The 238,687-nt window shown below is 44.5% G+C and overlaps 1 protein-coding gene and 1 long non-coding RNA gene across 8 annotated transcripts; one reads left to right on the top strand and one right to left on the bottom strand.

The window, feature by feature from the left end:
• The first annotated feature begins 18,060 nt into the window (after positions 1-18,060).
• On the top strand, positions 18,061-178,189 carry RNF144A (ring finger protein 144A). Of its 6 annotated transcripts, XM_077958722.1 has the most exons (10): positions 18,061-18,241; positions 40,508-40,707; positions 96,912-97,057; positions 112,904-113,008; positions 113,162-113,222; positions 118,894-119,101; positions 122,789-122,936; positions 128,544-128,633; positions 175,012-175,255; positions 176,903-178,189. In XM_077958722.1, exons 3-9 carry the CDS (start codon positions 96,923-96,925, stop codon positions 175,240-175,242), a joined length of 978 nt encoding a protein of 325 aa, XP_077814848.1. In that variant the 5' UTR covers positions 18,061-18,241; positions 40,508-40,707; positions 96,912-96,922; the 3' UTR covers positions 175,243-175,255; positions 176,903-178,189. The 6 variants fall into 6 exon arrangements, with proteins under 6 accessions (XP_077814848.1, XP_028687836.1, XP_077814849.1 ...); XM_028832003.2 differs by lacking the exons at positions 175,012-175,255; positions 176,903-178,189 and adding an exon at positions 138,646-143,240; XM_077958723.1 differs by lacking the exons at positions 40,508-40,707; positions 175,012-175,255; positions 176,903-178,189 and adding an exon at positions 138,646-143,240.
• Positions 141,443-175,149, bottom strand: LOC144333625 (uncharacterized). Of its 2 annotated transcripts, XR_013402543.1 has the most exons (3): positions 174,992-175,149; positions 144,764-144,970; positions 141,443-144,615 (listed from the first exon to the last, which is right to left on the bottom strand). It is a non-coding gene; the product is annotated as an uncharacterized LOC144333625 (long non-coding RNA). The 2 variants fall into 2 exon arrangements; XR_013402542.1 differs by having other exon boundaries at positions 141,443-144,970.
• Positions 178,190-238,687: the final 60,498 nt, after the last annotated feature.

The following is a 238,687-nucleotide window of genomic DNA, read 5'->3' as shown; positions in this document are numbered from 1 at the left end:
AAGACATTAACCCATCCTTTTTTATGGCTGAATAGTATTCCATGGCATATACGTGCCACATTTTCTTTATCCAGTCTATCATTGATGGGCATTTTGGTTGGTTCTAGGTCTTTGCTATTTGTGAACAGCACTGCAATAAACCTAGGTGTGCATGTGTGTTTATAGTAGAATGATTTATAATCCTTTGGGTATATACCCAGTAATGGGATTGCTGGGTCAAATGGTATTTCTGGTTCTAGATCCTTGAGGAATCACCACAATGGTTGAACTAATTTACACTCCCACCAACAATGTAAAAGTGTTTCTATTTCTCCACATCCTCTCCAGCATCTGACTTTTTAATGATTGCCATTCTAACTGGCGTGAGATGGTATCTCTCATTGTCATTTTGATTTGCATTTCTCTAATGACCAGTGATGTTGAGCTTTTTTTCATACATTTGTTGGCCACATAAATGTCTTCTTCTGAGAAGTGTCTGTTCATATCTTTTGCCCACTTTTTGATGGGTTTGTTTATTGTAAATTTGTTTAAGTTCCTTATAGATTCTGCATATTAGCCCTTTGTCAGGTGGCTAGAATGCAAAAATTTTCTCCCATTCTGTAGGTTGCTTGTTCACTCTGATGATAATTTCTTTTGCTGTGCAGAAGCTCTTTAATTTAATTAGATTCCATTTGTCAATTTTGGCTTGTGTTGCCATTGCTTTTGGTGTTTTAGTCATGAAGTGTTTGCCCATGCCTGTGTCCCGAGTGGTATTGCCTGGGTTTTGTTCTAGGGCTTTTATGATTTTAGGTCTTACGTTTAAGTCATTAATCCATCTTGAGTAAATTTTTGTTTAAGGTGTAAGGAAGGGGTCCAGTTTCAGTTTTCTGCATATGGCTAGTTAGTTTTCCCAACACAATTTATTAAATAGGAAATCCTTTCCCCATTGCTTGTTTTTGTCAGGTTTGTCAAAGATCAGATGGTTGTAGATGTGTGGTGTTATTTCTGAGGCCTCTGTTCTATTTGATTGGTCTATATATCTGTTTTGGTACCAGTACCATGCTGTTTTGGTTACTGTAGCCTTGTAGTCTAGTTTGAAGTCAGATCACGTGATGCCTCCAGCTTTGTTCTTTTTGCTTAGGATTGTCTTGGTTATACAGGCTATTTTTTTGGTTCCAAATAAAATTTAAAGTAGTTTTTTTCTAATTCTGTGAAGAAAGTCAATGGTAGCTTGATGGGGATAGCATTGAATCTATGAGTTACTTTGGGCAGTATGGCCATTTTCACAATATCGATTCTTCCTATCCATGAGCATGGAATGCTTTTCCCATTTGTTTGTGTCCTCTCTTGTTTCCTTGAGCAGTGGTTTGTAGTTCTCCTTGAAGAGGTCTTTCACATCCCTTGTAAGTTGTATTCCTAGGTATTTCATTCTCTTTGTAGCAGTTGTGAATGGGAGTTCACTCATAATTTGGCTGTTTGTCTGTTGGTATAGAGGAATGCTTGTGATTTTTGCCCATTGATTTTGTATCCTGAGACTTTTCTGAAGTTGCTTATCAGCTTAAAAAGATTTTGGGCTGAGATGATGGGGTTTTCTAAACATACAATCATGTCATCTGCCAACAGAGACAATTTGACCTCCTCTCTTCCTATTTCAATACACTTTATTTCTTTCTCTTGCCTGATTGCCCTGGCCAGAACTTCCAATACTATGTTGAATAGAAGTGGTGAGAAAGGGCATCCTTTTCTTGTGCCGGTTTTCAAAGGGAATGCTTCTGGTTTTTGCCCATTCAGTAAGATATTGGCTGTAGTTTTGTCACAAATAGCTCTGATTATTTTGAGATATGTTCCATCAATACCTAGTTCACTGAGAGTTTTTAGCATGAAGGGTGTTGAATTTTATCGAAGACCTTCTCTGCATCTATTGAGATAATCATGTGGTTTTTGTCATTGGTTGTGTTTATGTGAAGGATTACGTTGATTGATTTGTGTATGTTGAACCAGCTTTGCATCTCAGGGATGAAGCTGACTTGATCATGGTAGATAAGCTTTTTAATGTGCTGCTGGATTTGGTTTGCCAGTATTTTATTGAGGATTTTCACATCAATGTTCATCAGGGAATATTGGCCTGAAATTTTCTTTTTTTGTGGTGTCTCTGCCAGCTTTTAGTATCAGGATGATGCCGGCCTTATAAAATGAGTTAGGGAGGAGTCCTTCTTTTTCTATTGTTTGGAATCATTTCAGAAGGAATTTGTACCTTCTTTGTACCGCTTTGTACACTTTGTACACTTTGTACCACAAAGTGTACAGCTCCTCTTTGTACCACTAGTAGAACTTGGCTGTGAATCCATCTGGTCCAGGGCGTTTTTTGGTTGGTAGGCTATTAATTACTGCCTCCATTTCAGAACTTGTTATTGGTCTATTCTGGGATTCGACTTCTTCCTGGTTTAGTGTCGGGAGGGTGTATGTGTCCAGGAATTTATCCATTTCTTCTAGATTTTCTAGTTTATTTGCATAGAGGTGTTTATAGTATTCTCTGATGGTAGTTTGTATTTCTGTGGGATCAGTGGTGATATCCCTTTTATCATTTTTTATTGTGCCTATTTGATTCTTCTCTCTTTTCTTCTTTGTTAGTCTGGCTAGTGGTCTATTTTGTTGATCTTTTCAAAAAACCAGCTCCTGCATTCATTGCTTTTTTTGAAGGGTTTTTCATGTTTTTATCTCCTTCAGTTCTGCTCTAATCTTAGTTATTTCTTGTCTTCTGCTAGCTTTTGAATTTGTTTGCTCTTGCTTCTCCAGTTCTTTTAATTGTGATGTTAGGGTGTCGATTTTAGATCCTTCCCACTTTCTCCTGTGGGCATTTAGTGCTATAAATTTCCCTCTAAACACTACTTTAACTGTGTCCCAGAGATTCTGGTACGTTGCGTCTCTGTTCTCATTGGTTTCAAAGAACTTACTTATTTCTACCTTCATTTTGTTATTTACCCAGTAGTAATGCAGGAGCAGGTTGTTCAGTTTTCATGTAGTTATGTGGTTTTGAGCGAATTTCTTAATCCTGAGTTCTAATTTGATTGCACTGTGGTCTGAGAGACTGTTTGTTATGATTTCTGTTGTTTTGCATTTGCTAAGGAGTGTTTTGCTTCCAATTATGTGGTCAACTTTAGAATAAGTGTGATGTGGTACTGAGAAGAATGTATATTCTGTTGATGTGGGGTGGAGAGTTTTGTAGATGACTGTTAGTTCTGCTCAGTCCAGAGCTGAGTTCAAGTCCTGAATATCCTTGTTAATTTTCTGTCTTATTGATCTGTCTAATATGGACAGCAAGGTGTTAAAGTCTCCCACTATTATTGTGTGAGAGTCTAAGTCTCTGTAGGTCTCTAAAAACTTGCTTTATGTATCAGGGTGCTCCTCCTGTATTGGGTGCATATATATTTAGCACAGTTAGCTCTTCTTGTTGCATCAGTCCTGTTACCATTATGTAATGCCCTTCTTTGTCTTTTTTGATCTTTGTTGGTTTAAAGTCGGTTTTATCAGAAACTAGGATTGCAATCCCTGCTTTTTTTTTCATTCCATTTGGTTGTTAAATATTCCTCCATCCCTTTATTTTGAGCCTATGTGTGTCTTTACACATGAGATGGGTCTCCTGAATACAGCACACTGATGGCTCTTGACTCTTCATGCAATTTGCCAGTCTGTGCCTTTTAATTGGAGCATTTAGCCCATTTACATTTAAGGTTAATACTGTTATGTGTAAATTTGATGCTGTCATTATGATGCTAGCTGGTTATTTTGCCCGTTAGTTGACGCAGTTTCTTCATAGTGTCAATGGCCTTTACAATTTGGTATGTTTTTGCAGTGGCTGGTACCGGTTTTTCCTTTCAATATTTAGTGCTTCCTTCTTGTAAGCCAGGCCTGGTAGTGACAAAATCCCTGAATATTTATTTGTCTGTAAAGGATTTTATTTCTCTTTTGTTAATGAAGCTTTGTTTGGCTGGATATGAAATTCTGTGTTGAAAATTCTTTTTTTTTAAAAAAGGTTCAGTATTGGCCCCCACTCTCTTCTGGCTTGTACAGTTTCTGTAGAGAGATCTGCTGTTAGTCTGATGGGCTTCCCTTTGTGGGTAACCTAACCTTTCTCTCTGGCTGCTCTTAACATTTTTTACTTCATTTTAACCTTGGTAAATTTGACAATTATGTGTCTTGGGGTTGTTGTTCTCTAGGAGTATCTTTGTGGTGTTCTCTGTATTTCCTGAATTTGAATGTTGCCCTGTCTTGCTAGGTTGAGGAAGTTCTCCTGGATGATATCCTGAAGTGTGTTTTCCAACTTGGTTCCATTATCCTCGTCTCTTTCAGGTACACCAATTAAACATAGGTTTGGCCTTTTCACATAATCCCATATTTCTTGGAGGCTTTGTTTGTTCCTTTGCATTCTTTTTTCTCTAATCTTGTCTTCACGCTTTATTTCATTAAGTTGATCTTCAATTTTTGATATCCTTTCTTTCACTTGATCGATTTGGCTATTGATACTTGTGTATGCTTCATGAAGTTCTTGTGCTGTGTTTTTCAGCTCTATCAGGTCATTTATGTTCTTCTCTAAACTGGTTATTCTAGTTAGCAGTTCCTGTAACCTTTTATCAAGGTTCTTGTTACCCAACTTCTACTTCTGTCAATTCATCAAACTCATTCTGCATCCAGTTTTGTTTCCTTGCTGGTGGGGAGTTGTGATCCTTTGGAGAAGAGGCCCTGTGGTTTTTGGGATTTTCAGCATTTTTGTGCTGGTTTTTCCTCATCTTTGTGGATTTATCTACCTTTTGTCCTTGATGTTGGTGACCTTTGGATGGGGTTTTTCCATGGGCATCCTTTCTGTTGATGTTGATGTTACTGATTTCTGTTTGTTAGTTTGCCTGCTAACAGGCCCCTCTTCTGCAGGTCTGCTGGAGTTTGCTGGGGGTCCACTCCAGACCTTGTTTCCCTGATTATCACCAGCAGAGGCTGCAGAACAGCAAAGATTGCTGCCTGCTCCTTCCTCTGGAAGCTTCGTTCCAGAGGGGCACCTGCCAGAGGCCAGCTGGAACTCTCCTGTATGAGGTGTCTGTCGACCGCTGCTGGGAGGTGTCTCCCAGTCAGGAGGCATGAGGGTCAGGGACCCACTTGAGAAGGCAATCTGTCCCTTAGGAGGGCTTGAGCACTGTGCTGGGAGATCCACTACTCTCTTCAGAGCCAGCAGGCAGGAACATTTAAGTCTGCTGAAGTTGCACCCACAGCCACTCCTTCCCCCAGGTGCTCAGTCCCAGTGAGATGGGAGTTTTATCTATAAGCCCCTGACTGGGGCTGGGGCTACTGCATTTCTTTCTTTCCTTTCTTTCTGATGGAGTCTGGCTCTGTTGCCCAGGCTGGAGTACAGTGGCCTGATCTTAGCTCACTGCAGCCTCTGCCTCCTGGATTCAAGTGATTCTACTCCCTTGGCCTCCTGAGTAGCTGGGATTACAGGTGTGCACCACCATGCCCATCTAATTTTTATATTTTTAATAGAGATGGGGTTTCACCGTGTTGGTCAGGTTGGTCTCGAACACCTGACCTTGTGATCCACCCGCCTTGGCCTCCCAAAGTGCTGGAATTACAGGTGTGAGCCCGGCCGGGCTGCTGCCTTTCTTTCAGAGATGCCCTGCCCAGAGAGGAGGAATCTAGAGAATTCATCTGGCTACAGCCACTTTGCTCTGTTATGGTGGGCTCCCCATCAGTTCGAATTTCCCGGCAACTTTGTTTGAACTGTGAGGAGAAAAGAGCCTACTCAAGCCTCAGTAATGACAGACGCCCCTCCCCCCACCAAGCTCAAGTGTCTTAGGTCGACTTCAGACTGCGGTGCTGGCAGCAAGAATTTCAAGCCAGTGGATCTTATCTTGCTGGGCTCTGTGGGGGTGGGATCCGCTGAACAAGAGCACTCGGGTCCCTGGCTTCAACCCCGTTTCCAGGGGAGTGAATGGTTCTGTCTCACTGGTGTTCCAGGGGCCACTGGGGTATGAAGAAAAACTCCTGCAGCTAGCTCAGCATCTGCCCAAATGGCCGCCCAATTTTGTGCTTGAAACCCAGGGCCCTGGTGGTGTAGCCACCCAAGGGAATCTCCTGGTCTGTGGTTTGTGAAGACCGTGGGAAAAGCATAGTATCTGGGCTAGATAGCACCATTCCTCACAGCACAGTCCCTCACAGCTTCCTTTAGCTAGGGGAGGGAGTTCCCTGACCCCTTGTGCTTCCTGGGTGAGGCGATGCCCCACCCTGCTTTGGCTCACCCTCCATGGGCTGCACTCGCTGTCCAACCAGTCCCAATGAGATGAACCAGGTACCTCAGTTGGAAATGCAGAAATCACCCACCTTCTTTGTTGGTCTCACTGGGAGCTGCAGACCAGAGCTGTTCCTATTTGGCCATCTTGCCAGTCCTCCAAGTCAAGTTTAATTATATAAAAACCCCATATATGCTTAGGAGAACTATAGCAAGTCCACCTCAGATACTACTAAAATAGACTTAAAAGATCAGAACGATTGTAACAATATTTATTTTTATTATTAAAAAATACACATTTGGAGGATTTTGAAAACAGTAAAACAAAATGAAGAAAATTAAAATTACCCATAATTGTGTCACATAGGGGTAACTGGTAATTTAGCTTACATCTTTCCAGTCATATATATTGCTTAGTAGAATTGCATTCATACTCAATAATTTTATTTTTCACATGTCTTCTGAAGTTTTTTAAAGTAAATTAGCATTTTATACTTTAATGAGAACAGCCAGTTCTCAGCAATTCACACTAATAGATGAGAAAACATTCAATGGCATTAAAAAGTCAAGAGTTAACTTGAGAAAAACCACTGGATTTGGTTTTTGAGTTGTTTACATGTTTGTTTATGGATGTGAGTGGTATCCTGTTAATTTTGGTAATATTCTCTACACACACACACACACACACACACACACAAATAAAAACAAAGCTTCTCTGTGAAAGTTCATTCTTGGGGAATCTGGAAAACTGCCCAAACATTGTTTATTTTTTCATTCAGGGCCGCCTCAACTTGTTTCTAAACCCCTCTCAGCAACACGTCTGAATAGACTGACCTTTGTCAGTTCTCTTCCTGGGTTATACTCAGCTTTATCTTTTACGTTTTCTGACATCTACTCTTGTGAATAACCAGAAAACCTTTGTATATGTGTAGCTGGTGCCATCTGCTTTTGCGAAGAATACCTCATTTTTCATTAAATCGTAACTCAGATATCACTGTTTCCTGGAAGCCTAGTAGACAGCAGGCATTCAAATGCTGGTTGAGTCAAACTGACCTGAATTAGTCAGCTCAGGCTGCCATAACAAAATACCATATACCATGTGGCAGAAACAACACACACGTATTTCTCTGGAGGCTGGAAGTCCAAGATCGGTGCCAACTGTTTCAGTTCCTGGTGAGGCTTCTCTCCCTGGCTTGCAGATGGCTGCCTTGTCCCTGTTCTCATATGGAAGAGAGAGAGAGATCGCTCTCCTCTTACAAGGCCACCATCCTTTTGCATAAGGACTTCATTTGAACTTAACTACCTGCTAAAGACCCTGTGTCCAGATATAGTCACACTGGGGATCAGAGCTTTGACATGTGAATTTTGGAAGGAGACAATTCAGTCCATAGCATGACCCATCATTGAAATAGTAAGATGTAGTATACCTAATAGATTTGACCTGACTTTGTTGCCATTTAATAGATTTGACCTGACTTTGATGGCAATTAATAAAGCCACTTCTATTGAAATAGGCAGTGCTGTGAGTAGTATGACTTGGTGACACCTGGAAGTTTCCTATTGCCTCCATCAGCTGTGACAGAGCCTGCAATATCTTCGTCGTGATTACGCTTGCAATTTCTCCACTGATTTTCTGTAAAACTGAGGGAGTTTGGGGAAGTAGCAAACATTAATCTTGTTCTTCCAGTTGTCGTGGGGATGAGTCAGCACCACCTTTCTCTCAGGTATTGGCCAGGAGAGGGAAAAGAAGGGAACAGAGAGCAAACTGAAGCTATGTCCTACCTATTTGCCTACCATAACCTGGTGATGCATGGCAAGATCCTTGTAGTTGAAAGGTTTAATTCAGGAACAGCTGGGTGCATATCTACCATGTGGTGAGACCTGTGCCAGACGCTATGGGAAATATCCAAGAAGAAGAGTTAGGCTTTTCAACTTTGAGAAATTTGCAAATGTTAGGACAAGAGTTAGACACACGAGGGAGTTAAACAACTGAGTAAGAGAGGCAAAGCAGTGATAGAAAAGGCACAGGCCATGGAGGCAGCCCGGCTTGAGCTGCAGTACTGTGTTTGATTAAGGGTGAGATACTTAGGTTCACAAAGGCCCAGTTTCTTCATCAGCAAAATGAGGGATCAATGCAAAGATTAGAGTAAGGACTTCAGTTAATTACACAAACAGCTCCTGGTAGCCTCTGGTAGCTACTAACAGTCTCTTTTGTCATGAGCAAAAAGAGAGGACATTTGGGTTTGGGGAGGAACACCTTAGAGAACAGGAGGCTTAAGACGGCTGCCCATTAGTTCACTTACTCATTTAGTATGCACCTATGATATATCAGGTTTTATAGCAAGTGCTAAAAACGCAAAAATGAGCATGAGATTGTTTTGTTGCTAAGGTGCTCAAAGTTTAGTGGAGAAGGCAGTCTTGTAAACAAATAGGTAAAATAAGTGTTGAAGGATGGTAGAAGTAGCAACAAAGTTTTCACACACACAAAAAAAATACATGGCTGACTCTGATCTCTCATTCTATATCTTAATAGGAATATTGAGATGAGTGCTTCCCCAGAGCTCAGGTCTGAAAAATTCAGTAGAACATAAACTTCTAAAAATGTTCTGACTACTCATCCATAAAAAAGAATGAATTAATGGCATTTGCAGCAACTTAAATGAGATTGGAGACCATTATTCTAAGTGAAGTAATTCAGAAATAGAAAACCAAACGTTGTATGTTATCACACTTAAGTGGGAGCTAAGCTATGAGGATGCAACGGCATAAGAATGACACAGTGGGCTTTGGGGACTCAGTGGGAAAGGGTGGGATGTGGGTGAGGGATAAAAGACTACAAATTGGGTGCAGTGTGTACTGCTCAGGTGATGGGTGCACCAAAGTTTCACAAATCACCACTACAGAATTTACTCATGTAGCCAAACACCACCTGTTCCCCCAGTAACCTACAGAAAGAAAAAACAAAACAAAAAAATGCTCTGCTCTGTTTTGTGAAGGGTCCAATGTCGGCCTTCAAGTGGCCTCAAAAATCAGAGACACAGAAATGTGCAAAGCAACTGGATATAAGACAGCACAGGGTGGTGGGAGCCAGGGTGAGGTAGAAAACATACTCCTCTTAGAGGCATTCAAGTTTTATAAAACATGACACTCCCCAAGTGAAATACCTCTGAAGATCTGACTTGTCTTATCAGATGCCTGTCTTCAAATTCAAGTCTCAGTGCCACCATGACTATCCCCTAATTTATTCGATGGTATGTCAGGCATTAGCTGTTCACTGAAAACTGCTAACCTTAATCATTGTTCCTTGAAGGAAATATTTTTACTCCCTATTGTAAAGACGTTGAGTAGTCTTTCATACCCCTTTCTGTGAACATGAGAAAATTATACTTTCTCACCTTTCAGTTAAGCAAAGCTACTCGTTCTGGCCAATGATGAGTGCGTTTAACTACTGGTACAAGGCTTTACAACATTTGCTTTTGGGGCCACAGTGATTACAGAGGAGGCCTAATGTTGAGATGGCTGAGTCTAAAAACAGGCAACCTTGATCTTGTGTGCTTATTGGGAGGATAGTATTGAAGAGACAAACATGGTCATAGCAAACTGCATGCATGGGACAGTTCACCTTTTGAGATTACTTGTTACTGTAACACAGATTAGCCAGTCCTAACCAAAATGATCCCATAACAAATAACATTCAGATTGTCTAAGGCTAATGATGGAGATACAATTTCAGGAGGGGTTAAGGCATTTGGACTTCATAGTCCCATTTCACAATATTGACCAAGATTTACATTCTCCGTGGGGGTGGCTCTACAACTGATAGAATCACAATAATCTCGGTTTGGGGGGAATGTGCCTATGCCTCCTACCAGTGGACACACGATTCTTCTCTTAAACTATATGGCCCTTGAGGGTAGAGAGCATATTTTAGCAGCTAACAATTTTTGAGCCCTGAAGCAGGCATGGCAAGTATGGTGTTAAGTGCTTTGACTAATTTTTATTTTAAATGCTCAGAGAAACCATATAAGAGAAGTGTAATCATCCCTTATTTTATAGCTGGAGCGGAGGGAGTCTAACTGACATGACCGCGCGCATAGCTAGATCTTGATGAAACATACTGACTTTGGCGGCCAAGCCCAAACCAAGCTCAGGGAGATGGTTTGTCCTTCTTCCTTCCAAACTGCCTGGGACTCAGCTTCTGAGTTTCTGGGTTTTATTTGTTGTTGTTATTTGTTTGTTTCAATCCATGAAGCCTGCTCCCCTCTTGATGATGAGAAACTGTGAGTGCATGTCTTCTTTGGAGGAAGTGGCTTGTGGCCTTGCCCTGTGATCCTCTGATAAGAATATGTTCTCAGAAATACAACCCAATAGACCAAACTTTCACACAAAGATATGAAATGAGAGAAGGAAGGAGAAGACAGATGAATAGAGATCTTCATACACGTGCAAGATGGGGAAAGGAGAAAGAGGAATTTGCATTCTTTCATTGGAATATTACATTCTTTCACGTCTAATGCCAAACATACAAATAATATAATAAGAGAGTAATAAAAGTGGTGTGAGCACAACTCAGCAGAAAGATTGGCTAACCCAGCGGGGTGACAGAAATGTTACTAGAGGTGTCAGTGGTGCACTGAAGTTTAAAAGAGTATGAGAAATCTTCCAGGCTGTCAAGGCATGGGGATTTGATGAGAGTGTTTGCGTTTGTTATTGTTGTTGATGGGGGTGGCGATGGTGTGTGTGTGTGTGTGTTTGTGTGTGTGTGTGTGTAGAAAGAGAAAGAGAGAGAGAGAAGTTTTTAAGTACTGTATGTATTTTAAGAAGATTGAATTATCTAAGGTTAGGAGCATTTAAAATAATAGCAGAATAAAAGTCAAATACTTAGAAACACACAGCAATGAGACAAAATGATCTCTAAAGGGGCTTTTAAGTATGTTTCAGTCCACAAAGGGTCTCTATAGCCCCTATTCTTATTTTTATTCCCACCATCCCCCAGAACTTTCCATTCTTAGGTGACATCCAAGGCTCTGTCCATTCCTGCTCCAGCCCACCTGCCACCTTTATCCATAAAACCTGCTGGTCCTACCAAGTCAGACAATCTATTGTCAGGAAAATGTTTTATGATTCTCTTCTTCTGCAGTCTTGCTGGAGCTCACTTTCCCCATCTTACTGTCTCAGGTCAGGTTCCCTGGGAAATAGGCTCTTGAGATGAAGGTTGGCCGTTAAGAGATGCTTAGGAAGGGTTCCTGTAGAAGAATGAGGAAGCAGGGGAGCTGGGATGCCTTTGCTGGGGAACTCTAGGACCAGAGAGCCCTTCAGTGTGGTCCCAAGGTATGCCAAGTGGGGCAGGCATGAGCCTTGCCTGGATCAGGCAAGCTGTTTTGGAAGCAGTTTTACAAGAGGCAGCTACCTTTGGCCAAGGTTGATTCCTGGGATGCGAGCCTTCCACATCCAACAGTCCCAGCTCATGGGATCATGACTGCCTTGGTTCTGTAGGGAATCTGCATGAAGCACTCAAGCATCCACCTTGCGATGTATCACCTGAGCCCTGTTCAGTAGGTGGAGCAGCAAGTCCTGTTTCTCCCCCGTGGCTCTTTATTTTAAACCTCATGTGTTACCATGTGGCAGCGTTCACTAGGAATGAGCGGTGGGCACCTGAGTTGTTGTCCAGGACACAGACCTGGATTCTGTACTGTGTTCCCCTTCCACCTATCTGCTACCTGAATTTCTTACAGGTTCCCATCTTTTCCTAGCTCTTGGCTATCTGCCTCAAATGTGCTCTCATGTCTAAGACTGAATGACTTACTCTGCCTACCTAGCACTGTACTTGGGCTCTCCTTCAAGACTCAAGTACCTATGAATTACTGCTACTCAAAACCAGTTTACAGTGAATGTGTTAGCTTTAGTTGTTAGTTTAGGCAAGACCATGCTGCACTAACAAATAAACCCTAAAATTTCAATAGCTTAATGCATGCAGGTTCAGATTCTCCTGAGAATCATCTTACCAGTGGGCAAGCCACAGATCCAGCGGACTCCATTTGGTGGTCCCACCACCTCCATATGTGGTTCTATCACTGGGATGGGGACGGGCAAGTTCAGTGTCATGAAGGTCTTCTCTTTGCCTTGGCCCAGAAGTGAGGCTTGTGTCTACAGTCTATGGAACAAAATGAGTCACATGCCCTGGCCTGACTGTAAGGAGGCCAGAAAATCTAGGAAAGTGCGCGGCTATTTAGTGAGCATTAAATGTTTGCCCACGTGAAGTCTGTCTGCTGTTAAATATAATCATTCTTGGAGACTTGAGAAAGCCTTTAAAAATTTTGTCAAGCCCCAGGGGCCATATTCAATTGATTACTGTAGAAAGGCAGTGTAATAAAAAGTTAAAAGACCTCTGAATCAGCCTTCTGTAATAGTACCATATGTGCCATGAGCAAGCAGGGATCCCGGATCTGGCACAGCCTCGGTAAACCTCCGTGTTTCCATAAGTGAAGTGAAAAGATCAGACAAAACTTTCTCTCGGGTCCTTTTCAGTTCTAAGTAGACTCTATGGAGCTTGCATTTGAGCCATGCATAGAAGATCTGGTTAATAGAGAACCATGGAATGTTCTTTCTTACATCCAACAAATGTAATTTCTTACATTCAACACATTTTTATTAAGTGTCTAGAACTTATCTTGCCATTGCTGGATATGATGGCAAACAAGAGAGACACATCTCTACTTTCTAGGAGAATGCTAGGAAAAATATCTTTACTTTTAATTCACATGTTAATGTTTTCATTTATTGTCATTTATCTTGCCACCTCTGTGTAACACTTTTATTTTTATTATAACGCTTGTTCTCTGAGTTGTAGTCATGAGTAGACACTTTCCATGTGCTTGTATTAGTTTGCTAGGCCTGGTGAAATAAAGTACCACCTTCCAGGTGGCTTAAACCACAGAAATTTATTGTCTCACAGTTCTGGAGGTGTATTAGGGTTCTTCAGAGACACGGAATCAATAGGAGAGAGAGAGAGAGAGAGAAAGAGAGAAAGATAGATGGATAGATAGATAGATAGATAGATAGATAGATAGATAGATAGATTATGGGAATTGGCTCACATAATTATGGAGGCCAAGAAGTCCCATGATCTGCTGTCTGCAAGCTGGAGACTCTGAAATACTGGTGGTGGAATTCAGTCAGAGGCCAAAGGGCTGAGACCCTAGGGGTGGAGTGGGGAGGGGGAAGCATGCTGTCATGTAAGTGCTGGAATCCTGAGGAATCCTGAGGCCCAAGAACCAGGAGCTCTGAAGTCAGGGGGCAGGAGAAGATGGATGTGCCAGCTGGAACAGAGGGAGCATCTGTGCCCTTCCTCCTCTTTGTTTGGGCTCTCTAGAGACTGGGTGATGCACGTGGGTGGGGGCAGATCTTCTTTAAGGATTCAAATGCTGATCTTATCCAGAAACACTCTGAGAGATGCACACAGACATACTGTCTTACCAGCTATCTGGGCGTCCCTTAACCCACTCAAGTTGACACTTAACATCAACAATCACAGGGGGCTAGAAATCTAAGTCAAAGCTCTAGCAAGATTGGTTCCTTTTGAGGGCTGTGAGGAAGAATCTGGTCCAGGCTCCTCTTCCAGCTGCTGATGCTTTGCTGGTCATCTTTGGTGTTTCTTGGCTTGTAGAAGCATCACCCAAATCTTTGACTTCAGTTCACCTGGTGTTCTCCTTGTGTGTGTGTGTGTCTGCGTCCAAATTTCCCCCTTACATAACACCAGTCATATTGGATTACAGCCCACTCCAGTATGATCTCCTCTTAACTAATCATATCTGCAATGACCCTATTTCCAAAGAAGGTCACATTCTGGGGTACTGGGGCTTAGAACTTCAGCGTATGAATTTTAAGGGGACACAAGATGTCCGTGACAGTGCTGTGTTAAGTGACGGGACGGATGAATTTCCTTCTTCACTTGCACTTTCTTTCTTGAAGTTTTGTTTGAAGCTGCTTGGAGACATGTCTGCATCCTGTCTTATGTGGATGCCACACCCACTGCAGAGATTACTTGAGATGTCAAGGTTGGAAAAGAAAGAGAGGGTGCTTTTGAAGGGAGGAAGGTAAGAGTACAGACAAGGGAAGCTGTCAATAAAGCTTGTCATTGTCACAATGTCACATGTGTCACAATTGTCACACTGCCAATAAAGATATGCCTAAGACTAGGTCATTTAGAAAGAAAAAGAGGTTTAATGGACTCACAGTTCCACATGACTGGGAAGGCCTCACAATCATGGTAGAAGCCAAGGAGGAGCAAAGGCACAGCAGGCAAGACCATTTGCAGGGGAACTCCCCTTTAAAAACCATCAGATCTCATAAGACTTACTCGCTATCACGAGAATGGCACAGGAAAGACCCACCCCTGTGATTCAGTTACCTCTCACCGCATCCCTCCCACAACATATGAGAATTATGGGAGCTACAATTCCAGATGAGACTCAGGTGGAGGCACAGCCAAACTGTATCAGAAGCTTTGCCAAGAAGACCCTGAGAGTAGCGGGAACTGTCCTCTGTTCCTTGGCATTACCCTGGGAGGGCTGTGTGGCTCACCTGGGGACTGTGCCTTGTGCAGTCTGCTCCTGAGCGAAGGCGTGGCTTCCTGAATGAGACGGTCAGTAGCACAGACGGGCTGAAGATGAGAGGTTACGTTCCACATTCCCAGAACCATAATATCCCCCAGATTCCTGTGTGTCCCTAAAGAGAGAGAGTCAGAATAAGAACTGGCATTTAATTTCCTGCTACCCTAGAGAAACAAGAAATGGAATTAGTTAATTTTTAAAATTAAAAAATGTGAATTTTCTATATTTATGGAATGTGTGATTACAAATTCACACAAACTCCCCTGTCTAATTTTTTTTCCTTTTTTTTTTTGTTTGAGACTGAGTTTTGCTCTTGTTGCCCAGGTTGGAGTGCAATGGCACAATCTTGGCTTACTGTAACCTCTGCCTCCCGGATTCAAGTGATTCTCCTTGCCTTAGCCTCCCGAGTAGCTGGGATTACAGGCATATGCCACCACGCCTGACTAATTTTGTATTTTTAATAGAGACGGGTTTCTCCATGTTGGTCAGGCTGGTCTCGAACTCCCGACCTCAGTTGATCTGCCTGCCATGGCCTCCCAAAGTGCTGGGATTACAGGCATGAGCCACCAAGCCCAGCCCATTGTCTAATTTTTTTAAAAAAATTCAAGTGTGAGTCTGAGCTTCCCTTGATTTTGTGTCTAGAAGAGGTGTCAGAATGGCTGGCTGCTTTCCCAGCCTCTGGGCCTTTTGCTGCAGCACTGAGTTGCCAGCCTGCTTCCCATGAGCAGAAATTTTACCCATCTAGGTAATCAGGAAGAGCTTGTTCAATGAGTGAATGGTGAGTCACACTGCATTGGCACAAACACTTGGCAACAATGAGTGTCCTTTACAATGGGCTCTATGGGACAGCCCTTTGGGGGAGATGGGCCAGCCAGACCTGAATAGAGGGCTGGATTGAAAACTGACAGTGACAGCTGGAAGTGAACTTGAGAGACCCAACAAACTTACTGTTGGAGAGAACTAGGGCAGCTGCTCAGAGGCATAGCTCAGAGGAGAGGATTTCACTCAGTATTTATTGAGTGCTTATTATGTTCAGGGCCCTAAGAGGGAATATGTAGAAAAATGCTGTTGTCTAGAATCTTAAGATCTAAGCATCAGAGAGTGAATGCCACAAACAATAAGTGTGGCAGATGCCATGACCAACATAGGCAAAGACTAAGTATTACACCAGCTCAGAGATCAGAGATCTGGGGATGGGGAACGCCACGATAGGCCAGGAAGTCTTTGCAGAGAAAACTGCATCTGAGTGCCTTTTGAGGCCTGCTGCAAACTGTACTTTCAATGCCAGTGGCCCCTCTCACTATCTCCCCAACAATGATTGCATTCACAAAGACAGAGCAGGGGAATGAAGTCACATGTGTTACCATATGAGCAATTACAAGTCTCAGTTGGGTTAGGGCGGTTTTGCACCTTAACTCTCTTCCTGCAGCCCCAGATGCTCCTATGCAGTCCCCCAGCTTGGCTCTTATACCTCTGTATGCCATGAGAACGCCTGCATCTTTATACAGACCACTTTATTGTGGGGAACACAGTACAACGTCCACTTCTTGTGCATTTGCAGTCACCCACCCATGCATTCCCTGAATCCTTCATTCATAAGTAGTACTCAACCAAGAACTTCTCTGGTATCCCAACTCGGACATGGGAGGTGTGAATATATTTTTCATAAAGCTCAGGCCTTTATGCAGAACTATTTTCATCTTCTAGTGAGAGGCTGGAGTAACAAAGTGCTGTTGTTAAGATTCTTCCCATTGTGCATTTTTCTTGAATAATGACATTTCTAAAAAGAATCTGAAACTGAGGCATTAGAAGGCAAGTGCTCGTTCATATCTTTGAAGAGGTCAAATATTTACCAGAATAACTTCTCAATACAGAGGAGGCAGATTTATTTTATTTTATTTTATTTTACTATAAAAATGTATGGGTAGCAGAAGACAAATTATGCAGAGCTTTGAGTTAGTTAATAATCATCTCATTTAATTCTTTGGAGAAATGAGACAAACTGTAGCTCAGGACTATGGAGTTGTTTTAGTTTGCCAGTTATATTTAATTTGACTATCTATTTATTGAGAGACAAAGTCTTACTCTGTTGCGCAGGCTGGAGTGTAGTGATGCAAACACAGCTCACTTCAGCCTTGACCTCCTGGGCTCAAGCAATCCTCCTGCCTTGGCCTCCCAAAGTGTTGGGCTTACAGGTGTAAGCCATGGTGCTCGGCCTATTTGACTTGTGTAATCCCTCCCAAGAATTCATACATACTATTGCCACCTCATTTTCCACATAAGAAAATGGAAGCACGAAAACGTTAAGTAACTTGCTTAATGGCTAGTAGGTGGTAAAGCTTGCATTTAGACCACACAGTGTGGAGGGTCTGCTATTAAGGAAAAACGATGTTCTAGTGGGGTTTCCGTTTAATATTGCAGAAAAAAGAATCTTTATATTGAAGAGGTATAATTTCATGCATACTCGTAGGTTTTGTTCATATATGCACATCTCACATACAATTTAACATTTGTGTAACTTGAAGCTCCTATGGGGAGTGGCAGAAGATACAGGAATTCTATTAATACCTTCGCAGATCTTAGATTCCAACAAGCTAGATACCTTAAGAAAAAGAAAGAAAGTGCTATGCTTGGATCCCAGATGTCCATTCCACCTTTTGGGACCACCCGGGGGGGGGGCCCTCTCTTCTCCATCCTTCTAGACAAGCAGGTAGTCGGATGAACAGACAGACTTTCCTTGCGAGGGTTGGCTCAGGAAGGCTCTGGGCTCATCTCACAGCCCCCCCAGCAAGGGTCTGGGAGGCAGGTGCTGGCTCCGGTGGGGTCTGCAGCAGAGCAGGACCGGAGCCCAGGGCGCAGCTGCGCAGCTTAACGCCTGTTCGCGCCCTGGTTTAGAGCGCTGGGCTGGGTCACCTCTTCTTTCCTAGCTTGCTGATATGTGTTCCCTCGGTGTGGGAATCAGGGGAGTGTCTTCTGGAGGCCACTAAAGCAGGAGTAGCATTTTCATGTTAGCGTGCGCAGGCGGTCTCCGCAGTCCCTCGTGGTCCCGGAGCCTGTCCTGGGGGCCTGCGGGGCGGCTCCCGACCTCGGGCGGGCGCACGCGGGCGGCAGGGGGCGCTGTGCGGCTCGGGGCGGGGGCGGGGCCGAGCCTCCCGCGTGCCCGGCCTCTGTGCGCGCTCGCGCCCCGCCCGCGCCGCCGCCTCTCCCCGCGCGGGCTCTCGGCAGGCGGGAGGCAGCAGGGCCGGCGTTGCAGAGCGGGCCGTGCGGGCTGCGCGGGCGCGGGGAGGCGCGGGCGGCAAACGGCGGGCACCCGGCACCCCGCAGCCGGTACCGGGCGGAGCCGTCGGAGCCGCGCACCGCGGAAGAGCAGGCCCAGGTAGGGTGACGCGCGTCCCCTTTGTGTCGGCATCGCCCGGGCCGGCCGCGGAGCGGGGAGGGCGGGACGCGGCGCTGCGGTGCCGGCCTTGGTGCTCGGGGCTTGCGGCCGCGCCTGCCCCGCTGGGTCCTGCCCGGGCGCCGGGTGGCAGCGGGCGGGGGGCAGCGTCCCTGGCGGGGACTCGCGGGCTTGGTGCAGAGGACGCCCGCCCAGCCCTGGCCATATCCCTGCCCTCGTCCCTGCTCTGCTCCTGCCCCTGCCCTGCCCAACCTCTCGCTGGTGGCGCCCGCGCCTCAGCGCAGTGGGTCGCGGTCTGCGGGTCTGCGCTGCGGCGCGGGATCAGGGCGCCTCGGGCCAGGGTCCCGCGGGCGATCTGGCGGCGGGGCTTTCACGGTTCGGGGCCCCGCCCGCAGACCCTGGGGCTGGAGCCTCGGTCCCAAGAGCAGGTCTGGGAAAGGACTACGCGCCCGGGGCACCGCCACCGGCGGGGAAGGTCGGAACTGGCCAAGAGGACGCCCCGCACATCCCCTGCGCGCGGGGTCCGCGGCCACTACTGCCCGCAGTACCCACCGCGAGCCCTTTCCCGGGGAATGAGCCGCCGCCCAAGCCCCGGAGTTCCCTGCGGGTCTTACCCACCCCAGCCTCCGGCCGCCGCCCCCAAGCCGCCTGCACTGTGCTTGGCTCCCAGCTGTTTGGTCGCTTATGCCATCCTGGAGGCTTCCTGGTTCTGGGGTGAAGGGGTGACTTCTTTACCCTAATGGTCTTCGTAGGCAGGTCTCAGGATGTCCACTCCAAAGTTCGTGGTCTTTTTTCTAGCTAATAATAATTTTTAAAATCCTTTGAACAAATATCCTGCGCTGCCTCCTGCAGGGTCAAGGCTGGGGTAACAGAGGAGTGAGACAAGGCCCCAAGAAACTATCCCCGGTGGATCCCTGCTGCCCTGCGGTGAGAGGGGGTCTGGCTCCTGCACTGGGAGACTGGGAAGAAAGCACTTCCCGTAGTGGGGCCTGGGAGATGGAAGGAGGACATGCCCCAGTGAATGGGGCTGGGGTTGGGGGTTGAGAGTTGATCCTGGCACCTAAGATGCATTTGTAAATGGAATGCCAGGCAGAAAGTAAGTTGGTGTAGGCGCCTGTGGAGCTGTGGGAGTCCCTAGGAGTCAGGGTGGCTTTGCAAGGGAGCGGGGGTCTGAGTCAAAGCTTGTAGGTGGGGCAGGTCCAAGGTGGCAGGAAGGGCCTCTGTCCAGAGAGAGCTGCTCCAGCCAAGGAAGGGGGAGGGACACCGTGAACTTTCCCAGGGGGTTCACCCAGTGGTTCCAAAGGAGACAACAGCCTTTTTGATTGTATTCTCTTCTCCAGTACTGAGATTAGGGAACCTCGTTTTTTTTACTTTTCTAATGCCTTTTACATTTTTTGTTTTTATTTTTAAAGTGTGCAAAGGAAATGTGTCAAATGAGGATATATCGTGAAATCTTTGAATTCTAGGCCAAGACTTTGGGTTTGACTCTGTGTCAGTGGGAGCCATGGATGGTTTTGGAGGAGGAGAGTGATCTGAGCCCTGCTCCAGAGTAATTGCCACAGTGTTGAGTGGAAGGGAAGGCATGGTGCCGTGTGCCTACTGTGGCTTCAGAGTCAGACCCCCACTGGCTGTGGACTTCCACCTGCATCAGGCATCGAAGGTTGTGGATGGATTGAGGACCTCATGAGAAAATGGGTGCAAATAACCCAATTTTAATGGGATGGAAATTTTCCAGACCCAGTGCAATTTGATTTTTGCAGTTTGTGTTTTTAAAGAGGCCCTGATTCTAATGTCAGGAACTCTGGAAGAGGAACTAATGAAGGGCAAACTCAATTGCATGATGCAGGCACCCCCTGGTCATCTGTGCCATGAGGATTTGGGAAACTCAAAGAGCATTGTAAAATGTATATATTTTATAAATAGATTCCAGTGCCCTTAGCTTGCTAGTTGGTAATCCCTGTATCCAGACTGTTACTAGAGTAAGTCACGTCTCCTGGGGATTCAGTGTGGTTTGGGACTTTGAAGGGACCTCACACTGTTTGGCTGAAGCTGCTGAAGTTCAGGGGTAGACGTGCCACTCTGGCAGGCAGCAGCAGGGCCGGGAGCTACAAGCCACGTTGCCTGCCTCTGAGAACATTTTTTTCCCCTGTGGTCCACCATGTGGCCCCACTGCCTACTTTTGTTCACATTTCTCCCTCCTAGAAGCCTTTCCCTCTGGGGGTAGCGATGGAAAGGAAGCCTGCCCTTGGAGACTGACAGTCACAGAACCAGGTGGGCCAGCACCCATCTGCCCTACGAACCCTCATTGTAACCATGGGAACCTTGTAGCTTGGAGAGGAGGGGTCAGGTAGCCCAGGCCACACGAAAAGCTGTGGCTGGTCCAGCCCTGGCATCAGCTTTTCTGGTTCTGTGTGCTGTCCCTTTTTTCCCCACACCTCACTTGCAATAGTGGATGAAGCTGTGCTCGCTGCCCTGCGTGTTGGGTGGTCTGGAAGCACTCAGGATGGTACTGAGCCCTCAGACTCTCCCAGGGAACTGCCAAGCAAGGAACCCCTGGCTTCCCAGGATGTGGGATCTCAGAGGCAGCCCAGAGGCGGGGAATGGAATGCAATGCTTCTAAGGAAGAGGGACTCTCCGTATTTTCTCTGGGGAATGTTCTAACTTTGAGATCCAAGAATGAAGTTGAAGGTGCCTTTCTTTTCTTTAAGAAGTAATCTTTTCCAAGACCAGCCTCCTTTCTCCGTTGCTTCTGCATTACTGAAATATATGAATACCCTTTCTTAATTAGATGAAGAAATTAAATTGAAGCCACTGCTCACATACCTGCTGGGTAGTGGAGCTGAAGAATAGAGCTTATTACAATTTCCTGACCCAGCTGTCTGGCCCTGGGCCAGCGTCTTAACCTCCCTGGATGGCTCCAGTGTTTTGAGGATAAAACTGAGGTGTTGGTCTAAATATTTTCCAAGATCCAGAAATAAAAATGTACTGTTGGATCATATTTTTTTTTCCAGGAGAATAAATATTACAGGACGACTCACCAGGTAGAACCATTCGTAAGGGTCTGTTTGTTTGTTTCCCAAGAGAAAATATTTTTTAACTTTCAGAAGAGTGGCTTTTTTCCGGAGTGAATTGGTGAGAAATGAAGCTTTGAGGAAGGTGCCTCATTGCCTTCACCTTGCTCCACTCCACACATAACCCAAGACCTGAATTTAAAGGTGCTTACTTCCTGGATGTTCTGTAGAACTGGACGATGGCCTTTCTCTAAGGAGCAGGCTTATAAGCTGGATGCAGTGTTCCAGACAAAAGCAAGCTCCTTGATGACATGAAGTGTGTCAACCAGTATTTTATCATCTCAGGTGTGTTTGGCACTCGAGGTGGAGGAGGTGGTGGTTAATATTCATTATGCGTTTGCCTGACTTTCAGGGTTTTGCTTGGATTGTGGATGTAGTTCTCACACAGCCCCATAGCACAGGCATATGTGGCTGTCCCTAGCTGACAGAGGAGCAGAGTGAAGCAGAGAGCGGGGATGTTATCCAAGGTCGCACACACTTCGTCAATTTTGAATCCTGACTTTGAACCCAGAGGCCTGCAGATAAGGACAGATCCCATGACCTTGAGGAGGCTGTCGTCTAGGGAGCGGGAAGCTCAAACATTAACAGATGGTTTGAACGGTGGTGTCAGGGCAGCATGGGAGGTCAGGGCAGAGTGCAGTGGGACTCATAGGAGGATGCCTGGGTCAGCCCCGGGTGGCAGGGAGGCTGCTTGCTGGGGCGATGCTGCTGGTCTGGGATGGGAGGGACGGGTCAGAGTTAGCTAGGCAAATTAGAGGGTCAAGGTCACATTCTGGGCCTGGGAACAGCAAGAAACGGCCTGGGGTGGACAGGGAACTTAGGACCAGCACAGAGGGCCAAGCTTCCCAGCTGCCTGCCTTACCACTAGCCTTTTAGGGTGTCTGGCGGTCTCTGAGCTGTTTGGACCTAGATTTCCATGTGTGACACAGCCGCTTCCATTACTGGCATCTCCTGGAAGCTCCCATCACTGCATTTTCATTTTCACTGTTTTGTTTTGGAGCCTCTTTCTCTGTGTTCCCTCCATTCCCTTTCTTCCTCCTCCAGTTCTACCTGGTGGGAGAGTGAGTTCGGGGAAAGATCCGGGAAACCACCCATAGCGACCATTGTTTTTACAGTCAGTCACTTTGCTCCCATGTCTTCCGAGTGACCCACAGTCGCCTGGGGCCAGCGACTGGGAACCTCTGAACTAGACATTAGCCCAGCGCAGGTGCTGGATATGGCAGTGCAGGCTCTGGGGGCTTCTGCCTGTGGGAGCCTGTGGGAGCAAAAGGGAAGGGTTCCAAGTCCTAAAAGTGGATGTTGTCAGAGTCTTTTACTGATTAAACGGGCTTTTGTATCTGTCCTAGACTGTGCACATCTCTTACAACATTGTGTTCCTGGGAATACTATTTAGGTTTCCCAAGAACGGCTTTCAGGTAATTGTTCGCAGCAGGGCATGTTTATTGTTGATGTGTAGTGTGTGAAGGTCCTCTGGAGGGTAGGGGGGTGCCGAATGCAGCAAGCTCGACTGCCTCCTGCGAGCCATGCAGAGGGGACCTGCCCGCTTTTTTTTCTTTTTCTTTTTCTTTCTTTCTTTCTTTCTTTTTTTTTTTTTTGAGAAGGAGTCTCGCTCTGTCTCCCAGGCTGGAGTGCAGTGGCGCCATCTTGGCTCCCTGCAAGCTCCACCTCCCGGGTTCACGCCATTCTCCTGCCTCAGCCTCCTGAGTAGCTGGGACTACAGGCGCCTGTCACCACCATGCCTGGCTAATTTTTGTTGTATTTTTAGTGGAGACGGGGTTTCACCGTGTTAGCCAGGATGGTGTGGATCTCCTGACCTCATGATCCGCCTGCCTCAGCCTCCCAAAGTGCTAGGATTACAGGCATGAGCCACCGCGCCTGGCCGACCCGCTTTTTCATAGTGTGTCTCAGACTCCAGGGTGTGCCACCTGGCTGGTGATCTGGTGGGTTGCAGGAGTCCCCTCTGTGCACCCTCCATGATTGACTGGTCTGCACCCACTTCTGCAAGTTTCCAGATTCGAGAGTGAACTCTCCGATGTCTGCACCACCTGTTTGATCCCTGCTACAGCCTCTTCAGTGAGGCCTATCCCTATCCTCTGAACAAAAGGAGGCCTGACAGGGAGGCAGCAGCACTTCCCCATGTCCCCATTTGGCTCCTGGGTGTACGGAGTGTTCCCCTTCACAGAAATACTCAGATGTCTGCATGAGGGGACTTTCTCCTCAAGTTCAAACATTCACTGAAATGGAAATGCACTGTAGCTGGAATCACCGCACGCCTTTTTTAACTTTCTTGGGCAGGTTGCGTGCTAAGCCTGTCGGTGTCTGTTAACACTTCTCTATTCAGACACCTCCAGCAACCCTCATTGCCCAAGTTACCTGTGAGCCCGCAGTTGAGTGTTCAAGCCTCTTCCTGCCTTGGCTCCAGCCTGTCTTTCCAGGGCTGATCTCGGCAGCTGCTGACATGTGCCTGGGATGCTCTCCCACCATACATGTGCCAGCTTCCTAATGATTCTTGAAGGCTCATCACAAATGCTGCCTTTCCTTCCAGCTGTAAAATTACCCACATGGGTGGCTGTGGAGATGCTCTCCTCTGACACTGGCATTGCGCAGATGAGAAGATGGAGCCACAGGGAGCAGGAGGGGAGTGGAGTTAAAGCCCCAGGGTCCAAACCAGGTCCTGCATGCCCAGGTGCCTGCATTCTCTCTTTTCTCTTCCCAGGCACAAATGTTTTCCCCACCAGGTGCTTCCATAGCAACTTTTTTTTTTTTTTTTTTTTTTTTTCCAGAACCTGTAGTTGCATTTAAAACTCTCTAATCTAATTTTAGTGATTTATGTAACCATCTTATTTCCTCTCCTAAATTATAATCTCTGCACAGGTAGGAACTTACTCACTTTTACATTCTCTCAGTGCCTATAGTGCTCTTTCTGAATGGATTTTTGTTAAGTGATTGACTACAAGATAGAGAAACCTGGTTTAAGAGGGAAGCCTGGAACAGATTATGAATGAAAACATGGAATTCGAGTTTAAATTCTGTACTCCACCATGATCCGAGCAAATCACATGCTCTCTTTAGGTCAGGTCACAGAACAACACACCGCAAGACTGTGAGAAGTCGGGTGGGAATCTTTGCTTGGGTTTAAGAGTGAGGGTGGTAGAATGTAGCCCAGTGGCCCGGAATGCAGAGAGAGAATCCTGGTACCGTGGTTGTGTAGACACCATGTGAGTGAGATCCAGTGTAATAGCTGGCGAGGCTTCCATGGTTATGTTGCTGGGGGGCCCTGGGGCCCGAGGCACTCTGTGATGCACAGGAGGCATGTGACGTGGCCTTTGCCCGTGATGTACCTCATCCAGCAAAGGGAGACGCATAATGCAGAATGGTTAGGACCAAGCGCCAGAATGTGCCCATCCGAGCGCATGTCCTGGGCGTCTGGTGAGGAAGCGATTGTGGAAACGGGAGTCAGCATAGGTGGGCTTTGGAGAGCTGGGAAGAGTAGAGAAGGGGGTGCTCTGAGCTGTCAGAGAGCGGGGCAAAGACCCAGGCCAGGGAGGGTTTGTTCTGGAGGATACTGAGGAGACAGCGTTGTTGGATGAACCCTCAGGAGCAGCAGAGGAGGGGCCTCTGTCTCTCCTCCGAGCGTGGGACTCATGAAACACTGGGAAGCTTTCGCCAGTGCCTTGGAACAGCTTGCCAGGTAAGGCCCCAGGGCCGGAGATTCCTGTGGTTCTTCCTGTATCGGAGTTGAAGAGCTGCAGCTGCTAAGTGTGCTGTGAAGTGTGTGAGGAGCCGTCCTTCGTGTTCACTGTGTTCTCTGTCTCTGAGGAATCCGTTTTCTGAGTAACTTACGTGCCCTTGGTCTAGGGTGCCAGTTGTGCACTCACAGGCATAACGCAGGCTGTGTGCTCTGAGGGAGCCTTTGCTTTGGGAAGGGTGCGGGCTTGTAGAGACCCTGGGGCTGACTCTTTGACGGATGGAGAATGTCAGGAAGCACCCGGGTCCTTCTGTGAGTTTTCTGGCGACCCCGATTGCCACGCGGCGAATCTTGGTAGCGTATGCACTGGAGCGATGTAGTCTAGGGCAGTGGCATCCAAAATGCTTCCAGGAGACTTTCTGAGTTGGCACCGTAGATCTGAACTCTCTTGACTAAAACACGCGCATTTCCTTCTAATCACTTGGCAGAAGTAGGAGGATTGTAATCCCTAGTGTGGACGGGATGGGGCTGGCTCTGTGCCACAGATCTCACTCACAGGTCGCAGGTCTTTCTTCTTTTTGTCTCAATGAAGCAGTAGCCAAGGCCCTGAAAACTGAGCCAGTCTGGTCGTTGGTGGCCGGCAGAGTGGTGGATAGGGCCAGGTGTATTAGGAAAAAGAAAAAAAAAATCTCTTCAATCCATCGTGAGACCCTAAGAAACCAGCTGTGTTTCAGCTTCTGTCCTCCTCCTCCCTCCCCAGTTGCTCTCTTTACTTCCCTCATTATCATGTGTAGGGGTAAAAATGGCCAGATATGAGAGTAAGATTTCCCATTTATCCAAGGACAGAAGCAGGCAGGAACCTCAGGATCTGATGTGGGCAAGCCACAGGTAAAGGGCAGGTTCAAGGCCCAGAATACAGGTAGATGATTCTCTCTAATATCTGCCTGCATCTTCACGTGGCTGTCTTCTCTCTCTGTCTCTGCGCTGGGAGTGCGTCTCTTCTCACAAGGACATCAGTCATGTTGGATTAGGGCCAACCCTGTTGATCTCATCTTCGCTTGATTGCATCTGCAAACACCCTAATAAGGTCACATTCATAAGCATCAGGGGTTAGGAGTTCAATATATCCTTTGTGGGAGACATGATTCAACACACACACATGTGTGCACACACACACATAAGCACACACATACACATGCATCGATACACACAACACATATATAGGTACCAGTATCAGGTGTGGTGTGTGTTTGTGTTTGGATATGTTAGCATATGTTTGGCCAGCAGCATAGCACTTATTAACAAGGACTTAAACAGCTTTCTGTTTCCTTGATAGCAAGGCACTGAAGGTAGGTGCTTGCTTCCAGGCGCTGGTGCAGTGGCTTGGGATGTTACTGAGAGCCCAGGTTCTCTCTTCTTTCTGCTCTGCCATCCTCAGCATGTTTTCCTTTGCTCCATGATGCAAAAGGGCTGGCCACCGCTGTGGCACATCTGTGTTTCAGGCAGTGAGAGAGGTGGGGGATTTGGTGTCAGCTGCATCTGTCCATTTTTGTCAGGAAGCGACAAGCTTTTCCAAAAGTTTGGTGGCTGACTCTATTCAGGGCCCAGTGCCAGAGCTGGGCTACGTGACTGGCTCCTGGAGAACGAGAAGGTGAGAAAATGAGGGTCTGCCTGGGAGAAGGTCCTGGAGGAATGGACAGGATAACACATGCGAGAGAACTGCCCCATGCAGGGGTTGGCCGTGCTAGGCCTTGATAACTGCCTTTCCCTCTCCTACCTGCTCTTCCTGGCAAAGCAGGAGCCCATATGGATTAGGCCCAGAGCCATGTGCATGCAGCTTCAAGGCTGCAGGTGTGGTGCTACGCACACCTGTGCGTTCCATCAGTAGGTTCGGTGTGGGTGCATTGTGGGCCGGGAATCCCGGTCCTGTCCTGGTCATCTTTGTACCCCTCTAGCACCCGACACACAGTCGTCTCATAGGAGGCGCTCAATAAATATTTGTTGAGCTGAATTTGCATCTTTTCCCTTCAAAGACTTTTGAGTCCAGAAACAACCACACCCATTCACTATAATATTCATGAATATCTTACTCTTTATTTCTATTGTTGTTGTTCTTTATTTACTTTTGTTCTTTTATCCATCATTTGGCAAAAACTACTTGGTACCAGGGATTCAACGACACATTGAGGACTATATAGTGAAGGTGAGGACTTGCAGAGAGGAAGGGATGGGGCGGAGTTGGGGGTGCCCTTTCTGAAACAAGGGAGAGTTTACCGTTCTGGAGTCCACATGGCAGGGATTCGTCTCTTAAACTTGAGGAATTTTATTGAGTCCAGTTTCACTTTAGTAAAAACAAACAGAACACGTAGGAAGCCCTATTGGTCCCGTCAGGTTGCCTGCTCTTCACTTCTGTTTGTGAAATAGCACAGGATTTTAGGTGCAGGGTTTTTCACATGCTGAATAAATATTTGTGTAGCCTTCGTTCTAGGCCAGGTACTGTGCTGTCAACTGTGAAAACCTGAGTAAGACTCAGAAGGACGTGTTGCAGCTCCTCCTGAAAGGAATGCACAATTTCTGCCTGCTGATTGGCCGAGGGAAGCATTTCTTATCTGTTAATACTTTAATCACTCCTGGGACTCTCTCCCTTTGGCCTACAGCTCTGCTTCCTTGACAGTGACCTTGTTATTTTTTCTGTCCCTGGCCATGTGCAGTGGATCCAGCCTTTCCTCGGGAGGACCAGCATGACTGTGCCTGCCTGGGCGACTGATCAGGGCCTTGAGCTGTGTCCTGCTAGCCTGGCAGATAAGGGCTGCTTTCCGGAGGCAGGCAGGACTTGTTCCTTGTGCAGCAGGGAAAACAGAATGCAGACAGGCGGAGGCGAAGCGAGGACCTGGAGCCAGGCTGTCCTCTGTGGTAGCCACTGGCCCTGTGGGGCCCCGGAGCGCGTAAACTCTGGCCAGTTCCAGTTGAGCTGTGCTGTCAGTGGGTTTGGGGTGTGAAAAACAGAATGTAAAGTACCCACTCATAATTGTTATATGGATTATATGTTGAGATGATTATATTTGGGCTATATTGGGTTAAATAAAATATATTACTAAAACTAATTTCCCATGCTTTTTAATAAAATGTGGCTATCAGAAAATTTACAATGATGTGTGTGGCTTACATCAGACTGAATTTCTGATCTGGAGGCCTTGGAGAACTGTGCTTCTTTCCAGGTTACCAGCCTTTTGACCAGCTCTTCTAGAGTGCTTACCTGCCCTGGATTCTGGGATCCCAGCATGGACAGGGTCCCTTGCCTGCATCTGGGGGCCTGGTTTGTGCCATTTCACTGTCACTAGGCACATCGTACATGCCTTGAGGTTAGTTGTGGATGGTTCAGACTCTTGTCCCACTTGTCCAATTGGGGCATGTCCGTCTCTGTAGCCTGTATTATTCAGACTCAGCTCTTCAACCAGCTCAACTCTGTTCAGTCTCAATTCAGATTCCAACGTGTTTGGGTCTTTTAAAAAAATGTGTAAAATGGAGGGTTTGGGTTCGATGAATTTAATATTTTTCCTTAAAACACTCTACTGTCAGAATCTACCCTGCTGTCCATCATCTTTGCATCAAGTTCATTGCCGCAGGCCCCCTTCATTTCTCCTCTGGGTCCACCACCTGCCTGTGTGTTTGCCTGTGGCATTCTCCTGGCCTTCAGCTGTCAGGGCAGACGGCACCCAATGGATCTTGCACATATGTTTGATTCCCAGTGAAGACTGGTTGAGAGAAACCTCTCCCATACCTGTCTCTTCTCTGCACACCCTACATCTGCACCACAGACCAAGTACGCACGTCTAGAATACCAGACACGCCCCCAAGCCACCAGCTCCTAGCCCAGGTACTGCTCTCCTTCGCTGGCCTTCTGCATGCCCTGGCCTCCGTGCTCCTCCCTTCCTTTCTGGCGACTGCACATTCCTCATTTGAGCCCTTGTCTTCAGAGTTGCCCCAGATTTTTTTCCACATCTTTGAAACCTGTGGCTTTTGCTGACCTTTTCTCCATGGTTGGCTCCAAGGCCTCCTATCACCTGACACCCTCTGTGGTCAAGGGCTTCCCTGTGAACTTCCTCCTCACCTGCTTTTTCCTGCATCCCCAGTGTCTCCTGCTGTGGCACCCTGCCTTCGGTGATGGTCAGAAACTGGCCCATCCTCTTCCTGCCACTTCTGGGGATTCTGCGTGCCCCCTTCAGGCCTCTTCAGTTCCCTGAGCAGCTCTGGCATTTTGGGGGTGACATGGAATGAAGTCAGCATCCATTTGCTCCCTAGACACAGCAGACTTGGTGCCGAGGGCCTATGAGCTTTGCCAAATGAAATATTTTAAAAAATTGGAAACAAGTATTAGCTCTAGAGTATTAAAAAAAAAAAACACCAGAATTGGTGTTACCACGTATAACATGTCAACAAAAGTTAACTGTTATTGACTTGATTGAAACTCCATGCATAGTTACATAGAAATTGTATTTAACCTGATGTGAGGGTACTTTTCAGTTTTTGGCATAAAGAGAGATGAGACCTGTGGAAGTCACGTGCCCCTGAGTTAAATACCGCCCTTGCCACCATATTTTATCTCTACCCAACTCTCCTTGACAGTGGAATTGAGACTGAGTTTGACATTTATTTGTTGCGCTTCCATAGGGTGAATGTACAGTGAGCTGGGCTCCTGGAACTAAGCCGTGGGTGTTACTCATTTTGAATTTCCAGTGCAGGACGTGGTATGCTGAACTTCACTTGGGAACTTTTCACTGAACTCTCTCTCTCTCTCTCTATATATATATATATATTTATTTTAAATAAGGAACATTGGAATCCTGCCTGAAGGTCTGTGTTTTCTTTTTACTGAAACACCACAATGTGGTGGTTTTCGAAACCACGCATGTCTATAAACTGACCTCAAATGGCAAAAACCCTTAGCTGAGGTGCTAATAAAAATAATTATTGTGAAGCTTATACAATTGTAGTTTGGAAGACTTTGAATTATATTTGAATATTTCCTGGTATTGACTTATATGTTATCCACACCTACTGTTTATGTAGAAATCAATTTATTTAAAATATGACTACCATTATGTGATAATAAATAGCTTTGGAGATAGAATAAAGTTTTTCTTGTTAAGCAAGGAACTGTTATTTTTTTTTTTTTAAATTCTATAACTACCATTATGTGATAATAAATAGCTTTGGAGATAGGATAAAGTTTTTCTTGTTAAGCATGGAACTGTTATTTAAAAAAAAAAAAAATTCTATGACTACCATTATGTGATAATAAATAGCTTTGGAAATAGGATAAAGTTTTTCTTGTTAGCATGGAACTGTTATTTAAAAAAAAAAAAAATTCTAAGAGAAAGTAGCTAAAGTGCATTTCCTAATATGATGAAGTGGGCCCTGGTGTAGGAAGGAAACAAATATAAATCATGTTGGCTCGGCAGAAAGAATGAATTTCTAGACCTAAACTGGTGAAAGGATGGCTTAAGGAAGGACACAGTATTTTTATTTGCAATGGTGTGATTACTTTGCACGGTTGCACTTTGGGGAATCCAGCTCCAAGAAATACTAAATGTGGAGAAAAATAAATGCTTGATGCGCAAATGTATTTCTTCATGTTTTTTAAAGAATAATAGCCCCAAATGGAAAACATCTAAATATAGTTAAGTAAATATCATGCTCTAATTAGATAAGATTTTTGGAGATAGTGGGCATGAGAAATGTTTATATTATTAAGTGAAAGCAGTGGTGAGGCAGAATAGTACAGTTTGATGTACAAACTTGAAAAATGTGCAGAGGAGAGAGAGGAATCAGAACTCTTAAGGACTGTGACATTTTTTCTATTTTTTATTTTTCAATTATGGTTATATTTCATTTTTAGTGAAGTAAATTATTTTAGTTTTGTAAAAAAATAGTTGTAAATTCAGTCACTCGCTCAGTCCACACAAATTTTATTACTTCATATACCAAAAATACATGTATACAGACACATGCCCACCACACACACACACGTATATCTATGTGTATGTGTCTATAGACACACACACACACACATACATGTGTATATATACGTATAATTTTTTTTTTTGAGACAGGATCTTGCTCTGTCACTTCGGCTGGAGTGCAGTGGTAAAATCTCGGCTCACTACAGCTTTGATCTCTGGGACTCAAGCAATCCTCCCACCTCAGCCTCCTGAATAGCTGGGAGCACAGGTGTGTGCCACCACACCCAGCACGTTTTTATATTTTTTTGTAGAGGTGGGGATTTGCCAGGTTGCCCAGGCTGGTCTCGAATTCTTGAGCTCAAGCAGTCCTCCCACCTCAGCCTCCCAAAGTTCTCGGATTACAGGCTTGAGCCGCTGCACCTGGCTAACTATATATATTTCAACCAGTACATCCACATTATATTATAAGTGGACATTTTGCTGCCGTGGAGTTGAAGTGAAACAAGGAAGAAACCCTCCTATTGTTAATAAACTGGACAAAGCTATGCAGGCACGCACATTGCTCCTAAAGGGCTGCCCTCCCAGGCTGACCTGATACCGTACACCTGCAGGTCTGGCTGAGAGCACTGTTCATGTCAGCACTGGGACAGCGTGCCCGGCAGAGTCCAGAAGCATCTCCTAGTGCAGCGGTTGTGGTCAGTGTTTGAGCAGAGAAGGCAAGACTGTGGGGACAGAGACAGGATCCTGCTCAAGACTTCAGGCCCCACTGGATTTGTGAAAAGACCTGTGACCTCTCTGTAAATGTTCCTGTTTTATTCATCTCTAAAATGAGAATAGTACCAGGGTTACTTATTTTGTGGGAATCTTCTGAGGATTAAAGAAATCATGCCCATGAAACTTCAAAGGAAAACCTTGAAGTCCTATCCAAAATGCAGATCCACAAATTACCCTTGGAATTCCATAGGTGGGAAGCTGGGTTTTGGGAATGGGGAGGGACAGGCCTGCTGACAGTATTCAGAATCCACGGTGGAGAGCTTAATTGGCTTAATAAAAGACTGCCCTCTGGTCCACAAAAATGGAAGTATTTGACCCATGTAGTTTTTTCCCTAGGTTTCAGGTAAAGATAGCCTAGATGAAATAATGCCGTATTTCCATTTTTTCTCAATTTTCCGTTTTGGTGGTGGTTTGGTTTTAAAGTTATGGTGAAAATGCCAGTGGCTCTTGTGTTATCTAGAAGTGTGCTGTTTAATCTCCAGATATTTAGAGATTTTTCCATCTCTCTTTCTCTTACTAATTTCTAGTTTAATTCCATTGTAAAATGAGGGCATACTTTGTATGATTTTTGTTTTTTTCTTTATTTTTACATTGAAGGTGTGGTTTGTGGCCTGGACTCTTCCCTTTGAACTAAAGGAATGTGTATTCTACTGTTGCTGGATGGAATATTCTTTAACAAGTAGATCAAGTTGATTGTTAGTGCTCTTCAGTTCAACTGTGTTCTTATTGATTTTCTGCCTGCTGAATTTGCCCATTTCTGATAAAGGGGTGTTAAAGTCTACAGCTTTTAGTGGTGGATTTGTCTGTTTCTCCCTGCAGTTCTGTCAGTTTTGCCATATGTATTTTGATGCTCTGTGGTAAGGTATTACGTGTTTAGCATTGTTATGTCTTGGAAAATTGATCCTTTATTATTTTGTGATGGCCCTCTTTGTTGTGATGATTTTTTTCTTGCTTTGAATTCTGCTTTATCTGAAATTAAGATAGCCAGTCCAGTTTTCTTCTGATTAGTGTTAGCATGGTATATCTTTTTCCATCCCTTTACTTTTAACATGAATCTTCCTGTTCGAAGTGGGTTTCCTGTGGACAACACAACAGGTAGTTGACGCCTGCTATTTTAGCCACCCTGAATATCTGTACCTTTTTTTTGTTTGTTTTTGTTTTTGTTTTTTTTTTTTTTGAGACGGAGTCTCGCTGTGTCTCCCAGGCTGGAGTGCAGTGGCCTGATCTCGGCTCACTGCAAGCTCCGCCTCCCGGGTTCACGCCATTCTCCCGCCTCAGCCTCCCAAGTAGCTGAGACTACAGGCGCCCGCCACCACGCCCGGCTAGTTTTTTGTATTTTTAGTAGAGACGGGGTTTCACCATGTTAGCCAGGATAGTCTCGATCTCCTGACCTCGTGATCCACCCACCTCGGCCTCCCAAAGTGCTGGGATTACAATATCTGTACCTTTTAACTGGTATATGTAGACCACTCACAATTATACATACTTTTAAAATAGAAAATACTGTGTATTGCTATTCGGAGATTTTTTTTTCCTTAGTATATTAGGTTACCTTATTCCTTTACAAAGTTACATAGCCAAAGGAATTGCTTTCTAAGTTCTTTAAAATTGGTATGTGTTTTATCTCACCATTCTAAATAAACTATTTTTTCCTGTGGTAATGCCTCTACTATAACAAGCTTCTCATTTTGTGCCTAATTTGGTATCCGGTCGGGTAAATCAATTGGTTCTTTGTGAGCAGTTTAAGCCTAAGACTCAGCTTCATTTTTATGAGTGATATCTTAGAATGAGGAATGGTGGCAGAATTAGCCAAATGCCTTTTATCACAATAAGAGAATTTTAAACAATACTCAGTTAATTGATAACCAATGAACCAACGAGTTTGTTCCATAGCTATAATTTGACAAATGTCTCCACTGCTGAAGAGTGTATTTTATTTTACCCCAGAGAAGACGAGTGCAAAATAACTCACTGCAGGGCAACTCTAAAGGGATCCCTGTGTTTCCCAGTGTACAGACTATTAGTATACGATGCATGCAAACAGAGAGGTGCTTTATCGAAGCGGGACAAGACCTCTATTCATAGTAAAGTCAAACAAACCACACATGTAAAAACCTCCACTTATAGGGGCTGCATAAGCTTAACTGCACAGAGCTGTACTGCTTTTTGAAATATTAACTTGCCAGTTCAGCAACGGCTACGAAAACAATCCTAGACTTGGAAATTGAAAGACTGGAGGGATTCCTTTGGAACCCCGTTGTGTACATGTGTGTGAGGAATTGTAGGTAAGTGGGAGGGTCTGTCTTGAGCAGTATTTTGCTGTGATAACTGGTGGGCACAGAGTCTAAATGTTCCTTCATTATGGAGAAGAGGGAGAAAGGATATGGAGAAGGAAGAGCCTCCACTGACTTGGATTTCTGTGTGGATTTCAGAGCAGACCCTACTCTAAGGATTTGCTTCAGTGAGGCTGCAATGCAAAGAAACGCTGTCTTTTTGTGGGATTTTAATTTAGAGCTTGCAACATGTTATACTTACGAGATACAATCCTTGGTGAGGCAAAATAAAAATAGTTGTTTTCTCTCAGTGTATAGTGTCTCATGGGTACTGTATCGAAAGCCTCTAAAAATTTAAAGTTATGAATGCAGAGAGTAAAAAACAACTTTGAAAGGAAAAAAAAATGGAGAATAAAATTCCCTTTATTCTAAAGCAATTATCCACAGGTTTTTTTTTCAAATTTTAATTCTTCTAGAAAAATTGTATTGTGAGTATAGAACTTAAATGTGTGTTCACAAATGGGATCATGGTGTATAAATATTTTTGTACTGTGACTTTTTATTTGCTGATATATCTTAGACATCTTTTCGTGCCAAAACATGAAATATTAACTAAGGTTCAACTTATTCTTCACTCATATAGCTGCATTATTTATTCAGCTTTTCTTCTGTTGATGTAAAATAAGTTGTGTATGTAAGTAGATTTTCCGTTTTTGCTGTTGTGAAGATTGCTTCCAGGGTTTTTTGGTTTTTGTTTCATTTTGTTTTAACATACACATGATTTTTTTTTTTTTTTTTTTGCCAATGTTTCTCTAGAGTAAATACTTAGGACAGCACATGTGGGTCAGAGTTATGTGTGTTTTATATTTTCATCTGTTCCTAAGTCGTTTTCCAAAATGACATCTATTGTTGTACTGCTAAAAAATGAAGAGAGTTCCTCTTTCTCCACATTCCACAGTGTTGGGTTTTTATTCAACAGTATCGAGGTTTTTCATCATTGCTGATCTGACAAGTGAAATATGGTATCTTTTTACTTCACGTCTTTAATTAGGAGTAAGTTTCAGTGGGAGCTGAAAACAGCTTTTCAAATGTTTATCAGCTACTAGTATTTCTCTTTCTGTGAACCTGTTCACATTCTTTACCTGCTTTTCTATTGCAGTGTTTTCTATTGATATTTTTCTGTATAAATTAAAAGTATTAATTCTTCATTACATGTAATGAGAGTAATTATTCCCAGTTTTGTTATTTACTTTTTACTTGTCTTATGTTATTTTTTTCCAAATAGAAATATAATTTTTATGTAGTTAGAACTTTACCACTTCCTTATTTTTGAGGTTTGCTTTAAAGGCCTTTCTCCCTGCTGGGTTATACATATTTTAGTTATTTTTTTCCTCAGGTAAAATTGTAGTTTTACTTCTAGCATTGTTAGGAAACCAGCCTAATCTTTTTTTCCCAGCCTATTTTTTCCCCACCTATAGCTATTTGTCTGAAAACTGCTTAGTGAATAACCCATCTTTCTTCTATTGTTCTGAGACACTACTTAGAAGTATTTAAAGATATCTGCATAGAAGACTTTGTGGAGTCCTGGGTAACAGCAGAGCTCTGCATCTGGACGTGGGTTGCCACTCACAGCTATCTGACCTGGGCAGATATTTTAACCTGTTTCCTCTTCTGTAAGATGCAGCTCTTTTGCAGTAGCTGTACTTTTGCCAATATTGTGCATATCACAGCCAAGTTCAGTGACTGTCACATGGTCATCACTCAAGAAAAAGAAAAAAACCACATGGTCAGGGTGGAGTGGGCGCTATCTGTGCTTCTCATTGCCGCTTCCAGGCCATTGTGCCTTCTTCCTCCCTAAAACTTCCCCTGCTCCCTTGAGACATGTGCCATCAGGCTTTACTGTCCCTCTTCCTTCTTCTTTGAACCTTCTACAGATGCCCCCTCCTTTTGTCCTCCTCTGTATTCATAGATGAGTTTAGCAACGAATTCACCGTCTTCATCTTCCTTCCTGTTACTACTTTAGCCTTTTCAACATCTGCATAGCAGGCCATTTCAAAACTGGATCCCTCACTTTCTTCTTTGGCCTCCTTTTGGTCATCCTCTTTGTCTTACATGAACTGCCCATTCCTTCAGTAACATCCTGTTCTTCTAAAATCTGGACATCCAGCATCCTGTTCTGAGGTCGCCACCCTCTCCGTGCAGCTCCCTTTGCAGCTCCCCCTGCAGCTCCCTTTGCAGCTCCCTGTTCTTCTTCCCTCACTGGTCACTCTTCATTCCTGAACCGTGTCTCTTTGTTTGGACATCCGAGGGCCCCATGGCTCCATCCTCAGGCCTCTTTTGCTGTCTTTCCCTTCTATATCCCTGCCCAGATGAGCTCATTTATCCCCCAGTGTTAATGTTAACAGCATGTAGATAGGATGGCCTTTCACTTTGTGTCACCAGACCACCCCCAAGAGCCCGTGCTTGTCGTGGGCACAGCAATCTGCACACCTACCCTAGGGCTTCTGAGGGACACCCCTGTCATGGACAGGGCTGCTCACACGACCGTTCAGGACAAAAGTCTGGAAGCGTCTTTGACTTCTTTCTTTCCCTCCCTCCTTCCCTGCCACCCTTCCTTTCTCCCAGCAGATCTTTGGGAGGTACCTTCAGAATCTGTCGGGTGTCTGCTTCTCACTGCTTTCACTATTCCTTTAGGCCAAGCCACCTAAGGGAACAGTTCCCTTAGGATCTCTGGCGGCTCGGCCTACGGGAACAGTGAAGGCGGGGAGCGCTTCACTCTCAGTGCTTGTGAGGAGCAGTGAGCATGTTTGTGGAGCATGTTCTTCCTCTGTACATTCGCATGCCCTGCTTCCTCATTTCATCCAGGACTCACTTGAGATACCACGTCTTCAGAGAGGCCTTAAAGACTAAGAAAATAGCATATCCTTTCTTTACCTGGTTGTGTTTTATTGTAGCTCTTATCACTAGCTGATGGCATGTGTGTACACACACCCCCCACACACACATACATAGATGCATATATACACATGTATACACATACATGCGTCTTTAGATGCGTGTGTGTGCATATAGAGAAATACTCAGACTGCAAAATTCTAAAGGTTTTGAGTGGTTGTCACTGACTTTTTTTTCTCATAAGCCTTTTTATTGTAGTGATTTCAGCTGCTGCTATTTTGGTGCCTTTATTTAATAAGGAGTCATCTTATATAATCTTTAAAAATCACCAACGGGATCCTTTTCTGTATTGATATACACACACTTGGTGAAAGAAATAAATGAATAAAATAATTTCTTTAATATATGTTTTTTTGCATCAGGTTGACTTTCTCAGGTTATTCTGAACCATTGAGTCTTTTGTTCATAATTTGAAGTAGCATCTGTGTTCCCAGAAAGGTGTAAATTAATTAATTGTATTGAAATCACCAGAGAAGCACACTGTTAGGAAATGAGAAGCCTCATCCTGTCCTTCAGTATATCAGAGTTTTTTCAATGACACATGGTAGTGTGTGTGTGTGTGTGTGTGTGTGTGTGTGTGTGTGTGTGTGTGTCACCGAGGGCCAGGTGCGTTCTTACAGATTCCTGCATAGTCTGAGCTCCTTGAGAGCAGAAACCACATCTTATTCACCTTGATATCACGCCTACCTGCTGTCTCAGCACATGGTCGAGGTGCAAGAAAAGGCTGAGGAGTGCATGAACATTTACTACAGATGTTTCTGCTAAAACCCAATACATGCATTCCTGGTGTTCTGTAAAACCAGGTACTAAAAATGTGGGGGCTTCTTGAGTATTGAGGAACTGACCCCTCAATACCCGTGTGGCTTTGTAGCCAGAGTAGTATGAAGAACAATTCTTGATACCTGGGCACACATGCAGCTTGGCTGGAGGCTGTAAGTTAAAAATATGGATGACAAACAAGCAAGTGAAATGCATGGCACTTCATTAGCGCCTGTTTGCTGGTGCTGAGAAAATGCGGATGCCAGTTAGCTATGTGACCGTGGGCCACTGTCCAGTTGGGGGCAGGAGGCTTTGCAACCTGCCAACAGCCCAGGAGCCACACTGGGCTCCCAGCACACCCCTCTGGGCAGAGAGCTCTGTGGCCAGGCTCTCTTTATAAATCTTTTTATAACGCAGCTGGGAAAGGCTTCATTTGCCAGTGCACCAGCTGAGCAGAGAGCTTGTCTTCCTGCTGGAGGTTATAATTCTGTTTATAAGCTCTCTTACCTGGGAAAAATGGCAGAAGCTGTAGTAAAAGACATTATATTGTCTTTTATTTGAAGGCTCAGAATTTATTGCCAAGTAAAGGCAGAGAATAGATTTGCAACAAAGTGGATACCGTTTTCTGGAATGGGTATCTAGATGCTGCTCAGGACTGAGGAGGAACAGCTTTCTGGAGGTGAGAGGCTTGCTCTGTGCACCGCCGGTGACGTTCGGAGGCTGGGTCAGGGCTCTCAGCTGGCGGAGATATTAGCATTAAAGACTTTAGCTTGAGCAGCCTCGTCCTGAGTGCTGCAAAAAATTAGCATCCTCAGACTGCATGTGGGCAATGCTTGCTATTTTAGTAAAGGAGCAGTAACAAGGGAATATCTACCAAAAAGATACGTGGGCCTGTCCACCAGGCTGTGTCTTCTGGTCAGATGGAAACACCGCTCCTCTGATTCTCTGCTTTGAGAAAACTAGGATGGCCCTGCAGAGGCAGAGGGGGAGAGAGAAAGATGCAGTGGAATTTGTTCTTTGCTTCCCGAACAGAAATGCCTAAAGTTAAGCAGAATTTACATATAGTGTTACAGTCTTGATGAACAAAAGCTATACTGAGAAAGAGAACATTTGGGAAAACCTGAAGTAATCTTGCCTTCGTCTTTTACATTTTTTTCCACTTGGCATGTTTCTTTCCTCTCCTCTCCTCTCTCCTCTCTCCTCTCCTCTCCTCTCCTCTCCTCTCCTCTCCTCTCCTCTCCTCTCCTCTCCTCTCCTCTCCTCTCCTCTCCTCTCCTCTCCTCTCTGCTCCTCTCCTCTCTTCTCCTCCCCTTCCCCCTCCCCCTCCCCCTCCCCCTCCCCCTCCCCCTCCCCCTCTCCCTCCCCTCTCCCTCCCCTCTCCCTCCCCTCTCCCTCCCCTCTCCCTCCCCTCCTTCTCCTTTCCCCCTCCCCTCCCCTCTCCTCCCCTCTCCCTCCCCTCCCCTCTCCTCCCCTCTCCCTCCCCCTTACTTTCTCCTCCCCCTCCCCTCTCCTCCCTCCTCCCCCCTCCCCTCTCCTCTCTCCTGCCCCCTCCCCTCCCCTCCCCTGCCCTTTCTTTTCTTTTTCTTTTTTTGATAGAGTTTCACTCTTGTTGCCCAGGCTGGAGTGCAATAGCGCAATCTTGACTCACTGCGACCTCTGCCTCCTGGGTTCAAGCGATTCTCCTGCCTCAGCCTCCCATGCAGCTGGGATTACAGGTGCCTGCCACCATGCCCAGCTAATTTTTGTGTTTTTGGTAGAGATAGGGTTTCACCATGTTGGCCAGACTGGTCTCAAACTCCTTACCTCGTGATCCACCTGCCTCGGCCTCCCAAAGTGCTGGGATTACAGGTGTGAGCCACCATGCCAGGCGTCTTTCTTTCTTCTTAAATAGTAGTTTTATTAAAATAGAATTCGAACAGCATAAAAGTCATCATTTTAAAGTACACCATTCTGTGGTTTTTAATCAATCTGTTAATATATTAGTTTGGAAAGTGTTGCTATCTTAGCAATATTGTCTTCCATCCATGAGCATGGGATATCTACTTTTTTAGGGCTTAATTTCTTTTAATGATGTTTTGGTAGTTATTAATAGACAGATCTTACACATCTTTTGTTAAATTTGTTTCTAAGTATTCTTTCTGGTGCTATTCTAAATTATGTTTCTTGTAATAACATATAGCGTTACTCATTCAAACAATTCCTGCCATTTGAATGGAGTGTTTAAACCATTTAGTGTAATTACTGATAACATTGAATTTATGTCTGCCATTGTACTATTTGTTTTCCGTGGATCTTAATGTCATTTGTGTTCTTCTGTTCTTCCATTTTGCCTTCTTTTTCATTAGTTTATTTTATCCTCTTTTAATTCTATTTTTATTTTATTATATTCTTTTGAGTTATTTTTTTCATGGTTGCCCTGAAAAGCAAGCTTTTTTGTGGATTTGCACCTCTCTCTATAGGAGACTCACTGGGCAAAGCTGAATGGCTGTGATTGAAAAGGAGGGGACAGAATGAAGATCGAGGGGACAGTTTGTTATCTCAGAATTGTCTGTGTTGATGGATTTATTCATTAACTTCTTGGTGGATTTTTTTTAACATAGTAAACCTCAGTTTTTTCTCCGGTGTTCTATTATGCTTCACAACTGTCTGACTGGATAAGATTTCTAATGTCAGTAGCCTTTCCTCTGGGCTTGAAGAAAGGCTTTGTACCCTGCTCTTCTCCTCCCTGCTGCTCTAACTGCCTATGTTCTTCTCTTGTTTCCTAGGCATCCAGCACTCTGCTGACTCTGACATGCCCCCAGCATCCCCCAGCTCTGCAGGGAGCCCTGGTGCCGGAGACCTTCTCCCGCTTCTCCCTATGGGCGCCTGACCTGAGGGCAGAGCTGTCTGAGTGTGCATAAGCACAGTAGGACATCAGGACCTGGCCGGAAGACGTTTCCTCTCCTCCCCTCTGGACTTCTCAGAGGTAACTTTGAATTTGGAAAATGAAGGCTTGCCAACCTTCATTGATCTCTTCTTAGAGGAATCTCAGGCCATTGCTGGAAAAGATGGTAGGCCTGCCTGGGTGGATTTTTCTATACCTCTTAAGCCACACTGTATAGGCAGTTTTCTAGTAGGCTTCCCTGGAATGAATTTTAAGAGAGTGTTCAACACATTATTTTATGCCATTGTAGTTATTTATACTTTGGAAAGATTTCCAGGTTTGTTCATTTGCTACTTATAACAATCTTTTGAGACTCCTGTTTTAGATCTCCCTGATTCACTAGAGAACACGTGGATTGGGCTCCCGCGTGTGCCAGGCACAGCTCTAACTCAGAACACAGTGAGGCAGCACCAGTTCCTGCTCGCATGGAGATTCTGTGTTTGTGGGGAGTACAGGTGGAGGATGGGGGTTGGGATAGGCAGGAAGAGACAGATAATTTTCATTTGACAGTAGCAGAAGCAAATTACATGCTATGCAACAAGCCCTAGATATTGTAGAGAAAAGAAAAAGTAGACTATTTAGTCCTGTTGAGTAGGACGGGGCAGGTTGCAGTTTTAAGTGGAGTGGTCAGGGAGGTCTCTAAAGGAGAAATTGAATATGGACTTTAAGGAGGTGCAGGAACTAGCCACTTAGCATCTGGGCAAGAGCACTGCAGAGAGAAGGACTGGTGGCTGTAGCACACAGACAGCTGGAGGAGCACCCAGCCCAGCGTGGCTGGAAGGACGCAGCACAGAGCCGTGAGCTGGGACTGAGCGGGACATAGCAGGACCTGACTGTGCCTGCCATTGCAGGCTGTTGGGGAATTCTGGGTTCATGATGGGAAATCAGTGTAGGGTTTTAAGCAGAGAAGCAGGGTCTAATTCATTTTAATCAGCTTACTCTGGCCTCTACATTGAGAATAAACTGTAGAAGGTGAAGGAGAGGGTAGAATCCAGGAGACCATCTTGGAGGATATTGCAGATGGCAGAAGACAAGGCTAGAGTCCAGGAGACCATCTCAGAGGACTTTGGAGAGAGTGGAAGGCAAGGGTAGAGTTCAGGAGACCATCTCAGAGGCCATTGCAGAGGGTAGAGGACAAGACTGGAGTCCAGGAGACCATCTCAGAGAACTTTGGAGATGGTAGAGGACAAGGCTAGAGTCCAGGAGACCATTTCAGAGGTCATTGTAGAAGGCAGATGACAAGGCTAGAGTCCAGGAGACCATCTCAGGGGATATTGGAGAGGGTGGAGGACAAGGGTAGAGTTCAGGAGATGATCTCAGAGGACATTGTAGAAGGTGGAGGACAAGGGTAAAATCCAGGAGACCATCTCAGAGGACATTAGAGAGAGTGGAGGACAAGGGTAGAGTCCAGGAGACCATCTCAGAGGATGTTGGAGAGGGCGGTGGAAAAGAGTAAAATCCAGGAGGCCATCTCAGAGGTCGTTGGAGAATTCTACTTTAGTAATCCAGACAAGACACAGTGGGGCACACTCTGCAGATAGCAGCAGCAGCAGCAGGGAAAAGTGGCCACATTCTGGATACAGTTTGAAGAGAAAGCCCTTACCATGACCTTCCAGAGTGCTTGTGAGTATGAGGAAAAGGGGAAAGTCTGTAATGATTCCAGGGACTTTAGTTTGAGTAACTAGATGGAATTGTCACCAGTGGAGATGGAGTAGGTTGCAGCCAGAGAAGGCTTGGGTGCAAAAAGGGATTCAGAGGCTGGGCATGGTGGCTCACGCTTGTAATCCCAGCACTTTGAGAGGCCGAGATGGGTGGATCACCTGAGGTCAGGAGTTCGAGACCAGCCTGGCCAACATGGCAAAACCCCGTCTCTACTAAAAATATAAAAATTAGCTGAGAGTTGTGGCAGATGCCTGTAATTCCAGCTACTCAGGAGGCTGAGTCAGGAGAATCTCTTGAACCTGGGAGACGGAGGTTGCAATGAGCTGAGATCACGTCATTGCACTCCAGCCTGGGTGACAAAAGCGAGACTCCTTCTCAATTAAAAAAAGAGATTCAGAGTTCAGTTTTGAACTTGCTGAGTGTGAGAAGATTATAAACCACCCACATGGAGATGCCGAGTGGGTGATCCTATCCAGAGCTGGTCGTTTAAGAGGGCGGTCTGTGCCGGAGATGTGATGGGAGTCTTTGGCCTCTGGTTGTTATTTCAAGGAATAAGATCAGATGAGATCCCCAGTGAAAGAAGAGAGGAGTTGTACGGACAGGGCCCTGGGGCATTCCAGCTTCATGAGGAGCAGAAGAGGACAAGCCAGCAAAGGAGAACAAGAGGGAACAACCAGGGAGGAAGCGGGGAAACCAGGAGCATGGAGAGGACTGAGAATGGAGGCTCAGGTCAGTGCCGGGGCCAGTGGTCCGGTGGCTGTGGCCACACACGCTAGATTGGAGAGAAGAATGCAGGGGAGGTAGTGGATACAGGGATTGTAGACAACTCAGTTGAGCTTTGCTGCAAAAGGGAGCAGAGTTTGAGGTGGTATCTGGTGGGGTAAATAAGCTCAGGAGAATTGTTTTTCAGTTGGAAGCGTTATCAGCATGTTTAGATGCCGATGGGAGTGATTGAGTAGAGAGTGAAATATTGATTATGTGGGATGGAGGGTTGCTGAAAACACTTCCTGAGTAGGCGAGAGAGATGGGTTTGTGGACAAGTGGAGTTACTGGCTTTAGGAGGAACATGGATAGTTGCCAGTGGGGATGGACCAAATGATGGATACATGCATGGGTGGTGCTCAGAGGAGGAGGCTCTGCAGTTCTCTTCTGATTGCCGACCTTCCTTTGTGAAATGGGAGTCAAAGCTAGCATCTGAGCATGCCACATGGAGGAGGGATTGGAAGTCTGCAGAGACCAGGAGGCAGCAGAAAGCCCTCTAGAGAGGTGGAGGTGCAGAGCGGTCATCGGAAGCTTTCCCAGCCCTCTCGAAGCCCTGGCCGCAACTGAAGGAGCCACTCTGGTGACTGCACACTTCTCTAGATAGCCCTGCTGGGGAGCTGACGCGTGCAGATCAAGAATTGAGTGATCGTTTGGCCAAGCTGAGGGGGACACAGTGAAAGAGTGGCTGGACTTGGTAGTGTGTGCTGGGGAGAGAGGATCCTAATCTCAGAGGGCACTGAGACAGGGAAGTGAGGAGCGAGGACAGCAGGGCTGAGGGAGGAAGGAGCAGAGGAGGAGCCATTGGAGATGCGGGAGGAGGCCGAGCACTGTGGGGCCAGGGCGATGGAGAAGGGACCTGCAGTGGCACAGGCAGGGATCTGAGGTGGTGTGAGGAATCCAGAATGTGGGGTGTCTGCGAGTGCCGCGGGTTCCAGTGTTCCTCCCAAAAGCTCGGCTTCTTAGTCATCCTGCCTCACGTTTTCATTGTCCGTACTTTAAAAGGGCTGCTGGAGAGATCTGCCCCTCCACTTACCCGATTGTCTACTCACCCCTTTGGTGGGTAGTTGCTAAGGTGAAAAGGCATTGCTAAGGTGTCACTGTTGCATTTCCTGGCTGGTGCACTGTGGCCCCGATGTGGCCACCAAGAAAGCTGACATCTGAAGTTTCCCCTCCCACTTTCTCTTCCATTCCTTGGAAAATAAATGCATTCTAACTTTATGTTTATTTTTTAATCTTAACATTAACATATTAGGATTACTGCATCTTTCCCTGCAGTGCTTTTGCTGGTCCCGAGATAGGGCCTCCTCAGGTGTGAGGGAGACAGTAAAGAACCCTGGAGAAAACTCATCATGAGGCCAAGTGGAATTCTGTGTTCTCTCTGTTGGCCACGCCCACCTCCCGGGACGCTCTGTTTGGGAATCTGTCTCAAACAAATTCCAAGAACTGTGAAATGGCTTCATATTCACAAAAGAGTCATGGTGAAATGGCCAAAATACTAGAAAATGACACTCCAGCGTGAGCAAAGATGTTTTTAAATGTTCGGGATTTATAAAGAGAGATGATTTTCATGGACTGTAAAACAGCCTCAGTCCAGCCTTCTATGACTGATGTAGCTAAATCTGAAATACAGGTTTTTATTCTGTTTGGTTTTGTTGTTTTGTTTTTCCCAAGTGGGAAATATCAGTAGTTTAAAAAGAAAAGAAATCGTCGGTTAAAAACTTGGCCTTAGCCCTGGCCATCACTCAGCCTTGGGACCCGCCACGTTTGGGAACTGCAGCTTTATGTGGCCGGCTCATTGCTGGTCTGCCTTTGGCTAGTTGGCCTTTAGGGCAAAGGTCGTTTTTAAAGCATGAACTGGAAGCGAAAAGATCAATACCTTGCTCTAGTTCCTCCTGGATTCAGAGTTCCTGACGTGGAGAAATGAGCAGTATTTTTAGAAATGGAAACAGAGATGCTCTTCTGAGATGCAGCGGCTGATGGTACCATTAAAACCAATCGTAACCACATTTTCCACATTTAGCTCAGTTACAGTTTTCTGGGGTTTGTTTTGTTTTTCAGCACTTTGGGCCATTTTCCTCCGTGTTCTGTGCTCTAGGCTATGGTGTTAAGTCAGTCTGTTGCTGGGTCACTCTTCTCTGAGCCTTCCGGGTGTGTATACTTGCCAAATTGGAGGGGCCAGAGAACTGCTGGCAAGAGAACAGCAAGTGCCTGTTTTCTATGGCAGTATAGATTTCTCTAGAAAGATCAAGTCGGCGTTTAATGAGCACCCATGATGTGCAAGGTCCCATGCTTGAGGCCCCCAGGATAAATGAGGAGACACAGGCCGACTTCTGTTTGTAAGATTGTGGGTTTTTTTGTTGATTTTCTTTTTTTTTTTTTGGGTAATGTTGACAAGCTGAGGATGTGGACTCCAGTTCCCAAAACTTGGGCACAGGCCAGAGTAAAACTAAGACAATGGGAAATGGGTGCTGACTGTTAGAAGAATTCTCACAACCAAGGCAGTTCTGAGCCTGCTGTGAGGAAAGAGATGAGAACCTGGGCCCTGGAACAGCAGGGCTGGGGGCCGCTTGGAGCCTGGAGTCTGAAGATTTCCTGTCGGGAGGAGGTAGAATCTGTCTCCTGGGCAGGGAGAACCATTCAGATGTGTCAAGGGTAGTGATGTGATTCAAAACAAAAGGGTTCTGGATGGTTGATTGGGTGATATCTGCTTCTGGGATAAAGGGAAGAAGACCTAGCAGGAAATGTTGCGTCATGAGGCTTAACAAAAACAAATGTATTTTTGTCCTTATTTTAAACATATATTTCTTTTGATTATTCCCAAAAGCCTAACAACAGAGCTTCATAGACACATGCATATACATTCGTTAAAGAAATATCATGCCTGCTCTCAGACTTACAGCTTCATCAATAACGTCTAATTTTAGCTCAATTTAACACTACTTTATTAAGTATAAATGAGAACACCATTAGTATCTTGCCTTTATAATTTGTTATAAAATGGGTAACATAATTCAATCACCTCAATCTTGATTTAAACCTGACCTTACTGATTTTAATAATCTGTTTGATGAGTTATGTTTCATAATTTATCTCTCAGTGCTTTAAAAATTACTTTTCCTTTTTTCTTTCTCTCTCTAAATATATATGATATAAATAAATATAATACCTATAATTATATGTACATAAATATATAGTCAATGTAAAAACATTTATTTGAATTTAAAAATAAGGTGAAACCTCTTCTGATAGAACATAGGGTTGATCGATTTGACAGTGAGAACCTCCTTTGTTTCTTAGGTTATTAGAATGAGCTAAATATACAAATAATATTGACAAACATGTAACTGAAACATTTTTAATAATAAAATCGTGTATTAAGTTTTTTTTCAGGCTCGTTCTGAGTATATTGACTTAAACAAGGTGCCTCCAAGTGAAAAAGTAACGAGTACAATTATTTATAAAGTCTTAGTATAGTCTCTTGATGTATTTCCCAGAAACTGGGCTTGAATGACTAATATCTTGGTTGTTCATTATTTACATATCTGGTGGTTCCCCAAGGTTTACTTTTGTGGGAATATCTGCTGATTAAGTTGTCAGCTGATCACTTAGAGTTAGTTTTTCTTTGATTACTACGTGATTTTTGGCATACATGTAGAAGTTCAGGACTTGAGTTTCATTTTTACAGTGTATCTTCTAGTCCATCTGTGTATGTATGTGAACAACGTAGTGAAGTTATTATAGCTATAAAAGTGAAAAATTGGAACAAAATAGATCTTGAATTGAGTCTTTTTTTTTTTTTTTTTTTTTTTTTTTTGAGACGGAGTCTCGCTCTGCCGCCCGGGCTGGAGTGCAGTGGCCGGATCTCAGCTCACTGCAAGCTCCGCCTCCCGGGTTCCCGCCATTCTCCTGCCTCAGCCTCCCGAGTAGCTGGGACTACAGGCGCCGCCACCGCGCCCGGCTAGTTTTTTGTATTTTTAGTAGAGACGGGGTTTCACCGTGTTAGCCAGGATGGTCTCGATCTCCTGACCTCGTGATCCGCCCGTCTCGGCCTCCCAAAGTGCTGGGATTACAGGCTTGAGCCACCGCGCCTGGCCGAATTGAGTCTTATTATACACATAAGTAATATTTATCTGTAGATACACAAACTTAAAAAGAAAAAAATCCAAATTCTTCTATTTTCAATAGAAGTTTATTTTTTAGATTTAAGAAATATACATTAATTTCATATTTATCCTGTTTTTATTAATTATGTAATCATTACAATTGCAGTAATTTTTAATAGTTGGAACCTTATGGTAACAAGCTATTTCAAAAATTAATACTTTTCTTAATTTTTAAAATCAGTAAAATACTTACGCTGATAAAATATAGACAAAGAATCCTAGCTTACATTACATGAAGTGAAAATTATGTCAGGAGAATAACAATGCTAATATAGTTTCAGAGAGATAAAGGAATGCTATAAAATTTCTGCCCAAGAAGAAAGTTTCTGCATATATAAAACTTAGTGATAGGCCAAAATTAAATCGTTTTCAACTGAACTTGACTTATTTTTCAAAAGGCAATATGCCAGAAGTTATATCATTTTCAGTGATTTGTAGTTCTTATGAATTTTTTTGATGGCAACTGAGGGCACGTGCAAAGGGCCTGAGTAGTTTTTAAAAATTATTTTAAGCCGTATTTAAGCCAAAAAAAGGGACAGCCTCTGCTGCAGGCCACACAGTGCCGATGAGAGGGTCTGTGGGGAGAGGTGGAGCTGGAGAGTCGGTGAGGCCTGGCTCTGCCCCGTCCTGCCCACGTGATCTGGAGAAGCCACATCCCTCTTGGATTTGTTCACTGTACAATGGGAACGGCAGATGCTCTAACGATCAGATGTATTGAAGGATGGGGAAATTGTTCGTAACGTGTGATCAACGTTCAGATATTAGCCACTCACATGTTAACTATGGGCTAAGAACTAAAAGCACACAAAATGACCACCTGCAGCCCAGTCTAGGTCCCGAGGGAAGAGGGAAAGAGGTCAGTGTGTGCAGCTGGTGCAACCATGCTAAATGGTGGAAACTCAGCAGATACAAACAAGATACCAGCGAGCTCTGTTGCTCCCAGCTGCAAGGAATACTGGGTGTGGAGATGGTCTACATGTTTTATTGTCTTAGGGGAGAATACTCTGATGGTGCTGCAGGAATTTGGGAGATCCAGATCTGGCTGAGGGATATCTTCTGTCACAGCACAGAGAGAAGGGACAACCTTAGAGGAGGTTGATTTTGATTCTCAAGCTCTTGGAGCCACGCAAGTTTGGATCCTGCCCAGAGGTCTAGGGATGCATGAAATACCTCATGGTTGCTGCGGACAGCGATCATTTGTTTATCACTTTGATGTTTATAAATGCACTTCCATCTGCATGGTTATTTTGCCAGCTTACACAATGCCCCTGTGAGCTACGGTGTTTCCCGTCATCCAGCTGAGAAAACTGAGACTGAACAAGGCTTGCTCAAGATGAGGCAACGGGCCATTGGTGGAGTTGAAACAAGCCCAGGGTGCTCCATTTCCAAATCTCACATTACCTGTCTGCCTGGTAAAAATTTGGGAGGGACTCTTAGGAGGTGACTCTTAGCACCAGGAAAGCAGGGAAGATAAGAACATCTTGGCCGGGCGTGGTGGCTCACGCCTGTAATCCCAGCACTTTGGGAGGCCGAGGTGGGCGGATCACAAGGTCAGGAGATCGAGACCATGGTGAAACCCCGTCTCTACTAAAAATAGAAAAAATTAGCCGGGCGCAGGGGCGGGCGCCTGTAGTCACAGCTACTCGGGAGGCTGAGGCAGGAGAATGGCGTGAACCCGGGAGGCGGAGCTTGCAGTGAGCCGAGATTGCGCCACTGCACTCCAGCCTGGGCGACAGAGGGAGACTCCGTCTCAAAAAAAAAAAAAAAGAACATCTTGGAAAATATCTTGATTCCAAATGGAAGTGATTTAGGATTGCAAGACTCTCCAGGGTCCAGATGGGCATGGGCGTGGTGAGAGTGGAGTGGATCATTTCTGGACATTGGTGTTTTGGAGGAGCCATTTTAAGGGCTATCAGCTGGTGTTTCATGTGCTTCAGAAGAGATCTTGAGTACCAAAAATAATGGTGTCCAGCTGTGGGAAGAAGCACATATTGAAATCAGATGAATTATTTTGCAGAGACTAGGAACATGACTGTGAAGTCCATTAGTGGATGAGGTCATTGGGGACAGAGGAGAGGCACCAGTGGGCTCTGGGGTGCCTGTCCATCCCTGAAAGCGTAGGCCATGCGGGATGACCACATGGTGCTTTTGATTTTTCTTCTGGGTCCTCTTTGCCCAATTCAAGTTGAAAACTTCGGTGCCGGCTAAAGTCAGCCCCAGAGAGTGTCATATTATCACCAACACTTCCCAGAAAGAAAAAGTCAGATGCAATTTGAGGTTTTGAAGAATCAGAATGAAGAGCCTGCTGTTAAACATTTCTCCACTATGTGAATAAGTCAACTGAATGTGAGGATTAACTACAAGCAGGAGGTCTGTACATAAATGTTTCCAGAATGGGGGAAAAAATCACATTTCAGAATCTTTGAAGAAGGGGTTAACCTGGGGAAGGCATTTCACAGTCCCCTCCCCTCCCCTCCCCTTCCTTTCCTTTTTTTTTTTTTTTTTTTTTAAGGAAATCAAGAAACTTCTGGTAGAATAGAGAATAAATTGAAAGTGCATCGTCCGAGGAAGGTTCTTATATAGGACAGGAATTAAAGGACATCCTCTGTATTAAAAGGATCATGAAATCCACAGACTTTGCGAGCTGACCCCGGAGGCAGTCTAGGCCTCTTTAGCAGAGAGCTGAGTCTCTCCTCGAAGAGGCCACGGAGTGAGTAGGGTGTGGGCGTTACCCGGGACTTCCCTTTTAGAGACCTGCACTCAGCCGGACCGTTTCTGTGTTCTTTCAATTCATTGACGAATCAACATTGGATTTTCGAAATTCATTCAGGATCTGTCTTTGCTCTTAATCTTAACTTTTGTCTTTGAGTTCTAAAAGTTCTCTAAGGAATTACTTAGTTAAGTAATTGTGGATAATTTATTTTAAAATCAATATACATACACAGTAAAATTATTAAACTACAGAGAGTGTATTAAGTAAAAATTTAAATTTTCTACCTTCTTCCCCAGAGAAAACCACTATCATCATCACCATTATTATTTTTATTTTTATTTACCCTTCTAGAAAATTTAGGAGGCATAAAAAGATACCCGCCTTTTAATTAGAACAGGATTCTGCCATATTACTGTTTTAAGCCGTGCATTTAAAGAGCTGTATTCAGTAGAATTTGACACATGAAAAACTGCGTTATGTCAGTTTTGGAGCATCATTCGCAAATATCCGTGAACCTTCCTTTCAAACGAGAGCATTGTCGATGTGAATGGTGCCCCCATATAATGCTGCCCTGGCGTCCCACCTTTCCCCTGAGCTACCTCCTAATCTTCCCTTGCTATTTTAAGCATTCTTTATTGCTAAACCTCGTATCCTTTTACTCGTTAACAATGATATTGTGCTATAGGTAGACTTGCTTACGCAGTGTTCTCTAAGATTTAACCATGTTGTTTTGTGTAACTGTATTTATTCATTTCATGTTGTGTGATATTTGATAATCTTAGCATCAGTTTCTTCGTGCATTCTTCTGCCATTGGATGTTTGGATGATTTTCAATCTTTACTGTCAGAAAACAGTCTGCTATTAGTATTCTTGGTTCCTACATACCTGGTCCATGGGTGCAATTTTTTTCTTGATTATATACCAAGGAAGAGCACAGCTGGGCCTGAAAAATAAAAGCTAATTAACGATTAAGTTTGCAAGAAAATGCTATAATGATTTGTGAAGTGCGATCATGCCAATTCACATTGCCATCAGCAGTGAATAAGAGTTTCCTTTAAAATTTATGCCTTTCTTATCCCAACACTCAGCATTATTAGGTGTTTTTTTTTTTTGCCAAATTAATTTTTTGCCAAATTAATAGTAAGATGAATTTAAGGTACCAGTAATGTTGAGCTTCCTTTCCCATGTTTAATCACCATTAAACTGTAAAATGACTGCTCGTATTTTTGGTCTAGTTTTTTTATTGGAGTGTATTTTTCTTACTGGTTTGAACACATTTTTCCTGTATTCTGAAGACTATTGTTAGTTTCATGTGTTAAAAATATTACCTCCCAGTTTGTGCGATCCATTTTCACTTTCTGTAAGTTACCTTTTTAATGACTAAAAGTTCTTGATTTTAACATGCTGAGTGTATCAACCTTGCCCATTTATAGTTAGGGCCTTTTATTTAATACAGTCTTCTGTATTCTGAGGTCATAAGTCACTCTCTTATATTTAATAGTTTAAAAAGTATTTAGAATTAACTTTTGTGTGTAATGGAGGAATCCAATATGATTTTTATTCATAAGGAAAAACAATACCTAGTAACATTTATTGAATGGCCCTTTTTCTCTATTTATCTGAAATACACACTCTGTTATGTGTCGTATTTCCATGTATTCATGTTTTTTTTTTTTTTTTTCCTGTGTCTCTTTTATTAACTTGGTTAGATTGTCCACCTCTGTGTCAATGCAGCATGCTCTTAATGACTCCAGCTCTCTAGTAAGTTTTGGCACTTGGCTTTCAGCCTTTTCCCTGTTATTCGGTGGCGTTTGGCTAAACCTGGTCCTCTGCCCTCTGTAGAGATTTTAGAGTTAGTTTATGAACTAACAGCACCAATGACAACAGCAGCAAACCCTTGTTGGGAAGTTGCTTGGATTGCATTAAATGTGTAGGTCAGTTTAGAAAGAATTGGCATAATCTGTGATACTGACTTTTCTCATCCATGAGCATTGTATCACTATCCATGTATTTATGTCTTAAATGTCTATGTTTTGTACTTTTCTCTAGATCCATACACCTTACTTATCTTTTGTTGAATGTGCTCCTAGTACCTTAGTTTCTTTTATACCCTTGGAAATGGAATCTTTGCTGGAGTGTATAAATGTAATTACCTTTTCAATATTGATCTTGCATCTAGTCACTTTACCAAACCTTTGGTATTCTTAATATTTTGTCTATAGATTCTTGTACGTATACTGTGTTTTTTAAATAATGAAATTATTGTTTATTCATTTTCAATTCTTATAGTTTCTCTTTCTTTTTATTGTTTTCTTTTTTGCATTAGAGCCCAAGGTACAATATTGAATTGAAGTAATAGCATATATCTTTTCCTTCAGCCTGAGTTTTGTAGGGAATGTTCTAATTTAATTAAGAATATATTTGCCGCCATATATTTGTAAATGTCCTTTGTTAGGTTAAGGAAATTACCTTGTGTTTCTAATTTGTCGAGTTGTATTTTATGTTTTTAATCATAAATGCATGCTGAATTTTATCAAAGGCCTGTTCTGCATCTATTAAGAGGACCATATGGTTCTCACTGTTTTTTTTTAATGTTCTACTACACTTACAGTATATTCTATTGTTAAATTCTCTTATACTTCTAAGATAAATCTAGCTTGTTTAAATACACATCTGACACACATCTGGATTCCATTTGCTCATATTTTGTTTTAAATTTTTGCTTCTTTACTCATGAGAGAGTTTGGCCTATATTTTTTCTTTCCTTAACTGTTTTTGTCTGATTGAAGAGGGAAAGTTTTTTTTTTCCCCCGGTTTTTCCCAATTTACCAGAAGATTTTGTGTACGATTTATATTATCTGCTCTTGAAATTTTGGTAGTACTCAACTGAAAACGAGACCTGGTGATTTTATTGTAGGAAGATTTCTAGTCAATTTTTTTCAAAGTTCGTAAAATTATTTGCACTCGTTTCTTCTTGAGTCAGTTTTCTTAAGCTTTATGTATATATGTATATGTTATATATAAAAAAGTATGTTAACATATGTTTATATATATAACTTAAGAAAAAAATTTAAAAATGAGCAAATAGAATCCAGATGTGTATTTATATTTTATATATACATATATACACACATATATATGTTTTAGAGATGAAATCTTACCGTGCTACCCAGGTTAAATGGTATTCTTTTAGGCGTGTGTTCATAATTCCCTGCTTTTCAATTTAATTAGCATGAAATTATTCACAGATTTTAAAATCTCTTCTATTATTTATTACAATACAGTTGTTCTTTTTTCTTCCTCAACGAACCTGCCAGATTATGCATGTATTATGATTTTCAAAGGAAAACAGTCTTGGCTTTGTTGAGCCTCTGTACTGTAACTTTACCTTGTGTTTTGTTTATTTTTGTTTTTGTGTGTTATAGGTCTTCTTTTACTATCCTTGAGTTTAGGCTGTAGTTGCTTTTCTGACTTGTTCAGCTAAAAACAACTCAATAATTTTTAGCCCTATAAGCATTTAAGATTATGAATTTTCTTTTCGGGGCTGGACGCAATGGCTCACATCTGTAATCCCAGCACTTTGGGATGCCGAAGCTGGTGGATCACCTGAGGTCAGGAGTTTGAGACCAGCCTGGCCAACATGGCGAAACCCTGTCTCTGCTAAAAAATACAAAAATTAGCGAGGCATGGTGGCGGGTGCCTGTAATCCCAGCTACTCGGGAGGCTGAGGCAGGAGAATTGCTTGAGCCCAGGAGATGGAGGTTGCAGTGAGCCAAGATCGTGCCACTGCACTCCAGCCTGGGACAAAACGCAAAACTGCATCTCAAAAAAAAATTTTCTTCTCACTACTTTAATGGCGTCTCATACGTTTTCTTAAATAATATTCTCATTAATGTTCAGTTCTACATATTTTTTAAGTTACATATTTTTCTATAACCCATGAGTTACTGATAAGTCTTTCAAAATTTTCCAACATGGGGAATCTTTTCATTATCGACATCTATCTTAATTGCATTGAGGTCAAAACACATGAGTTGTTCTTTATGTCTCATGCTGAGTTGTTCTTTATGTCTCAGTATAATGTCAGCTTTTGTGAATGTTCTGTTTTTGTTTGTTTGTTTGTTTGTTTGAGAAAACTGTGAATTCCCAGTGTATTGGTTCTGGGTTTTACAATCTATTACATCAAGATTGTTTACGGTGCTTTTCATGTTTTCTACATTTTTACTAGTTTGCATGTTTCCCATTTTAAAGTCATATATAATGAGTTTTCTCAGTGCGATGGTGTACTTGGCATTTTTCTCAGTAAGTGTAATTTTTGCTTTGTATATTTTGAAGTTATTTGATGTATACAAACTTAAAATTTTATGCCTTTTTAATGAATTAAACCTTTTATAATTATTACCTTCTTTTTCTCTAGTTAGCTTTATTCTCTAAAGCCTATTTTGTCTGATAGCTTTCTTTTGATTGGCATTTTTCTTGATCACTTTTCTCCATCCTTTGACTTCTAATTTCTCCAGTTTCTTATAGTTTTAGGTATATTTATCTGTTTTTAAAATTTAATTTTGCCATTTCTTTCTTTTGGCTATCAAGCTTAATCCATTTATTTTTTATGATCTTTAACATATTTGGTTTTTTTTCCTCCACATGCTTTTATGCTGTTTCCTGTTTTTTAAGTATATATTTTTTCTTTATATTATTACTTCTTTTTTCTTTTATAATTTGGAAGTTATACATTCTGTTTCTCTTCTCTTAGTAGACACCACTGGTATTTTTCTGTGTGCACAGAAAATTAAAAAAAAAAAAAAGCCTTCAATTCTCAGTTTCTAAAAACCCTAAGAGCCTTAGAATTCTGTAGTCCACTTACAGGTTTATAAGCTTATTCATTTTTTAGTTCAATCTGTTTTAACTGGGCTTTAGTTATTTTCTGGTGGGAAGGATCTTGATAGAATCTAGTTCATCATAATGAGGGAAGTGGATGTCTGCAATTGTTGATTTTGTTGGAACTGAAGACGTAGGTGGCCCCTTGGTTCAAAGCCTGTTTAATCATTTGGATGGAGCATCAAAGAAGATGGGAACTCTTCACTGATAGGTTTTTCATGACACTTATGTAGATTTCCAATTAAGCAGGCACAGATTTTCAGTGTAGAAAAAATATTTTATGATCATGTGAACTAGATGAAGGACTGAGATCTTACGTACGTGTAAGTCCAGGGCCATGTGACACACTTTGCAAATGTGGAAAGAACATAGCACTGGTAACATCAAGTTGATATTCTAGGTTATTTTCATTCTATAATTTTTTAAACCTTATTTTCTGTAGTAAACATACGTCAACATTTATAAGGTGACCCACGCACTACCTTCTCCAAAAGATAGTGTTATTTTAAAAATAGATGCCTCTTTGCCCTATTTTTTCTGTGTGACTTGAAATTTGGGAACAAATCAGGATTTCATTATCAGACATGTTTATTAGGGTGTCCATAGCACAATGACAGAGTCTGTTAGGGTAAGATAAGAAACCTTTTTTTCTTTTGATTTTTTTACTGTAAGGCAACACTGTTGTGTGCAAATATGAACGCTTAAAGGAAATCATAGAGATCATGCAGTACAGAGTTTTCAAAATTTGGGGAGTAGTTTTGTGGTGATCCATTTTCCAAAGGAAGTCTTATGGAAGCCCAGTGTCTTAAAAATAAATGAAAATAAAATTCAGCTCAGGCTGAGACAGGAATAAGTTTAGGGCACCTGTGACCCCCATCAACTAAGGCTTCCCCTCCGTGGTTCCCCTCCATGAAACGCAAAAGAGCATCCTTTACATTTAAGGCCTTCATGTTACAGAGGCGGGATCGGAGACCTGCGGGGGTCCCAGGGCTGGCCAGTGGCTAGATCAAGTCTGTTCTTCTCAGCCCATTCCAGGCCCTCCTGCCCCTCCGCAGCTCATTTCCACAACCAAATAGAGTTGCTTCTTCATGCAAAACCAGTTAGGAAGTGTCTGGTGCAATTTCTTTCTTAATTATTTCCTTTACAATCATCACTGTGTCTAAATGTTTTGCTTGGATGACCCCCGAGTTTCCAGCCAGACTCGTCCTGTCTGTTGCACCCTAGCTCCGTGGCTGCTCCTGGCTTTGTTGGTGTCTCCTGGACTGGAAAAGCCTGTCCAGTGTCCCAAAACCGGGATTTGGTGACAAGAAGCCCCGTTTTAATGGCTGTCTTTTGTTTGCTACAGGCCCTTTGCTGGTCTTCTAGCTGTTGCCACAGAAGGATTGATTCTTTTCAGGCAGACAGACCACATGCTATTTCTGTGCTGTAAATTTCCAAAGCTTCTTCCCTGTCCACCTCTCCAACCACACACTGGAACAAGAAGTGTGTTTGCAGCTATAATCAGCACACTTAAGTACTAGTTAAATTCAGAGTGAGGACAAAATCCGTACAGCTCCTGACTCTGAAAGAGGCTATAAAAATATTACAACATGGCTTCAAGCCCTCTAGGACCTTTAAAAATAAGGTGATCCCTCCTAACCCATTGAAAGCTTATTGGGGGTTCTAAAATAGCCCAGATTACATGTTAAGGGAGTTGTCTGATTCATAGAGGATTGTGTCAGACACCAAGGAGTCCTGGCTGCCGACTAGCAAATTCTTTTCTTGTTTCTGTTTTTTTTTTAGGGGGCGGGGGATAATATGCACAGTTATAGCCACTTACTTTCCTGTAAACTCCTTGAGGCTAGTCACCTTCCTCTGTATCTACGGTGTGTACCTGAAATGGTCGTGAAATAGCCAAACTAGAGAGTCAGAGGTGCCTCTGGAAGACGCAGCTTTTAGCTCTCTAATCTCGTCTGTACACCACACATCTTTTTGGACGTCATTCCTGTAGGTTATTGCAGAGATCCCCATGACAGCCCTGTGAGAAGCAGGGCAGTTCTCAGTAACCCAAATCACAGATGAGGATACTGAGGCTTTATGGCACCATGGAATGGTCCAAGGTCTCATGAATTTAATTTGCAGTAGGGTCTTGAATGTGGGTCTCTTGGATCTTAGACTGAGATTTTTGTTTGCTTGGCCCACTGTTAATCTCAGGTCTGGCTTCGGGATACTCTGTTCTAATCTAGTGGCATCCTGGTACGCTGCTCAGCTTCAATGTAAAAACAACCCTGCATGCTTCCGGCAGGCTTGGTGGTCTGCTCATACGTTGTCTGATAAGCTTTCAGCACATACATATGCTACGAAAAATATGCAGGGCACTTGCAAATTATTACTTACCTGCAGCAAAGTTCTGACTGCTTTCCTTGTCTCAGACTGTAGAAAATCATGCGAAAATGACAAGCGTATTAAAATATTCTCTGTTGAAAACTCCATCAGTAGTTCTCAGGGCATCAGGAGCAGGAGCAAAGTTTGGACTCTTTTCCTGAACCTGTGAGGAAGCTCCTGGCCTGGCTGCAGACTCATTTACTCTTGGGCCACCAGCACACTCCAACTGGAATGTAAGGAATAATTGGTGGCCCTGGACAGCCCTTTGGTGCTCTGGTTTCTCACTGGCTCTTCCCTCCCCTTGGTCCAGTGTCTGCAACAGGCTCTTCGTGGGAGCTCTTCTGGTTGAGAAACCCCTTCTCTGTCCCACGTGCTTGCCTCTGTTAAATCCTGTATCCCTCTGCCCTGCATGTAGGGCTTTACCAGCTGCATCTGGGCTGAGCTCAGTGTAGAAGGCCTGGCACCTGCTCCGGTGTTAAGAGTGCTCAGAGGTCAGAAGGCACTTGGTAAATATTTGCTGAATGAAGGAACTGTATTTTAAAACAATTCCCTTTTGCATTATATTTGTGCAAAACTGTGTGCAAAATGTGACTGGAAGGATGTGATTGTGTGCGGGTAAGTGCCGGATGTTGTGCTTAGTAAGAGGGAAACTGGTCTACCTGATGCCCACCTTGGCGTTGACCACACCAGTCTCAGAGAACTCACTGCATAGAGGCTGCTGTGGGATTGGCAGGAAATGGGTACCCCGCATGGTTTATCTCTGTATTTCCTCCAAGCAACTCTGCACACTTTTGCATAGAACTGCCCCTCAACAAGTGCTTTTGGGATTGAATGGCGCTGTCATCTCTCTAAATACTTGGACTTTATGAGCCCTCTGGTTCTAGGCCGCTGCTGAGATCCCAGAGGACACTGAAAGGCATATTCTGAGAGCTACCTCTTTGCAAATGCTTTTATTTTTAAGTAAAAGAAAATGTCCTTGTTTCCTCCTACCCCTTTTCCAATCTTAGCACTCTATATTGCCTTGCAGGGACTGTGGGCCATCACTAGCTCCCCGCCTCTCACCACTCAATCTCAACATGTCTGTTTTTTAGCAGCTTGGTGTGAGGCTCTTAGCTTTCCTTCTGGGGGCTGCAGCTGAGACTGCCTAATCTTGGATGTGCCCAGTTAGGCGACGACAGAATGGGGTGGGGGAGTCGGGATGGAGCTCCAGGGAAGCAGATGGATCGCCGGAGGGCTGCTGTCACATTGCACTGGAAGGTGACAGATGGAAGCACACAGTAGTCTGCGACCAGGCTGTCATGCGCAGGCACCACGGGGCACCAGGCACGCTGTCTCTTCCTGGAAGGTGGAACCTGATCACCGCTCTGCCTGGCCTCAGCAGTGCCTTCTGCAGGGCTCTGCTCTGGGCTGGTGAAGGGACAGAAAGCAAAGTGAAGTGATTGAAGGGCACAGCCCAGTAACTCAGCTGCCTGCCATGCCAGAAGCGGAACAAACGCATGGACAAGGGCAAGCCTGCCTTGCTTTCCTCCCCCGCACCCAGGTGACCACCCAGTTTGGGAGAAAAAAGAATGTTGCAATTTAGGCAGAGCGGCTGGTTAAGGTTCTCGAGCCAGATGTCTTAGTGATTCATAGTGCTCTCAGCATAGACCTTGAACAATAACCCGTGTGGCCCACTTCGGTCGTTCTTGGTGGAGTGCTGGCTGCCTCTGGGAGTTACAAATGTTGGACTGTGACTAGCACCTTGAGCTAACGCAGTAGCCTCTCTCCTGTGTCATGGTGGGGAGTGTGTGGGACGCTGAGGGACAAAACTGAAGAAAGGTCAGTGTCCATGATTCTGGAGGACTGTCCATGTGGATTTTCTAGAGGGTCCCAGGCTGGCTGCCTTCCCAATCAGGCAGTTGCTTCTGTGGATCCCGCAGGAGGAGGCAGAGGAGGACATGGGTTTGGTATCTCACCTGCAAGGTGGCAGTGGGTGGGCTGCGCAGAGATCAAGGTTAACAGTGGGCCCTGCCGAAAGGAGCTTGGACACTCTTCCAAAGCTCCTCTTTTACCCAATGGCTCCCTAAAAGCTTCTCTCTTACCCGGTAGCTCCCTAAATGGTGCATTAGATCATCTTGTGGGTGCAGCATGGGGCTCCAGTTACTGCTCTCCAGTGCTTGCTCCCCTGAGCACTCTCTTACTGCCCTTGGAGCACAGAACACGTGATGCTCCTGGTGAGGCACCTCATTGATTCATTCCAAATAAACTCCCTCAGTGACAGGACAGGGCTTCCGCATCCCTGTGGCCAAGTCACAGCACTGGGTGTGAGGCTGGTGATCCGATACATGAGAAGCGCCCCGGCCTGTCTGCAACTCCAGGGAGTTCCCATCTCAGGGTCTCATGAAGCCTTGTAACTTTCACAGCTTGTTCTCTCAGTGGGACACTGGGGCATGGCCAGGAGTCAGAGACTATAAAAAGGAAGCAGAGAAACCAAACGGCGGGATGGAAGTGAAGGTGGAGTGTGGCTCATCGGCATGATTATTTAATAGATTATTAGGAAAACAGGGATCATGATGTACCGTTGTGTGTGCACATCCAGCTAGGAGAGCTGCTGTTGGATGTCTTTGTTCATTTTCTGTTGCTGTAATAGAGTATCTGAGACTGGGTAATATAGAGAAAAGAAGTTTATTTCTCACAGTCCTGGAGGCTGGAAATTCTGGGATCAGATGACCTCATGGGGTGGGCTCTTGGTGAGGGGCCTCACACTGCATCATAGCACAGCAGAAAGCATCACAGGCACACAAAAGAAAGCCAAAGTGGCTTCTATAACAGACCCACTCTCATGATAGCTATTCTGCTCCCGTGATAACCCGTTAATCTGTTCATCCATGACCAGTGAATGGATTCATCCAGTCATGAGGACAGATGCCTTATGACCCAGTCACTTCTTAAAAGATCACCACCACCCCCTATACTGTTTCATTGAGGATTAAGTTTCAGCATGAGTTCCAGAGGGAAAAAACATGGAAACCATCGCACTGGAGCAGCAAGTGAAGTTCCCAAGTCCCCTGGATTCCCCGGGACTAGCCTACTGCCAAATGGGCATGTGGATCGCAGTCAAGGGGCTACCTGTCCCTGCCCTCGTGTGGAGATCGCACAGCGCCGCTCCGTGTTGTCCCCTCCCTGCCCTCCTGTGGAGATCGCACAGCGCCGCTCCGTGTTGTCCCCTCCCTGCCCTCCTGTGGAGATCGCACAGCGCCGCTCCGTGTTGTTTCCTCTGGCTGGCCCGTGTTCCGGAGACCCTCCAGCCCTCACGCTCTGTGATTCTAACAGTTAGAAATGAATGTCTTGCCCCTGGTATCAGGAAGGATATTTCATGGCAATGGAGACTACGGGAGAACTAAAGGGAAACATGGGTGGAGGAAAAGTAAACTGTATTGTTCAGTGAAGCCCTAAAATCCTCTTTTTCCTTTTATTCCCTTGGAGTAGACTGGGGACCATGTACATCAAAGACCCTTGTGCCTTTGGCATGGAATCTTTGCAACAGAGTGAAAACCTTTGAAGTTCCCAGATCAACTCTGAGAATCTGCCTTACTCTCTTATTTTTTAAAAAATGAGCCCAGCCGATGGTGGCTCCCGACACTTGGAAGGCATACCATGAAGGGACTTTGACTTTTGTTAGAGAACTTGAGTCGGGGTGAGTCCACCTGGGCCCCTGGATGGTACTCTTTTATGAAGGCAATGAGAGTGGCCAAGATTGTGTTCTGGAAAGTGATGGTCACAACACACAACGGGGGAAGGATAATGCCATTTGGAATTGAAGGAGAAATTAGTCATGACTCGGGAGTGTTGGTGTGTAGAGAGAGGATTCTCAGACAGAACAGCACTGACCTGCTCTCTGCATAGATCAGGCATGTATTTCTTCTCACCGTGAAGGGAGGAGGTCATGCCAGGTAAATCTCAAGGAGCTTCCACACCTGAAATGTTCCTGGCAAATACGTGGGTTCCCCGGTGTGGAGGTATGAGAGTTCTTTTCTCCTTCACCGTGGACAGGCAGCTCTGTGGCAGTTTCAGGCTCTCCGCTGCATTCACACTCACAAGTGGTTTGTTTACTTCCTTCAGCATGAAGGAAGAACTGAAGAAAGTGCTGGCATGCGCTTAATTTTCAAATTGGCAGTGAAGTGATTGTATGAAGTCATTGGTCAGCATAATGCCAGTTTCAATTGTGTGTGTGTATGTGTGTGTGTGTGGGGGGGGTACTGAAGAAAGCTTTCAGAAAAATCTGCTTTGCTGTTTGAAATACAACTTGGTCCTCTGGATGTCTTTCTTGGACTTATGTGGGTTTTTTTCTTTATGGCTTTTAGTGTAATTTCTCTTTAAAACATGTAATAATTTAGCAATTAGAAAAGGAATAATGCATGCTTTTCTTTTTTTAAGTCTGATGTTAAATCAGTCTGTGGGTTTCCAGTTATCTCTTACTGTATCACAGAAAGGTCTGCTGCTTCATAGGCGTTTAACATGTTGCGATTATCTTTATGATAATAAATCTTTATGATGATAATGATTATGTGCAGCGACAATATGACCAGGAAAAAAAATTAATTTCTGAGGGGTGGAGGCATTTTATCTTCCAGATTGAATTCCTATAAAGGTACATTTTTTTTCTCTTAGAATGTGAACTACTCTTTTACGCACCTGCACTGAGTGCCTACTGTGCCCAGGGCACTGTTAGTGGAGTCCCTGCGATCCAGAGTATTTGATACAGACCCAGCCTCAGGAGACAGTAATGTATTTGGAGAGATAAGACATGCATGCATCCTAAGGACAAGAGGACACTAAGAGCCAGAGGACACTAAGAGAGGAAAGCTCCGATGCAGGGATCTTGCTGTGGATGACATCCTTGAGGCCATGCCTTCATGTCTGGCACATGACTTTGAATACCCATCCCCCTTTTGTCCTTCTGCCTAGAATTTCTTTCACACACATAACAACATCACTCCAGCTTTAAAGCCCAGCACGAATAGCCCTTCTTCCCTGAAGCATTCCTGACTTGGCCACCTGGAAATGCTGTGTTTTCTTGGAATTCCTAGGCAGTGTGTGGTATTGTGGAAGTAATATTAGCGACAGTGTTTGATTGGCATTTGAAAATCTCTCTCTCATTTACTAAATACATGTGAAATTGAAACAGCCTCGTTGTCTGGGGTAATACCTGAGGTCTGTTGTCTCATGGCCAGGAAGAACAAGGATACGAACACATGAAGAGTGAGGCTGAGAGTGGAAGTTTAACAGGTGAAAGAAAGAGAATAGCTCTCCGCTACAGAGAGGGGTCCTGAAAAAAATGGTTGTCGGATCCACAGTGAAATACAGGGAGTTTATAGATAAGCTGGTGGGGAAGTGGTACCTGAACTACACAGGGAGCTAAAGACTGGTTAGACCAGGTGTGCCATTTGCATAGGATGCAAATCTCTGGTAGCCCCCACCCTAATGTTTTATTATGCAGGGGGGTTCTCTGCCTGAGCTGTACCATGTTGCCCTTTTATTTATTACTGTACACGTGGTAACGGAAAAGGGAAGATGGAGTCTCCGTGTTGGACATGCCCGGCCCCCAGGTAACTCTTTTCTATTGGTGCAGCTGCTGGCATCCCTCATCCAAGCTTCTAGCTTCCTTATTTTTGTTTGTGGCTCCATTTTTCAGGCTGTTCTTTGTTATAAGAGAAATGATTTTGGGGGGCAGATTTTTGGTAGAAGGGAAGCTCTGCCAAACACTCTTTTGCCCTCACTGCCTGCCTAAATACTTTCTTTCTACCTCCTATATCAAAACTTTGTGCTATTTAGCCTTCTGACTGAACACTTGTTTCCTCATCTGTGAAGCCACGTATCTCATCAGATTATGGATAGTTAAATTCACTGAAATAGGGAAAACTTCTAACACTTAGACCAGATAGTTAATAAAACGTTAGTTCTTCCCCATTCTCTTTTACTTGAATATTTATGCACTTGTCTTATTAACTGCGGCATAAACTTCCCGAGGCAGGGCAATGCCTTTCCCATTACTGAGCATAGGCATTCATGCACTGAAGGTCTTCAGTTAATGACTGGTCCCACCTTGCTAGTCTCCATGGTTTATGCCATCATGATGCCAGTGTTGAATTTGTGGTGGTCTTTGAACTGTGATTGATCATTAAAGGGAGATGACAAGATTATTTCGATAATTTTAAAAGACGGTTGAAGAAGGGGACTGTCCTCAGCACTGAGAAGCAGAGGTCAAGGATGAAGTTGTACTTGGACTTGAATTAGGCTGAGTTATAAGTGGTGATTTGATGCATGAAATCCACCTTCTAGTTTTGAGACACTGGAGGACATCTTTTCTGAATCGTGCCTTGTTCCACAGACAGATACTGAGGCCTGAACAGACAGGATCGTAGGTAACATCAGGAGTCCTCAGGTAACATGAACACGAAATACCTGAAAAATGTATGTTTGATTTTTACCCTTACTGGCCAAGCAAGGAGTCTCTGGGTTGAAATGTTTGTGTGCGTTTAGAGATAAGTGAATCTCCAGTGATTTTGGGAGTATGAAAGTTAATATGCAACACATTCTGATCCGATATACCTTCTTTGTTGGCTCCATCCTGTTCCTTAATGGATTGATGAGCCTCTCGCGGTATCTTGTCACTTTCTGAGCTCATAGACATTCCTCATCACACAATTAAATTCTTCGTGATTTTTTTTCTAAGTTAAACCTTTTCTTGCCTCCTTCCTCTTCTCAGAATGAATCTGTGTAATTGGATGTGTAAGGTCTGCTTACTTGCCATTTACCTGAATCTGTTTCCAAAAATGACAGAACAAAAGGCTATTACAAGAGAAGACGCCCAAACAAACCCTGCAGTTTTAACAAATTTCCTTTCCCCTTCCTTTTTCCCTCTCTCCCTCTCTCTTTTCCTCTTTCTTCTTTCCTCTGTTTAATTGATGAGCAAAAGTCTTTAGCTAGTTAATTACATATCTAGAGTTAAAACTCAGGGTTTCTGAGTCATGTGTCCTTGGTGTGCAGTCATTGGGTGAGGAACTGGGGTTGTTAAAAATGAATTTAATATAGTCCCTCCGGTCAAGCAGCCGCAAACTAGAGGCAGGCATGGGACACACTGTGTGCCCCGGAGTGGCTTTGCATTTGAGAACCATCCTTCTGGAAGCTGTGCAGGGAATGGGTCAGCCTGGTCTTGCATTTTCCTTACTCCCCTCCTGGCCCACTCCAGCAGCTGGTAGGCAGAACTGTAAAGGAAGTAATGATGTGGCTCAAGAAAGAGGCATGAGGTTAAAGTAAAACTGTGGCAAGGGTAGCAGAGATGGAAAACAAAAACAAAACAAAACACAGCAAGAGAACACATTGGCTTCCAATATGAATTTTCATTCTTTGAAAGAGGGAGCGTGGTTTTGCACTCAACACAGCAGCAATGAGTTTAGGTATAAAATTAGGATTTCTGCACACAGAGGAATTCTGCCTGCGCGTGCGTGCTGGCTGCCCCGTTTGGAATTGTTCACAGACAGTTGTACTCAACAAGTGTCAAATGTTTGCCCTATCATAGCTGGCAGGCCTCTTATGAGGATATTTACAAGAAACGTGAAACAACCCTGCAGACACATGCACTGGGACGAGGCTCGGCTTTTCTGGGCCTGGAGGGAAAACAGGAAAATAGGACACGATCTCAGCTCAGGAGGAGGGCGTGTTGGAGGCCATCATAGGAGGCAGTGGTGTCCCTGCAAGGTGGGGAGCAGCCCCCACCACACATGCAAAGGCAGGTGGAAGCTGTTTGGTGAGTGGACCTACAGCACCAGACATGTACATGTATGGAGAGCAATTTTCTGTCAATTACTCAATTATAGAAATGTCTGTATATTCAGGGCCTTTATGGAGTTTAAGGGACCAGTGCCTTCTAGAGGGAGAAGCTTTTCTAAGCCTGAGGCATAACGCAAAACCTAAGCACAAATAGCGGGAAGGTAGGGCGGTGACTCTGTGGCAAGTGTAGAGCTGCAGGCCGGTGCGGTGGCGCAGAGCTTGGGGAAATGGGACAGGATTGCATCTTCAGGATGGCATCCCGAAGCTGTTTTCCCATCCTTTCCAGGTAATAAGGAAATAGGCACAAGATTTATAAAAGTTGCTTTTGATAATTATCATCTTAAAAGGAAATCTCTCTTTTACCTTCTAGATTGCTATGCTGTTTGTATTTGGTGAAGAGACAGAAAATTTGCCTAAGTTTATCGGGGTTTTCACTTATTAAGCTTTCAGTTTTTAAACAGGATGTGCGTTTTAGGTTTGAAGGAGTTAAATGTTTAGTATCATTAAAAAAGAAAGAAAAGGAAAAAACATACCCCCCCAACCCCCACAACACACACACTAATACCAAAATTGCACATTCAGCATTGGAGAAGTTGTTTACTCAGCAACAATTGTTATACCCTGACCTTTGCAGGCACTTCAAAGTCTTAGCCCATATATTTCACAGTAAGAAGAAATGGTGGTTTAAATGGACCGTGTGAAGATGATTATGACAATATTGGCCAGAGAAACACTGGAATATTTTAAAATTTGAGTTAGTCTCCAAATGTTGGATGTTTCTTCACCTTCTAGCTAGGATGCAGAAACAACAGCAACACGAAGACTAAACAGCCATGGTCAGCGTCACCCGCTTTGGTCTTCCCAGAACCTGAGAAGTCTGTGCTCTGAGGTTTGTTTGGGGAGAAGGATGAATTGCCCCTGGAGAAATCCCCAGTCACCAAATGTCTAAAGCAGCCCACTATAAAAAGAATATTTTAAGAGGTTAATAGTAGCCAAGTTCTTTTTCCATGACAACCTCCTGCCTTGCGTTTTGAAGTACAGTAAATATTGCCATGAGAAGGGGAGTGATTTAGGGGCTATTTTCAGGAGGCCTGAAGCATTTCAACTTTAATAGAATAATCACCGAGCAGAGTGTTCCGTGAACAGGTAATTAGGAAGTCCGTGGTGAGGGCAGTAGCACAAGCTTGTGCAGTGAAGGCGATTCTTGAGCTAGTGTTACTCCTGATGGGATTTTCTATGGCCAGGTCTCTGGTTATACATCCTGGCCACTTCCACCTGGAAGCCCTCCTGATCCTTGAAGATCCATGCTTCTCCCCTGTGCAGGCTTCTTTTCTCGACCGACCTTCCTCTCTTGGCTTTAGCTTTAGTTCTTTGGTTCATGGTGTCAGGAGTTTTTGCAGCCATCCACACAAGACATTTTGGAGACAAGTTTGTCTCCTCCTCCTCCCCACATACCATCCCCCATGCCTGTATGATGTTCTCCCTTTTCGTGACTCTCCCAGCAAGCCTTCGCTTCTCCAGTTTCCCATGGTCACCCGCTGAGTCAAGGTTCTTATCGGTTCGTACATGTGTGATAATGAATTTTACCCATCACTGTGCATATAGGTCGTTGTTCCTCCAATGAGAGTTTATTCTGACAAATTACTACAAATCAAGCTTTGAAAATGTTATGTGAAACATGTAATTCTTCATCTACAGAAGACACCGTTCGTTTGTCATCTGCGACAGAAAACTTCCCTTGGGGCGTGTGGGCACCAGTGGTTATGGGGGAAGGAGGATGAGTGTGAAGGGAACTTGCCCAGGGTCTTGTTAGTGCCCCATTGTGCCCCACCCTTGCCCCTTTTTGCATGGGGACTTTGAGGAGCCCCTCAGCCTTGTCCTGTGGCTTCCTGTCCTGGAGCAGCCCCCGGTCTTGGGAGTTAGAGTTGGTAGATCTCAGCCCCTGCTCTCTACTTCTGGGTAACTATGAGGCAGGGGTGTGACAGTGACTGTCTGAGTCCTCCATGGGACTAAGCATCCATTAACCTCAGTAGCGACCAGAGTGGTAAATCCTTCACTTGTACTTCATTCACTTCTTCACGTCTACAACTGTTTCCTTAGCTCAAGAAACTCACCGACCAAGTAAATCACTTGCATAGGAATCATTGTCTCAGGGTCTGCTCTAGGGGAAGCCAGATTAAGATACTTCCATAGACTTCTTTTTTTTTTCTTTTTATGTGCAAAATGAGGGAAAAGTCAAAAGCTCGCTGGAAATATCAAATGAATTAAAAGTTCATGAACATCTTTGCAAACCCAAAGCACTAAGCTACTTGATTTGGGAACTCATGTTTCAGTGGACCTGGACCTTCTCTTAGCATTTTAAGGAACAGTGTTTTTTTCAGAAACGGGTCACTGCGTGCGGTGAGTTGTTGATATCTGTAGAGTAGGGGAAGTGGTGTCCACTTCAAAGGATTCTTAATTCCATGGGATTTGGCATTAGTTGCTTTTGAATGGTATGTCTCTTCTGCTCATTACTCCCAGAATGGTATCATGTAAAACAGCCCGGTGTGGGCAGCCACCCTGTCCTTGCTGATCCTTCCTCAAGGGCCTTCTCTTCTCTGGGCAACCCTTGAGAAGGCTATAGGAGGTATGTTCTAAACTCTTCTGGCATTCCATATTTTCATTTGAAAATACAGAAAGAGAATATCCTGCAGGATGAGTTGCAAGTTAAAATACGTGGGCATAGTACTTTCTTATATTATTTTGGTTGAAGGAGGGGAACAGGAAAGCATAGTACTTTCTTATATTATTTTGGTTGAAGGAGGGGAACAGTGAACACTTCGGGCCCAGAGCAGGCAAGGTTAGAACAGACTCCTGGTGGGTGCAGCTGGCTTTGCCAGTGGCTCTTCACCTCCTCAGCTGGGACAAACCACTGATTTATTCTGGGAACATAGAACACAGCTCCAGTAATTGGAATGTGTTCTTGTGGCTGCAGCAGTCCTGCGGGTCCATGCTTGCTGGCCCATCACCTGGTCTTGAAGACAAGAGCTTTGCTCCCCCTACTGGGATCAGTCTATTCTCATCACAAGAAACAAACACGTTTGAGAAAACAAATCCTTTTCTCCTACCATACAAAATAACACCCAGAATTACCTGTCAATGTGTTTTTTACAAATTTAGCCACAGTGTCTGGAAAAACGCATCAACTCTTCTTCGGGGCAAAGCAGGCACTGTGAAGTTGGCGAGGGCATTGCCAGTGTCTCTTGGCATCATCCTCCTCAAGCATGACTGGTGGTCAGAGCCCACGGTGTTCCCAGGTATTATGTGTTCGGGCTGTCCCATTGAGTCCCTGCAGTGGTAGTGAGAGGCTGGTGAGATGTGGGGGTTCCTGCTGGTCAGATGAGGTCTTGGGCTCAGGGACACTGTGAGCGTAGCACAGAGCCGCCCCTCGAGAGTGTAGCATGTGGTCTCAGGGTGCACCCAGGTATACCGCCTCTTGGTCCAGGGCTGTAGCCAGTAGGTTAGGTAATACCCCATCCTTGGGGCTGAATGTCAGTAGTGATGACAATAATGATGGCCATTCCTGTAGTGCATCAGTGTCATTACTGGCCTTGTTAGTAGGGTGCCACATCTGTTAACTTATTTAATCCTCATTATTCTAAATGGTGTCGTGGGCTTAACCATGTCCCCTTAAAATTCATATGTTGGAATCCTAACTCCCAGTACATCAGAGTGTGTGACCTTATTTGGAGAGAGGGCCTTTACAGTGGTAATCAAGTTGAAATTAGGTCATTGGGGTAGGCCCTCACCCGGGATGACTGGTGTCCATATAAGACGGGGAAACTGGGAGACAGACATACACACAGAAGGAAGATGATATGAAGAGACACAGGGAGAAGATGGCACCGACAAGCCAGGGAGAGGGGCCTGGGACAGATCCTTCCTCTGAGCCTCAGAAGGAGCCGACCCTGCCCACACCCTGCTCATGCTCCTGCATCTTCCAGAAGTGTGAGAAAATACATTTCTGCTATTGGAGGCACTCAGTCTGTGGTGTTTGTCACTGCAGCCCCAAGTAACTAATAAAAGTACAGGCTGAGCATTCCTAATTCAAAAACTCCAAAATCTGAAATGCTGCAGAGCATGAAACTTTGAGTGCCAACCGTGCCACAGGTGGAAACGTTCATATTTGACCTCATGTGACGGATTGCGGGCAAAATGCAGTCAGTCTTCCTTTCATGCACAAAATTGTTACAAATCTTTTATAAAATTTTACCTTCAGGCTATGTGCGTATAAGGTGTATATGGAGCAAAAGTGAATTTCATGTTTAAACTTGGATCCTGATATTGTTTGACTTCGTGTCCTCACCCACATCTCATCTTGTAGCTCCCATAGTTCCCGTGTGTTGTGGGAAGGACCTGGTGGGAGATGATTGAACCATGGGGGCGAGTCTTTCCCATGCTGTTCTCGTGATAGTCAGTGGGTCTCCTGAGATCCGATGTTTTTAAAAACAGGAGTTTCCCTGCACAAGCTCTCGCTCTGCCTGCTGCCATCCACGTACGATGTGACTTGCTCCTCCTTGCCTTTCATCATGATTGTGAAGCCTCCCCAGCAATGTGGAGCTGTAAGTACAATAAGCCTCTTTCTTTTGTAAATTGCCCGGTCTCGGGTAAGTCTTTATCAGCAGCATGAAAACAGACGAATACACGTCCCAGCCCCAAGATATCTCATCAGGTATATGCAAATATTTCAAAATCCAAAACACTTCTGTTCCAAGCATTTCGGATGGCGGATATTCAACTGGTACATTTTCCTCATTTTATACAGGAGGAAACTGAGACCTGGAGAGGGAGGAACTTGCCCAGGTCCCCTCAGAGAGCAGAGGCTATGGTGGAGAATGAGCCCAGGGTCTGTCGTCCCAGTGTCCACACCCTCAGCCACCAGCTTCACCAAGTGGTGACTTGCACCTTCTTTCTGCACAAGCCACAGGACTGTGTTTTTCTCACCATGCGATGGCTTCTCCAGTGGCCTAGCCCTTCCTCCTGCAGCCCCCATTTCTGTTTGAAGTTTTGAACCAAATTTGTTGCCCCCAAAGCATGACCTGCACAAAATTGAGTGCATAGAGTCATGTGTAAAACTAAACTTTGAGAATATGAATTTTGTGCACTAAAATCACTCTTGTCTTTACCTTGCTTTCCTTATTTGACACATTTTTCTTACTCGTTTTTCTTTTTGCAAAGTATAACATACACTTCGTAAAATAACTGACAAGTATAGAAAAGCAGAAATACTTAGTGACCGTGTCATTTTACTTTGTGGTGTGTGGTCACTGGGTTTCCCATAGTTCTTTGGCCTTGTCCTTATTGCAGGAGTTCCAGCTGATTGGACAGTAACCTCTGGCTGGGAAGTCATGCCCAGTCCTCTTGGGACGGGTGTGCAGTTTTCCACGTTCTCCTGAGTCCCTTTCCGTTTCCACGTCTGTAAACTATTCCCTGCTTTAATATTCCTTCAGTTGTCTGGTTCCTTGAGTGGGCCTGCCTTCTTTCTACTGGGAGCCCCCGTAGGGATGGTAGGGATGGCCAGGGTGTGGGGTCCCAGTGATAGGGCTGTCTAGTATATGAGGTGATTCTAGTCTTCTTCAGCATATCTGCCAGAAGGATAATAAATGTTACAAAACTAAAATGTGGAGCAAACCAGGTCATGGGTGAGTTAAGACTGAATAACAAATTGCATTCTGAGGTGGGGTTTGGCAGCATGCTGCAGTTTCAGGATCTATGAGAGATTTTTCCTTAACCCTTCTCTTTTGCAGTCTTCAGCTGTGTGGAACTTGCTAACATGGGGCAGTCAGTTATTCTAGACACAGACAGCTCTGGCACCTGTGTGGGGAGTGGCAGCGCTGCTCACCTGGGCCTTGGAATTCTGTCCTCTGATTTGCCATGTATCTGAGTGATATCAGATGAAGTCTTGGACAGAGGCACTCCCTGGGCTCTCGCTAGTTCTGACCTTCACTTTGTTTTTTGCATGGATTCAGCTCCCAGTTTCCAGTTACCTAAGCCTGCTTCTCTACTTTTCAGTGGGACCTGGGATATTTCTCTGCTGTGGGATAAGAGAATGTACAATGTTTATTTCTAGATTCCTGATTTTGTTCTTTTGAACTGAATGCAGTCTCCTTCCTAGTCTTTTCTTAATGGTTTTCAAAAAGAGGGGATTGCAGTTTGGTTCATGAATGGAGAGCCTTGGAAGGGGAGTCTCATTTCTTCTCACACAGGCCCCTGGGGAGGAATTATTGTCTCCCCCAGGGTTCTGATCCAGCCCACAACCTTATACGAGTAACTTCAAATCAAGCTGAAGCCACCTAAACCCACCCATTTCCCTTGAAGCCAGAGCAACAGCAAACAGCAGAGTGGATTCTAATTTTAACTGGTCTGCCTCCTCTTCTTTCCCTCCTCCTCATTCCAGGCCTAAATTGTGGGCACACGCTCAGTCATCTGCCAGGCAGAGCTGCAGCAAGATTGAGTGACAGTCTGAAATGCTGCTGTACTTCTGTGTTCAACTGTCAAACTTTGGGAGATAACTTTCCTCCTAGCTACAAAAGGGAAATTATATAACTTCTTGTGCTAACCGCCACTTACCCTCTTTAACTGCACGTGGCTTCGTATGTTTATAACTTATTTTTTCCTTTTTAGAATAATTTTTCAGGTGGGTTGGGTGGAACGGAAATAGCCCTGGTGGGGGTCGTTCCTCGGGCTAATTGCTGATTCTTGGAGTGGGGCTGTGGGATTGAAGGTTCCCCTTGACAATCCTTTTCCTTTACTGGTTGCCTCCCTTCCTGGCCTCTCTAGCACATAAACCATCTTCCCTTAGACATTGACTGTTTGGTGCACATGTTGCGCAGGACTATGGCTAACAAGGCAGCCAGCTGTGTCTCAGGGTTGCGTTCCACCCCGGGGATGCAGTGTGTCCCAGCGAGGCCAAGGACTGCCATTCTGTTCCCGAGCCACATCCAGGCCCAAACTCCCACAGAAAAGGACCTACAGATGCTTGCATCTGGCAAAGCGGAAGATCCACAGGAAAGCGTTTAGTTCTTGACTAGAAAGGTGCACGCCCTCTAACAGTGGGGGATAATAGTTACAATAATGGTAGACACCAGCACCAGTGAAGCCCAAGAGGCGGTCACATTTGTGGTTTGAAGAGTAGGATTCTGAAGCCAGATTGCCTCTGTTTGAAGGTAGGCTCTTGACATTTACTAATTTTGTGACGTTGGACAAGTTGGGGAACTTTAAAGCCTCATTTTCTTACCTGTGAAATGGGGATGAACATGCCTACTTCATAGTTTACTGAAAGGATTAAAGGAGGCAATATACCACTAATGCAGGTTCGGATGGTGCCTTAGTTACTGGAGCTGGTGTTAAGTGTAGGCAATTTGCCACAGTCACGTGGTTGGGTGTCTGAGCTGGGGTTCAAACTCAGTGGCCTCTGATCCCAAAAGATTGCACACTTTTTAGTATAGGATGTTGTGTCTAATATTAGGATGTCGTGTCTAATATTAGGCTCACGTGGTGTCTTAGGATCTTTGGATAAAGAGACTTAGGCTCTTATCCTAAAATTGTCATTAACTGTTCAACCACAGACTAGTTGGATTAATTTTATTGTACTTCCTCCATTTCTTCTGTGTGTATCGGCATGTAAGGCTCTTGTATTGCCATCAAAAATGCAAATTAAATGCTGATGGAAGGTGGCCCGGGTAGAAGGTCCTCCTGGTCACCTCATAGTGCAGGGTGGGCATCTCCTCAGAAGACCAGCCCGACAGCACAGTGCACACTGTCTGCTGGAAGATAGGCCAGTGAGGATGAGGTTGGGAAAGGGTTTCACATCAGGCATAAGTCTTTGGAGTGGAAATGGAATTTTAGGAACATTAACTTTCTTCCAGTATTTACTAGAGAAAGGAGAAGATTGGAAGGGTGAGATGGATTTCCACCATCCCTAGAAAATTGTCAGTACGCACTGCAGGGGTCAGCATATGGTCCATGGGCCGAATCCGGCCCACTGCCTGTTTTCATAAATAAGGCTTCACAGGCACACAGCCGTGCCTGTTGGCTTACGTGCCGTCTCTGACTGCGTCGTGCTCCAGGATCAGAGTGGTCTTTTCTACAGAGACCCCATGGCCTACAAAGCCTGAAATGTTTTCCATCTTGCCCTTAGCAGGTAGACTTTACCAATCTCTGGTCTACAGTGTTACTGGACTTCAGGATAGCACGTTGTTCACCACATAAGGAAGGATGTGGAAATTAAGAGTAAGTGAGAATTCTGGAGGATCTAGTTTTTTAGGCTATGACTCATGCCCATTAATTGATCTTAGATTCGTCATTTACCAGCTCCACCTCATTCTCAGCCTGTAAAGTGGGAGGGTGGAAGTTACAGGCATATCTCTTCTCCAGGAGTGCTGAATAGTATAGGTGTCTCAAGAAGGGAGAATGGCGTTTGTAACATGGTTCTGCACATTGTCAAGATTATGGCTGCCTTATGACCATCAGTGTCACGTGCATTCTAATTTTCAGAAAATAATTAAATACAATATTGTGGTTCAGAGCATGGGGCTGGCTTCAGACTGCTGAGATCCATATGCTGTTTCCATGTCTGTGGTAGTGTGATAGTCAACAAACTTCTTAACCTCGCTGTGCCCTGGTCTCCTTGTACCAAATGGGAGGTAATAATACCACCTCACTAAGCTATTGTAAGATTAAGTGGCTTATGAGTTGGTACACCTAGTAAGATCTTAATACATGTCAGCTATTATTAGTGCATAATTCTTGTTTGAATTAACACTGTTTTTTTTTTTTCTTATGGGAAAAAGAAAAGCCTCCCTGAAAGGCTGGCACTATGAAAGTAGTCAGACTTTACTGATTGTGAAAGTAAGTCTTACATTCACAGTGCCGTGAGCTGACCAACCTTGTCTAACTCTTAGCTCTCGACAGGCAGATGCATCAAGGATGTTGAACCTTTTGACAATAAAATACATTTCAGATTTTAAATTAAGAAGAGACATGTAGGGGAGCCGACATAGGCTGACATTTTTGGAACTCCAAGTTAGAGACAAAAAATTAATTAAAATATTATTTGGAATTTTTGTGGTAATTTATACAATACTAAAATACATTTCCTAACTTTCTTTTTTTTTTTTTTTTTTTTTTTTTTTTTTTTTGAGACGGAGTCTCACTCTGTCACCCGGGCTGGAGTGCAGTGGCCGGATCTCAGCTCACTGCAAGCTCCGCCTCCCGGGTTCATGCCATTCTCCTGCCTCAGCCTCCTGAGCAGCTGGGACTACAGGCGCCCGCCACCTCGCCCGGCTAGCTTTTTGTATTTTTTAGTAGAGACGGGGTTTCACCGTGTTAGCCAGGATGGTCTCGATCTCCTGACCTTGTGATCCGCCCGTCTCAGCCTCCCAAAGTGCTGGGATTACAGGCTTGAGCCACCGCGCCCGGCTCCTAACTTTCTTTGAGTAGCCAAATAGATGTATAGAATGAGCAGGTATGATTGCTTGGTTGTGACCGGAAACGAAGTTAGAGACCGTCTGTTTATTCTGAATGATTATAATGGCTTTTATTTTTATTAAAATCTTTGCGATGTTTAAATATGCACGTGTATTAGTCCGTTTTCATGCTGCTGATAAAGACATACCCAAGACTGGGAAACTTACAAAAGAAAGGTTTAATTGGACTGACATTTCCATGTGGCTGGGGAGGCCTCACAATCATGGCAGAAGACGAAAGGCACGTCTCACATGGCAGCAGACAAGGCAAGAGAACTTGTGCAGGGAAATTTCCATTTGTAAAACCATCAGATGTCATGAGATCCATTCACTATCACAAGAACAGCACGGGAAAGACCTGCCCCCATGCTTCAGTCATCTCCCACTGGGTCCTTACCACAACTTGTGGGAATTATGGGAGCTACAAGATGAGATTTGGGTGGGGACACAGAGCCAAACCCTATCAGCATGTGATTCATAATCAAACTTCTTTAAAGCTATATATGGAGAATCCAGCTGGCACCTGTGCCTTCTCATGCTCTCCACTGTCCAGCCCTCCTTGCCATGTTAAGTAACTCTTTTAATTAGAATCTTGGATATTCGGCCAGATGCAGTGGCTGACTGACGCCTGTAATCCCAGGACTTTGGGAGGCTGAGGCAGGCACATTGCTTGAGCTCAGGAGTTTAAGACCAGCCTGGGCAACAAGTTGAAAGCCCATCTCTACAAAAAATACAAAAATTAGTCAGGTGTGGTTGTGGCACAGGCCTGTGGTCCCAGCTACTTGGGAGGCTGAGGTGGGAGGATCACCTGAGCCCAGGAGGGCAGTGCTGCAGTGAGCCAAGAGTGCACCACAGCACTCTAGCCTGGGTAACAGAGCGAGACCCTATCTCAAAAAATAAAAGAATCTTGGATATCCATGCAGTGTTTATTTATGTGAATACAAATAAATACACAAAGTTTATCATAGGATATATGCTGTTCTATGCTTTGCTCTTTTTACTGAACACATATTGCAGATCTTTCCATTTGAATGCATAGAAGGCTTTTTCATCCTTTCTTCAGCGGCACAGTATTCCATTGTGCAAACCTTCCATGGTTTAGTCCACAGCCTGCCACTTGGGTTGCTCTCAGTCTTCTGGTGTTACAAACAAGACCCCAGGGACTAACTTCCTCCACTGGGCACATGCCTGGAAGTGGGATTACTAGGTCAATGGGTACATGTAGTAAACCTTTGGTAGATATATTGACGTAGTCCCCATTTCATGTGTTCTATCATCATTTGGAACTCCAACCAGGAAGGTGTGTGAATGATGGTTGACCTACAGCCTCCCCAACAGGATTTGCCAAATATTTGAATTTTTGCTAACTTGATAGTTGGGGAATGGCATCTCGATATAGTAAGAGTGAATTTCTCTTCTTATAAATGTGTTTGAAGGCCATTTGAGTTGTATCTTGTTCCTTGATCATTTTTTATTCCGTTGTTGCTCTTTTACTTCTCAGTTTATAAAGTTGTGTATGTATTAAGGAGAATAACTCTTTGGGATACATTTTGCAATCTTTTTCATTTTGTTATTTAAGTTTCCTCGGTTTGCAGAAGTTTTTGAAATTTAACTTTCCTTGGTTTGCAGAAGTTTTTGAACTTTATGTGTATATAAATGTCATATATATAAAACTATATATAAATTTCATATATAACTATATATGTCCTATATATGTACATTTCATATATATAAATTTGTCATATATACATTTCATATATAACCTTTTATGTAATATGAATATTGCACAAAGAGAAACAGTTACTTCTCACTCTCATAAGAAATGATTTTGTGTGAGTATGTACTGTCCTTGTCTTTGTCTGTAGTACCATTGTAATTAACAGATGGGTTTTATGCTTACTTTTCACCTACCAAAATTATACCAAAAGGCTATTGGTTAATCCTACAAAATGTCATTCTATAACATATTCTTCCTTTTTTTAATTTATTTATTTTTTCTTCTTTTTTTTTTGAGACAGAGTCTTGCTCAGTTGCTCAGGCTGGAGTGCAGTGGCACGATCTCGGCTCACTGCAAGCTCCGCCTCCCGGGTTCACGCCATTCTCCTGCCTCAGCCTCCCAAGTAGCTGGGACTACAGGCGCCTGCCACTATACCCGGCTATTTTTTTTTTTTTTTGTATTTTTAGTAGAGACGGGGTTTCACCTTGTTAGCCAGGATGGTCTTGATCTCCTGACCTCGTGATCCGCCCATCTCGGCCTCCCAAAGTGCTGGGATTACAGGCGTGAGCTACCGCGCCCGGCCTCTTCTTTTTTTTTTTTTTTTTTTTTTTAACTGGTCTGATATGCCTTTGAAAATATTATATTCATGCACTTACAGCTTTTTAATATTATAGACAATGCTGTAATCCACATTTTCATGCCTGCAATTATTTGTTCAATGGATGAAATTCCCAGAAATTGGACTTCTTGATCAGGGATTTAAAAAATTTTAAGTTCCTTGGTAAATATCACATATTGCCTCTCAAAAGTGTTATTTCATTGTATGTTACCATTAGCCATGTTTATTGCTTTCTCTAAGACTATAACCAAGTTATTACAATGTTTTTAAATGTTCAGTTCATTTTATAGGTGGAAAATAAGCCCTATCATTCTCCACATGAGTAAAGAAGGATGCAGAGAGCTTAGGAGATGTGCCAGGATCCCAGGGCTGGCAGAAGGCAGACCCAGGGCTGGAAGCCAGGCCTCCTTGTTCCCAGGGAGGGAAAGCTGCATATGCCTTTTGAGTTAACCCCACGGAAGCACAGGCAACCGGACATGGTTCTTTTGAACATTTTAACATCAATTCACTGGGACCAAATCAACACTGAGCAGCTGTATTCAGTGTTTAATGCACATTTTAATTTCAGTGCAGAGAGGATCACACCTCATTAGTAGCCACTCAGTAAATATTTACTTTCTACATGTAGTACATTATACCAAATAGTTGATGTTACATGGGCCTGAAATGATCCCTGTTACTAGGAAGCTTCTGGTGCAGGAGAGGTGGTAAACCTTTTATTGCTGTTTCAAGAGCTTTCTCCAAGGCAGCAAGCTTTAGAGTGTCCATTAAACTTTACTGACCAATTTTTATGGAGCACCTCCTCTGTGTTTGCACTGTTGTAAATTCTTGGGATAGAATAGTGAACCAAGCAAATAAAAACTACTGCCCTCATGGGGTGTCTATTCTGGAATGACAAAAAGAACATAAACAAGAGAACTAAGTTATACAGTAGACAGTACTAAGCCTATTGTTGTAAGGAGGAAATGAAAGCATAGATGGTAGCGAGTGTCAGCGGGGAGCTGTTGGGGAGTTTGCATTGAAGATACATCACTCTGGAGTCACTGGAAGTTTCCGTCTGGGAGACATCTCTTGAAATAGTGTCCTTGGTGGGTATGTGGTCAGCTGGTGAACCCGTAGAACTGCATCACAGCCCCACTCCTCATCCTCAACAGGGGCGAGTAGACCAGGAGAGGAGAGGAGGTGTGGGCACCCTCATGAGGTAAGGGTGCCTGTGGTCCTGCGTAGTCCTGGAGGACTTGGACTGACTTCTTTCTGGAATGACAGGAAGCTCCTAACAGGACTTTATGTGTCAGAGGCATACGATAGCCTGTGAATGTGGAAAACATGGTTGCATATGGTGGGTTCTATTGTTTTTGGTACTGTAATTTTAGATTAATGATGCTCAAGTGACCAAGGACTTGTACTCTCTTAAGAGCACATAGTCCCATTAGGCCTATTGTCATTTCAACAAGATCCTTTCTGGGAACAGACTTCTAGACAGCCCATGTCTGTTGTTTGTGACTGGGGCCTCCAAGCTCAGGGACACCTTATAAAGGTTCCAAGGGTAAAAACCCAAGTTTGAACGTGGGGCTGGACATAATTACTCCATACAGACTTGTGTTATTATGGGTATTCCCAGCAGGAATGGTTCCCGCCTTGAAGACTGTTCCCAGGTTGCTGGGCTTTTCTTGGGAATAATTTCAAGTTGGCATCTCTGTTTCCCTCCAGGAGAGGTTGCATCAGTTTATGCGATGACGTTCAAGTCCCTCGAGGTTGGACTCAGAACCAAGCTGAATGCTCAGGAAACAAGTGGGCTGGTTCTGCAGTCTGAGCCTGGACCCTGTCTGTTTGGAGGCTTTCCTTCTCTCTTTGTGAATATTCTCTTTAGGAGAAAGCTCTCTTTCTGCACCTGTGGGGATCATCACCACCATGTCAGAACTAATTCTGAGTAAGTTCTGTGGTTTGTTTTTATAGCTAACAGTTTCCCATTGTTGTCCAGCAAAGGGATGGAGCATTGGATGGGTGAGGATTGGCTTCCAGGAGAAAGGGTGGCATGAAGGGTTCACAGTCCTGCAGTGACCACATATCTCTACCCAACTTCTGGGCTGCCTCTCTGTCTCATGAGCTCATCTGCACTTGGTGGTCTCTGCAGCCAGCGTCAGAAAGTAGAGAGATAGGGACAGCCTTGTGGGTTTCCTGAGTGCCTATTGGAGTCTGAGTTCTAGAATAGTGGGTGAGGGGCTGGGACAGAGGCTGCGCCTTGTGGATATGAGGGATGTTGGACAGAAATGTCTCTTCTGAATGAGTGGGAGGCGCTACTGTGGGTTGACCCTGAGCCTGTGGTCTTCAGTCTTGGCCGAGGCTGTAGGGATCACGCAGACTTCCTCACAGGGAGGGTAGGAGATGCAGATGAGATGAGATATTTTTTTCCTGGTTATTAGGACAGGCAGTCTCCAGCACTGACTGTGAAGGAGGCAGAGGTGCTTTCTGTGTAATTATGACTGGGGAAGTTGAGCACTGGATTTATCTCTGCATCCTAGCCAACTAAATGGTCTGTCATTGCCATTGTTAAACCAAAGGCCTATTTAATACCTAGAGGACTCTGTGATGAAACAGACATTCTTCTCAGGTGTGAAAAGTTAAAAGAAATCATTGGCTTTTTTTTTTTTTTTCCCTGAGGGTGGCTTCTTTAGTATTTCTAAAGGTGAAACAATCAGATTTGCAATTCCATCTTTGGTGGGGGACCAGAAGTTATTGTTTATGAATGAGCCTTCCAGGCTCCACAGAAGCCTCCAGGATGATGTGTACCTGAAAAGAATGTGGGGTTTGTAAGTCAAGAGACTTAGGTTTAAGTTCTGAATTTGCCACTTATTACCCAGGGACTTTGGACAAATTGTGCATCCCTCTTAAACCTCAGTTCTTAATTTGTTACATGAAGATAATTGAGTTAATGTGTTAGTTCATTTTCCCACTGCTGTAATGATACTACCTGAGACTGAGTAATTTGTAAACAAAAGAGGTTTAATTGAATCAGTTCCCCATGGCTGGGAAGGCCTCAGGAAACTTGCAATTATGGCTGAAGGTGAAGGGGAAGCAGGCACCTTCTTCACAAAGAGGCAGGAGAGAGAGCACACGCAAGGGAAACTGCCACTTTTAAACCATCAGATCTCATGAGAACTCCTCTCTATCAAGAGAACAGCCTGGGGGAAACTGCTGCCATGATCCAGTCACCTCCCACCAGGTCCGTTGTCCCTCAACATGTGACGATTACAATTTGACATGAGGATTTGGGTGGGGACACAGAGCTAACCCATGTCATTCTGCCCCAGCCTCTCCCAAATATCATGTCCTTTTCACATTTCAAAACCAATCATCCTTTCCAACAGTCCTCTGGAGTCTTAACTCATTCCAGCATTAACCCAAAAGTCCAAGTCCAAAGTCTCATCTGAGACAAGGTAAGTCCCTTCCACCTAAGAGCCTGTAAAATCACAAGCCAGTTAGTTACTTCTAAGATATAATGGGGGTACAGGGATTGAGTAAATGTTCCCATTCCAAATAGGAGAACTTGGCCAAAACAAGGGGGCCAGAGGCCCCATGCCAGTCTGAAATCTGGCCAGGCAGTCATTAAATCTTAAAGCTCCAAAATCACTTTTGATTCTATGTTTCAAATCCTGGGCATGGTGGTGCAAGGGGCGGGCTCTAACGGCCTTGGACAGCTCTGCCTCTGTGGCTCTGCAGGGTATAACCCCTGCAGCTGCTTTCACAGGCTGGCATTGAGCACCTGCAGCTTTTCCAGGTGCCCAGTGCAAGCTGTTGCTGGATCTACCTTTCTGTGATCTGGAGGACAGTGGCCCTCTTCTCATAGCTCCACTAGGCAGTGCCGCAGTGGGAACTCTGTGTGGGGGCTCCCATCCCACATTTCCCTTCCACACTGCCCATGGAGGTTCTCCATGAAGGCTCTGGCCTGCAGCAGACTTCTGCCTGGACGTCCAAGCAATTCCATACATCCTCTGAAATCGAGGTGGAGGCTTCCTAAGCTTACCTCTTGCCTTATGCTCACCCACAGGCCTAACACCACGTGGAAGCTGCCAAGGCTTAGGGCTTGCACCCTCTGAAGCAATGCCCTGAGCTGTACCTTGGCCTCTTTTAGCCACAGCTGTAGCAGCTGGAACCCAGGGTGCCATGTCCCAAGGCTGCACAGAGCAGCTGAGGCCTGGGCCTGGCCGCAAAACCAATTTTCCCTTCTATACCTCCAGGCCTGTGATGGGAGGGGTTGCCTTGAAGGTCTCTGAAATGCCCTGGAGACATTTTCTCCCATTGTCTTAGTGATTAACATTCTGCTCCTCGTTACTTATGCAAATTTCTGCAGCCAGCTTGAATTTCTCCCCAGAAAATGGGTTTTTCTTTTTTTCCACATGGTTGGGCTGCAAATTTTCTAAACTTTTGTCTCTGCTTTTTTTTTTTAAACATAAGTTCCAATTTCAAATCATCTCTTTGTGAATGCATATAACTGTGTGCTTTCAGGAAAAGCCAGGTCGCATCTCGATGCTTTGCTGCTTAGAAATTTCCTCTGCCAGATACGTTAATTATCTCTCAAAGTTCCACAGATCTCTAGGGCAGGGGGAAAATGCCGCCAGTCTCTTTACTAAAGCATAGTAAGTGTGACCTTTGGTCCAGTTCCCATTAAGTTCCTCGTCTCCATCTGAGACCATCTCAGCCTGGACTTCACTGTCCATATCACTATCAGCATGTTGGTCAAAGCCATTCAACAAGTATCTAGGAAGTTCCAAACTTTCCCACATCTTCCTGTCTTATTCTGATCCTTCCAAACTGTCCCAACTCTGCCTGTTACCCAGTTCTAAAATTGTTTCCACATTTCCAGGTTATCTTCATAGCAGTGTGCCACTCCTGGTACCAGTTTTCTGTATTAGTCTGTTTTCACACTGCTATAAAGATACTACCTGAGGTGGGGTAATTTATGAAGAAAAAAGGTTTAATTCATTCACAGTTCCCCATGAGGCTGGGGAGGTCTCAGGAAACTTACAACCATGGCAGAAGGCAAAAGGGAAGTAGACACCTTCTTCACAAGGCGTCAGGAGAGAGAGGGTGCACGAGGGAAACGGCCGCTTTTAAAACAATTGGATCTCATGAGAACCCTGTTATCACCACAACAGCATGGGGGAAACCACCCCCATGATCCAGTCACCTCCCACCAGGTCTGTTCATCGATGTGGGGATTACAATTCGAGATGAGATTTGGGTGGGGACACAGAGCCATATCTTATCATTGACTTCACATGAGTGGCAAAATATAAAGTAGAATACAGAATAGAGATATTAGTAAACCTTGTAGCTACTCGTAAGTGTGGTGTAATGTGCTATGTGTCATTATGTGATCAGAAGATGGACGCATTAGGTACATGGGGACTTCTTTATTTGATCAATGGAGGGAGAGCGCCTGTCACATTGACTTGGCTCCATGGTTGTTGAAGAGGAATTGCCCTCTTCACACCAAGGAAGGAGTCATTGCCTGATTCACGCTAGTATTTTCTTCTTCCTAGATAACTAGGCAGTAAAGAAAATAACAAACTATAGCAATTATTTGTATTTGAATAGATTTTTTTAAACACTTGGATGATAAAACTGAGTCCCTGATGCAGCTTAACTTTTTTCCTTCGGGGAAAAACAACAAATACATAAGCCTATGTCAAGTATGTCTGAGAATGGCTGTGGAGTGAAAGGAAGAGGCTCAAGGGAGAGAGTGGTGAGAGCCCTGGCTGTGCCTGTAGCAGTCAGACAATCAAGAAAGTGGCAACTTCATGGGTTCTGGGCCAGTGTGCGTTGGAGAACATCAAGCTTGGTGACATTATTATCACAGTCATCATCCTGCTGCAGTAACACTGGGATTCTTCAGGTTTTTGGGCTTGTTTTCTAAAAAGAGGGATCTTGTAATCATCCTCACACCTTTAGTGCACTGGAAAATAGCTGAGGCCCCGTGAAATGGAATGCCACAGCTTCTGCCTAGCGGCTTATGATTTACTTGTGATTCCCAGGGAGCTCTGGCTGTACCTAAAGGTAGAAATAAGAATGTGCAGAGAGCCTAGGAAAGGCTTTTGTCCTCGAGGTGCTACAGTTTCCAGGTCTGTGAATACCCCACGTGTTCTTCGGTGGCATTTGCTGGCCTCTCCCGTGCTTGTGCTGTGGGCTGTCAGATGTTAGTGCTTCCTTTGCTAAAGATACCACCTCCATTACCAGGAGGACACAGCGTTTGCAAATCTCCTTCCTAGTGTGAGCTGCTCGGCATGCTTTAAGTGGTAGAAGGGGAATTTAAAAGCTCCAGTTTTCTTTTCTATAAGAAGTCTTCTGGAAACTGTGTGTGCCCTGGGCCCTCTCCCTGGCTCCATGCTGTTGTCTTTCTAGAACAATCCCTGGGGGACTGTGGATCTCTGTGAGCTCAGGTTCTAAGAGGGGACAGTGCTGACTTGCCCTACAGCCTTTTTATCTGGTAGTGGGGTTTACAGACGGCATCACGCCTGTGGCCATCTTAACTCACTGGATGGAGCCCAAATCGCTAGTCCTGTCTCTTCTTTCTGATGGCAGAGGATGCTAGAGGGCTACTTATTCTTATGCAGATCTTAAGTGACACTTTCAGGATGCAGGTGGCTGCAGTCCATTGCTTTGGTCCTGACCTCTCTCGCACTCTCCTGGAGGATTTCTGGCAGGAGTTTCCTGACTGTTTGTGAGCCTCGTTCCGGAATCCTCCTGTGTGGACCCCCACTGTGTCTGTCTACCTTATAGCAAAGGAGAGGCTGAGGCTCAGGGGGCCTCGGTGTTCCCAAAGCCGTGCAAGCAAATGATGATGACCCTCCCAACGTCACCACAGAAGTGCTCCTCCCCAGACGTCACAGATGGCAGCTCCGTCCTGCTGCCTACGGTAGGGCAGAAGCCTCGGAGCCACCCTTGGCTCCTCTCTTTCTCCCACACCGATCTTGAAACTGCACATTCTGAGCAACTTCTTTTTCAAAGTATAGCTTGAATGTGACTACTTGCCATCAGCTCTGTTTGTCACTGGGCCACGTTGGACAATCCCCCATCTTGTCCCTGGATGGTTGCAGTCACCTCCCAATGAGCCACTGGGCTCTGCATTTTCCCTGGTGCATCGGGGTCTCAGTGCACAATGTCAGCCCCAGCTCCCTCTCCGTGCCTCATTGTTCCACTGAGCCTGCATAGTTAACAAGCTGTGTATCTTACTGATTTATCTATTTTCTGTATCCCCGCTAGAGTATAAGTTTCTCGAGGGTGGGAATGTCTGCCTGTTCTGTTCACTGTTCACGTTTCCAGCAAGGAGAGCACTGCCTGGAACCAAGTTTCTTTCTTCTTTCCTTTTTTTCCCCCAAGACGGAGTTTTGCTCTGCCACTCAGGATGGAGTGCAGTGGCGCCATCTCAGCTCATTGCAACCTCCGCCTCCTGGGTTCAGGCAATTCTTCTGCCTCAGCCTCCCGAGTAGCTGGGATTACAGGCTCCCACCACCACATCCGGCTAATTTTTGTATTTTTAGTAGAGACGGAGTTTCACCGTGTTGGCCAGGCTGGTCTCGAACACCTGACCTCATGATCCACCTGCCTCAGCCTCCCAAAGTGCTGGGATTACAGGCGTGAGCCACCGCGCCCTGCCCCAAGTTTCTTGAATGATTGGAAGGGTGTCTCTGCCTTTTGTTGTAGCGTGTGGGAATAACTGTTTACTTTTAGCTCGTGTTTTATTCATCTTAATAGCATTGCTATACATTGGGAAAATAGGAGTGCATTAAGTGTGTTTAGGTTTTCCTGATCATGCAGATCCTGAATATTCCCAACCTTTAGGACTTAATGTGGTCGTGACATGCTGCCTCTAGCACCCAAGGCCAGGATCATTTTCCTGTCTTTGTCATTTCATACCGTGCATGGGGTCCACTCGCGCACCCCGCTGGGTTTTGTCTCCAGAGTCTGCAGATATGTTTGCCTCCCTCGCTGGAAGTGTAAAGTAGCTGTTATCACCCCATGGAGTTCATTGTTTTAGTTTATTCCTCTCTTTCAGTGTTTCCCATGCTCTCTTCTGTTCACTGACCAGTTACTAGAAAGCAAAGACAAAATCAAAACAAACTTCACATAAGAAATACAGGACTTGGTGGAACAGGAAATCTTCTCTATGTATTTGAAATACATAATGTTCTGGGCAGACGGTCAAATAAAGCTGTGGCCTAATACTGATAAATGAAAGGTGATTCCATGGGACTCCTCCAGGTGTCTTTGAACAGATTTAGTGCCATTTGCATGTTTTCATTCATCTCCCTCCCCGCCCCCCTTTTTTTTTTTTTAAACAATGAGAAGATCATCAAAGGCAGCCGCTTTAGGGAAAAGGGGCTTTGATTATTATTATTATTAGACAGTGCTCCCTGGGTGGCCATTCTGCCCTGGTTGCTTTTGTAATCCCTTCTCTAGAATAGTATTTAGAACTTTCTAGGAACCTAATTCTGGTTTGCTCGATAACTGATAATGAGTAAGTGGAAGCATTAGGGGCTTGTAAATGTTAGAATAAGAGATGGAGGGACCTCTGGAGTTGGAATTGCAGGTGAGTTCCTAGGAAGGTGGACGTGGAAGGTTTAGATGATTTAGCAGACGGAACACAACTCGAGCCACAGGTGTAACATGCGCTCTGAAGTTGATCTGTATCAATGGGGTTTTCAAATCGGAAAGCATGTGTTATCTCTATCACCCTCTTACTTCGAGATCGGTTCTCCTCCCTGTGTGGAAGAGGCCTCTCACTGAGGAGCAGAGTCACAGGTTTTCACGTGGGAAGAAGGAGTGAAGGCTGCACAGGTTTAGAGAAAGGACGGCTTAGAGACTCCCGGAAGCCAGCTCTCCCAGCGAGCATCCTTGGGTTGTAGATGAAGCCACTGTTCCATGAAGGTACAGTGGCAGCCTCAGGGTCACATGGTCAGTCATTCCCAAAGCTCGCAATAAAACTCAGGTTTTTAAAAAAAAAGCTTACAGAGGCCCATTTCCACCCGATTTCCTCCTCCCTGCTCCGTTCCCTCCATTACGTCTTCTTCCATTAACTCAAGGGATTGGCAAGATCCAAACCCAGAAATTTCCCAGGCTTGTTGCTTAGCAACAAGGTTTTTGTTTGGGGCCTTGAAGGAGACCGCCATTGTGCCCGACCTGCCCCCGTGTCGAGCTGGCCAGAGGCCTGTTCCTAAGCCACCCTTGAGATCAGCAAGTACTGACCTGAAGGAACTGAAGAAACTGCAGATGACCAAGTAGACGAGTCTGCCACACCCCACAGTGGCTCTGGCTCGTTGTTTAATAGAGTATGATTAAGATCACTTCAGGGCAGGGAACTGGGTGGCCCACTGCTATTCAAGGTTTATCATAGATGTCCATATATATCTCTCCCACTGCTTTTTCTTTGTGTTCTGTCTGACAAAGAGAGAGAGAGAATGACTATGTCCCTAGCAAAAATTTTGCAATAAAACGTTAAGGGTAGTTCTTTATCTGACGGAAGGAAGTGGGGTTGGGGTGAGGGGCAGGGTTGCTGTGACTTCTTAGCAAATCCCTAAACAGCTCAGAAGGAGGGAATTGTCTCTAAAAAGAAGGAGGGATGATCCAAACATCCCCCCTTCAACTCTAAAATTTAATGAGTTGATGTTTGATTTTGACGGCATTGCTCTCTGGTAGCTGAAGTGTAATGTTTATCTGGGCAAATACATTAGTGTTGAAATAATAGGCCCTTTGTGTCTTCCTCTGCATCTCATTCCCAGATGGGGGTCAGAACGCGTGGCTGAGTCTGGGGCCCTCTGTGGGAAACCAGCCGTCATGTTGAAGCCACCGAGAAACGTTTAAGTTTGTGTGTGGAATGTTTTATCAGCGCTCTGGGGAATGGCTGAATCAATTGTTTTGGTCTTAGAAATAAAGAAGGAGCTTCCTGTCATGAATAGCAGTTGTTTTCCAAGCCAAGTGGCCTGCAAGAGAGGCTGCCTCCAGAAGCTGGTCTGCAGATCTGCGGGGGCCGGGAAGGAGGCGTCTTGGGGCCACACCCGGGGCAGTGTTGGGTGCTTCTCTAAGGTCGTTTTCAGCAGGGTTTCTAGGGGGGTGTGTTTGTGTGTGTGCGTGTGTGTGTGTGTGTGTGTGTGTGTGTGTCCCTGTCAGATCACAGTTCCGTCCTCTCTGTGGCCTGCTGTGGGACGTGCAGACTTAAGAACACTTTGATGGGTGGAGGGAGAAGCACAGGGCTCTGCATGGAGGTCACCTGGCCTACGGAAGAAAACAGTTCCGTGTAAGTAGACTTTCTGCTCACCTACCCTGTATGTTTTAGTGTCCAGTTATGGATGCTGTCCTCTGCAGTTGAGGTGCTCCCAGTGGCTGGCCCTTCACCGTCACTTGCAGGTGTAGGTAAAGGTAGAAGGCAGAAAGCACCCACGACCTCCACTTGGTGCCAGTCTGTGGCTGTTTCTCCAGTGAATCTATCTCCATCTGGCCCTGTGCTCAGAAGGTGGGCGCCCTTCCTCTGGTCCCTGGGTTCTTCCTTTTTGATTGTGTCTGTTCTTCTCTGTACTCCTGCAAAATCTTCATTTAGGGAAATCTGTTATATTGAAATGACTAAGAGCAGCTTTCTTTCTTTCTTTGTATTTCTTACAAAGCTTTAATGCTATGCAGTAGTGCTTGAGAAAGTGTTTTATGGGCTCCTTGGGCCCTTCTGTGTACCTTTCTTGGACTGTGATGGTCTTCATTAGCATACCAAAAACCATAAGAAGTTTAAAATGCTGAAAACTAAGCAAACTCATCTGTTTAACTGTACTTAATTTAGTGTTTCTCAGATTTTTACTGTCAAAGTGTTTCGTTTAAAAATAAACTTGTATTTTAGGGCAGTTTAGATTTAGATTTACGGATTTAGTTTTAGATTCAGATTTAGTTAGACCGTTACGGATTTAGATTTAGAAAATGACGCAGGTAGTACAGAGAGTTCCCATAAACCTCATGCCCAGCTTCTCCTGTTAACATCTTGCATTAGTTCAGTACATTTGTCACAATGTTAAACCAATACTCTTACGTGCTTATCAACTCAAGTACCCTCTTCATTTCAGTTTTTTGAGTTTTTACCCAGTGTCCTTCTTCTGTTCCAGGTTCTCTCATTGCATTTAGGGGTCTCATCTCCTTAGATTCCTCTCCACTGGGACAGTTTCTCAGGCTTCCATTGAAGACTTTGACAGTTTTTGGTTAGGAATTTTGTAGCGTATTCTTGAATTGGGATTTATTTGATGCTCTTCTCATAAGAAGACAGGGTTTATTGGTTTTGAGAGAAAGATCCCAGAGATGAAACCTTATTCTCATCACATCCTGGGAGGGTGAGGGGTGTGGTCACCGTCAACACCACCCATGTGCACAGTCACCCCTGATGCTGTCGGGGTCACCTCACAGAGGCAGCGTTTGTCCTCTTCACACGGGTGAACTCCTTTTTCCAGGCTTTTCTAAACTACACTCTTTGGAAGGAAGTCATTCTCTACGGCGCACTTCAGAATGAGGAGTTAGGCTCCACCTCCTTGAGTGTGTAGCATCTACGAAAATTATGTGGAGTTTTTCTGCCTGGGAGATGTGTCTTTTCCCCCATTTGTTTATGTGAGTATGGGCTCGTGGGTATATATTTTCTATTCTGGGCGATAATTCATGCTACTCTGTTGCTCTGGTTTTTTTCAGCTACAACCACTGGGAGCTTTTTCAGTTGCCTCCTATACTGTTTGGACATCCTTCAGCTCAACTTGAATGTCCTTCCCCAGTCCTATAATCAGCTGTTTGTCCAGGGAACCCTAGTTTCGGTAACTGGAACATTGTGTTAGAATCAAGATCTGGGCACTAGATGTGCTTGTTGCAAACTGGGATGTCATTCCTTCTGTGCCCTGTCAGCTGCTAGAACAAGGAAACATATGTGTGTACACTAACCGGTGTGTGCCCACAAATCTATATAGATTTCTTTTTGTAGCCACCTGAATCTATATGAAGCTAAACATGAGTTCCTACTGATGAGGCCAACTCTATTCCGTGACCACCCTTGTTCATCTGAGACCTTCCACTCCAACAGTGAGAAACCTGGATCCCACCGTCCACCATCCCTTTACTTATTTGTTCCATTCCAGTGGAAAGGGATAGTGGCTTCAGAATTGTTAACCCAGGCCCTGCAGCAGGCAGCTTCGTCATCTGGAGAGCAGTGCTCATGAACTTGGCCGTTATTATTACGGGTTCGGCCCATTGCTGAAATCATTCTGGTCAGCACCTTTCCCCCACCCGCTTTTAATACAGGTGGAAACTTTGTCACAGTCTGGATTCTGTCCCGCCATGCCTCTGACCTCCTCAATGATTGTTTTTTAAATTACATGCATTAAGGATCACCCTTTGTAAAGTTCTGTTTTATGGGTTTTGATCAGTGCAGAATGTCACATATCTATTATTACAGTATCATCCAGAATAGTTTTATTGCCCTGAAAATGCCCTGTACTCAGCCACTCAAGCCTCCTCTGCTCTCCCAGCCCTCCCCAAGCCACCAGTAACCACTGATCTGTTTGCTGACTAGGGTTTTGCCTTTTCTGGAATGTCATATAATTAGAATCATACAGTAGGTACCCTTTTCTTAAAAAAAAGAAAAAAAGACCTTATTTTTTTTTTTACAACAGTTTTAGGTTCAAACCAAATTGAACGGATAATAGAGTTTCCATACACCCATCCCCACATACACACAATTAGCTATTAACATCCCATACCACAGTGGCACATGTGTCACAATGAATGAATATACATTGATCAGCATTCTCTCCCAGGGTTCATAATTTCCTATGGTAGTCAGTTGGGGATGCTGTAACAGAATACCATTGACTGCGGGGCTGAAACAACAGAAATTTATTTTCTTGCAGTTCTGGAGGCTGAAAGTCTGAGAGGAGGGTGCCAGCATGCTTGAGTTCTGGTGAGGACATCCCCCTGGCTTACAGAGGCTGCCTTCTTGCTGTGTCCTCACATGGCCAAGAAAGCGCATAGGAGTTCTCTCGTCCTCTTTGTGTAACTCCAGTCCTATTGTATTGTGGTCCCACCCTTATGATCTCATTTAACCTTAATTTAACCTTAATCCCTTCCTAAAGACCATATATATAATTTTTTTATATATAGCAGTGTATATATATATAAAATGTAACATATATAATATAAATATATAACATGTATCATATATCATATAACATATATGGTATATAATATAACATATGATATAGAATATAACATGATATATTATATAACATATATATTGTAGTATATATAACATGTTATATATAATATAACATGATATATTGTATATAACATGTTATACATACTACTATATATGTAGAGAGAGATTGCTACACACACACACACACACACACACATATACAGATACACACACATAGATATAGATATATAGACTTCTAGATGGGCTAAATCTCCAGATGCAGTCCCAGTGGGGGTTAGGGCTTCCACATACAAATTTGCCAGGGGGGTAAAATTTAGTCCATAGTTCATGCTAGGTTTCACTCACCCTTAGTGTTGCACATTCTGTGGGCTTTGACAGATGGATAATGACATGTAATCACCATTACGCTTCATGCTGAATAGTTGCTCTCCCCTGAATACTCTTTGTGTTCTGCCCGATCATCTCTCCCTCTCCATGATCTCTGGTAACCCCCGATCTTTTGATCATCCTTACAGTTTTGTCTTTTCCAGCATGTCCTAGAGTTGGAATCAATTTGTGTGTAGCCTTTTCAAGTTAGCTTCTTGCATGTAGTAGTGTGCCTTTAAATTTCTTCCGTGTCTTTTCTTGGCTTGATGGCTTATTTTTTCAGTGCCGAATAATATTCCACTGCCTGGATATACCATAGTTTACCCATTCACCTGCTGAAAGACAGCTCGGTTGTTTCCAAATTTTGGCAGTTACGGCTGAGCGGCTATAAGCATGCGTGTGCACGTTTTCATGTGAACGTAAGTTTTTACATTAGCTGGGGACCTAGGAGTGTGATTGCTAGAAATAGCTAAGTTTTTATCATTGAGTGGGCACCATCTGCTTGGGAGGAGACGGCGTCCAAGTACTTTTCTAAAGCATCATGGAACCGTACACTTGAATCAGCCAGCTCTTTTACAGCCAGCTTTCTACTCAGCCACCGTTCTCCAATTTCTGCTGCTGATGACAGCTCCAAATTATGAAGATGTAGCTTTTCCCAGCCACTGCCAATCTGTACATGCTCAAGTTAAGCCCAGGAAGCTCAGAAGCAACACCGAAGTTGGTTTGTCTTATATCTCTACAAATCCAAAAGGCTCCATCTCATTCAGCTGAGGAGGATATACAGAGGAGGAGTAGCACGGTAAATGGCTGTGTCTTAGGGCCACACAGACTGTGAAGAGCCCTTTGTGTTTGTGCAGGTGACCCTAATCCTCTCCGAACCTTGGTTTACTCATTGGTAAAGTTTGAATAACAGCAAACTATCAAAGTCTCAAAGTCATTGTGCAGAGAAATGAAGTAGTATATGCAAATGATGATCACAATGTCTGATGCACATTTAACAGTCTCTCTCTCTCATACATATATATATATGTGTGTGTGTGTGTGTGTGTGTAATTGTTGTTATAATTATGGAATATCTGCAGTGATCGCTGTCCAGAAGGCTAGAACATAGTTCCTACCCTTGGATAATGTATCATCAAGTTGAGAGATAAATTCCCACATCTGTCAGACTTTGAAAGCCACACTTACCCAGAAAGACTGGTGAGCTGGTAGACTTCCAAAGCCACACTTACCCAGAAGAAATGAGAGTTACTATGAGAGTCTGGCCCAGGGCCTTGGAGACATGACAGCTGAGTGTTGGTATTGTTGAAGAACGGTGCACTTGGTGGGCTTCAGCCCACACAGACTTGAGTCAGACGGACTTGGGTGGAAATGCTGTTGAGTGGAAGGATACAGACCAGTGGTTCTGGGGCTTCATTGTGCATCACAGTCCCCGCCAGGCTCATGGAAACGGATCACTGTGCCGCCCCACCCACCTCCCCGGAGTTTCTGTTTTAATGAGTCTGGGTTGGAGCCCAACCAGTTACATTCCAGCAAGTTCTCAGGTGATGCTGATGCTGCTGTTCAGAGAGCACTGCTCAAGAAGCCTCATGGACCACACACAGCAGAGACCCAGAGAAAGGGGAGACAGCTGAGAGATGTGGGAAATCAGAGGGGATGTCACCCAGCACCAGGACTGATGCTGGCTGTGAAGGGTTTGCAGGATGTGGAGAAGGGGTAAGGAAGGAAAAGGGAGTTAGGCTGTGGAGGAAACACGAGAGTGTCCCAGGCTACTGGAGGAGAGCAGGGACTTGCTGGAGGAAGGCATGAAAGTAAGAGGTGGATGACGACTGGCTGGCAGCTGCCTACCTTTCCCAGTTTTGCTTTGAAGGAGTAAAGGTGGGAAGAATAGGGGCCTACAGAGGTCCATAGCCCTGGGGCTCAGAGATGGGATAGTTGTGGCCAAAGAACCACCTTGGACCTTACATGAATCTGCCGAATCTCTCCACAATGGACGATTTTCTCTTCCAGCTCTCTCTCATCCTTGTGTCCACGCCTCTTTCATCACAAGGCACAATCCTTTGCACAGCCTCAGTTATGCTTAATAAGTAAATTGCCTTATACAGATTTGAATTGCTTAAATTGAATAATACTTATAATTGACCAGATGTTCCTAAAACAGTTTGCCATTTCATATGACTTGACATTCCCATTAGGAAAACAAAGACTCTGCTTTCTTTTATTGTGCATTGTGATTCTCTTAGCACAATCTAATTGCAAGTTCGCAGCTGTTCACTGTTTGCAAAATCATATTAAGGCCATCCTGTGTGTAGGGAAGGTCCATGATGGGTTTAGACAATATAGACCTTTTTTTTTTTTTTTTTTTTTCCTGTGAAATATATCCTGTTGTTGTCACCATTTGAATCACGATTTTGAGCACAACTGAGAGACTGTGTATTCTGTTGGGGAAAGAATAGTGATGTGATTCCTGGAAATGGTGATGTGACCTGCTTCAAATCCAGCTCACAGGGCTGGTGGGGGAAATGGGAGGTGAGGGCCACGGGATGACCTGTGCCCAGGGCAGGGGAAGCCACTGGGGGCCAAATAGAAATCATGGTCCAGGCAGAAAGGAAATCAGACAGATGGAGCCCTGTACGCCGTGCCGGGGGGTCACAACAGAGAGGCTGTAAACAGGAAAAGGAGCCCAGATCTGAAGCTGGAAGGAAAGAGAATTGTCTTGGGACCAAGCACGATGGAGCAGGGCAGAGGTCCAGGACAGAGGCTGTAACTGGCTTGTGGGACAGGGAACTGTTGACGCAGGGTGGAGGCGGGGATTCAAGGGTACTCTGCGGAGCAGTTAAGCTCTGCCCTTGGGGACTGCGTTCTCGGTGATGTCCAGGCTGGGAGCATACTGCATGGCTGACAATAAGGGAGGAGGCTTTAGGAGGTTTTGAGGTTTGATTCTTCTAAACATTTTCTCCATTGGATTGAACTTCCTAAATGACTAATTTTACCATATGATATCTCTGCCCAACAACTTGTTTTATCCATTTCGTCTATGTAGGTTAAAGTCTAAGCTTGTTAACCTGACCTATTGTAATGACTTCCACTTACCAAGCTCCTAGTATCTCCCAGGAACTTGTAAATATATTACTTCTCACTCATTCTTCCAAAGTCTACATGGGTGGTGATGGTTATATAGGCTTTACCGAGGGAAAAAACAAAACGAAACAAAAACAAAAATTAAGTTCATAGAAGTTAAATTTAAGTTATGTAATTTCTTCAACGTCATATAACCAAGTGGCTAAAAAAAAAAAAAAAGGCCGGGCGCGGTGGCTCAAGCCTGTAATCCCAGCACTTTGGGAGGCCGAGACGGGCGGATCACGAGGTCAGGAGATTGAGACTATCCTGGCTAACACGGTGAAACCCCGTCTCTACTAAAAAAAAAATGCAGAAAACTAGCCGGGTGAGGTGGCGGGCGCCTGTAGTCCCAGCTACTCAGGAGGCTGAGGCAAGAGAATGGCGTAAACCCGGGAGGCAGAGCTTGCAGTGAGCTGAGATCCGGCCACTGCACTCCAGCCTGGGCGACAGAGCAAGACTCCGTCTCAAAAAAAAAAAGGAATTTGAGGCCAGGTCTGCTTGATTGAAAAGTGTGAACCCTGTATCCTACAACCTCCCCAACAGCCTGACAGAACTCGTACCCTGTGCTTTTTCAACATTGTCAAAAACAAGCTCTCCCCAAATCTCCAGGCCAGAGGAGCCAATTGCCAGCCACTGCCCCCTTGAAACTTTTCCAGCCCTGACAGATTTCTGCCACCTGCCCCAAGCCTCAGTGCCTGGGGTTAAGGTTTGTCGTCCAATTTAGGGCCAGCTGACATTTTAAAATATAATTATCACGTTGTCCAGTGAACTTTAAGAGATATTACTTAAAAAAATTATTAAGTATTAAAACAGAAAAAAAGATACAGAGAAATAAAAAGAAAAATGTCATGGCCCGTCAGCTTAGGACCCAGAAAAACCCATGAGAGTTTTAAAACGATGGCAATCATAAGCATAAGCATAGTCATAAAATTCAAGGTGTAGAGAAATGATCCAAATGAAAATGACCTTGGGGAGGACGCCTTGATGTCTGTACCCCCTGCAGCCGCAGAGAGCTGTGTGACGCTTCCAATTATCTCACTCCTCAGGACCCACCAGCTTGAGGTCAAATCATGATGCCTGTTTAAACTATCTTGGAAGTGCTCGCCAGTCCAGAGGAATTTGTGCCAAAGAGTCCTTTTGTAACGAGGGAGACACATGTGTTTTAGACTGAGTGACTCACAGGCATCAACTGCCCTTGGAAGAGGCCCCTCCGACTGCAGCCCACTCCTGCCCCAGATGCCGAAGGCCTGTGCAGATTCCCAGTGCAGATCCCGGGTGGCCTTCAGTCACCCCCTCAGTTGCTTGAGCTCTGATAGTCAGGGTCTCCTCCCCGGATCTGGCTCATTTCTGCCTCTCATGTCCTTCCTCCTGTCTCACTGGGTCCCATCTGCTGGGTGAGCTTTCAGGGTCCTGCAGGCGCTTCCTTCTGGGCCAGACGTGTCTTCTCCTCCTGGTAGAATTCTCCCTCCGTGTAGAATTCACCAGATGGGTGAATTCTCCCTTCTCCTTCCATGTAGAATTCACCAGGTGGGTTTTCCTAATGAAATATTCGCTCAGTGACACCCAGTGAGGTGTGAGTCACAAAACTTGAGAAAGGGATGATAAATTTTTTTTTTGTTTTAAGTTAGGACAGCTCCTTGACCCTGGGAATAAGCTCCTCGAATGACAGTAAGTCCCACCCCTCCCTGCGGCGTGCAGCGGCATCTTCACATTCTCTGACTGCTAAGCAATGGCTGAAGGAGACATCACAGGGAGGGGAGTGGATTTGTTGGGGTCCTCTAGAGGGGCAGAACTAATTAGATAGGTGTTTATGTAAAGGGGAGTTTATTAGGCAGTGTTGACTCACACGATCACAAGGTAAGGCCCCCCAATAGGCCATCTGCAAGCTGAGGAGCAAGGAAGCCAGTCCAAGTCCCAAAACCTCAAAAGTAGGGAACTGACAGTGCAGCCTTCAGTCTGTGGTCGAAGGTCCAGGAGTGCCAGAGCTGAAGAACTTGGAGTCCGATGTTCGAGGGCAGAAAGCCCCACACAGGAGAACAACGGAGGCCAGAAGATTCAGCCAGTCTAGTCTTTCCACGTTTTCCTGCCTGCTTTTTATTCTGGCTGCTCTGGCAGCTGATTAGCTGGTGCCCACCCTGGCTGAGGTGGGTCTGCCTCTCCCAGTCCACTGACTCAAATGTTCATCTCCTCTGGCAACACCCTCGCAGACACACCAGGAACAAGACTTTGCATCCTTCAGTCCAATCAAGTTGGCACTCAGTATTAACCATCACAGGGAGGAAGGGATTTTCCTGAGCACTTGCTGTGTGCAGCTGACCCCTTTTATGATCTCGCATCATCCTCAGAACACCTCTGTGAGAGGGGATTATCAGCCCCATCGTGTGGATGAGCCAGCCGAGGCTGAGAATGGTTAGGGAACCGTGCTGCTTGTGGGCAGAGGGAGTTTGGAAATAGAGTTCTCTCTGATCACAAAAGCACAGCATTGGTTCTGCCCCTCCAGGGGGCCCTTGTGCCCTGTCTTCTGGTGAAAGATGCTACGACATTTCTTCCTTCTGTTGGATGTCTATCTCCTTTCCAGCTGCCCTGAAAACTCAGACCTCACAACCCCAACCAAGCCCTCCTGCTCTGACCCTTCCACCCGGGCTTGTCCTGATATTCACAACGTCTTTAACAGTGGAGAACGTTAAATCCAAGCAATACGTATTTTAGCAAAAGCTTCTTTTCCAAGATGGCTGAGGTTTTGCCCTCCTGGGTTAGCAGCCTGGTTGGCAGGTGTCTTAATAAAATGCACATCAGTGGGAGGGAGAGAAGAATGGGTGTGTGGGTGAGTTCTTTGCCATTTTGAGGGCAGACATGAAAGTTACTATCAGAATGGTAAGGGAGCCACTCACAGACCCAAGGCAGGCACCCCTGGTTAAAATTTCTCAGAGCTTGGCAGGCAGACACAGGCGGATCAGGAGGTCAGGAGATTGAGACCATCCTGGCTAATATGGTGAAACCCCATCTCTACTAAAAAAACAAAAAATTAGCCTGGTGTGGTGGCACTTGCCACCCAGCTACTTGGGAGGCTGAGGCAAGAGAATCGCTTGAACCCAGGAGGCGGAGGTTGCAGTGAGCTGAGATCGCACCACTGTACTCCCACCTGGGCGACAGAGTGAGATTTCATCTCAAAAAAAAAAAAAAAAAATTCTCGGAGCATCCAAATGCTCTAGGCCCCACCAGCAGTCAGTTGGCCACCGCCCTGGGTCCCAGCTACAGCCAGGAGATGTGACCCCTGCCACGGAGCAGGTGGATGCCAGGGGTGGGGAGGTCTGACCTTCCATGCTTCTCTCGTTTCAGACTGTTCTGCGATGACCACAGCAAGGTACCGGCCCACCTGGGACCTGGCCCTCGACCCGCTGGTGTCTTGCAAGCTCTGTCTTGGGGAGTACCCAGTGGAGCAGATGACAACCATAGCCCAGTGCCAATGCATCTTCTGTACTCTGGTTGGTCTTTTTGGATAAAATACATGTTGCATTGATTTTAGGATGAGCTTTTTGCTTTCGTTTGCAGAGACACTAGGCAAACCTTTGGACTAAATTCTGCCTGACAGTGGCGTCTTCTTGTTGAGGCCTTCACACAGTTCTTGGAAGAATTATTCTGTTAGTCAGGCAGGCTCCCAGAGTGGAAGATTTCCATTACAGTTGCTTGTGGTGCAAAAGCAATCGGTTAAACAGAATTTTAGAAGCTCGTGATAACAATTCACAAAACTTATCATCGCGCATATTCTCCTTGCTACACAGCAAAAGCTTCCACACCTTATATCAAATGTATTTTGATAGTCACATGTCTGAAGTTACGGCAGTGCTAACCTAGTGATTGTGTGTAGTTAGAATATTCCATCCTCAGTGTCATCTTTCCCTGGCTTAGTGCTAAACTAGAATATAGATATTTTAAAATCACATTTAATATTTATTATGATGTAGCCAACATTCTTTTGGGGCCAGATGATCCTTCAGGGCTTAATGAATGTGGGGACTTCTAAGTCAAGAATTTGGGGTTTGGGTCAAACTCAAACCCCAGATTTTATCTATTACAGAAGATAAATGAGTGTGTGAGGTTTACTCATAGTTAATTTCATTGAATTTTGCATGTTTTTTCTGTCCGTTTGAGGAATGAAAAAAGAAAATGAGGCATAGAAACCGGAAGTAGGAGGGTAGTTGCCCGGGGTCTGCAGGGAATGGGGAGACATAGGTCAAAGGGTGTGAAGTTGCAGTTATATGGGTTGAATAAGTTCTAGAGACCTAACGTACAGCATGATAATTATAGTTAATCATGCTGTTTTGCATACTTGAAATCTTCTGTGAGGATAGATCTTAAGTATTCTCACTATACACACACAAATTGGTAACTATGTGAGATGATGGATATTTAATTAGCTTGATGGTTTTACAGTGTAGTATACAAAAAATGTATATCAAAACTTCACATTGTTCACTTTTAGTATAAAATGGCAGTCTTTATCAATTATAACTGAATAAAGCTGAAAAATAAAACACAATGTTTATCATTTTAAAAAGTACAGAAAAGAAAAATGAAAAACTGTCTTCAAAAAAAGAAGTTGCTTCTGAATTTAACTGCTGTTGTATGTGGATGGTGTAGACGGCTTCCCTGTGGGTTTTGCAAATGCCTGGATTATAATCTGTCACTCGAACAGTCACTGACGCGTTCATCTTTCTTGCATAGCTTTCAGACTTTATTTCATTTGTGCCTCATGATGTCCTTGGTATGTAGGCACAGCAAATATTTTTATCTTTGTTTTATAGATAAGGAGAGGGAGCTTTACAGACATTTATGTCTATGTCTTCTGTTTCTTGTTTATGCTAGATTCAGCCTTTCTTAAGGGCAGAAGAATTTCTGGCCCATTGTCTATCCACCTAGCACCTAGTTTAGTGCAGGACCCAGACGAGCTGATCAGTAAAAACTCACGGATTGAAATGAAGTGTATTGATCTCAGTACTGTAGTTGCCATCCAAGAAATGTGCCTCATTAAAGCGCCAGGAAGACAGCTCCAACCTGGAGGAAAGGAAGTTGCTTTTGACATGTTTCTGAGATGGAGAAGGATAGAAGGGAGATTGATCTCCGTCCTGTTAGCACCGTGAGTGGGGCTTATCGTCATTTCTAGATGCGTTAGGACGGTAGAACCCATCAAGATGAATTCAATAATCAGCTTTACACAAAATCACCTCCTCTTGCCTGAAAGGACATCTTCCCAGCTGATTGAATGGCTCCCCCTCTGCCACAACTGCCTGTTGGGTGGGGGTGGGGGGGTGCGTTTGCGGTCTCTGCAGTCACCTGCCTGCTGTCAGAGGCCACAGCTTGTGTTCTTACCCTTGAAATAGTTGCTTCTCCCTGGCTTTTTTGCTGAGGCCTTCATTTTTGTTATTGTTGTTTTAGTTTTCTATTTCTAGAGAATTGTAGTAAAAACAAATAAGCCACTCGAACTGAGACCAAAAGCCTTACTGAAGTCAGTGGATGTGAAGGAAGAAGCTGGCACTGTGTTCTCCGAAAGAGGCTGCTGGGGACACCAAAACACAGTGACGCTGCTGTGATTTTTTTTTCACAACTATTTACCAAAATTTAAAATGTTGAAACTAGTTCCACCTCTGCCCGCAGCTCGCTGTAGCGTGAAGAGGAGGAAGCACCTGTGTGTTGAAGATTGAGAAGGGAGGAGGTGTCGGGGTGTCCTGATCTTTTCGGTGGTGCCTTTGCCTTTGTGTGGGCTGCAGGTTGCCTCAAGCTGGGGGCAGGGCATGGGGAGAAGCCCCGAGTCTGTGGCCAGAGGAGTTGCAACTGTCCTTTTCTGAGGGGTGCAGACATGGGAAGGAAGAAAATTAAGACTAAAAAGAGGCACTCTTAAAAAAAAAAACAGTTACTACAAAATTACAGTTAAGTGCTGAAGTAACTTTATCTCAAGGAGTCCAGGGCTGGAGGGAAAAGCATGGTATTCGGAGTCAGGTGTCCTGGAGCTGAAATGCCAGCTCTATTTCTGCCCTGAGCAAGCCTCGTTTACCCCATCTGTATAATTGAGGTAAAAATAGTTTACCTCGAAGTTCAAGTGGAAGAACGTGTGAAGTCATGTGGTAGGCAGTCAGCAGCCCTAGTTCTTTCTCATTTTGCTTCTAAGTTTGGGGTTAGAACTGCAGGAGTAAAAACAGAGTTTGGGCAGCTCTCCCTAAATGTCTTCTGAAGAACATTTATCTCAAGATGCACTCAGAAATGATTTGTGTGGTTCAGTGGGTTTGCTAATGACGGATGCCACATCCCTGCCCACATCCTCCACCACCAAGGCTTCCTGGGTGCCCAAGAGCAGGGTGAATGTACCGAGACATCTGCAGTCAAAGACGTACTGTCCGCTTTCCTGTGTTCCTTAAATGTATTTCAGCACGAAAGGGACTTGCGTAGCAATTGCTAATACGGCACTCCCCTGAAGCAGGTTCTCCAGGGCTTTCCTTGCTTGCAGGGTACCTGGTGGCTTCTTTGTGATTCTCTGGAGGTCACAAGAGCCTGCGTGTGGGGCCTGTTCACACGTTCCAGGTGCTGTGCTAGGCCTTGGGAGCTTGGGGGTGATGAGCTACCAGATATCTTAAATTGTTCCATTTGGATTAGTGTGAAATCTAACTTTTGAAGGCCAAATGTAAACCTGAACATTTGTGTGCAAAATAGTGACATGTAAGTATCACCAACAAATTCCGTGCTGGAGCACTGGCCGGAGAGAAAGGATTGTGGACATGTATTTTGAAATCAGGCTGCTATTATCCCACCATGAGGTCAATCCCATGTTCGTTGTGTCAGTCAGAGACGCAACCTGTGTGTAGAGTGACCTGGGATGTTCCTCATGGGCTGAAATCTAAAATGTAGAAGATGTTTTAACTTAAAATGGGACATGTTAAAGCCATTAAGGGCTGACTTATACTTGTGCCTTTTGACAGTTACACTGAGAATGTGAATGTGGTGGTGATGCTGGCAGAGTTGTTTGCATTCAGACAGCTGCTAGAACTAGAGAAGATACTCTCATCCCAAAGGTGGGAACACGTGAAGCTGAAAAAGGGCAGTGCTGTGGTCCCATCCCAAGACCCAGGTCCCTAGTTATCTGGGAAGGTAGAAATGTCTACATTTCTGTTAGTTCTTAAAATAATAGTGTAGTGAAAGTTATTTTTTAACCATGACAAGGTTGAATAAGCCAAATAAAACATATATACACACACATATATTTTATATATGTTACTTATATATATAAAATATGTATATAAATTATATAATTTTTTTTTTGCTTTGAGCTAGATTTAAATCTATTCTGATACCAGCTATTTATTGGTGATTAGGAATTTTGCTATTAAAACCCGGATGACAGGATTTTGATATATAACCATGGAAAGTTGTTACTTAAAAATGTAACTTTTGGCCGGGCACAGTGGCTCACGCCTGTAATCTCAGCACTTTGGGAGGCTGAGGCAGGTGAATCATCTGAGGTCAGGAGTTCGAGAACAGCCTGGCCAACATGTTGAAACCCCGTCTCTACTAAAAATGCAAAAATTAGCCAGGCGTGGTGGCATGTGCCTGTAACCCTAGCTACCCGGGAGGCTGAGACAGGAGAATCACTTGAACCCGGGAGGTGGAGGTTGAAGAGAGAAGATCACACCATTGCACTCCAGCCTGGGCAACAAAAGTGAAACTCCATCTCATAATAAATAAATAAATAAAATAAAAATAAATAAAAAGATAAAAATGTAACTTTTTGCCCAGGCACAGTGGTTCATGCCTGTAATCCCAACACTTTGGGAGGTTGAGGTGGGAGGATTGTTTGAGCTCAGGAGCCTGAGAGCAACATAGTGAGACCTTGTCTCTACAAAATATAAAAAAATTAGCAGGGCATGGTGGCAGACACCTGTGGCCCCAGCTACTCAGGATGCTGAGGCAGGAAGATTGCTCAAGCCCAGGAGGTTGAGGCCGCAGTGAGCCATGATTACACCACTGCACTCCAGCCTGGGCAGCAGAGCAAGACCCTGTCTCAAAAACAAACCAACCAACAAAATGTAACATTTAGTAGACAGAATCTTTCCCACACAATGCATAACTATAATAAAAGCGACTCTTAGTTGTTTAAATAAAAAGTTGGGACCAGATGGTTGGTTGAGTTGTGTGGTTGAACATTGCAATGGAATATAGGTTCAGATCTCTGTTCTGCCTCTGCTACTTGCTGTGTGATTTGCAGCAAGCTTCCTAACTTCTCTCAGCCTTGGTTTATTCATCTCGAAAATATGATCGACCTCATGAATAAATTAAATGGGATAATGTGTATAAAGGATTGAGCAGTAGCATGCCTGGTGATAAATAATACAATATTGTTTCCTTTTTTTCCTATGTATTTGCAAGGTCATTCACCTGGTATACTGCAGAAAAGCTACATGTAAACCCTAAGCTTCTGATTAGGTAACTTATTGGGAAATAAGTGGCATTTCCTCACCTAGAAATTAAGCTGATTTGGGGGCTGGTCTTCCTTTGCACATCTTTATGTCCCTGTTAGCTTTGCATTATGTGTACTGCAACCTGGCTTGTGCTAGGTGCCCTGGATATGTAGGTAAGACGTAATCCTCGCCCCCTCTGATCCCTTGCGCAGCGGGAGATGCAGGTGTGGGCTGCGATCATTTGGGGCTTTAAGGGCTATATTTGCAGTGTGGATAGTGGGTGACAGCACAGAGAGAACAGTGAATTCTGCCAGAAGTACCCAGGAAGGCTTCAGGGGCTTTTGAACTATCTCCTTGAGAGAGCATGAACGGATAGAGCCACCATAGTGGGACCAGCGAAGGAAAGGGGGTGTTGGGGCACGATGGGTCCAGATTGAGAGGACTCTGCTGAGGTTTCTACTAGTCTAAAGCTCAGCAGAGACGTACGGTAATGCACCACATCACCATGTTTTGCTTAATGATAGACCACATATATAATGGTGGTCCCATACGATTACAGTGCAGCTGAAAAATTCATTCTGCCTTGTATTTACTATTCTGTACTTTTTTTAAATCATTATTTTAGAATGTACTACAACTTTTGAAAAAATAAGTGAGGTGTAAAAGAGCCTGAGACAGCTCCTTTAGGAGGCATCCAGAAGAAGGCATTGTTGTTAGTATCATATGAGATGACAGCTCCATGGTGTTACTGCCCCTGAAGAACTTCTAGTGGGAGAAGATGCGGAGGTGGAAGCCAGTGACATGGATGATCCTGATCCTGTGTAGGTCTAGGCTAATGTGTTTGTGTCTTAGTTTTTAACAAAAAAAGTTTAAATAAATAAAAAAAATTAAAAATAGAATAAAGCTTACAGAATAAGGATATTAAATATACATATACACATGCACATATATATACGTACAAATATATATGTGTGTATATGCGTATATATATGTGTTTTCAGTTTTCCACACTGAGCCATCCTAAACTACAGGGCTTCAATGTTTCTCAGCTCTTCAAACATCTGGGGCTTAAACTTACCGTAGCATTTCACATACTGTGTGGCGGTTGTGTTCCCTGATCTGTAACTTCCACTCAAGGAGCTTTTGAAGAGAAGGGGATTTCTTGTGTTCTGCTTTTTCATAAATGTGGGCACATAGTGGCCCTCCGAAAAAATGTTGATGCTCAGACATTACATACTTGAGTTCTTTTTTTTTTTTTTTTTTTTTTTTGAGGCGGAGTCTCGCTCTGTCGCCCGGGCTGGAGTGCAGTGGCCGGATCTCAGCTCACTGCAAGCTCCGCCTCCCGGGTTCACGCCATTCTCCTGCCTCAGCCTCCCGAGTAGCTGGGACTACAGGCGCCCACCACCGCGCCCGGCTAATTTTTTGTATTTTTTAGTAGAGACGGGGTTTCACCGTGTTAGCCAGGATGGTCTCGATCTCCTGACCTCGTGATCCACCCGTCTCGGCCTCCCAAAGTGCTGGGATTACAGGCTTGAGCCACCGCGCCCGGCCTACATACTTGAGTTCTAAGTGGCTTAAGGCAGGTGAGAGTGAGGTGGTTCTCTTTCTAGTCTTATTTTTACAATTGCAACTGCTGTTGCTATGGTTTTATCTCTGTGTTTTCTATGAGATGTATCTGAGAAATCATAGGGTCATCAGATTAAGAAGAAACTAAATATCTTACACTGTGGTATTGGCCTGCCCTGGTAAGAGTGAATGCTGGGAAATCGTTTTCAAACTGTCCTTCAGCTCAAGGTCCCTCTGTTCAAATGAACAGTCAAATGAAAGTCTACACGAAAGCCTAGTAGATGTAGAATGGTTGAAACCAGGCTTGCTCTTTCAGTATGGAGTTTAGGCACCAGGAGGCTGACTGATGATGTCTGCTCTGCAGGCTGGCTCCTAGGGGTTCCAAGGACTGTGGGTGGGCTTCCCAGGCCTCTCTTCTGGGGTCTGAGAGGTTCAGAGATGCATGAATCCAGCCATCAGAGTTGCCTCTCCTAAGCGGAGGGCATCCTTTTAGTCTTGGTTTTTCAGATGGGGAGAAGGCTGACTTGGAGGGTGGAGTGACTTTAGGGTGCAAAGGATGAGTTCCAGGGCTGTTGCAAAGAGCTTCAGCTTCCAGTTGCCGGATGCCTGCAAAGTAAAGAGCTGCCTCTGCAAGTCTGTTCCATGTTCCCAGAACACAGAACGGCTTCCCAACCTCCTTTGTCTTAAGACCAGCAACTGTACCCCTCAGATTCCCTGCTGACAACTCACAGGCTACAACCAGAGTCGTCTTCATTTTTCTCCGTGATTCTTAGAGTCCTTCTAAAACTGTAGCTTATTGCTTCATCTCACTTCTCATACAAACCTGTGAAATAGGCAGGATTCTCCATCTCATGGGAGGACGCTGCAGCTCGGAGACAAGGGGCCTGTCCTGGGGTGAGGTGCTTGCTGGAAAGCCTGACTCAGGTGCACCTGCTCCTTGCATATCTGCCACTCCTTTTTTTTTTTTTTTTTTTTAAACTTGTGGTATTGATGAACTGAAGTGCTGTTAGAGAATTTCACAGACCCTGATTTATACACACATACAAAGTGGTTTTCTCGGTGGCATCTTTCCTTTCATGAAAAGCATTTTTTCCTAGTGTTGCCCCTGAAATCATGACAGCTATGTTCTGTCCCAGTCTAAAGCCCAGATCCCAACAATCTCTGTTACCCAGATCTCTGTTAGCCCAGAACCTCCATGAAGCAGAACAGCTTGATGAGGGTCTGGAGTTGTCAGAGATCCTGCACATTAATCTTGGCAGAGGACTTCACTCAGAGCCCAGGGATGCTGTAGTTATAACTTTTTCTAACTTGATGTTTGTTTTTCCTAATCAAGAGTATGAAAAACTAAAATGTGGAGGGTGAGCAATTCTCTACACAATTAACAAGAAATGACACTTTGTAACCTGACGACACAGGATAAGTGGCAAGCCAGAAGATCGCAGCCTGTACTGCAAAATGCTCCCAGGACACTGACACGCGTGTCACCAGGACCTGTGTTTTGGGAAGGGACACCCGCCTCCTCAGTGTCAGAGGGCAGGAGAGGGTAAGGGCCCTGTGACTCCTGCCTCCGATGCCTGTACTGGCCTCAGAGGAGAGTTGTGGCCCTGCTACCCCAACCCTTGCTGGTCTTCACAGGTGGGTCCTGGTACCCTGTCCCCCAGCCCCTTCACTGCCTCCTTCACTCACTGGGACCTCTGGGACCAGGCTGGCAGCCTCTGTCCTCTCTCCATGGCTACATCCTGAAAGCCTCCCATCCTCGCTTCCCTGTCTGTGGCCTGCCAGTCCAACAATATTCTCTGAAATAGACACTAATGTAAGTGGGACTCCTTACCCTCTTCCACCCTCTGACATTGAGGAGGTGGGTGTCCCTTCTCAAAACACAGGTCCTGGTGACAAGCATGGGCCTATGCCATGAAGCAGGCTGTCTCTGCACTAGACGTTTGGTGTCTATTAAGGGTCCTTGAGAAAATGCTGATTCCTGTTATTGGCTTTGCTCAGAAAATGAGCCAAGGGATGAAGGGCCACTCTGGACACCTTTGCACACCCTGCCCCAGTTAAGGTCAGAGAGCGCCTTCCCTCCCTCTCAGAACACTGCCCCTTCTTCCTACCTGGGAAGGATCCTTGGGATCTGCTTTCTCTCCCCATTTTGTGGATTTGACTCTTCACCCCAAAACCCTCCTGAGTGCTTTCTTCCAGGAGGCCTGTCTAGGACCGACAGCAGGTAGCATCCTCAACCCTGCCCCAATATTGGCAGGATCCCTATCAGTCTCCCCAGCCCTTTCTTAGACAAGCGGTAAAGAGCAGACAAATAAAACTTCCGGTTTCACGATGGGCTGGAATGATCTTCAGTTGTCTGGAAAATTCAGATCTTCCCAACAGAGGCTGAATTAAGAAAGTGTCACACGATTACAACTTAACCCTCTGCTGTTACACATTCTGAGCAGTTGCACGCCTACTCACGTTGTCTCACACTCGCCTCTCAAGCCCTCTGTGCATGTGTCCCCTTCTGCGCAGGTCTTCTTAAATGCGCTCACACTCGATTTCACAGACACACTCGTTCCAGCTCCAGTAGGAGTCTGACCCGGGGATCATCCTGCCTCAGCTTTGAAGCACCCTCAACATAGTACACTTGCCAAGCCATGGTATGCCTTTCACCCAATGTCACAGCCTTGGTGCAGAGTACATAAATATTTGTTGAAGGGACAGAGAGGTCGAGTCTCTGCCTGTTCCTGCCTCATGTTGGTGCTGTTTGTGTGCACACCCTGCTACCACACTGCCTCTGTGCTGTTCCACTGGGAGGTCTTCGTGAGGAAGCCGTGGCTGGGTGAAATACGCATTTTTGCTCCTCTGTGAATCCGGGTTTCCATATTCAACAGATAGAACAAACGGGCCGCGCTGCCCACACCACCGCTTCTCTTGCAACTTGTTTGGAAGCTGAGGTTGCAGGAGCGAGCTCCTTGCTAAGGAGGGAACATGCGTTCTCTCCGAGGTCTTCCCTCTCCGCCAGCCCAGCACTGCCTCCAGAGGTGAGGGGAAGGCAGCTGGACAGTTCACTAGTCCCTGTGAGATAGTGGACAGCACAGCCTCCACGTCAGTGTCTTCCCCTTGTGGCTGACGAGGGGGAGGATACGCCCAGTGGCGTCCCTAGAGAGCCAGATCTTCCTGGCTGTCACCCCAGTCTTGCCCTGCCTCTGGCTCCCTGGTCTCAGTCTTCAGATCCTATCACTGCCTCTTTGGCTGCCACCCAGACCTCAAGACCGGCAACTGTGAGAACAAAGAGCGACCTTCCTCCTTTTTGGCAGCGGGTGCATGGTCACATGTGCAAGCCTCCTCGAGAACGTCCAGCTTCTGGTGGCTTTTGTAGATCGCAGCGTAGCTGCAGGTCCAGCTACAGGTTGTGCCCTGTCACTTTAGCCTCCAGCTGTCCCCTCACAAACACTTCCCCGAAGCCCTGCTGACACAGTGGCCTGATTGAGAACCGATGGCCTGACCTGTCGCACTGGCCTCCCTGCCCCGAGTGGGTTCTTATCAGGCAGCCGTGGATGACACAGGCCCCCTCCCGACACAGTGCGATTTCCACTGCCCGCAAGAGTAAGCCCTGCACTGCGCTCAGCACTGCTGCTGCCTCCCGGCCCACCGCACTCGTGCTTCCCTGTCCCCCCGGGCCAGGTGCTGTTCCTGAGCACACCCCTTCTGGTGGAGCCTGCTTCTCTTTCTCCTGACTGCTGCTTTTCTTGGACAAACTCAACACGAAGGGGCAGTCTCTTCCCTGTATAAGGAGATGGAATAAACAGCCTCCGCCTCCAGCCCTGCGGCCGTGCCTTGCTCCTGAGACCTCTGGATGGCCAGGGAGCCAGGGTTCTGGGCATCCTCCTGGCCTCCACGCCAGGTCCCTGCATGCCTTCCCACAAAAGCAGGTGCTCAGTGCTAACTGCTGAGTGGACTTGAGAATCCCAGATAAGTGACAGCCTTGCTACTGCTACCTTCCCACCTGGAGTTCTTGAAAGAGAGCATTTCACATGAAATCATTCCATCCACATCTTCACTGGGCATCTGCAGTCACCAGCCACCGTGTGAGGGCCTGTGAGGGCCGCACAGGACCACAGAGGCATTACCCCTGGCCTTATCTACACTGCAGGAGATGAGGTGTGCACTCACCCTCCACGTGAGTGACAGGGGACCCACACACAGCATGCATGCTGGAAGACTCTTTGACGATGGAAACTGTGCATGGGCAGAATGAGGTTAAGTAGGTGGAGGACACTGAAGGGGTAAGAAAAACTAGTATTTGCCGGGGCCCTACTTTATATAGGGCAAAATCCACGCTTCCAGCAAGGATGCCCCCTGCAAAGCAGGATCATCATCTTGTTCTGCAGCTGAAGGGCCTTAGTCTTAGATACCTTGGGAGAAAGGTAGCGCAGGGGAGCAGCACGCCCATCGCGACCTGAAGCAGCTGATCATGAGCGCCTGCCTCCTGCGCGCCACCCAAGGCTGTGGCGAGAGCATGGGAGACGGTGGGTCTAAAGGCTCGACAGAAGCGAGAACTCATGTAGATGAGAGCATTCATTTTATGCATAAAGTCTGGGTTTTGTTTTGTTTTTTTTTTTCCAAGAACTTTATAAAAGCAAACTTTATAATTTGAACTCTTCAGCTTGTGAGCGAAGTCACGTTCCCATATCCTTGAGGAAAGTGATCCTTGCCAGAACACGTACTGTGCAGCTTGCTGGGCAGTTCGCTCCAGGTTCCCAGGGCCACCCAGTGAGAGTTGCCAGGGGGATTCCCATGAGGCTGTCCTCAGAAGGGAAGGTGTGCAGGGGGTCATGCCTCCAGCCTGCTTAACTACAGCCAGGTGTTGCCAGGTGTCTGGCTACTCTGTGGGTGTTCTACTCATCTCTGTGTCCTTCCATCCACGCTGTATCTGCATGGCTTTGATTCATCCCTTGCTGTTTGCCAGCACTCTGTTAGGTATGGGAATAGAAAGATAAATAATTAATAGATCTTGCTTTCAAAGAATTCACCATCGACTAGAGGAGAAACATCAACAGACCATGGATTATTGATGGCTCTAGAAAGGCTGAGAGAAAGCCTTGCAGAGCGTGTGAGCAATATGCCAGAGCACCACTGTCTCCGGGGCACTGGAGCTGTGGAGTGATTGTCCTTCTGTCCGCCAAGCTTATCCCACAGTATTAGGAAGGGGAGGCACTGGGAGACGAAGGTCCATGCTAGACCCACATGTCTGCACAGTGGGTGAGCTGTAATTTCAAGGCAGCCTTGTGATTCCAGGGTCTGCTCCCAACCACTGTTCGTGGGACTCTTGCTGCTTCAGTTTGGACCTGCCTGCATGTAATGCTTGTGTTCATAAATCGTGGATCCCAGATAAGCACCTTTGAGCACAGTTTCTGGGCATTTTCTCCTGCTTGTAGGGTCATCAGTAGCCAACAGGCCTTCGTGTGAAAAAGCAGACAAAAATCAGACTTGCTGTAGTTTTAGGCGAGGCAGATATTTCTCCGTGGCCGCTTCTCCTTGGCAGGAAACTTGTGACGCACCGGAGGTATATTAGCAAATCAGCAGTGCTGTCTCCTCATCAGGTTTCAAAGAGTTGGAAACCAAAGTGGAAAATGAAATTCCTGGAACATTCTGTGGCTTACCCCCCTTTCTTCCCTCTGTGTGGCTGATCCCTTTTTTCCTGCAATGCCTTTGACCCTCTGGCCAAATTTTCATCTCTGGGAAGCCTTCCCTGATCCCCCCCAGGGGGGACCCCTCCTCTCTACCCATGTACTGGCCCGTTAGAGCCTCCCTGTCCCCTTGAAGTGGCCCCAGGAGAGCACGGAGCACAGTGCATTGTGATGATGATCTCTGCACGCCTCTTTCCTCCACACTGGGCTGTGTGGGTCTTGATCGCATTTGCAGCCTTGCAAATGAATCATTGTGTTTGCAGCAGCATGAGCATATAAAGGAGATGTTCTCGGGGTTGACTGACACTATGCCCCTTTAAAGTACGTACGATTCCTTGTCTATAAAAAAAGTTTATGAGGTAAACAGAAAATACATATTGAATGATTGCTTTTGAAAGAGTTCTTTTTTTAAAAAAATAAATTTTATTGTTTGTATTTGAGGTTTACAACATAGTATTATGGGATACATATAGATAATACAATGGTCATATAGCGAAGCAGCCCAGCATATTCACCATCTCACATAGCTGCTTTTTATGGTGATGAGCAGCTAAAATCTTCTCACTTAACAGCAATCCCTGATACAATACAATTGTATTAAAGTTAGTCCTCGTGTTGTATGTTAGATCTCTAAACTGGCTCATCTAAAAGTTTTCAATTGAGGAATAAGTATGCAAAAAATTTAAAACAGACATAAAATCTCACCAGCCTTGGAACCAGCCACACGTGGGTTTGAGCCCTAGTGCTTCTACTTGAGCTGTTGTTAATGTCTCTGAGCCTTGGTTTTCTCATCTGTCGTGTGAGCGTGGTAACACACCATATGACTTTTGTGCATGTTTAATGAGCTAACATAGGTAATGCGATTCACATAGAATCTAGGACTTAGAAAGCATTTGACTACTATAATGAGTGCAATAGTAGGAAAATGTGTCAGTGTCTGCTTTCAGGCTGTGTATTTTACAGAAGTTTCTCTGTTTACCTATTTTTGTGCTCATGTCAAGACATCTTTTTGCAATTAGAATGAAAACCATAGCTTGTGAGTCATGACCCACTTTATATCTGGAAGAAAGCTGGGCTTGTTTTTGATGGATGCAAGCTCAGACGCTTGGAACCTCATCTCTCTTTATATAGTGAACAAATTGATATTCCCAGAACATAATCCTTTTGCAAATTGCACAGATAGCTGCATCCTGATGACACATAATGCTCACTCTTGGGTAGCTTTGAAACCCAGACATGACTCACTACTTGTTGCATATGGGTGTACGCTTCATGCCGGTTTTAATTGTTGTATTTTGCTTCTTAGAAGAGTCACGTTCTATCATTATATGCTGATCTGCACAATATTCTGAGAGTCTCCAGCATCGTATATTGGTTTAAGGCATTCCAGTATCCTCCAGAGACCCAATTTAGACAAACTTCATAATAGAAAGTAAAATAATGATCTTGTTGCCAAGGTTTTGGGATTTTTAAATGCTTATAACTGTAAGAGACATATCACGTAAGTAGACAAAAAAGAAACAACAGCCACTATTTACGTAGCTGGTGCTGTCTACCAGGAATTATGCCAGGTGCTTTCATAGATTACTGTCACAAAAGTGCAGGGAGATGGGCATTCTGTTTTTATTGTCAAGGGAGCTGTTGCCCAAACTCTGACTTGAGGGACAAGGATTGATTGAGCCTGTCTGGCTCTGAAGCCTACAGTCTTTCTCCCTTGTCATGTGGCACCCAGTCATAAACAGAAAGTTCCACTGATCTGCCAACTGTCCAGCTCATTGTTACAATGGTTCACCACTCTAGTAGTCCACAGCGCCACTGGCACTTAACATGTCGGCGGATACTACCCAGGACCAGGCTGCAGCCCTGCTGGAGGCTGGGTGTGACTCCTCTCTTGCTCATCCTCTGCTTCTCCCTTGTTCTGAGAAAAGCCTTTGCATTGGTTTTAATGAATTCATCTCTGAAAATTCTGCCATCTGGAGTCTCACGTAGAACTCCAAGCCTGGAGTAGTGAGCCCATACTCACTACTCTGGGAACTGTCTTCCTAAACCTTAGGTTGGCAAAATGTGGATTATCTGTGTAAACCTCAGTTCAGAGCCACTGCAATCATCAGAGCCCAGGCAGATCAAAAGAACACAGGCTGGAACACAGGGTTCAGTGTGGAGCCACCAACGTTGTAATTTGCACTTGAAGTTGTAGCTCTTGAGAAAAGCTTTGGGAAGTGGCTCTTTCTGAGGATGACCTTGATTTTTATTTTTTAAAGAAATTGCAATCTGGAGTCTTCAGTGAATGAAATATTCTCTTTTGCTAGGATGGGGAGTATTACCAGTTTAGATCAAATTATTCTTTATATATCAAGCATATACTCCTTTCTGTTATTCTTCTAACCTTTTTCCCTTGCCTGAGATTCTTACAACTCCACTGTGAGGTAGGTTAAACCACCCTAAATTGCAGAGCAGGAAAATAAGTATGGTAGAGAGAGATTAACAGACTTGTTCTAAACATGGAGGTAGAAGGAATTGCAGTTGGATTTCCGTTTAGACCCATTCATTAGTAATGATCATGCGTTCTTGTAATAAAATGGATTATACATTTTTGCGGGGAGGTATCAGCAAACATAGCGTATGGATTTTTCTCGATTAATTGCTATTATATTTTAATAATGGTATTGTAATATTACATATTATTGCTAATATGAACTTTAATTATACTGGGACTGTGATTGAAGTTGATTTGGGGATGCCATTGTGGGATTTTACATCATTTTCTATGCTCTTTGAGTTCTTATATAAGCTCTACATTTAGTTTCTCTTGGTAGTGAGCCTAGCTGGCAAAGGCCATATTGTTTCTTCTCATTGCTGTTTATAATATGCTTTTCAGGGAACACTAGATTTCTAAGACTAGTAGACTTTGTAAAGCAGGAGTGAAGACCACAGAATCTTTTATGTTAACTCTACTTCGTTTCCTTCACTTCCTCTTGTTTGACTTACTTCAGGCTTTAAGCAGGGCCTCCAAGTAGGTAAGGTAGATAGTGAGTAATTGCCAGGTAAGTGAGGCACCCTGAGTGAGGAATGCCAAATACAGTTGGGTTCTCAGCAGGGAGAACGTGAGCATGTTGTCTGAGCAAACCTGGGTTCACATCGAGGCTCTGGGTACTATCTGTGGAAGTTGGCAACTTCCTTCTTTGCTGACTCAGTTTTCACATATGAAAAATGGAACAGTCATACCTTTCTTGTAAAAATGCTCTAAGGCTTCAGTGAAACAGTGGGAGATAAAATATTTAATGCAGTGGCTGCACCTCATAGGCACTTGAGAAATATTACCTCCCAGCCTCCCTTGCAGCCTTTCTTCTTGCTTTTAGAATTCTTGGCTCTTGTGTTTGCTGAGGTTTTGTGCGGGGATCTAACCCATAGCCTTAGCTTTGTGATTGAGCATACAGTCCCTGGCACAGAATGGGTACCCCATAAATAGTTATTGAATGAATAAAACCTCGAAACCTCGAATTTGTTGGTTGCTATGGGCTAGACAGTGAAAATATTAAACTATAATGCAACAATGTTCTTGGTCCTTTTTTTAATGCATCATGATTTCTTCAGCATTAAGGAGGTAAAGATGTTTATAGACCCTTCTCTGTTTTTCTTTCAGTGCCTGAAACAGTATGTTGAGCTCTTGATCAAAGAAGGATTAGAAACCGCAATTAGCTGCCCAGATGCTGCCTGCCCTAAACAGGGCCACCTACAGGAGAACGAGGCATGTGCAATTGAACAGACTGGGCTGTTTGATGTGCTCTAGTGTGCACAGCTGAACTTGTCAGAATAACGTGGGTTTTGTTTGGGTGTACATTGCATTATATTGTAGCCCTCAGCTTGTTATCTTTCTTGTTTGCATTTTTTTTTCCCTTAGATTGAGTGCATGGTTGCAGCTGAAATTATGCAAAGATATAAAAAGCTACAATTTGAAAGAGGTAGGTGCCTGATATGTCTGCCAGTTATGGTTCCTGTAATGTATGAATGTGGATAATTTTGTGGGGAGTTCTTTTGGTAGATATGGTTATACAGCATTTGATAGGAGTTAAAAAGTTGATGTAAACTAAACTTCTGAAATTAAACTGACATTCTGGATTCTCTGAACAGCTCACAGTTTGAAGACCTTGTCTAGTGATCTGTTTGGTAGCAGGAAGAATTTATGGAACACAATTTGTTTATAGGGATTTATAGGCTCCTGGGGGAGGTTTAAAGATGATGGCTCTCATGAGGTATTAGATTTCAGCCAGCTTAAGCCTAAGAGTTTGAGGGCTAAACTCTTGGGCTGGCCCAGAATTTAAAAAATGCAAAGTCACAGAGGGAAGTCATGAGGGTAGGCATAGCAGAAATTACAGTAACCCCCGTCCTAACAACAGTCCAATGGTAGCTGTCCTGTCTGCACTTACTCACCACTGGACACAGGCCTAGATAGTAGGTGCTAAATGAATAATCAAGTCCCTTATCCCAGTAAGTGACACAACAACTCTGCAAAGCTAATTTGTCATTATCTAATAAACGAATCCCCAGAGAGGCTAACTGATTTGCCCTGATTTCTAAATATAGTGGGTGCTTTGGGACCACATCCCATGACCCTTCGTCATGCGCTCTCCACTGGGCCCTGCATAGCCCTCCTGGCTGGAGCAGGCCTGATGCAGACCCAGGGGTCCTCTGGGAGAGCAGTGTGGCAGGTGCGCACAGAGCAGAGTATGATTCTCAGGATCATATTGCAAAGCATTAAGCCATGTGGAACGTCCAGGAGAGGTCTTTAGCTCTGCTCTCTGAAGTACTCCGGGCTCATGCAATGAAACCGTAAAGGGTCTGTGGACTCTATTTGGCTTTGTTTTCATATCTCTTCTGGGCCCCGGGCTCATCTGCTAAAGAGCCGAGTGACAGATGTGTGCAAGCGACACTCCTTATGCAGAACATCATCGTGAGGACCCTGCAGACAGATTCTGAGTTTGGATTGCTGGCATCTGCTCTCCCTCTCCCTGCACGGATTCTCGGGTTCTTGACCTGAACAGGGTCTCACTACTGAGACACAGCCCTGGAGGATGGGCTTACGTGAAAGCATGGCCAGATGGGGAGTGGACGGCAGAGGAGACGAGACCAGAGGACAATATCCAGAGACTCCCAGTTTAGCTGCATGCAGAGACCTGCTGTTTGTATATTTTTGCTGTGTAAAAGAAATGCTAGAGATAGCTGGGCCCAGTGGCATGTACCTGCAGTCTCAGCTACTCAGGAGTTCAAGTCCAGCTTGGGCAATGTATCGAGACCCTGTCTTTAAAAAAAATAAGAAAGAAAAAAAATATGTAGCCTACTTAAAAAAGACTCAAACAGGATTTTTCATGGCATTGCCATTTGTTTTCAAGAGTGTGTTTATTTAAGTGTCGTATATCATTTGCTTTGGGGCAGTTTATAGCTTTAATATAATGTCATTTGGTACAAAAGTCAGTATGTAGAGCAATAAAACGGATTAATTTGGATTTCTGAGACTTTCAGGCTCTTCTGAGAATATTTTCCAGAGAGAATCTTGACAGAAACTGGCTGTTGTTTGCGTTACAAGAATATGAACTTTCTATGACATTGAATTTAATTTTAAAATGCAGCTGGGTACATTTTCCAACCTAATAATTTTAACTGTTATTTCTTTAGTACTTTGGCTTAGTCAAAAAATCTTTTTTCCTTTTGCATAAACATGAAGCCAACTTGGCTTCCGTTAAAAAAAAAAATCTCTCAAACCTCTCACTTTAAAACATTGTACTAACATTATGTTAAAAGTATTTTTTTTAAGTATTCAGACTTAATACAATAAAAGACCTGTCTAGATAAAATGTTAGAATGTCAGAGCTAAAATATAGCTATGGATTATAGCCAGCACCTTGAAAGAGTTTGGAGACAAGATCAGAAAGCAAATTTTGATTTCTGTGTGCCTCTAAAATCTAGTCAAGTAGAGGATGCTCTGGAAGAAAACTGAGACAGTTCAATGATTTTCTGAAAACATTTAGTTACCAGAAAGTTCTATGGTTAGGTCATATTGCGCACACTGTCTGCATTTAGTCTTAGAGTGTCTCCTCTGATGTAACAGAGGAGACATTGGATTTAGTGTCCATGTCTCCCCTTCTGGAGCAAGCAGGAAGCCAGGGAAGGGGGCCAGGAAGCTGGGTTTTCATTCTGAGCACCTCCTCACAACTGGCTCACTCCAGAGTCTGGGGAGGGACAGATTTTTGAGTGAGGGGGTGTGGACCCCTCTCTCCATGCTACACTCGACGCCCGTGCCCCTCTGAGACCCAGCGGTGCTGTGCTAAGGGCGTTCCTGCACACGTTCCTCTGTCTGGAGGCTCAGCCGTCCCAGAGACAGGACTGTGGGTCCTCATGCCTACGTCCCACTGCCAGCCCAGTGCCTGGCCAAGTGAATGCTGACGTCAAATCTCACCATGTATTGTTTTGTTTTGTTTTTTTAAAACAAAGTAAAGCTCAGAGAGATTAAATAATACAACGGGTTATCCACCTGTAATCAGGCCCGACTAGAGCCAACACCTGAAAATGTTACCATCTCACAGTAGGATCAAACCCAGCATTCCAGCCCCACGCCAGGCAGCAGCCCGGCTGGGCAGGGTAGTAAGTGCAGGGATGAGAGGGGATGCTGGGTGCACTGTCATCTGTCATGTGCTTCTGAAAGGAAACTGTTTTAAAAGGAAAGTCACCTTTTTAAAAAGTCTTAGGCATTTTTAAGCAGGGAGTTCTTAGAGACCCGCTTCATTAATCTGCGATAAATACACCTCTGGGAGATAAGAATTAACATTAGTTTCCTCCAGTGTGCCAAAAATATATTATTTGCTCTGTTTGAAAATATGTCTCATACACTACACACGTATGTAGTACGTGTTGGGGAGGATAATGGGGAGGATAATGCAGAATGTTAATAGACATCTACACCTGAGCCTGGGGCCGTGTTCACAGGATGTGACGTGCCGTGGCAGCACAGGAAGCACGTTTGCAGTCAGCAGTCTGAGCAGCCATTTGTCCCTGACCTTTTCGATGAGGAATCTGTCCGTATGAGGACAGGCAGTGCCAAGTCACAGCTCTGTGAGGACAAAACTAATAAGATTTAAATCGTTCCCATGGAAACCTTAGCCAGGTCTCCCCTGCGTGCTGTCCTGGGGGGCCTTTCGTGATGGGGGCGCATAATAGCATCTCCCACTCTTGAGCCAGTAGGCTGGGCAGGAGGCGGTGCATGACCATCACGTGCATGAAGAGACCGAGACCCAGCTTTGGGACATCTGCTCCTTGCTGATGTCAGAAGCTCCTCACCGCACAGGAGGGGTAGGGACAACAGTGGGACGGAAGGGTCCCTGGCAGGCAGCACTGCCCTTCTGGGTCTAGCCCCAGAGCTATATGGGAGGAGAGCAAAGAGTGAGCGAGGATTTCTCTTCGCGCGCAGTGTATTGTTCAGTGCACAGAGCACTTGCATCCTCCTGCAGGGCTGGGCAGACACGGGCCTCCTATCTCATCAGGGACAACGCTGGGCTCACCCCACAGCATGCACAGACGGCAGGCAGCGAGGTGTTGGAGGCATCGCAGGTACGGGATGGGAGCGTGACCCAGGCCAGCTGCCTTGAGCCTTTGGCGTTTCCTCCTCACTGCTCAGTGTGGCGCTCGGTGCCCCAGGCCGGCACGTGCAGCCCCTCCTTGCTTTGCTGTGGACCCTCAGCTCAGGGGAGCGCCAGGCATCTGCCCCCACACAGGTGACCCACAGACAACAACTACATTTTCTCAAAAAGCCACTTGTCAGAACTGACAGCTAGGAACATTCTTAGGAAAGCAAATGCAGAAACTATCCACAAGTAAGAGAAGAGCTAAATGTGTCCATTCACTCAATGTGAGGAGCACCCTGGGGATTTTAGATTATTCTAATGAAGATAATTAAAGTAGAGCACCTGTTCCTGACCTCCAGTGTTCCTCATTATTATCAAGTTCTTCTTAATTTTCTACCACCCCTAACATTCGGACGGTTTTTGTGCTGTTGATTAATTCACGCTTTAAAAAAAAGGCAGGGGGCAGCCAGATGAGATCAAGGGTCAGCCTGCCATGGCCAGTGGGCCAGATCCAGTCCGGCCAGTGGCCTGCTGCTGTCAAGTTTTGCTAGAACATTCATTTCCAGGTCACTGTGTCTGCTTTTGTGCTGCAACAGCAAAAACCCAGTAGTTACTACAGAAACCCAGAAACAACTTGGTCCTCGACTTCTATGATGACTATCCGACCCTCTACAGAGGAAGTTTGCCAGCCCCGGGATTAGATGACTAGATTAGTTTAAAGCTAGACCCTACACAAGATGGTTTCTAGAGCGCTGAATCTGGCTTCCCCGTGTGCTGGGGGAACATGTAAACACACAGAGCCTTACACGTACATATGCGTGTGCACCGTCAGGACACCCAGCTGGTGATTTGTCATTCATTTGCTGCTGGTCCCGTGGCAATGCGTGTAGGTGAAGTCCTGGTCCACGCGTGGTGCCAGCCTGTTGTGGATTCCAGTGAGAGGAATCCCATGTGTGATGCAGGTGAGCGGGAGCTGCCCGGCTGCCAGTCACAGGGCCCGGACATTTGCAAGGACTTGTCATCGCCTTTCAAGTCGTCTCTGAAACTCAGTTGTCCCGACAGACGACGACTTCCCAAGAAGAGCCCCGCTGAAAACTTAGAAACCAGTGGCCCACCAGAACGCCTTTGGAAATAGCCCACATTGCACTGGCCTCGGAGAGCTTTCTGGCAGAGCCTGCCTTCTCCCCGGGGTGGCCCCTCATCGAGAATTCGGCGTCATGCCGGACAAGAGGGAAGATGAAATGAACAACCAGTCTCCTTACAAAGGGCAGCCAGTAATTTAAAGAAATGTAATTTTTGGACAAGGATGTGAAGAAATAGATGTGTCAAGGTGTCCTGTTTTTAGAAATAAGCTTCTTGGCCAATTCCATAAGATTGGGCTCTTAGAAATGTGCGCTGTGATTCGGAGAGAAAATCTGGCCCTTGAAGGGTTGGTTTCACTCCGTAGTTAACTCATGGCTTGGATTTGAGAAGGGGAGGCCATCTTAGGCAGGTGAACTATTTGGTTAGAAGAATAATCCAGCCATCTTCTTCCCTCTTCCTTTCCGTCTTCTAACAGCGTTTTCCTGGTGCTGGGTGTGTGCCCAACACGGGCCATCAGGGGCCCGGCTTCAGAAAGCTGTCCCCTACGGGAGGCAGATGAGCTAGCACGATGTGCGTTGCTCAGAGAAACCTGACAGGCAGGTGGGACAAGCTTTCCAGAATGTGGAGGCCTTTGAGCTGTGAGCTGAGTCCCGGAGGCAAGCAGGGCTGACCCAGGGCTCCAAGGGCATTCCAGGGACAGGAGCAGCATTCCTGAGGGATGCCTGGGGTGTCTGGAGGTCTGTTGCATGAAGGGAGAGGTTGGGAGGTGGAGGTGGAAGGGTGACTTGGGCAGTGCTTCGGTTGGGGCTGGTGGTGCTGGCTGTATTACCTGGATGTGTTTCTCTCTGTCCGTGCACTGAGGGGCTCCTTCCTCTGAAGCCCACATGACCCTCTGGCTTAAGTTTGATTTGCCCATTTTGTCTCCCTATACCAGAGGTGCTGTTTGATCCCTGTCGGACTTGGTGCCCAGCGTCCACCTGCCAGGCTGTGTGTCAGCTCCAGGACGTGGGGCTGCAGACCCCCCAGCCAGTGCAGTGCAAAGCCTGCCATATGGAATTCTGTTCCACCTGCAAAGCCAGCTGGCACCCTGGCCAGGGCTGCCCGGAGACCATGCCGATCACCTTCCTTCCCGGGGAGACCAGGTACCCTTTGTACACACTCTGCCACAAAGGCGTGGGCTGTGGGCCAGGAGAAGCAGGCAGGCATTTTTCTTCCTAAAAGTGCTGCTACAGTGTAAGTGGCTGTGGCTTAGTCAACCCTAACACACACTGTACCTCTTGAGCCTCACTCAAGCCTGTCATTATTTGTATGTCTATTTATTTTTGAGAACTGTGTACCAGGCACTGTGTGAGACCCTGGAAATCGAAAGGTGTGTGAGAACCACACTTAACACGGCTCGGCTAGAATGACAAATGCATGCATGGTTTGTGACTTCTAAGGGTTGCAAGTCCTGCAGTACCTGAAGTTTCTCCAAGACTTCACTGTGTTGAAGGTGATCTGAAATGGGGGTACAGGAACCAGAGCAAGAGTAGGGTGCACCAGTCATACATACTGTCCGGAAGGGGATGGGAAGACATTCGCTGGTGGCAGCCTCCCCTGCAGCCATAGTCGGGCTGTTTGCCCAGGAGGATGCTGCCTCACTGTGCTCTGTACCTTGACATTTCGTAGGTTGATGCATAGGAAGTTGATCATATCCAGGTCTTTTTGTCCTACACAAGGTCACATGGTTCCACTAGACACTTGACCCTGTTCCTGTTGAGTCCAGGATCCTCACAGAGGAGCTGCCACTCTGCCCACCACCCTCCCCAGGGTGTGCTCACCAGCTGCTCCCTGTGTGCCCCTCTTCGCATTCCACTGTCCGCAACTCCCGTTCCTTTCCACGTGACCCCTGTGCCCTGTTCTAGCCCCAGACCCTCTCAGGGGCCCTGCCACACACCCCTGGTCTCCTTCCGGGCGAACCTCTCTTCCTGTGTCTGGAGCGCCCTGCTCCGCCCTCCTCCTTTCCCTGGGGGCTCCTGCCACACTTCAGGTGGAGATCACATCCCTTTCTCAAGCTTCCCAGTTCCCAGGACAGGGTTGGGGCCTCCACCCTCTGTGTTCCCCCTGAGATTGTCTGCATTGTTACAACCCTGGACATAATTGGATTGGAGTTCTTCCATTGACAGGGCCGATTCTGCCATCAGGTTGAGCTCCTGACGCACAGGGCCTGTGCCTTTCTGAGCAGCCCACATCAGGCAGGCAGCTGCAAGCACAAACCACTTGTACTTATACTTCACTTGTACTTGGCATCTTAGAGGCTTCAAAACGTTAGATGGAGGCTGGTGAGTGTTTGGAGCCTGATGATTTAGTTTTCTTTATCTGTGACATTCTAGTCTCATTTAAATTATTCTCCAAAGGCGATCTAAATCAAAATTCAGAAATCTCATTTTGTGGAAATAATTAAAAATCAGAAGATGTCACATAAAAACTGGAATTTCTGGCTTCTCTGGGAAATCTGAATCCTGAGCCTCTCCGAGCCTGCCTCCCCCTGCTGACAGCCAGTGCAGCAGAGCAGCGGCCCTTGCCTGGGGCACCTCCTGGGCCAAAGCCCCATAGTCCTCACGCTCCTTCTTGTCCCCCTGGAACTGAGGCTGCCTATCAGCTGCCATTTATAAGTGAGAAGACACTCAGCTAGTTTTCGTATTGGAGGGTGTTTTTTTTTTTTTTTTTTTTTTTTGGTTAAATCTTCTCCTCACCCATGTTTTTATCCAGCCCCTTGACCACTTCACTCATTTAGCATCACCTGCCCGCCCCTTCAAGATGCTGGGCCACATGTGGATTGTGATTAAACTGTCAAAACTCTTGTCTGCATTTATAATGAGTTTACAGTAAATGTTATTAGTAATAATTTTAAATCCAACTCAGATACTAGGAAATATTTGAAAACCATTGTCTATATCGTGCAAAATTTTATGCATAGCGCAGTATACCAGAACTTGCATATTTTAACTGTTTTCATCTTGAAATGTCTCCCCAGGAGACACTGTACATGGTGTTCCTGCCGTTTCATTCAAAATCATCTTGTGAGTCACATGAGAAAACTGGTGCCTTAGCTTTAAGGCGACGCCTGGCTTTCAAACCAAAACAATGTTATCCAACCTGAAAACCAACCTCGATCACCAGATTCGGTGTCTCATGACTTCCAGCTTTTTGCAAAATCAAAGTCATTCTCAGAAGGAGGCCAGGGCTACGGTTTGCTCAGAGCTGGCTGTGTGCTGGATCCCTCTGGAAACATTTGCACATATGCTGTTTCATTTGCTCCTTGCAGCAACCTTAGTTCATTCTTCATCACATTCTGCGTGGCCAGGTTGGTCTGCAGTTTGCTTTTAAATTGGAAGCATTTGAGCTAGTGACCGTTGTGTTATCTTTCAGTAACAGTTCTTAATAATAGCTACTGTTTATTGAGTGCCTGGTACTTATGTGCTGGCTTCTGCGCTTAACATGTGCAACCTCTGTAATTCTCACGACAGCCTGTAGAGATGGATGCTATTAGCCTTATTCTGTTTTGCAGACGAGGAAACTGAGACACATAAGATATAAATAGCACAGCTAGGATCTGTCTGTCTCAAGACTCTGTGCTCCTAATTAGGAGGACATACTGCTTCTCTCATTATTTTTTACGCTGTTGCCTTCTACTAATGGACCAAACAGTCACGTTCAGTTGGAATGTGCACCCCAAGTGGAGGATTATTCACTGCCAATCATCAGACAGCTCATACTAAGGTGAAACTACATTTAATGCTCATATTGACTAGGAAGCTTGTGAGAGATCCTTCAGCCAGAATGCACTCAGAATGCCAGAATTTGCTCAACTTCAGTAAATATATACTCACAAATGTGTTAAATTCTGAAAAAGCTGCTCACTGCAAAGGAGGGATGCATTTTCTCCTGCTGATGTTGGTTTAACTTAGCGAGTTCAACAATACAGCAAATGCACCCCCATAATCAGTGATCACTTCTCTTAACAGTTTATCATTTATTCCTTCAGATGCTTTTATGAATGTTCTTACCTATCTTTTAAAACTTAACCGCATGAGGTGAGTCATACCTAATGTCTGTGTTATCTTTCTTAGCAACATTGAACTACTGCTGCCCCTTATCAAGCACTTCATAAAAGCTGCAGCCCTGCACTGTGCTCTTGTCACACGGAATCTTTTCTCACGGTCACACTGATGAGAAAACTAGGGCTTGGAGAGTTGCTTCACAGCTAGTTTGTAGCAGAGCCAACCCTGACCTCAGCTTAAAGCCCTTTGTGCTAACACTGCAGACCTAGCCAACTTCTGAGGAAAACAATTTTGTAAGAAGAGCCAGGTGGATCTATCCAAATGAACGGTGTGTGTTTATGTGTGTGCATTTGCAACATTTATTTATTTTTCTTTTAACAGCAAAGTACATACAATTTATATCAACCCTTTGGAAAGTAGACAGCTCTGTGACTAAGCAGACACTGTTTGACCTTAACATGATTATTCAGATACCTCCGTTATAATAAGCCTTTTGCTGTATTTTCTTTTGTCTATATACATAATATCTCTAAATTTAGATACGTGCTGATGTTGCTGGTTTTTTTTTTTTTTTTAATTTTTCCTAACTCAAATTGGCTGATTCACAGTGTTTTGGTTAATTTTTTTTTCTGGAGTTTCCGGTTCTTTGTTTTTTGTTTTTTGTTTTCATCTAATACCAAGAGAACTCAGTCTGTGAAGTGGAGCTGATGCTTCCAGCATAGCCGATGCTCCTGGGTCTCCTGTGGGATCTGTCTGTGCTGGGTCCTCATGGCGTTTCTCCCACAGTGCTGCGTTCAAAATGGAAGAGGACGATGCGCCCATCAAGCGCTGCCCCAAGTGCAGGGTCTACATCGAGCGAGACGAAGGCTGCGCCCAGATGATGTGCAAGAACTGCAAGCATGCCTTCTGCTGGTACTGCCTGGAGTCTCTGGACGTGAGTACGGCCTTCAATGTCACCTTGCGCATTTAGCTTTGAGGTTTAGATTTGGAATGAGAAAACTAGACCAGCTATTTCCTAAAGAGCTTGGTGCTTACTCCTGTGGAACAGCGAAGGAACACTGTTTGGTGTTTCTCCTGGGTTTGGGAAAACATTAACTCATGAGCGCCACGGTGACCGAAGCCTCTGTGACTCGTATGGTTCTGGGGCCTAAACACTTCATGGAGGTTCAGGATCCAGCCTGGGATTTAAAGGGGTTTTAGGATCATAGATTTTGTCTAAGCAGGGACTGCCATTGTCAGTTTGGGCTGCTGTTGACATAATATCATAGATGAGGCAGGTTAAATGACAGACGTTTGTTTCTCATGGTTCTGGGGGCTGGAAATCCAAAATCAGGGTACACCAGATTTGGCTCCTGGGTTCTTGATCAGGGTTTCTTCCTGGTGTTCAGGATAGTGAGGACAGACAGAAGCAGGGGCTGGGGAGCTATTGGGCTTGGGGCCAGTTTTAAGACTTCATTGACACTCATGTCATCTACAGGGCAGGAAAACATGCAAACCCTTTGCTCTCTGGCAGAATGGGAGTTCTAGCTTCATATGGCAGCCTTCTCCCACATGTGCTCTGCCTGAATGTGTCTCAGACACACCACTCTGTGTATGCCTGCAAGAGCCGTGTCCCTGACAGGAAGGCACAACCTCCCAGGCCCACGCTTTTCTGGAGCTTTGAGGCCTGATGCACAGGTTGCAGCTATTTCACTTCTCATTCTCCTTCCTTGCCCATATTAGGGCGTGGGCATCTTGCCAAAATGATGAAGCTATGATTTTAGTTTAGAAGAGTTTATTGGTGCATACTTTTAAAGGAACTATAATTAGGCAGGGCATGGTGGCTCATGCCTGCATTCCCAGCACTTTGGGAGGCCTAGGTGGTCAGATCACCTGAGGTCAGGAGTTCGAGACCAGCCTAGGCAACATAGTGAAACCCTATTTCTACTAAAAATACAATGGTGGCATGCACTGGTAGTCCTAGCTACATGGGAGACTGAGGCATAAGAATTGCTTGAACCTGGGAGGCTCAGGTTGCAGTGAGCTGAGATGGCACCACTGCACTCCAGCCTGGGCAACAGAGCAAGACTCCATCTCAAAAAATAAAAATAAATAAATAAAACTATAATTAAATAGCAGACCTACTTATCTATTGAAACCATTGTAGCTAGGACAGTCCAAGCAAATGAAGTCGTGTGTCACGAAGGGACATATTTATGTCTGTTCTGCACAGCAAGGATGAATGTATCCAGTCCATCCAATTATAGTATTATGCCATTCAGGTCTCATTCGAATAAAGTGGGTTATGGGAGTGTGTGGCAGTCAGAACAAGTCCATGCTTCCCATGTTAGCAGTTCTTCTGTCCAGAGACTGTTCTTTCTTACCAGTGTTTCTGGGCAAGCGTTCATACCATGGGGCTATCTCAGAGCCGTTCAACGTGGCACCCAATGGCTGAGATGGGTTACCTCTGGCTTCCAAGGTGAAGGAGAAGTGGTTCAGACCAATGGGCAAAGTGGAATGAAGCACAGGCTGAGAGGTTTATCTAGAAGAAAATGAGTGTCTCTTTGAGATGGAATATTACGTATGATAACAGGTCTGTAATATAAAGGCTACCTTAAAAAATTAGATTGCTGCTTTTGGAATTGTTCCTTTAAAGGCCTGTTGTCTCTTTATGAATTTTGAATTACTAAATTAATAGTAGAACCTGATGTGGCTGACCAAATCTGGGTAAAATATCACCATCTTCTATCCTGAGGCTTCATTTTTACTTCCTAGGCAAGCTTAATGAATCCGCGTGACAAGATGAGTTTTCTTTAGCTCACGTCCTCAAGGGGATTTGTGGAGTGACATCTGAAGCCTTACCAAATTTTTTAGGGCCTTCAAGGTCTTATTTATTTATCTATTTATTTTTGCATTTTACTGTATTCCAGTTTTTTTTGTTTTTGAAAACTGATCATTGAGTTATGATATAATATCTAATATCTGGCCCACAATTTATTATTCTTTGTAACTTAAAGAAGGAAGAAAGTGAAATGTCAGCTTTCCTGCCCCTTGTCACAGAGCCCCTTGCGGGTCATTTAGGAGCTGCGTTAGAAAGGGACTGACAGAAGTTTGGTTTCCTCAGGCTGCTTGGACCAAGTGACAGGGACGAGGAGGGAAGCTGCTGTTTTTCTCCTTCCAGCACAGGAGTGTGTCTTCTCTGCTCTAGTCGCTGAGGAAGGCCCTCCCTGTCCAGCTCCACCCTAAAGCAGGTTCCGCCTCTTGTGGATGGAGAGGAACCAGGCTGTGCTTTGCCTCCATCGGAGGCATCATCCTCATGGCCGTGCACGGTTTCCTATGTTTTCTTTGTACATGAAGAAAAATGACCCTGTGGCCAGAGGAAGCGGATGTGAAGGAAGGGGAGTCTGCTGTTGGAGCCCTTTACCGAAGACATTAACAGTGATTTAGGACAAGCACGGAAATGCACTGCCTGAAGCCAGCCAAGAGCACTCAGAGGAGGGAGGAGGGCTTTCCATGGAGCTTTTCTCTCCTGTTTCCCCCAAGCGTGCTCTCTGGCACATGCAGACATCCAGGAGTTAGGAATATTTCAGACCGCCTCCTCCCCATCGAGGTCCTTACTCCCTCTCCTCCCCTGCTTCCCTCTCCTCATCTGCCCCTGGCCGAGCCCATCTCCCCTTGAATCCTCACTGCTTCTCAGCGATCAGTGCTGGCCCAATGTTTGCTATTTACTGCAGAAAGGGACATGTGCCGTTTCTTTCTTTTATGTATTTTTTGGCAGTAGATAGTTGATGTTTATTGAGGTGATTGTTCCAGATCAGCATTCTATAATTTGCTCTGGATACCTGCTTCCCTTAACACGCACAGCATTTCAGTGAGTTGGAATGAGGAAGGCCAGAGAGGTTTATCTTTCTCAAACTAGTAAGGAAGGGAACCAGCCCTGATCTTTCAGACTCTAAAAACCACGTCTTTGCGTTAGATCAGGCTGTGTCAAGGCAGAGTTCCAGTGGACATTTTAAAGCTGAAGGGGCTAGCATTGCTCTGGGGCATTTGCGCTTTCACCAGCCCTCTCCCGGACTGCAGCTTCCCGGAGCATGCACCATTGTTTCGTCTCACCCTGGAGGTGAATGGAACTTCTCTCTGAACAATAGGAGGAAAGTATTCCCTGCCACAGAAATAGATCCCCGTTCCTGCTGCTCCTGGGATTGCTAAGCCCCAGGGCTTCATCAGGAAATTAAAAATCACAAGTCAATCATTTCTATATTGTAAAACCATATTTGAGTGCTTTTATCAGGGGATAAGAAAAGTGCTTTTTAAATAAGCATTCATTTTGTTCATGAAATCTGACTGTGTGTCAGCAACTCTGCTCCGTTAGACCCCATGTGGGTCTGGTGAGATGAGGGCGGGGATGGGGGTGGGGGGTGAAGTTCTTGACCTTGAGGAGCTCGTCATCGCCCAGAGGAGCCCCGTAAGGCATGATCAGAACACAAGGCTATGAAGGAGGCTGCGTGGCTAAGGGTATAAAGTCCCTGTCAGCCCCAAGGAGGAGTCAGGAGGTTACTGGGTCTCGAGGCCACGGGGTAGCTGAGGACCTGAAGGCTGAGTGAGTCTGTTCACCAGGGAGGACAGAATGTGCTGAGCCAGGTTACCACCAAAGACCTGGGCACGATGAAGGAGGATGTGAACTCATACGTGGCCTGGCCAGAGATGCTGGAAAGATAAGGTGAGGCCCAGACGACGGCCCCTGTGTACCAAGATCAGGGGCCTGGCTCCCGCACAGGCCTGTGCTTCCCAAGGATAGGATGGATCAGAATCACTTAGGGAGCTTGAGGACTGGGCCCTGCCTCAGACCTCGGAGTCAGCATCTTCAGCTTCCAAAAGCTGCCCAGGTGACTCGGATGTGCAGCCAGGCTTGTCCGTGTCTGCTGGAAGAGGTCAGTAACCACTTCTCAACTGGGTAGTACACAGGATTTGGTTTGAGTTTCAGAAATGTTTAAGTTGCGTTTCAGAAACGTTTAAATTCAAAACCGTTTAAAGAGCCCACAGTGCCAGACATTGCGCGAGGCAGTCTGGAAAATGGAGGCGTACAAATGGAGAATGAGCTCATCTCAGTGGTGTGTGAATTAACATCAGCACAAAGGAAATTTCGGTTAAGAGTTCAAGGAGGAGAAAGCTCACAGTGATGGAGGTGGACAGAAATAGCCTCGTAGAAGAGAAAGGTGTGGCCAGAGTGACTTTGTGTTTGCCTGTTCCTGCCCTTCCCCTCACAGATGAGGTGTCTAGGTACAGAAGCGAGGCGGACAGTGGTAGCTGGGACCCCAGGCCCCAGCCAAAGCCTCCTGCTACTGCACCTGTAACAGCCAGGATTTGATGGCCCTCCATTCACTGTACGTTCAGACACCAGGAGGCTTGACCCCAAAAATCAGCAAACTCAAAGCCGGTGTCCTCCCCACAAGGAGAGGAAGGTCGGATGCATCCCCCAAACTATCTTACCAGAGTTGATTGAAAGGAGCAGAAGGCCGTGACCCCTGTCCTGCTCCTCCTGTTTTTTGGAAGAGTGACTTCCTGTTCCCTGAGGCACACTGGGCCCTGTGTTTATTTGCTCTTTTCTGAAAAAGCAGCTGTCATTTACAGCCTCGGTAAATGAATCAGCAGGCTTGCGCCTCCCTGGTGCCATGTGCCTCACCATCTCCTTCACTGATCAGGATGGAAAACAGCGCCTCCCGGTCCTGGAGGCGCAGAGGGCTGGGTATAGACATGCCGTTCCCCTCATGCCCGTGGGTAGTCGTTGAGATCTGGGTGCCAAGCGCTGAGCTGGGGAACACGGAGAGAGCAACTTGTGTGAGGGTCCCAGCCCCAGGAGATGGAGGTGAGGTGGAGGACGCCTGGAGGGAGGCGTCCACGGGCGTGCCCGGAGTGCAGAGGGCCACTGCCCACTCAGGATGGTGTGAGAAGATGCAGATAGAAAGTGCTTCCCGGGCTGGATCTTGAATCATGAGAAAAATCGAGTGGCCTAAGTGGAGAGGAAGCACTTTCTAGGTGAGAAGCCTGACTGGACGGAGGGGGATGGGCCAGCAACAAAGAAAATCATCCAATCCCGGGCATAGCCCTGTCACTGCAGCAGGAAGCTGCCAGGGCAGAGGGACTCTGGTGGAATTACACACAGCCGGGGCCAGCAGGAGCTCTTTGGAGCAACCGTGACCTGCGTGTTCAGTAGCCCTGTGTTCCCACGAGATCCCTTCTTTCCCACAAGCTCAGAATCCAGCCACTGTGCGGGGAGGCCCTTCTTTGGGCTGGGCCTGAAGTGTGCTCCAAAGCTCCCTCTAGAGCCCGAAGCTGTGCTGTCCAGGGCTACTGGGTGATGAAGGGAGGCCCTGGGGAGGAGTAGCCTGGGCCTGCAGTGGCTGTGGCCAGGTGTTCCCGGGTGCGCGCCCTTCCCTGTGTCACCTCCCTCATGTCTCCACTTATCGTGAGCATAGGAGAAGAAGTACATCAATGGCCGTGATACACACCGAACTGAGCAGGGACCGCTCGTTCACGCTGTCTCTGTCTCTGCCCCTCACAGGATGATTTCCTTCTGATACACTATGATAAGGGACCCTGCCGGAACAAGCTGGGCCACTCCCGGGCATCTGTGATCTGGCATCGGACACAGGTAGGAGGTGATTCACCTAGAACTTTGATCTCAGACAGAGAGAGACTGTGTGTGTGTGTGTGTGTGTGTATCTTTAGTGTTTCCAGACTTGCCTATAGGACAAAGGTCTCCTGGATAGAAAGAGCTAGTAGATGTGCTTCCTGCTGGGTTTTTGCTGGTATAGGGTTATCCTGATGGAAGCCCTGGCCCAAAGTTAGTGTCAACGTGCATCACATTCGTTGTCTGATGGGCCTTCAGCATCAGACTTCAGATCGCTTGCATGGGACTCATGGCCTTGGTCATGATCTACTGACCATGTTTAGGTAATCCTTGCCTAGCACTTAACAAAGAGCTTTCTCTTGAGGCCCTGAGATAAGCAAGGGAGTAACAGGAATGGATAGCAAGGAAGGAGTGGAAAAATTCCTAGGTCAGTGGTCCCCAACCTTTTTGGCACCAGGGACTCACTTTGTGGAAGGCAGTTTTTCCACAGACTGGGCAGGGGGACGGATTTGGGATGATTCACCACATTGCATTTATTGTGCACTTTATGTGTGTCATGATTACATTGTAATATATGATGAAACAATTCTACAACTCACCATCATGTGGAATCAGTGGGAGCCCTGAGCTTGCTTTCCTGTAACTAGATGGTCCCATCTGGGGGTGATGGGAGACAGGGACAGATCATCAGGCATTAGATTCTCATATAAGAAACGTGCAACCTAGATCCCTAGCATCAGCAGTTCACAACAGGGTTTGTGCTTCTATGAGAAGCTAATGCTGCCGCTGATCTGACAGGAGGTGGGGCTCAGGCGGTAACGTGAGCGATGGGGAGCAGCTGTAAATACAGATGAAGCTTTGCTCATTTGCTCCACCCACCCCCCACTGCTCACTCCTGCTGTGCACCCTGGTTCCTAACAGGCCACAGACCACTGCCAGTCAGTCCATGGCCCACAGGTTGGGGACCCTGGCCCTAGGTAGTAATGCCTGTGCAGCCTTTGGAGTTGATAAAGGACCCTCGTGTTGCTTAATATTAACGTGTGCTTTCAACACATATTTATCACCTACTATGCACTGGGTACTGCTCTAGGAGCTGGAGATACAGTGGTGCGTGAGACAGTACGTCCTTCTACGGGGCCTACGTTCTGTTTAGGGACAGAGATGATAAACCAGCAAGCACACGGAACCTAATAAATCAGCTAGAGGTGATGTGATGGGGAGGTGGTCAGAGATGATGAGTAAATCAGTTAGAGGTGATGTGATGGGGAGGTGGTCAGAGATGATGAGTAAATCAGCTAGAGGTGATGCGATGGGGAGGTGGTCAGAGATGATGAGTAAATCAGCTAGAGGTGATGTGATGGGGAGGTCAGAGATGATGACTGAATCAGCTAGAGGTGATGCGATGGGGAGGTGGTCAGAGATGATGAGTAAATCAGCTAGAGGTGATGCGATGGGGAGGTGGTCAAAGATGATGACAGGGACAGACCCTTTTAGGGCTTGGCAGGCCACAGAGCAACCCTGGATCTTGTGCTGGGTTTGTGGGAAGCTGCTGAGGGATTAGCAGCAGGAGGCATGTTGGCTGCTGCTCCCTGCCTGCTTCTCGAGGCGTGAAGGGCTCAAGTCTGTGACTCATTCACGACATTTCTCAGGAGAGCCTCTGAGGCAGGTGTGTCAGCCTCATCTAAAAGATGGAGAAGCTCAGTCTCGAGGCAGTCGCCAGGATGAGGGAAAGGTCCACCTACAACGGCACTTCCTGCACAACCTCAAATGCCAACCATGTGGCAAAGCGTGTGGGCGTCCGCCGCGGGGGATAAGACACGCCTCCCATCAAAGAGCAGATGCTGAGCATGCTTGGCCTCGCAGGCCGTAGGTCTCTGCTGCAACCGTCAGCTCCACCTGGCAGCACAGAAGCAGCCGACGGGACGTCAGTGAGTTACCTTGGCTGTGTTCCAGTGAAACTGTTTACACAGGCAGGTGGAAGTGACTGTGGCGATGGTTGCGTAACTCTGTGAACACACTGGAAACCATTGAATGTGTACTTTAAATATCTGAATTGCGTGGTACGGGAATTATGTCTCAGTAAAGCTGTATGGATAAACAAAACAGAAACAGATGATGAAGCCGGATTTGACCCAAGGGCCATGGCGTGCTGCCCTCTGGTCTAGAAGGTTGGTTTGAGCTCCTCTGACTGTTTTCTCTGCCCTTGGCCTTGCATGGCTTGAATCCACACCCCTTCCAGATCTGCTCTGGCTGCTGTGACAAAGCACTACAGACTGGGTGGCTCAGAACAGCAGAAACACATTGGCTCAGTCCTGGAGGTCCGAATTCTGAAATCAAGGTGTCAGCAGGGCGCTGCCTGGTCTGAAACCTGCAGGAGAGCCCCTCCTGGCCGCCTCCAGCTTCTGTGGTTTGCCAGCCATCTATGGCATTCCTGGACAGATCAATGCATCGCTGCAATCCTCCGTCTTCCTCCGGCTGCCTCTTCCCTGTGCGTCTTCACCCCGTCTTCCGTCAGTGTCCAAATCCCCCCTTTGTATCAGGACATCAGCGGTACGGGATTGAGCCCCGTGCTAATCACCTCGTGGTAACTTGATTGCATCTGCAGATACCCTGTTTCCAAAGAAGGTCACATTCTGAGATACTAGGGGCTAGAACTTCAACATACTGTTTTGGGAGGACACGATTCAACCCATGACGACACCTATGCCCACCTCCCCACACAGCACAGAAACTGCCACGAGGCTGCGTTCCTCCCCTGCACTTGGTTTGCCCTGGGCTGTAGGTAGGGGTTGCCTGGGTGCTGACTCAGGGTGGCCGGCATTTGCCCAGCCACCGTGTGAGTGGATGCTGTTGTGTGTACGTTGGCAGAAACTGAGTCACAGCTTGGTGAGAACTTGGAAACCATTTCCCAACTCTGGCAGTTTCCCTGTAGAGAAGGTGAGTTCCGGGTGAGAGCGAGTGCTTTCCACAGGGACCCTGGCTGGCTGTTGCTGGGTGCTACGCCTTTCACATACTCAGGCTGACCATCCTCATATGTAGTTTGCTCTGGAATCTGCGGTGTGAACAGGGCTCAGCGAAGGCAGCCCACGTGCGGCCCAGGTGGCGTCAGCTGGGGCAGCTCTGAAGCCGGGCAGGAGCCCCTGCAGGCCCGCACCCCATGCTTCTGGTGCTTGATCTGGCTGCTGGCTGGGGCCTCAGCTGGGGCTGGCAGTCGGATATCCTCACGCCATCGTGCCCAGGAGCTGCCAAAGGCCCAGTGCTCTGACTACCTGGGACAGCCTGAGCACGGGTCTTGGCGGCCACATCTTCCCTGCTCCTCCAGGCTCACTCTGAACTTCTTTGACCTGCAGCGCCCGTGCTCTCCCTGCCTCTCTGCTTTGCCCCGGCTGTTGCTGCCACCTTGGTCTTCCTCACTGTCTTCCTCTGCTTCTCCTGTTCCTGCCCAGCTCTGCACATCCACACTCCAGCCCTCTCTGTGACCCAGTCCAGGTGTGACCTCCGCGAAGTCACTTGTGCCTGGTTGTCATGCAGGAAGCCCTCCCCCCACATGGCCCACCCTACTGCGGTCACAGCCCAGTGCTCATCTGTGTCTGATCTCTTAGGATACAAAAAAGTGCTCTTGAGAGCAGAGACCTGTTTTGCTCGTCTTTGTAACCTCTTTGGCACCAGTCCTGTGCCTGGGACACAATGATCTTTGGAAGTAGCGCACGGGCAAAATCGTGAATGACCCATTTGGCCGTGGGTGTTGACTCGCAGTCCTCTCCACAGGGCCAGTGGTCGTCATGCCTTCGGCAGCTTTCTACACATGGAGAACTTCACTGGGGCTGGGCAGGGAGCTAAGGGTTGCTGTGTCCCTGTCCCAGGACCATGACAGCTGCTTTAGTTTCTGATTCTGCTCCCGGTGAGGAGAAGGTGGAAGGGGATGACTTGGAGCTTGTTCGTCCCCATGCAGACAGGAAGGACTTTTTTTGTTTCTCTTAGGGAGGGACAGGAGTAATACCCCCTCTCTAATGACACCTAACAGTTCTTCCTTTCTTTGAAGGCAGAGGTTGCAGTGATCCAAGATCGTGCCACTGCACTCCAGCCTGGGCAACAGAGCAAGACTCTGTCTCAAAAAAAAAAAAAAAAAAAAAAAGAAGTTCCAGTTTGCAAAAGTGCAGTGGGACCTGGAGCGATAGTGTGTGGGGAAGCAGAGCAGGCAGGAGTGCCAAGGTGCAGCAAGCGACAGCATGCAGCGTTTGAGTGGATGCCCACCCTCCTTAGGAGCCCTGGCTTTGCTCGGACTCTTCTCTGTCTGCCTTTTGGAAACAAGTCCATGTAAAGAGCTCGCTTCTGCCACCTCCTGCCTGTTTTCGGGCTTCCGGCATCTCCCTTGCCCTGTCCTTCCTCCGGGCTGCTACGGCACTGAGCACGCTGCCAAGTGCAGTGCTGGGAAGGAAACCGGGCAGCACGAGGTGCCTTTGTGGCACGTGCACCTGCCAACCTGCCAGGCTGTAGGAAACTTGGAAGATCGCAGGGCAGGGTGAGACATGAGAAGCCAAGAATTATTTCTTGTTGATAATTCAGCAAGCTGGAATATTCGAGAAAAATAGTATGAAATGAGTGGCACCTAAATCAGACCATAAAGGTCCTAAATGCTGGATGCTGCTGAAAGTGCTTTGGAGGAGGAGAGGACAGTGTGAGCAGAGGCACAGAATGGGACACTGCGGGGCCGGCTGGGGAGCCTGCGGGAGTGCAGCTGATGGAAAGTTAGGGGCAGAGTAGTGATTGGACTTGGAGAGGGTGTGGTATCATGCTGTAGACTTAAGTCTGTGTGGCACTAGGGAGCCACAGAAGGTTTTAGAGCAGCAGAATCAAATGCTCAGACAGGGCATAACCTGAAGACTTCTGCTGATCCTCTTGGTCCTCTACATTTGGCCTCCCTTGTCATCTTCATCTCTACAAAGCAGAATCTGCCAGCCTCGTGGCCTCGGAGGAGCCCTGCCTGCTCAGGCTGGCCTGCTGTTGTGCCTTCTCCACTCCTGTGTCTCTCTCTCCCTGTTCTGTTCCTTCTCCCTGTCAATCTATATCCCTCCCGTCCGTTTTTAAGGCTCTGCTCCAGCTCCTGCTTCTCTCTTTACCTGTCTCTAACCAGCCCAGGCCACAGCACGTGCTGAGCAGCGTCTTTGGAATCTTACTTGATTGTAGCCCCCAGGGAGACATGTACCAGGCATGGTGCCTTGTAAACCCTACAGATCCCTGCGCACACCTGCATCGACATAACTTACCCACTCTGTGCTCCTGCATTTTCTGTTCTGCTCTGTTTGCTAAAGTCGTCGTCTTGACCCACCAAATTGCTTTACCATCCTACAAATGGGTCAGCCGGGCCACCCTCTGTCACTGACCCTGCCGTGGTTTGGAACTTCTTGCCTGAGTTGGGTTTTGTAGGTTTCCTGGGGAAACATTTCTCTGTCACACAGGGGCTTGCTCAACTCTCACCTCAAGAGCACTCAGAACATGCCCTGAGTTCAGTGTCCTGTGATTCCCGCAACGTTCAGGGTCATTTTGAAAGGGTCCTTCTCCTCAGTTCTTCCTGCCTTTAGATGTGAAGCTCAGTAAGATTATTCTAAGAGATCTGGGGGAAATCCAACATGTCTCCTTGAAATTGCAGGCTGCTTTCATTATTTGTATGGGAGCAGAGGTTTTGTATGCCCCCTGTATCTTACCTGGTGCTCTTGTCAAATGGACCTTTGGAACAAGTGCTGTAAAGGAAGAATTGTCTTTGTTGCACCAAGTTATTGTACAGTTTGTTTCATCCCAAGTGATACATTTTTTATTCAGTATAGCAGAGTCTTCTGTTGAAGCAAACGAACATGAGAACCAGCAGAGTGGCCGCGATGGCTGCAGGGTGGGCAGATACCTCATGTGGAACTGACTGTGCAGTTGCTGGAGTGAGCGTGGGTGCTGTGAGCCACACCTGTGCCCTGTCCATCTGCCCTCTTGTACATTCGCTGTACACACGACTGCATGAAGTGCTTGCCGGCCTTTTTCCAGCGCTATCCCAGAAATCAGCCATCATGTGGAGGAGCGTTTCATTTTCACTGGAGTAACCTTACTTCCTTAGGACATCAGCATCTGACAAGGGAGAATCTTACCCCAAACCAGCTCTTCCTTCTCTTCTGAGAAGTGAAAGGAAACTTGCTTTACCCCAGTCCACCTCCGATAAAGAGCTCATTTTTAGCCATAGGATGGCATTTACTAAAGCCAGCTAATAACTGGTCTGTGTTCACACACATCCGTGGAGGGGCGCAAAGTGATAGTTTCAGAGGCTGAGCTGAAGGGCCAGGCGTTCCTTCCAGAAATGCTTGTGTTCTGGAAGCCATATGCAGTGACTGTTCTAAGGATATTTCCCGCTGAGATCAGTGAAATATGCACGATATATCTCTTGTACTTAATACCAGGATGCTCAGCTCTGTCTGTTTTAAACAAATATTGGACCTCTGGAATAGCTTTTTGGGTATAGATTTTGCATCTGTGAAGTGAGAAAATCAGTCTGGATTATAATCCAGGGATCAAATATGATACCGTGATTCTGAACTTGTCTGTGCCACCTTCAGGTACCTAGTTTCAGTACATTAATAGTGTTCCATTCACCTTACCAGATCTCAGATTTTGGCTTAGTTTTTCCAAGCCCTTGAATGTGGTTTGTAGAAGAATTCTCTGGGGAAACCATTCAGAACATGGTCAGTTTATTTTCAACTGGCTCATCCCATGCATCTGGGTTGGACATTTATTATGAGAGTGCCGGGCTGTGCATGGGAACTTACGATGGTTTGTAGAAAGGGTGTTCTGGCTTTAGGTAGCATACAGCTAAGAAACTTCATGGAAAGGGGTAACTGTTCCTTTAAATCTTAGGGTTTGCCAGTACGAACGAAGCTGTACTGTACAGATTCTCTCTGGAGCCTGAAACTGTTTCCCCATCCGTCTGCCTTCTCTGAGCAAGTATCTGACACACATCCACAGCACACACACACACACAGTGATTCTTTCTGTTTTGTGATGTTTGCTTCCTGTCTCATTTTTTTCACTGCTGGCTGCATAACTCTGGCAATACCTGAATATGCCTGTCACCCATTGGCAATACGCTGGGTGACCAACTTCTCAAACAGCAGGCAGATTTCGACACGAGGTGGACCGAGTGAAAAGTGAAGATGGTGTGTGATTGGCCAAGAATGTGATCATTTGGTCCAGGATTTTGGCATGATTTTGACTGAAAAGAATGTGTGGCTCCTTCGAGACTGACAGTTGTGTGCCAGGTAGTCGAGGTTGCCCAAAATTGCCCTTCAGATAAGGTAGAGCTTACTGCATGTTGTATGCATTCTGCATATCAGCATGCACATGATTTCAGTAAAGCACGACCTGAATTCACACAGGGTAATTCCACCGTCGATATGTTGTTCAGACAAATGAACGTAGCCAACTGGGCGGCAAGCATGGATTCCCAGCATTAGCACAGTCTAATGGATAAATGCAATGTGACATAATTTATTAAATGCAGTCTAGTTTATAAATGCGTTCACGTACCTGTGTGTGTTGGTTTTCAGGAGAAATCTCAGCCGAGGTGTACTTTCTTCCACACATCTGGGATGCTTTAGTAGAGTCTCATATTTTAGGGCTGATAATGGCCCATTAAGGTCTTTTGCTTCCATTGTTTATTTTATAGATGAGAAAACAGACCCAGGGAGAAGTGAATGAAGGCTGAGTTGGAATGAGAACCATGTGCTGGTGCTTGCATTTACTGGTCACACTGAACACTAGGTGGCGGTCTAGCCCTGTCTTCGGTCTCAGTTCTGCAGGCTGCGTGCCTGGGCTGGAATTCTGCGAATGGCAAGGCTGGCTGGAAAGCAGGCTCTGTCCCTCTTTGACCAGCCGTGCCGCCTGACTCAGATGATGGCATGTCTGCATTTGAGGTTATTTCTTTTGGCCTTTACTCATAACTAGGGATAAACATGTTTTCAGACAAAAATCAAAATACATAACAGTCAATATTGGGCTTTAAACTCTAGGAAGGACGGGGGCCAGGTCATTCTCTGACGCACTACGCCTGTGTCTTTTCTGTTTTCTCATCGGAAATGAACTATTCCAGTCTTTCTTCTGTAGTAACAACCTGCTTGTCTCCGTTATCTCAGCCACCTGCCACTGGAAACCCTCCGTTCCCCTAGCAAATGGTGTCTGTCAGTCACATGGCAGGGGTGTGGGGGGCTGCACCCCTGGAACCTGTTGGCAGTTTCTGTAGAATGTCTTGTTATCAGTTGATTAGATCTTGGTCTTTTTCTGCCAGACAGGGTGTTCCTCGAGGGCCAAGATGTATGCACTTCTGTATTTGCAGCATCAAGTGCATTGTCTGGAGCAGCGTGGCTGCTGAGAGGAAACTTGTTAGTTAATTGGATATATAGATGTATGGATGTTTGGGTGTTTAGATGGAAAAGGGTGGAGAGAGCGAGAAGGAAGGGAAAAGAAGAGGTGGAAAAGAAGAATGAGGGAAAAATGAAGGGAAGAATATTATAGTGGGTTGATGGATATATAGTGGGCAGATGAGTGGTTGGGTGGGTAGATGGAGGGTGTATGAATAGAAGGGTGAAGACTGGTGAATTGATGGGCAGATGGATGATGGTTAGATGGATAGATGGGTGGATGGATAGGTGGATAGGTGGATGAACAAATAGATGGGTGGGTGAGTGGGTGGATGGATGAATGGGTGGATGGATGGATGGATGAATGATGGATGGATGGATAGATGGATGGGAGTGGATGGATAGATGGATAATGGTTAGATGGATAGATGGGTGGATAGATGGGTGGATGGATGGGTGGATGGGTAGATAGGTGGATGAATAAATAGATGGGTGTGTGAGTAGGTGGATGGGTGAATGGATGGATGGATGGAAGATGGATGGAAGGATAGATGGATGGGAATGGATGGATAGATGGATAATGGTTAGATGGATAGATGGGTGGATGATGGGTAGGTATTGATTGGTGGGTGGATGGTTGGATGGATGAATAGTTGGATGGGTGGATGAGTAGATGGATGGATGGATAGAGAGATGGATGATGGTTAATTGATGAATAGGTAGATGATGGCTAGATGGGTAGATGGATGGATGGATAGATGGATGGATGGGTAGATGGATGGATGGATAGATGGATGGGAGTGGATGGATAGATGGAAAATGGTTAGATGGATAGATGGGTGGATGATGTCTCGGTATTGATGGGTGGGTGGATGGTTGGATGGATGAGTAGATGGATGGGTGGATGAGTAGATGGATGGGTAGGTGGATGAATAGATAGAGAGATGGATGATGGTTAATGGATGAATGGGTAGATGATGGCTAGATGGGTAGATGGATGGATGGATAGATGGATGGATGGGTGGATGGATGGATGGATGGGAGTGGATGGATAGATGGAAAATGGTTAGATGTATAGATGGGTGGATGATGGGTAGGTATTGATGGGTGGGTGGATGGTTGGATGGATGAATAGTTGGATGGGTGGATGAGTAGATAGATGGATGGGTAGGTGGATGGATGGATAGAGAGATGGATGATGGTTAATTGATGAATGGGTAGATGATGGCTAGATGGTTAGATGGATGGATGGATAGATGGATGGATGGGTAGATGGATAGATGGATAGATGGATGGGAGTGGATGGATAGATGGAAAATGGTTAGATGGATAGATGGGTGGATGATGTCTCGGTATTGATGGGTGGGTGGATGGTTGGATGGATGAGTAGATGGATGGGTGGATGAGTAGATGGATGGGTAGGTGGATGAATAGATAGAGAGATGGATGATGGTTAATGAATGAATGGGTAGATGATGGCTAGATGGGTAGATGGATGGATGGATGGATGGGTGGGTGGATGGATGGATGGATGGATGGATGGATGGATGGATGGATAGGTGGTTGTGTGGTTTACACGTTAGCTCTGGAACCTACAGGCCAGCCCTCCTTACCTCTACCCCTTTGTTTCCTTCTTCCAGGTCGTGGGCATTTTTGCTGGATTTGGGCTCCTGCTCTTGGTGGCCTCGCCTTTCCTGCTCCTGGCCACTCCCTTTGTACTTTGCTGCAAGTGCAAGTGCAGTAAAGGTGATGACGACCCGTTACCCACCTAGAGGAAGCACGATGCTGGAACAAATCCCTGCCTCCGGGAAGCGTGGCTCTCCCCCAACCCTCCCCACCGCCCCCCTCTCACTAAACATCTTTCTTGCCTTATGTGCCCCATTGAGCTTCACAGTGTCAGGCTGGACGCCGTGATTTCAGGGACCTATGTCACAACGTTCGCTGAGGCCCCAGGTGTGGTCACCTCGGTGTGGGGAGGGGGAGGCAGGTGTGGGTAGGGCACATCCCCACAGATCAATCTCTGCAGATGACAGGGAGGCGCACCAGGCAGCTTTCTCTCTGTGGTAGACTAGGCATGTCTGGGGATGGCCTAAGAGACTTTCTCCTCCTTGGCTTCTAGATGGCTCCATGTTGCTGGAGAAGTCTTTTAAGGATTGTGACTCTCTTCAGACAGAATCTGATTATTCCAGCTTGAGAAAAGCACTCTGTTTATGACAACTGTTTTTATTACTAATGGCATTTAGTAAAATCCTTTTTAGAAGGTATTTTTTTTCCAACTGAGTAGTGAAAATCAACAAGGTGCATATAAACCATCCTATGCCTTTCTTGAAATGTGCATTTTAAGAAGTTATAGTTAAAACGACTTTTCAGGAGATTTAGAAAGCCTTATGCACTCTTTGTGTTTTTCTTGAAACTTGCTGTAATAACTTTTTGAACGCTGTAAGCTATGTACTGTTATCAATGTGGTTCCTATATTGTTGCATTTCCTTGATAATATTGACATGTTTAGAGGAACATCTCATCTCCATTAGATTTGCCTTTTGTTGTTTTCTCTCTCTGGTGATTCAGCTCAGCTCAAGGGTCTCATCCCTTCTCTCCCAAGTAGCAGAAAACGCCTTTTATTGTATTCAGTCCAGCCGCTTTGCTCGGAAACGGCTCTCCTCCAAATTGTTGCTGTCTGGCCTGTGGCCTGAGTCTTCAGGTAGACAGTGAGAAGAAAGCAGCCTTATCGATCCGCAGAGGTAGGGCCTCTTGGCAGAGGCTGGAGAACTCTGGGGGCCAAGGAAGAGCCTGCCAGATCTTCACGTTTTTAAAATGCTTTAGTCATTTTGAGAAATCATATATCTTACACGGTTCCAAGTCCTGTTGCTAACCGTTTTGCTCTTGTTGGGGAAAAGAACCTCCCATTTCACTTAGTTTTACTGTGGGGATTTTACCACTTGATCTTTCACAGGGCTGTCTGTGACCGTTTCCATGGCAGCAGGATGCAGGGATTAATAAGGAGAAGAAGTTATACATTACTCCACCATTACTCCAAGTTACACGTTTCACACACATGACTCCACCGGCTGGCTTTGAAAAGTGGAGAAAGTGTATTCTTTAAAGAGAATTTACTTCTAAAAGCCACAGGTGCTTTTCCAAAGCAAACTGCATTGAACTGAAAACTTCTAAAAATAACAGGCAAATATTATAGATATATTACAGTGGGATTTAAAAAATCTTGTTAAACATTCTATAAAGAAGTAAAACAAAAAATCCTTTTATCTCAGTTATTTGCTCATCACAAGCACATTTTAAAAATGCTGCTTTGTGTGTGTTTGACTTCTGCATTTGAGTATCAGTCTCAGGTCCTAGTTTACCTTCCCTGGTTGGAGATTTATTTCTTATTTCCTAACAATGAATTCGCTAGAAGAAACAGCATCACATCACTCTTCACCTCTCATGTTGATTTTCCTTATGAAACTGAAGCCATTTAGAAAATCCCTCTGTGTCAAAATTACATTCAAAACGCTCTCCTTGTAATTGCGATTTATAAGTTTAGTAACTCAATAAGAACATGCCTGTGACTCCCTTTCTGGATGAAACCTGGGCTGTGGCTCTCTGTAGTTTGTGGTGCTGTGATGGTGTCTACTGGTAGAATAGCTTTTTCTGGAGGTGGGTGGCAACTCCATGCAGGAGTCATTGGCTGGGCTTGAGCCCTCAGCCTGTGATATGTGGATGCAGCTGTCCAGCCACTGCCCTTTAAACTGCCCAGCACACATGGGAGGCCTGTGGCCCAGTGTCCACCATATGCTTGTCCTTCCTGCCTGAAATTGCTGCTGCCCATCGCATGAGCCCACACAGTAGCACCCCCATCCTTGGGATGAGAGTCAGAGCCTTTGGAAAGTCTGCATCCCCAGGGCTAGAGCGCAGATGACTTTATTTCTAGAGGGACAGGCTGTTCTCTTGGAGGAGTCTCTGGCCCAGTCATGCACATCTGTAGCCCAGCCATCCTCGTGCCTTCACCTCTGATGTGTTTCACGAGCACGTAGTTCAACCCAGATGGGACCACAGAGATTCTGGGGCCGGCCAGGGGCGGCCACATTAGCATCTACTGGCTCTGACTTTTTGTATGAAGCAGGCCTCAGTTTGCTCATTTTGATCTAGTGACAAAATTAAAATTGTCCATTTCCTATATAGATACCAGCAAGACCACTCTGGGATACATGAACTCGCATTTCCTTCTGTTTTAGTAAGGAATGCCAGACTCATCTTTGCTGGGAATACAGTATTAACCCTGCTCGATGTAAAATGTAAATAGCACACGGGCCCCTGGGTTTGCACTTTGGTCTTGCCATCACCCGCCAGTAACACCCGGGGAGTTCTGCGTTGAGTGGATGGACTTATTCCTATGAAGCGGCATAATTTGTCTCAATTGAAAAATGGCATTCACTCTTACAGACGGTGGTCACTGCAAAGCCCCGGAAGCACATGGCATGTGTTCACTAAGAGGCCTTGAATCCTGGGGAGTAAGGGGCGAAGGCCCTTAGACAACCACGGCTGCTGTACTGCCGCCCAGGTGGGGTGGCCAGAGAGGACTGGCCATAGCCCAGTGAACCTGTGGCTTATCTGAGGCCCTTGAGTAACTGACCACATTTGGAGCTTTTGCTGGACATGCCTGATCTCTTGGTCTGGCTCTGCTGTGTAGTCCATAGCCCAGCCAGATGAGTTTGCACCCTCACAGGAGGCCAGCACCTTGCAAAGATGCAGTCACCATAGATATCCACATAGCAGAGACTGATTAGGATCTGAGATGAAGCACTGGATTGCAGGAATAACTGTCCAAATTAGTTCTTCCTCCTCAACTCACAGGAGTAGCTGTGGACAGAGGAACCAACATCTGCCACCTCTGGCCTTTTCTTTCTTTCTTTCTTTCCTTTTCTTTTTTTTTTTTTTAGATGGAGTTTTGCTCTTATCCCCCAGGCTGGAGTACAATGGCACTATCTCGGCTCACTGCAACCTCCACCTCCCAGGTTCAAGCGATTCTGCCTCAGCCTCCTGAGTAGATGGGATTACAGGTGCCTGCCACCTCACCCAGCTAATTTTTGTATTTTCAGTAAAGACGTCGTTTCACCATGTTGGCCAGGCTAGTCTCAAACTCCTGACCTCAAGTGATCTGCCCACCTCGGCCTCCCAAAGTGCTGAGATTACAGACCTGAGCCACCGCACCTGGCCTATTTTCTTAAAGGGGAACAAATGATCTTGACGACATATTATTCCATAACACCAGTTTAGGACGCATGCCAGTTCCTGATTAGAACACAGGGCCCATGGAAGGGACTATCAGAGGTGCAAAAATTACTTCAAGATGAGTTTGTTGTTTTCATTTAATATTGCAGAAGTTAGAAGTCATTTTACAAATTTAGAAGAGAAAATTTTTTCTTGGTAGTGTTTAAAAATTAGGGGATTGAAAGGATCCAGGATGGGCTTTGTGTGTGTGTCTCCGATTCTCATTTATTAGTGAGCACACCTGTGTATATATATAATTCACAAGGAGATCATCAAGGGAAAACATTTTGCATGTGTAAAGCTTCATGAAGTTCTCTTTAAAAAATACCAAAGCTTGTTTATTTCTGATAATTAACCTAAGCCCTTATGAAAATAAACAAAATGAAGGGATTATGACCGGCATTACCAAAAACACCAAAAGGAACAAAGGGGCCTGCATTAAAATCTATTTGCTAATGCTTCACAACTAGGAGAGCATGCCGTCTTGATGTTTAAAAAACCCAGGGTCTTCGCCCTTCCTTTGATTTGTGCAATTCTGTCTTCCACAATTCCGGAGCCTTCAGTGAGGGGTAGCTACATGCCCCATGCCTGCCCTTTCTTTCCTTCCTTGCTCACTTTACTATGGGTGTATTTTAATCTTGTGTAAAAATATGCATGAATGAGTCATGCACATGTATACGTTATGTATTTGACAAGTGGTGGTAAAACAAAATCAAAACAGATTTGGTTTGTGTTTTTGAAATGTCAGTTCATTTTGTGCCACTAACACTGTGATGTATAAAAGAGCTGTTTGAATGCCTTTTAATGTTGTGTTTTGTACTCTGGAATTATATGGAAAAAGTTTGATTTGTAATTTCAATACATATTTTAAATGTATTGTGTCTTACGTAGTTTGTCCCCCCATCCCCCTTTAGCAGGGATTCCTTTTTAAAGCTATTTTGGCTGGAATACAGGTGATTTTTGTAAACCCCGCGTGGCTCCGTCTTTTGTAGATGCTTATTTGACTACTGGCCTGAAGATGGAAAAATATTCTATCTTCAATCTTCAATATTTAACCTATTGAAGATTGAAAATATTCAATATGGGAACTGGGGGTGGAGGGAGAAAGGGTGAGGCAGGGGAGGGATCTTCTATCACTGGGAAAACAGCTCTTGTATTCTGAGATTTTCTGTTTTAGGAATGTTCTCAACTCTTGGATGCCAAAATCACTTGGTTTATTGGGTGAATCAACCCGTCCAGCCATTCTTGGCTCCCTCTTGTGGTGAGAAACCGGTACTGCAGCATCAGGAGCATCTCATCCCCACTTAGGGCGCTCTGCCTCCGTCCACAGAGACAAGCGTCTTACAGACCTGTCACTTTCTATGGGATGCATCATGGAAATCAGGAGGCATCCTTTTCCTGCTCGGGGGAAAAAGTAGAATAAATATGGATCCTTCTCATTTCGTTGGAGAAATAATAATAAGCTGAAGATGTGGTGGTTCACCTTGATTTTCATTCCTCTCCCTCCAGCTTGTAGGATAATCTATACCTCATGCATTCATATGCTAAAGACTGGGATAGGCAGTTGGTTCCTTGTTCTGTGTTTAAATTTTACATCCATTCCTTGTATCTACAGGTACACATTAAGGGAGTGGATTTTGTTAACTGGTCATTCATAGTGGGCACTGAAGACTCAATATATTTGCCCTCAAGGAGCTCTTAGTCTCCAGGGGCTGACAGAGAAGTCAATCAATTATCATAAGAAGGTGTAATAAATTCAGTGGTAGATGCATGCTCAGCAGGCTGTGGACACACACAGCGCAGCCCTTCAGCCAGGCCTGAAGGTCAGGGAAAGCTGTCCAGAGGACGCCGTGTATGAGCTCGGTCTCGCAGACAAGTAGGAACTAGCCAAGCAGAACTGAGAAATGTGTTCAAAGGAAGGGCCCAGTTCAACAAGCGCACGGAGTTTGGTCCGACTGGCATGTCGGGGTTGGAGAGTCACTCAAATGTTTGACCTGTTTGGGGCACAGTGTGTGGAACTGAAGAACCGGACCTTCATTGTAAAAGCTGTACGGTAGGAGTGAGTTGGGGCCTAGGGCTGCTCTCACAAAGGACCACACACCGGGGGTTACAACAGAGCTTTACTGTCTCCCAGGTCTGGAGGTTGGAAACTGAAGGTTCAGGTATCTGCAGGGCTGGATTCTCCTGAGAGCGGTAAGGAGGATGCCTGTGTCGCTCTGCAACCTCCTGGTACTGCTGGCAGTCCTGGCTGTTCGTTGGCTGGTAGATGCACCCCCAGTCTCTGCCTGCAGGTTCCCACAGCATTCTCCCTGTGTGCACGCCTGTGGGCACGGCTCCTTCATCTAAGGGCAAGGTCATACTGGATTAGAGCCTACCCTGATGACCTCATCTTCACGCGATCATCTGCAAAGACCCTATTTACAAATAAGGTCATATTCACAGGTTCCGGGGGTTAGAACTTCAACATTTTTTGTGGGAAACACAACTCACTTCCATAGGAGGGAGCACGGACTCTGCCTGGGCCGTCTGGCCCCAGGGAGGTCAACCAGAGAAGGTGGACGGGCACAGCAGGTGGCGGGGCTCCGTTGCTGGTGGTGCTGCCTCCGGGTGCGGTCCAGAAGCGGTCCTTCCCTATGCTGGGTTGCACATCAGTTCTTCCAGCGGACCTGGGATGTAGGAATTGCCCCCCAGAAAACACTGCCAAAAAAATGACTTTTAAGCAAAATAAATCCATATTTGTCTGTCTCCATAGGTACATACATTTCTTTCTAAAAATCGAGAAAGAAATTTGCCAGCAAAGCGTCTTATCAACGTTAAAGAAAGACTCTTAGAGGAACCCAAATTACGGGGCGTAGAGGGTGGGAATGGCACTGACTTCGATAGCGTGTGCTTGTCTGGAAGGTCATTCTAAACTTGACCTTGTTTGCAGGAGGCACATGAGAGAATATAACGGCTGATGTGGCTCGACCACAAGACAGTGTCCACTACTCAGCTCAGCTCATCTCTGTCTATACCAGTGAGCAGCTCAGCCATTTATAAACAGCAATTGCTGCCCACGACCTGGTGTTTGTTACTCGCTCTTCTCTAGCTAAAGTCACCCAGGATTTGCATTTTTGGATGAAGCCAACGTCGAATGGGGCACAGAGCAGCAGGATGAAGAGAGCTGCAGTGGCTGCTATACCAGGGAAGGCTGGAGCCACATCGCAGGGGGGTGACTCCCCGTACATGTGACTCAGGCTGGGAGCACCTGTTTCCTGTTTGAACATTGGGATAAAAAGTCCCGCACAGGATTTTTCTGAGGATAAATGAGGAAATACCAAGTAAAACATAGAGTACATTTTGGTGACATATTAAGTTGCTCATGCGGTTCCACTGTGAATGGGGATGAGGCTCCCAACAAGGATACCCACTCAGCACTCCTGCTTCAAGCACAGAAGGACCCTCTTCCCTCCTGTTTTCCTTGTAGGACCTGAGAAATGAACAGCTCACATCATGGCTCATGCTACCCAGGGGTGCAAGGAAGTGGTTGTGCCGCAGCCTGTGGTTAATGCAAAGAAAAGTGGAGTCAATATTTTCATATTGGAAAATCTGAATTTGCAGTATCAAAAGTCATTCACTTGTTCTCCTGGGTAACTGTCTGGGTCTTTTTAAAATATATTTTTATTTATTCTTATTTTCTCTCACCAACTTACAAAATTCATTCAGAATGTGAATACATGTGATGTGTTTTTTACTGCATAAGAAAGATCCAACAAGGGGTAGTCTGTTCTCACTCCTCAGAATTTCTCAGCTTATCACAACTTTCATGAAAAGCCCAAAATGCAAAAGGGATTACTTTTGAAACGCTTCTGATGGTTGGACTCCATGTTCATTTTATCTAGGGATTTAGGGAATTCACATTGTAAACAGGTTTTCACATATGCCTCCTCAGCCCCTGCTGTTATTGGACACATAGTAGTGACTTACTCAATGCTTGTCAGGTAAAGGAATTAAACTTCTGCTGCCAGGGTGTGTGTGTGCAAGAGCCTGTGTGAAGTACATGTGTGAGTGTGTGTATGTGCCTATGCGTGTGACTGTGTGTATGAATGTGTGTATTTGTAGTTTGGGGAGCATATTAGTCCGTTTTCATGCTGCTCATTAAGACATCTGAGACTGGGAAGAAAAAGAGGCTTAATTGGACTTACAGTTCCACATGGTGGGGGAGGCCTCAGCGTCATGGTGGGAGGTGAAAGGCACTTCTTATATGGCAGTGGCAAGAGAAAAATGAGGAAGAAGCAAAAGCAGAAAGCCCTGATAAAACCATCAGCTCTCGTGAGACTTACTCATTATCACAAGAATAGCGTGGGAAAGACCGGCCCCAATGATTCAATTACCTTCCCTTGCTTCCCTCTCACAACATATGAGAAGAGATCTACAATTCAAGTTGAGATTTGGGTGGGGACACAGCCAAACCAGTCACTTGGGATGGTTCAGCTACAAAAAAGCCTTAACACTTGAACTGGAAGTGTAGACAGTCTAGAAGCAAAAGCCTCAACTGTAGTTGGAAGAAATCCCTATTTTGAATTGAGAACCTCTTCTGAGCCAGGCACTTGCTCACTGCTTTCCATGGGTTGTGTTTCATGCTCACAAAGCTGCGAGTCTTATCTTCATATCACTGGGGCTTGGAGAGGCCCATTTGCCTCAAGTGACACCAAGGATAAGTGGCGGGTGAAGCTGGGAACCCAAGTCTGCCCTACAGGGACCCAGTGTTCATCCCACCACACATGGCTTCCCTGGGCCTCTTCCCTTCCCAGTTTATCCTGACTGGCACGCAGAGACTCTCTCAGCCATGCCGAGTGGTTTCTTTTCTGTTCCTGGGATGGTTTAAATCCTGCATCTGAAGATCGCATCCCAGGAGAAAATCCCAGTCCTGTCTATTTTCAAGCCAGCAAGATGAATGAGAAAAATGAGCTCAGGAAATCCTGAGGGGGAAATTGTTGCTCTCAGGCACACTCATACGATCTCAGATGATTTCAGAGACTACAGACAAAACATGGCTCATCTCCACCTTCAGATAATTGCATACACAAGGACCTTCCAGGGGACCAGCATCAGGTGGGAGACGGTGCCCATCGCAGGACAAACACTGCACTTCCTGGATCAACATTTTGTTCCCAGGAGAAACTAATTATCAAAACCACCCTGGGACATAAACTATTATTGTCACAATTCTTCACTTTATAGGCAATAAAATTAAGGCTCAGAATCATTAAGAGTCCTGCCCTATAACAAACAATGAGCAGACTATGGGGCCTGGCCCAACCCCACAGCCCATAGGAACACACCCAGGCAGAGTTCAGTAAATTCAGTAAGACACCCAAAGCCACGTGAAGGGCAAGGATGGGCCAACAGTGCCCAGAGGAGACACCCTGCAAAAAGGGTGTTAGAGAGGCTGCAGTAGGGGCCACCTTGCTTGGAATTAGGGGGTGACCACAGCATGGGGACCTTTCTAAGCTATGTTTCCATGGCAGCAAAGTACTTCATAGGAAACGATCACCTTGGAAATGAACATTTCCACAATCTGAAATAGAATTAATCCAAGAGCTAAACTGACACTGAAAGCTACAGAGGTAAGTGCTGGTGAAGTCTACGCAACCTTCTGGAAGAGATTCACTTTCACCTGAAGCCAAGTATGAATGCATAGGCAGCAGCTAAAACACAGCTGTCTTGGGTGCCGTAGGCTTTTCACTGGATACCTACTCTGCAGAAACCCATGGCAACTGAGAATGATAGAGATGCAAAGCCTCCTAGAACCTCTTCCCCCTGGGGCTCAGGGTGTGGTGGGATTTACAGTGTAGACAATTACACTCGATGAGAGGGTTTGTGGGCCCCTATAGGATCACAGAGGAGGAATGAATGGCTGCACCTGGAGGGAAGGCAGGGCCTGGGGAGGCTCCCTGTGCAAAGTGAACCCTCTGAATTGAGTGTTGAAGGCTGAATAGTTTTCAGCGGGGCTGTTGGGGGAGGGGCTGGCCTTCCAGGCAGAGGAGGGTAAGGGATATGAAAGTACCGCATTTTCAGAAACACTGTGCATAGTGGCTGAGCACAGTCAGTGCTCAACAAATGTTGCTTCAATGAGCAAATGATGCTTCCAAAATAAGTCCAGGGATGAGGTGAAACTGGCTGTATATACATTATTGATCAATGGTAAGGGCAATGGATGAGAAATGGCTGATTCGGTAACATCATTCACACTCAGGAGAGAAAACTCTGGAGATTTTGTTTGCTGATTCCGCCTGGCACACAAAGTCCTGAAAAACGAGTCTCTTGGAATCCACACAGGATGAAGAGGACAAAAATTCAACTGTGCTCAGTGGTGTGAGTTTTCAAAGACACAAAAATGAGGTTTTTTAGAAGATGGAGATGATGAAGAGGGACCGAGGAAAGAAAGTTCCAACAAAGTGAGCTTCTGTCTTGCAAATACAAGAAATGCATCTGCAAAAAATGTGTATTGTGGGAAGCTCAGAAGGCAAGGCTAACACAGGCTTAGGAGGGAAAGCAGTCCAAATGCAATGGCTTTTGGAAATGCCAGGGGCAGGATGTGTGATGGAAGTCATAAGAAAAAGCACCGTCTCCCTGGCTTTTTCAGTTGAAAATGCATTCAATACCTCGTCTTCTCGTTTGGTTGCACGTTGGAAACTGGACATGACTTTGAAGGAAGAACAGTTTGCCTTTCCCGGGAGATGAATTCACCAGTGAGTAGGACCTGGTTCCCTGTCCTCAGTTCGGGTCCTGATATGGTTTGGCTGTGTCCCCACCCAAATCTCACCTTGAATTATAACAATCCCCACATGTCAAGGGTGGCGCCAGGTGGAGATAATTGAATCATGATGGCGGTTCCCCATATTTTTCTTGTGGTAGTGAGTAAGTCTCAAGAGATCTTATGGTTTTATAAATGGAAGTTCCCCTACACAAGCTGTCTTGCCTGCTGCCAAGTAAGACATGACTTTGCTCATCCTTCACCTTCTGCCCTGATTGTGGGCCCTTCCCCAGACGTGTGGAACTGTGAGTCACTTAAACGTTTTTTCTTTATAAATGCCTCCGCCTTGGGTATGTCTTTATTAGCAGAGTGAGAACAGACTAATACAGGTCCTCTTCAGTCTCTCGTGGACACACCTGGGGCCTCCTAAAATAGCTTCTCCCAGCCTCCTCCTCTCTCACCATTCTGTTCCTGGGGCATTCTCTGTTTCCCTCTTGTGAAGCTTCTGTTAAAAACCATTGAGAGCCTCCTGCTCCCTGTGTGGTTAAATCCCAATTCTTCACCGTTGCCTATATTTCAGCAGCATAAATTCTCTCATATACCTTTAAGGGAATGTAGAGCAAGTCTCTTTTGAAAGATGAGCAGATTCTTAGCTCCCTCACTGACCTCCATGGGGAAGTCTTAGGACTCCGTATACCAGCATTGCGGGGGAATGTCGAAGGGAACAGGAGCTCCCAAGGGAGGAAGTGCTGGAATCCCAGTGCTGGTGGGACCACTCAGACCTCGTCTATATTTATAAACAAGAAGCTCAGTGAGGCAGAATGCTTCGGGTGCAGTCTTGAAGCTAGTTCCCAGCAGGGATTGGACTGAAGTTTGGATCCTCCCTTTTCTTCAACAGTGCCTTGGTGCCACACCACACAAACCAATGCAAATGCACGGGGACATCACAGTCTAGTGGGGCAGGCCCGAAGGTGACAATCCCACCCCACAGGTGGTAGCAGAGAGGAGCTCCACCCCTGCAGGAGAAGTCAGAGCAAATTCCTGGAGGAGACAGAATTGGGGTCGGGGATGGAGAGAGCAGGGGGTTGCTCAGAGCACAGACTGGGAGGGAATGCCACCACACAAACACACCTGTGCGAGAAAAGCCACAGACGCCCCAAGAGAGCCTGGCAAACCTTCAGGACAGAGCTGAGATCCAGTAGGGGTGAGGGGATTGGAGGTGGAACAGGCGGATGGGGAAGAGCGGTAAGAGACAGAGGGGACCCACTCTTTAAAGTTTAAGCCAGGCTGGAGGATTTCAGGGTAAGGTTGGTGCTGACACAATAAGATGTGGGATTTGCCTACGCCACGGTAGCTGCATGTAGGGGAGCTCGGATGCAGAGGATGAGGGCTGGGACATGATGTAGGAAGCCGCCCAAAGGAGCAGGGAAGAGGAGATGGGGGTCTATGCCCAGCCTGTGGAGTGGAAAGTAACAAGCATCGGTAAAAAGACAGTTGAGGGCGGGTGCGGTGGCTCACGCCTGTAATCCCAGTACTTTGGGAGGCCAAGGCCGGTGGATCATCTGAGATCAGGAATTTGAGATAAGCCAGGCCAACATGGTGAACGCTCATCTCTACTAAAAATTAGCTGGGTGTGATGGCGGGTGCCTGTACTCCCAGCTACTCGGGAGGCTGAGGCAGGAGAATCGCTTGAACCCAGGAGTGTGGCTTCCCGAGGAAGATGTTCTGCACTGGCTGCTCCACTCTGGTCTGGTCTGGCTGCTTCAACCTCACGGGATCTTCCTGAGCTTAGTGCTGACTTCCGAGAGTATCACTGAATCCCCCAATATTTGGAATAACCCAAGGACACCCTCACCCAGGTATGCCCAGTTCTCACTCATATTACTCCTCCCTTAGTCCAGCTTAATTCGAATGCCTAATTGGAAGTAACAGAAATGCCTCCAAAATGCCCTACTGCCTCTGTAGCTGTGCCCTAGAGAGAGGAAGTCACAAGTTAACAGTCCATGGTGTCACTCAGAAAGCGGGTGGTTTATACCTTGGCATCACCTCACCTCGATTCTGAATAAGAAAAAAACAAAAGGCCGGGCGCGGTGGCTCAAGCCTGTAATCCCAGCACTTTGGGAGGCCGAGACGGGTGGATCACAAGGTCAGGAGATCGAGACCATCCTGGCTAACCCGGTGAAACCCCGTCTCTACTAAAAAATACAAAAAACTAGCCGGGCGAGGTGGCGGGCGCCTGTAGTCCCAGCTACTCGGGAGGCTGAGGCAGGAGAATGGCGTGAACCCGGGAGGCGGAGCTTGCAGTGAGCTGAGATCCGGCCACTGCACTCCAGCCTGGGTGACAGAGCGAGACCCCGTCTCAAAAAAAAAAAAAAAGAAAAAGAAAAAAACAAAACACTGGCCGTGGCAAACATGAGAAAAGGCCGAGATGATGAGGAACTTTTTCCTTTCTTCTGTGGTGCTTCACTCCACCTGGGAGCTCACTGCTTAGCATCTAACATGAGGAGCCCTGGCACTTTTCATTTTCTAATCCTCACAAAAGTGCTACAAATAAATATTATTTTGTGCCCATTTTATAGATCAGAAAACCTAAGTCTCAGTTAAGTTCACTTGCTCACAATGAAAATTAGTGACCCATGAAGCCAGAACACGAGCTGTCCCGTGGCCTCCAAGGACGGTTCTCTCCATGAATCATTGTGTTGCCTAGTGCCTCTTCTGAAACAGGACTCTGTAGAGGCAGGGAGGGGTCATTATTTTAAGAGAGAAGCTCAGTGTGGTTCAGAAAATGTGTTCTGAGCATCACCCATGCATGCATCCACCCAGGCTCCCCAGGGCCTCTTGCAGTCTGTCCCCAGTCCTGTGTTTCAGAAGGAAAATCTCTGGCTGTGACCCCCATACTAAGAGCACGTTTTAGGTTTCTGTTGTGATATGGGGTGGGGGGTCACTCATTTACTGAGGACCTTCCTATTCTCTGGAAATGCTCAGCTTGTATATGAAACAGAATGATTCCCACACAGGAGCCTCCTCTCCAACACACACACCATTTACATATGTAATGTTTAGGCAAATCTGGGAAGTTTCCTGTATTTCTCTTTACAATATTTATTTCATCAGTTGTCTTTTCTTTCTCCTGCACTGCATTATCTCTTGAAAATGACTTCTGTGAAATACTTCCATATGCATTTAAACTTCTACAACATCATTTTTCAGTTCTTAGTGACATTGTGAAAGTTTAGATATTTGCAACTGGTGATAAATTCTTTTATTTGATTCCCATGTTATTTTCTTCTCTGGCTGGTATATAATCTGAGAGTTGGAAGGAATCTCAATAGGCATGTATCTACCGTTTGCTGAAAATGTGGTTTTAGACCAGAAGCATGAGCATTGCCTGAGAATGTCAGAAATGTAGAATCTCAGTCCCACCTCAGACCTACTGAGTCAGAACCTGGATTTTCAGAAGATCCCCAGGTGATCAGGATGCACATTATATTAGTTTTTTATTACTGTATAACAAATTAGAAAAAACTTAGTGCCTTTAAATATGTTTATCTCCCAGTTTCCGTGGGTCTAACTGGGTTCTCTGTTCAGGGTTTCACAAGGCTGAGAAGATGTCACCTGGGCTGGCTTTCATCTAGAGGCTCAATTTTCAAGTTCTTTCCATTTGTTGGCAGGATTTATTTCATTTTGTATGACTGGGATCTCAATTTTTTGTTGTCATCTGGAGGCCACCCTTGAGACGTGCAGACTGCCTACGGTTCCATACCATGTGGGTTCCCTCAACACGGATGCTTATTACATCAAATCAGCAAAGAAAACTATTTTTAGTGTATGATAACAAGACAAATAACTATTTGTTTTTGTGTATATGTATACATTTGTAAGGTACATGGATAAGAATTAGGCTGAGGCAGATACCCCGACCTGCATGACTCAGCAGGATTGGTGCACAAGTGCACACCTCCAGTTGTTATATAACCTGTGTGTGTAAGCTCCTACTTGGCTTGGAGCCACTGTCATTTGAGAAAGATATAACTGCCTTGCCAATGCCGTACAGGTGCTCTTGGGCATGGCTCTACATGGCTGTTGTGCAGGCACTGGTGCCCAGAGAGAGAACCAGAGCTTGTCCGTCTTGTAGACAGAGGGGAGCCAGTGCACAGCTCAGCATGGCACAGCATGGCACGGCATGGCATGGCACAGCATGGCTTGCCCTTGTGCCCAGAGAGAGAAACAGCTAAGCTGCTGACCCTGAAGGCAGGAGAGAGCCGGCTGCACAGTTGTGTGTGGGAGTGGCCGGCTCAAGGAGCTGAGACGAGGCAGACAGTGTGAGAAAGCTGCTGATGAGAGAACAGTGTGAGAAAGCTGTTAGTGAGAGAGCTGCTGAATAAAACATTTTGCCTGCCTACGTGCCCCCAAGTGTTCTTTCAGCCATCACCCACTACGTAGGACATAACATTCGTATCTATACATGCGCACACATACATATACATACATATGTACATACACACAGAGATCTATAATCATAGGACTGACATTTTTGCCTTGGTGAGAAGTAAGTTGCAAATCTTGCCCACACTCAGGTGAGGGAATTATGTAGGATATGGGACACAAGAGCTACCCTAGGATTTTTCTGTCATGCAAGTTAAAGTCTGAGAAATAATGGGCAAATCCAATCTGTTGCCAATCCTTCATAGGTGCTAGTACCTAAAGCTTTGTGCCATGGTCTGAATGTATGTGTTCCCCCAAATTTATATGTTGGGACACAAGACTCACTGTGATAGTATCAAGGGCTCAAGGGAAGTAGCTGGCTCTTTTCGCTTTCCGTCTCTTCCACCGTGAGAGGACCTCAGCAAGAGGCGCCATCTTGGAGGCAGAGACCTGTCCTCACTAGAACCGCACCTGCCGGTGCCTTGATCTTGGACTTCCTGGCCTCCAGAATTGTGGGAAAACAAATTTCTGTTCTTATCAATTACCTGGTCTAAGGTATTTTGTTATAGCCATACAAGCAGACTAAGACACTTTGCTTCTGTACCAATTTTCCTAAGTGACACACGTGGGTTTCTTGCTCCCCTCATTTGCTTTTCAACCCCTGTCCCTAGCTCCTACACCACCGTTCCACCCAAACCTCTCCTGCTGAAGCCACTAGTAACTTCTCTGCCACCGTGCCCTGCAGGTGCTTTTCTCTACTCTTCCTGATGGCTTCTCATTAGCATTGACGGGCTGGAACCTCCTCTTTGAAACGCTCTCTCTTCCTTTACTGTCCTGTAGCTGTCACTCTCCCAGTTTCCTTCCCACCTTTCTGGCATTTTTTTTTCAGCCTGCTTTGTGCCTTCCCTTCTCTTCTAAGCTTTGCAAAAGATGGAATTATTCAATCCTGAGCCTTGTAGCTCTTCTCAGTGAGCTTTCTCTTCCAGACAATGCCCCCAACCTTCTCAGCTGAAACTGCTTCTCTGAACTGCAGAGTCTCACACACTGAATGGTTCAAGCTCAGTATCTCCTCTTGATTTGGTCTCAAAAGTTCTTCAAATTACACCTGCTCCCAAATTAATGTTTGAAACCATTACACCACCTTTAGCCTACTCCTTCCCTGCAGCTCCATAACTTAGTACTGAAACCACCATCCTCTCTGCTGTTCCTTCTCAAAACCATTGTTGACACTGACCTTTTTAGCACTCACACATCTAATCTTTCACCAAGTTCTTTCAATTTTACCCCTAAATATCTCCCCAGCATGTTTATATCTTACCATCTGCACGGCCAGGAGTCTAAGCAAAGCCATTGCCCACTCCTGTGTGGGCTGCTGCACAGGTGAGTCTGAAATCCCAGAATGTACCATTTATCAGGTCTGTACTTTCCCAGACTGAACATTCAGTTCCAAATTCCATGCATTCCTGTGATTCTAAGTTGATTCTCAGGAAGCAAACTGAAAATGCCAGGTTTTTTCTTACTGGTGGAGAATGGAGTTCACAAAAAGCATCCACGGACCAAAACTAGCCCTGTCCTGTGCAGGTCTCTAGGACTTTCCTCAGAGCAAGTGAGTTTCCTTGTCACTTGCTTCCTCTCATTGCCTGGACATTCCTACCCAGATGCTGGCTGAGCATGCATACTCCGTAACCTACTGACATCTACTGAGGGTCCTTATGGAGCCACCGCTCTGCCCAGTAACTGGTCAGGAGACTATGTGAAGGCTTTATTTCCTTCCCCAGCCCTAGCCCAGTGATTTGCTGGGAATTTCTCACCCATAAAACTGATTTTAGCATTAGAGTTAATGACTTTACTTCGCTATGGTCTTGGTTCTCTTACAAATTGGGAAGCCTATAAAATGCAGTAGCCAGGTGGAGCAGAGCCTCATGGTGGCTATTCTGATCTCATTATACCCTCTCTGACATGCTCACTGTCAGTCTCCCTTCGAAGCCCTCTCCATGCCAGACTGAACTTGCTTCCTTTCACCCCACATGCATGGTAAGATGTGCCCTCCGTGCTTCCCTTACAACCTAATTTCTCCCATTCTACCATCAATTTCTCGGGCAATTGTGAACCTCCCTCCTTATCTTGGTACATGTCTCTCCTCTACCACTTGTGACTGTTATAGCCTGAATTGTGTCATTCGTCCCTCCCCCCAAATTCATATGTCGATGCACTAATCCCTACTACCTGAGCATGTCACTGTATTTGGAGATAGAGCCTTTATAGAGGTAATTAAGGTTAAAAAAACCAAAAGGCTGTTAGGGTTTGCTTTAGGCCAATCTGACTGGAGTCCTTAAAAAAGAAGAGATCAAGACACACAGAGAGACACCAGGGGTGTGCGGGCACAGAAGAAAGATCATGTGAGGACACAGGGAGAAGAAGTTCACTTGCAAGGCAAGACGAGAGGCCCCAGAAGAAACCAACCCTACTGAAACCTCGATCCTGGACTTCTAGCATCCAGAACACTGAGAAAATACTCGTCTGTTAAGTTGCCCTCTCTGTGATATTTTTACGATGGCAGCCCCAGCTGACTAATACAGTGACACTGTATCTGATTAATCTTAAGTACTTCAGCCACACACCAACCATCCCTCCTCAGCCCACCGGCCATTCTCAATCATAGGGTATCTTGGCTCTTAACTCTCTTCTAGGTCATTCCAGTGATGGTTCCTGCAGCACTGGCCCCATTTTCACTTTTCGGGTTTTCAGTATCCTCCCAACAGCATTTCCTGCCACTGCCCTCAAGTGTTCCCTCCCCTGGGTTAGGAAATCCCCACTACACATTTTGTTCACAGTCCTTGGGGCCCACACTTGATTCAAATTCCACGGTCTCCCTGCAGTTGTGGCCTTCTCTTCTCTCGCCCCAATGTCTACTTTGGAGACATCTCCTTGTGGCTTCCTTGTTTGTGTATCTCATGCACCTGCTTCCATTGCAGTCAGGACGATATTAAATATGTGCACCAAAACCTCCCTGGCAGCCTGTCTGCCTGGCACAGCATTTCAACAGCCTCGCCTTGGGGCTCTTAGTTCTGTGGAGCCTCCATCTGCTGAGCACCCTGACGTTCCTTGCCGGGGACTGCTGGATCTCACCCCAAGGGGGTCCTGCCAGTGTGGTGTTGACCAGAGCAACTGCCCATCCGTCGGTGGGAGGTGAGAAGGGATGCTTGTGGCGAGTATTACACAGCTTTAGTTGTGGAAAATTAGAGGTTTAAAGCCGTCATGCTCTGTTTCTGTGCCATACAGACCTTTCTATATACCCTATACAACAGATTGGAACAAAGAATTGCATTGTACTTCTTTACAATAGATCCTGCGTCATTGATGACTAGCCTGTTTTTCTAGGTAAAGTCTAGCCCAGCTGTACTGCAGCACCTGGTACCTCTTAGAGGCTCAGTAAATACCTCCTGAGTGAACGCTGTGTGGTCATGCCAGATGCAAGGTTTAGGGACAGCTTAATGAGGAAGGACTTTCTAATCTGGGGGAAATTGCGAAGTCCCTTGGCAAGGGTATTGCAGAGGCAGTAAGATGTTAGTCAGGAGACCTCGGATGTCGTCCTCAGTTCAGTTGCTAGCTAGATGCTCTTGGAAATACACTCTTTTCTCTGATTCTCAAGTTTTTTAACTTGCCAAATATTGAAAATAACTCCCATCGGATGGCTCTCTTGGATGGTATAAGAATAATGGATGAGGAAGCTACTATTTGCCTTTCATGCAGGAGAGAGGTTCCATTCGTCATGTGGAGATTGGAGTTAAGATATTACAATGCCTAACCATCCTGGAATTATCAAATTCTAGTTGCTGTGCATCAAATTGGATACAGTTTGGATAGCCATACCATCATCATAATTGCTTGGAGTGAATAGGTAAAAACTGAAAAAAAATCTTGTTATATTTTCTCATAGAAGTCTGCCCAGGGATCAAATGTTAAGCAGGGACTTATTAGTGGACATGATGTAGTCAGCAAAGAGGCCAGTAGTATTTTGAGAATCTTCCTGGAGGAAGAGGAACTGGAACTAGGTGTTGAAGGGATGTTCAGGTTTAAACGATAGAATAGAAGTGAAGAAGTTAATGAATATGGCACTTCCGACATGTGCCAGGTGCTTAATAAATGTAATTTAATCCTCACAACACAAAAGAGGTAAAGATAACTGTCTTCTTTTTAATGTAAGTACTGACAGTGTGCCAGGCAACAGATGAGTCAATGATACCTGAGATGGCTGCCAGGGTAACAGAGCTCACTCTGAGAACCTAGGGACAGCTCCGAGAGCTGAGACATGAAGAAAAAGTAGGAATTAGATCAGAAATGAAGAAAGAGAAGGAAAGTAATAATTGAGAAAAGGGTGCCCCAAGTCATGAGGATAAAATGAGCTATGGCACTTGGTTGTGAAACCACAGGAAGTGTATGGGGAAACCAACAAACAAAAAAAAGTAATTATCAGAATGTTTTTAGTTTTTTATTCTGGAAAAAAAAATTGTTTAAACATAGAAACATCTAGAATAGTACAGAAAACCTCTACAAATTAAACATCATAACGATCATCAAATTGTGGCCATCAACTCTCCTTCCATCTATATCCATTCATTTTCCAGTCCTTATATTCTAAGGCACATATCAGATATCTGTAATTAATTTCTAAATATTTATCCAGATGTTTCTAAAGGATAAAAACTTTTTATTAAACATACCTCTAATAATATCCCATCTAAAAAGTTAACGATTTTTTATATCACACATCTCTGGTTTGTGTCTAAATCTCTATTATTTCAGATAATTTTATATTGGTTGGTTTTCATCAGAATCCATTGCAGTTGGTAGACATATATAAGTCTTTTTGACTTCTTCTCCTATTTTTGTCCTTGCAATGTTTTTGTTAAACAGTTTTTTATTCTACAGAGCACCCCACATTTTGCATTTTGCCAACCATATACCTGTATGCTGTGATATGCTCCCCTTCTCCTGCATTACCTGTATGTATGCAAGTCATGGTAGTTACCTGTATGTATGTATGGCAGGTCTATCTAGAGGGACATTTAAAGAACTTGGAGTGGGAGCTTTTTAACATGGATTGAGAGAGGGTGAGGTAAAAAACTTGTTTTAAAAAAATACTGTGGATGGGCAAGGCGTGGTGGCTCACGCCTGTAATCCCAGCACTTTGGGAGGCCGAGGCGGGCGGATCACGAGGTCAGGAGATCGAGACCATCCTGGCTAACATGGTGAAACCCCGTCTCTATTAAAAATACAAAAAATTAGCTGGGCGTAGTGGTGGGCGACTATAGTCCCAGCTACTTGGGAGGCTGAGGCAGGAGAATGGTGTGAACCTGGGAGGGGGAGCTTGCAGTGAGCCGAGATCGTGCCACTGCAGTCCAGCCTGGGCGACAGAGTGAGACTCCGTCCCCCCCCCCCCCAAAAAAGGCAAATACTGTGGATGTACCAGTATAATATTGTACAGGATTAACCAAAGGCTTCAGCTTTCAGTGTTTCCTGTCTGTGCCATGTCCCGTGTTCCTCTCCCACCCACTTCCTGAGTCAGGCAGCAAGGGCATCTATGCTCATGCTGTCTGGTAGGGTTATTACATCAGACATGCAGAGAGAAACAAAAGAGTCAAGTGTCAGCTTTCATGTTGTAGAAGAGACTTTTGATGAAGATGCAGAGTGACCAGTATAGAGAGAACCCTGGGGACCAGCTGGAGGCAGATAGCTCAAGCCATACCAGAAGGTCCAGGTGCCAGCAACCAGAGTCCAGCAGTTAAGGAGAAATCTCAATAAATTCTAATGATGACAGACGCTGAGCACTGAGAACCCAGCACTTTCCTTCTCAGTGCTTTGCTGCTGGAGAACTTACACCAACTCAGAGGAGAAAGGGTGAGGGAGAAGCACTGAGCCAACTGAAGGCAAAAGCCTTGATTTGCTTGTTTAACATGAATTGCTTAAAATTTAATTTTCTTCTCTTGAGTGAAAGTGGTGCTGCAGGTAGAAAAATAAAGTTATGTTGTTGTGAACATCTGAACCCAAACAAGGGCTTGTGTGTGTAGCTGTTTATGCTTACAGTCTTAAAATGCTGTCATAGGAAAATAGCACATTAAAATTAATATTCCCCATCATGTCAGTGTCTCGAAACATTATCCGTGTTCTGGAAATTTCAGTCATCAGAATGAATCTTCTAGAGTGAATCTACTGCTAAACATAGTTCCACCAATTGTGTCTTCTCTTTCTCCTTCAGCCCCTCCTCTCACTTCTCTTCCTTGTTTCTCTTCTTTCTGCCCCTTCTCTTGGCACTTTCCTCAAAACATTTGAAAGTTGAAATAAGACATCCTGTGTTTTTTTTTTTTTCTAATCTAAGGTTTCCAGATGGATTATGCTGGCGTTCTGCTTTCCCAGAAAGATTTCCAGAGCTGAGAGGGGCAGGACAGAGAGCACATGTGCTGTTCCAAGCTGTCTGTTGCCTCTGTGTGGCCATCTGTCATTTTCCTCAGGCACACGATGACCTGCAGGGCTGGATCTTGCTTTTGTTACCTTCAAATCCTGAAGGATTCAGACAGACTAACATTCCAATGCCCTTTATAACCTTTCCCTCTGGCAAAACTTCAGCCAGAATAAACCAAAAATGAAATGGAGAGAAAGAACATTGTATCTTTCTGGATCCCCAAATTTCCATTCCAGATTTAGGGCTGATGTTTCCAGCTCATGGTCCCTAACCACATCGTTGTCACCCATGGTTTCCCAGACCACACCAGAGATGCATAGCATTCCCCTACTCTCTTCTCACCTGCAAGAATTTATAACCTCTTCTGAGACCCACTCAGATGCCCCAGCTTACGCAGAGCCTTTCCTGTGCAGTCCTCCACCCAACCCATTGCCCCTGCAGTCCTCCACCTAACCCATTGCCCCTGCAGTCCTCCACCTAACCCATTGCCCCTGCAGTCCTCCACCTAACCCATTGCCCCTGCAGTCCTCCACCCAACCCATTGCCCCTGCAGTCCTCCACCTAACCCACCGCCCCTGCAGTCCTCCACCTAACCCACTGCCCCTGCAGTCCTCCACCTAACCCACTGCCCCTGCAGTCCTCCACCTAACCCACTGCCCCTGCAGTCCTCCACCCAACCCACTGCCCCTGCAGTCCTCCACCCAACCCATTGCCCCTGCAGTCCTCCACCCAACCCATTGCCCCTGCAGTCCTCCACCCAACCCATTGCCCCTGCAGTCCTCCACCCAACCCATTGCCCCTGCAGTCCTCCACCCAACCCATTGCCCCTGCAGTCCTCCACCCAACCCATTGCCCCTGCAGTCCTCCACCCAACCCATTGCCCCTGCAGTCCTCCACCCAACCCATTGCCCCTGCAGTCCTCCACCCAACCCATTGCCCCTGCAGTCCTCCACCCAACCCATTGCCCCTGCAGTCCTCCACCCAACCCATTGCCCCTGCAGTCCTCCACCCAACCCATTGCCCCTGCAGTCCTCCACCCAACCCATTGCCCCTGCAGTCCTCCACCCAACCCATTGCCCCTGCAGTCCTCCACCCAACCCATTGCCGCTGCAGTCCTCCACCCAACCCATTGCCCCTGCAGTCCTCCACCCAACCCATTGCCCCTGCAGTCCTCCACCCAACCCATTGCCCCTGCAGTCCTCCACCCAACCCATTGCCCCTGCAGTCCTCCACCCAACCCATTGCCCCTGCAGTCCTCCACCCAACCCATTGCCCCTGCAGTCCTCCACCCAACCCATTGCCCCTGCAGTCCTCCACCTAACCCATTGCCCCTGCAGTCCTCCACCTAACCCATTGCCCCTGCAGTCCTCCACCTAACCCATTGCCCCTGCAGTCCTCCACCTAACCCATTGCCCCTGCAGTCCTCCACCTAACCCATTGCCCCTACAGTCCTCCACCTAACCCATTGCCCCTGCAGTCCTCCACCTAACCCATTGCCCCTGCAACCCCTGCTGTCTTTTCTTTTTGTTATGCTCTAGTAGCGTGTGGTCAGATCAGCACGTCAGCACTTGTGTTGAACTGCACAAACCTACATACTCCTTTTTGGCATGTGGTTTCCTTGAGAGGAGATGGGACCTGAGTCTAATTGTTTTTCCTAGTGTCTAGTAGGTGGCACCACATGATTTCTAGAAGACTGGATGGAACCTGTGGAATCAAAGGGAAATAAAGCAACATTTTGATGGCCTGGGCTGTGCTGTAGTAGTGGCCCAAGTGTTTCTACTCTGCTCACCCCTGACATTTATGGGAGCTGTCCATGGATGTAAAAAAGCTGCTCTGGTTTCAGACCTGAACTTCACCATCAGGTCCAAATTAATTCCCGACGTCCAGGCAAAAGAGGAACATGGCCCTCTGACAACTCACCCCAAGCTCATTTGTGTAAATATTTTTACTGCACAGTTTTACGTCTCCGAGTTGGTTTCTGACTTCCAGTGTCAGCACAGAGCTCTCCTGGGAGCCTAACATTCCCACCAGGCTTCAGCTGAATATTTATGAATGTTCCGTAGTAGATATTTTCTATTGTTCCTGGGAGACTTTTATTATTTAGAGAGCAATTCATCATATTCTGAGGGAACATGGAGGAGCCAAGTCACATGGCAAGGGTTATGATGGTTTTTTTTCTTCCAAGATGAGCAAAATAATCTCAGCCAAGGCTTTCTCAAAGATTTGCTTATCTCCTTTGTCTGTCTGCACACATTTCTACAGGCCATGTTTCCATCACAAGCAGCCAGCTAGAAAGTAGGGTTTAGGCAATCTTCTGCTCTCAGGATTGCTGACCACTGGCACACCACTCTTTAGGGCCTATGATTTACGCCGAATGCTGAAGCCTAGAACTACATCTTACATTTACTTTGGTAAGGATAGGATTGCTTTTTAAATTATTCAACACAGGAATGAGAAATATTTATAGTTCTTAGAGGATGATATAAGGAGGGATGAATACTTTGTTGAGTGCTTATTATGTTCTTTAGATATATTATTTGATAGATATTACCTATCATGTATGTATGGTAAATAATATATGAGAGCATTTTTCCCATTTTACTCTGATACACAGAAAAGAGGTAAGAGATGATGTGTGAGTTTGTTATTGATAAGTAACTCATCACTCCAAAAATCCAGTAGCTGAAAACACTGAGCATTTGTTATTGTCCATGGGTTGAATGCTGATCTGGGCAGTTCTAATCTCAGCAGAGAGAACTCAGGCACCTGTGACCAGCTCGGGGTGGGCTGGGTACCCGGTTCTGCTGATTGAGGCTGGGCGCTCATTGTGTCTTGAGCTTTGGCTGGAACAATTGGACTAACTTGGCTCTGTTTCATGCAGTGTCTCATTTCCAGCAGGTTTGGCAGGAATTGTCGTCAGTGCAGCCTGAGCAGGGGTACGAGAAAGAGCAGAAACATGCATGGCCTTTTGAGATCTGGGCTTGAAACTTACATCTTAATTCTGCTGAGTTTTGTGTTAGTGGTGGTCGTGTTTTTGTTTTTGCTTTCTGCCAAAGGAAATCTCAAGACTGGTACAGAGTTAAAAGTGAAGAAGTACATTCTTCCTCTAGCTGGGAGTTCCTGCAAAGACCCATTGAAAAGGTTATGAATAGAGGAGGTCATGTAATCAAGTACAGATGTGTTTTGAGAAATAGTGCTGGGTGCTAAAAAAAAAAAAAAAAAAAAAAAGGAATAGAAAGAGGGCTTTCAATATCAACAGAAAAAGGTCACAAAAGACATTGCAGTATAGTAGCTGGGACATTATACCCCAAGGTAAAATAAATTGATAACACACAGTGAAGGAAGAGAGCCAGATAAAGTTTGCTCACCACTGATACTGGAGCAGGATGGACCAGAGGAAAGAAAGCAGAGATGTTTATCCAGCTTCTCTGAGTCCCTGATAATGTGGAAGCAGAGTCTCTCCCCTGCCCAGGGAACTGGCTGATTAATCCTTAATCAGCTCAAATATTGAACTTCTGGTTCCTCTGCATTTTGGGATGCTCACATTACAGATTGGATAGTTTCCAGTGAGCACCAGTGAACCCATCAATCCTCTCCTTTTTCTAGAAACTCTTCTTTTGGTGGAACAAAACATGCAGTAAGAAGACAAAACAATAAAAATGTATTGGAAATATTTTCGATCTGAGTACTGAGGAAAAAAAGGTTTGACAGTTATCCAGAGGCTGAGCTTTAGCCTGGTGAGAGACATGATCAGCACTGCAGTTGGGGAGGAGGACACCTAGTCTGAATGCTGAGACTGGATTAGAGGGCAAAACCTAGATTTGGTGGTAATCCAGGTAAGAAATGATGAAGCTCCTAACCACAGCACTGGCAGTTTGTTTGAAGAAAAGGCTCCTAACCACAGCATTGGCAGTTTGAAGAAAAGAGGACATATTTATGAGATGTTTACAGAATAGACCTTGGAAGTTGCTTTTGTGTAGAGATGTGGAGGTTACGGGGAGAAATAAGTGGCTCTCTGGATTTTGTCTCCAGACCCTGGATGAATGTGCACAGCTTCCAGGGAGTGGCTGATACAGGAGGAAGAGTGAGATGCGAGTGATTATGGGTTTAGTTTGCAGACAGGTCGAGCTTGATGTGCACACTTGGAACTTAGTGGAAATGTCCAAAGGTCAGGTAAATATGAGAGAACAAAGGTTAGGAAAGTAATTAGGGTGGGACCTTAATTTTAGAGCCGTTGTGGTAAAGATGAACAGTAAGGATATGGGAGTCAAAGAGGTCTTTGAGAGAGAGTTATACCAAAGGAGAAGAGGTTCAAGGCAGCTGACCAACATTAAAGGATGGGCAAAAAAAGAGCAGCCACAGAAGGCACACTCAGAAGTGGCCCAAGTAGTAGAGGGAAAAAATGGGAGTAGAGAGCAAGACATTGCAAAAAGGAAGAAATGATCTAATGTCTAATGCTCCAGATAATTCAAGATCTTTCTGAAAGTACCCATTACCAATGGCACTAAGGAGATCATTAGTGATCTTGATAAATTCCACTTCATGAAATACGCCTTAGTCCATTTTCTGTTGCTATAATAGAATACCACATAGTGGATAATTTATTAAGAAAAGTTTATTTAGCTTATGGTTCTGGGGGCTGAGAAGTCCAAGAGCATGGCACCAGCATCTGTTGAGGGTACCCATGGTAGAAAGTGGAAGGCAGAAGTGAAATGTGAGTACGTGAGACAGAGAGACACAACAGGGGTTGGACTGGCTTTATAACAAACCAGGCTTGTGATAACTAACCAGCTTCCACAATAACAATATTAATTAGTTTATGAGGGTTTTGCCCTCATAACCTAAACTCCTGTAATTAGGCCCCACGTCTCAACACTGTTGCTTTGCATTGTGGATTAGGTTTCCTGTGCATGAACTTTTGGAGGACATATTAAAATCATAGCACAAGAGAAAGAAGAAAACCAGAGACTAGGAAGCAGGGTTTGCCAAACATGCTTTGAAGATGTTTGAATGATGAAATAGAGAAAGAAACAGAGCAGTACCAAAGAGGAAAACGTCTTTTTAAAAAGATAAGGTGAAAGAGATTTAAGAGCATTTAAATGCTGATAATAAGGAACCAAGAATAAGCAGGGGATATCATGGAGTGAGGGGGCTTTAGGAAGAGGAGAACTCTTCTACTGTGACTTCAGGGGGAGGCTAACCCAAGGAAGGACAAGTGAACTAGTAGGAAGTGCCAAAGGAAAGTTAAGGAGTTTCTGTCTCGAGGCTTTCAGAACCTCACTGAAGTAAAAGGAAGAGTCCTGTGGTTTCAGTCATGGAGGGAAATGAACAGTGAGCATAGACCAACACAGCCTGTAGATTAACGAATATTCTGGTAATCTTCGTTAGCAGAAGATTTCAGAATCTTCTGAAATCTTTCAGGAGGTTGGGAAAAGGGGAGACTGAAGTTGTCCAGAGATAGGAAAGGATAAAAGGTGGTATTTGAGCTTTGCCTTGACACATGAATAAACAGATCTCAGCTTTCTATAAATTGTAATTGAGGATGAAAGGAATATTCACATGGATCCCAGAAAGTTCTAAGCAGCCCTGAAGACAGACCTAGAGGTAGCCAGGTAGGCAGAACCCCTTCAAGTCACTTGCATCAGATTAAATCACCAAGCCCTGAGAACTCAGGGCAGTAGTAGGTCTTTCCTGGCCATCACAGGTAAATAAAACATTCTGTGACAATCTACATTCTGAGACAGCTCTGTGATAAAGTGAGCCTACGATCATAGTGCAGTGATAATTCTAGCTAATGTTTATAGGCTGTCTGCTACGTGCTAGGTACCACTCTGAGCATTTTCCAAGTGTTGACTTATGTAATTCTTATAACATTCTGACAAGGTAGGTACTGTTATTCTTCCCAACATACATATGAGAAAACTGATGCAGAAAGACGTTAATGAACTCATCTCACATCATATGGCCATTAAGCACGTCTTGATCTTTAGTGTGGAAGTCATGCTGTCATCCACTGCACTGGACTGTCTCTTGAAATATATGCTGAAAAAAGTGAAAATGTTTGTGAATAAAGAATCAAGGGCTGGGCACGGTGGCTCACACCTATAATCCCAGCACTTTGGGAGGCCGAGGCAGGCGGATCATGAGGTCAGGAGATCGAGACCATCCTGGCTAACATGGTGAAACCCCATCTCTACTAAAAATTCAAAACAAAATTAGCCAGGTGTGGTGGTGGGCGCCTGTAGTCCCAGCTACTCGGGAGGCTGAGGCAGGAGAATGGCGTGAACCTGGGAGGCAGAGCTTGCAGTGAACCAAGATTGTGCCACTGCCCTCCAGCCTGAGTGACAAAGTAAGACTCTGTCTCAAAAAAAGAAAAAAAAATCAAGAAGAGTTCCATGGCATAGGTAGCATGTGAACTGAGTTTCTGCCTTATTTCCTAGGGAGTTAAGTGACTTGATGAGAGGTATGTTTTAGCAAGTGTAATCCAGCAGCAATGTGAAGATGGGCTGCGAGAGAGAATGGAGTCAGGAATACCAACTTGTAGTAACAATGAACATAGCTATTATGTTAAAAGGACTTATGTGCCAGGAACTTTGCCTGGCAGTTACAGTATATATGGTATAAGCTAACCTTTCTTGAGTGGTTAACATGTCTCCCATGAGGCACTTTGTGTTTCAGTCACATTTTCTTTTCAGATACCCTCAACAACATTGTGAGTTTGACATTCTCATTTTCACTTTATAACTGAGCACCAGCAGCGTAGAAATGTGATGTAACTGGCCTGAGGTCCCACAGCTAAGAAGGAGCAGAATGGAACGGAATTGCAGATGCTCTGATCCCAAAAGCAGCTGTCTGAACCAGTACTTGATGATCACCTTTCATGGTATATTAGTTCAGACACTTTGGCCCGAAAGTACAAAATGCCACTCTCTTAAGTGCACAAGAAAAAAAGAGATGGATTTATGAGATGATATAGACAAGAACGTATGTGGTTCTATTTACTGGGAAAAGGGTGTGCACTTTCTAGTGAATTCAGATAGTTCTCTCCAACTCTTTTGCACTGACCTTTTTCCTTTACTGAAGACTGATTCTGTAAGTTTCCCACACATCCATTTTCTGATTGAAACTGTTCTTAAGTTTCTATTTCTTTTGTCCAAAAAGGATTTATTTATTTATTTATTTATTTTATTTATTTTTTTTTTTTTGAGACGGAGTCTTGCTCTGTCACCCAGGCTGGAGTTCAGTGGCCGGATCTCAGCTCACTGCAAGCTCCGCCTCCCGGGTTTACGCCATTCTCCTGCCTCAGCCTCCCGAGTAGCTGGGACTACAGGCGCCCGCCACCTCGCCCGGCTATTTTTTTGTATTTTTTAGTAGAGACGGGGTTTCACCGTGTTAGCCGGGATCGTCTCTCGATCTCCTGACCTCGTGATCCGCCCGTCTCGGCCTCCCAAAGTGCTGGGATTACAGGCTTGAGCCACCGCGCCCGGCCCCAAAAAGGATTTAGATCAACACTGGAATCTCTTGGTTCGAAATGCAAATTCCTGGAGAAAAACTCTTGATTCCTGGAACAAACTCATCAAATGCCTTCTTCTGGCCCCATCAACTGAAGTCAGGGCCTGGAGCTATTGTAAAATGACTGCTTCCATATTGACCATGTCAGATAGGGGGAGTTTAGAGAGGCAGGTTCCTCAAAAGTGGGATGGGGTTGACAAAGATTCTTTCCTTGGCCGCACTTTTGTGGAAAAAGGATCCTGGAAAAGAAATATTATCTTTTGCTGCCAAAACTGGCTGAGATTGGATACGTTCTTTTATAAAGTTTTATTAAAATTAGGTTTAGTATTAATTGTACACTAGTGCAGAACTAGAATTTGGTCCTCTCCATTAAAATTATGTGAAAATGCATGTCACAGAAATAACCAAATATCTTTGGCAATTGCATAATTATCATAATGAACTCTCATCATATTTTTAAGCATGGCCATATGGCCATTTTAAGTCTTTTGTTATTTATGGACAGTTATTATTTCACTTTGGTTCTTCTCTGAAAGCATTTGAAATCAGCTGCATTCCAAACTTGCTTCTTCTTCAAACATATTCATGGAAAAGACTATGAAAGTTGCTTTTAAAATACAGGCTTCTGCTGAAAACTTTAAGGTCATACCAGCGGACTGGGTAAGAATTTGCAGAACTCTAACGAAGAAACCTATGGCTTCATGAAAGTTCTATCCCAAGTTCAAGAATAACAAGAATTACATGGGACTGAATGAACTGATGAGGATAATATTTTAGTGACTTTTTGTTTGAAATGTTGCTGGTTCTTTAATATTTTGTTTTCTAAATTTAAGAAAAGTTTTTCTCTTTTATCTTAAGCTATCTATAGCTTAGTACAATTTGGTAATGTATACCTTTGTGAATAAAAAGGAAATAATTACTTTTTCCTCCTGCCTGATCCCTCTGGAATTAGAAAACTATTAGTAAACATTTTTATTTTATGGTAATGTAGTTATTTGCATATGTGCAGTAAGAATATGTTCTCCTTGTAACAGTACACAATTGAAAACACTGGATATATTATGAAGGCCTTAACTGGAATGTTGTATCTTCAGATATGACCAGATGACTTTAAGAAACTAAGGTTGACTTTATGGAGTCAATAAAGCCTCTTGGAAAAACATTATCACTATGGTGTGTTGCATACTTGGTTCACTTACATAGTTTTCTTCCAGGTAAATAAAGAGTGTCACTTCCTGGCAGGCCCAGGAACCCCAGGATATTTTGGAGACCTATAAAAGGGATATTCACTCAAATCCCTAACTGTTTCAGAAACAGCCTGAGAGCAAGTCCTTGGCTTAGCTTTCCTGTTTTAAGAGGCTTTTAACTGTTCAGTCTGAGATTCTCCTAAAAGTTCCAGGAAAGCAAACTCAGAAAGAGCCTAGGTGGTCAATCATTATTTTTGCTGCATTTATATAAACGATCAAGCCAAGTTAATAAGACTAAACTTATCTTGCAAGCAAATCAGTCTTTGCTTATTTTTGGTAGGAATGGGGGTGAATGGAGAGAGAGAAATTATGTTTCAGAAGAAAACTATAGCACACCCCTTATTGAATTTTAGTCCTGCTCATTGTTTATGCGCTTTTCTGATTTGTCTACACACTGGACTGCATCCTGAATTCTCCAAGATTCCTCCAAAATCTGGCAACCACACTCCAGACTAATATTTCCAATTTTCTCCAACCCTTCGGACTTGGAATCATTAAAATTAAAACTGCTCCTTTCCTGGAGCCCCAAAAGCTGAAGCTGGAGGACTTGATACAGACATCAGAGAGATCACTACGATAGCTCAGGGGTAGACAACCTTCATGATGTTAAAACTGAAAACCAGGAAGGTCTATCAGCTTGCCACTGCCTGCTCCCACTCCATCTGAAGAGGCTTCAAGCGCAGTGTTTAGAAATCTTTTTGATTGGTTGCCCTCTGGGCTCAGAAACTGAGTTTCCAACTATTAATCTTTTTTTCCATTAAAAAAATCCCCTCATTAAATGCCTGACTGCTGGCACCATCCAGTCTGTTGGAACTATCAAGTCTCAACAGGTGACTCAGTGGTTCCTTAGTGAACAAAAGGTGACCACGTGAGAAAAAGAATGTCTCTTTTTTCCTTGAACAAGAGGAAGGACTGACAAAAGCTCCTTGCTTGGCCAAACTGTAGCCAGTCTCCTGAAGCTTCTCCCATGTCTACCTATGTACTACCTTGTAAAGTCCAGTTCTTGGACCAAGAACCCTGCTAAGTCAGTTTATCAAGAACTCCCCACCCTTGATATCTGATTCAGTATTTTCAATATATGACCAAGTTTCTTGTTTTCCATCATCCCCAGGTGATGTCTGATCACCATGGCCTGTTTTCAGCAAGAATCTTGTTAGATTTCTTTAGCTAGAATCCCTGCACCCTCACCCCTGATATCTCCTCTTAGTAATTTTCTATCCAGTGGTCCCCACCCTGCTCCTTGACTATAAATTCCCACTTACCAGTGCTGCACTCTGAGTTGGGCCCTATCTCTCTTCCTTATTGCAAAATCCCATTGCAGTGGTCCCTCTATTGTGATGCGCTTTACACAAGCATCAATGAGTAAGGTTTTCTTTAACACGGTGATGCCATCTTAGAGAAATGCGTTCTCCATAATATTGAATCTGAGTGTCATCTGTAAGAGGTGGGTTGTTTATAACACATTTTAAAGATGAGAAAATTAAAACAGAGTAATTCATTTGGGTAGTGGCACCGTGAAACTTTATAGTGAAAATGGTGATAGGATCTAATGATTGGCTTTCAGGCATTATAGAAGAAAGAAGGATCTAGAGTGGGTTGAGCTTCAGATCCCTCTGGCCAAGAGGTTGGTGCTGCTAACAGAAACAATAAGCAGAAGAAGCAGAAAGAGAGGGTGATACCAGTGATTTGGAGCGTGATATGTTCATCCAGATTGAGACCATCAGAGGAGAGGAAGAGCATTTCAAAATGGCAGACTGCGCTGGAGACTCCGAATCAGACAAGAGAAGCCAGGCTGAAGATAACAGCCCAAGGGCTAGGGGTTTTACTGAGTATAACAGAAGTAGCTGTGTATGAGTGAGGAAACAGAAGTAGAACAATGAGAGATGGAAGATAGAGATGGTAACTAAGCTTTCAAGTTCTAAGAGAGAATGATCTTGGAGGATGCCATCAAAGCAAGGTCACAGATAACGTGGAGATGGCCATGAAGAGTCTGGGATCCAAGGGGCTTGCATAGACCTGAGTATCATTACCCTATATGCTGAAGTCACCACACACACTAAAGTGGAGGCTGCCTGGCACCTCCTGGCACCTCGGAGGGTTCCAGCCTCCGAGCTGGGTGCCCTTTTTCACAGGTTATTACAGCACCTTATCTTCACAGCAACCCTGCAAGATAGCTTTTGTCTGTATTTCACAGCTGAGGAATCTGGAAACTGAGACAGTAACTTGCCCTAAGTCAATAGTAGCCCAGCAAGGAAGCCAATAGGCTCAGTCAGCCTCCAAAGCCCGTGACTTCACATGGGGCTTGTCCAGATGTACCTGGTGGGTGTTGAGCTGGGGGCAGCTGTGTGGGAGGTTAACTCAGCACATCAAATGTAGAGGCTCTGGCCACCCTCCCATTGCCTTCCACTGTCTCCTGCATGACCAGGAGGACCATGCCACAGCCTCCAGGGCTGGCTGGGACTGGCTGTTTCATCTGTGTGGCCAACAAATCTCTATCTTACTTTTTAGCAACAAATTAATCCTATTTTGAGAACAAGCTTGAGCACCAGAGGGCTATTTGGTTGGAAGTTTTTCTACCAAGCATAATTTTTCTCATAACATCATTCCAGCATTGCCTATTTTCCCTTCTGAGTGGCTTCAATACCTTCATTTCCTTCACATTCTCTCTTTCAATTCCCTGGTCTCTTTGTTGTTGTTGATTTCCGTATCACTTGCTCCCTCTCATTCATATTCCCATCTTTCCCACTCCTTCTCTTTCTTCTTCTCTCTGCCTCTTTTGTTCTTATTCAGGCAGCTTTAATATGCAACACCTTTTAATGAATCTCTAGCCATTTGTAAATAAACACAAGGTAACCACTTATGTTTTATTCCCTCCCAAATTTTGGAGGGTTGAGCACAGGGAATTTGAGTTCAGGGAGATGAGAACTCAGGCTCAGGCTTATACTAGAGAAGCTTATGTAAAAAGCACTCCATAAGATGGTAAAGACACAATTTCTAACTAGAAGTTTCTTAACATCCCAGAGATTAACTTGCTGAAATAGTTAAAAATTTTGTTTATAACGACAAGGAACAGCTTAGCTTCCAATATGTTGTCAACAGCTCTCCTGCTTGAACTTTTCAAGGTTTTGAGTTGTCTTTTTGCGTGCCTGGAAGTGCTAACACGAAGACACAATTGTCTCTCAATCTAAATGTTGCACACGGATGAGAAGGTTCACAGTGTCTTGCAAGTATCAGGGATGTCCCAGTATTAACCAGACTGAACTTCGAGACTCTAGGAGACTTCTAGAAAAATGAAACGCCAAAGGCCACATTCAGCAGAATTAGTAAAATTGAGCTTTTCTTTTCTCTCTCTCTATGTATTTTTTAATCTTCTTGAGACAGGGTTCGACTCTGTTGCCCAGTCTATAGTACAGTGGTGCTATCACAGCTTACTGTAGGTTTGACCTCTCTGGACCCAGGTAATCCTCCCATCTCAGCTTCCCAAGTAGCTGCGACTACAGGCTTGTGCCACCATATCCGGCTAATTTTTGTATTTTTTTGTAGAGAAGGGTTTTTGCCATGTTGCCCAGTTTGAGAAATGGAGCTTTTTTTTTTTTTTTTTTTTTTTTAAATAAAGAACAGTGTGAGGTCAAGGGAAAACACTGTGACTGCTTTTCAGAGTTTAGCTTTCTCCTACTGGTATGAGCCTATTGGGGATTAAAGTGTGTCCCTCCAAAAGTTATGTTGAAGTCCCCCCTCCCAGTACATGTGAATGTAACCTTACTTGGAAATAGAGAGTGTTCGCAGATATAATCAAGTTAGGATGAGGTATTACTGGATTAGAAAGGACATTAATCCAGTGACTGCTCTTTATAACATTAGGGAAATCTGGACACATACGCCCAGAGGCAAGTGCTGTGTGAAAACAGAGATGCACTGAGGGCTCTCCATACAATGAAGGAGGTAACAATTGAAGTCATGCTGCCACCAGCCAAAAAAGTCCCACGATTGCCAACAACCACCAGAAGCTAGGGAGAAGCCAAGAAAGCTTCTGACCAGTCTCAGGAATGCTGCCCTGAGGAACACCCTGACCCTGGACTTCACCCTCCAGAACTGTGCGCCAATACATCTCTCTTGTTTTGAGACTGCTTTGCTGAGACTTTTTTTTTTTCCCCCTGAGATGGAGTCTCACTCCATCACCCAGGCTGGAGTGCAATGGCATGATCTTAGCTCACTACAACCTCCACCTCCCAGGTTCAAGTGATTCTCCTGCCTCAGCCTCCCAAGTAGCTGGGATTACAGGAGCACATCACCATGCCAGGCTAATTTTTTGTATTATTAGTAGAGACGGAGTTTCACTATGTTAACCAGGCTGGCCTTGAACTCCTGACCTCATGTGCTCCACCCTCCTCGCCCTCCCAAAGTGCAGGCATTAGAGGCATGAGCCACTGCGCCTGGCCTTTGCTGTGATTTCTTTTACAGAAGCCCTGGGAAACTGACACAGAGCCAGCTGCAGATGTGTGGCTGGGCAGAAATGCGATGGGCAGTGACTTGGATTTCCCTAGCGTGGGAAGCACTGCAGAGCTCCTCATGTGCCTGATTGTCAGGGACAAAGCGTGGGCCAGCAGCACACTCCTTCTTTGGACAAGGTCTTAGGGCAAAAACATTACAGTCAGACAGTGTAATTTCACATCACAGCCTCACTACTTCCCGGCCGTGTGACTTGGCCTGAGTTATTTACATTTGGCTCCATTTCTCAATTCCAGTTTCATTGCAGCACCTATGTGATCGCATTCCTGTGATGATTACAGGTAAATATCATCGTGGGTGAAGTATAAGAAGGAGGCCTGGCATTTACTAATTACAAAATAACTCTCCTCCCTACACTGTGCTTCTTGAGGTTTGGGATCCTGAATGGATTCCCTTCTGGTGAGAGTCAGTGTTGTATGTCAATGTGGCGAGGCCACAGTCTCCAGTCACTCAGCAAAACCGTCGTCTAGGTGTTGCTCTGAAGCTATTTTGTAGATGTGATTTCACATTTACCACCCGTTTGCTTTAAATGAAGAAGGCCATCTTTGATATTCTGGGTGGGCTTGGTCCACTTCACTTGAAGGCCTTAAAAGAAGAAAGAGCTGAGGTTCTCCTGAGGAAGAAATTCCACCTGGAACTCTAGTGCCTGCTCCTGCTCAACAGGTTCCAGCCTGCCCTAAGGATTTCGGATTTGCCTAGGCAGCCCCCCACGTTGCCTAAGCCAGTTCCTGCTGGTTTTGTTTTTATGTCGTTCCACTTGATGACAGTAGGAAGTAGAATGACAGTAGCTCGATGGTGCTGTAACAAATGCCTAAAAATGGGGAAGCAGCTTTGGCATTGGGCAATGAGCAGAGGCTGGGTAAGTGTTTAGCCACATGCTAGACAAAGCCCAGATTGCCTTGAGCAGACTGTTGGTAGAAATTTGGAAGCTACAGGTGCTACTAGTGAGGGCACAGATGATTCTTGCTATAGAATTGCAGAAGGCTTTGCCCAGTCACATCCTTCTGCTGCGTGGAAAGCAAAACTTGTAATCAATGAACTCAGATGTTTGACAGAGGAAATTTCAAAGCAAAGTATGGAAGGTATGGCCTGGTTTCTCTCGGCTGCTTACAGATGAATGGAGGGAAGAACTGTTAAGCAAAGAGAAGCCAGAGCTTGAGGAAGAACTGCCTGTCAGGCTTGTAGAATCCTGCAGGAACCTCAGGATTCTACTTCTCTAAGAGCCATCCTTCCATTTTTTCTGCCCTTTGTCTCTCCTCTTCCTACCCCATTCCATTTTAAGAGCATATTATTTTATTTTCTCACTTATCTTGCCACAGAATATTGCTGATTTATTTACCTGTCTCCCTCCAGCTAATGTCTGCTTGAAGGCAATGGCAACGTCTTCACTGGGTTTTAGAGCTTAGTGGTGTCAGGTACAAAGCAAACAATAGATATTTGTGGAATGAGTGAATGAATGCATGAACCAAACTTTGGGACACGTGCTGAATGATCAGGATTTAAAGATATTCTGGAAAATCAGAAAGATCAGAAAGGTAGTTCCTTGACTGGGATCCAAGTGTGTACCTCAAAGGGGCTGAGCTGAAGCCAGCGTCATGGGCCAGAATGAACTGGTGTCCGACCTGGCATCTGTGGACTGACGCTCCTCGTGGCTTCCTGTCCTTCTGTCCTTGAACTTCCCTCTGTCCATATGTATTACGAGACTCCTTTGAACTCTCCACCACTTCTCCAGCCTCACCTGTCTACGATCCATCCCATCTACCCTGCCCATACCAGACAACATTGAGTTCCCCAAAGAACCCTGTCGCCACTCAGGCCCTTACCTGGCTGTTTCCTTTGCTAGGGATCCACCCTGTCTCCATCCCTGGGAAGGTCTACTCCTCCTTCAAGACCAAGCTCATGCAGTAGCCCCTGTGGGAAGCCTTTCTCAGTCTCCTCCTCACCCCACGTTTGGCTGTTGGGAAACAATTCCGCTTTGTACTTTCTCATGCTGGATTACAAAAGTGTCTATCACTCCCTGGAATTGAGTATTGGCCCTGGAGGCAGGAATGATGTGATGTTCATATTTGTATGAAGGCCAACAAGAGGTCAGAACACTGTGTGATTCATATTCATATTTATAGATTTACACATATATGATGTTCTGAAAAAGGGCAGTAGAACGTCCTAAGGAATGGGTAATAAGGAATGAATCATTTTTTAAATTAACTCAAAGTCACCCCTGGAGATAATGAGGTGTCCTCATGAGGTCTGGCAATCTTAGCCTATGCAAGTAGAGGAACCCAATGCCTGGCACATTGACTGTGTTAAATAACCATTGTTATTTCAGTGAAGAGTAAAGATTATAACAAACTGATGTTTGTTAAGCACATAAGCTATGCCATATGCTGTTCTAAGCACATCCCATTTGTGGACTTATTTAATCCTTACATCTTATTTAATCCATACATGAGGTGAAGCTATAAATTGGTCCTTTAGGGTCACACCACTGTGAATTCAGAATATTCTGCTAGCTCTTCAACCCAGGCCCTCAATCTGGTCTGTGCAGCCTGGGGGAGGCCCACTTCAAACATCAGCTCTTCTTTGAGCATATTCCCCAATTCTCTTATTCTCAGACCCTTTAACCCTCACAGAGCAGGGTCTGTCCATTCAACATCCCCCTTACTTGACTATCCTGTCCCTTTAGAACAAATCTCTTGCCCCATCCTCAAGAGAAGACTGTAAGTTCCAGAGGGCAGGAGTGATTCTGCCTAATACTCCCCAGAGCCCGTATCAACACCTTGCACAGTGGACACATGAAATACATTAAATTACAATGACTCTGTTACATATTCCTGGTTTTCAGGAATTTGGGAGCTTGCATCACATAAACAAAAGTCAGTGGGTTTCCAGGCACCAGAGCTTTCCTCTCATAACACTTACCACTAGGGCATGATAAAAAACTGTGCCCGTTCTGGGCCTGCCTACCCATCCGTTTACCCACCTTGCAGCCTACTGACACACCTACTGTATATAACTCCACCCTCCATCCTAGCAAGCATATGTGAGTGCAACCATACCCCATACCAAATGTAATCTTAATATACAATCATACAAATTGAAATGGATTTCTAGTTGCCATGTTATTTTTATAGATATTTGAAAAAACATTCAATTGTATTTACAGCTTTAAAAAATTTTTTGTGGTCAATAATTTGTTGTAGTTGTCTTAAATATTTTGCTGGGCCCTTAAAAGCTCTATGCACTTGGTACTCCTCTTTATTGTATAAAGAATTAAATTAGTTCAAGCTCATTATATGTCTTTCCTTTCATATGGGTTATAGCTTTGTGGGGCAGATACGTCTGTGTCTGTGTCACCCCCAGAGCCCCCACACTGAGCAGAGTACCTGAAACTTAGGAGGTGAACAATGAGTATTTCCAGGTGGAAGAAAAGAAAGGAAGAGAAAAAGGAAGGAAGGAAAAAAGGAAGGATGGAAGGAAGGAGAGAAGGGAAGAAAGAAGGAGGGAAGGAAGGAATCCCTGTATCTTTAGAATTTATTTGGACGAGATGGGATTGAGTGATCAAAGAATGCCATGGAAGAGGAGGTTCTCATTTTTTTCTATAGCATGGCTTGAATTTTTTTAAGGGTAAGAATTATTAGCACAAGTTTTATTTCAGTTACAAATACTTGCATTCCAGGTACAATTGCTACTACCCTTCCCAAAACATTTTTTTATATTCATGGATTCTACAGATCAGAAGTTGGGCAGGGCACAGTGTGGATGGTGGATGGCTCACCTCTGCTGCATGACACCTGCAGCCCCAGATGGGAATAATAAAAGGTTGGGAAGACATCTTCCCCCTTCTACCCCACACTCCAACCAGAATCATCAGAAGGCATCTTTATTTGTATCTCATAGTTGATGGCAGCTAGGGCGACAGCTGGGCTATCAGCTGGAACATCCCCCACCACACAGTGTTCTCTTCTCATGTGCCAGTTTGAGCTTCCTCCTAGCATGGTGAGCTCCACGTGAATTAGGCTAAAGTATTAGCATATCTATGACACAGTGCTATGGACTGAACATCTCTCCCAAAATTTCATGTGTTAGAATCTTAATCTCTAAATCTCTCAATTTATATGTTGATGGTGTTTGGAAGTGGGGTTTTAAAGAGGCAATTAGAAATAGGTAAGGTCATCAGGGCCCCCATGATGGGACTGGTGGCTTTATAAGAAGAGGAAGAAAGACCTTAGATAGCATGTTTGCTTTTTTAGTCATTTGATGCCTCCTGCCATGTCACGACAAAGCAGAAAGGTTCTCACCAGATGTAGTCACCTGATCTTGGACTTCTCAGCCTCCAGAACTGTGAGTAAAATAACCTCTATTTTTTATAAATTACCCAGTCTCAGGTGTTCTGTATGGCCACAGAAAATGGATTAAGACATTCAGCCTTGAAAGACACATGGCATCACTTCCACTATATGCTACTGACCAAGCCAGTTGCTTAGGCCTAAGGGGAGGGGACATGTGAGGTGGGTCATATTGTTGAGGCCTCCTTGGAAAGTGCAATCTGCCATTACTGGTTCACCCTGTAAAATGTGTTTCTTACTGTACTTTGTGGTCAAAAAAGTTTGGAAAGTCTCTGCTTCTTGTTGTGTATGTTGTGAATAACCACAAGTATTGCATCAGGCTATTTTGATGGACATTTGTTTCTAATTTTTCTTACTTGCAAGATCAATGCTGCAGTGAGCCTCCCTCAGTTTCTGTATGCACATGGAGTCGTTTCCTGGATGAGTATGCTTAAAACTCCAAGCGCTTTCCCTAGGGCTTGCTGAGGGGAAGATGGCCTGTGTGGTTGAGGGTTTTTTTCTAATTTTAAATATGTGCTACTATATAAGAAATCCATTGTTAATATAATTGATTACTGTTTTGTACTAAAATGATACTGTAATTTCTTACTTTACTAGAAATTATTTGTAAATATAGCTTGTTTTTTTTTTTTTCCAATTTTTGGATTATAAATGATTCTGTTGCCACACTATATTTTTTGTTAGCCTGATTGCTACCTTAGGAGTTCCATGGAAAGAGAATAAATGGTTCAGAGGAGACCAAAACCACTTTAAAGTTTCCTGGTACATATTGCCAATCAATAGGATGCTATTTCAGCTAGACTGTGGAGTTGAAACAAAACCTGTTGAAACCCCGTTAGTGTGGCTGTACTAAGTCCTCCTGAATATAACTAGAAAATTTAAAGTAGCACAAGGTAAGCAATTATCAGAAGAATAACTTCCAGTTAGTTCATAAGTCAGTTTCTGAACCACTCGTTGACACACCAGTGGGTGCATACAACCCTGTATACAGTGCTTGCAGGGAGGCGGGGGGGTCTGTAGCATCACCCATCCTAAGACATACATCTCGGGAGTTATTGTGAATGAGCAACAGTTCGTTGGCCATGGATGTCCTGTGGGACATGCTGTGGGGAAGCCCGTCCTGCAGGGGTGCCTGTAGCTAGTGCCAGTCATGATTTATGACAGCAGAGTAACTCATATAAAACACCTGGCTTTGGGGCAGCACCTTCCTCCTCAGTGAGATCTTGCAAAATTGGACTCTTTGTTGCTTACAGCATCTGTTCAATTCAGTTTAGCACTCAGTGTGTGCCAGCCCCTGTGCTAGAAATACAGATGTAGACTGTTTTGTTTTTGTTCATTGCTGGGGAAGCTAGTCTAGAAGACAGAGAGAGGTTGGTGAGCAAATGCTTAGAACACAATAGGATAGTAATGATAAAGAGACATACAAACTAATGCCAAATGTTTTCATCATCCTGGGAATAAGAAGTTATAATAGAATAAGCCTCTTCTGGTAAGTATAATGGTGGTGGAGGGATAGAATTTTCCCAGAGGAGTGAATGTTTAAACTGAATCATGAAAGATGAAGTATTTACTGGACAGAAAAAAGAATGAAGGTGATTTCAGGCAGGGACAATTTGCCAACAAACATACTTTGTAAATTAATTGGGAAATGACTTGGCACTTAGGAGGAAGCTCCACCTGTTTCTTAGAGAAAAAGGAGCAGAAGGACCAGAATTCCAGGACTGGGACCTTCCATCTATGTAGAAATACAAGTACGTGGCCACAGAGTGAACTGTTCAGAGTTCTCACTCCAGAGTGTGGAATCATGATTTCTCAGCATAAAACTTAATTCTTTCTCTGAAGTTCTGCCTCCAAGAGCACTTCTGTTAGATCTCCTGACTGATTCTACCATGTTTTGCTGACAGGACTCTGACACCATGTACTGGGCGAAAACAGGCCCATACACACTGTCCTTAGAGAATTCAGGCCTAAAATTGCTTATTACACACGAGATCCTGACCTTGTCTAACACACATCTGGGAACAGTTTTTCCTGACTTCCAGAGAGTAGCCCTTTTTCTTTCCAAAGCCTTATATAAGCCAGCTTCAGCAGGCTCAGGTGGTCAGTGGGAGAGGCTGGACTACAGCATGCTGGGGTACCATCTCTCTGGCTCCATGGGCCATTGGACAATGAGGGGATTGTCCCTCCCCACTGAATAAATGACATCTGGGGCCCATTATTTTCCATAATTATTGTAATATAACTCAATAAAGCTAAATGCTTTATTTGTGTTGCTGCTTGACAGCAAGTTTCCTTAACAACACAACACCATTGTATGCCTACGGAAACAGCTGCACAAGGCAACACATATACTTGGAATTTTCTTGCTCTTGCAATCCTGTTTCCCAGTGACTCTCCTGTGAGCGGAATAAAAGTGCTCTGCTGTAACAGGACAGTGGGCACTCCCAGCTGCTCTCTGTACTCCCCAGCAAATACTAGGACGGCCCGCTGGAGTAAACACTGGGAACAACTCTCTACTGAAGACCTTCTAGGTGGCATGTATTGTGCAAAGCAATTTCTCCTTGATATTTCAGATCCTTTCTTCAACTCTGAGCAGTGGGCTTCATCCTGAAAAGGAGAGATGAGAAATCGAGTCAGAAACTATAAGAAAAATTGCACAAGATGACGTTGTTAGGAAGAGGTGGCTGAATTTGGCTCACCCCAAAGTCTGAAGTCTCAGGACTTGATACCTGCAGGAGTGAAGAAGCCAACTCAGGCCAGGACTGAGACTAGGTGGAAAATATGGAGTGTATCTCTGTATTTGCCTCTCCCTACTCTTCTCCCCTGGGTGCTGAAATTCCCTGATTTCTTTGGGGGATCTAGAGTGTTATCAGTGGGCTCTTTACTTAATGTTTACTTTCATGTCTAGATCTCTGTTCATGCTCTTCTTATACTTTACAACAAATCTCTCCTTTTTCGTCTTGAAGTCTTATCTCCAGAATAGTGGTTCTAGGACACTGGTTCTAGGACTTTCCCCTGCTCTATGTTTTCGGTAAGCAGCCCAGGAGAAATTAACTCTGGTCCCTGGGATCCTGTATAATGTTGAACTGTCCACCAGGGTGAATTCTTTTCTGTCTCACCTCTAAGAACAAATTCAGATGATGACAGGTAAAGCAATTCCACTATTACCAACACAGGTGAAAGGGCTGCCACCCTACTGCTCAAACATGGTGGTCAACCCGTGGGACTAAGGAGGCCTTTGCGAGTCACAGGGCATTCCATTCATGGAAGCAGGTCCATTCTCCTCATGTCCACCTAAATGAGGCAAAGAAAACAAAGTTCCTTGCTCCAAAACGCTTGTACATCCCAATGGCTTGATTCATGTGTGTGATTCTGATGTTATAAAATATTAAGCAAAAAAATTTAAATGTTTTATTAACAATCCATTCTTATCACTGTGAAAGCCACCCTTAATTGAGCATTGTTCTGGAACTATTGTGTTTTTCCCAGGATTGCTTTTAAGCTGAAAAGGCCCTGCAAATTTGTCTGTTATATAGAGGGCAATGTGGACTATTACAATTACCCTTGAACACCTTTGACTTCCTGCCTGCCTACCTGCCTCCCTTTCTTACTAATTAAGGCTTTATAGCCAGAGCAGGCTCTGAAGTTACAGTTAGCAAGAAACTTTTCATTCAATATAAAAGAAAGATATGAACTACTACTAATAATATAATATGGTAGGAACTGTCAGAGCTCTTAGAAGCTGTGGAAAGTCAAGGAAACACCATCCATCCCTTCCTGAATAGATGTGGTTCAGGGAACATGACTTTACAGGAGGTAGCATGTGATAAGTACCAGGATGAGCAGAAAGCCTTGAATGCCATTCCAGATTTTATGCCACTCCTAGATTTTATCTCCTAGAAAGATTTTATCTCCTAGAAAGCAGAGGGATCTTTACATATTTGAAATACTAAAAAGATTTGGCCTTTCCAATATCAAGAATGACAGATTTTGTAATGTTCTTACAAATATCCTAGACATTAAAAAGTGAGCAGAATTATGAGTGCATTTGATAACCCAGATTAAATAGCAAAATTCCTTGAAAAGCACAAGTAATCATACATGACAAAGAATAGAAAAACTCTAAGAGCTCCATATTTCCTAAAGAAACTGAATTTATAATTAAAATCTTCCATAACAAACAAAACAAAACAAAATCTCTAGGCCCAGATGGTTTCACTGGTAAACTTCATCAAATATTTAAAGAATGTTTTTTTAAAAAATCTAACAAAGTCACTCAAACTAAATGAAGTGACAACTACTCGCTTTATTTTATAAGACTACCATAACCCTAATACCCAAACGTGGAAAATCACAAGAAAGTAATATTGTATAAATACAGACGCAAAACACTTTATTACATTTAGTAATTCAAATCCAGAAATATACAAGAAATATAATTCACCCTAGTAACAGAATAAAAACTAAAAATAACCATATAATCATCTCAGTAGGTATTGAAGAAAATCTTTGACAAAAGTTCACTTCCTTTTGTGTACGAGCTCCCACTAAACCATGAATAAAAGAAAACCATTGCAGTTTGTTAAGGGATGTCTATAAAAAATTACAACTAACAATGAACTACTGACTGCTTTTTCTATAACATTGACAACAAGCCAAGATTATCCACTCTTTCTATTTCTATCCTCCATAGTACTGGAAATCCAAATTAGAGTAATAGGCAAAAAAGAGAAATAAAAGGTATGAAGTCTTGGATAGGTGAATGTAAATCTGGCACTTTTTCTGGATGACATGTTTACTTACATAGAAAACTTGAAAATTCTAATAGATCCACACAAAACTACTAAGTACTAAATGAATTTAACTATGTGTAGAATATAAGTCAATATATAAAAATTTGTTGATTTCTATATACTAGCAACAAATATTTGAAAAATTAGTTTTAAAGAGTCCATTTTAATTACATCAAAAATTCAAAATACTTAGGAATAAATTTAACTAAATATCGGTAAGATTTTTACTTTGAAAATCTCAATACATTGCTAAGAGAAGTAAATAAATAGGACATATGCAGTGTTCATGAATTGAAGGACTCAATGGTGTTATGACGTCACTTCTCTCCAAACTGTTCTGTAGATTAAATGAACTCCCAAAATCCCATCAGACATTTTTGTAGACATTGAGAAGTTGATTCTGAAGTCTATATGAAAATACAAATAATCTATTAGGTTGATGCAACAGTAATTGCAGTTTTTGCTATTAAAACTAATAGATTACCTAAAACAATCTTGAAAAAGAAAAATAGCAAAGTTGAAGGACTTACACTACTGCTTTCAAGATCACCTATACAACTAAAGTAATGAAGACATTATAGTTTTGGAATAAGGATAGGTGAAAACAAGGATTGGCAAAATACAGCTGTGGGCAAAATAAAGCTTGTTGCTTGATATCATACTGCCTGATGTTCTACAGAGATAAGAATACTTTTTATATTTTTAAAAGTCTGACAAAATCAAAAGAATAATCATATTTTGTGGCACTCAAAAATTATGTGGAAGTTAAATTTGTGTCCACGAAGAAAGTTTTACTGGAACATAGCCATGCTCATTTATCTGTTTTCTAAGACTGCTTTCCCACTATAATAAGAACATAGTTAAATAGTTGTATCACAGATCATTATGGCCTGAAAGACCTAACATGATTACTTACATTGGCCCTTTACAGAAAATAAATTCAATCCTTGGACAAGTAGATCCAAAGAGCAGATACAGAGGCCCAAAGTAGGCCCATATATGTAGGATACATAAGCCTTCAACAAAAGAGGCCAGAAAATTGTTCTCAACAAATAGATCTGTAACTGGGTAAGTACACGAGAAACTCTGAACCTAGAAACTACTTCACATCCTAATAGAGTGAATTCGTGATAGAGCATAGAATTAACTTAAAAGCTACTAGAAGAAAACATAGAAGAATATATTTGTAACTTTGAGGTAAATAGGGACTCATTTTTGAGAAGACACAAAAACATTAACCATAAGAGAATGAGATTGATAAATTGGATTTGTCATAATGAAACCTAAAACCCAAGACAGGATGCCATTAAGAAAATTAAAAAGCAAGCCATAGAGTGGGAAAAAAATATTCACAATGTAGTATCTGACAAAAGACTTCAATCTAAAATATATAAAGAACTCCTGGAAGTCAATAATGAAATGAAACTAACCCACTTTAAAAGGTGGATACAAGTCTTCTTTCTATAGCCACATCACAAAAGAAAATATATGATTAGCCAATAAACATAAGAAAATGTGCTTATGTTATTAATCATCCAGAAAATGCAAATTAAAACCACAATGGAATATTATTAAACATTCACTAGAAACATTAACCTTAAAAACACTGACAGCACTAAATGTCAGTTTAGTGCTGTTTCTGAGGATGTTTCTCAGGCTGTTTCTGAGGATATGGAATAACTTGAACTTACATACCTTGGTGTTAGGAATACAAAATGACACAGCCTACTTGGAGAGTTGTTCCATTTTCTCATAAAGTTACATATAAACCTATCTTAGGACCTAAGATTTTCACTCCTAGGTATTTACTCAAGATGCATACAAATATATTTTTACAAAATGATTGAATAAGACTATTCACAATAACTTTATTCACAACAGCCAAGAGCTGTCACAGAGTTTTTTGACAATCCAAATGTTTGTCAAAATGACAATGATTACAAAAATTCAGTATAAAAATTGAAATGTATTTTCCAAAAAAAAAAGGATTAATCATTGCTATATACAACAAGATGGATAAATTTCAAAAATATTTTTGTTTGTAAAAAGCTAGGCAATAGAGTGTATGTATTGCATGATTTCATTTAGGTCAGGGTGTCCAGTCTTTTGGCTTCCTTGGGCCAGATTGGAAGAAGAATTGGCTTGGGCCACACATAAAATACTGTAACACTAACAATAGCTGATAAGCTACAAAAATCATTAAAAAAATCTCATCACGTTTTAAGAAAGTTTAGAATTTGTGTTGGGCCACATTTAAAGCCGTCCTGGGCCACATGAGGCCTACGGGCCACTGGTTGGACAAGCTTGATTCACATAAAGTTATAGAACAGATAAAACTAGTCTATAGTGATAGAAATGAGAACAGTTATTACTTAGTGTAATGGAGATTGATAGAATGAGGGTGTGAGGAAATCTTGGCTTCAGACGTGTTTATGCTGTGGCTTAAAAGTGACAAAAACTTAGATTTTATATGCTGAAATTATATTTTGTTCACATATGTGTATTTATTTGAAGTGGATGAGATATTTAGTTGTAGTCTTCAAAGATCTGTCAATCTTCTGAAATAAGGCTACTCTCAAATTTGTTGTGCAGATTGGTACAATAAATATAATGTCAAAGTGGTAAACTGCTGTTACTGACAGAATTGTATCCACCCCTCCTGCCCAATTCATATGATGAAGTTGTAATTTTCAATGTGACTCTATTTGGAGATACAGCCTGAGGAGGTAAGTAAGGTGAAGTGAGGTCATAGGGTGGGGTCCTAATCTGATAGGTCGATGTCTCAGTAAGAAGAGGAGGAGACACCAGGGAGGTGTCTCTCCATGCACATCCACAGAGTCATGGCCGTAAGAGGACACAGTGAAAAGGTGCCTTACCAGACATCGATGCTGCTGGCACCCTGATCTTGGAATTCCAGCCACCAGAACTGTGAGAAAATAAATTTATGTTGTTTAAGAAACCCAGTTTGTGGTATTTTGTTATGGTATCCTGAGCTGACTAATACAAACCTGCTGAGATGCTCTAGAATAAAATTGGGTGGACTTTTTCTGTAAAGGGCTAGACGGTAAATATTTTAGGCTTTACAGACCATATAGTTTCTGTTGCAAATATGCAGCTCTTCTGTAGAGGGAAGAGTCATGGACAATATGTAAACAAATAGGAGTGTCTGTGTTCCGTTCTTCAAAGGGGACTCCGAAAAAGAAAAAGTTGGTGCCTGCACCCACAGACATTCCCCACAACCCACTCTGACTCCACCGAGCACAGAGGACCAGCAGGTCTCTGGGAGTTGTGGGTCTCTTGGTGACCTAACTATTGGCTTGGGCAACCCGTAAGGGAGTGGAGAGTGTAGCCCGCCAGGGCCTGCCTTGGGGCTAAGGAAATGTGGGCGTAGTGCCCGTGATTAGAGGGGCCTCCTTCAAGGCTTATGAATGAACTTGGTAAGGGAAGTTCATCTCTCACCTCCTCCATTTCCCGCTCCTCAGAGCACTGCTGTGAATGCACTGAAATACAAAACAGGTGCTAAGAGCCTAGTGCCATCTACTGTATCGCAGCCTGAATTACACCACCAAACAAAAACAAATTCCTTCAGCATGCATTGCTTGTGAAACCCAATGCAGGAAACTAGCTTCAGCTAAGGAACCCATACAGAGCCTTGGTCCTCTGAAAGCACCCAGAAATGAAGCCAAGTGACTATACATAACATACAACACTGTCTGTAAAAACAAAAGACCCTTCCAAATGACAACAACTTCAAAAGGATAAAGAAACACCAACCCTCTCAGATGAGAAGGAACCAGTGCAAGAACCCTTGCATTCCAGTAAGTCAGAGTGTCTCCCTACTTCCAAAGGATTGAACTAGCTCCCCAGCAATGGATCCTAACCAGACTTAGATGTCCGAAATGACAGACATAGAATTCAGAATCTGGATGACAAAGAAGCTCAATGAGATTCAAGTGAAAGTTAAAACCCAATCCAAGGACCCCAGAGTTGAAAGATGAAATAGCCATTTTAAGAAAGAACCAAACTGAGTTTCTGGAATTGAAAAATTAACTACAGCAATTTCAAAATAAAACTGGAAGTCTTAACAACATAATAGAGCAAACTGAAGAAAGAATTTCAGAGCTCTAAGTCCAGTCTTTCAAGTCAACCCAGTCAGACAAAAATTTTAAAGAAATGAACAGAACGTCTGAGAAATATGGGATTATTTAAAGAGACCAAACCTATGACTCGCTGGCATTTCTGAGAGAGAAGAGATAGTAAGCAACTTGAAAAACATATTTGAGGCTATAGGCCATGAAAAATTCCCCAGTCTCAGTAGAGAGATCAACATGCAAACTCAAGAAATTCAGAGAACCCCTGCAAGATACAAGACAACCATCCCTAAGACACATAGTTATCAGACTTTCCAAGGTCAATGCCAATAATGGTGTTTCCTAGTTTTTCTTCTAGGATTTTTATAGTTTTAGGTCATCTATTTAAATATTTATTTAATCTTGAGTTGACTTTTGTATATGGTGAAAGGTAGGGATCCAGTTTCAATCTTCTGCAATAACTACTAGCCAGTTATCCTAACACCATTTATTGAATTGGGAGTCTTTTCCCCATTGCTTGTTATTGTTGACTTTGTTGAAGATCAAGTGGTTGTAGGTGTACAGCTTTATTTCTAGGTTCTCTATCCTGTTTTGTTGGTCTATGTGTCTGCTTTTTTTTTTTCCCCAGCATCATACTCTTTTGGTTACCGTAGCCTTGTACTATAGTCTTAAGTCAGGTAGTGAGGTGCCTCTGGCTTTGCTCTTTTTGCTTAGGATTGCTTTGGCAACTTGGGCTTTTTTTGTTGTTGCATATGAATTTTAGGATAGTTTTTTTCTAATTCTTTGAAAAATGACATTGGTAATTTAGTAACATTGAATCTGTAAATTGCTTTGGGCAATATGGCCATATTAACAATGTTGATTCTTCATATCCATTAACACAAAATATTTTTACATTTATTTGTGTCATCTCTGATTTCTTTCAGCAGTGTATTTTAATTCTCATTATAGCTATCTTGGTTAGCTATATTTCTAGGTGTTTTATTCTTTTTGGCTATTGTAAATGGTATTGCATTCTTGATTTGGCTCTCAGCTTGAATATTATTAGTGTATAGAAATGTTATTAATTTTTCTGCATTGATTTTGTATCCTGAAACTTTACTGAAGTGTTTTATCAGTTTTAGGAGCCTTTTGGCAGAGCCTGTGGGGTTTTCTAGGTATAGAACCATCATTTGTGAAGAATGATAATTTTGCCTTCTCTCTTCCTATTTGGATGCCTTTTATTTCTTCCTCTTGCCTGATTGCTCTGGCTAGGACATCCAGTACTAGTTGAATAGGAATGGTGAGAGTGGGCATCCTTGTCTTGTTCTAGTTCTCAAGGGGAATGCTTCCAGCTGTTGCTAATTCAGTAGAAGTTGCCTGTGGGTTTGTCATATGTGGCTCTTATTATTTTAAGGTATTTTCCCTCAATGTCTAATTTTTTAAGAGTTTTTTTTTTTATCATGAAAGGATATTGAATTTTATTGAAATCCTTTTCTACCTCTTTTGAGATTATGATTTTTTTAAAAAATTCTGTTTATGTGGTGAATCATATTTATCGATTTGCATATGTTGAACCAATCTTGAATCCCAGGAATGAAGCGTACTTCATTGTGATGAATTAACTTTTAGAGTGCTGCTAGCTTCAGGTTGTTAGTATTTTGTTGAGGATTTTTGTATCTATATTCATCAGGGATATTGGCCTGAAGATTGTTTTTGTTATTGTTATATCTCTGCTAGGTTTTTGTGTCAGAATGATACAGCTTTGTAGAATAAGTTAGGAAGAAGTCCCTCCTCTTCAGTGTTTTTGGAATAATTTCAGTAGGATTACTGCTAACTTTTCTTTGTATACGTTAAAATTTGGCTGTGAATCCATGTAGTCCTGGGCTTTCTTTTAGTTGGTAGCCTTTTTATCACTGATTCAATTCTGAAACTTGTTATTGGTATATTCTGGATTTCAGTGGCTTCCTGGTTCAATTTTAGTAAGCTGTGTGTTTCCAGGAATTTATCCATTTCTTCTAGTTTTTCTAGTTTGTGTGCATAGAAGTGTTCACAAAAGTCTCTGAAGATTTTTTGTATTTCTGTGGGGTTGGTTCTAATGTCACTTTTGTAATTTCTGATTGCGTTTATTTTGATTTTGTCTATTTTTTCTTCATTAATCTAGTTAGTGGTCTGTTACTCTTGTTTATTCATTCAAAAAACAAACGTTGGTTTCATGGGTCTTTTGTGTTAATGTTTGCATCTCAATTTATTTCAGATTAGCTCTGATTTTGGTTATTTATTTTTTGCTGCTAGACTTGGGGTTGGTTTGCTCTTGTTTTTATATTTCCTTTAGGTGTAATATTAGGTTGTTAGTTTGAGATCTTTCTAACTTTTAGATATAGGCATTTAGTGCAATAAACTTTCCTCTTGACACTGCTTTATCTACTTCCTAAAGAATCTGATATGTTATGTCTTTGTTTTCATTAGTTTCAAATAATTTTTTGTCTCTGTCTTAATTTTATTCTTTTTCCAAAAGTCATTCTAGAGCAGGTTATTTAACTTCTATGTGATTGTATGGCTTTGAGAGATCACCTTTGTACTGATTTCTATTTTTCTTGTACTGTGTTCTGAGAGTGTGGTTGGTATGATTTTAATTTTTCTGAATTTGTCATGACTTGCTTTATGGCTCCATATGTCGTTAATCTTAGAGTATATGCCATGTGCAGATGAGAAGAAGGTATATTCTGATATTGTTTGATGGAGCATTCTCTAGATGTCTACTAGGTCTGATTGGTCAAATGTTGAGTTTAAGATGAGAACATCTTTGATAGATTTCTGCCTCAATGAACTGTCTAACACCGTAGGTGGGGTGTTAAAGTTTCCCACTACTATTATGTGATTATCTAAATCTCTTTATAGATTTCTAATAATTTGTTTTATAAATCCGGGTGCTCCAATGTTTGGTGTGTACATATTTAGGATAGTTAGGTCTTCATGTTGAATTGAACAACATTATGTAATATCCTTCTTTGCCCTATTTGATCAGTGTTGGTTTAAAATCTGTTTTGTCTGATATGGGAAGAGAATCCCCTGATCATTTTTTTTCCATTTGCCTGATAGATATTTCTCCATCCCTTTAATTTGAGCCTATGGGTGTTGTTACTTGTGTAATGGGTCTCTTGAAGATAGCAGACAATGAAGTCTTGCTTCTTGGTTCAACTTGCCACTCTGTGCCTTTTAAGTGGGATGTTTGGCCCATTTATTTACATTCAAGGTCAATATTGATAAATGAGGCCGGGCACGGTGGCTCAAGCCTGTAATCCCAGCACTTTGGGAGGCCGAGACGGGTGGATCACGAGGTCAGGAGATCGAGACCATCCTGGCTAACACGGTGAAACCCCGTCTCTACTAAGAAATACAAAAAACTAGCCGGGCGAGGTGGCGGGCGCCTGTAGTCCCAGCTACTTGGGAGGCTGAGGCCGGAGAATGGCGTGAACCCGGGAGGCGGAGCTTGCAGTGAGCTGAGATCCGGCCACTGCACTCCAGCCTGGGCTACAGAGTGAGACTCCGTCTCAAAAAAAAAAAAAAAAAAAAAAAATTGATAAATGAGGAATTGATCTTGTAATTGTGTTGTTAGCTGGTTGTTATGTAGAATTGGTTGTATAGTTGCTTTATAGTGTCAATAGGCTATGTACTTAAGTGTGTTTTTGTGGTGGCAGGTATCATTCTTTCATTTCCATGTTTAGAACTACTTTTAGGACCTCTTGTGAGGCAGATTTAGTGGTAATGAATTCCCTTAGTATTTGCTTATTTGAAAATAATTTTATTTTTATTTTTCTTATAAAAATTAGTTTTGCAAGATATGAAATTCTTGGTTGAAATTGATTTTCTTTAAAGATGCTAAAAATTGGTCCCCAGTCTTGTCTGGTTCACAAGGTTTCTGCTAAAAGTTCTGCTGTTAGCCTGATAAGGTTCCCTTTGTAAGTGACCTGCCCCTTCCCTTTAGTTGCCTTTAAGATGTTTTTCTTTTGATTTGACCCTAGGTAATCTAATGACTATGTGTCTTTCAGATAGTCATCTTATGTAGTATCTTACAGGAATTCTCCGAATAGGCCACACATGTTTCTTGGAAGGAGGACAGAGCCTAGCAAGGATGCTACAGGCCCCCAAGGAGAGCCTGTAGCAGAGAAGGAAGCAGTGAGTACTGGGGCTGGAGGTTTGGATGGGCTACACTGAAAGGAGGTAGGAGTTAAACCTAGAAGGGTGGATACGATTCAGACATGTGGCATTTGAAGAGGACAAGCCAGTTAGAAAGAAAGATATTAGCAGACTTAGAATTTTAAAAATATTCATGAACTCTTCAAGTTGGTTAGTTTGCCTGAAGCCAATGCACTTTGTAGAGGAATGAGGGGCAGTGTGATGGAAGAAGGAGCTGGAGGATGACTGCCTTGGTCCTAGCACGGGACATGTAGCCTTTTCCTGGGAACCAACTGTCTTAAACTGGGTTCCAGGGGCAGCAGTATGCGATGATGTGGTACTAGGTGTTCTGCGAAGATAGCCCTTGGCTTCCACCAGATAAAACTAGATGGGGACATAGGAGAAAACTTATAGTCAGATATATTTGGGAAATGACGGGTTAATAAAGTTACGCGTTTTTCTTTCTGTGTGATTCGTCAGACCCTCTCATGGATCAATTGGCTTTGGAATCTCTGTTGAAGGCAGAACATGTGGCACTTCCCACTGGCACAGACTTGGAAATTGCTTCTTTTACCAGGATCTGGTATATGTAGGAGCCCCATTTCAAAGTTTGGAGTAAAAAGAAAGCTGCCCAAGTAATGTTTCAATATATTAACCTTCTATTGATGTAGGTTAGCATTGGTTTTTAATTTAACACACCCAGGATTCTGGCCCTCAAGATAGGCTCAGAAATATCCAAACGCCCAGTTCTACTTGCTCCTTCCTTCTTCCTGCGGAAACCCCGAGGCGCCCTCTCCGGAGATGAAGAAATTGACGGCAGAAGGGAGTCCTGGAGCATCCAGCGCAAGCCTCTGCACCCCACAGCGGCTCCGCTGGAGCCAAGGTGCCCGTCAGAGCTCCCCATCTGTGGCCCTCCGTGCGGAACAGAGGCAGGAGGTGAGGGCCTCTGGCCGGACCAGAGATTGGTGGCGCGCACCCTCCAGAGAGCTGCGGCAGGGACCGCCTTACGAGCTGCCTCCTTGGAGAAACAGCCTCACATCTGTGAGAAGGGCCTGTGGCGGGGCCCATACTCAGGTGGAAGGAACTGGGAGGTTTCTGGCCAGATGCTTCTGTTTGTGGGTTGTGGTAGTGAGGTGTGTGCACGTGTGTGTGTGTGTGTGCGCGCATGTGTGTGCATGTGTATGTGCACGTGTTAGCCCAGTTGCAGGCGCTTTTCACTATGAACATAAAGGTAGAAAAAGAGATCAGTGTGCACATGAAATCGTTGCAAAGATGATATTCGGTATCTTTAGCTACCACTAGGAAGTACAATGGGTTAAAGTTAGCCTGATCGCTGACTTCTGACAGCTGAGTGTGCGCTGGCTGCACTGGAGCCCTCTGCTCCTGACGGGCAGTCGCTGGCCTGTGCCCTCTGCCGGCAACCCAGGCCCACCTGTGCCCCTGCAGGGAGCCCCACCCTCAGCTGTCTCTGGCTCCCTCCTGGAGTCTGAGCCCTGCCACCCTCTACCCACGATTTCTAGCTTGTCATGGGCCCTCCGGGCGTGGAGGAAGACGTGGCATCTCTTCTTTGGGCTCAGCAACCTCCTGACGTGGTGCTGGCTCCTGTCCCTGCAGCCTCAGGATACAGAGGGGCGGCTGGGCTACTGTCTTGATGAGGGTCCCACAGTCCCCGCAGGCTGGGCGGCTTCTGAGGAAAGGCTTGGGGCAGGGCTCCGGAGCAGGGCCCGGCTCATGGCCTCCGGACTTTGGAGGCTGGATCCTGGCCAGAGACAAAGGCCCCTGGATCCGGGCTGTGTAGCCCACAGTTCTGCCTGGAAGGCAGAGGATGAGTGTTGGCTCCTGCCCCCAGGGGATCAATGGAATCCTTTGAGCCATGACGTTTTTCCAGTTTCTGAATCCAATTGTAAATCCCTCGTTTTTTTAAACCTCTATCAGACTTTTAAAAAGTTGTCCTCAAAAAACTTTCTCATCTAGAGAGAGAAACAGCACGGCAACTTCTAAGTGATGCTGGCTAGAAAGTCAGGAGACTTGGCATTTACAACTTCCTAAAGATCTGAATGCAAATGTCATCTGGAGCATTGGAGTATGCCGAGGGCCTGGGTGATGAAAGTGGGGGAGAAATGAGAGGGCAGGGGTGCGATAAATGAGGGGAGATTTCAATGCTGTCCGTCCTCGGGCTTGTGTAACTCAAGGTATTGGAGAGTCAAAGTGTGCTCTTGGTTTTACTGCTAACTTGAAGCGATGAAAAGCGTGCTGGCAGACTTGTGGCCCTTCCCCTGACCTGGTAAGAGAAATGTTACAGGGTGTTTTAGGATGATGCTGGGAAGAGGCAGGAGCCCTGTCTGTCTCTGAGGGTCTGCAGGGCACTTCCCCGAGGACAGGTGGTGCGGACACAAAGCAGCTTGGGGCCTCCTTCCTCTTGGCCTCCCTCTGGGCTGGACCCTGAGCTCTGCCTGGGGATCATGCGGGGAATTCCCCATTCCCTTGGACCAGGCATCTGCACCTCCGGGCTGGTCTCTCGGGGGCCAAGGGTGAAGGAGGAAGGAGCGAAGTGTGCACCTGGGTCAGAGGCCAGGCTGGGTATCAGGAGCCTGTTTTTTATTTAGTACTCCCAAATGTCCCATCCCATAGCGATGGCCACTATTCTTATTTTATAAATGAGAGAATGCAGTCTCAGGGGGGTTAAATAACCTGCGGTCCTACCACAAATGAGACCCCAGTCCTCTGGGCCACACACAGAAGAAGTCTGCTGACTTTGCTCCAGGAAAGCCTGGGTGTGGTGCAGGCTTCACAAGGACAGACTCCACGGCCGGCCTGGCCTTGCCCAGTCTGTGAGGCAGGCAGGGTCAAAGGGCCTGGAGGAGGAGGAAGGTGGACCTTCCCTGAGCAGGGCTGGAAGACGCTGCCAGGCCCGACTCAATGGCTTTTTGGTGCCGGAAACTTCCAAGGAGAGAGTAGGAGCATTCAAGACAGTCCTTAACAAAGAGGGGGCAGTTTTTGCAGCTGCCACCCCAGAGAAAAGGCAGCATGATTTCACACTGCTGGCTGATGTCCTGTGGGGACAAATGCTGGGGTTTTACTCGGGGCTGACCTGCTTTGGAGGGTCTCCACTTGCCTGCGGCCGGCCACAGGTCACCTCCACCCCAGGTTCCCCAAGACCCTTCACGAGCCCTTCCCAGTTACTTTTGTCCTTTCTGGTTCTGTGATAATACAAAATAATGATGACAATGATGTGTATGTATCAAAGGCTTATTTGCCAGGTCCATGCTCAGGGCAGTCTCAGGCCACAGGTGCTATCCTCATCCCCGCCCTACCCATGTGGAGACCCTGGAGAAGGATACAGGAGGCTTCCTCACCATCCTCCCACTCTGCTGCCCCCTTTCCATCCTTACCCCTGAGTTCTGTCCATGGGGATGGTGGCCAGTCCAGTGTGAGAGATGATCCTCTTTTGGGATCTTTCTTCCAAATACAGAGACTCTCCCCTCATAATTAATACTCAGCTTAGAGATGCTTACTTTCAAAGGAAGCAACAGGGGTATTAATAAATATTGTCAATCTTTTTGTCCTCACAATCTACTGATGCTACACTCACAGCTTTTAGTTTTAAAAAAGCTGTGGATAGAGATTTTTCAAGGCAAAATTTTGTGTCTATGGTTTGCAAAGCTACTCTCAAATCACAGTTTCAGCCCCAAGAACAGGCACGCCATTTACTTACGATGTTCATGCCTAACATTGCTTTTTTTTTTTATCCTGACTTGCATATTTTTGAAATACAGTATGTAGTTTTATTTTCAACCAAACTATATTAAGAATGAAATATACTGGCTGGGCATGGTGGCTCATGCCTGTAATCACTTTGGGAGGCCAAGGCAGGAGGATAGCTTGAGCCCAGGAGTTCGAGACCAGCCTGGGCAACACAGTAAAACTCAATCTCTACAAAAGAGTACAAAAATTAGCCAGGGGTGGTGGCACACACTTGTGGTCCCAGCTACTTGGGAGGCTGAAGTGGGAGGATTGCTTGAGTCCAGGAGGTTGAGGCTGCAGTGAGCTGAGATCGTGCCACTGCACTCCAACCTGGTGAGACCCTGTCTCAAAAAAAAAAAAAAAAAAAAAGAAAAGAAAAGAAAAAAATAAAACATACTGAAATATTAAAAGTTGCATTGTCTAGATGGTGAAAATATGGGCAATTTTAATTTTATTTATTTTAAAATTATTCATAAGTAAAATAAACAACTATAATGATATGGGGAAACATTATTTAAAGAAAATATGTCCTTTATTTTTTATTTTGTAATATGTGATATTCATCCTAGAAAAATATTGGCTGTCTATGTAATAAGATGGGAACAGTATCTGCCGGATAGTATTGATGATAAGAAGTATTTTCCCTCATACTGTCTATAAATTCCAAATTTGCAACAATTAAATATGAATTCATTTTATTTTTTCAGCTTTACTGAAGTATAATTGACCAATAAAATTTGCATGTATTAAAAGTGTACAACTTGATATTTGTATGTATTGTGAAATGATCACCAAAAGCTAATTTACATATCCATAGCCTCAAAGGTATTCCTTCCTTCCTTCCTTCCTTCCTTCCTTCCTTCCTTCCTTCCTTCCTTCCCCTCCTTCCCTCTCTGTTTCTTTTCTTTCTGTTTTGAGTGGTGTGAATATGTTGGATCTACCTTGTTATCAAACATTTTTAAAGAGAGAGTAGGGCTAATTGAGCTGGAAGGAGTATTTCATGTATATCTCAGGTTCTGCACTTCTGAAATGGATTCCAAATAGTGTGTGGATCCTGGAAGTCCTTATAACCTCTGCATTTATCCTTCTGTTCTCTGTCTCACATCAGGTCAGAGATGGACAGGAGTGAGCAGGATGGAGTGCAGGCATCCTTCTTGGACTGGGAGAACAGCCTCAGGAGGACACAGTGTCATGGCCTCTCAGGCTCCTGGGCTCCATTGGCCTCTCATGAGGCTAATGGGCTCCTACAGATGCTCCTCGCAGCAGCAGAGTGAGGCTAGTATCTTGTAAAATGTTCCACAAACTTCTATGCACCTGCAAGCATATGGACAATGCATAGGAACCCATGGTGGGTAATTCAGAGTGTCTGTTCAAGGAAGTTGTACTTTATGTTAATGCTCATGTTTTCTTGGAGCTAGATAAAACCTGGCATGCTCCTTTTGGAGCATTATTAAGTTTTCAGAACAATTTTTCTTTGTTGAGCACACTTAAAGTGGAAACTGAGACTGGTTCCTTCACCCCCACCAGCCTGAGCCAGAAACAGGAAAGCAGGCGAGAGAGGAGGAGATGGTGGGGACGTGTTCCTGGATGTGCCCATTTCCTAGCTGTTATGTGGAGTGTGTGTGTGCGCATGTGTGTGTATGTGCACACGTGTATGTGTGCGTGTGCGCGCATGCGTGGGTGTCTGTGTCTGTGTGTCTGTGCGTGTGTGTGTGTACATACCAGCACAGCCTGGTGAAGGGCCTGGAGTGGCATGGAGGGAAACGCAAGGTGAATCTGTAAAAGAAGGACCACCACGGATGAGAGAAATTTGCAAGAGGGAAATGTGGGGAGAACTTGGAACACTCACTGTCTTTGGAACAGGGGTCCAACAAGCTGACCTCTGTGGCTTCAGGGTTCTGATCCCTGCATTTACTATGTCCTAATGTTACAGAAGGTAGCTAGTCAGGCATGAGCAGGACAGGAGAGGGCTCCCCACACACACACCAGGAGTGTCTGGTGACCATCAGGTGATAGGCGATTGTAAAGTGTCTCGCTAAAGTAATAATTGGTCACAGCTGGCACCAGGGAAAGGCACTCTCCAAATAAAAATTTTTAAAAGAAACACCTGAAGCTGGTGATAGGCAGCTTCCCGATAAGATCTCAGGAGGTGGGCGAGTGGGCTCAAGCAGGTACATTAACAGGCAAAGTGGTGGAGTTTAACTAGTATAGGACCTTCCTGTAGGAATGCTAGATTGGTAAGGAAAGAACGTCTCAAGTGAGCATGCATACAACGCCAGGAAACACACAGCACATCCTCCACTCCCAAGTGCTGACGGGCCACTGTGCATGCAGACAGCCCACCCCAAGGGACACATCAGGGGAGAAGGGACACAAGACCCCGGAAACATGCCAACATATAAAAGCCCAGGTCAAAAGGTCAAACCTCGCACTCGTCCTTCAAGTTACCTGCTTGGGCCTCTTCCAAGTGTACTTCCCTTCCTTGTGTTCCTGCTCTAAAGTTTTTTAATCAACTCTCATTCCCGCTCTAAAATATGCCTTGTTCTCTCCTTCTGCCTCATGCCCCTCGGTTGAATTATTTCTTCTGAGGAGGGAAGAGTTGAGGTTGCTGCAGACCCTTAAGATACGGATCTGCTGCTGGTGACACTAACATAGATGCTGAGCTGTAATCCAGTGCAGACACCAGTGGCCCGAGTAGGGGATTGTGTGATGGAAGGAAGTGTGACTTTCAGGATATGCTTAGAAGGCAGAATCAGTGGGACACAGTGAGTAACTGATGATGAATCCCACATTTCTGTTCTGGGCACCTGACAATGGTGGGGCCTCCGCTTGGTGTGCAGGACTCAGAAGATGGAGCGTATTTTAAGGGAGCAGGAAGCTGGCGAATGTAGGTTTGCCCCAGGGAGTTCAAGGTGCTGCAGAATATCCAAGTGGAAAGGTGGTCAGTTGACTCTTAGAATCTAGGCTTCAGGGGAGACACCTGCGTTGGCAACGTAGCTCTGGCAAGATTAGTTTAGACTTTGAGCCCTATCTGAATGTTTTTCCATGTGAAAGTATTCAGTTTCAAGGATGGAGTGCATTTGGGTGGGGCAAAGAGGAGAAAAGCTAAATGAGCAAAGAAACCCTGTGGGGAGGGAGGGCAGGGCCCTACTGCAGAGAGAGGGGGCTGGGGGGAAGCATTGCTCAGGGCCACACTATGAAGGCTGTCCTGGGGGTGGCAGGCCCTGTCCAAGAGAACTTTGCTTCATGCTGCCTTATCCTTCTTGGGTGTGAGTAGGTGGTGGGTGCCTCTTCTGTGCCGGTCACTAGATTCTCCAGGGGGCAGTAGAATCCTGGGGAGCAGCTGGTCACCTCATACACGGGGCTCAGGAGGAAGAGTCTCTTTAAGTCCACGTGGTGAATTTTTTTTTTTTTTTTTGAGACAAACTGTTGCTTTCCCACCCAGGCTGGAATGCAATGGCGCCATCTTGGCTCACTGCAACCTCCGCCTCCCGGTTCCGAGTGATTTTCTTGCCTCAGCCACCCAAGTAGCTGTAATTACAGGCACGTGCCGCCATGACCAGCTAATTTTTGTATTTTTAGTAGAGACGGGGTTTCACCATGTTGGCCAGGCAGGTCTCCAGCGCCTGACCTCAAGTGATCCACCTATCTCAACCTCCCAAAGTGCTGGGATTACAGGTGTGAGCCACCGTGCCTGACCCACGTGGTGAATTTTAAGTGAGGGGCAGGTCCTGGCTCTTCACCATCACTTTTTCCTGTGAAAGACAACCAACGATTGAAAACCTTTGGATTTTTAGCTGGTGAAAGCCTCAGCATTTACTTAGCAAATATTGAGACATTGGATGGGAAGCCTCTGATGTTTCAGGCACTGTGTTCTCTGTCCTGAGGAAGAAATAAGATACTTCCCTGTAGGATCTCAGAGATGAGCAGGATGATGAGTCAGGAAAGGGGCCAGGTACTAGGCATGGAGTCCCCAGAAAGGGGCACAGGGCTGGGAAAGGCAGGGGAGGACGAGCTTTCCCCCAAGGAGAAGGAGGGAGGTGGCTTTTAAGTGACCTTAGAGAGAGGCATGGTGGTTTAGCCAAAGGACCCTAGGGTAAGCCATTTCAGAAGCAGAGACTAGGGCCAGGTTTTGTTAGCAGCGGAACGTCTCTGAGGCACAGGGCACCCAAGTATGTCAGCAGCAGCAACTCCGGACGAGTCTGCAGCAACTTCATTCCGTGCCTCCTGGGAAGAAAGAACTCATCTGAGGAGCATTAGGCAGCAGGAGAGACTGAGGCAAGTTTTTGAGCAGGAGTGGACGTTTCTTAAAAAGTTTTAGAGCAGGAATGAAAGGAAGGAAAGTACACTTGGAAGGGGTCCAAGCGGGAGACCTGAAGGGCTAGTGCAGGGTTTGAGCCTTTGACTTGGGGTTTTATATGTTGGCACCCCTCCGGGGTCTCGCGTCCCTTCTCCCCCGACTCCTCGCTGGGGTAGACTGCCCGCATGCGTGGTGGGCGGTGGGGCTTGGGAGTGGCGCGTGCGCAGTGTTTCCTGGCGTTGTGTGCATGCTCCCTCGACGCGTTCTTCCCTTACCAGCCCAATGCCCCTCCCTAGGAGGTCATATGCCACTCACACGCTGCCATTTTGCCTCTTAGCGCGCATGTGTTGAGCCCACTCACGCGACGCCCGAGATCTATCTGAAAGCTGCTTGATCACGGGCTTCAGGTGTTTCTATCTGTTGGGAGATGCCGTTCCCTGGCTCCGGCTGCAACCAATTATGGTGTTAGAGAGACAGCTTACCAACCGCCTGACCACCACCTGATGGTCGCCCGCCCCTCATGGTGGGGTGGGGGCCCTCTCCTGCCCTGCTCCTGCCTGACCAGCTACCGACCTAACAGTTTGATGTCCTTGTGAGCCATGCTAAGAAATTTGAACTGGCTCCTATATGAAATGGAGACCACTGGCAGAGTTTCCATTGAGAGTGAAATTTAAATTTCTATGATTTGGAAAGACTTTCTGTCGACTGGACTGGACTTGGAGGATCCTGAGTGCCGCCAGATTTGCTGGGGACGCTGAAGTGCGCAGGACGCTGGAGGGACGGCCAGCATGCAGCGCCACAGGTCGGTCAGCAGGTGGCGCGCGAGCACCGCGTTTAACCAGTGCCTAGGGGCGCGTGCTTTGCTATCTTTTGTTACCATTTTGTTTGTTGTTTGTTTTGGTTTTGGTCTTTTTGTTTCGCGTGTGAGTGATGGATTTTTGTGTCTGCCCTGAGCTCTTCCACCCTATGCCTGCTCAGCCTTCTTCAACTTCTGATTTTCTCCCTCCCTCTCTCCACCGGGAGATGAACCAGAATTAGACCGGGCAGCTTAGACAGAGAAAGCAGGTGTGCAGTTTCAGAAAGACCACGTGGCTGCCGCCAGCCCAGCTGGCCTGACGTGCACCTCCGTCCTCCACCAGAGCTCTGCAGCAACTCGCCCTGCCCTGGGCCCAGCAGGCATCACAGCCAGTGGGAGGGGCCACGGGCTGCCCTGGGGTGTGAAGAGGCACCCCCTAGCTCCTCATCCCATGCACTCTGGCCCATTTCTTCCTACATCCCAGAGGGACTCAGCAGTTTCAAGAGCCCCCCATCGCATCAGCTTCAGCCTTCACCTTGGGAGTCCTTCAGTGCAGGACTCAAAAGTCTGCATTTGTTCTTAAGGACAGGAGATTTGCTTTAACTCAGACAATTTCTCCTTATAGACTCCTTTCTTCATAGTAGAAAGTGAAGGAGCCCCCAAAGGCACATCCTCCTAGCAGGTGGTTCTGGTCCCTGTTCTGCCAGTCACCTGTTTACAGCCCAGGCGTGCCACTCAGTCACACTGATCCTCAAGGGCCTCACCAGGAACATTTTTACCTTCTGTGCCCTATCCCCCAGGGTGATGAGGATAAGAGAAAAATAAAGCAAGTATCGCAATTTCCCCTTAGCAAGTGTTTTCAATAACTTACCCCATTTAATCCTTGGATGAGCTATTTGAGCTAGGATTTCTGCTCTTATTGCCTTTGACATTTAATGCCTATGAGATCTTGGGCAAGTTCTTCTACCTCGCTGACCTGTAGGTTCAGGTAGAGTTTCTTGCCCAAGTTATGTGCTCCACACCCATAAGATATGGATAATAATACAAATTCATTAAGGATTCCATTAATTGAAAAAAAATGTATAAAGTTGGGCTTAGTATTTCTTATGATTAGTATACTGTCTTAATATCTAACCTGATCGCCAATCCACACATGGATAACAAGAAGACCTCCTATTTTTTTTGGTTTTGTTTTTCTTTTTATTATATTTTTAATGGATAAATAATTGTAAATATTCACAGGATACATAGTGGTGTTTCAATACATGTATAGGCATCAGACAAGGTTAGTTAGCATGTCCATCATCTTCAACATTTATCATTTCTTTGTGTTGAGAGAACTCTTATTTTTATTTTTTCCATTAATTTCTTACAAATTTATATACATCTATGGGGTACAGGTGCAATTTTGTTACAGGTACAGGTTGTATACACTTCAGCAAAGCCATTTAATCTGGCACTTATCAAATGCCAGATTCTATTCAGTAAAAGGTGTCAGAGATATTTATTTATCTTAAGGGTGAGACCTTTGCACTGCAAAGCAAAGTCTTATCAGAAGTAAAAAATTTCTTGCCTGGCAAGATGAGTGATTCCAGACCATTCTCACACTGAGAGGCTTGGCCTAGCCACTGGGTTGGGATCAAGGGGCAGTGTACAGGCTTGTAGTCAACTGGAAATTGGAAGGAAAAAGAAAGAAGACCCCAGGTTCTGCATCTGGGTCTGTGCCATTATCCAGCCAGGTGGTCTTGGGTGATTCACTTCATGTCTTTGTCCACGTTTCTTATTAGTAAAGCAGGACTGTCACCTTTCTATGCTCTCTCACAAGGCTCTCCTGTAGGCCAGGTGGAGATGGCGGATGGAAAAAGTCTTCTGCGACCACAGAGAGCTCTGTAGATGCAGCTGTTAATAAGTGGGTCACTTAATTCTTCAGATGGTTTACAGAACTCTCTGTAGCCTGCTGCTATGTGAATCAACGGGCATAAAGCAGGGTGAGAGGCAGAGTCAGAACTGAACAAGACGTACTTTCTTAAGTGGCTCATATAAAGCCCTTCGGTTTGATAAAGTTTAAGCCCATTTATTTATTAAGTTTGTATTCCCTAGATATATTTCCACCAAATAGGAAGGTGATTTCCTGTTAAAGCTTTAAAAAGAAGGTACATAAAATATATGCCCCTGGACTTTATTTTCCATATAGGACCATTTTACTAACCTTGAGAATCTATTTCCTCGATGAGCATTGCTGTGAGTTTTTTACTAACTACCACAGTAGGTGATATTGTTAGGCTTTTTGTCCCCACCCAAATCTCATCTTGAATTGTCATCCCCAGGTGGTGAGGGAGGAACCTGGTGGGAGGTGATTTTTATCATGGGGCGGTTTCCCCTATGCTCTTCTCATGATAGTAAGTGAGTTCTCAGGAGATCTGATTGTTTGTAAGTGTTTGGCAAGTTCGTCCTTAACTCACTCTTCTCTCTCCTGCCACCATGGGAGAAGCGTTCTTGCTTCCCCTTTGCCTTCCACCATGATTGTAAGTTTCCTCAGGCCTCCCCAGCCGTGCAGAACTGTGAGTAAATTAAACCTCCATTGTTTATCAATTACCCAGTTTGGGGTATTTCTTTATAGCAGCGTGAAATCGGACTAATACAGTGGGCAAATTCCTACCCACTTTATACCTCAGTGATACTGAACTTAAAAGGGTACTAAGCCCATGAAATCATCTGTGGGCTTTGAATTCTGGAAACATTTCTAGCTTTCTTCTGAAATCACAGCAGGCTAGTACATTTAAAAATGGGGACTACTAACTTTTCTTCCTCTCTGCCTGGCTATTATCCATTGCTTATGTATTTTTTCCCATATAGATTATTCATTCTTTGTCCTTCAGAATCATGCCTGATTTTGAGAGATTTATCTTATCTGCAGGCAAAATTTTTCTATTTTCTCCTAATTTCATTTTAAGTTACCTCTTCTTTCATCTCCATAATAATTATAACTATTTTCCTGTTAACTATTTCAAATCTTGTACCTGCTTATGCCTTATTAGACACAAGGTTAATATATTTGTAAAAGCTTCAGATCTAAGCACCATGCCACATGTATACCTTGGGTGAGAAGCAGCATGGTGTCTGGCTGTCACTATTGCCTGCACTGCCCAGCAAGTAGGTGAGATTTTCTTCTGGGAGATCTTTTGTCCAGTCTAAGAAAGGTCTAAAATTAAAAGTTTGTGAATAGAAAAAAAAAATGTACACTCTTGTCCATCTCTATTGCAGTAAGAGTTTTAAATCAAGAATAGATCTGTAATTTTATCAAAGAGTTTTCCTGCGCTTACACAAGGATTATACAATTTTACCTTTGTTTCACTCAAATGGTGAATTGTATTGTTAGGGTTTCTAATATCGAATCACCTTGCATTTCTGGGAGGAGCTCCGCCTGCCCATGGTGGCAGTCTTTGGATGGGACTGGATTATATTTGCTAATATATATCAAGAAATTTAATATAATTATTTAAAAGTGCAGGTGACCCACAGATTTCTTCTTGCTTCTTCATTGGGTTTCAGTTGTATGTGTTGCTAGCTTTACAAAAGGATTTGGAACTTTTCCTCCCCTTCTCCCTTCTCCCTCTTCCTCCTGTCTCCTCCTCCTCCTCCTTTTATGTCTCCTGTTCACAGAAACATTTAATATTCAAGTAATCTGTTTCTCAAAGATTTGTTAGAAATCTGTTAAACATACAGGGCTTGGTGCTTTTTTTGCCAGGAAGAATGTTAGTTCTCTGAGAACTTCATCTGTTCCATATTAACTGGTCTATTTGGAATATTTTCTCTTCAATAGGGTCAGTTTGGATAATGTCCAGTTTTATCTCTTCCAGATCTTTACATTCTGGAATGAAAGCAAAGTATGATTTGATCTTTCTTTTACTTTCTCCTTACTTCTGTAGTTACTTTTTATTAGATAATATTAATAGTTCATCATTTTTGCTATTGTTGTTATTTAATATTCTAAAAGCAACACTTGGATTTATTTAGTCCTACAATTTTTTGTTTCTTATAAAGTAATTTCTGCCTTTATCTTTGTTAATTATTTTGTTCTGCTTTCCATAATTTAATTTTTTTTAGTTTTTCAAATTTATTGAGTTGAATTAAAAAAATATTGCCATTTATACTTGCTAGTTAATTAATGTTTTGCATTTAAGTATTGAGACTTTGATTTACTCTTTGACCAAAGTGGTGTTAATGGAAGAACCTTAAATTTCCTTATGAAAAGCTTTTCAAATTAATTTTACTTTCTAATTTTGTTTTTGAAAATTTTTCAAAGTACTGTATATAGCATTGCTACTCTTTGAGAATTTAGTGAGGTTTTTCTTGTGACCTAATAAAAGGTCAGTTTTTTTTAATTGTGACATGAACACCTGAAAAGGCATATTTTCTGTTTTCATGATGAAGAATTAGACATATGTTCATTATATTCACCCTAGTAATTATGTAACTTAGGTCTTCTGTATTGAGATATATTTTTTGTCTATTTCTATTTTTGTGGTACTCATGCATACACACTCACACACATTTGGTAAATTGATGTTCCACCACTGGTGTGTTTCTGTTTATCCATAGGCTGTCTTTAATTTTTGTCTGTAAATGTTCATTCAGGTATTTGGAGCATAAAGCTTAGGTGTGGTCTGGCTTCCTGGAAACCCTGGCTCTCCCACCTGTGAAAAGCTGGCTTCCAGGAGTCACTGCATTAGCTGAGCTTCCATGTACTTATCTGGAAAATGGGATAATGATTTTTTTTTTAAGACTGAGTTTCACTCTTGTCACCCAGGCTGAAGGGCAGTGGTGCAATCTCAGCTCCCTACAACCTCCGCCTCCCAGGTTCAAGGGATTCTCCTGTCTCAGCCTCCCGAGTAGCTGGGATTACAGGCGTGTGCCACCACGCCCTGCTAATTTTTGTATTTTTAGTAGAGACAAGGTTTCATCATGTTGGCCAGGATTGTCTCAAACTCCTGACCTCAAGTGACCCGCCCGCCTCGGCCTTCCAAAGTGCTGGGATTACAGGCGTGAGCCACCGTGCCTGGCTGGGATAATGATTCTTATGTTGTAGAATCAAGATGAAGTTTAAGAATAATGCTTGTAAAACACCAGGTCCGTAGTAGATGCTAATAAAACGCACTGCTTTTAATTGTTGTCATTATTCTTAGACTCATTCTCTGTTAGCCAACATAATGGCTTTGATCATAAAGGGGTAATGTGAAGCACACTTTCCTAATGTTTTCTCTATTTCTTGGGAGCTGTACATGTCAGTACTTCTACACACACTGCTCTGTTACTCACATTATTTTAATCGCTTCTGCCCCTCATGCTGCTGCTACTTCTTAAGCTATTTTTATTCCTATTTTTATTTCTGCTTCTGTTATTGTTCTTCAGTAATTCTACTTTTGCTCTTTTGCTTCTATTTCTATTGTTGACATGGCTTCTAAGAAGGCTTCTCCTGCTGTTATTTCTATATTTACATTACTACTGCAACCACTGTTAGTGTCTTACTTTGATCTATGAGTACTTGAGTAGGAAAGATCATGGGGCTGGAAGCTGGAAGTTTAGGCTGTCGTCCTCGTTTTGCTCTGAGTCTGGAACCACTCATGCGCCCTCTCTGCACACGCTTCCTCATCTGACATTTGAGAGCCTCGCTGCTCTAGGAGTTCCCTCACAGGATTGCCGTGAGATTCAAATGATGCCATGTTTGCAAAAGCTCTGCAGAGATGCCGAGGGCCCTGGAAGCTACTTTCATTTTTTTCAAGTTCAGTAGATCATTTGGGTCCCAGAGAGGGCTTCAAGGATTATGAGGTCTTGGTTTCCTCTCTCTTTATTTCATAATGGGCCTGACCTTGTGAATGAGTGTGTGTGAGTGTGTATGCATGAGTGTGTGTGTGAGAGAGAGAGACAAAGGGATGAAGAGAGAGAGAAGCTAGTGCCTCAGTTTCTGCCTCTAGTCTAAGATCAGATGCCATTTCTGCAGACAGACGACTCTGCGGGGCTGGAAGTTTTGGAGCTGCATTTATTCCTGGATGCTGTTCCTAAAGGGGAAAGTAGGTGTGGAGAGGCCAAAATGTTAGCGCCACTCCCTTTTAGAATATTGCATTTCAAATTTCCAGTGTTATATCTTAGCTAAACATATGTGTCCACAGATACAATAATCTAGTTTAGGTTCCAAGATTTATTATCTCGCAAGTGATGCCAAGAAGATGGCTTCTGCCCAGGATTCCAGGAGAGTGGGACTGCACACAGCACACAACTTACTTTGCAAGGAGGGATTGCATGTGGTTTTCATTAGTTCTGGAGCTTCTGAAGTCACTGACAAGCCAGCTACTTCCCAGGAAAATATGCACTTCGAAGGACTCCTGGGCCATCCAAATTGCAGGACAAAAGTGGTCTTACCTGTGTGCCCTTCTCTAGCCACCTTGGGGCCGGAAGTGATGTTATAGACAAGCTAGGGCCCTTCAGTCCTCGTGTAACCATGGCTGACTTGGGTGCTTTGACCAAAACAGTCGCTGTCCGAACTTCCAATTTTTGGTGTCTGTGTGGTGTTAAGTAATATCATGCATGTAAAAATGTTTGAAAATGAATGTGCATAGTAAGCATTCAAGCAATGTTAGTGTTTATTATCAATGCAGAATACCAGGTTCTAAAAGAACCTGACTAAGCTCCTGGCACATTTTGGGTGTTTTAGAAAGATTACCACGTACACTTAGATGTTCAATCGTGAGAAACAAAACACAGGATTGAGTATTAGAACAAAAGAGGGTGTTTATGATGCTGACAACAACCAACTGGAATAGTAGAATTTTGGTGGAGTAATTAGGAGAGAGTTGGGCTGCCTTAATTTCGTTCAGACACTCATGTGTGTGCGAGTACGTGAACACACACGAACAGAACACAGCCCCATAATATGTAATACTATCTAAGAATAAGTTGTGTAGCTGGCTTCCCTGCATTGCTGGGCCTTGGAAGCTCCTTATCTGGAGCAGGGGTCCAGGAAGGTTGACACTTGCTCCCAGCTACAACGCGTCCAGTCAAGGGAAGGGACCACGTCAGCACATTTCAGAGAAGCCAGCTTAGACGGTCAGGTGGATTGTTCTAAGCTGTCAGTAGTTGGAAGAACTGGGACCCAGTGGGCAGGGAAGCAAGGTGAGCTGAAGGAAGTTGTCTGAAGTGGGAGATAAAGAAGCAGCCTAGAGGAATTGCCTGAGCCCAGGGGTATATACCTAACCCTGGTTTCCATTGAGAGCTCAAGCACTGTGCTGGGGTGGGGTAGGGGGTGCTGGAAAAGGAACTGCCTCATGAGCAGTGTGGACTGAGGCCGGGGGCCACTAATATGGTTTGGCTCTGGGTCCCCATCCAAATCTCATCTTGAATTGTAATCCCTGTGTGTTGAGGGAGGAAGCTGATTGGATCACGAGGGTGGATTTCCCCTTTGCTGTTTTCGTGATAGTGAGTGAGTTCTCACAAGATCTGATGGTTTTATAAAGGGTTCTTCCCTCTTCGCTCGGCACTTCTCTTTCCTGCTGCCTTGTGAAGAAGGTGCCTGCTGCTGCTTAGCCTTCTGCCATGATTGTAAGTTTCCTGAGGCCTCTCCAACCATGCAGAACTGTGAGTCAATTAAACCTCTTTCCTTTGTAATTACCAAGTCTTGGAAAGTTATTTACAGCAGTGGAGAATGGACTAATACAGACACACAAATCTGAGTTGGGGAAGGAGCCAAGACCCACTAGAGGAGCTGCCTGTGTGGCTGGAGGAGGACCCCGCTGGAAGCCGTATCTAGTTTGGAGCAACTGAGCTGTCACCACCATATGAAAAGACAATAAGAGGCTCTGATATGGCTCAGAGACTGTGTGCACATCTTCCCCAGGGCAGGAGCACCCAAGGTCAGGAAGGGGCATCTCCAAGTAATCAGGAACTGGGGTTCCGATTCATGAGAAGTCCTCAGTGCAGGGAGACCAGAGGCAATGGGATCAGAGGAATTAGGGGGTCACAAATGGGGACACAATCTTTGGCCTTTAAAAAATTTTCTTCGGGCTTACTTGCTTTAAAAAATAATAATTTGTACCTGTAATCCCAGTGCTCTGGGAGGCCAAAGCAGGTGGACCACTTGAGGTCAGGAGTTTGAGACCAGCCTGGACAACACGGCAAAACCCTCTTTCTACTAATAATACAAAAATTAGCCAGGTGTGGTGGCACATGCCTGTAATCCCAGCTACTCAGGAGGCTGAAGCATGAGAATTGCTTGAACCTAGGAGGCAGGGTTCGCAATGAGCCAAGATCATGCCACTGCACTCCAGCCTGGATGACAGAGTGAAACTGTGTGTCAAAAAAAAAAAAAAAAAAAAAAAAAGTAATTTGCCATCACAGCAATCTGAAAATTTCACTTTTTAGGTATATTTAATCATTAAAACCACCTCACTTAGATATTACAGGTGAGGAAATGGACTCTCAAGATAAAAAATATGGCCAGTTTCATGCAGCTCCTAAGAAGTGGAACCTAGATGTGATTGCCTTCATAATGTGGGTTCTTTTACTCCGTCACTGGGCCTAATTGTCCTATATCAATCTAGGCTTTTGGAGGTGAGCAATGGGTTACTTCCTTTTCAAAGGTCACTTATGGTAGCTATGTATGTTCAAACGTTGACCACGGGCAGCCTGGTGCTGTGTGAATGTGTGTGCACACACAGAAGCAGGTGTGTGTCTACGAGTGTGTGACATTTACTTGTGCATGCACCTGATTTGACATAGGGCAAGCAGCAGTGGTTCTCACAGAGCTTATCCAAACACCTAGCGAGGATGTAGGGCTATTTTGTAATGCATGTGACCAAGCAGGGTCAGCTTCTGTTGTATGATGGTGCATAATTCTTTTTCATTAAGCGATGGAAACGTCTGTTCTCTTCAGCCTCTTTAAAGGTTTTACTTTATTAGATATTGGTTAATGATCACAAAGTAATTTGCCTTTAAAAACAGGTGCTCCTGTCTGCACATAAAGCCAGTGTCTGGGGCTAGTGGGAGAATAAATGACCCTGTACACAATGTGTGGGCATCCCCCAAGGAAGCCCTAAAGCACCCTGGAGGCGGCAGAGGATCCATCTGAGATCCCTTGGCTTGCCCTGTCTTTATACTAGTCCTGTCTACGCAAGATTATTATTGTTGATGTGGGTAGGGATGTGGGGAATATACTTACTTCCATCATTGTGGAATGTCCCATCTGGACATGTAAAAACATTCACAGTGGAGTTAGTGTGGTGACAGTTTACGGTTGCTCTGATCTTCCTTTTGCCAATAAAATCGACTGCCTGCCCTAGGATGCTGAGAAAAACAGTGAACTTTCATAGTTTCTTGCCCAATTCTCTCGGAATGGTGTAGCCTGACTTTTCTCGAGCCAGGCATTAGGAGGAGTCTTGTAGCCAAATTGCAACCACTACCAGCAACCACAAGTTATCAGGCTGTAGAATATGACTTTAAAATAAAATGGTCTATGCAACGCCTGCAAAGTTATTCTAGAGATGCTGCAGCTGTTGGCTGTGAGTGCTGCTTACTCCATATACAGGTGAATGTCAGAGATTTTACAGAAAGTCTAGGAGAAAAATTTCAGAAGTCATGATTCTTTGGTTTTGTTTCATTTTAATTCTATAAATGATTCATGTGCTCCTACTACGTGCAGAGTGTCCTGAGGGACACATGATTGCTGGAAGCCATCCTTCTTTTGATGAGTTTAAAAAATATTTGTGAGCACCTAATCAAAAATTCAATTTATATCTCCATGACTGTTAACAGCCACATTCTTTCTACAACAGTGTGTGTCATAAGCAGGAAGTTCCACTTGTTGTTGTCAGTGTGTCCAGAAGCAAATGGAGAGGGTGAGGTAGCCTGTTTTTCAAATGAGGACCATTTCACCCTCTTGGCCACTGGTCCTTAATCTAGACTGTGCATTAGAGTCTAGGAGCTTCTAAGCATATCCAGGACAAGGCCATGCCCCAGAGACTAGGAAGGAAACTCTGGGCTCAGACCTTGACAACAGGATTGTCTTTTCATCTCCCAATCATATCAACATGCAGTGGCTTTCAAGAGCCAGCGCTCCAGTTCTTAGAACAAACAACAGTGTGCCGCAGCAGAGAAGCCAAGTTTACTCCATTCTGAAACAGCCAAGGTGCTTATCTTTCAAAACCTTGGTGTGGCCATAGAGGATTATTTTAAGATCTTTAACATCTAACAGTAAAAATTTCCTTAAACTTGAGAGAGAGAGAGGACACAACACGTACAATTTCAAACATCCATTTATTCAGTTGCCATTGGCAAGGGCGTACTCCCTGCTGAAACTTGTGCTGGACGCAGAGAGGCATGAGGATGAGCTAGCTAACCTCTACTTAAGAAAGCTGTAATCCAGTGAGTGAGGGGACCAAGTAAATGGATGACTCCAATCCAGTGTCATTGAGGGAAACCCATTTTATAGCAAACTGGCCTAACTAAAAATTGCCGTCCATCTTAACCCCATCAGATGGACACAGAACCCCCGCTTTGGGCCATGATGCAGGCAATGAGTCCAGCCACTCACCTCATAGCTCAGCTCTTTCTATCAGGTAGATGACTGGCTGTCTTCTTTGGTCCTGAGACGTGTCTTAGCCCCATTCTGTGTGAAAATCCATACACCTGACCTAATGCTATGTACTTGTGCATTCCTATAAAAGTCCGTGATTCTGTGTAGTAGATGTTGTCATACATTTATACAATTATTTTATGGATAAGAAAATGTGGGTTGATCAGTTATTTTTCCCTTCTGGGATATCAGCCTTTTGCATAGTTCTGCTTTGGGTGGAGAGACCTCCCCTTCCATCTGTGACAGTGGAATTCCAGCAACCACACTTCAGCCTCCTTCTTATTTGAAAAGAGAGAAAGAATCACGTAAGGAATTAAGTCCAGGCCCCTAAAAGAACATTAGTGGAATGAGCCAGACAAAGAGAGCTGGGATACCGAAGAGCTGCCTAACGCCCTGTGCCGGCACGTGGGTGGGGCCTTCCCCTCGACTGGTTAGAATCCAGCCAGGTAACAGACGCATTGGCGGTTATCAAGTCTCCCCCAGCCTGAAATATACCAATAATCTTTGTTTCCCCCAACACTCCATTTTTATTCCCCAAATCCAGATATTTATACAGTAATTTTAAAGCCTCAGGTTCCGTAAAATTCCTTTACACTTTAAAAAAATTAGAGTCTGTATATTTACTGTAATCAATGCATCTTTATTCCATCCATGAATAGCTGACCTAGAAAAGTTTTAAAAATCTTAACTTTTGGCTCATAGGACCACATTGCGGAACTTGAGAACTTATGCTATGTATTTGACACATCATTAATTTTCTTTTGAAGCAGGGGTGGTGCCACTGGGTTGCCTTCAAGAGAAAAATTTGCATAAAGACTACGGGTATTTGTGAAAAGGCTGAGTTCTACTTTCTGCTCTCTGTCAAAGTAATTGTGTGAGCCTGGGCAAGCTGTGTGGTTGGACTCTCAAGGCCTTAATTTTCTCACATGTAAAATGAGAAACTGGTGTTCTATTTGAGATATAATTTGAGTTTTTGAGCTCTATACAGGATATCATGTGAGACCACAAAGAACATCCGAGCCTCAGTTAATGAGAGTGGAAACACCAGTGATTAAATGGTTCACCTAGAAGGTCATAAGGAAGGTCTGGGGGTCACTGCTATCTCTAATAACAGCCCCATACCCCATACCCCCTGCTGAGGGGCACCTCCAGGCTGAGAAGAATGCTCAACCCTCCTTCCCTCTGGCTCTCAGACAGCACTTGGGGATTAAACCTGGAAGTTCCCGTCAGGAGGCCGGCTCAGAGCAGGCGCCCACACGTGCCACTGCCACCTCCCAGCCCTGCTTTCACACAGACCACCGTGGTGGGGCCCTGTGAGAACTGGATGTTAGTGATGGCATTGCACATGGCACTATCCTCTGTGTCCAGGTGGCAGGTTCAGGAGAGTCAGCTTCCTGACAGGGCTGTAGGTGGCAGATAGTTATATTGTTTAGTAGCTAAGGAATGGTTAGGTGTATGTTGGCTTTAAGAAAAATAAACACAGGAGCAGTTGGGTCTCTTCTGTTTTGCTTTTCTGGCTGGCTGCTTCCTGCTTCATAAATCTGGGGAGGGAGGTGAGGGAGGCAGTGAGCTGCTTCCCTGAGCCCCAAGCCTCTGTGTGTGTGTGTGTGTGTGTGTGTGTGCGCGCGCGCGTGTGCATGCATTTGTGTGCATGTGTATGTGTTGGGGGGAGTCAGCCACAGCACCTCTCTGGACCAGCTGCTGCATCCATCTGCAGCTGGGGCCGGCTCAGTGATCTGTGGCCACAGCACTGCACCGTAGGGGCTTTATTGCTGCTCCGTGGCAGCTGGTGTGGATAGGAGTGGAAAAATAAGCTCTCCTCTTCCCCAACATCAGGAAAAATGCTCCCAAAGACAAACAAGCACACACCTCAACTCTTCCATCCTGGGTTACAATTCTCAGGCCTATGATGTGAGCTCCTGTGGCTGGGGCTTTCAGTCTTGAAGACCTGCCTCTTTCATCCAAGAGCAGATTGAATCCCCAGAATCCCCCAGGATATATCTTGAGATTGGCATTCCGGCTCCCAGCTTCCAGGGGACTTAGGAGTCCATTGAAAAAGGTTGGTCTTGAATTAAGAGGAAAAATACCTTCATTTTCATTTACTTCGGATTTTAATTTCAGAAACATTTTTTGAAATGACTGATCACAAACATCTATTGCATTAGCCATTGATTGCACTGTGTTTTACTGGACCAACTTGGCCACCCATGGGCCTGGAAATGGTCCGCGAGTCTGTGCAGCCACCACCAAGTCCTAAATCAGGCCCAGCACGCAGCAGGCCCCACTGAACCATGGGGAAACACCTCTTTGTGAAAATGTCTTTACTGCCCTCTGGAATTCCGATGGTCCAGTTCAATAGCACAGAGACCTTGATAGGAGCGGAACTAAAGAGCCCGAACAGGCATGCCATTTCCTTTCACGGTGCGTAATTTTTGTAGATGCAAATAAGTGCCAAGCACTCTCTTTCGTCTTTGGTTTAGAGAAATCCCAAACACTGAAGGGGTTCAGAGCCCAGAGAGGAAACAGAACTGTGTGCAATAGTGATATAATATTGTAGTGATATAATATTGTGTGCAATAGTGAATAATATTGGTAGGGGGCCTTGTGGAGTACAAAGGAGGTCGCCAGGCCAGCCAGTAAGGAAGGGCAAGGGGAAAGGACAAGGCATTTCACAGTGGGAATGTTGGAATATGATCAAAATTTCCAATTCATTATCACACAAATTAAATGGTACTATCTCCAGGAGGCCTTTTCTGATTAGCTCAAAGTGATTTTTTCTGCTTCTGGGCTCTAATATTTTAGTGTCTAAATTTCTTTTCTTTCCTTTTTTTTTTTTTTTTTTTTTCTGAGACGGAGTCTCGCTCTATCATTGCCCAGGCTGGAGTGCAATGGCGTGATCTCGGCTCACTGCAACCTCCGCCTCCCAGGTTCAAGTGATTCTCCTGCCTCACCCTCCTGAGTAGCTGGGATTACAGGCACATGCCACCACGCCCAGCTAATTTTTTGTATTTTTAGTAGGGATGAGGTTTCACCATGTTGGCCAGGATGATCTCAATCTCCTGACCTCGTGATCTGTCTGCCTCGGCCTCCCAAAGTGCTGGGATTACAGGCATGAGCCACTGTGTCCGGCCTTTTTTTTTTTTTTACTTTTTCTTAATGGAAAATTAATTTCTGTCCTTTAGTTATCTTGAGGGGAAAGTCAGTATGTGACATATCTTGTATCCCTACTTTATATCTGATATGGTTTGGCTTGGTGTTCCCAACCAAATCTCATCTGGAATTGTAATCCCCACATGACAAGGGCACGATCTTGATATGACTTGTCTGTGTCCCCACCCAAATCTTGAATTGTAGCTCCCACAGTTCTCACATGTTGTGGGAGGGACCCAGTGGAAGGTACATGAATCATGGGGGCGGGTCTTTCCCATGCTGTTCTCATGATAGTGAATAAGTCTTGTGAGATCTGATGGTTTTGTAAAGGGGAGTTCCCCAGCACATGTGCTCTCCCTTGCCTGCTGCCACCTAGGATGTGACTTTGCTTCTCTTTTGCCTTCCACCGTGATTGTCAGGCCTCCCTAGCCACGTGGAACTGTGAGTCCATTAAACCTCTTTTTCTTTATTACCCAGTTTCAGGTATGTCTTTATTAACAGCATATGAACAGACTAAGACAGACCTGGTGGAAGGCGATTGGATCATAGGGATGGATTTCCCCCATGCTGTTCTTGTGATAGTGAGTTCTCACTAGATCTGATGGTTGAAGTGTGGCACTGCCCCCTGCTCTCTCTCTCCTGCCACCCTGTGAAGAAGGTTTCTCTTGCTTCCCCTTCACCTTCTGCCATGATTTAAGTTTCCTGAGGCCTCCCCAGGCTTTCAGAACTGTGGGTCAGTTCAGCTTCTTTCCTTTCCAAATTACTCAGTCTCGGGTAATATCTTTATAGCAGCAAGAGAACAGACTAATACAATATCCTTGGCAGGGTAGATAGAGGCACATGTTTCTTCTTTGTCTGAATGAACAACTGGACAGGAATCTACTTCACTTGAATTCATGTTAAGACCTGTGTGCCTTTGAGCTCCATTTGGCCCCCAACCTTGAAAGATCTTGACAGGTCCAAGGTGGAAGCTGAATCTGTTGCCTGCAAAACACCCTTGAGGATGCTGCCCAGCCTGATGCAGTCAGTGTCTGCAAATGTCCTTTAGCCTCATCCTGTCAAGTGAGGATGGTGACAGCCAATACAGAGAGAGCAGCTGATAGGGTTGAAGAAAGCAAGGCCTGTCCTGGCTAAAGGAAACAAACACTGAGGAAGCCTGGATTCACAGGATAAAATATCAGATTAGAATAGTCATAGATCATGGACTTTCTTATTCTACTACCATGGATATATGGATTAGTTTCTCCACACTTTGGTTTCATCATCTTTAATGGGCATTTTTGAACCACATTTTAATAATGTGGAAAAGAATTCACACACACAAACACACACACACACACACACACACACACACACCAGTATATACATAATACAGGTTAAGCATGTCTGATCTGAAAATCTGAAATCCACAAAGGTCCAAAATCTGGAACATTTGGCACTGCCATGATGCTTCAGGATAATTCTCATTGGAGCACTTCAAATTTTGAATTTTTGCATTAGGGAATGCTCAACTGGTATGTATTTCTGCAAATATTTCAAAATCCATAAAACCTCAGTATCTGAAATACTTCTGGTCCCAAGCATTTCAAATAAGGGATATTTAATCTGCATATAAAAAGAGAAGACTGGATCATGACTCATGTAAAGACTCATGATTTCTTTAATAGAAAGAGAGAGACCTATTATTGCAGAGAGGGATCCATGATTTCTTTCTTTAAAAATCATAGTAACAAGTGTGCATGATTTAAAAAAACTCAGAGAGTAATAGAAAGCTTAGGAAAAAAGAAAACACTACAGGCTTTTGTCATAGCTCTCTTAGGTCCCAGAGGCAACTAATTCAAACCCTTGTAGCAATCTGGTATAAAACATCTGATTTCTAAACAATATGATTATTCCTTTTTTTAAAAAAATTAAGACTTCTCTATTGACTTCTACTACGGAAGATGAGAATTTGAAGTTCAAACCAGACGCTCCTCATGTATATTTTTCATTTAAAGAATGATTTTTTTCTTATGTATCCAGCAATGATTCTTTTTGAAATGAATTTTAGAATCCCATTCCATGTAGTCAACTCCATAGAAAATATATTGATCCCATTATTGCCTTTTGAGACACCCCTCTGAGATCTTCCATCTCCTGCTGGAACAGGGACAGCTCCTCACTGGGTCTGTAGCATTGGTGTCAACTGGGACTTTAATTTACCAATTTCCTATAAAATTATTTTATATCACAAATATTTTGGTATTCCTATTTTCTAAATGTAATGACTTCCTCTTTTGTTTGGAGTCTCCTCCTTCAGCTGTTGGAGCAAATCTTTTGGTCTGTTATTGAGAACTTAGGCAGAGGGGGTAAATCTAGTGACACATTGCATGAAAAACAAACTTATTTGGGGCTAATATTTTTGTTTGCTTGGATCTATAATTCTAAATCAGAAATGGCTTCAATGTCAGAATATTAGATTCTCCTGATATTGCTGCATTGTATTGTAGTAATCACTTTTAGGTTTGATAAATTTGGTTCCTATCTGAGTCTTGTTCCTTTGGAGACACTTGCTTCTCCTCTGAAAGCTTTTAGTCTCTTAATTCCTAATATTCTGAAATTTTGCTTTGATGTTTCTTGCTCTGGATTTTTTCTTTCTTTTCTTTCATTTATCGAGTAAAGCACTTTCTGGAATTCTTGTTTTTAAGGTCTTCAATTTTTTTTCAAGTAACCATCTTATTATCTTACCTTTTCCTATTTTTTGCCTCTTCTATAATGTTAATAGTTTTATAGTTCTGTGGTTTTATAATGTTCAAATTTCCAGGAGATTTTTTTTCAAACTTAGCTTTCAACCCTTTTCTTGTGTTTTAAATTTTGTCTATTATAGTTTTAATTTCCATAATTAAAAACTCTATTTTAATATATAGCTCTATGATTCTCTTATTATTCACTTTCATCATTTTCATTTTGTGGCTGCAAAAATTATCATAGACTGGCCTAAAACAAAGAAATTTATTGTCTCACAGTCTCATAGTCTCATAGTCTGAAGTCATATTGCTGTATGGAAATCAAGGTGTTGTCAGGGCTGTCCCAAGAGCTCCAAGGGAGGATCCGTCCTTGCTTCTTCCAGCTTCTGTTTGCTGACAGCATTCCTTGGCTTGTGGCTGCATTACACCAATCATCTCAAGATTCTTAACTTAATTACATCTTCACAAATCTTTTTTTTTTTTCAAAAAATTAACATTTCCATGTTTTAGGAATTAGGACACAGATATCATTCAAGGGCTACTATTCAGCTCATCACAGTTATTCAATAGAAAATCAAAATACTTTGCCTCTGAGAGATTTTCTTAGATCATTTATTTAATCTCTTCAATTTACTCTGCACTTTCTGGAATTCTTAATTTTGAGATCTTTAATTTTTTTATACTAATTTTTTTAAAAATTTTCTTACCTTTTATTTCCCATCTTCTGTAGTTTTTGAATTTCCTGGAGGGTTTCTCAAACTTAGCTTCCAGCCCTTTTCTTGTGTTTTAAATTTTATCTAGTATAGTTTTAATTTCTATAAAAGCTGTTTTAATATAGAGCTCTCTGGTTCTCTTATTGTTTGATTTTAATAGGATTCTGTTCTTGTTTCATGAATACAGTATCTTATCTCCTCGAGGATATTAAATCTATTTTTAGAAGTTTTTTTCTACTCATTGTATGGCCTCCGTTTTCTTTTTCTCTGCTCTTATGTTTTGATTTGTCTTTTATGTTGGAGGCTTTCCTCAAATGGCTAATGCTGCTTGGTTTTCTGCTTAAAAACTCAAGTACTAAAAAGCTGATTTGAAGGTCTATGTGTACGTGTGGCTTATTAATCGGCAAGCTTCACTTAGAGTCATGGTGCTTGGGTTAGATAGGATTGGGCCCTAGGACTATGTCTTCCATGTTGGGCTCTTCCATTCTCCAGATCAATTCTCTCATCGCCTGCCTGGGCTGTGCTGAGACCCAAGGAAAGAAGGAGGTTGGGAAGACTTCCTCTTTGTTATGATGACTTATTTATTTCCTGTGTCTTCAGCCTCATACTTTATCTTCTTTCTCCTCTTTACCAGCTAGCTCTAAATCTAGAGACTCTGATTCAATTTCTCCGTCATGTAAACACCTGGTATCCCACCTGGACAGAGGAGTGTTGTTTCGCTGCTCAGGGTGGAGCCCTTGGACTGGAGTGCATTCTCTGTCTGGGATTCTAATTAGCTTTTCTTTTTTCATTTTCTTTTCTGACTACTGCTTTCAGAAGTAAGTGGGGGCTCCAATTTCTAAGATTTTCTGTGGCCTTAATAAACAATTGAATTTAACATACAACTGTTTTAATTTATTTTTTGTTTGGATAAACAACAGACACTGAGCACCGTCCATGTGTCAGCTACGCTGGGCATAATCTGGGGAATGGGATTGTTTGGCGAAGTGAAGTATCAGTAGAGGAGCATGCAAGAGATAATCAAGAATTAATTGAGAACAGTCAGGACAAAACCAATCAGAAAAGTCCCGATGTGCTTTACCTTAGAGGTTGAATTCATTTTGTGGGCAATGGGGTTCCCATGAAAGGTTTGAAACAGAGAAGTGTAAGTGTCTGGCAAAAAGCTCAAAGAGAGCTTGCACACAGAATGTTTCCTTCATTGTCATTGCTTTTCCTCTTTGTGCCCCATCTCTTCTTCCCGTTTCTTCCTTCATAATCTTTCTCAGAATAAACACGTTCATTTATAAATCTCTCAAAGGATTTCTTTGATTTTGAAGTATTGTATAATCATCTTTTCACTAATTTAGGTACTCTTGTTTTATGCAATTTTTTTAGTAACAGGCACAAAGAGTTTGATTGTTTGAAGCCGTTTTTTAATTATTGAAATGAACAGTTTACACCAATCAAAAGAAGGCAGTGCTTGGAATAGCTGCAAATGGATAGACAGAGAGATTTGGAGCGTATTCTGATAACTGAACAGGAGGACAGCTTCAAGATTTGTGACTCAGGGTTGTCCAAGATTCCCATATTTTGAAGATTTGCAGGCGAGCTCACAACCTGTTTAAAATAAGGCTCTCCTGTCTCAAATGCTGATCACACTTGTCCTATGAATAGACAGAGCGTATTTTATAAATGTCATCCAAGGGAAGGTCAGAGCTCCCCACCTGGTCCTTGTCTTTACCAGCTGTGAAAAGAAAAAGTTGTGAAGAAAGAGTTTCCAAAAAATTCACATCTCTTGACACATATGAAGAAAAAAAGAAAATGAAGCCAAATTTATTGAACACCTATTATGTGCAAGGCACTGAGCTGGGCACTTTCCCATGCATTTATCTTATATCATGCAATCATGCCGAGAGGCAGGTGGCTGTAATCCCATCTTCAAATGACAAAACAGAGAGTCAGAGAGAGACAGGTCCATAGCACAACGCTGGAATGGGGAAGAGCAAAGTCTGCGCCCAGGGCTGTCTTTGTTCCCCAGCTGCATTTTCAGGTTCCCACAGAGTCCGAATCCATCCTATGGCTCCTTGTCATCCTACACTGCAGAGGGAAAAAGAACTCCAAAATGCTACTGCATATTCAGAGGGAAAGCATGTCTCTTTAGTGCCTACTCGTCAGCAGTGACAGTCTGTCTTCCCCTAGCTTGGTGCAGAGGGTCAATTTCAATCCTCTGAAGTGCCAAGAGCCCCATCTGCTCTTCCATCTGAAATGGGAATATTTTGCTCTTTTTTTTTTTTTTTTAAATCTTGATTTGGTCTTTTGCTGTTTGTGTTGCAGCCTTCAGCCCAGATGCCAATAAGTAAGAAAGTGTATTAAGTGATAAGGGGCAAATCGATGAAATTAAAATGAATAAGGGAGGAGAATTAGATAGGGGAGGAAAAATGAAGTCTCCCTGTAACATCTAGTCCAGGCGTACCAGGGAATGTGAGCAGGTTCCTATGCGATTCCAGCAGACAGTGACTAAAACCACACGTCTGGGGTAGGGGAGTCAAGACGGCCGGGGAAGACGTGCCAGAAACACCTTGAAGAGACTCTGCCTGCAGACACAGCCGGCTCTGTGGTACAGCTGCTGTTCATTAGGGATGCTCATATTTTATGTATGCTAGCCTGAGAGGGGAGTGCTGTGCTAACGCACGCACAATATGTTGGAATCGCAGCTTATCGGTTTTACATCCATGTGCAAAGCTACGACTCTCCATTATAAGAACGTGAGCACAAAGTTTCAGAGAATGGCAGAATTACAGAGCTCTGGGCTAGCGTGGGTGGGGGTGTGGGATCAGGGCCTCATGGAGCATTCACTAGGAATCGCGGGGACACGGGAACCAGCCTTGCTATGAGAACCAGCCTTGCTATGTGCTGGTAGCTGACTTCCAAAATCTCCCTGGGCCTGTTTCGTCAACCAAAAATTGAAGCTGAAGATGCATGTTATAGCAAGCCGATGTAAGAAGCCAAGAAAATGACTGTGTTTAACATATCGTCCGAAGATAACAATGTTTTATTAATGATATTCTCCTAATCAAAAACTCTTATTTTATAGTTGTGAAAGGAGAGACCTATGGAAGTAAAATTATTTTCCTCTTAAACAGTGCAATATTAGTTTATCTTTTGGCATTAATTAATGCTTTGTCAGATGAGCGGTCACCCTGGATCCTCACAGTGACTGTGAAGGAGCCCAGCAGGCTGAGGCACCCTCATTCTCTAGATGAGATGCAGATGTGGGGTCCTGGAGCTTGAAAGCACCCCGGGCTGGAGATCAGGACGGCTTGTCCTGTGCTGGGCAAACTGCCCCGAGGGTCCCCATGCTGCCAGGGAGGCTTTTCAAGGCGGCTTTGGGGAAAAGTAGGGACCCTCATCTTGTCCGATTTTATAATTAGACTTTTATGCAGGATTGTGTTCTGTATATGCAAAACAGATTCAACTGATTTCTTTAAAAGTATAAAAACTCTTGAGTTATACTCTGATTTCTTGACTTGGTGCACACAGAACGATGACTCAACTTGGAGAGTTGAAGGCATCTCCCAGGACATCCCACTGCGGACAGTGCTCGCCACTCCTTGCAGGACTGTCCCTCCTGCCACCAAGCTACAACTCTTCCTTTTTAGGTATTAGTGGCATGTAATTAATGGATTCCTTATGAAGGTCAAAATGAAAGCTGAACTTTATATACATATAGGTGAGAAAATATTTTTGGAACCCCAAAATAATCATTTTGAAAGTATTTCCATGACTACCTGGAAAACAGGTCATTTCAAAGATTATCTTTAAAAAATCTATACAATAAGATGTTGAAAAATCACAGAAACTTCAAATCCTGCCTTATTTAAAAGTTAAGGGAAATTAAAATAGTAATAACAGAATTGTTTCCTAAGATACAGGGCAAATGGGAAATAGGCGTAGGTGCCAAATGCTTCCTGTTTGAATTTCTAATGCGTTAAAGCAATCAGGGAGCTGTGTGGTTGAATGTGTCTGCAATGTCAGGTGAACTCGGGTGAGCCTGGAGCAAACAGGATTCCTTTTCGCAATGCAGGGTAGACAGAAGAGTGAGGCCATTTCTCATTTCTCCCTCCCCGCACCCGATGACGACGGGACCTCAGCAGTTCCATCTGCAGGAGACAGCTCCACTGTGGGCAGACTCTGCTCTAAGGATGCCTGGTCTCAGTGTCCTGTGTTTTGATGGAGGTGCCCAGGGACAGCTCTGACTGTGCTGGGTGGAGAGGGCCACCTCTTGTTTAGTCTTTTCTGGCAGGGCAGACCCATGACCAGGCTGCTTTGTACCATGCCAGAGGGGTCTTTGATTCCTTTGTTTCTCAACCCAGCAGACATTTTCTTTCCCTTTATTTATTTCTTCCAATCCCTGGCCTCTCATTTGATTTTTGCTTGTTCAGCACAGCAGTATTTATTCCCCACAAAATGAATCGATTTCTCCTTCCAGATGTTGGAAATCTGAAAGTAATCTTGGCCCCACAGAGAATTTTCTTTGAGAAATCACCCACTTTGTCCTGAACAGCAGGTGTCACTGTTGCAGCAGAAAAACCCTGCTGCTTCCAGGCCGGACCAGCCCAGAGATATTTTTACTCATAAGAGAAAAGGCCCAACGTGAGATTCAAACTTGGCAAAAGAAATTCCAAAATGAATGTGAAACCTCATAAAAGGCTGTAAATTATCAGCGTGTCTTTAAACGCTGAGCCCAGGACTTTGAGCACCCATCCCTTGGGAAGAGAGACCATGGGGCTGGTCCCAATCTCCTGTCGCTCATGATCTCATCCATCCTGCAGCCCCAGGGCTGCTGTCCTGGCCTCCCAAGGATGTAAAAGAGCAGTGACCAAATCCCCTCGTTGTCTTCTGGACCACAAACCTCGGGGGAACATAGGGAATTTTGCTGTGCACGTGCTGGTGTCTGGCACTCCAGGATTAGCTCTCCTGAGGACGCTTTCAGCAAGAAGCTTGTATGCTGGAGCTCGCAGGTTTATGTGATTTGCCCAAGGACACTCAGGTCATGAGTGGTGGAGCTCGAAGCAAAGCCATCTTTTGCTAGGCCCCACTATTTCTTCTATATATGTGCTATAGCTTGAACCACAGGGATAATGTGGCATGCGTCAGCATGACTTCTCCTAGTTCTCTTTGCAGAACACAGCATTGTTAAGTGAACCCAATTTAGACTCCCTTGTGGCCAGGGCATTTGGTGTGGCTGGGCCAACCCCACTGGGAAAGGTGGTCATGGTTTTGACATTCAAAACCCTATCTTTATTCCAAAATGTGCTTTGTTCTTTGCAAACATGATCATTCACTTGAAGTTCGAACATCACGAAATTTTAAGAAGTCAGAATTTGTATACCTTTAACTACACAGTAAAATTGCCATGCCAGTTAATTGGACCTTGACATGCTAACATACAGCTTAGCACATGGCCATAGAATTTAAGTACATTGTGTTCACATCTAAATAGAGAAAACAAAAGAAATGCAGAAAATTTGGGAGAGCCTGGAGCTGGAGACCAGATGGGCATAGAGCATGATCCATCAACTTCTCAAGCAGTGTCCGTCATCCCCAGCAAGGCCTGTACTGAAGGGTGGGTTGGGATTTGGAATTGCTGTTTAGTAGAGTGGCTCATTCTTTTTTCTAAAAGTTTTTATTTTACCGGGATACATATGCAGAACGTGCCAGTTTGTTACACAGGTGCACATGTGCCACTGTGGTTTGGTGCACCCACCACCCCTCACCTTGCTTTGAAACCCCACGTGCATTAGGTGGCTCATTCTTAACAGGCAAGCCAGGCCCGCTAACGCAGGGCTGTGGCATCTGCAACACACCAGGACAGAGACCTCATTTTTATCAAGGGGAAGAGAAATCAGAATATTTGTGAATTAAAAAGTGCTAGGTGCTGAGGATCCCTCAGAGGGAACAGATACATTTTTCCTAGAAGATGGAGGCTGTCTCGGTTGACTAGCTCAAACTCCACATCCCCAGAATGGGGCTAAAATTCTGAATCTGGAGCCAGCTGTGTAACCTTAATTAGTCATCTCATCTTTCCAAGCTGCATCTTCTGAATCTGAGAAATAGAATTTATAACTCTATCTACTCGATGGGGCTGCTGTGAGGATTAAGGGAGAAAATGAATATACGTCCTTATATACAGCAAATGTCTAATACATGTTAACTAAGAGTTTATTCGTAATAGATGGATGAGGTGAATTCATACTTGGTCCTGCTTCCAGATGGACACAGCTTCACGGCTAGAGGCACCTTGACTGTCAGAGGTAACTGGATGTCTTATCCCATGAGGCACCGTGATCAATGTTTGGGGTTGTTTGGAGTGCTGTCCTGTGTAGGATCCTGAAGCCTGATCCCACTTAAGTAGACAAGAGTTTTGATCTTAATTATCAATGCTTGTCAAGGGAATAGGAGAGAGAAGTGACATCACGGGGCTACATAGTCCCAATTTCATTCCCAAATTAGTTCAACAGCCTTATTTTCAGGCAAGCCTAGAGTGGTCAGGAAAACTGGGGAAACACATTTTTCAAGCTAGTTTTGTGGCTAATGGAGTCCAGATCTCAGTCTCTGGGTTTTCCTGAAGCTATTTCTCATTCGATTCTGCTGCAACCGCTGCCCCTCCCTGCAGGAAAGGCAATTCACCTCCGTCAGAAAGAGAAATCACCGTATACAAGAAGGTTAGTGATACCCCTATGTTATTTTGCTCAAATCTTTGTCTGGGTTCAGGGAATAAATTCCTTAACTCCAAAGTGGAATTTCTGTAGTTACTCTGCCTTCATCTGTACTCCCAGGACAGACCAAGGCACTGTGAATTTTGCTAGGTGTCCATCAGAAAGATGCAAGAGGACTATGGTTGAACAGAATCCCTAGAGACCCTGCCCTGCCCCTGCTGAGGTGTCCCCTAAAACATGTACCTACAGCACTCTGGAAAGATGTGGAATGAACAATAGTTTACATGGAACGTTACAGGGAATATATGTTACAATAGTATAGAAGTAGCTGGAGGTGACCCTTTATGGTTTGGGCAAGCTTTCATTCTAAATGAGTCATATTGTTTTTTGTTCCTTTTCTCCCCCTTCATGTTTTCCCTTCCCTCCGTTCCCTGCATCCAGACTGAAGCTGGTTTAGAGAACAGGATCCATGTTAATCTATGGGTAGAAGTACTTCAAATCTCCTCTTCTGATTTCAGACAAGCAGTGATCCTGCTTAACTAGCCCCACCTGTTCCGTTTGGAACTGCCAGAAGGATGGACTTACTTTGGATTAACCCTCATGGTTCTTGCTCTGTAAGAGAAATATCCTGGGATATAACAGCCACTCAAGCCACAGGCAAAATGAAGGAGCAGACTGGAGATAGCGCAGAGTGCCTGACACAACAGGTAACTTCCATGAGACCAAGCCTCCACACAGCTTGTCCAGGCCGTCTTCTCAGAGTATGCTTAAAGTAATCTGTTTGTGGCCGGGTACAGTGGCTCATACCTGGAATCCCAGCATTTGGGGAGGCTGAAGTAGGCGCATCAACTGAGGTCAGGAGTTCAAGACCAGCCTAACCAACATGGTGAAAACCAGTCTCTACTAAAAATACAAAAATTAGCTGGGCCTGGTGGTGTGCACCTCTAGTCACAGCTATTTGGGAGGCTGAGTCGTGAGAATTGCATGAACCTGGGAGGTGGAGGTTGCCGTGAGCTGAGATCACACTCCAACCTGGCAACAAAGTGAGACTCTATCCCCCCCCAACTCCCCCCCACCCCGACAAAAATAATCTGTTTGCCTTCTTTTCCTATGTGAATTTTGACGTCAGGAGCCAAAACTTCAGTTTGTAGCAGATCAAATACCTATTTCTAACAATATCCAAGGACCTCTTTAACTCAACACTTTCTGAAGATGGCAAGAGAATTGAGAAGGCCCAAACCCACACTCAGGACTGAGGAGGAAAAAACTTTACACATTTTATTAAACCTATTCATGCACAACTACAAGCTCTGTCTGTAGCGTGGGGTTCTAAAATTAATTCCAGCAGCCAAGTGTGACTAAGATAACCATCTCTATGGCAGCCTTTCCCTGATTTCTCATACTCTCTTAGCTGAACTCTGCTGGTCAGCTTCTGCAGGTGCCATGCCTCGTGGGCTCATGGCAAGATGTGCTAAAATGTTCCTTTATCGTGTTCTTTTAATAATTTTTAGAAAGTCCTTGATTTTTAATTTCAGTTGCTAAAATATCACCATAAAGACCTCATTCGCCCCAAGGACGTTGCTAAAAAGGCTTCCTCTCCTCCCTCTGCTCTGCTTAGCTCAGCTCGTTACCTGATGAGCGGGCAGAGGAAGGTGGGGGTGGGAGTCGGGTGGGATCAGTATTTCTTCCTCTATTTGGGTGAACTCCAGCTCAGTTGGTGCCCATGTGTCTTTCACCAACTGCCTCTCTTTGTTCCATTATAAACATTCTGTGTTTCTTCTATTATAAAGATTGCAAGAGATCTTTAAACCTGTGGGGTTTGGTTTGTTTGCATTACCATTTGAAGAATAACTTCTGGATTCAGTTCTGAAATGACAAATGATCCATCTCCTCCCATCTTTGAGCACTGACGATCTTCCTTGGTGGAAGCATCTCCGGGTGTTAATATTTCACCAGTTCATGTCTGTTGATAAAGAACCCAGGTGTGAGCAGGCTGGCTGCCCCAGGTGTTCCGTTTAGGAGGGAACAACACACTCAGGACACTCCAAGTCCTGTACCACAAGGTTCCAACATCCATCCAGCTGGCGCTCTTTGAGAGGCTCAGGCTGAAGTCACAGATTTCCCGCTGTATCTTGTGACACTCACAGACAGGCGCTTCAAGCATCCATTGGCTGCTGAGGTGTCTGCTGGTCTTTCTGATCACCCACGAGGGCAGATATTCCTGTGTAAGAACCTCCTGCCAAGGAGGAACTCTATCAGCCAAGGTGAGGGGAGATGCCTCTCCTTCAGTGCCCAGTACTTTGTCTTTTGGAAAATGAATGGATTTTTTTCAAAACCACTAACAGTACATTTTCAATAGGTGATCACTAACTTTAAATGAAAATAGTCAGTTATTCCAAATAAAAGGGCCATTGGGGAGCTGGTGGTTGCAGCCATTGTGTTTGCCTGTGCATTGCTCAGTTTGGAGCATCTTAAGTGCCGAGACACCTGGGTCTCTTCTCCTGGGAATTCCTAAGAGGTAGGGGCTCTGTAGCGCAATCTGCTTCCTTGGCTCTGCTGTCCCTGTGCTTCTGAGGTGGAGAGGTAGCCAGGAAACGTGCAGTTCTAGAGATACATCCTCTAGGTTCTTTTAGAAGTAGATGTTAAGCATTCAGAGGGGAAAGAAACAAGAAATGCAGAAAGTGGGGAGGAACTTGGTAAGGAAAAAATTTTTTAAATAGCATAGAAAAAACTGTAGCATAAAATCTAAATACCTTAAAGTTTTGGGCATATTTTGTATGTGTTGAATATAACTTGAAATGAGTGGTCTTAATTAGTCAACAATGAGTTTCCATTTTCTTTTACTGTGAAGACTGACAATGATGAAATAGAATAAAAATATACAGTGTTGAAGAGGGCGAGAGGGGTTGCGTACGCGTACACAGCTTGTGTGAAAACAAATCACCGTAACCTCTCTGCGGCAGGCATCAAAGGCTTGAAAAGTGATCAGTGTTTTGATCTGCTTTTAAGGATTGATTGTAAGAAAATTATTGATCAAGTACTAAAATATGGGTATACAATGATGTTCATTAAAGGGTTTTTTTTAAAGTAACAACAAAAGTTAATCAACTGTAATCTTAATAATTGAAGGCTGTGTAGCTAATAATAGTCTAGGCCCATGCAGTAGAATGACACAGCTACTGAAATAATAGTGGGTATTTTATCTACTCACATGAAAACTTGATAAAATATTACAGAACATATATGCAATACAATTGTATTGTATGACATGAGCATGTTTGTTGGGAATCTATAGGAAATTTTAAGACAAGCTCCAAAATTGTTATAAGAACATAAAATCCCCTTGTTTCAATTAGGTTAACGGAAGTCAAAGCAAGTCGATGTCAATACCCCATTGTTTCTAAAGGGCTTAAGCATAATCTTTCCTTTCCTTTCTTTCCCTTTCATTTCCTTTTGTTTTCTATTTTTCCAACAAAGCCATGCGTTAATTGTATACTAAAAGTAATGAAAATGAAAATGGGTAAAACGTCAACCTCAGTGTGAACTTTTTCTTAAAACAAGAAATCAACAGTTATTTGATTGATCTCTGTTTTTTGTCTAAAAATACATGTTTGTTATATAATCTGCATATCTTGTTTCTACAAATTTCAAATAGTTTATCACCATCATAAACATCAATCATCACTATCACTATTATTATTATAGCAACATAATATTACTATTGTAGCAATGTGATCTTGGTCAAGCTAATTGCCTCATAATCTATTACTCCCATTCATTTCTGAAAAAAGGAAGTATCATTACACGGAAGTGCTATAGGATCTCAAGCCTAATTTCAGGCTTTTAAAAAAGTTATATTTTAAGTTCTAGGATACATGTGCAGAATGTACAGGTTTGTTATATAGGTGTACGTGTGCCATGGTAGTTCGCTGCACCTATCAACCCATCACCTACATTAGATATTTCTCCTAATGCTATCCCTCACCTAGCCCTTCACTTCCTGACAGGCCCTGGTATGTGATGTTCCTCTTCCTGTGTCCATGTGTTCTCATTGTTCAACTCCCACTTATGAGTGAGAGTATGCAGCGTTTGGTTTTCTGTTCCTGTGTTAGTTTGCTGAGAATGAAGCTGATGGTTTCCAGCTTCATTCATGTCTCTGCAAAGGACATGAACACATCCTTTTTTATGGCTGCATTGTATTCCATGGTATATATGTGCCACATTTTCTGTATCCAGTCTATCATCGACAGCATGCATATATGCTATCCATCTTTTATTGCCATGTAATAGCTTTGGAAAGTCTCCAGTTTGCTTATCCAATAGGAAATTTATCCAATAGTTTATTTATTATTAACCACTTAGGCTAGTTCTAGTTTGGGCCCAGTAGAACTGAAGCTGAATGTTAAGCGTATGCCCTGTGGCAGCTGGGGCTAGAAGGTCCTAAGGCAGGACCACATGACTTGTGTTGCTCAGTGGATCATGGGAAGAAGGAACAGCCTCTTTGAACTTTCGGTGGCATTCTCCACACCATCTCTTCTCTCCATGCTGAATGGCTATGGAGCATCTGGGGGAGCCTGAAGCTGGCAGATGCCCCTCAATGGATGGATTCTTGGAGGAGAACTCCCAGAGGAGTCTCAGCCCACGATGATCCACACTGGGCTCTGTGCAGCTGCGGAACTGACTCTTGTTTGATTTTGTTAAGCTGCTAAGGTTTGAGTTGATAAACTCCCAGTATCAACTCAAAGAAGATGAACATTTATGTGGCTGTGGCTAAATATTGCCAAAATCATATGACTACTATAAGATTTTGCTTTATCTCCAGAGACACATGCCTATATGAACTGTATGTCTTTCATCTAGGACAGAAAAGAACATTGTATTGGTCAGGGTTCTCCAGAAGGACAGAGCTAATAGGATATATGTACATATGAAAGGGACTTTGTTAGGATAATTGGCTCACATGATCACAAGGTGAAATCCCACAGTAGGCCATCTGCAAGCGGGGAAGAAAGAAGCCAGTGGTGGTTCAGTCCAAGTCCAAAAGCCTCAAATGCAGGGAAGCTGGCAGTGCATCCTTTAGACTGTGGCCAAAGGCCCAAGAGGCCCCATCAAAAGAGTCCAAAGTCCAAGAGTCCAAAGGCCAAAGAACCTGGAGTCTGATGTCCAAGGGCAGGAGGAGAGGGAGGAAGTGTGCAGCCTGGGAGAAAGAAGAAAGAAGACTCAGCAAGTCAGCTTATCCCACCTGCCTCCGCCTGGTTTATTTTAGCTGAGCTGGCAGCTGATTGGCATCCACATTAGGGGTGGGTCTTCCTCTCCCAGTCCACTGACTCAAATGTCCATCTCCTCTGGCAACAACCTCACAGACACACCTAGAAACAATACTTTACCAGCCATCTAGGCATCCTTCAATCCAGTCAAGATGACACCTAATATTAACCATCACAAACATCTATATCTATGTCTGTAGAAATATATCTCTGTATATATTTTGAAGCAGGAAAACTATAGTAATGTAGGACCTGGGTTTAGGCATTTATATATTTCTTCCCCTCCCCTCTCCTTTCCCCCCTCCCTTCCCTTTCCTTCCCTTCCCGTCCCCTCCCTCCCTCTCTCCCTCCCTTCCTCCCTCCCTTCCTCCCTTCCTTCCATCTTCCTTCTCTCTTTCTCCACCTCCCCTTCCTGCCCCACGCAGCACTCTCCTTTTGGAAGAGAATCCAAAATTTTTTAGTCTTACTTGGAGGAGATAAAGTGTTGTATGCACGGACACTGTTAAATTGTTGCGCATTGCTAGCTCTCTCCTGAAGCTCTTTGCTTACTGCTTTTCTGATTGATCAGTTTGTTGTTCTGTTTACCCCTGGTCATGGATCTCTGTAATTGACCACATGATTTGGAATCCTTATATTTGTTTTCACTTTGATATTTTCTTAGCATCCATGAAACACATGTTTACTGAGCTCCTCTGTATGCCAGGCACTGTACTAGGTTCTTAGTATAGTTTAGTGGATAAAACTGACATGGTCTTTGACTCTATGAAATTTGGAATTTGCAACACTCCATCTTTTCCTCCCAGCTTTCTGTATATAACCACAGATTGGAGGCACCCTTCACTCAGGTCTTCTGACCTCCCAACTTCAGCTAGGTAAAACCATCCTCTGCCTACTGTTTTCCCATGAAGAAATTAGACATGTAAAGGGAAATGAGGCCTGAGCTGGGAGAAGATCTTACATGAAAACCTACTCCATTGGTATCCCAAAGTTTTACAATAGAATAGGAATTTGTATATTATTTTTGTAGTCAGAGTATTTTAGAAGGAACTAATTTATATAGGTCGGAAAATTTGCTAATGTTGGGGAAACTTTGCAAAGAAATTTATAGGATCAATAAAAATATATGTATCTATTTGATTTTACTTTTGAAACTCTTTCAACAAAGATATAGGTGAGTGGATGGAATATATGTTCATATATCTTCAACTATATTGTCTTGAATCAAGAAAACTGTCTTGTCTTCACGAAGAAACACTGGAAGATGCACTTCCTGTTCTTTTTTAGCGCTATACAAAATATTTAATAGCTGGTTCAGTCCTGAGCACCAACTAGTCAGAATGGCTGTGGTTTTTGTTTCATGTTTTGAAAGCTATTTGTGATCATATCTGCATGCTGGTGGGATAGCAGGGGAGCACTGGTATAGGAACATAACTTCCAGTAAAACCACTGGGTTTCAAAGAAAATCTTATTTTTCTTTTTTGGAGCAGGAAAACTATACTAATGTAGGACTCCTGCTTAGGCAACGTCTTAGTTCATGCTGCTCTAACTGAATACTATTGACTAGGTGACTTACACATCAGAAATTTATTTCTCACAGTTCTGGAGGCTGGAAATCCAAGGTCAAGGCGCTGGCAGATCTGGTCTTTTGTGAAGGTGCCCCTCCTGGTTTGCAGATGGCTGTTTTATCGTGGTACCTTTACATGATGGGTGGTCGAGGAGAGCAAGCTCCCTTATTTCTTCTTATAAGGGCACGATCCCATTCATTGGACTCTACCTTCATGACCTAATTACTTCCCATAGGCCCTACATCTAAATACCAACACATTAGGAATTTTGGCTTCAGCATGTGAATTTCAGAGTGGAGGAACAGCACACACACTCCATTCATAGCAGCAGTGCATAACTTGAAGTTTGAATTTATTTCTATTCCCCTGTCTAGTGGATTGTCTTCAGCTGGATGATGATGGTCTGGTCCATTTAATAACATCTTTGGATTCTATTAGAAGATTTGAATCTCAGTTGCAGCCCTCAGCAATGACATGCTCTTGGGCAAATTATTTGCACTTTGGAGGCTTAGTCTCCCAAACCACAAAATCGGGGCAATATTATTTATCTTGCCCGACTGTAGTGCAGTTGAGACAGTACAAAACATGCAAGATGCCTGCATGGTCTAGCAAAAGTAGAGACTTTATAGTGGTTCTTCTTATAAATATTAATAAAACAAAGTTAAAGTTGGATTTTCAAGAAAAAACCTGCTTCCCTTGGAGGTAGTCTTTGAATGTGAAATAGTCTAAAAAACAAGCTAATTCTGCAGCCAGTGCAAATATTAATTAGCAGTCTAGCGAGAAGCAGGTCACAATGCTGAATGTCAATGTGCTAAAATGTCTGCTAGTTTCAAGACAGTAACACCTTGCTAATTTGTCATTAAGGGGCCTCTGGAGCTGAGAGAGATGACAAAAATCTGTGTGAAGAAGAAATTCTCACTGGTTAAATCATACTTCTGCAGTTTTATAAAAATGTGCTACTTTTGTTAGCTTTGCTTTGGAGTTTTTAATGCTATTCACATAATTGGCAGTGTTCTTCTAGAGGTGAACATGGACTTCTTCAATTAAAAAAATTGGTAAATATTGTTTTCCATCTAAAGGGGCAAAAATATGCATATTGTGGACCTGAGACTAGAGACTTGCCCTAACATAAATTTCTCTCTGAATTTTGGTTGAACCATCTAGACATTTTCACCTGGCTCTGTCATCAAAATTAACACATTATGTTACTTTATCAGAAGAATTTAAAGATTCTTTTGTATTGTCACTTAAAAATAGAGAAGTTTAACAGATTAAACCTAATGAGAAAGTTCAGATTTTCAGAAGTAGATACTATGTGTTGAAAAGAGCCAACATTTTGAATTCAGATAATTCTTAGTGTGATTTCTTATTTTAGACTCAGTATATGAACTTGGGCCAGATACATAAAACAGGGAAATTTTTTCCTGCCTTATAAGGTTGATAGAGGTGAAAAGTGCAAAGTGCTGGAACATAGAAGACATAATTTTTCTTACAGATGTCTTTTAATATCACTGGAAAGGGAAAAACAGGCTCAGGTAGCAATTATCTTCTTGATTGCAACTTTTCACCCATCACAAATATTTAGAGATTTAGAGCTTTCCAGCAGTACCTGCAAAGGCCTACCCAAGACAGACAGATACTCAGTTTTCAAAACAGCCACTTGGTGGGAATTAGACTTACCAATATTTGGGAGTGGGGGGTGGTCTTTCCAAGTGGCCCAGTGCACAAGTCTCATGACAGATAGGCTCCTAATAAGCAGGGCTTGGATTTGAAGTCTTATTCAGAGTGTTAGAGTGAGCACACTCCATGTGCACACTCTAAACCAGAATAAAAACCCTGGCAGGATCTCATACCACCACGTCGTTCCTTTTGTTGATAGAAGATCTGCTTCATACCAACAGTACCAACATTTTAGTTGGGAGGCAGACCTGGGCTGAGGCGGCAATGCCCTGCTGTTTAAATGTGAGAACGTGGGAGCTAGGCTCTGTCTCAGTTCTGCCTGCAAACTTGAACAAGGCGTGCAGTTACTCTGTAGTAAATTTCCTTATCTGCATGGCCTATCAGAGCTTTCCACTCTGCTCCCTGATCCTACAGTTCAGGAAAATGCATCTGCGCAAGCCTAGGTTTGCAGTGGAAAATTGCTTGTTCAATAAAGAAATAACAAAGGAGTAACTAGCTTGTAGACACTACTGTATAAAAGCTTTTAGTAGTCAGAAACAGAATATTCTAACTGGGCTCATTTACATGTTTATTAGAGTTTATACTAAAGGAAACTCAACTGAGAGTTTTGCCAGTGGGATAGTTTTCTGCTGTATACGTCTACAATGTTCATTTTCCCTGCTTTCAGCAAATAATAAAATTCTCCAATGGAGACATTTATGTTCTATAACATTTTTTGTGTTTTTTTGGCCATAATTACTATTAAGATGCTCTCTTTTACCTCCCAATGTTAATGCATAATTATGAACACTTAATACTTTGTTTTTACTTAAAACCGTGGTTATAAAGGGTATACTACTCATTTTTATAAAGTTCTTTAGAGTAGTCAACTTATTTGTTCCAATGGGAATTTATTTATAACCCCAAAGTATAAAATAGATAACATCTAACACTTTTTTAATGCACATTTTGTGTCTGACCCTTTGCTAAGATATTTAAATTGTATAATCTTCATAATAAATCTACAAGTTTAGGAAGGTAGCATTATTATTCTCAATTTATAGATGGAAAAAACCAATGCACTAAGGTGTTAACTGTCCTGTTGAAAGCTACAAGGCTTGTGAGTGGTAGAAGATGCAATTGAACCCAAGCAGTCTGGGTCCAACGTGGGTAGAACCACTACGCCATGTGTCTTTCCACAAAAAGTGGAGTCAATTTATTTGAAACAGGTTTGGGAGCCACAAGTCCTGGGCTCTTCCAAGTCCCCTCTGGGGCAGTCCTCCTGGAGGCAGTACCCAATGCTGGAGCAGCCCAGGTCTCTCCCTTAGCCCTTTCCTTTTCTTTACAGATACACTACTCCTTTGCTGTTCTTCCCATCTTGTTGCTTTAAATAACTTCTGTAATCTTGAGTATATATTTCAGCATCCCTCCACTGAACTCCAAACTTCCCAATCTGTCTACCTGACAGCTTTTGTTGGGTATTCAATAGGCATCACCACATAACCTATCCAAAACCAATGCCTCATTCCTCTGTTCCTACACAGAACTGCCACCTGCATCTCAGGGGATGAGAATCCCTCTTTGCAGTTTCCCAAGCCAGAGACCAGGAAGTGCATCATGTTGCATTTCTTTCTGCTTATGTGGCAAATCTCAGCAGACTCTTTTCAAAATAAATCCAGAATTTGAAATCCTCACCACTTCCATTGATAGGCTCCGATCCAAACTGCCCTAATCTCTCTCTTGCCTCCGAATTAGTTTGAGCTTCTCCTCCTGCCTGTGTAATGCAGACTATTTTTGACCTAGAACCCAGAGGGAGCCCTTCACAGGGAAATCCATCTGTGCCGTTCCCTGCTAACCACCTTCTGATAAGGTTTCCACCACACCCCACAGGCCTGACGTGACTCCCTGCTGCTCTGCTGGGCTGGCCCCCTACTGCTCTGCTGGCCTCATCCCCTGCTGCTCTGCTGGCCTGGCCCCCTGCCGACTGCCCATGCTTCTCTTTCCTACATGTCTCATGTCCTCTCTATTCCTAGAATGTGCTGAGCTGTGCCCACTCCAGCACATCTCCCTATGGTCCTCCTCTTGGAATGCTCTGCTGTCAAACATTCTCAAGCTCTCCCGGGTCTCTGCTGAAACCTCACTGTATCACAGACGCCTGTGCTCGGAGGTTCTAAAGTGAGGAGCATTCCTCCTCACCACCTGTGGAAATGTCTTCACCCTTACCTTTCTTTACTGTTCTTCCTGACACGGAATACCATTCAACAGGCTCTGTTTTGATCATTTACTGTCCTTTCTCTCCCGCTTCCACCCCTACTAGAGTGTCATTCATGAGGACGGACAGGGACTTCATTTTGCTGTTTTTACAGGTTCTTTTTTTTTTTGGACAGAATCTCTCTGTCGCCCAGGCTGGAGTGCAGTGGTGCCATCTCGGCTCACTGCAAGCTCTGCCTCCTGGGTTCACACCATTCTCCTGACTCAGCTTCCCGGTAGCTGGGACTACAGGCGCCCGCCACCACGCCCGGCTAATGTTTTGTATTTTTAGTAGAGACGGGGTTTCACCGTGTTAGCCAGGATGGTCTCGATCTCCTGACCTCGTGATCCGCCCACCTCGGCCTCCCAAAGTGCTAGGATTACAGGCATGAGCCACTGCGCCCGGCCTTTTACAGGTTCTTGCAGAACCTGTGGCACTCATATTAGTCAGGCATTCGGTATTGGTTGAATAAAATGAGTAAATCTTTGAGAAACTTCCAGGTTTTGTAGAACACAGCTCTATAAACAGCCATGAGCCACCTGGACTCTTAACAGAGACATGTGTGTGACACTGACATGAGCTGACATGAGCTGAGGTGTAAGGAAGGGAAGTCAGGAACAGACCAGAACTGGCGACCAGGTCAGCTCCAGGTCATCCTAACCAGGATTCTAACATTCAGACTTGCCCAAGGTGGTTAGGGGGTTCAGTGGGGGTGGCAAACTTTTGTTTGACTTATGCCAGTCTGGGTCTAGGGTGACCTAGTCGGAAAGGCGGGATGTAAGAGGTGACATTTGCAATAAAGGCATGCAATAAAAATTCGGGTCTATTTGGAGCAGAAGGAAGTAGGTAACTGGGGTGGAGAACGTGAAAAGAGGTGGCTAAGCCAGGGCCCAGTGCTAGTACCAGCAGGACCCCAGGGATGCAGAAGAAATCCCAGCACTGACTGGGCCCACGTGCCGAGATCTTAGAGCCATGGAATCAAGGCAAACAGAACTCAACCCAAACAGACTAGATCATGAGTCTGAGAAAACACCTACTGCTACGTCCAGACTTCCTCGCCTGTGGGTGGAATCTGCTCCTGTGAGCTGCTTTCTCGGGGGTTGACATTCTGCAGGTGCTGCAAGGCGGCACCTGTAGCCTTGCTAGGCTGGGGAAGCCAGGGCTGATGCCTAACAGCCTAAGATTACCTTTCTGCAGGCTTCTCCAGCTTCTGTTTATGGTATTTACCTTCTGTTCCTTTTGGTTTGTTTACTTGTTTAAAGGAAGATTAAATAACCTCACACAACATTGTACCACTTGAAACTAAAATGAATCTTGAGATTTTTTTTCTTTTTCTTGCAAAGAGATAATGAGGTAAACAAACACCTCTGTCTGCTGCCCAGCTCTCTCAGGTGCGCCTGCTGTCAGAATTCTCCGTTATAACAACCTAACTACTGAGTACACACAAATGTTTCATCTGCAATGTTTTTCATAAACCTCAGGGGACCCTGCAGCCCCTCTCCAAGAAGTCTTCTTTGTGGATTTCAGCGAACACTCACTCTTCTCCACTAACGGCGACAGCTCTATCTAGCTGACGATGTGAAATATCTATTTTTCTTATTGTTTTCCCAAATTGTTGCATATTTATGTTTCTAGCCCATGTTTCTTCTGAGAGTCCCTATCAGCAGCACAGTTTACATCGTTTGCATCTTCACTTGGATATGTCAAATGAAGCCATCTCAAACTTCAAAATCTAAGTCTCCACTTCATGCCTGGCATACTTCAGTGAGTGACATCAATATCCATCGTGGAATTGCTCATTTGGGTTAGCAACTGTTTAATCTTGGAAACCACATCATAAGTGGGTATAGTCTAATTGCCAAACAAAATGTGCAGGCCCAATAAGCATCATCTGGACTTGGCAAGTTCAGTGATAAAGCATGGAACGCAATGGCAAGTGAGCCTTGCGTGGGGCGCAAGGCAGAGGAAGACCTGTGACTGTGCCCTCCCCTGCCTGGGCCTTGTCCGTCATCTGCTACTGGAGACTCCTTTCCAGCAGCCATGCTTCCTGACCAACCTCAATGATGAAAGCAATTAAAATACCACCACTTTTCAAGTTTTAGAGGAATTTTCCTAGAAATAAACAGAAACAGTCTTTCTAATTGCATCGGTAACCTTTTAAGAATATAAAGACCAGTAGAGGCCAACCACACTCTAAAGAGAAGCTAAGAGAGGTAAATAGAGCAATTAAATAAGCCATCACCCAGAGGACACTCGCTGAAAAGGTGAAGGTGTGATTCCATTTTCAAGGCCACACAGCGCTGGACAAAGTTCAAAGCTAATGTCCCACTGTAGGGCCAGTGGATCTGCCCACCCACAAAAACCTGTGATTTTAATTACACCTTTAGCCTAAGAGTAAATTAGAATGCACTTACTCTCCAGTTAACTACTAGAAAATCAACTGTCTCCAACCTTGAGTCTAAGTTGGAGGTTAAAAAACATATATATTCCCTAAGAATTCAAAACCACAAGCAGAATCTCATACAGGTATGAACATCAAACGCACACTTCTTGTGTAGGATTAAAAATGGTAAGTTGGGATTCAGTGTCTCCAACCCTTGGTAAAGCAAATGCAGTTCCTGTCTGGAGGAATTTACTTCAGAAATAGAGATCTTCAGGTGCTGCCCCACACCAGACCTCCCCAACTAAGATCTTAAACATGGACACGCACAGAAATTCCACAGGGAAAGTTTCAATAAACAGGAAGTCACAGCAGTAAAAAATGAAATGACGGGGAATCAAGACACTATGAGGAATAAACAGAAAACAATACAATCCTAAAAGAAAGACGTCAAATACTGACCTAACCAGACATTGAATGTCTTCTAACATGGTTTCTGAAAATTTATGAACCACCTGGTGATATGTTTATTTTCTTATCATGAAATTTTGACTCAGAAGGTCTGAGAGTTGGGCTTCACATTCTGCCTGTCTAGCGAGCTCCAAAGTGTTACCACTGCTGCTCATCTGTGGACCGTACATTAAGTAATAAAGTTTGATATTGTGTTTAATATGCTACCTTAGTTTTTTATTGTTGCTATGAAGAAGCACCACAATACTGAGTCTTGAAGCAATCAGAATTTATTGTCTCACAGCTCCGTAGGTTAGAAGTCCAGTTTGGTGCATCTGAGTTCTTGACTCCAGGTTTTACAAAGCACAAAATCAGGTGGTAAAAATAAATACACAAATATATTTGCATGTATATGTGTGTATAATAATAATACAGTTGTAATGAACTAAAATGCTCAGTTAAAAGACAAAGGCTTGATGGGAATAGCATTGAATCTATAAATTACTTTGGGCAGTGTGGCCATTTTCATGATGATGGTTCTTCCTCTCCATGAGCATGGAATGTTTTCCATTTGTTTGCGTCCTCTCTTATTTCCTTGAGAAGTGGTTTGTAGTTCTCCTTGAAGAGGTCCTTCACAACCCTTGTAAGTTGGATTCCTAGGTATTTTATTCTCTTTGTAGCAGTTGCAAATGAGAGTTCACTCATGATTTGGCTCTCTGTTTGTCTATTATTAGTGTATAGGAATGCCTGCAAATTTTGCATATTGATTTTGTATCCTGAGACTTTGCTGAAGTTCCTTATCAGCTTAAGGAGTTTTGGGGCTGAGACAATGGGGTTTTCTTATTACATGTTCTCTTTTGTAATACTTACAACAGATGTAATTATATATTTATCCCTGATTTAATTCTTTATTTTTAGCTTTCATTAATTTACATACAGTAAAAGTCACTTTTTGATGTACACTTCTATGAGTTTTGACAAATGCATGGAACTATGTTTAATGAGCAGCACAATCAAGTATAGAAGGGTTCTGTCTCTCCAAATAACGACTCTAATGCTTTCCCTTCCACCTCACTCTTCAACCCTGAAAGCCACTGAGTTATTCTTCAACTGTATCATTTTACTTTTTTCAGAATGTCACATAAACGGAAGAAAATATAGCACATAGTGTTTTGAGTCTGGTTTCTTTCACATGTCTTAAAGCATGTGAAATTTACCTTTTTTATGGCATGCATCAATAGTTCACAATTGTTATTACTGAGTAATATTAGTGTACTATGTTTTATTCACCATTAAGGTCATTTAAATTATTTCTCTTTTTGGTGATTATTAATAAAGCCTCTATACATTTTTGCAAATAGATATTCATATAAATTCCATTTTTAAATTTCTTTTGAGTAGGATTGGTCATATAATAAGTTTATGGTTAAATTTATATGAGACTGAAAAACGGTTTTCCAAAGTAGTTTACTATCTTGCCTTCCCCCTAGCAATGCATGAGAGTCCCTGTTGCAGCACATTTTCACCAGGACTTAAGATTGCCATTTATTATTATTAAATTTTCAGCCATGCTAATAAGTGTACAGTGGTTTCACCTTGTGGCTTTAATATATATTTATCTAATGACTAATGATATTGAGCATCTTTTCATATGCTTTAAATGACCATTTTTTATTGCTAAATTTTGTAAGTTCTTGAGCAAACTATCACAAGGACAGAAAACCAAACACTGCATGTTCTCACTCATAGGTGGGAATTGAACAATGAGAACACTTGGACACAGAAAGGGGAACATCACACCCCGG

This window comes from Macaca mulatta, chromosome 13 (genome assembly GCF_049350105.2).
Source record: "Macaca mulatta isolate MMU2019108-1 chromosome 13, T2T-MMU8v2.0, whole genome shotgun sequence".
Taxonomy (NCBI): domain Eukaryota; kingdom Metazoa; phylum Chordata; class Mammalia; order Primates; family Cercopithecidae; genus Macaca; species Macaca mulatta.
Note: the sequence above shows the minus strand (reverse complement) of the source record. Positions and strands in the feature narration are given on the sequence as shown.

Excerpts from the sequence above, each read along its gene's own strand:
- RNF144A (XM_028832000.2), top strand. The coding sequence starts at position 42,843 with ATGGGAGTCTTTGGCCTCTGGTTGTTATTTCAAGGAATAAGATCAGAT. Across the intron at positions 113,009-113,161 it reads GCCACCTACAGGAGAACGAG|ATTGAGTGCATGGTTGCAGC; the intron begins GCATGTGCAATT and ends TTTTTCCCTTAG. Across the intron at positions 128,634-138,645 it reads TGATCTGGCATCGGACACAG|GTCGTGGGCATTTTTGCTGG; the intron begins GTAGGAGGTGAT and ends TCCTTCTTCCAG.